Source organism: Aspergillus oryzae, chromosome 6 (assembly GCF_000184455.2).
Source record: "Aspergillus oryzae RIB40 DNA, chromosome 6".
Classification (NCBI taxonomy): Eukaryota; Fungi; Ascomycota; class Eurotiomycetes; order Eurotiales; family Aspergillaceae; genus Aspergillus; species Aspergillus oryzae.
In genome coordinates this window covers 3162937-3376679 of record NC_036440.1, presented here as the reverse complement: position 1 = coordinate 3376679, position 213743 = coordinate 3162937, and the positions used below count along the sequence as shown (strand labels likewise).

Genomic DNA, 213743 nt, shown 5'->3' with positions numbered 1-213743 from the left:
CTGATCGTGTAACAACATCATTATATGTCGGTAGAGTGCATGCCTCGTGCCACTCAGGAGCCTGCAAGCACTTTATACCTCGTAAATTATTCTCCGAATATTCTGTATTCCATGACTTCCGTTCGATATAGTATGGGGTGGGTAGAGAAACAAAGTGTGACGGCTTCTCTGGCGTACTCGAACTGTAGCTCGGGAGGTTGTCACCGCTCGTGTCCAGCGTACTCACACCAATAATCTTAACAGGTACCTCTAGCGTGGACATTCGTTGAAAGACGGACGCATTCGGCATACAGTACGAAAGACGGAGCTCGAGAGCGTAGGCACGCGAAACAAGGCAGGAATGGAATGTGGGCGCAAGGTCGCTGTTGCTCGGTAGGCTGACTGGGACCATAACCGATGCTGTGTAATAACAGCCAGAGCTGGGGGTGAGAGAGAGTCCAGTTTGTGTCGTAGAGCTGGGCTGAGAAGACTGGTCAAAGCCGGAAGAACCCGAATATTGCGGTAACATATGCTTGGTCCACCTGATGGATGAGATGGTGTGTGAGGGAAGGGAGCTGACTTGGACATGGGCCCCTCGAGACATTTGGTCGGCGATTATATTATCAATAGATGGATAATCGTCCTGCGGCTTTGTGCTAAACAGAGTCGACTGTTTGAGAGTAGGGTGGATTTTGGCAAGTCTGGGGGGCAGTGTGTCTCTGACTGGATCAAATCGAAGCTGCAAGGCAACATCGGTATTCACCGTGTCGGTTGGTAGACATAGTGAAGGAACCTGGATGGGCTGTAATATAGATACCACGGCTTCAAGTCGACCCAGCGCCTGTTTTTTCCATTGGCTTTTGACTTCTTGCACGATACTGGACCTATACATGTGCTTTTCAGACCTGCTGGAAGAAAGCCCTCCCCCATGGACAGGGACAAGATGCAAGGGTTTCGTACAACTAGCTAGTGTCTCCAGCTTTCCATTGTTTGGATGTTGCTGACACACGACAACACGGATGAGATAGGAGATTTCGCATAGGCTTTGCGACAAGTTCCTCAGAAGCAGACTAGGCGGAGCTTCTGTATGTGCCTGTCTGATGCTAGTGTGGGTTGCCTCATGGCTGCATGGCTTCAGAGGAAATCGGTTTGGAACGATGAATGTATACGGAAAGTTGTAGACTTTGCCTGGTCTGAGAATACGAGAAGCCGGGTAGTTTACGTCGTCAATAGGTTGATCGAGGGTTAGAAATGTATGAGAGGTGCTGGTCTCCAGCTGAGTGGTTATGGGCTGCAACAATGTCACCCGCGACGAACCTACAAAGGCTCAACGTCAGTCTAATTCAGCAATAGTTGTAATGAATAACAGGAAGGCGGACCTTCCAGGCTGATATTGATCTCACTAAACTTGGTTTCGGCATCCACAGTAACCTTAGCTTCTCCTTCAATCTGTTCACCCGTCGTATATCGTTGTCTGGAGTTGTCAAATTTAATCGATATCTTGGGCGCTGGACGTCTATTCAACAGTGGACGGCTGCGGCAGGTGGGTGACATGTTTTAACTGATCGTTCTGTTACTTCGGGAGCAGTAAAAGACCGGTTCGACAACGTATATTTCACTCTGGACAGAGAGACTGCGAGCATCCAAGAAGCCTTTTAAGCAATAGGTCTGTTTCATTCTTTTCTCCTTTTCTATTCTCGGCTAAGAGGCAGCAAGTTCAGCATTCTTAGTGATCGGGAAGCCCGTTCTTCCACACTCGGGTACACGCTCCCGAGTCGGCTATGGGCCCTCACTGATGGTCTGTATATCGAAATTATCGAGTCCACCAATAAGTGGCCCTGTTGGCCCTCTTTGAAGTAGTACATGATTTAGCCCTTGGGAAAAATATACAGATTATATATGTAGGAGAGGTCTCTTCGCATCGCAGATATATTGCTACGTCTTTTTTTTGTAGACTAGGAATAATAGACATGTTATTAAAAAGTGAAGGAACAGCGCCCTGTAAAGAAGACATTCAGAAATTGTACATGTTTCGCTCTTATAGATGCTTCAGTCTCCAGAGAAGCTTTGAGTGCATCAAGCTCTCGTGGAAATGAGGTAGCCGTTTATGTGAAGTACCTACCTCGTCGGGTAGCAATTTTGCATAGCTAACTAGGAATTGCCGACTCAAATCTGCAACCAGGGGAAGACCCAGCTCACTGGTACTAGATCGGAAAAGAGTGAATGGCAACATAAGGAAGTAAAACAAAGAAAAGGGTTGACACTGCGTGATCATGCTGTACCGTATCCGGGTACATGTACCCGGGCGATGACTTTATCCCGTAGCATGATAAAAGTTTTGCGCATGCATATTAGCGGTCAAATATGCCTTCGAGTGCAAGCTCCGAGGCCACAAATAGATGTACCGTAGTGCGGCACACACGCCTGACATCTTTCTTTGTCTTTAATCCTTGCTGATGTGCGGAGTTGGAGGCAGAGTCTTCAAAACCAAGGAGACATCCACATCGAGATGGGGTTATTAGTATGCCAGCTGCGACTTATATGGGTAACATCCGAGATGGTCGTGGAAAATAACTTCACAACGGACGTTTTTGAAACACTCATTGGTGTAAAGTGAGCGCTCAATTGATGTGGTTGCTGTAAATCTTTCGTAATGATTGTATGATTATGAGCATCCAGCGGTAGCATACTCACACACGAACGCGTGGACTTAAACTGCAACAGGTTCTACAAGGTTGCTGAAAAGGACGGCTGCTGGGACATAGGCATCATATACGGGAACAGAATCAACCAGGTCCATATGTAAAACCATGCCGTTGAGAAACATTGCTCCAAACTGTAGCCGAATTACTACGTGTGCGCGTCTGAAAGTGGATTTTAAGCCAACTACAAGCACCCATTGGCCTGTTCTTCGACACAACCAGTTGTCCAGCCGATCTATGCCACTAAAGTAGTGCTAATAAACGCGGAAAAGTATTACATACAGACCTTATTGATCAAGCAAACAAGGGACGGAGTTCAGTAAATTTAGGATTTGCGACCTCAGTGCTTAACACAACGTCCTTTCGATGTGTTGGATAGCTGAGAACATGCATTGAGCTTCGCCTCGTTTACAATTTAATATATAGCTTATAGTATCCTGACCATCATGGCGGCACTGATGTGGTTCTCGGCTTCATGATTTCCTCGATAACATATCTCAGGAGTCATTATTGTATAGTTTGTGCAGAATATATATCAATTTGTCTCGATGTCGCACTATATTTCTCAATGGGGAGAAGCAACAACATAGGGAAACTCCACATTTTGATATTGTAGGAAAGCCTGGATTTGTAAAGATCATCTAGCAATACCGATGAGACACGGGCAATTTACCCGTGAATGTAAGTTCTGAGCCTTGACTAGTACTTCGTTGCTCGTTGCTTTTCTATCTGACACGTCACAACAGAAGGTGATCAACTGACGTGTCCGCCCCACAATTCACTTAGGGATAAAATTGGTTGAGCTTTAGAAAAATTCCCATTTGAATCTTCGAATACCCCAGAATTTGTTCATTGAGAGTCAAGGTTCAGCAAGACATCAAGCATTTCCAACATGCCGACGACCTACGTTGGTTAACCCAACCTACCTGTGTATGGACACTACTAATCCTTATAGGCTATGCGATTGCTGTTCCAGAAGAATGAATTGAACCAAGTGACCAATAAATGGGAGAAAAGGTAGTTCTCAGCGTTAATATAACATTGTGAGTGGTTCTAATGCTTCATCATCGTAGTTATATCTCTGAGATCGCCAAACTGGGAGGTCGGGTGACTCGCCTCAACACCCCACAGGTTACTGCCGGTACCAACGGCTTGATCTACCAGTAATTGTATCCCGGTCGTCGATCCTAGTGAACTTGTTTATTAATCCGTATTAGTGTGACAATGCCCGATAAGTCTTCTCCACGTCTTGAGGCGGTTAAGTTTGGCCCAAAGCGGTTGGAAAAATTGGGCAAGCTTGTCGACGGGTGGATTGTGCCTGATAAATGAACTCATTATAATCTCACCAAACTGTATATTGCTATTAAGCGACTGCAATTCTCTATCGGTTGTCTGATTGCCTTAATTGCATAGCTTCTTTGTTCAAGTTGGCCATATTTTGATCAGTTACTTCGACTTGGTTGCATTGTTCCTCGTCTGACCTCGATAATAACAAACATTCCAGATAGATTCTAAGCCAAACTTATACTGGAGACTCTTATTCATGTATGAAAATGGTTTATCCAAGCAACTACTTCTTGACTAGGTGGATCCCTTCAGATAGCTACTACGTCCTGAAAAAGGGAGCCGATGAGTACGGCTATTTCATCAGTACTAATGCTGGGCATGGATCATTCCACTGAATTCTCCGAGAAAAAGTAGGTTAGCCGTTAGGGTTACTATGATAACGAGGAACAGCATTCGGGCAGGACATCAAGACAGGAGATCTCGTGCTCCCATCTTGCAAAAAAGCGTTGTGTCAATACTCTCGACTGAAGCCCTCGTCGGTGCATGACTTGCAGGTGATCTTGCAGACTGGTTTGGTTGCCGCATTACAATCATCACCGGATGCAGGATATTCATCGTGGCTGAACCGAGTAAAGCCGGGGATGCCCTGATGATTTGCGGGAGTTACAATACGTCCCCTTGAATACTATGCTCAGGTAGGGAGTTTTGTAGTATCCTGCTATCAAAGCACGCGTCTTTTCATATACGCCAACAGATCAGTTTGTCGCGAAGACTCCAAGTACTACTCTTACTGCACGAGATATAATTTCTTCGCTGTGAAAGATGACCCTGTACGGTGAATAACAACCAGATATCGGTATTGGGCCTCAGAACCGTGTCCAGAATCTCTTAGGGTTGTTCTAATAGCGAGAACGAACTTCTTGTACAACAGATTTTGGTCTACAGTTTAGAATTCTAAACGTCGAGTGACCATAGACTGTGGTTGCTGACCTAGCTTAGAGGTGACTGTTTAATTACTATGCGAAGCGGTGGCCGGACCGGCAACGTTAGTTTTAGAGTAGGGACTAGTCGCGTATCTTTTGTTGTGGACTGTCTGGTAAAGCTTAGATTGTATATAGAATATATACAGTAGGGAGGAAAGATATTATGTCTCAATAGATAGAGGCTAAATACAGAGGGTAGACATCCTGACGCATTTCCAGCGGACGAGACTCGAAAAGCAGTATCAAACGTGGCGGATGGTTGTAATGGGAATCGTTACTTATTGCTTGTCATCCATGAAAACGCAAATGGTGTTTCAACATGCTGCCACGTCGTTAGTTCGACGTGTCATGTCCAACTGCGGCTGGATATTGCTTTTTCCCAACCACATTGGCCTTGGCGCCTGTGAGCCTATTGACAGAGCCTTTGTGAGAAGATCAGTGGAGTAGAGGGTCAGAGGAATCAATCAGCGTATGGGCACTGTTCACTGGGTATGCACAAGAAGCTTCCGAGGCGAATGCCAAGCGATGCTAGAGCAGACAAGGTTAGTGATATGCTGTGGAAATATAGACGTGGAACTATCATCATCGTTGATCGGTGGATTCCTGAGGCAGTCGCAGCTACCACCCCCGAAAGAGGCACGTACCAGAATCAGGCTCTTCAGTACATAAGCTCTCATAAAACGCTTATGCATCTATGTAGACCCACAGACCGCGTTTCCTCGCAAGGGCTTGAATCATGGCGGTCATTCATTACCCTTTTCAGTATCCTATGCTGTGTTCAGAGCTCTGGCTTCCTGGAAGAGGAATCGCGACGCTTCCTGGATGGAATATTCAGAAATCCGCTTCTCTCTCTGCCTATGCCCTTGCTTTGTGATCCTTTGCTAGGGGACACTACTTAATCTTGCCTATCGAATTGTTTCTACAAATGGAGAAAGCAAATTCCTTCCAACTCCAAGCAGTAGTAGAAGCCTGTAGTACTGGAACCGTCTAATTACTGAAAACTGTAAATCGCAAACTGCGTCCACATGATCCTCGTTTTCCCCTTTCGCATGTCTGAGGCTGCGCAAAGGAGGTGCTTGAAACAGAATATCAAAAGATTGACAACAACCACAAAATACTAAGGAAAAAAAAAAAAAAAGTTGTTTGAAGACTGAGGTAAGGGGCTCCCATAACTACATCAGAAAGAAGATGCTTACATGGTTGGATGGTAGGTCCTTCGAGATTAAAAGAGTTGTTGATTGGGAAGAGACAAGCTCTCAGAACTATTTACAAACGTCCTGTAGCTACTGGTCTGACAACCCCAACCATCCATGTAAACAAAAGGGTATGACAGGTGACATTCAAAAAGCCCAAATCGACCTTAGGTCTAGTTGGCGTAACACTTGACAGAGTTGACCTGGGGGTGGCCGTTCTGGTTGCTGCCAGGGCTCTGGACATCGCCAGTACCGCCGCCATTGCATGCAGTGGACCTACAGAAAAAGCACAAGTCAGCCAGGATCTCCCTACCAAAACATAAGCAGGGAATACATACGACCAGAAGCGGCAACGGTAACCACTTGGGATCGTAAAAGACCGGACATTGTTTGAGACAGGAGTACCGTTCAAGTTGTCTGTACGCGATCAATAAATTAGCTATAATCACAGTGGTTGATTGCATTTAGGGAGGTCACGAACAGCATTGGTGTTGAATGTAAACGTTAGCGGTGATACAGTCACCGGCCTCGTTGATACCATTACAGATCTTGATGTTGATAGCCTCTTCTGCTACAACGCCCATAGCGGCCGCGAGCATGGCAAAGACAGTAGTGAAACGCATGATGGATAGTTTGATAGAGAAGAAGTGGTCTTGGAGAACTGGATGACTTGAATTCCCAGGGCAGAACTCTACACTTTATACCCTTTTTTGGCCCCTTTTGTTGCTGCCGACCTTTTCTTGCTCCCAACCTTTTTTTGCTGCCAACCCTTTCTTGCTGCCGACCTGCATATACGCTGAATCCTTGGGACGCAACACCATGCTGGATTTGGCTTGCAATGTAACCTTTGCTAGAAAATAGCCCCCAAAGTTATGGATCCAAGTGGAGACATAAGAAGAGTGTCTTTTGCAAAGTGACAAGATCTTGTCGTTGCTGGAAAATGGAGACACAAGGGGAGATGTGACAGGACAGGTCGTTTAGGAAAAGAAGGTACTATACAGATTAGTTTCGAACCTGACCAATCGAGAAAAGGTACATACTGCAGGAGTTGGAATCAGCCTCACTTTGGGGCCCACTGTGGATCATTCCCCATGGGATCCGGCTCTTCCGGCACAGGGGTTTCCATGATGGTGGAACATCTTCAGGGGGCATATTTTGGTGAGCACTTTGGAATATACAGGCGGCATTGGCTTGCGTGAACTGTGTGTTATTTAGTACTGCCGTTTAATACTTTATTTTACGTCACGGTCCATCATAAATATCCGACCCACAGTTCTTCTCGAGCTTCACTAGAAGACCGCTGCAGTGTCTTTTATAACAGTAATCCTAGGAATATCTATATAGTATTGCTTTTCAGGGAAAGATTGTAAATACTATTATAATGGATCATACTTCTCTATTCTCTCTCCGTGATCTGTGTTATGCATTTTATGCTCTCCTGTCGGTTCTTGACCGTGGGGGCCGTTTTATACAAGCTCCGAACTAGGATCTTAGTTCAAATCGAGCCCTTACTTACACCAAACTAAATGTGGTAAATGAGATGTTGCCCTTATAGGCTTGGTTTGGATCTGGTACTGTACACACTGTGGACTACACAGTATACTGCATAAACTAGACTACTTGCTACTCATTTTGTTGGTCGAATCCAATTCCATAGCGGAGCAAATGCCATTCATGGTTTGGTCCTGGTTCTGAATAGTGCGGGATTTCCATCTATTGGCCCAGTGCGTACTTCCGCACTCTACTAAAGTCCTCTAGCTGCGGTATTCGAGGCTATGCAATTCCCGAGGTCCTAATGATCAGGTTATTTGAATTTTCTATTGAAATGCAGATTCTTTGGTATTTGAAGTAGATTTGAAAATATATGACACGCGATTGTGCGGAATGTTTCGCCTACCTACTCTGGTTATGATTTAGATGTGCAACCGCTGCCGCATTAACCTATGTAAAAAACCCAGCAGCAACTTACCTTTTTATGAACCAACCCGATAGCGACTATGCAGTGAGTATGTAAAGCACTTACGAGATGTCTAGCTGCAGTAATATAGCGGAAGTTCCCTGCCCCCGGTTCAACCTCGGTTAGTAAGCGCGGTTTGGCAGCTCCGATGGTTTCTGCAGATTCAGTACCGCTGTTGCAGATGCGTATCGGCTCGTAGACCCACTAACAGAATCCACATTTGAGCCGGGGCAGCACTAGTTAGGGACCGGAATTCTTCAACGCGGTTTTAGAGTTCGAGACTGCATTTACGCCATTTTTGCCGAGGTGTTCAACAGTTCAGTGGCCCCGAATATAAGACATCGATTCTGTTCGCACGTTGATCCATGGCAAACCTTGACATTGTGGTCTGCTCGCTTTCCTTATACGTTTTTTCTCAGTCGATCTTTGGTATTCCATTTCCTAAAAGATATAACTTAAATTGTTGACGCTGCCTAAATTAGGCCTAGCGCTATTCTTCCTAAGCGATATCTTCTTCCCGCAGTCATGTTGATAGATTCCAGCAACTCAAGCAAATTAAGAGGAATCCAACCAACCTCCCCTTATAGCATAAATCACACCAATACTACTCGTAAATATGATGGCGATACTAAGAGCTGGCAACATACAGTCACTTCGTCTCAGAGTCATCTAGAAAAGCCTTCCGAGCAAGAACAAGCACACTTACACTTTACGAGTTTGAAAGATGCTTCTAAGCCGACGGTTGCTAACCAGATTACTGCACTATTCAGGGTTACTGTCTACTGGCAGTATAATTAGAAGCCCTACTTGACCGCTGTTATAAATAGGCTTAGTTAGGTGCCTTATTATTTTTTCAAGCCTCACCGGCTACCCGCCGGTTAAACCTATGCTATTCCATTAACCGTCCGGTTAAAAAGACTTTATACCTTAACTCAACTTCCCATTTGAGAGTTAGGTATAGTTTCCCACTCGAGTAGTTCCTGTAGCCACGTATCCAGGCTGAGGGACGTGCAAGTGTTGGTTAGAATTACGGCAAGCATATGATATGTGCAAGTACAAAAGAGTATTTTTCAGTGGACAAATTCAGTACTTGCCAGTGCCGCACGTGTAAAGTGAAATTGTCAAAATTGTAGTTCCATCCCTGCGTAACCCGGTTTAGCAATGGTTGGCTTAGTAGTCCCATATCTCATAGATATGCATTAATACATCGTGGAGAGGGAAAACGCTATGCAAAAGCCCGACGGGTGCTCACTTGATGCTGTGGATGGAGTCTGAGGTTAATAAGGATCTTATAGTTCCCCTCTCTTCGGAACCTTTCGAGAGATACATATCCAGCTACACGGTTATTCTCATTCTCGTCGATTTAAAAGGGTCCTGCAGCAGCTCCTTCTAGGAAGCATGGTCGCCTTAATGGGCTGGATATTCCTGGCCGGAGGGCTAGTTTGCTCTATAGCCGAAGTATGCTCCCTCGTCACTCACTTGATACGCATACTAGCCTCCGCATTCTCACTTGGTTTACTCCCAGTAGGACTATAATTCAACTACTACGGGGCAATTTCTGACACTGAAGTTTTATGAGAGTATTGATTCCATATTATTAATATCACTGCTAGTTCGGATATAATCAGAAGAGGTCTACTGGTCAGCAGCTCCTTTCCTGGATGCACGATAGGAGCAAACAGGGGAGATACCGTCAAGGTCCATGCCATGAACACCAGACAGAACAACGGTAGTGCAATCCACTTTTACTGAGTCTGAGAGCTATATTCAAGACTGATGGACAGTACCCAGTCCATTACAACGTGCCCTATCGGCAGCGGTCTGAGCTAACCTACCCTGACACGAAGAATGCTATGGACCCAGGTGATCACACCCCCATTCCGCTCGAGAAGCTTGGGAAAGTGTTTCAAGTGAAGTTTAAGTACGTCGACTGGCGACCGCGGACTGTTATACCAGAGTCAGGTCGAGTGTTACAGCGCTCCACAGAGAAATAGAGCCCCTCTGAATGGTACTCACACCTAGGTCTTAAATGCTGGAACCGGTGTGGCTAGGCGCTTCAAGATGGGAAGTACTACCAGTGAATAACTCTGTCTCGCAGCATGATAAATGCCTTGCGTATTTATACCAGTGCCCAGAGGGCTATCGCCTTGTTGCTCGGACATCAAGGTCATAAACTATAGGTGTCCCAGTGTAGACACGGGTGGCACATTTCATTGTCCTTAGCGATAGCTGTTGGGTCGCGAGATATCCCGCCAAGCTTACATGTCGATCCCATCTCTTGATCTAGTCTGACCCCTCATTTCTCGGACTATATCATACCGAGCTCTCCACATTATGGCCATCCTCAATATATACCGTTCAACGAGTGTTCGGTTATTGCACTTTTCGTTATTCGACGAGAATTCAGGTGGATGTCTGAGTTAAAATCCCAGGCTCTCGGTATGCCTATCTAAGGACGTCCGAGGTAGTACTTTATTACCCCGGGCTAATCTAATAAAGTGGAACCGCAGTCCCATGTACACTTGCTAAATTTTGCCCAACCTACCCCAACAATCAAGAGAAAAAAATGCTTTCCTTGGCATTTCTTGTATACGCCACTGGCACTCTTGCGGCTGCTAGCGTACAGTATATACAATCGCAAGACTTCCGAATTGGGGTTGATCCTGATACCGGGGCTGTGCTTTCCATCGTGAACCCAAGCGATAATGCCTCCATGAGTTGGATCAGTGGACCAGACAACGCACCTTGGCAGCCTCTCGGTAGCAGATGGGGACTAGGCTATGCAGATCTAGGTGATCTCAACCGCGCATTTTGGAACAAGCCTGACCTCACGCTCGGAGATGACCACATGACTGCATCCTACGCAATGGACAAGCTAAATGTTAGCGTTACCAGATGGATAGACACATCTTCCAAGAGCTTCCAGGAATGCTATTCGTTTCTTAACACTGGTGACGATGCGCTGAATCTTAGTGATGTTGGGTCTGAGTCGCTGGGAATTTACCTCCCTTTCAATGATCATTATACCTCCACAGAAGATGTTCTGGAGCACCGGGCTCACGCCCACATCTGGGCCTCTGGTGAGAGCTCGTCATGGGTCAAGCTGACACGAATGGGTCTGCGAGGACCTCATCTTGGCCTTGTTCTCACGGAAGGGGCATTGTCAGGTTATAGTGTGGAGTCGCGGAATACGGTGACATTATCTAACACTCGAGGCTTCTTTCTTATACATCCTAAGGTGCCGAGTCTCCAGAGTAAGGAGACAAGTCAGATCTGTTGGACCATGTTCTGGCATGATGATTGGCAAGACTTTTTTGAGCAGAGTCTCAAACGATCAGATCATTTTATCCATATCGAAGCATCACCTTGGACGGCGGTTGAAGGTGACACTGTCAATTTGACAGTATTTGGGCGACCTGGAGACAGTATCTCCTTCAATGGAGTTGATCTCCCACTTCATAGGGAAACGGGCTTGTATTCAACCTCGGTACAAGCAGACAAGGCCGGCGAGAGGCAATTAACGTTTACCCTGAGGAAGGGTGACCGTGAAAACAATGCTACTGTCGTCCTAAATACCGTGCAGGACATTGATCAGATTATTGCCAACCGCGTTAAGTTTATTACCACGAAACAACAGCTAAACGCATCCTTCCCCGACAGGTCAAAGGCAGGCGCATATGCGGTCTATGATAACCAGATGGAAGGCATAGCAAGTTTTGAGACTGCATCCGATAGGAATACAGGTCGAGAACGCGTCGGGATGGGCGTATTAGTAGCCCGATGGCTCCTAAACCATTCTGACGTAGACGTTGAGAAGTCTCTTCGGATTTATTATAACTATGTCAACAACAAGCTCCAAGATCCATCAGGCTACGTTTATGACTGGCCGATTGGGTCTAAAACAGCATCTCTCCGTTTGTATGACTGGCCATGGGTGATGCAACTTCATCTTGCTATGGCGAAGCTGGGAAACGAGGCTGTAACAAGTCATGGGAATTATACTGCTACACCGGTGGAGCGTTTAATGTCTACCATGGAACGCTTTTACACGGAAGGAGGGGAGACTCATTATTCCATTGGTTTGCCTATCTTCGAAAGTCTCACCTTTCTAAAGGCATACGGATATAGGGATGCATATCAGCGCGCGCTACAACTGTTTACGGCCCATGGCAAACAAATCGCCAAGATTGGACAAAACTATCCCTCGTCAGAAGTGAACTATGAGCAATCGATAGTTGCCCCTGCTGCTATTATCTTACTAGAGTTGTACCGATCCACCGGAGCCAAGTCCTGGCTGGAGGCCGCTCATGCTCATTTTGATCGTCTCGAAGCATTCGGAGGCCGACAGCCGGATTATCATCTTCACGATATTGCAATTCGCCACTGGGATGGATATTGGTTCGGAAAGGATCGGATGTGGGGTGACACGTTTCCTCACTACTGGAGTACTCTGACCGGTATCGCAATGCATCATTATGCAAATGCTACTGAAAACAAGACGTATAAGACCCGTGCTGAGGGTATTCTACGAGCAAACCTCGCTCTCTTCACAGAGGAGGGACGAGGTCATTGTGCTTTTATCTATCCCACTACTGTTGACGGACGTAAAGGTCACTATCTAGACCCGTACGCCAATGACCAGGAATGGGCGCTGGCTCACATTTTGCAGGTGAGAGAAAATCACTAGTAGCTGTCAGTTAATATTATTGGAAGGTCGGGGCGTTTCTACGAGCTTCTATGTGTTGAAATACTGATGATATCTTCCTGGAGTATACTGGTTTCGGTGTCTCGACTCTTAAAGTAAGCCCGAAGGTGTTCCACGGACAGCTAATACCATTCCTCCGCCCAATATCATCGTGACGTGCGGTCCCTTGTAATAGTTCGTCAACGTATTAATAGAATGAATTCGCAGTCTGTATATGAAATGTCTCGGATAAGGTGGTCACGGCGCGACCATGATGCCCATGGCATTTTGGTCGAGTGGGCATGAGATATAAATACTTAGTGCATTAGTCTATCCTCGAATTGTAAGTCTAATTGAGAGGTGTAAAGAACTATATAGAATATTATGTATCTAATAAAGTAGGATATGATAGTAATATTATCATTATTGTTCTCCTGTAGTCCTTTGAACCAACCCAGCAAGATGTCCCTATCCGGAGTTAGGTGGTAGACGGTAGACAGTGAAGTGACAGCACTAGCTAAACGCCTTGATATGTCCTCTCACTTGACAGTGATTCATGAAATCGGCTGATCTAACACGTCAGAATTGTTTGCCAGCCTCACTGCCCAAGAAGTTTATTGTCGAGCGAAGCCGCCGCAATCCGAAGTTACAATGACCCGTGTCAGCCAATTCACCTGACTGTGATGGCTACTCTAACTAGAGTAACCTGCGAGGTCAGAAATCTCTATTTGGAGAAGAATGAAGTTCGATACCGAAGTTCGATACCGTCTGGGAGAGAGGGAACTGGAGATTTACCATGCATCAATTTGGCACCTTACAGGATGTTCGAGAATCGGGCAAGAGGGCTTAGAGTGTTGCGCATTGGAGGGACGTGAGAGAGTCGGAAAAGCTTTGGTTCTCTAGATTTTGGGTTGGTGTGATTTAAGGTCCGTAGGGCTCAAAATTAGGGCATATTCTTACGTCTGACGAGAGTTGTGCCAGACAATTTTTAACGCTCTTCCTGGCTCTGATGCAGCATCATGTTTATTTCTTTATCTGCTTTGAAGAGCTAATTTGAACGCTTGTAAACCTTGGGCAATCACTGTACACAGCCGATGAAGACGATGACCTCAAAGACTGGCCACAAGATAATTAATTTACCACAAAAATAAGCCTCGAAGGTCAGGCAGATGAGATCGAGGTCCTCAAGTGTTGTGTTGTGCGACCCTGGTGTGTTTGGCGGATTTTGCAATTTCTCGATAATATCCCACCGTAGAAGGACGCCGCTAGGTCACCAATAGACATACCATGATGGCTGCTTGATTTTTCCTCGCGAATCAGGCAGGTAGCGTTTCGACCCCATTTAGACAATCAAAGAACTCTCGCAAATGCGCAGCATATAGGTGCCAGTTACTTTGAGCCGGAAAGTGCCCTCCGAAGGCATGTCGCTTGAAATAAACAAGGTTGGTTGCCTGACGCTCGGCCCATGATCGAGGCTGTGAGTCAAGATGTTAATTTCAAGGTCAATGACAGGAGGCTGTCTTCTCGGAGTATCTCTTACCGCTAAAGGGAATGAAGCAAGTTCAGGGAAAGGCCCGTGTTGGTTGCCCCATTGGACTAAGCCCGTTGGCACCCTATATGAGGGAAAGTCGACTCCCCCGCTCGTAGGCTATCATCGATCGAAAGACATCAGCAACTACTTATTCCAACTTTTTGAACCGCTGGTGGTATGTCCAAGGCTTACAATCAGCGTTTCCAGGTAGGATCGCATCGCACCGTAAGGCGCCTGTATCCACAACGTGAATGCTTCCGTAATGAGTTCCTCCATTGTATACTGGTATCCATCGCTGCCGGCGTATTTCAGGTCCCATAGCCAGCCGGCAAACCCAACGGGACTGTCACCCATTGAGAGACTCAAGGCCAATGGCTTCTGAGCCTGCACGGCAGAATACACAGAGTGGTCTGATTCAAACGCAGTGAAGGATCCAAGGTATGCATTCTCTTCTGGTGTCGTCTGATTCCCAGAATACCGATCGATGTCGTCTTGCGTTGGCGGCACGAGCATAAAGTCTAAGAAGTGTCCGATGATGCTATCAGGCACGTCTGACATCATCCAGCTGGAAACGAAGTATCCAACATCCGTGCCCACCACACCATAAGTTCCATAACCAAGCTCTTTCATGAGCACATCATAAGCGGCACCCATGGTTCGAGCATCCATTCCACTCTCCGTAGGTGCCGGGCTGAAACCATAACCAGGGAGGTCAGGGGTGACGAGGTGGAACAATTGAGCGAGAGGATCAATGATCTTGTCCCATTCCAGATGAGTCGATGACCAGCCGTGGAGAAGTAGAAGAGGGATGGCACTATCATTCATAGAACGGTGGTGCACAAAATGAATGGGGATATCGCCAGTATAACCTGCTGCACCAGGAATCACAACCGAGAAGTGATCACGCTTGTTCATACGGTCTTCTACTTCCGACCAGTTATAGTGTTCGGCCCAGAATGTTGATAGCTCAGCCATGGATGCCGCTGGGGGGCCTTCTTTGGTCCATTCATCGGAGATACCGTAAGAGGGGCGATAAGAGGCAGCCCGGCTTTTGGCGAAATCCACCAGTTCCGAATCCACGCGGATATTGAATCTTGTTGGAGTCTGAGAGAATGGGAAATCAAAAGGCAGGCCCCTTTCCGCCGCCGACAGCCCAACGGCGACGGATAACCCAAAGAGCAGATGCAACAACATGTTCTTGCAATTTGATACCAAATGGAAAGGTAGAAAGTAAGGAAAAGAGCTGAAGATGTTGGTCAGGCCAGGCAAATATACTTTGCATATTACTTGTGTTCTACTCTCGCGGCGGAGTTCCGGAGTTGCTACGATGAGAGTATCGCATGGCGCCAAGCCTGTGGGCGCAACATCGAACCTTTAGTGGGATAGTACATTTCTCTAAGGTCCGACGTTAATTAAGATAATCGACTGAACGATATCCCGCTCTGCTGCTTGAGAGCGGAGTCGGGTTGGCACCCGATATGGCTGTACCAATCCATGTTTGCCACGTCGCCAATGATAACGAAGCTAACATATCCAACGGGAGTACTGTACTGCAGTGCGTTTCAAATTCCGTAGCATGAATGTGTGCGAGTGGATTCCTACAAGCACGTTTAACCTTTCGAATGTCAAGCGGCACAGCGCAGGCTCTCACATGAAGTGTTACTTTTGGCTGCTTATCCTCGAACGGTAATTGTTCTAAACAAAAAATTCAAAAACAAAAAAAATAGAAGAAATCCATTAACTGATATACCAGCCTCGCAGGGCAGTTGATCGTATTGGTGCACAATTTGAGGCGTATGACAACAAGGCATCCGATTGGAGAGAGCTTTATTCTCTGAGCATACAGCGCGGAAAGGCCGCACTATCCCCCTGTATCCTCTGCTAATAAGACATCAAGCATAGTCTCACGATTGACTAGACTCGCGATGAGCGCAATGTCTAGTGAGGTCTATATTGGAGCCTCCTACTGAGATACTTTCATGACCACCAGATCAATCCGCCATCAAACGTGCCAAAGCCTCAGGAGTATCATACTTCTTCAGTAAGTCTTCCTTCATCTGCTCAATTGCCTCCGACCTCTCCTTCCTCACATTAATCAACATCTCACCAACCTTCCAGAGGGGGTGCGCGTCCGTCAAGTCCATTAACACCACTAGAAAAACATCATGCTCCTCAAGCTGGTCCAACTCCCCATCTCTCTTTAACCCATCAAGTACCTTCAACATATTCTCGAACCCGATATCTCCTGGCTCTAGGGTACATTTGAACGTACTGATCTCATTCCCTACTATGAACTGATGGTACCAGCCTAGTGGTACGGTCATAGGCTTTCCTGGCTCCAGTGGCGTGAGAGTCGACTTGAAGGCTAGTTCAGAGGTGTCAGCTGGTCCAGTATGGACGGATACGGAGCCATTGATGAGCTCGAACGTCTCCGAAAAGCGGCTGTGGTAGTGAGGAGGAACGGAGGTGCCGGCGGTGGTCGTTTCAATAATAACCGTACGGGCATTATTATTGTGAGAGGCAGACTCGACGATACGGTACTCCCGTTGGTCCCAGCGACGTTCCGCAGGCATCTTGTTCACATATGGAGGCGATTGTAAGCAAGGTAAAAAGGTGATCCCAAATAAGGTAGATATGTGATTTCACAGGCAAGAGAAGAATCTGAACACGCGGGGAATAAGGGTTAAATACCTATTAGTCTCTGAACTCCAATAACCTCCCAATCAGTCCCCCCGCTCTATCTCCTCGTATATGCAGGCATCAGAGTGAATTCATACAAGGTTCCATGCACGGAGGCTGCATAGGAGTCATGATCATGATCCAACGTAATAAAAGGGAAGCAATCAGATTGTTCTCTGTCGGGATTGCTGTAGGCTGTATTATGGTTGTCACTCATCACAGGTGGGTCCGGCCGTTGTTGTGTGGTGGGCGATGGCGGAATAGGTAAGATGCAGCGCTCGTATACTTACATGTAAGCAGCCTCTCTCGAACTCAATAGATGAATATTTGAGCTAGTCCTGCACAGCCTACCACGACCCTACATACGGCGCGATTGAGTGTGTGAGACTGCGATTTATCACATCCTCTTCGCTAACGCCAAGCTTGTGGTGGCTGAAGGATGGGTGGTCTAACTTACGAAGACCAATGGGCGTGCCGCCCTCAGCGGTAGTCCTTTCGTTCAAAAAAGTATGTAATTGATAAGCGACTCGCCGGCTAATTGGCGACTAGTAATGATGTCCCGGAAACCTTCGATTTGGTTGTGTGGCGGCATCCTAAAGGTAGGGTGTATCCGAGGCTGGCTGATAGATTTGTCAGTGGGCTTTACAAATCGCCCCGACAAACTCACTACAAGTATATAAATTAAATAAATAAATAATATTATATAGCCTTCGCCCAAAGGCTTACAAGTATATAAGGTTAGCAGGTGTTGTTGGCGAATCTTCTTCTCCTATATCAAACCATCACAACAACCTTCATGCGAACAAACGTGCCTCTCTACTAGATACTCAGGAATCAGTCGCTAAGCCACCAGATTCTTTCAAGTTGCTACCGACACACATTCCCCATCTCTTATCCTCGAAATCGCTTCTGCCATGGCTTCCACCACCAACGTCCTCATCTCCGGTGCCAGCCGAGGTATGTGTTATACTACTAGTATTATTACTCAGACACAGGGCTTTTCACCCTGACATAATTTTGGCAGGACTCGGAAAGGCTTTCGTCGAACAGTATCTCGCCCGGCCAAACCACACTGTCATCGGTACGGTCCGCGACGTCAAGAGCGCTGCCGCTGAGGAGCTGCGAGCGCTGCCTGCGGCCGAGGGCAGCAAGGTCGTACTGGTCAAGGTTGAATACACTTCGACGACTGACGCCGTGGACGCTGTCAAGGAGCTCGAGGCACAGGGTATCACCAAGCTCGATATCGTCATCGCCAACGCCGGCATCGCTGGCCAGCAAGGGCGTATTGAGACCATCGACCCCAAGGGCCTCGCAGAGGTCTACCTGGTCAATGCCGTTGGCCCGGCCGTGCTCTTCCTGGCGCTGAAGCCGCTCCTCGACAGGGCTCAGACGCCCAAGTGGTTAGCCATAAGCTCCGGTCTCGCGTCGCTCCACGATCTGCACAAGTACCCCATGTTCCCGGGGTTCCCGTACAACGGGTCCAAGGCGGCGTTGAACCACTTCACCAAGACCATCCACGTTGAGAGTCCTAAGATTATCGCCTTTGCCGTTGCTCCTGGGTATGTACCTACGCCAATGAGGCAGATGAAGGCCGTTACTATGAGCCTGTTGATAACTAACTGGGTGTGTTTGTCTTGCATAGGTTCTTTGAGACCGACATGGGACGCAAGACTGCCGCATTTTTCAACTTTGAGAACCCGCCCTTTTCAGACATTAACACGAACATTAAGAGCATTGTCGGGCTGGTAAGCATTTTCCCAGCGGTCTACCCTTTTATCGATGCTATGTCGCAGTCGTCAGCAGTGGGCTAACCGTTGTTGCCAAGGTGGATAATGCGACTCGGGAGAACTATTCTGGGCAGTTTCTCAATTTCGATGGACAGCTCATTGAGTGGTGAGAGGCCAGTCTGAAGGACTAGTATGCTAATAGTCCTTATCTACTGTTCTTAGGCATTTCAGATAACTAAAATCTCTCTGTCGATTGTCTTTTCTTGTGAAGTACTGAAAAATGGTAGGACAATTCGTCATTGAAAACAGTCTAGTAGATAGATTAGCAAAAACACTCATCTTAAGAGAAGGAAAAAGAAGCTACCTATACGTATTAAAGGCTTTATATGTTCCAATACCCAGCAAAAAGGTATATGTAGAACTAATATAGTCCAAAGGAATACCCCTTCGGCCTTTGTGACAATACCCTGCAGAAGATACCAACTGTCACTGTGCTCTTCCAATTCCTGCCAGTAGCCCTAACCTGCTGGCAGAATAGACTCCTAAGAAGCAGCCGGGTCAGGTGGCCGGCGAGAAAACAGCAATCATGATCTGCTACAGTTTACTGGTAAAGATGGCTCGGATTTGCAAAATAAAGGCATTAGCGGCTAGATCTATCATGAGGCTATTCAATTTCATGCGTTTCAATAGGCCCAGTTGACTGTGTGCCGTTAAGCTGATCTTCAAGTTGCCGACGAGCATGGCTTCTCGTAAGCCTCTGCAAGTAGAGAACTGGTACATACGACCATAGGGTGTGGAGAACAGGGCTTCCCGTCCGCTCAGCCGTACTTAAGCCACACGCCGGGAGGTTAGTAGTTGGGTGGGTGACCACCAGCGAATCCCTCCTGTTGTATGTTTTTGTCCTTCTTCTTTTTCCATTGCTGTTAATTTGTTTCATCCAAATCAAAGCAAGTCATCTTGCTCTTCAATGGACCTAAAACACTAAAATCTGGATTATAGGGATCATGGAGCTTTACGTCCCATTTAACGCGTAGAACGTATCTCTCACTTGATCTACAGATACATTACCCAGCTTAGGCATGTCGGTAACACCGGGCAGCTTTCGGAGTACTAAACGATATATAGTATCCCCAGATTAAATCGTACCTGGCCTCCCTATTGCTCTGCCAACCCACTGTCCTTTATACTCCTACCTTCCCACAAAGCTACTCTATTCATTCTCACCAATGAACAGACAGCGGCTATAGTTGAAAATCAGGTACTACCTCTGGACCGAGGACCTACACGGGAAAGGAATGTGTTGTTTGGTGTGGGGGGGGGGGGGGGGGTTGGATAGGAACCAAGAGTGAGGTCAGGAGGGACAACAGTCGATCAGGAGACCGCTACGCGAGAGCACAAGTTCCTTTGATAGAGGGGAATGATATAATCCAAACTCAAAATACCTTCTGGAGTAGACATCTAGTCGTCTATTCAGTGGCCATCTAGTTCACATCAGATACTACTTTCTCCTGGAATTGATAAGGCAGAGCCTTTACTAGACAGATCTAGATATTTTTAATAAAGTCTACGCCGCAGACACACGTCGGGACCAAGCCAATTGCCATTAAGCTCTATAACCGCTTCTAATATATTGTTCTGAGGCTTTGCCAGTCTGACACATGTATTACCATGAGATATCAAGTATATCACAGTGCATATATCTGCACCATACCCTTCCCCTGGCTATATATGCGATACTACTGCTTCTAGTTTTGCTATGAAGAGCTAGAAAGTACCAGCTGATCATATAACGGCTTATAAAGCTCACATCTCCTATCCATGATCGCAGAATCAACTGCAGCCAAAGCTTTCTTTCCCTCATCACTCATCCCAGCCTTAACTCCATCGCCAAATACGCCAATCATAGGCCCCTCACCCCATCCGGGACCTTGGCTTGGATCCTTCGCAAAGTCTGCCCACGCCTTCTGCATGGCCTGGCTTACCTCATGCTCAAACTGAGTGGCATTTTCCTTTGGATAAGTACCAAACACGAACTCAATTTCGGCAGCATGAAACGCCCCGCTTCCCGGGAAGGCCTCGTTGTTCGGGAAGCTGGCGTTGAAAAAGTACCTATATGAAGGAATACCGATTTTGGAGCTGTCATCGGCGAGGACCTTGGAGGGACAATGCATGAGCAGATCGGTAGCGATGAGAGAGAGTCGGTCGTTCTCGTTGTGGGCCCCTGGTTGTCCCAACGGGTACACCTCCAAAATCATGTCAACGTATTCGCCGAGACCAAGTGTCTCTAGGTAAGCCTTCGTGTCATTGACACCTCGGATATAAGGCTTGGGTTCGTCGGCATTGTTCCCGATGAGAATGGGGACGCGAGCGATGGAAGAATTTCCCTCTGATGAGTAGAGCCGATCGAGACGAGGTGTTGCAGACAAAGCAACGCCGCCATCAGGAACTGGGCCGAAAGAGAGACTGGCGTTCTCAGCGAACTGCTTCAGCTCAAGAGCAGGTGCCTTCCGGAGACACTCGAGAGTATTATCCGAAGGGCACTCTGCAAACTCTGCCAACTTCTTCCACGACTCCGCGTATTTCTCGGCTCCGCCATTTAAGGGCATACTGATGGAACTCTGGCCGGACTGCATAATTGCTGCACGAAATGGAACTGGGTCTGGGGGAGCCGTGATCAGAGCATCGACACTACCACCTCCCGCGCTCTCGCCGAAGATGGTTACCTTAGATGGATCGCCGCCTAGCCCGGCGATGTTGCGCTGCACCCAATCTAGGGCGAGACGTTGGTCCAGGAAGCTATAATATGTGGTTAGATTTATATCCCGTGCTCCAATGCAAAATGATGGTGCTTACCCAAGGTTTCGCTCCGTGGCCGGAACGTCTCCTCCAGGGAATCCAAAGAAGTTAGTCCGATAATTCACAGTAACTACCACGACATCCTGATTGGCTGCGAAGCTAGTGCCGTCATATAGATTGACAGACGTAGCACCATTCATGTACGACCCTCCATAGAACCAAACAAGAACAGCCTTAGATCCCGCCGACGCAGCTTCCGGGGTGAAGACATTGAGATTCAGGCAGTCTTCTCCCTCTCCATTTGCCGGAGGTGGTAGGTCTAGCATGCCAAAGAGTTCCTTGCCGCTATGACCAATCTGTTGGATGCAGGCTGTTCCCCATTGTGTTGCATTGTAGAACGTCGACCAGCGTGCAACCGGTTCAGGAGGGCTGAAGCGGACGGGTGGCGCACCGAATGGAACTCCAAGGTATTGTCTGACGACGGCAGTAGAGGAAGGTAGGCATGTTGTTGTTCCGACAATCACCCCGGAATCGATGATGGCCGTGGGAAGAGGTTGGGATACAGGCGATGCTAAGCTCGCAGTAATGGTAGCTAAACCGAAATATAGGGAAAGGATCATGTTGTGTTGTCGTAAGTAACGTCAAGTAGAGGACAATCGGCACCTCAATGGCTTACACCCAATGTACATGGGGGTGGTGTATTTTATGTGTCAGGTTGAAGCCGGGGGCCGCATGTTGGTATTCGGACATTATTAGGGCACGCTACCTGGCTGCAGATCCAGCTCATAACTTTAAAGCCAAGCATCATCCTCCCAATAGATGGCATGGAGAGCTAGACGAACAGCACGCCTAAGGTATTTTTCAGCCTTGCCATAAGGACGAACCAATGTGAACCTTCCATGAATTAGCCAAGCTAGCAATACGAGATGAAGTAATGCTACGCCACAAATTCAGCCCTAAAGCACTTGGCAAACTTTACATTCCCTCAACCAATTTCTTGGATCTCAGCGGCACATTGGACCAAATAGGGACTAGTTGGAGTGGAGCAAATGCGTTTTTGGTGTTGGTGAGATCAATCGCTAAACACTTAGCCCTACCTCATTGTGCATATATGTATGGCCCGGGCATTTCAGCCCAAGTTTTCATCTGGACCTCAGGATAATGATTATTAATACTTATCAGACGTGTGTGTGATTTTCTTCTAGCTTCCCTTTTTTTCTCATGCCTATCCTCCGTTTTAGCTCCATGACAGACTACGGTCAATACTCGTAGAAAAAATGAATAATTCAACACCCGAACCTACGTGGTCGGTCGTATTCTGTCATCTTCAATGATAATGACCTCCGCCATCAGCCGTAATGCGGGTGTTTCAGTATAGTGTGCTCGTAAAGCGAAAGTGGAGCATAGCGATCTGATATGATCACAATTGATTCCGTTCGGAAGCGGGGCCGAGGGGTAAATGCCGAGCCCCGGATACAGAATCCCGAGCACAGACGACTTCAACTTTTGGCTTCTTTATTCTATACCTTCATACACTTTAAGCAAAGGAACTGAAGCCCTATGGAGCACTTACTATGACGCCCTTAAAGCAATCACACAAGCGTAAAAATGTCACCACGGCCTGCTTGGCCTGTCGCGACAGTAAAATAAAGGTTCGTACGCCGGAAACCTGATTCCACATTCAAATCGAAACAATTACGTTGGTACTGGGGCTCACAACAACAGTGCGATGGGACTAAGCCAATATGTTCGCACTGTAAAATTAAAGGTCGATCATGCCACTATCAGCTGGGAGTGGATAAGCGAAAGTACGTACCTCAAATAGGATCCCCTTTCCAGTCGCGGCTTAGAGAGAGGATACTGGTCCCATTAATTCCCAGTCAATAGCCCCCCAAAAACGTTCCCCATTGGCCATACCACTTATATGCGTCAATGTGATTTGTCTAGGCTTTCGCTACGGCTTGCAGTCGATCTTTTGGTGAACCGAGTGGGGCAACTATGCCAATTCATCAATGACCAAGGGCTTCAACCGCCGAAGATGCCTGACGAGGACGACTCTGCTTTACGGCATTTGCTGCAGACGCGCGGAATGGAAGATGTGCAGTCGGTGTTGAAACGATCCGAGAGCGATAATAAAAAAGTCCCGGACCGTAAGGGTAATCAAAACCAAACACCTGATAGTGAAGGCGAACATCCCTTCATTCAGGACTTGAACCCTGACCTTATAGATCCGAATCTATTCTTGATGTCGTTCCCAGAAGCTATCAAAGACATCCCACAGGGTCCAACTCAACCCGAGGTCGCCCCTACTCTACCAGCAGCGTCAGACGATTCACTGTTCCAAGACTGTAGTGACGACACCTTTGTTGAGATTAACACAGAATCCCCAACCGGGGCACAATGCAGGGTTAACGACTCTCCATCACGGACCAAAGGTTCCAGTAATGAGAATGGGGCCCGAGAAAGTATAGCACATCCGCGACCAGATACGACGCGACTGCCGCTGTCCATCCAACAGTTACTGAGCAATGAGCCAAGATGCCAGCATGACACTTCAACCAAGGACGACAATCCAAGTGATAGTGAAGGTGTCGAGGAGCTAGTGACGCAATTATCTGACAGGATGGGAAGCTTGCAGATAGGGTCCGACGGCCATGTTCGCTACTATGGCCCAACGTCCCACTTTAATCTGCTAAGAATGCCTACTCCGGATAATCTGACTATTCATCGCACCGTTCGACAAGACGGACCAGATGTGTTGGATCGCTTGGGTGTCAATAAAGAGATTCCCGCAGGATTTGAGGAGCATCTGATCAACCTCTATTTCACTTGGCATAACCCGTTGTTTCAAGTGGTCGATAGGGAGATGTATGAGCCAGCAAGGCAACAGTGGCGCACGAAGATGGAGGAGACGCCTTACTACTCTGAGGCACTGACAAACGCCATGTAAGAACCTAGTAGTCGGATTCCACCAACGTGACAGGAACACTTCTGGCTAACTCTCAAAGGTGCTGCCTTGGAGCGGCATTTGAGCCGCGCTACCATCCCGATTTCATCACGTACCCAAGATCGGTTTCCGACTTCTTCGCCGATCGAGCGAAGGCGCTCCTGGAGATCGAGCTGGACTCACCAACTTTAGCCACTGTTCAGGCCATGGTCGTATTAAGCGCACACGATGTTGGATGCAAGAGGAACTCTAGGGGATGGCTTTACAGCGGTAAGCATCCAATCACTAGCTACTGAGATTCACAGTTGACAATTTGCTGCAGGCATGGCTATGCGATTGGCGTTTGACTTGGGATTGCACATTGACACGGCCCACTATGTGACTGAAGGATCAATCAACGCAGCTGAGGCGGAGCTACGTCGCAGTGTATTTTGGGGGACTTACACCGTGGACCAGTAAGACACGCCCTCGCTCCATTATTGATTATCTTTACTGACCCTTTTTGTCTCAAGTCTCTGGGGCTTTTTCCTCGGCAGACCAGTTCGTATTAACATGGAGGATGTCACAGTGGACAAGCCTGGCCGCCATCAGACGCGAGAGCAGGACCGAAAATGGGTGCCCTATGGCCTTCCCTCTCCACCACTTGCTTGCCTTGCGGCTCCCGTGCCGGACCCAGTCGACCTCCTTAGCCAGCATCGGATTCAGCTTTGTGAGATTATGACCCCCCTTGGTCATGTCCTGTAAGTTGCAACGGGAATGATGCAGTCATTGACCTTGTTATTCTAACGGGCCCAGTTATGGATGCTCCCGTGTCTCAAAACGCATCCTACAGGGCTTGAACGAGAACACCACCGACCAACTCCTAAAATGGAAAACCAACCTTCCTGAAGTTCTGCAGATCGATCTCGACAACACAGACGCCCCTGTTTTGCCCCATATTCTACTTCTCCAGTAAGCCAGTCCAACCCGAGCACTGATTGACTAGTGCTAACATGCAAGCCAGCATGCAATACCACCAAACCATCATCCACGCCCATCGCCCGTGGATCTCCAAACGCTACATCCAACCCCAACCGCCCCAAGGCCCAGGCCACGTCCACGCTCGAAAAATGTGCATCGAATCCGCAATCGCTATCGCCCAACTCCTCCATCTCTACGAAACTCAATACACCTTCCGTCGCATGAACGTTCAAGCCGTCTCCATCACCTGCTCGGCAGCACTAATGCTAATCTTTGCCACAATCGCAAGCCTGAAACGTGAAGGAGATCAAGAAATATCAGCTTATCTTAGCATTTGCTTCCGAGCACTGGAAGAATTCGGCGTGTCATGGGAGAGTGCCAAGAGAGCGCAGAACTTTTTAATTAGTCTCCAGCGACGATGGGAATCGCGGGTCCGTTCGTATACTTCGGCGAAGCGGGCTGTGTCTCAATCACAGAGTCGGTCGCAGTCTTGCTTTCCGACTTCGAAGAAACCTCGTATATCGAGTGAGCCCGATCCTGGGTCAAGTGAGTCTGGAGTACTGGTTGGTGAGGAGGATGTTCGTGCGTTTGACCCGGTTGGGAGTGGGTTTCCTATTGATCCGGATATGATGGTGGAGCTGGATTGGTTGTGTACGGAGACCATGCGGGATATGTCTCCTTGATCAAAATAGAGATGGGTCTATTATTCTTTTCGTACTTTCCATGTTGTTCCTCTCCAATAAGTGGGTGGTCTACTTTGTAAAATTGGGAATATATATATTTGAACTACTGTACTTATGGGATACGTAGCTGAAGTTTAACCGCAAGTCTCAGCACGAAAAATAATACTTCCACTGTTCCTATGCTCGCACCGTAAAACACTTCCAGGACTTCAAGGTAGCATACCTTCTATATTATCTAGGAGTCTTGTGCTTTCTTGAGTGTTTAAGATACTAAGCAGAGATAATTATACGTCACATGCAAGTCCCATGATCGGAAGTCAAACTCCGTTATCTTATCAGTCAAGTCCACAGAGAGACTAACTTGAATAAGAAATAAAGACCAGATCCGACCGAGTCTAGAGTCTAATCGCTTTCCAACCGCGTAACGTTCCATGCCTATTTCAAAATAAAAATCACTCCCTAGTCACACACCAGCATATCATCGTCGCATTACTATCATAATCCGGAACCACTTTTCTCGTCTGCTCCACCGCATCGTCAACAAAGAAGGTCGCCTCAAGCTTCCACCTCGTCTGCGTAGCGATTTCAACATCACGCCAAAACCCTTTCAGCGACTCAACATTATGCCGATAATGCAAGGCATTGTCTTCCACACCATGTATGGGATAATGACCACCCAACCGGCTCCCAAGCTGGCGTCCAGTGATCATGACACCTGGTTTGTCCCGACACAACTGAACCAGACGTATCGCAGCCCGAACCTGCGTGTCGTAGTCCCATAAATGGAGCAAAGAGCTTGCAAAGATAATATCGATATTTCCCGACAAGGTCTGTGATAACGGGCTCCCTGCGAACGCGGGATCGTCTGCGGTGAGATCACCTGTCACAAAGGTGGCTTCGAGACGGTCTTTGTCTCGGAAGAGCTTGTATCCGAGGTCAATGAATATCTGCTCGAGGTCACATCCGTAGAGCTGCTTTCCGGGTATGCCTTGGTCTACTAGGTAACGGATTTCCTGTCCGAAACAGCAGCCGGCGTCGAGGAAGGTAGCGGATGGATCTGCTCGGAGACGGTCCACAACTTGGTGGTAGAATGGCATGCGGCGGAAGTTGAAGGCTAGAAAGCGCATCTGACCGATGCAGGGGTAGTGGTAGACTTTGAAGGCTTCGTCTCGCTGATCGAAGGGTTACTACACAGGGACGCGTAGTGGGCTGGGGGGACGTACCAGTGACAGCACATGTGGGATGACCTCTGCGGGTGAAAGGCCACTGTATCTTTCTAGGAGGCTCTGGGCGTCAGCGTTGATGCTTTCAACATCCTTTTGGTAGACTGCCATTGGCTTGTTCGTTGATTCCATGGCTGAAGGTTGACAATGAGAGCAATGAAATGAAGCTGGAAGAAGGTGGTCTCATAGGCCGATGAAGGTCCGCAGCAGAGGGGTGTTGTGGTGTTATATGGGGCTAGCGTGGGGGCTAAAGAGGTAAGCAGGCTTGCCATGTATTGCCTCTTCCTAGGCTGATAAGGACTCACACCGTGTGAGCTTACTATGGCTACTGGCCAATCAAAGGTGGGTTACATGCCCCACGCGTGGGTCCTATTGCTTGTTCCAATGCTAATGCACAACCCACATTGTATTAATCAAACCGATGTCTTGGTTCGGGGTCAGTTCAGCTTCTTGACCGTGTATCAGCTGTAGGCCGAGGTGTCATAACTAGCTGGGTGGATAGCTATGGACGCCTGCGGTACGTTGCATTTACATCCATTCGGAAAAAATAAATCCCACAAGATTTTATAGATATATCCTTGACATTCCTTGTTCTATATGACGCTCGCAACATCCTCTATTCCATCTAATTTGAATCAATAATTCATGAGCTCTGATCACTAATACTCAAGGGAAAGTCGATATCAAAAGAAAGCAGTTTCTTGGGAAAGGATGAAGCCGTGACTGGTTCCGCCATAAGCTTACCCTTTCCCAGTGTCAAACGATGCAGGCTATACCCAACAGGAATTGGACGAGGTCCACCCAGCGGTCTAGACATGGACTGCGTTATGCCCTGACCTACAAAGAGGCTAAACGGGCGACTCCTTATGATAATACCACACCTCTTGAAGCGACACACACTAACGTTCGTACCAGATGCCTCCGCCACCCCAGTGATGACATAGACACAGCGAGATAGGCTACGCTTGATGGCGTTGACAACGCAGGGTTGTTCGTTGAGTTGAGCAAGGAAGGTAGGACTTGGTACGAAGCTAGTTATCTTCAGCGTTTCGATGTCGTAGCACCATTTGATGCGAGCAACGCCCCACTCAACCAGGCCGATGAAGGTGTCGTGGTTCCAAGCCCCCTTCTCCCATGTATTGCTGTAATTATGCAGCTGCAGGCTCATGGGCTCTATGCCGAGCCCTTCTTGTGAAGTCCATGCTTGTGGGTTAAAGATAAGATTATCCAGGTCGTCTATGCCTTTGAACACATTGCCTAGCTGGATGTATTCGCGACGGAGGCTTTGATCAATCTCTGGAAGCTTGAACGATAGAGTACTCGTGGTCGATGGGTCCCGGTTTTTCCATATCTCGATCGTTAGTGTAGTAGTATGGGTAACAGTAGTGGACATCTTTCAATGTGTTACTCGGTGGTGCTTCTGTCGCTATGATAATTGCTTTTTGTTGGGTCAGATAAGTAGTTGCTTTAGGTTTTGGTAGAGATGGTGGTCAATCGGTGGTCTTTATATCTTCTGTGAGTGACAACTCCGGAGTTCACAGTGACTGACGCGTGACAGTATTACGTTGAAACATATAGAGTAGTAGATTTTCAATATGTTTACCTTTATCCATGGGTTGCTGGCTACCGCTTCCCTATTGTTGTTAAAGTCATGATCTGAAACATCCGGACAATGCGGAAAGTTCACCTAATGAAGGGGAAATCGGTGCTTTGTTTATCGCCACACCTTGAGGGACCTTGTACGAGTTGTTCAGAATTGGTGGCACCTGTCTACATATCAAAATGCAAGTTGCGATATATTAAGAAAGAGGTACCACATTTTACAGACGGGAGGATGTGTTTTGCGCCAGTCTCCTACCGAGTATTCCCCATAACAAAGCGAATGGCTTTCGTCCCGGTAATATGATTCAAATTATCTATGGCTTCAAGGCAATGTAAGTATAACAAAACTAGGACATCATCATGCCACTCCCCCCAATCCTCTCAAACCGGATTATCCCCCTACAGACAACTCCACTGCCTCTGAGCCACGCATTAAGCTCACTAGGATGCTCCACATGGAAGATCAACATCGTCCCGAACATCAACAACGCATCAAAAATGTACATGAACCACTCATGCGCGACCAAGTACCCACCATTCCCCTGTGCATACTCGATAAGACGGAAGATGGAACGAATAAGGATAAGAGCGCTAGCACCATAGAGGGCATAAAGAAGTCGTCGCCAGTTGAAGCCAGCTCCACCATCCGCCACAGGATCACGGTTCATGCGCATATGGAAGACCGCCGATGATATCATGAAGAAGCCGAAGAAGATGATTTGGACGACAAGACCGCCGACGATAATGTGCGGTCCATTCTCGGAAATTTTGGATTTCACACCCATCATTCCGGCGCCTGGTGTCGTGCGTCAGCTAAGTGGACAAATTACATCTTGTCGTTCTGCGTCTTACCTGCGGATTGCATGAGGAATGATAGGACGTCTCCCGCCACGAAGATCTTGGTCATCCATTTGATGCGGATCATGCTGTGCTTCTCTGCACCAAGGACGACGATCATTCTGCCCAGTTCCATGTAGATACTCGCAGCGAACAAGGCTGGTGCTACCAGAGTTAGGACCGCTTGTACAATGTACGGCCCAAGTGTCCAGTTGGGCGTTTGGTTACAGGCCACAGCACGTGCCACATATCCTATCCATTCGACTGTAATTGAGTGTTAGCAGAGTTTGTCGCATGATATTAGAGACACAGATGAGATCAGTGCATACAGTAACCACCCAGTAAAAATGGTATAAAGAACCATGTTCGTGTCCGAAAAAGCTGGTACGTATGTAGTATTGTGGTGGCCAGAAAACAGATTATGAAAATTACAGCTGCTGCAAGGGATGGGTCGTAGTAGAATAATTTGAAACCCTCACGGGGTTGTAGGGTGGTCATGTTGCTCATATTCCTCCCTCAACTGAACTGGCGTTTATGATTAGTAGACTAACTGACCGAAGCCCATTGTGCTTGATGACTGGGTTTATATTTAAACAGTCGACCAGTGTCCCTGCCACATATTCTCGACCGTTAAAAAAAGGAAAATTCCCAGAGTACTATAACCAGGACTTCGAAAACTATACCCGATTTAGAAAAAAGAACGCGCAGGATGCTTAAAGGGGTTATGGTTCATCGCGTATGGGTATCCGAATTGTGGACCTCAGTGGGTCAGGAATAATGTAGTTGGTTTACTGGGGATTGATTCACAACGGCCACATCTAAGAATAACCTTAAGTTGTGCCATGGCAGGATAGCCAATGTTGTTCTCTCGGATCAAGAGGAACCAGGAATGAAGGAACCTTCATAGTAGGCAACAGCCATTTGTTCCCGTTGTGGACAGGAAGCATCAACATTGCCAATATCGCTGAGCAGGGCTTAGACTTTTCAACGACCCATCTATGCAGTGGCGGACCAATTGCCTCAAGGGAATGCAAGCGAAGAAATACTCACTGCCGAGAACCATACCCGAGAAGGCATAGTTTACGAAGCCAGTGCCAAGAAATGACTTCTTTCGAAGAATCTCCGAAGTATCGATAGATTTGATACGCCCCAGTCTCCACTTCCCGACCCCCATAAGCCACATTGGTTGGAAGCTGGTCTTTCGATCCCAGACAGATTTGACGTTCACCCTTTCTTTAAGCGAGTTACCTGTCACCCTAACAAGGAAGGCGTCTAGAACTGATCGGAGCAAAGAGGAGCCATGCCCTCGCGACGGTCTCACACCAAATCCCACCACGGTTGCACTCAATGCAAACAGCGTCGAATCAAGTGTGACGAAGCGCGCCCTAGTTGTGGTTCCTGTCAAAAAAAGCGTATCGTCTGTGCCTTTCTTAGCCAGGAACCGTTACCCATAAACCCACTGCAACAGTATGCGCCGCAACCTAGTAGCCCCAGTCCGGCGTTGCACTCCGCTCCATCGATTCTGCTGCTAGATCTCGAGCTCCTACACCATTGGCACACAACCACGGCCGCGTCATTAGCGCACAGCAAGTCAATCCAAGACCTGTTTCGCATTACCGTCCCTGATGTGGCACTATCCTATCCGTTCCTTATGCACAGCCTGCTGGCTGTCTCAGCTTTACATATCGGACACAAATGCCCACCGGAGTGTCGCCGCAAATACACAGAAGCGGCCATCAGGCACAATGATCTCTCCTTATCACTATGCACACCACTCCTCAGTAATGTGACGGCGGAAAATTGTCATGCCCTGTTCGCCTTTTCGTGTCTTGTCGTGATCTTCGCTTATGCTGCGGAACATGCAGCATCTTCCTTAGATACACTGGATGAAGGCGATGTGGTCAAAGTCTTCAAATTAGTTCGCGGAGCGGGCTCGATAGTGGGCCAAGCCCGTCCCTGGATCGAACAAGGTGAAATGCGCCAGTTACTTGCTGCCGGTCGCAACTTACGGCAACCGTCTACAACAAAATATGCTCACGAGTTGTATGCGCAATTACAAGAGATCATAGAACAACATGCAAAACCCTTAGGACATGATCAAAAGGTTGGCTCCGCACTTTTCTCGTCCGTCGAACATCTACGTGATGTGCTTAGGCGGTGCACTACACGTGAAGACCCAGGTGCCCTTATGTCGTGGCCTGTGATGGTGCATGCGGATTATCTCGACCTTCTGCTGCAAGGAGAACCAACTTCTTTCGTGATTCTTGGCCACTATGGTGTGGCGTTGGAGCTGTTAAAAGACGAGTGGTGGTTAGATGGCTGGGGTGAATTCTTAGTTAATCTTGCCTTGAAACGCCTGGGTCCTACGGAAGAGTGGAAGATGGCACGGTGTTTGGAGCTGCTTAGAGCAGATAGAGCGGAAAGAGCAGCTAGAGATGACTCGGCTGGGAGTTGATACGTATATCGTTCGGGACCCTCACCTTCTAGATCTGGCGCTGGATATGAAGATGTGGTTATGCCTATTTAAGCGATCAGTGGTGCGTGGTCTATAAAGCTGCCTCCAGAGGACAAACAATTCGGTAGCTTTCCCCGCCCCCCTTCAACAGCTTGTTACCTCGACTAAACTTGAGCTTCTTTACTATAAGGCCTAGCCTAAGTGTTGAATCAGGATGACCTACAGGCATCGCCCTGGATTGCTTCGCATGATAGTCATATACTTTCTTCAAGATCGTTGATAGCTCCTTTGGAGTCATACCGCCGTAGGCGTATTCCCTAGGCCGACTAGCTAAGTTGCAAGATCTGGTGGCTCTCTGGTATAGCGGCAATAACTTTCTGGAACACTTGGATAGCTTCTTCAATGTCGCTTGATTGATTTGTACACTCATATCGCATGCCAAGATGGATTGCTATATTTGTGTAGCCTCGCTGCAAGATGTGGATCGCTGTTGGGCGTGGCTTCAACTGCCTGGCGACTTTTCTGGACGGCCTCCTCTAGGTCACATATGTTTCGTGTACGCTTATATCGCGCTCCAAGCTGATTCGCCAAATTGCTAAAGTACGCAGTACGATTATGATGGCCGTCCGGTGTGATTGTGATTGCCTGGCGAGACAACTGAATCGCCTGTTCAGGGTCTTCCAGCTCATTGATACGATTATAGCGAGCTTCAAGCTTGACTACTAAGTTATTTAATTAACCTGCAAAATCCGGATGATCAACAGGTAAGACGTTGACTGCCTTACGAGATAGTCGAATGGCACACTCTAAGTCGCTGATCACCTCTCGGCGATAATACCGACTTTCCAAATTATCGATCAGGTTTTCTAAATAGGTTGAGAGATTTGAGCCATTAGCAGGCGTGGCATCAACAGCTTGGTGTAGAACTCTGATCGTCTCTTCAAGATCGTTGATATTATCTGTGCGTTTATAGCGCCTTTGAAGCTGACTTCCCAAATTACTTAATCTACTCCCTAGTTTGGGATGAGAGGCAGGAGTGGCCCTAATAGCCTTGCGAGAGAGCCAGATTGCGTCTTCAAGATCCCCCTTATGCCTGAAGAGGTCATATCGGCCCTCAAGGCTGCTTCCCAAGTTGCTCAAGTAGCTTATGAGATTTGGGTCGTTGTTTGGCGTGACTTCGACAGCTTTGGTGAACAGTCCGATGGCCTCTTCAAGGCCTCCCGGTGCTCGGTTGAAGAACCAACGAGCTTTGAGAGACACTCCAAGGAGATTTAGTTTTCCTACATAAAGACTCTTGCTTGAGGCTGTCTCTAGGAGTGCAGACTTCGCGTGTTGTATCGCCTCCTCGAAATCTTCCTCGCGGCCCAAACGCTCGAATAGTTCGAAGAGGTTCATGGCTTTGTTAAGATTCATATTCGTGAAATTGTTTTGGCACAGTTAGATGGATATAGCTTCGTGAATATATGTGTTGTTGTCCATATTATCTCGAAACAAGCACCAGAGCGAAAGCGTCAGAATGATGATATAGTTACTTGCCAACGTGACGTCTTTCCAGAGTTGTCACTTTAGGGTCCGAGCGTAGCAACCTCACTTCAGCATAATGTCCCTCGCCTGGTCAGTAGCCTTGTATTCTTCTAAAGAGACTGAACGTGGCCTTCTTCGGCTTCGTTGGCGCCTTCCGATACTACACTAATTGACCACGTGGCATAGAGTTCCGTCAGCATATTACAAGCAGTGCATATTTATTCGAACGACATAGTGAAGGAGGTAAGTAAATAGCGGATAATCTTGATGATGCAGTAAGACGAATCGGAGAAGGACATGAAATTGTGAGGTGGATCTCCGGATTATATGAGTATTCTACTAGGGTATATTGTCTGACAATGATAGGAGAGCAACCCCACGACGACCCCCTACACTCATCATACACCTAGCATACTCCATAGCTGAGATGACACAAGATCGAACACAGCCACAAGACAAGGCCTATGGCCAAAATCAAAGAGAATCCAAGGGTGAAATACAAGTTTTGAATCTCCACGACACGAGTTGTTCTCCGTACAACCGATCCATTGGCGCGATTTATCTTCCTCTTTAACCGACCCGGAATTTCACTGCCGAGCAGATTCGTCCTCCCTGTGAAACGCCGGTGAAAAGTCCCGCTCCCGGACTGAAACGATCGACATGCTTGGCTAGAGAAGTAATCTCCGCGCCACTTAGATTTTCCAGCAATGAAAGAAGTCTTGGCGTGCCTTTATGTACCGACTATCTTCTCCTGTCCAGGATGCCGGAAACTCAGAAACTCAGCCAAAATGAGGTACCATATTGTATACGCTCTTACTGCTGCCGCTTCGCTGTCGGCAGCTGCCGATATCTACGTCTCCCCGTCCGGGTCGGATACCGCTGCCGGAACGATTGACGCTCCTCTTCTGTCGATCCAATCGGCTGTTGATAAAGCGACGGCTGGTTCCACTATCTACCTTCGTGAGGGGACCTATTCGCCGACAACGAATATCCAGATCACGAAGAGTGGGACGGCATCTGCGCCATATGTTCTCCGGGCTTATGATGGCGAAAAGGTCACCATTGATGGAGAGGAACTTCCGGGGTATGTTTCTTTGAATCTTTGCGGTTTTTCGTTACTTACCCGATCAATAGAACTCCGGCGGAGCTCGATGCTTCGCTCGCTAATGAGGACCGTGGAATCCTACATATCCAAGATGCCGAGTACTGGGAGTTCTATGATCTTGAATTGATCAATGGGCCATATGGTGTTTACGCGCGTGATTCTTCGAATAACCACTACGAGCGTATTATTACGAGGGAAAACTATGAAACCGGTAGGTAGTGCATAATTAACATTGTCGAAAAGCTATGCTAATATATCACCCAGGCTTCCAACTCGAAGGAGCATCATCCAACAACAGCGTGTATTACCTCGACTCGTACCTCAATCGGGACCCACGCAAGAACGGCGAAAGCGCCGACGGGTTTGCCTGCAAAGAGGGCTCTGGTGAAGGTAACGTGCTTCGAGGCGCGAGATTGTGGAACAATGTTGATGACGGCTTGGACCTATGGTATGTAGTAAATGGCGGTGCTTTGTGCAGTTCTTATGCTAACCGTCCTAGGGAATTCAAGTCCGCCGTGACAATTGAAGACACCATTTCCTACGGCAATGGATACAACAGGTACTTTCCATCTATCTTTGTTCGCTAAGGGCCACGCTAATAATTCCAGATGGGGATTCTCGCCATTCGAAGGCGACGGCAACGGTTACAAGCTCGGTGGCGGTGACGATGCTGACATCGGGCCTGCCAACCACGTTATCACCAACTGTATCGCCTTCGGAAACTCCAAGGACGGCTTCACCGATAACTCCCAACCGGGTGATTTCACTCTGACCCGAAACACGGCCTGGAACAATGCCAAGGTGGGCTTCAAGTTCGGCACGGCAGTAGCTACCCTGAGCAAGAACATTGCGGCTGAGAATGGAGAGAGTCCTACTTCCTTGAGCGAGGAGCAGATTTCCACGGGAAACTCATGGGACGGTAGCGAGTCTTGGGGTAACAGTAGCTTTGTCTCTGTTGATGCGACCTTGGTGCAGGGAGCGCGCAACGCAGATGGAACGATTGATCCTAGCGATTTCTTGCTGCCCAAGTCTGGGGAGGAGATTGGTGCTACGACGGCTTGGTAGATTTAGTCGGTATCGTTGGATTATTGGTTTCACCGATATTGTATGTACTTCTAATCAGTTCAATTTCAGTGAAATATAGAGGGCTACTTATCGCTAGGAAAGTTGTTACACAAGCCTTTTCATAGTAGTTCGTCCGCAAGCATTTTAAGATACACTTTTCAGAGAGATGATCCATATATCGCGATCGGCAGATAGAAGGTTAAACAAAGTAAGCTTATTTTGCTTGCCTACAATACCCTGGATGGACGAATACTAGTGGTTGGTACAAGGTACGTGACATGGCAAGCCCTGCCACCAGCTGACGTGCCTAGTGGTCCCCGTTTGGGCATTTCATTTAGAGCGTCTAAGAACTAAAAACTGCGATTCCATAAAACCTTTTGTTTTTCGCTAATAACAAACAGTATATTTAACTCTGCATAATTATCATCCCAACATGCGGGGTATCGCCAGGGACCAAAACACCGATATCATCCCGAAACCAAGTCAACACTTGATGGGCTCCCGATGGCGTGAGCACGCAGCACAATAACACAATCACCACCCACTCCGAAAGCACACGGCGGGAAGAAGTCCGACCTTGATCATAAATATATAACAAGGTACCCTGAAGCCCCTCAAAAAAATAGCTTCCCCTTCAATTGAATCGTCAATTAATACCTCCAACAGCCAAGCAAACATGACCAAAACCTCAGAAAAGAAATCATGGATCCTCAATGCCTTTGCGATGTTTTCTCCTGGGCATCTATCGCCCGGTAAGACTTATTCCATGCTGGATATATCCCACTTACCCCGCATTGGTCAACGCCGTGCGATTTCTTGTCGCGCGCTGACCAAATGTCTCTATAGGGCTATGGAAGAATCCGCAAGATCGCGCCGGTGATTTCCTCGACCTGTCATACTGGATTGAATTGGCGAAGGTTCTGGAGAAAGGGAAATTCCACGGGCTGTTTCTGGCAGATCATCCTGGGATCTACGATGTGTACAAAGGCCCAGGGAATAAAGAGCCTGCATTGTTATCGGGGGCGCAATTTCCTATCGGTGATCCGTTGTAAGTATTCCAATCTATATCGAAGAAGGCTAAAATGAGAATCAAAATATGGGAGATTGGACGATGTAAGCCATGGAATGAATGCAAGACTAATCCCAACAGCCTCCTAATCTCAGCAATGGCCTCCGTAACTACATCTCTCTCCTTCGGCATAACCGCATCCACAACTTATGAGACCTCGCCATACGCCTTGGCTCGGAAGTTCTCGACTCTAGACCACCTTACCCAGGGTCGCGTCGGATGGAACATTGTCACCTCGTTTCTGGATAGTGCAGCCAAGGCATACGGAATGGATGAGCAGATTCCTCATGACGAACGATATGCGCGAGCGGATGAGTATATGGAGCTCACTTACAAGCTGTGGGAGGGTACATGGCGCGACGGGGCTGTCGTCAAGGATCCGAAGACCGGCGTTTACAGTAATCCTAATCAGGTTCGTGCTATTGAGCACAATGGGAAGTATTTTAAGAGTACGGCTGCGAGTCAGTTGCCTGCTTCGAAGCAGAGGACGCCGTTGCTTTTCCAGGCGGGGGCTTCGTCGTGAGTTTCCTTTCTCATTTCTTCTCCTTCTTGGTAAATATGGCTGCTGATATGTTTGTACATTATTAGAGCCGGAAAGCGATTCGCTGCCAAACATTCCGAAGTGATGTTCCTACCCGGCCTGGAGCCGGAGAAAACCAAAGCAGTGGTAGATGATATGCGGTACGATCCTATACACCTTTCCCCAGACACCAGGCTAAGAAAGAACAGAAAGCACCTAGCCGAGATAGGCCGCCCAACAGACAGCATCAAGTTCATCGCCGGAATCCTCGTGATCGTTGACGAGACCGACGAGAAAGCCCAAGCCAAATACGAAGAGTACCTAGCGCAATCCGACCTCGAAGGTGTAGCAACACTCTTCGGCGGCTGGACCAACAACGATCTATCCAAGTTCGATGACGACGAAGACTTCTCCTTCACTGCCGTGGGGGGAATCCAGTCTTTGATCTCGAGCTGGTCGAAAACGGTTCCAAACTCGAACGGCCTGAAGTGGACGAAACGTCGCGTTCTGCAGGAATTAGCGCTGGGTGGAGCCCACCCTCGGGCTATTGGGTCGCCGAGTACGGTGGCGGATATTCTGCAGCGGTGGGTTGATGTTGCGGATGTTGATGGGTTTAATTTCTCCTATGCGGTTTCGCCAGGGACATTTGAGGATATGATTGAGTATTTATTTCCGGAGTTGAGGAGGAGGGGCGTTATTTGGGATGATTATGAGGTGAATGGTGGATCGGCCAGAGAGAATTACTTCCAGGATGGGCTCGGGTCGAGACTGCGCGAGGGTCATCCGGGAAGGGAGTACACTTGGAACTGATCTCTTGCCCTTGTAAAGATGATGTTAAAAGTCCAGGAAGCACATAGAACAGTTCGCATTATGCTACAGGCAGATGGCAAACCAAGATGCAACTCCTCTAGACTAGTCCGCTCGTCGGGTCACTGGGTTTAGGTTCAAAGTCTACCATTTTCTCCATTTCGACCAAAGTTAATGTGTTTGCTGTCCCGCTTGGCTTCCGATTACATTATAAAGGTATCTTGGCCAACAGAAACAGATAGATAAAATAAAAACTAGAAGTAACTTGATCTGGAAAGTCATAAGCAAACCTAATGGCCTCTAAAAATGTAGTATATACAAGTCACAGAATACAAGGGCAGGGTATGCGTTTCCCCGTGAAGATCCGAAACAGATACTATATCACAAAATTGCATATCAATAGCCACCACCTCTGCATCTTACAGGAACTGCGTACGCCAAAAGCCTACATAGCATGATCAATGTCAGTAATTATAATATTGCATGCTGGGCGCAATGTGTGTATTGTAAAGGCGAGCTTTGGGAATCTTACCTTGCTGCTATACCCAGACATCTTTAGCAAGTATCTACTGGCAGAGTTTGAAGTCACCAGAACCACCAAAGTCCTTCGCCACCGTTTTATGGATCATGGTTCCACAGTAATGAAGAGCACCATTCAAGTTGCTGTAGACAATTCGGATAGGAGTCTTCTGCTGCTCCTTCTTCTTCTTTGAGGGATCCCACTCCTTGACCTTCGACTTTGTCCAATAGACTGGGTACTCAAGCATACGCGTCTTGCTGTTACACTTGTTCGCCTCCAGAGGAATATGCGCCCAGAGCTTTTCCTTGTCTCCAAACGGATGGGGGTAATCGCTCTTAGTAGAGTCGGTCGTCCACCCAATCTTTTGAGCCAGTGCTTTGGCCGCTTTAACATCCACCTCAAATTTAACACCGCTCTGGTTTTGGTCCGGCGTGCAGGAGACGGTGTCGACCTGTATATTCGAAGACAAAGTCAGCCATCTTCCTCGGCGTTGTAGGGGCGAAAGTGCCGGATGGAGTATGCAGAATAGGAAGAACTCACAGCCCGCGCCTCCACGTTCGTATTTACACTTCCTTCGCCGACCTCCGTAGGAGCTGCAAGAATGGGAGACACAACAAGGGCTAAGGCCAGGATCGCTTTGGTGAGCTGCATTTTGTTTGATGCGTTTGGGATCAAAAACGAGATATTCTGATGAGCGATAAGTACTCCGTTGATGGTTTTCGTATTGAGATAGAGCTCTTGGGGTAGACGACTTTATATGTCATTCAGATGCTGCTTTATATCGGCCTATTCGTTTCGAAGGTTGCTCACCACCTTCAGCACAAGTTGCAGGATTTACGGAATATCCTTCCTACAACTCTATACCGCCAATTGGATGTGTATATTGCGTCTCCTACATGAATCAACAGATGTTTGGGGGCCAGAAACCAGGACTATGCTCTATCGGGGCACTTCCACGGCCTGAGGTCGATGATCTGAAGCTGCGCTGATCAAAGCCTCGTATATCTGAGTGGAATGTTACATTCCATCTCCGTCGGGTTTGATGTACTGCCAGTTTGTGTAATAGCAATACCAGCGCTACTTCCTATCGGCAATCCCGCTGGGATCTGCGCGACTAGCGTCTAACATGGGCCGCTGTAAGGGACCTGATGACTTACTGTCGGCATAGCTCCATGTGCTACCCCTGGTTACAGTCCCGATCTGCTTCTACCCTCTGTTGCTCGTGGAGTCAACATTGAACCTGGTTGTAAAAGACCTACCAATACCACCTTCCTGAACCGGCTTAGCTTTGAACCTAGAAATTTCATGAAAGCAGGGCTTCTGCCTGGTGCGCGCTCGCAGTATTGTTTCACCTTCAAAAAGTCGGCTTTAATCAACTTCCGGTCTAGCCACGTGACACTATCTGACATATCTCCATCATTGCTACCGCGGTTCTACTCCTTTTACATCAATCAAATACTCCTGGGCTAGGTGAAATTCTCGTCCTACAACATGGCGCTCGACAGCAAATCCTTTCAGCCACTGGATATCAAGCTCTCTGGGCCTCATGACGACGAGGAAGACATATTCTTCAAGGATTTGCTCCTGTCCCTAGTTGGAGGAGAAATCACTCCCAATGAGGCCGCCAATAATCTGGATAAATGGATTGTTGAGAAGTCCAACACGGATCTTGAAGAACGGAAAAAGTACCCGGACCCGTGGAATGTACCCTCGCCAGAGAACCCGTCCTGGGTAGCACCAAATCCGAGTGGTCTTATTACTTGTTTCTTCGAATCCTTCGCGCGGTTATGCTCGGCGTTCCCACCCGGCCACGTTGGCCAGGACAGACTGATTCGGTTCTTGGAGGCTCTGAGAGACATGCCTAAGCATGAAGTGCCCAATTATCTTCCTAATGACCCCCCCGAAGACTTTTACTACTTGCTCGAGTTGTGGCCGTTTGGAGGCAGCTGGTTGGGTTTGACTGAAGTGTTTCGTACTGAAGCAGAAGGCACGTTCTTTCCTTTCACAGGCTCCTTTCATTGAATTGTACCGACTGTTTGGACAAATACACTAACTGCCTGCCCCCTGCTGCGGAATTTGAACAGACCGCGGCTATTCATATGCTACCTTTGTAACACCTGGAAGTGACATGCAGATTGGGTGGCGGAACTGGCAATCAATCCTGGCACGTATTACAGCTCTAGGATTTGTTGACTGCAGCTTTCTCTGCGCGTTGGAAGGAATCCTGCCTCAGTCGAAAATGCCATCGCATAGCAGGGTCTCAGGAGATGTAATTGGTGGGGTACAGTGGATTCTCCACCCAGATACTGGACTATATGTTTATCGTCAATGCAAAGCGGTGGAGAAGGTTTCAACCTTGGATTCCAGAGCGATGTGGAGCCTGGAAAGATGGGGGCAATGGAAGGATCGACTGGAAACTATCGCAAGCGATGACACATTCGCTCCTGAAGTCCGAGAGATTGCGAGATTGGCTGTTGATCGGATGGGAGAATTAGAGGTCTCGGATGGGTCTAGTTAGTCTTACATATGTGGTATGGAGACTTGATCTTTAGATGATACTGTGGAGTACGTATACATTTTCCGAGAATAGAATATTGACGATCTGCACTGCCGAACTCCATCGTACTCCTTCATAAAACATAATACGGGGTAGTGAAAGTTGAGAAATGGTTAAATTAGTCTACAACTAAATATATTCCAAAGAAGAGCTGACCATAACTCCCTGTGATATGCCGTACAAGAGTATTGCTGATATGCAAAGGGGCCTGCCACCCCCACCAAGAGTACAACCCGCTAAATCTAGTAGTCAGGGACTTAAAACACTAAAATATAGGGTTTACTGGTTGAAGAAATAGCCTTTGTAGATCATCAGGCCACCTGAATTGAATGCTGTTTCTCATGTTTCCAGCCCCATGCTCAGCCTCTACTCCTTCGGGAACCATAGCGTGCATCGGCACTAGAACCCCACTAGATGCGCACCTCCGCTTCATCGGCAAACCCGATAGCATCGGTAAGCTGCCGGGTACCACCTCGGCAGCTACCGAGACAACAAATTCAAGGTCCCCTACCTCGGCCCATTCCTTCGACCAGATCCTCAAGTGGAACCTGCTACTCTGCAACAAAGGCTCTCCGATCCAGTGCGTGTGGAAATGAAACAAAACACGTTCCACGGCAAGTCCCACGTGTGCTACTTCCTTGAGGCCATTGGTCTGCGCTAGCGGTCCTCTAGACACTCTTAAACACACGGGTCGCCTGATAAGAGTCTGCTATGACCCAGCATAGCCCAACCCCCAGATTTAAGTGCCAGGCCTTCGGCTCACCTCTGGGCTCTGGCTTCCATACCCTGTCCCAGGAATGGGCGGGTTTGTGACAGGCTCTGGGACAGCGGGGAAGCTTTCTCTCGGAATTATGAATTTCATAAGTGCTTTTGTGCGCAAGACTTTGTTTGGGCTCTTGCAATCAGTGCGGTGGGGTGATTAGCGAAAGTTGCTGGCAAGTCCCAACTGGGATCTTATGCTTTGTTGGAATGACGATTGGTTTTGGTGAGTTGGACTATACGACAACAAGACTTCTCCTTCAGCTGAGGCATATACGGACATAGTAAGAAGAACAAACTAACGTAGAGGCAGAAGGTAATTTCAACGGGGATGTATGATACAGGGTAGATGGTCTGTCTACTCAGTAAGCATACAGGAGTCAATCAATTGATAAACATTGATAAACACCAATGATAGTACAACCAACACAAAGGATTCTTATTCTTCCTTCTACGTTACAACAACTTGGTCATTGCCATACGATCACGGCCGTTATGAGTTCACTGTTGGAGATATGACATATAAATGAGACGACTTCTTCTTCCATTGGAATGGACCATAAACAGGGAACTGGATAGGATCTACTCCACCCCTAGCAGGTTGATCATGCTAGCACAAAAATCCTCACTCTCCACATACTCCAACCCTGACCCACCATCATTCAAGAACCGCATCTTAAACCCTCCCACAAAGCACCACATCCTCCCCAAATGGATACCATTTGACATCCCTCAACCTCGCCGCCGGCACAACCGCATCCCCCTCAACCCTGCGTCTCGGCGAAACAACAACACCCCCCTGCCCCAACCAAGTCGGCGCAATAGTGACAATCACAGAATTCACCAAATGCGCCCACCCCGGTTCAAGAAGGGAATTAATAACCGTCCCACCGCCCTCAATCATAACACTCCTCAAACCTTCATTCCTCAAACACTCAAGCACGGCAGTCCAATCCAACCTCCTTTCACCATGCTCCTCAAGGAAAAGATCAAGAGGAATAAACTTCCCCCCGTAAGACTCCAACAACGCCTTCTTCTCCGCAGCCGGTTCCGTCCCAGTAGACGTAATGATAAACGGAGCACGACCTTTCCCCTCTTTAACCAGTTCCAGGATCTTCGATTGCTCAGTGAAATCCCATCGAGCACGCGGATCAATGACAATCGGTCTTGGTTGACCGAGTAACCCTTCCCCACCGTAGCCACCGACACCTTCGATTCGGCAATTCAACCCCGGATTATCGGCTACTGCTGTCCCGACGCCGATTAGGATGGCGTCGTGGCGGGAGCGGAGGTAGTGTGTCATTGCCTTGGATTGTGGGCCGGACAGCGTGGTCCGGGTTCCTGGGGCCAGGGCTAGAGAGCTGTCTAGGGAGGTTGCGAATGTGAGGGTTGTGAAGGGGAGGTTGGATTTGGGGAGTTCGGGTTCATTGTTTGGGGGGAGATGGGGTTCTAGGAAGGTGCGGTTTGAGGGGGGGAAGGTGAGGGCTTCGCGGGACATCTTTTTCCTATGTATCTCTTTTCTTTTGGTGATTTGAAGTGAGTGGGTTGGTGGTGAGGGGAATTTTTGTTGGTTTGGGGAGTTGATAAGATTAATTTGGAGATCAGAAAGGGTCCCACTTTCTCTAACTTCTGGCCAATAGGAATGTGTGGTCGATGTGGGGAAATTATGAGGACTAATCTTCCTCTGTACTGTTGATCGGATGGCAGTGTGTGGAAAAGGTGTTTGATTGACCTTTCTTGAGGGAGGATACTTGGATAGTACAGTGGATTGCAAAAATGGTGCCCAGGTCTTATACTCTTTAACTACTTTCTGTACCCATTCTTCTACGTAAATCAGTTAAACTGACACCAAGCTGCCTGGCAGATCTGGCAAGTTGTCAACAGTCAGCGTCCTGTTCCTATTGTGGCATCCTGGCGTTAGATGCTTACTGCAAGGCTCATGCAGGAGTTAAGTGGAACAGCACAAATGACCCTGCTTATCATTCTCTTCGGCTTATCGGCATATGTTTTTCTTTGACACAAGATAAATCCACTATCTGATCCTGGCCATTAAGAAGAGCCTAGAACAAACAAGGATTTAATAATCAGTCGACTGCCTGATCGTTCGGCTTTTATAGTTCCAACACTTTCCACACCGATAACCTTCCCGTTTAGTTCGCAAAGTTAGCGAGAGGTGAGGAGACATCACTCTCCGGGCCACCAAAAACCTCCACTTGTTCTCAATTCTCCGGAACCACCTTGTGGTTCCCTTTGTCGACCTCTTCGGGCCTAAAGACACTGTCAAGCTGTCGAAACATCTCTGTCTCCCAGCCAAGATTCGCCGGCGGTCTTGTTACTTGCTTGGGATCCACAAAATGCGTGCGAGGTAGCTGTAAAGACCATTAGGGAACCTTCCATATGTTCCTGCCGAGACAAGCTTACAGCAACGAATGCGTTATTCTCCCATTGCCCATTCTCAGACTCCGGTCTCAGGACGTTTTCGACGTAGCTGTTCCAGACCTTCTCCATCTCGCCACAGTACGAAGGGTCGATGGCTATACCAACAACAAAGGCCTTGGGCCGTGGGTGCAGTGTTTCCAAAACCACACCCATATTGTGCGCTGAGTAGCGGAAGGGCTCTCTCGACGAGACAAGATCCAAGAATGACACCGCTCGGTAAGGAGTGCCTTCGAATAAGGGGGGCAGAAACTTCACCCCAATAGGGCGTCCATATCCAACACTGACCACAGGGATAATGTCCGACTCAGAGGCTCTCATGGTGCAGCTTGGTATTAATGGCGAGAACTTGCTCTCTGATTGTTCGATAGGATACCTGTCTATCATCGCATATTTATACTTATGCAACGTGCGGAGTTATTCTTCAACGCCGATGACGATTCTGATATTCGGCCTTATTCGGGCCCGAGGGTTACCGATATGTCCACCGCTTCGCCACATGGGATACATCGGCAAGCGACTGACGCCCGGCTATTTCATTCTTACTATAGAAGGGCGATAAGGTTTGCTCCAGACCGATCCTTTTCCTGTCTCAAGCAGGTCATGTTGAATACTCAAAAATTCGTGCTTTCAGGAAGCTTGGCATTGGGGTTCAGAAAACAGTTAAAGAATAAGACCCGGGCTCCAGTTTTGTAAACAACTGTACGACTCTGAGAATGATCCGCAACTAAGAGATCTCCGTAGACTTCCGGCCATGTAGATTGGAGACACTGAAGTCTGGCTGAGGTAGATCTCGGGGCGGATTGCTAGCTATTTACATTCGCGTTTCCGACAGCCCTGGAGTCCCTCGCCATGTTCCCTTAAACAAAGGCAATCATGGTTCACTCCTTGGTTCCTTGGTTCCATTTCACGTCTCACGGCTCGACCCTCGTCGTGTTCTTCCAAGTCTATCATAACCCATCGTCACCTCGGTGGAGGTGAAAGGTCAAGCCGGTTAGGCAGTAGCCGTCTGCATGACCATGTGTAGAGTGGTCGCTGTGTTCGCGGTTTGATACACTATGTTGCAAAAACGGTGCCTGGGTCCTATACACTTTTATCGATTTCCGAACCCTAATGCCAAGCCTACTAATCCCTTTCTAGAATTATTGCGTGTTTAATCTCAGTATTGTATTCTATTGACCCACTGATGACGTATACAAGCTTACCATACCGTGTATTGCTTTGTTTTTCGCATATATCTCTATCTTCCATCAGTGCTTAGCCGTCTCGTAACCGGTTATTGCCATCCTATGATATTCTGCCTTGTGTGTCCGCCTTCGATAAGGTACGTTAGACAAGGGTCTGTAACAGATTTCTGGAGCAAGATACTGTAGACCTCTTCATTAAGGGGTTTATTAGATCAGATGTTAAACCGTAAAGGGGTGTTCCAAATATTATCCATCACTGTAACAGGCAGATAGGTAGGTAGACTAGGCAGTTGAATAATCTTGAAAGCTCGCGTATATCACAAAATGCTACAGTGGATAATCTAAATAAGCAAAATCTGAGATTGCTATGCAGCCAAATCTTCTACAACAGGTTAAGATCGTTAATAAATACAGTAAGCTGAAAAATGAGCTTGTCTAACCAATACTCTGGTGGCTTCTGTACATCTTTCAGCTGCCGGCTTACTAATGAATTGTATAAGGTATCATTGGCTTGATAACGCCATTATGACCATTCTTGGCTTAGCTCCAATGTCAAGACCATTTTAAATGGAATGAAAAGGATTTTGCTAGGTAAATTGGTGTTACAGCTCACTGTACAAGGCCCTATGGCCTTAGATCCGTATCTTCCTAGGGAGCCGTATAGGTGGTCAAGCGAATTGCGGCCAAATCTTGCCTCCTAATCTGTTGCAGCGCACTATTCCAAATTCTCTTGTTCGAAGTTATGTATCAAGTTAATTATTTCGCACTATTAGCATATAGCTTTACACTATTGAAATCAAAGTTTATTACGAATTATAATAACTTAAATCATGTAGATCTGTATACCCCTTACGGTCAAGCTTACGCAAGATAGCATCACCCACCATTCGTCTATTTTTGCTTATAAACAGCGTTGGAAGTCCGTATCTGCCCTTCAAAACTATCTTACCAAAAAGCAATTAAGGGTCTTTACTTCTCTTCGTCTGATCACTTATGCAAAATGAACTTTCGCGTTCCCTTCCTCCTCTGTCTCTTCGTGCTTATCGCAGCCGTTATTGCCGATGAATATGCAGTCAAAATGAAACTGAAAGAGTGCTTTGACAAGGAATTGGACAAAAGGAATAAAGAGGCACCTCGAGATATAAAACTCAGCGATGAGAATCTTGAGAAAATGAAGGCAATTGTTCGGGCCGAAATCGACAAAGAGCCCCTGAAGAAACATTCCCCTGAAGAACAGAAGAATAGCTTTGTTGAGATGGAACAAGAAGCAAAGAAAGTTCTTCCAGGTATTCCACAAGACTCTATCGACATGATACTACGTATAGTGCGAGCGAAGTCAATGCACTGTTCCAAGGAGGTGTTTTCCTAGTGGACATGTCTACTATATGTACGGACTCGGTTCAAGGAGGATATTATAGCGGAGCGCCAGCCGAATAGCATCCGAACTGGCTTGCTATACTGTCAGCCAACGGCTATACTCGACTAAGAAACAATTCATGTTTCTACAAAGGATCTTTACTGGAAATCAACTATATTCGTTTGAGGGCCTCAATGTATAGAGTATCTATAAAACGTGTCACTATCTGATACTCTTCTTTTTTGAACATTTTGTACGATAGTTAATATAAAGAGATCTTACCCTTCACTAAGGGTAATTGATCCTGATAGGCTAAAAAGAATAATAATGAGTGTTATTTGGGTTAGTCCGCTTTGTTCTACTATAATTGTAGTAAGTACTGAGATGTTACATAGCAAGACAGGAACAGGAAGGTGATTGTTATGCAATTGCCCAGATCTATAAGGCGGTGTAGATAGCAGCTATAGAAGCTTCTAGTCAACTGTGTATCGCCGTATAGATCAATACACTATATAGAAATATATTATTATTTAATACAGTATTATATATGTAATAGAAATATAATTATTCCGGCGTCTTTCCAAATACAGTCTCTCACTAGGGTTTGAAAACGACGAAGAGTATGAGACTCGGGCACCGTTTTCGCAACATAGTGTATAAGACAGTGAGTTACTACTAGTTACTGGGAAGCGACCGAGACTGTATTCTCGTCGGAATATAGTGTAGTAGATATTGGTACCAGTTACAGAACTGTACTACTACTGGTTTGGAACAGAAAACAACTTGGAGGAGGAAAAAATGTCGGGACGGGCCGAGACGCGAACCCCTGACCCGCCCGACCGCGACGAACAGGAAAACTCACCACCGCGATTGGTGAGGCCGAAACGCACGACAAGACCACCGGCCCACTATGCTCAAGAGCAAGAGATCGAGACTGAGCAGAGAAATACGCGCTCCCAGCGGAAGAAAAAGAACCAGGGTAAGCCAGTCGCCCAAGATAAAGCGGCGACTTCGGACGACTCCTCGACAGAAAGAGAGGACTCAGACACCTCCAAGCTTGTGAAAGAGATTGTCAAACTCAGAAGAGAAATTAGACGACGAGATGAATTATACAAGGAGGAACTCCAGAGAGTCAAAGAAGAATTTGGCGCTGCCCTCACAGAGTTTCGACATGAATTACTGGCGAATCGACCCCCGACACCGCAAGCCCACCCCGAGTCATGCGCTCAGAGCGGCCACGAGGAGATCCTTCGCGAAATCCAATCCTTACGCGTTGCAGTCAATCCTTCGGGATCCCCGTCCTATGCAGATGTTGCCCGTACTCCCCCCACCAGCCAACCGAGCAATATACGGACTCTCTCATCGTGGAACACGACACCGACTACCTTCACCGACACGCTATATTGCACGATAGACACCTCGAAGATGGCAGATACTGAAAGTGAGAGACCATCAGCAGGTCCAATTAGAACGGCAGTTGAGACCGAGATCCGGACAATGGAAAACTACACGAACTGGCGGTGCCGCGCTGTCACGGTGGACCCAAAAAACACCAACCGGATCAGAATTGCTTGCCGAGATGAGGCTGAACACCAGCTGGTTAAGAAGGTGGCGGAAACCAAGGTCGGTGCGGGAGCCCGAGTGCTCCGTGATGAACTTTACCCGATCAAAGTCGACAGCGTCAACAGAACGGCAGTGCTTGATGAAAATGGTGATATCCGAGTAGGAGCTGCGGCAGCCTTTGGTGAGGAGAACGAAACCACCGTCGCCAAGATTGCATGGCTGAGCAGAAAGGAGAATGCGAAGGCCTATGGGTCAATGGTCGTTTACCTGACCAAAGGTAGTGATGCACGGAGGCTCCTGGCCGACGGGTTCTTTCACGCTGGGGGAGAATCCGGCGTGACCAGCACCTTTGAACACCGACCACGACCGATACAATGCTACAACTGTCAAGAGATTGGACATAAGGCATTCCAATGTAAAAGTACTCAAAAGTGTGCGAGATGTGCTGCGGAGGGTCACCACCACAGTTGCTGCAACCAATCGGTTCCAAAGTGCATTCCATGCGGAGGCCCTCACGAATCGTATAGCAAGAACTGTCGGAAGCTCTATCCATCACATCATGAATAAGACTCTTCGAGTCATTCAACTGAACGTGAGAAAACAGGGTGCAGTGCACGAGAGCTTAATGAATGATGAAGAGACTCAGAACACGGTGGCGTTAGCGATCCAGGAACCCCAAGCGCGGAGGATTCAAGGCCGGCTCTTGACCACCCCGATGGGACACCATAAATGGACGAAGATGGTCCCCTCTACCTGGAGGGAAGGCAGATGGGCAGTACGAAGCATGCTCTGGATTAACAAAGAAGTCGAGGCGGAACAAGTACCGATAGAGTCCCCGGACCTCACGGCAGCGGTTATCAGGCTTCCCGAGCGACTGATATTCATGGCATCAGTTTACGTTGAAGGGGGCAATGCCTCAGCTTTGGATGACGCATGTAACCATCTACTCGACGCGATCACGAAAGTTCGGCGGGATACGGGTGTGGTGGTGGAGATTTTGATTATGGGAGACTTCAACCGGCATGACCAACTCTGGGGAGGAGACGACGTGTCTTTGGGAAGACAAGGTGAAGCGGATCCAATCATCGACCTCATGAATGAATGTGCTCTCAGCAGTCTCCTCAGACGAGGCACAAAGACATGGCATGGCGGAGGACACAGCGGGGACTGCGAGTCGACTATCGATCTGGTCCTGGCTTCGGAAAACCTGGCAGACTCCGTAATTAAGTGTGCTATATTAGGGACGGAGCACGGCTCGGACCACTGTGCTATTGAGACCGTATTCGATGCCCCCTGGTCGCTCCCAAAGCATCAGGGACGACTTCTGCTGAAAAACGCTCCATGGAAAGAGATCAATACCAGGATAGCAAACACTCTTGCCGCCACTCCGTCGGAGGGTACGGTACAGCAGAAAACCGACCGACTCATGTCGGCGGTCTCGGAAGCGGTGCATGCGCTAACACCAAAGTCAAAACCATCATCACACGCGAAGCGGTGGTGGACTGCTGATTTGACGCAGCTCCGTCAAATACACACATACTGGAGAAATCACGCCCGGTCCGAGCGACGAGCGGGGCGAAAAGTACCCTACCTAGAAACAATGGCCCAAGGCGCGGCGAAGCAATACCACGATGCCATCCGGCAACAAAAGAAAAAGCACTGGAATCAATTTCTTGCCGACAATGATAACATATGGAAAGCCGAGAGATACCTGAAGTCGGGAGAAGACGCAGCGTTCGGGAAGATCCCGCAGCTCCTCAGAGCGGATGGGACCACCACCACCGATCACAAGGAGCAGGCAGAAGAATTGCTGGCCAAATTCTTCCCGCCTCTGCCGGACAACATTGACGATGAAGGGACTCGACCACAAAGAGCGCCAGTCGAGATGCCTGCCATTACGATGGAGGAGATCGAACGACAGCTGATGGCGGCAAAGTCTTGGAAGGCACCGGGCGAAGACGGTATGCCAGCAATAGTCTGGAAGATGACTTGGCCCACGGTCAAGTACAGAGTCCTGGATCTCTTCCAGGCGTCGCTGGAAGGAGGCACGTTGCCAAGACAATGGAGACATGCGAAGATCATACCACTCAAAAAGCCGAACAAAGAGAACTACACCATTGCCAAATCATGGAGACCGATTTCGCTGCTCGCGACGCTGGGCAAGGTACTGGAATCCGTGGTGGCGGAAAGGATCTCACACGCGGTAGAGACTCACGGTTTGCTCCCGACCAGCCACTTCGGCGCCCGAAAGCAGCGGTCCGCGGAGCAAGCACTCGTACTCCTGCAGGAACAAATCTACGCGGCGTGGCGCGGCCGACGGGTCTTGAGTTTGATCAGCTTCGATGTCAAGGGAGCCTACAACGGAGTGTGCAAAGAACGGTTGCTTCAAAGGATGAAAGCGCGAGGCATACCGGAGGATCTGCTCCGGTGGGTGGAGGCGTTCTGCTCGGAACGAACGGCGACTATCCAAATCAATGGGCAATTGTCTGAGGTCCACAGCCTGCCACAGGCTGGACTGCCGCAGGGCTCGCCGCTATCCCCAATCCTGTTCCTCTTCTTCAACGCAGACCTCGTACAGCGACAAATCGACAGCCAGGGAGGTGCGATTGCTTTCGTGGATGATTTCACTGCATGGGTGACGGGGCCAACTGCACAGAGCAACCGGGAAGGTATTGAGGGAATCATTAAAGAAGCGCTCCACTGGGAAAGACGAAGTGGGGCAACTTTTGAAGCAGAGAAAACAGCCATCATACACTTCACCCCCAAGACTTCCAAATTGGACCGAGAACCCTTCACCATCAAGGGACAGGCTGTTGAACCCAAAGACCATGTCAAGATTCTGGGCGTCCTGATGGACACAAGTCTCAAATATAAGGAACACATCGCAAGGGCAGCGTCTAAGGGCCTTGAGGCAGTAATGGAGCTTCGACGACTGAGAGGTCTCTCCCCATCAACAGCGCGGCAGCTATTCACATCGACAGTGACCCCTGTAGTGGACTACGCCTCTAATGTCTGGATGCATGCATTCAAAAATAAGGCCACGGGACCGATCAACCGAGTCCAAAGGGTAGGAGCGCAAGCGATTGTCGGAACGTTTCTCACCGTTGCAACTAGTGTAGCGGAGGCGGAGGCTCACATTGCCACGGCGCAACACCGTTTTTGGAGACGGGCCGTGAAAATGTGGACGGACCTCCACACGCTCCCAGATACCAATCCTCTCCGCAGAAACACAGCTAGGATCAAGAAATTCAGAAGATTTCACCGCTCGCCGCTGTACCAAGTAGCGGACGCGCTGAAAAACATCGAGATGGAAACACTGGAGACTATTAACCCGTTTACATTAGCACCATGGGAGGCACGTATGCAGACCGATGGCGAAGCCATGCCGGACCCACAGGCTATACCGGGTGGATCAATACAGATCGCGATCAGCAGCTCGGCACGAAACGGGTTTGTAGGATTTGGGGTGGCGATCGAGAAACAGCCACCTCAATATCGAAAATTGAAACTGAAGACCTTCTCCGTAACATTGGGCGCAAGATCAGAGCAGAATCCGTTCTCCGCAGAGCTAGCGGCTATAGCACATACGTTGAACAGGCTGGTGGGACTGAAAGGCTTCAGGTTCAGGTTGCTCACAAGCAACAAAGCGACGGCCCTCACGATACAGAACCCTCGACAACAGTCAGGCCAGGAGTTCGTCTGCCAGATGTACAAGCTCATAAACAGACTGCGGAGAAAAGGAAACCATATCAAGATTCTTTGGGTCCCTGCCAGCGAAGACAACAAACTGCTGGGCCTGGCTAAAGAGCAGGCCAGGGCCGCGACCCACGAGGACGCTATCCCACAGGCACAGGTCTCCAGAATGAAATCAACAACGTTGAATCTCGCACGATCCCAAGCAGCCACTACGAAAGCCTTGCCAGAGGACGTAGGAAGACACATCAAACGAGTAGATGCGGCACTCCCAGGAAAACACACCCGACAGCTGTATGATGGGCTATCCTGGAAAGAAGCGACCGTGCTGGCTCAACTCCGGACCGGCATGGCAAGATTAAATGGGTATCTCTACCGGATCAATGTCGCGCAGACAGACCAGTGTGCATGCGGACAAGCAAGAGAAACCGTGGAGCATTTCCTCTTCCGATGTCGGAAGTGGACCACGCAACGGATCGCACTGCTACAATGTACTCGTACTCACCGGGGCAATCTCTCCCTCTGCCTGGGCGGGAAATCGCCTTCCAATGATCAGCAATGGGTGCCAAATTTGGAGGCAGTACGAGCCTCAATACGATTTGCCATGACCACGGGCCGACTCGACGCCGTCTAACCGCGTCGACCAAGACAATGACACTCTCCCCTAACTAACCTACACCATCCACCTTGTGCCACAGATGGTAGACGCGCTTCAACTGCCGAGGATAGGAGGTTGAACACTTGAAGAAGCGCCTTCAAGCCAGTCTATCAACAAAATTACTAACCCACAGGGATTCCTACGATATTGACAGCTGAGAGGACATATACTGAAAGGATCTATGTATGGGCTTCAAGGAGATACGGTAGATGTACATTAGAACCTGTGTTGATAGATCAGTGATAGTTGCCCTTTCGGCTGAGCCGCCGGGCGTTAATGAATTGTGTGTGTGTATAAGACAGTGCAAGATGTCGTAGGACAGAAGGATGAATGATATGGAATGGTTATATTAAGGAACCATATCATGAAAGGAGAATCATCATAGTGATATGAAAGTAGGAAAAATAATATGTCGATGGTAGGAGATGGAGGAGGATGATGGAGAGAGCAAGAAGAGCGCTTCGTGGGGGGATTGAGGTCGTATTTATAGGCAAAGAGGGACACCTGGTTTAGTGAATTCCTACAACCCCTCACCGAAGTCCACGTAGGTCTGTAGCTATGTCCCGCTGTGACAGGATAGACATACTCAAAGAAGACATAGAAGCGTCATCTGTATGCGCCACAAAGGGGGGCACTTCGGGTATCATTGGATCGACGCAAAGAGGCATCCCGCAGCTGACAGTATGTGCGGGATAGAAGTAGTGAATATAGCTTCATCCTTCTGGCATTGGACGGATTTTCCCGAGTTGTGGCAAACAGGCGGAAACAGAGCCAGGTGAATACAACATACAACAGGGAATCATTTGTTGCATTCTGACATGCCGTGTTGATATTCACCAAACCCCGTTCTAGCCATTCGAGTATGACATATCCGGTCGGCGCCTGAGGCTCAAGCATTCTTATTCGTGCCCGGGTAACTTCCCATACGTAGATGTTAGGTCTCGAAGCATGTCCAGACTGCCATTTAGTACGGATAAAGTTATTTCATTTTGTCGGCCTGTGTAGGGCCCTTAGCATTAAAAGCTATTATATACTCGAGTGCAACCATCGGCGCAAATTTCCAGACTTCAGGCCTATAAGTCCAGTAGACAATAGTGTCGTGCAACATCCCTACTAAATGAGTCGATGAGCATGTCGCGGCTAGGGTCCATACTTGCGATCCATTGAGTGCCTTCAGATGTATGTCAAGGTTCGAGTAGAGCTAATGCTACGGATCTTCGGGAGAATGGCCAATGGCGGTGATGACGATCAGTGCGCAATTCGCTGTAACGGAGATGTGGATGGAAGGGTTGCAGGATGAGTCCAGGGTAGCATAAGCGCTGGCTAACAGCATGCTGTCTGAGTATGAGAAAGCTCCTTGGTTAGTATGGACGTATAGAAACAGGAGTTGTAGCTCGCGTGAATTTCGTGGAAGGGACCGGTCGGTTTGATAACAGCAGGCGTTGCCTGTCCTACACCTACAAGAACTCGCTCGCAGATGACTGGAACTTGAACTATCTCTTGAATATAGACGTTTTCCGGGGTTAAAACTATATCAATACTAGGCCCTTAGTATTGTTGTTGGTATTGATATCAATAAGGACAATGTTAGACGGTGGCATACCATAGCGAACGTTCTGCTTCTCAACTGTTGGTCCAATTGTACCCCAGTGTTCCAGTCGCAAACCTTTGTGTGAGTATCCAAGCTGGACATAGTGCGGCCTTATTTTATAGAGTCTGTCCTTCGCCGTTATTCCAGACGACAGTGGTCGGACTTGGTGAGAGACGACCACATGGCCCACTTTGTATGGTAATACAGATCCCCTCAGAACAAGGTCCGGACAGAAGAACGTTTGCGCAAGATTTCGCCCACCAACGATCGTCGGTAATATCACGTAGGGAAAATACTGGCAGAGGGGTTTCGCAAGTCGTAAGAGGCTACACACGGTCGCGGGCTCCCAATGTTCGGAATTATTCGTACCTCTAACCAGAGGAGCTGCTCCAAACTACATATCCTTTGCCCCTAGGCCAATGAGTCCTATCTCAACTCCAAAGATACCGGTAGGGCTTCTCTCGTACAAAAGACACCTCGGGGAGGGTATCACTCCACTTCATTTGCAGGCTTTGTGCGCAGTGGGAGCTCAAGGTGGCCTTTCTCAATTTTGTTCCGTTTGTCACCCACCAGTGGTCTGGGCTTAAAATGATCGTCGTTTTGACGACGGGCAGGATCTTGATCCTTCTCCCCATTGTGATGGCCTTGCAAGAGTTTTTGCTTCACGTCGTCAACCTTCTCATGTAGCGCACGTACTTTGTGCTTGGTTCGGGTGTATCCCTCGATGCCCGCGAGGACCGCGTACGACTTGCTAATGGAGACGTGAGACATGTCGACCCCTCTGTCTTGGAGGGAGTGAATAAAAGCACGAAAGTTGGCTGCAGGAGGACGGTAATGGCCACTTTTGTATGGTCAGTAGTTTTCCTAGATTGGGGCCAGGGAGGAAATACCTCAATGGCGCCAAACTGCGAAGCTGTCCATTCCGGACCTTGATTAGACCTGCAGCGGAAATGCGAGCACCTCGAAGAAACGATGAGTGCTGAAATGCACCTGATTGCTTGATCCCGATATACAAGCGAAAGGAGGTATCGGCAACCTGAACACGCTAGTGTTAGGATGTAGTAAATGCAATTGATCGAGAAACTCACGAATATCCACATGTCTTCCTTCTTCAACGACTTGCCCCTTATACTGCTAAGGACCGTCGACGGACTGACATGCACAACCTTTTTCAACTTCTTGACTGCTTTATAATCTTCGTTCACGTACGTTTCTTTCGCTTCTCTGACGCACATGTCACTATCTGAGTCATAATCCGATGACGAAAGTGACGAGACAGACGATGAGGAACTGGTCAAGAATGAGTCCGGGTCACCCGCTTCCGTATTCCCTTGAAACTGCGGTGCATCCTCGTCGATATGTACAACCCCCTTCAAGCTGTCCTTGAACCGCCTGTTATCTGTCCATACGCGCTCGTTATTTTTCGCCCATCGGAATAGCCCAGCTTCGTCCACCCTCACCAGGTAATTCATCCGTTCTTCGCGTGAGAGGTATCGCACTTGCTGTCGCTCGAGTTTGTCACGCGGACACTGAGGGAGGTCAAGATCTTTCCCTTCGCCGTAGTCAAGCCAAAAGAAGAAGTTCTGGGCGGTAGTCGAGTTCTTCCAATACGAGTGATAAACGCGAAGGTTGCTGCCATGGCGGTGCTTCAAATCCACCAACTCGAGGAAGTACTGCAAGTCCATCATTTTCGCCGTTGTCCCCGGCGGCAAGTCGAGCTGGGCAGGCTGTGAGGCCAGGTTACCGCTGGACTGCCGCGTCGCATTCCGAGTGGGCGAAGCGGGTTCCTGGTCAAGGTCATCGTCACCACCTGCCCGTTTGGCGACACTGACAGCCCGCTGCCAATTACGCCGAGCATGGGCGGAACTATTATTCTCGACGGTAGCTTCCGGGGCCGATGGGCGATGGAGGAGGCGCCATTCCGCTTCTTTGACGGCCTGGAACGGATCACTATGAGATAACGAGCTTGTTGTGTAGCTGTCACGACCTACCTCTACCCAACGCGTGGTCGCCGATATTCCACAGCCTTGCAACTCTCGTCGCGTTCGATATCCGCGATATGTTCTCTATGAAGCGACCAGTTTAGGGCAAGAATCTCAAGACCGACAGGCTTTCCGTACCTGAATCACTCTCGCTGCCCACTGCTCCTTATCAGTGACGTCATTCCTCGGTGGCCGTTCCATTGGATCGGTCGCGCTGTCAAATTTGGTGGATTCAACTAATCTAGGAGAATGTGTATCTTTTGTCATTGTATAGGTAGTACAGTGAAATATAATATTTTCGGCAATATTGACTAGACATTTGTGGATACGAAAGAGGGAAGACGGAGGGGTGGAAGAAGAAAAAAGGAGATCGTCGCGTCGGGCAAAAGAACTCTGTTGGTGTTGTTGATCTGCGCTTGGCGTCTTCCCGTGACCTCAAGTGCGAACGATATAATTTAAAACCCCAGGGACAGAGAAATACAAGAAAAGTCTACCAAGTAATCAATATTTTCCTCCGTGATTCTCACCTTTGAAAGAATGGTACACCAAGCAGAGCAGTGTTCTTGTGAGAGCCAAGATATCATGTTCCTTCCTGAAAGTGGTATCATCCTCTCCGCCATTGGCTTACCTTGAATGTGGCATACTGTAACAAGAGTCCATCTTTCTCGAGTAGGCTGTTGGCCGTATTAGATAACATCCGCTGAGTCAATCACGTTGAACAGGACAATGTTGAAGAGAAAAAGAGAAGGAATACATGATAATGCTCAGTGTCCCTAGTGAGGCTCTTTCAGGCCCCGGGGAATCCAACCTAAGACTGGCATCTATTTTATAGATGTCGCACTTGTCACTTTTGCACACCCAAAGCTTCAGATCGAATCAGTCTTGTTTGAATGTTCAAGTGTTGCATAATCCATTTGTACAAAGTAGGTGGTAAATCCACATATAGGGCCGAGTGGCCCACGTGGTCCGTGCTCATCCCACTCCAAATCCCACATTTTGTGTTTCCTTCCTTGCCATTAACCACTACTGAGTACAACGCAACTTGGCGGCATGGCTGACAAACCCTATACTGAAAACGCCTGTGATCGATCTTTTCCTTACATACAAATGAGAATTGCAGAATCTCTTGCTCCTAACTGTGCCTTGTTCTATAGCCTACCGGAAATGACCGGAATCTTGTTTCTGTGCTAGTAGCAGTGACCCGCCAGTAAAAAGCACGAAGACGTATATCCAACAGGAATCTTCCTGCATACTAGCAGTCCCACAAGGTAATAGGTGTGAAGCCTTAAGGTTCTTATGAATTTAAGTTTTTCGGACATGCTGGCCGGGATATGATGTCAGTTGCAGGTATATATATCCGTTCATAACATCTCTTTTCATTGGATATACTAAGGACGCTTAACAGGATCCTGTTTTTGATGACCTTGTTGAAACCAGAATGACTGCATAACTAGTACCCCTGTATTACTATCCAGCATTTAGGTGTCAGGGTACCGTTCAATGAGGAACGGGGAACTTAGGGTAGTCAAGCGACAAATAGAGCTATTCCTTGCTTGGGCTCGTGATCTAAAGCACGGGCCCTGCTTGATGTGTAGAACCGGTCCCTAGCCATCTTTACCTTGATATTATCCCAGCAGAGCATAGTCTGAACACGCGTCTTTTAAGTAATTGTTACCTCGAGAAATATCGAGGCGATGGTTTGTAGTCCCAGCATAGTCAAGGTCTCGAGGCTATTTTTGTGACCCTGAAGACAAAGATCAAAGCTTCTCACATCACTTATTATACAGACCTAATTGCAAAACCAGAATGTCAAGTTCCAAGTCAGAGGATTACAAGGTGGGGGCTTATATAGGATATCGAATGGAGGAGCTGGGAGTCAGCGATTACTTCGTTGTACCTGGTAAGGACACACCCTCTATAGGAGTTGGATTGAACACGACCGCTAACCCCATGTAGGAGACACCAACCTGACCCTCCTCGACAGTCTCCTGGAAAACCCACGTCTTCGGATGGTAGAATGCTGCAACGAGCTGAACACGGGATACGCTGCAGATGGTTATGCGCGTGCGTCGGAATGTAAAACAGCAGTGGCTGTCATTCCATACATCGTCGGCGGTTTATCTATCCTGAATGCTATATCGGGTGCTTGCTCAGAACGACTTAAGGTCATCGTTATCTCGGGCTGTCCACCTACTAGCGTGTTGACCAGCAGTAAACCGACGCACCATACGCCGTCGCCGACGAATAAGGACGTGGCCCTCCACGCCTTTCAAGGAGTGACGGCTGCGTCAGTACGCGTCAACACTGCTGAATCCGCGACAGATGTGATTGATAATGCCATAATTAAATGTATTCAACAATCACTCCCGGTATACATCGAACTGCCGAACGACATTGCCGGCGCACCATGCCCTTTCCCAATACCTTTCACCCGGAAAGTTGAGGAAGCGACCCAGCTGAACAGAAATGGCGAGGCACTAGAAGCTGTAACAGATCTGTGGAACTCTTCTCACAGACCAGTACTACTTCTCGGAAGTCAGGCACGGGTGTCGCTTCCGCGAGATATTGTCCAACGTCTTTCCGAAAAGCTCGGCTGCCCGGTGTTGTGCCAACCGGACGGACGTTGGCTATCGGAATCCCACCCACAGTATTGGTGCACCTTTTGGCCTGGCTTACTCAACCCCGAAGGAGAGAAGCTTGTCTTGGATTCTGATCTTTGGCTAGCCATCGGAGTCTCCTGGTCGGACTTACATACTCACTCCATCGACCCAAAGGAGGAGAACCACCGTTTGATCGCTCTACAACACGACGGAGTTGAGTTACCAGAGGATAAAGTGATTAGCCCGGTAAACCTCAGAGAGTTGGTCTCAGCGATGATCGACAGCAACATTATTCGCCGAAGCGAATCTCTGCCCAGCTCTAAGCCGAGCCACCCCGCTGGCATCCAGACTGAAATCAAAACTTCCGACGATGCATTGACAGTGCGAAGTTTGCTATCAGGTGTCCAAGCTATGCTGCAAGAGAACTCCAAACTGGTTGTGGATACAGGCGACACGTGGTTTGCTGCGAGCCACGTTGAGCTGCCAGATGGGGTGGATATCTACATGCAACTTCCCTACGCATCGATCGGATGGAGCGTGCCAGCTACTCTTGGCGCTCAAGTAGCTCATCCTCATGGTCGCGTTGTTCTCATGGTAGGTGATGGTGCATTTCAAATGACGGCCCAAGAGATAAGCACGATGGTACGGATGAAGTTGAATCCGATCATTTTCCTGTTCAATAATCTTGGATACAAGACCGAGGTTAGCTATACCTTTCCCGTTGATCTACTTCAGCTAACCGGGATATACAGACCGCAGTGCACGAAGGCTCATACAATTATATCGCTAATTGGGACTATACCAAGCTAGCCACCTCGTTCCTCGACAAGCCCCATGCACACCCCCCTAGCCCGTATGCAACAGACAAGCCAGGTGATGATGAAATGCCCGTGTTTGCCGAGAAGGTCCGTACACAGGCCGACCTCCTGCGGGCGATGGAGAGAGTTTCTGCAGAGAGTGACAAGCTTGCGTTCCTGGAGTGTTGTATCCAACCAGACAATATGACTCCAGAGCTGCGAGCTTTGGGAGAGAAGGTGTCAAAGGGGGTTTCGAAATAAAGGGACGATACCGATACTCTTTTGCAGCGAATTGTGTTATGCTAGGATTGCATAGAGAATCGGAGACCTGAAAGTCAAACTGTATGATACCATGCAGAACGACTGTTTAACAGGAAAGGAGGCAAGCACTACCTCAGTTGTCACGTGGTTGCTTTTTATAGCCCTCTGTTACTCCAGGAACAACAAGTCTTCAACTCTTTAGCTACAAGCATAGCCCTCGCCATAGGTACAATAGGATAGTATTATCATATGCCCTCTGGTTAAGCCTTTTGGAGCAGCCAGTTCTTCTGTACCAGAGGATCTAATATAGTTGCTAGCCACCGTCTAACCACATTAAAAGTCATCTACATGTGCATAATGGCAAATGGTAAAAGAAGATTTGTTACACTAAAGATTTACAAATGGACCAGATCTGTCAGGCGCTAATGATCGTGACCTGCGAGGAATTCTGCACAATCACCCCGCCTTCACGCACTGTTGATCTTGGATCTGTTTACAGTACAAACGCCAAAGCCTACCTCTACTCGATCAAACTGACATACAACTCAGGATCGCACAATAACTCTTGTTAATAGATCTAAATTGTTTCCTGTTCATAGCGGATATGAGTGACGTGCAAGAGTCTGACTGTGAAGATATTCACTGTCCACCAGGACGAGACTATAACACGTTCATGCAGGAGACAGCTGGGATCCGGCAGCTTTACGAAGCCGGAGTTCCGTTTTTCACAAAGGAACAACTCCAGGATCTTAGTAGGCAGCTTAAGCAAGCAGAGACCTCTGATAAGCCAGAGATACTCATCAAAGGACTGGAGGGCACGGAAGAAACCTTTGAAGTCAAGACTGGCGTCACCAGGGCTGGGTCTGAACCCGGCACAGAATGGGTTCTGTACGTTCCTTTAGATACCCAAATCAACATCCCGAGTCAAACTACGCTAACTATTACCGTTGTAGCAAAGCACCAGCTATCGAATACCGCACCTTTGGTTTCCTCACCTCGTACAGGGCATACCAGATGGACGGCTTTAGTGACCTTAGCCTGAGGGTCCTCCACTACATGGAGTTGCGCGATGAAGTTACCAAAGAGCTACTACCCCGGTTTCGCTACGTTGTGGATTCGGTCGATATAATCACGAATTCTTTTACATCCTGCATCCAGGCCTGGGAAGCGAGCGAATCCTACGCCCAACTACAAAAGACCGTCGAATCGCGTGAGAACTTTCCTCTAATCACGAAAATAGTTGCCCTTGCTTTGGGCTCTATGCAGCCTCGTTCCCTTGACAACTGGGATCACAGGTCTGAGTATCAGCATGCCTTGGCCTTGACATTGCGTGACATCGTGGGTAAACGTCAGGGTGAGACCTCTGGGAATGTACAATGCTACGTACAGGACCCTGCCTACACCGAGGTTGACAAGTCGATTCTCAAGACATATGATATTACCATCCTAGAAGATCCAGATGCTTTCGTGGAGATCGATGGTTCTACAATTGTCTTGACCTTCGCACCGGATGTGCCTGTCAGACAAATCGTTGCCGACATCGCTCGACCTGCTATGATGATTTGGAATACATGTGAGGAAGAGAGATGGGTGCATAATGGTCGTGAACAGTTCATGTATGATTATCTTCACTACCATCTTTGTCTATCCAGTAGTTGACCACGAACAGGACGGACCCCTTTTCCGCACGACTGAGAGAAATGATAAAGTCCTATGATAGGATCGATCTCTTGAGTGATGAGGAGAAGTTTGGAGAGGTTGCGATATTTATTCGGCGTGAGTAACCATGATAAAGGACAGGGGTCTACCTATTTCTACAAGATTGGTCATCGTATTCCGAGTTACATGTCCCCTTGTAATGCTTGTGACAGCCTGGAAACTCGGAACTCAAGTCAATGTATGCACACCTAGTTGCAGTTGATTATATTAGGGCCTCGGAGAGTGGTGGTGGGTAGTTCACTCTGGATGTAATAAGGAACATAAAGGCGCAGCTGTAGTTAGAATATTAATGTATAAGGAAGAGCATTACAAGGAGCCATATAAACGTATTAACGATAGTATGCAGATATAATCATGTGTACATTGCTCGGAATATTGGCGTCCACATATGCTACCTAGAGCGATGTTCGAGTAGTGTTGGGACTGCTGTCTATAAAGTATGAGTATCATCCTTGAGGAGGTTATTATGAGGAGTGACATAGGTGTCGCTATGCAGGAAGGCTCGGGCATGACGAGATTTCAGTCATGCGTTAGCCCGATCACCAAAATTAGGACAGGAAACCCGTGACTTAAGGTTGTGACCTAAAAGGCCACGCTAGAGAAAGAGAAATTCCGTTACGGTCTCTCCAAGCTGCATCTGTGGTTCCATCATCCAACGAGTCTTGGCTCAGATTAATTCACAGAGGATGGCTCTCTGGTGATGGGATAATCACGGTCCATTTTGGGATGGGATGTACCCCTAACCTTTCGTTCAAGGTCCGGCGATACTACCCCAAACAACGTCCGATCAAGCTGCGTGGAATCCCGCTTTGTGGCCTTGCTAATGCAGATTGGACAGTGTTTCGCTCCTGTAGAGTGACACCAGCTCTATTAGGTTGCGCTTCTCCGAGCCATGACTTCATATTGTCCGTTGATGTGCTCCCGAGCCTGGCGGTGTTGAATGAGTTGTATTCGTGGCCGATCTTGGTATTATCCTATAAGCGTGCCTTCGAGATTAGACCGGACGAGCGTTTGGGTCTCGCCATCTTCAAATTTCGCAAGAACTCCTCTAAGGGCTTTGTGGTTCCCCGCGCTCGACTTTCCTGCTTGGCCACATCCGCAACCAAACATCCTACCTCATACACCATTTCGAACAGCAGATCAGTCGATGTATGTCGGACGGCTTCGTTTTCGGACATGCAGTTCAGGAGCCATTCTCCGCGGTGAATGGCAGAGCTCAAGGAATGCAGGAGCTGGCGATCCTCGAGATTCATTTTCGATTGTGCCTTATACACAGCGTCATGTTCAAATTGAGCCCAGGCATGCCGCAACATAGAAACGATCTGTATTTCTACTCTCCGCCTTCTTGATCCGTCTCGCGCCTGTGGCTCGCTTTCTCTCAAATACACCCAACAATGGGTGGCGCAATAGCCTGGACGCTGATGAATGTTGCTAGAAGTATCCCGAGCAATACTGTTGGTGTTTACTTCTCCATAGCTTTTCTTCAATTCGATATCGAATCGTTGACTTAGTGCATCCTGCACGCGCTCTCTATCTCGAGGGAAACATAGAGCGATGCGAACTCCTGCGAGGTCTGAGATCTCGTCCTGGACGTCTTCTTTCGATGGGTACAGTCGCTTACGCAAGCGCTCCCGTTGACGAAGCTTGCGTTCAAGGCTGGATGGGTCTTTTGTCCGGTGGGTGACAACCCCTGGAAGAAACTCAGCCTGAAGCATTTCGGCGCATATTCTGCCGGTCGTTGCTGCGTTTCGCGCGTAGATCCATCTTTTACTTTTGTACTCTTGCACGAAGTCAGTAACAACTGAGGCCATTATTAAAGAGAGGGTGTTAAATCATTGACGGTTCTCCCTCGACCGTCAGATGGCGCCTCGAGAACAAATATAACATGTGGTCGACTCGGTGAGGCTGAGGTACACGGGCTGAGTAGAGCCCAGCTGAGGGCGCATGTGAGCTGTAGCCGAAAACAAATACTAGTGGAGAACCTATTGAAGATCGTCCGCGACCGAGAGGCCTGGCGGGTGGGTCGTGACGTCGTATCGGAGCACTTGGATCTCTACAGGAAGCAAGGGAGGCCAGCGCGATCAAGTAGTCACCAATCAGAGTTACCTACGCCATCAGTGAGGTTCGTCCACAACAGATCGCTCTTCGTATGGTCGCTCCTGGGTTAGAAGTCTCTTCCGCAATAGGTTGCTACCATGATGGATGCCCTTTCCGCTAGCCACCTCCCAAGGAATCCATACAGTACATTGCCTTCATATATTCTGTGCAACCCTTTCAGATTATAAGATAGAATTTGCAATCTTCATCCCAAGCCACTATCATCTCCGAGGAACCCAATCGATCAGTTGGATTTCTGCAATGTAGGGCTAGATCACCGCATGTCGCGCTTTGCCCTAGGTTGCTCGCGCAGATAATTGAACATAGCGTCTTAGGAAACCCAACCTGCCATACATAATTAAGACATACAGACTAGTCCAATGATGAGTTATCTGACGAAAATGTCATCTTCCCGCTGAGTACATTGATCGCAGCACTCGGCTAAAATATCCCGCGAAGACGAGAGATCGGCGGCATTATGCGGAGAGAGCGCCACGCTAATGAACTTACGCTCAGCTCGCATTCTCCTGTGGCATCCGAGCACGCGCCTTCTGTCTTTCCTCTGTTCTTTTCTTTTTTCTTTTTGGTTTTCTTTTGTTCAAATAGTCTCGACTGAATCAATCCATTGCAAGTGAGATTTGCCTACCGGGACGGGACGAAACACAAATGACATTTAACATGATAAGTTAAACTAAATCTACCTAAGCCTTGTACCACGAGAGGTTAAGTTTACGTCCTCCGTTAAGATCCGCGAAGCTCGTGGAAGAATCGAGCTGCAAACTGATCGGCATTTGACACCTGTCAAGGTTCGAGACGAAACGGAGATATCGGCGTAGCGCTCCAATTGCTTTATAATCACATAGTCGAGTCACCGTATGGACATTATGTTGAGTCCAGCATAAGACCAAACAATCGGGTGTCTCCCCGGGAATGCGGGGAGATCTCGCCCTGGGATGCGCTACCCCTGTGACACACCACTCCTGGAACCCACCACTTTCGGGTCAACAGCCACAGGATGTACAAATAAGGTTACCCCATTGGGCCAGTGGTACGTAGGGCCTCTTATGCAGGCAATCAGGCGCAAATGGGCCGTCCCCGCCGAAATCATATCGCAGGGACGGTGCATTCTATCCCACAGCTGGGTGATCTACTGACACTAGTTTCGTCGGATCATTCCATTATCTCTTGGTAGCTAGCTGTATTTGTATAACAGGTTTATGCGTGCCAAAACATTATAATTAGGGTAGCATGGATAATTATTGAGATACGTTATGATACGTTCCCACACGGAATTGATGCCACAGATCTAGTTGGAGAACTTCTCGGGGATGTGTTTCCTACATTCAAGCATCAGCAATTAGATATATATACTTTCCAGTATCGACCTATGGTATGGATCACTCACCCAGTCATACTCTCAAACTTGCTCCTCGCGCCGTCCGTAAATTTCTCATTGGTCTGTCGTACCTTCGGGTCGTCGGGGTTGATGCGGCCACCGCCGAATTTCTTCTCAATTGAATCGAGGCCTAATCGATACATAAATATTTTCTTTGATTCCAAGCGATCGACGAAGAGGGTTGAATAAAGGGTATATGGGGATCGGGTACGTACCCTTATCGACATAGTCTTTGTCGTTAGAGCTACCGCCTTCCTTGTCCTTGGAGTGGCTACCACCGCTGAGCTTAGAAACGAGTTTGTCCATGTTCTTGGTGAGGTGGGTTAGATTGAATATGGTATCTGTGATGTCGTATATGGTTGAGATGACAGTTCAAATGAGTTGACCATGGGGATAGGGTGGCTAAATATATATCTCCCCTGAGTTCATCTCTGGTTCAATATGTCATAGAATAATGATGTCAGTTACATGCGACCGGAGCTTTCTCACCATTGACCCGCGAGGTCGTAATCTGTTTCTTTGGAACGGGACAATCCTACCAACTAAGATTAGATTCTGATGCTTCAGTCAAGGGCGATGACATCACGATTCATTGCATTAGGGCAAATTTACCGAAAAGGGAAATGGATTATCCGTGATCAAAAGAGGAAACATCCTATTATTCACATATCCAAGAAACTTTGCCGTGAATTAAAATAGTAAAGGATATCATACATTTATTATTTGCTCAGTATCTATCCCATACGTCGTTTGTCCATGTTACCACTTTAATTGAAAATGGTCCTTTCAAAGATCACATTGCTTATCACTCATCCACTCTGATCCTGGCAGAATCATGTCCTTTGAGAAAGTCTTCGGATTTCCAGTACAGTAGCCTTGACCATGATGATGCAGGAATTATGGAGCAAAATGTTTCGCCTTTGCGGAGCACAATAGGCAACGATGATGCTCCCTGCTTTATGGTGGGCTTCGATTGTAGACCATTATGGCCAACGGAACACAAATTTGCTGCATGCTAGTATATCAGAAACATATGTTAGATCGAGAAGAACTAACGAAATATCATATTTATACATCTTATAAGGCAAATAAACATGACAACGGCTGAGACGAGACGGTCCCCAGACCCGGAACATCAGTCCGATCTCCAATCCGGCCCAGGCAGAGACGTAGTAGCCTGGGTGTGAATGCTGCCATTATCTTCCTCATCCACAGAAGGTACATCTTTTGCCTGCATATCCTCGGTGATACGCTCGAGGGACTTATTGTTCCCCTCCTTATCCCTAGTCTCAGGGATCCATAAGGTAGCAATAAGACCCATGAGCATGAAGAATGATAGGCTAGCATCACTTTTAAAGTTTGGATTTGGTACTAAAATTGGCTGTCATGACTGTGGACCTACCATAGAAGTGCATATCCTAGCCAATCTGGCACATTTCGCCAGGTTGCACCATTGCCGAAGTCAACATATCCCAAGAAGCATTGTGCAAGAATGGAACCTAGTTTTCCGGAGGCAGCTGAGATGCCATGGCAAGTGGCGCGAAAGCGGGTTGGGAAGAGCTCGGCAGGGACCTAAACAGGTTAGAGAGGTTATAAGGGGCTGGGAGAGCCAGGAGGTCTTTTTTCATCCGACGTACAATGTATGTTGTGGTGTTCGGTCCTATCCCAGAAAATCATATAAACCTTAGCTGTGGCTTCTAGTGATGTACAAAGATGTCGATAACTTACCAAAGTTGAAAAATATCTGAGTCAGAACATAAAGTACAACCAAAGCCGATGAGTCGCCGTGTGTGCTCAAATATCTGAATGAAGCACCAATAATCACGTTGAGAATGAAAAGTAAACAGAAGCCGAGCAGCTGCAGATTCCGGCGCCCGATTCGGTCGATTGTTAGCACCGCTATGCAGCTACCGACGATAGCGCCAGATGATACGACCACGATACTCTGGTAAGAGACCCGGAGAAGCGACTCATACACTCCGGCAGACGGAATATGGTTACCATACCAAATGGTATTTATAATATCCACATTCATCAATCCCAATCCGTAGAACGGCAGATCGAGACAAAACCAGCATAAGGATGTTGCCACTAGCGTTCGGAGGTTGCGCTTCTGTTTCAGAAAACTTCTCAAATCTCTCCAGAAGTGAAGTGGAGGGCTTGAGGCATTCTCCAATTCCACAGAACTTGGTTGACGAGAGATGACGGATGGCATAAAGCCATATTCACGAGTTTGGGTGGGAGACAGTGATATCGTCTCTCCGACTGGATGGAGCGACTCATGGCCTAGACTCGAAGCCGAGGAAATCTCTGCTGACTGATAGAACTGAGACACATCTGCGGCAGCTTGAAGGCTGTTCTGCAAGACATCCGTTGTATAACGGGGTGATTCGATGATCGTCAATCGAAACCAGATGGCAATAAAGGCAGGTACCGCACCCAGACCTACTATTAACCTCCATATGCTGTCTAAATTTTGAACACAGGATCCTGTGCACTCTCGAATTTCTGGATCATTAGGCAGACTATGTCGAAAGCCTGCCACAGCGATGAGAGCAACGACAGCCGCCGCAGCCTCTCCGAGTGACTGACAGAGGAAGACAGCCGCCAACATACGACCTCTTATGCGAGTAGGTGCAAGTCTGACATAGATGTTAGCTGTGCTATATGGAGGAAAAGGGGTCACGAACTCGGAGCAAATAATAGCAGATAGAGGGTAGTCGGCTCCAACTCCCAAGCCCATAAAGAACCGCCAGAACAGAAGAACGCCGATAATTGACATAGAGTCAAACTTACCGGAGGAGGCCATGGACATCCCAAGAGTGCTGAAGATCAGAACAACCAACTCTAATCCATACATCTTTCGGCGACCCCAGATATCCGCGGCGATACCAAAAAGAACCTGGCCTACGAGCGCACCTGCTAAGGTGATAATGCTAAGACCGACTTCATAGTTGTGAACGCGGTCAGGCTTGGCATCCAAGCTACCCCAATAGACTTCGCTGATCATAGGGACGACCATGTTTACGGAGAAGATCTGCAAAGTCAGTCTCTTGAAGTGGTTCAAACTGGCACTTGGCTTACACAGTATGCGTCAGCAAAAAAGCCAACCCCGGCGACCACTACCACCCAGAGCCATTCCCTGCGTCTGGCACTCTCTAACTGGCTGATGATAAAGTTTCGCCGTTGTGCTGGCTAAAGGACGAGTTAGACAGAAGGATGAAGGAGAGTTGGTTCGGGTCGCCACATGCTACCTACCGCATGATGCTGAAAGTCCTCATAGTTCCCCCATGGATTCAGATATAACTTCATCCGAGGTATGAGACCCATATCAATTCTTATATTGGCCAGTGATCACGACAGGTTAGAAATCTGACAGGTATCGTCTTAATGAAGGTTGTGAAAGCTTGGAAAGATACTTGAGGGTCGCAGAATAATGTCCTCGCAAAGGTTGAATTGTGCACATAGCAAAGGTGCCCTGACTGGATACGGGGAACTCCAAACAATATATCAGCGCCATGATCATAAGGGGCTGAGGCTGACATTGAGGCAGTATTCTACTTTCTTGGACGGTTGAGCTTCTACTTCTTACATGTCACTCTTCACTAAACTTCAAGAACTGCCGTACCCGGGGATATGTTGAGACATGAGGGCAACCGGGCAAATTAAGGTCAGACACCGTATACGAGGCACAAAAGGCAATCCGCCTGCGCCCTGTGGCTGCAAGATATATTCAATACAAGCATCTCATCTCAGCACGTTCCTGACAAGGTCTCCACTATTGGCCTGTGGGACGGCACTAAGTTGGGTGCTAAAAGATTAGTCTCCGTGCACCGCCGCCACGACTGGTTGCCCGTCGCTTCCGATAGGCTCATAATCTCGGGTCATACATATCGTGCATTCAAATCTCCGGTCTTCCACATGGTTAATACTCACCTCGTATATGCGCAGGGTTCCGAAGCTCTCCATTCGATAACTCTCTGGGATAAAACCTTGCTATCTATGAACGTGATGGCATGACTCGATCGAGTAGCAGAAGCAGGGGTTTTATTGCACAGTAATCATGTCGATCCTAACGGTTGGCTGCGATGCTGCGTGGCTTGCTACTCTCACTCAGCCTCATTAGAGATTAGTTGGAAGCCCTCGTGATCATTTAGCGTACATCAAGAATACGAGACCCCCAGTAGCCACTTGCACCTTGCTTTGTTTCTATCCGCCCTTCTATTCCTCGTCGAGATCTGCAATAACAGCCCACTTTTTTCAACGGCACCAACTAGCAGGCACTGGAGTTGATTGGGCGACTCTACCCCATAGCACGTCTCAAAATGGCCCAGGTAGGCATTGGAGATATCATTACTGGAGTCAAATTCGTCTGGACGATTTATGAAAGCGTCTGGGATGGCCCTAGCAGTGCAGCAGGAGACTTTAACTCTTTTTGTCAGGAGTTTCGCTCTATCAAACTACTACTGGAAAGGATACAGCGGGTAAAGGAGTCTAAATCAACAGATGTCCCTGATCTAGGAGCGTTTTACAACGAAACGATCCAAGAATGCGCCAAGTTGGTCAATAAGCATAAGTTGCTTGCACAAGATAAGCCATCAACAGGTAACAGCCGTCGTGGTAGTATAGGCAAAAAGGTCTCTGTCTGGTTTGAGAAGGTTACCTGGCCCTTAGAACGAAGTGAAGCCGAACGGCTGCGGCACAAACTTGAGCGCTGTCTGAAAGTGGCAACACTAAAGTCTACGGAAGAAACACGCGATGCGACTTTGGGGTTAATTCGGACAGCGGAGAATAACCAGTTAGAGAACCTGGAGATGTTGAAGTCTATTAAGTGAGGACCACGCTTTGTGACACAATGATATCTGCTCAATGCTAATTCATTCAGGACAATGACAGCACAGATCTCATTACTCCTGCGACGATGCATTATCGATGGCCCAATAGACACCGAAGCCTATGATACGCACTACCCAAGCCAGCGTGGCCACCGGTTGAGACCAGCCGGTCTTAAGCCAGAAAACATACTTAGTGGAATCCCAGAGGATGGGGAGATGGCCTCCGTTGACAGTCAAGGGTACCAAAAGGTTCTAGATCGCATTCGTGAGATCTCCGAGCGATTGGGAAACCTTACTCGGCGACTTGATACACATAGCAATCATGGCCAAACTGTGGACCCGCCTCGTTCTATCAGCCGCAAGTATATGTTAAATCCAGACGGGACCGGTGCGGAAACGCCGACCGTTGATGCAATGGTTCGCTTCCTTCATCAAGTCAGCGATGATGTGCGTGATGCTCTGGAGACGGTTGGCTATGGTCATGAGCTTGTCCCGAAGTATGACGCTTCTCACAGACATCAGGCCCTCGTTAAGACTGGTCAGTCGATCAATGACACCGCAGAGGAATGGGAGCAGTTCCGACATTGGCTCGACTTCCAGCTTGTACACGCTTTCAATACAAATTCTATCGATATGAAGCCGCTCCACCCATCCCAACCATTGCTATTAGACCTCACTCCGCCGCCTGAATGCCTCTCTCCATCGATCTCCATTACCCGTACACGCTCGGTAGAGTCTGATCTTTCAATTGGTTCTCCACAGTCAACTATCTCCATACCGATACCCGATAGGAAGGTTCCGCTTACAAACCATCCTGTTCAAGTGTAAGTATACAGTTCTCCAAACGACCGCCTCCTTCCACACCACTAACAACTCTGCCCATTATCAGGGAGTTCCCGGACCCGAATATTCCCAACCGTGCGCTGTTTCGCACATTGATATGTACGGCTGTGGCTTGTTTAAACATCCAAACACATGAACCAGAGGCGATCGAAGCAGTCGATATCTACGGTGGAGTTAAAGTCACCCAGGCGGTCATCCGCGGGTCCACCACCGTCAAGAGCTCTATGCTCCCATACATACCGAGTAGCCGAGTCCCTCCGTCGTCTTCTGCGTCCTGCTCTATTTGGTTCCAGGGTTCGCATAAGGTGAAGATTGAAGAACAACAGTCTGTGATAAGATACAGTATCTCGCCTATTTATAAATGCCGCGACCGTAGTGGTAAGTCGTATCAAATAAAGTACTCGTATAGGAACGAACTAAGAGGATGTGTACCTGTAGACTTCGAGAACTTTCAAAGGGTCCTGCTTCGAAGAAAGGTCGTGGCCTGCTTTGATGTCAGGAAAATCTCCGTTGGGTCGGATTATTACTCCAATTCAGAGGAGACAGTCCGTGTCCTTGAAGACCCGATTACGAAAGCACATTCGTTGTTATTCTTTGCTTCCTTCCCAGGAACGTCTCGCCGAGCAAGGTTTGTCGATATGCCAGGTGAGCCTTATCCATGTATCCTATGTGGAGATTTTATCTCGGGATACAAGCTTACCGCGCGATAGTAAATGAATTGAGCATACCCAATGCGAAATCGAAGCATATCAAACTACCGATCCAGGCTGGTTCACGCCGCAGTTCAGTGGACAGCGTCGCTAGTGCCTTTTCCCAGGAGTCACGTCAATCCACTTTAAGATCATTAAGGTCGAACCCACGCAGTAAGTATTTGGAGCTGGAGTTCTACCAGGAGAAAGGTATGTATATAATCCCTAAGAGCCCTGGGCAAACGGCGTACAAACTTTCTAATAGCTATTCAGACTGTGCCGCATTTGCCCGAAAGCTCAAACATATAGACGGGTCTTGACCGGAGGTATGAATGGCATTCCGTATACTTCAAAGGTCAAAAGTCACGGCAGTCAGTTCTATTGCCTGATCGCCAAAATCAACAAAGAGCCTCCTTCGAAAGACAACCGCCGTGAGTGCTGCTTTCCCCATGGCTAGCTGTGACGTGGTCAACTGGCAGCTTTTGGATAAGGATTCCAGGGCCGCGGACGGACATCACTTGCTTTTCAGTCCGGATGTTTGCTTCCTGTGCATGCGCTTTCATATTAAGGACTGAGAGACCATGTCCACCACAGGAACTGTGTTCTATAGCCCTCGAGGAAGCATTTGTCAAATGCAGGGGGCCCTGACGTGGACAGCATAGACAGAGCCGGGGTACGATATTTCCGCTGTTGGTGGCATTCGCAATACGTTTGAAGCTTGACGTAGGTTGGATACCGGTGGACGGAAAGACATTAATTTAGTCAGTATAGTTGGCCCATACACATCTGACATGAGACATCCAAAGCTATTAGAGCTTGACAGTACCACAGGTTACGGAGCTGTTTTGCAGACATGTTAAAGTATATGTTTTTGAGTGGAACAGCTGTGTGCATTGCTATGGGAATCACTGGATTAATCAGGATTTGAATAACTTGGATATTCTAGAATCAAGATGAGTTCAAGTGAAGGGAAAAAAATGAGTTGACCAGCTAAGACAACTTATTATATTTCGATCAGCAAATTTATCGAATTCATTGCGCGCTACCGATTATTTATCAAACATTCATTGGTCCCCGAGTACCATTGGGTGAATGGCGCGCGTGGGGAGGAACTGTCTTGGGCTCAAGTGCCATACAGAAAATCTCAATAGAGCTCTCTCGGGTCCCACTCTCAGTGGTCAAAGGCACTGAAAAGGAGTCCAGGACCTGAAACCCCAACCTTCGATAGAAAGGTGCCACATGAGCGGTTGCGTCACAATATATCGGTATGTCTCCGCACTCTTTGCTGAACGTGCGCACTAGCAACGACCCTATCCCTTTTGCTTGAGATTTCGGATCAACCGCAAGGACTTCGAGGTCTTCGGGGTTAGAAAGAAATAAGCAAGAGAACCGGTAGAATCACTGGAGAATGCTTGTAGGACTTACGATGGAATGGGGTAGATTTCATCAGCACGGCTCTTTTCATTGCTGAAAGGTTTCCATACAGCTCAGGGGCTGAAAGCAAAGATCCAGAGCATTCATACTGCTCGGTATCCTGGTCGGGGAGACAGACGGCGTGCTTCCACTGGGCATACCCCACAATCTGGCCACTCTCTGTTTGTGCTGTCCAGACCGACGCACCACCTGGCCCGGTATTTTGTACAATGGCTTCGATAGTGGATTCTGTTTCTGTTTTCATGTCGTTGATGGAACTCTCGTCTGGGCACTCTATCTTGAATATCTCGTCATGAGAGAAGGCATTAATAAGGATCGATGAGAGTTGAGACGCATGTTGAGGGTCCGTCATTCGAGAGACCTCGATTCCAGCGGTGAGGCTTTTGGATATCATCTGTGCTTAAAGTGAGCAAACAAGCGGAGATTGTGTATTGTGTGAAAGATGAGTACGCTATCTGAGCTCTGCGTCGCATGTAAAGGGAGACGATGAGGTTGATTCGAACTCATCCCGGAACAGTCCCGGATAGAGCCGTCAACTATTTTTGGGATTAACACCTACCACAATCAAGAAGGGCGGTGTGTATAATTAGGCCTTCTAGGGTACTTAAAGAGACTGGTCGCTTGAGTTTTGCTTTGGTTTGACATGTCAATAGATCCAAGCCGCATAGGATACGTGTTATTCAGACCGACTGGATTGGCTGTGTTAGGCAGGGATTTTCAATGGAGCTTGTGGCTTGCGTCCCCAATAAAGAATGGAGACTGGTATCCACCGAGTACCCACCTACATATATATCCCTCGCAGGCGGCTCTCCACTTGAGGAGTTATGATTTCGCTGTCTAACTTGCTGTATCGACATTGCAGGCTGCTGCGTGGTTTTAAATCACCAAGCCGGTATACGTATTTTCTGTAAGTCTCAGATGATCGCGTCAATACTCTCGTGGTGTGGGGCTCGAATGGAATCGGAGTGGCTTGTTGGGCATACTAGTATAGACTATTTGGCAGAACATGACCTTAGCGGCATATAGTTGTTGGATTCGACTGCTAGCGAGAGATATTAATACTACCTATATTTCAGATTTTTGTAGTGTGACTAACTTATCCTTGTCAGGCTTTAGTGGAGTTCATCCTCCTAATTGTCTGGTAATAAAGCGGCAATTTGCCTTGACCATGTGGTCCGAAGCACAATAATCAAATCCTAAGGAATGAGACCTTTCTCTATACAGCAATAGCTTCTAAGAGGCGAGTGACGAAATAAACTATCAACGAAAGAAACCAAGCACGAGGAGGCTAGATGCCCCTAGAGGCAACGCAAGAACCCATCCCATAGTGGCCCATCCGTACGTATCCCGAACCCATCCACCAAGAAAGGGCCCGACCATAGCACCCGCTGCAAAAGCACAGTTAGATAATCCGTAAGCGAACGCTGTGGCTCCTCCTTTCCCGAAAATCCCGGGGTGTTTAGACTGGATTTGTTCTACGATGGAGGATATCTCCACCATGATTGGTGGCTCCAGGATTGCAAAGCACGTCCCTATTAGTGCGAGCAATGCGCAGAGAAGAACCTTATGCTCCAGTGTATTCTGTGTCACATATCGAAAGCAAACCAGTATAGGAACCGCCCCAAGGAGAGCCAACGCGGCCTGATACCGGCGGAGCCTAGGCCATCTATCGATGGTATAACCGTACAAAGGACTCATGACTTGAGGGACCATCAGACAGATGAAGATAAGCCCCTGAGCTGTCTGGGCCCATGCGAACGTATTATGCACAAAAATGGGAAGCACGCTATCGAATGATGTCATGGAAGTAGAAATGATCAGATACACCAAGAGTGCCGTAAGCATTCGCGGAGATCGTAGCAAAATGAGAGTCGAGCCAATGGAGCGAGAGTTGTCGTGCAGAGGTTCCGGAACCCTTGATTCCACGCTCGTTTGTTTTTTGTCGAGGATACTTTTATCAGTCCAGCTTTCTTCGTCTGAAGTAGTTGGATGCCCTGAATTGGAGTGCTCAACTATCACCCGGGAGTCGACCATCATGAGGCGGAAGATGAAGTCTAATACCAGCAGTCCAAAGGCCAAGCCAAATGGGGCATAATAGCCTCCATGCTCGTACAGGACACCACCCAATAGTGGTCCAGCGGTCGTTCCGACAATAGTGGCCATTGCGACATATCCAAGTGTTTGGCCAAGTGCCGCCTCACCATCGAAGTTGTCAACCAGTATTGCTATTCCTACTGTTGACACAACGGCTGCAGATGCTCCTTGAAGCAGCCTGCCTATGATCCATAGAGATAGGTGTTTTCCAACGCATAGTAACGCGGTTGCAGTGGCGAGTTTCAACAAACCGATGAGAAATGGCCGCTGGCGTGACTGAACGCGGTCGGTGATATATCCGCATATGGCTGGGTACCATGCACGTCAATGCTGATGCCACAACTCATACATTCGCGAAAAATGATGCCGGCTTTGGAAGACTCACGAGAAACGACGGTGTTGGCAGCTCCGTAAAGTGTAAGAAGAATTGAGGTCCAACGCGGTACTAACATCATTTGAAGATTTGTTTAGCCAAACGTTTCTATCCATGATTGGCCTAACTCACCATCATCTAGAGGAAGTCCAGCTTTTTCGTGTAGCGCTGTTGGAGCGAATGGAACAATCTATGCCTGTCAGCATCATGCGTCCTGAGGCTTCGCTCTTCACTCACTAGTCCGTATAACATCATGTCCTTGTGAAATATTGTCAGCACTAATAACTCTGAATCAAATTGGCACATACTGTCGATATAGCAAAGCAAACTGCGAAGACGAGGAACGCTTTTGATGACCTCACTTGGAGAAGGGTTCGGGTCATCTGGTCTACCATTTTCAAGATTCTGAGAAGAATCCCGCATGAAACGAGAAGCACTGGAAAAATGAACCAAGAAGGAGTCGCTACAGAGACGGGGCCGGAATCGAGCGACGAAAGAGATACGACAAGGTAAAGGAGAGGAACTTTGGGAAGATCTACTGAGATCTATCTCAATGATCCACAGACGAGTATCTATTGTTCTCGATCGTCCCTTTACTACCTTGACCACGTACAATGATAGTTCATAAAATAAATACACTAGTGTATCTTTGAAATTGCTATATCATTTACATGACCGAAAATATTTATAAGTCTTAGAATAACTATAAATAAGCTAAATATTGTCTCAATAGCCAACGAACAATGACCTTGAGGAGGCAGTAGAATTAACCTTTCAATCTTACATTGGTGGATACGCAAAAATAAATATTAATATACGTGGCCAGAATTAGTAAGTCTTTACACGACTTAAACCTTGCGCTTGGCTTCCAATAGTTTGGTTCCACAGTCATCGTTACCCACTTTTTCGAAGCGATAGTACGTGGTCCAGACCTCATGCTGGGTAGTGAAAGACTTCCAGGCAAATTCCCTGTGGCGTGTAGCTAACCTCCAGCCACGGGGCTCTCCAAACAGCTCCATGTTGGCAACGTGGTTTGTCGAATACATATGATGGTGACCCAAGGCCTGTAGCGACTCATTATACCCATCTGGAATCTCATCAACACCGATAGTAATTGACTTGCGTGCCATGAGAAAGCATAACACCAGGACAAATGTGAACTCCTCGGGGGAAAGGAAGTGGATCGCGGAGAGGCAGACGATGTGGTCTACGTCGCCATAGTCAAGATTGTTGAGCAGGCAGGTCTGCATGCGGTCGATATACACTGCATCATAGATTCCAGTAGAGCGACACGTTTCTACCATCATGGATGAAATGTCAAACCCAACAAGACTGCCAGTATGAGCGCGACGGTGGCTACCCGGCTTGCACTCAGAGAGTAACCGGCCGAAAATACCGGTTCCACAGGCCAGGTCAAAAATATTTCCCTGAAAGTCAAACTTCTCAACAATTCCCCTCACTATCTGTGGCATTCTGGTACCCGACTGTAGGTTATCATAATCGGAGGCCAGGCCATCGTAGGTCGCAGCGACCTTAGACGAGATACTGTGGTTGTTCTGGAGCATGTAGTTGGCAATGAAGACGTTGATAACAGCCTGGTGGCCACCAGGGAAGCTAGATATGATCGGGAGGTCTTGAAAATTGCAATTCACCAAGAAGGCAGCTGGCTGTGGATTCACCTCTATGGCGAAGACTTCACCGTCTGGCCGCACGCGAAGATCGACGTCACATCCCATATGGCTACCGTGGAACATGCCGGTTTTAAACGCCTCCAATGCGGTGGTTTGGAGTCTGTCATACAGAGCTGGGTTATCTTTTTTTTCAATAAGCTCGAAGCGAGTTTCGCTATCGAACTTCAAGTCGAACGTGAGGAACTTCTCGTTGGCACTCAAATCTTTGGTCTTGACGATACAAGGGTTGAGGGCAACTGCCGAATCTCCCAACTCAATCACACTAACGACGTATTCCTTCCCAGGAATGTACTCTTGGACCACAATATCTTCACTCCGGGTGACAGGATCGAAACCATCTGCGTAGGCCTTGAAGTCTGGAACGCCAAGTGAACGTCCTCGGTTGAGTCGTGATTCGTAGAGTTGTACATTTATCCGGCGCAGGGCCTCTCGCAGCTCGCCTTCGTCGTGGCACACAGACCTTTCATCAATCATTTGACTAGCGCACCCGTTGGCTGGTTTCACGAATAGAGGAAACCTGTCCGTTCCTGGCACGCGGGGTGCTCCTCGCTTCCTCGCTTCTTTGTAAAAATCATTCTTCGTTCGAGAACGCTCCCAGCTGCGGATGCCAGCAGATGGTACCCCTAGGGATTCAAAGTACTGGCTTGCCTGAATCCCAGCCACATCATCGTCTAGGGTACCCCAAAGGAAATTTAAGTAGAAGTCAAATCCTTCCTTGACGCAGGAGTCGATCTCCTCTTTGGCGGTATCCTTGCGTATAAATCGATTTTCAAACGTATGTTGAGAAGTGAAGGCTCCTGGATTGGGTAAGTCCGTATCAAGTCCCTTGAGCATGGACTCGGAACCTTGATAGGAAGACTGAAGCACACAAATCCTCATGATTATAGCAGTAACGATTAACCAAGGTGAAGAGAAATTTTAAATAGTTATTGATCAAGACACTTGCCTGCCTGTGACACAAGGAAAGAATGGACTACTAAAAACTTACGGTCTGCTGTTATATAAGGTCATATAGCCTGTCAAGAGTGGTACTGTTTGTTGCACGAAGCATACGTCGGAAGCACAATGATCTGCCCTCCCATTTACACTAATCCCCCTTGCATGAGCTATTGTGGCTGGCTGAATGATCTGCGCATTTAGCAACAAACTTTCACTAATGTCATATATCCAGAAGCTTCTGCAGAATTAGCCTACACGAGCCCTGTGGCTACATAAACTTCGAGCTATTCTCAGCTGTGGGCCAGCCAACACGTCATTCGGTCTATTCTGTCTGAGATCTGCAATCCCTCACCCAGTTCTAGTATGGTGATGATGATCGGCCAAACATAATAATCAATACTGTCCTGACTATTAACTCGCTAGACCTTCTATGACTGAAGTACCGAGTTCCACCTTATGCAGAAGAGTTCTTGCTACATGACAAGCTGGCATGAATGTTAGGTACTCGAAGCGCATATTATTTCATGCAACAGGAAATATTATCAGGCCAGTATGTCTTGCCTCTCACTCCATGCCAAGCAATACCTCGCAGAATACAGCTGGCTTATATTATGTTGCATTTTAATTATCTGAAGAAGATATCGACGCTTACCATGGTGGCCCGGTGGGTCTTATCTTGCGGTCAGGGAAGCTATAATGGGGGTTACTAGCCCCTGCAGGGTCCGGATTTAGTGTCTCAGGGACCGTCCGGGTGTGTCTAAGGCAGTCGGAGCGGGTGTCATATGACCCCGGTGTACGGATAGGTAGAGTGTTCCAGAGACCAGAAATACAATTAGTTCTAGCGTAGTGAAAGATTTTTCTTTCGATATTAAATCTATAAAAATCTTTATAAATGATATAAAATACAATCTTAATATATATAGATTTCCAATTCTTTTTAACAATTCTTTTACTAAGGAGATGAAGACTTTTTCTTGATTAATTCGACTGAAAAAAGATCACGTGTCTAAGGTCTAACTACCTGACTACCCTGACCCCGAGAAAGTAAATCCTGACGCCGGAGCGCTTAACAACCTGGCTATATACACATTGAATAGTATTTCCCAGCTGATGTAAACTACAACGTATCCCATGCCACTTTGGCACGTAAAATAGCCTCCTCAGTCCCTCATTTGCTTCATAATCAGTGTTAATTGTAAACTGCGCCCCTCTGCCATGATCCTCCAGATGTGTATCCGGCAGCTACGTCTGTGTGATGCTGGTTGATTTCACGAGGATAATATTACAGGGCAGAGTTTTAGTCCGGGAGAATTATTAGTTCGTATGTCCCCTCTGGAGGGAGCTCCTACTCTCTCACTATGGGGATGCATCACGCAATCTATGGTGAACGGTCACTCATATTACTGCTAGAACAAGTGGCAAAGGTATATTCTGGTAAACCAATTGAGTCTCGGCCAGCAGTTACACCATTTATCGAGTATCTGATTAGACTAGATCCGGCCTCTGGGAGTAGGCTCTTGGCAAAACATCTGCGAGATGCATTGAATGTGCCTTGACTTACTATGCTTGCTTCCTCGCATACGCGCCGATTACCGCTAGCTGTTCTCGAACAAAGTGTCTGATTACAGACTGAACCATGCCAAGGGATCACCCTGCAACAGGCCGTCTCCTCGCTTGGGTTTTGACTTTCTCTTGATATACCCGCTCGCAGGGTGTAGTAATAGGCTGGCAGAAGCCGGTGGTTGACAGCATTGATCAGTGTGCGGGACCAAGTATCACTACCATGCCATTCAGAGTTAAGGTCTGCCCGCAGAGGTGTGCTCAGGATGCCCTTTCGGACATCCAACATCTCTCTGCCGATTGGGTGGCGCATGGGCATTACGGTTTTCCAAATCTGAAGAATCTGAGTCCCGAGTATAGTGCTGCGTACCAACTTCATAATCTACTTGTTATTCAGCCATCTATATCGAGAAAGCAAAAGTCCCTAATATACTGGGGACACTTACTGAACGAAGCCTTAATGTGGAGAGGAATGGGTATCCGCCTGTTGTGGAGTGCTTCTTGGACACAGCCGCAGTGAACTTTAAGGCCAATTTCGACTCTGGTGCCCTACATTGTCACCAGGTAACAAAGATTCTCAGCCAATTCGCACATATTCTGTCGTGTATCCTTGTACCGCCACATTGTGCACTTGAGGAAATATATACAATGGGGCCTGAGGATACTACCTGCTTGAAGAACTGGAATCAAATACGGTCAGAACCTGGTGAGGACTGTATCCACGATGTTATTGAGATACATGCTACAGCCCTACCCGATGAGCCTGCTAATTCTTCCTGGGATGGCGATCTCACGTACGAGCAGCTGAGCAGCCTATCGTCTAAATTGGCAGAGCTGTTGGTAGAACAATCTTTTGGCCCAGAGGTAGTGGTTCCTATATATACAGAGAGGTCTAGGTGGACCGCTGTTGCCATGTTAGCGGTTCTCAAAGCTGGCGGCGCTTTTCTCCTGCTCGATCCAGCCCATTCTAACAGTAGGATTGAAGCAATATATCGAACTGTTGAGGCTCGTACGGTCATTGTATCGCCGCCCCTCGTGAATACTCACTCACCAGACTTTTCTCCTATGCACGTCCTTTCGGTGGAGGATGCAGAACATCATGCGCCATTGGCCACAGGATCCTCTCGACGTTAAGCAGAAGCTCTAATCGCCTCGGTGAAACCATGCAATGCCGCCTATATGGTGTTCACATCTGGCTCAACAGGCACACCGAAAGGAGTCGTGATTGAACACAGCTTGTTTGCAACCAATGCATTAACGCGCTCTCGGAGCCAAGTCCTGCCCGCCAAGGCCCGCGTGCTTCAACGTGCCTCACCTGCGTTCGATGCCAGTATCGCGGAAATACTCTTCACCTTGGTAGCTGGTGGATGCGTATGTGTCCCGCGTGAGGTGGATCGACACACCAATATAGTTGAGTATGTCCGGCACTTTGCGGTCAACGTCTTGTACCTTACGCCGTCTGTCGCCCGTGGTCTAAAGCTCGATCAACTCCCCTATTTAAAAGCTCTAATTCTCGTCGGTGAGCCCATGAATGAAGTAGACATAGCAACCTGGGCAGGGCATGTGGATTTGGTGAATGCATACGGCCTATCAGAATGTTCCATCGAGACCTCCTTTCTGCAGCCGGTGCCAATCTCCACAGACCACCGCAATATAGGCATTGCACCCTGTGCGTCCTGCTGGACAGTAGACCCCGAGAATCATAACACTCTCCTCCCAATCGTAGCTGTGTGTGAGCTTCTCGTGGAAGGACCCATTGTCGGTCGCGGGTATGTCAACGAAACCGAGAAAACAGCCGCAGCATTCATCACGGCACCCTGATAGGTTACGGCAGATCCGAGGAGGGCAGCCGCATGGCATATACAAGACGGATGACCTCGTACAGTACGCCCCCCAACTTAACGGGTTCTTGTTGTATCACGGGCGGACGGATACACAAGTTAAACTTCGCGGACAGCGCATCCAACTGGGCGAGGTGGAGCACTGCATCTATCGCTGCGCGGGGAACACGCTCAAGACTGCAATTGTTGAACTGGTGACGGTTGATGACAAGCCATCTGCTCTGGTTGCTTTTCTTTTGACAGCCGAGGACGGCACGACGGGTGTACCCAATTCTGGCGACATTCTTCGCAGTTCAACACCGCAGTTCCGGCCACTTGTTCAAGACGTTCGACGCTCGCTAGAGAACCAAGTTTCATCGTATATGACCCCCGCAAGGTTTCTGCCTCTGTCCTATGTACCCAAGTCCTTGACTGGCAAGACGGACAGAAAGTACCTTCGTGAGACAGCAGGGCGCCTTCCTCTGACGCCGACAGACGAAGTCACCGGGATAATAGTCCAACGGGCACCTGTCTCTGAGCCCGAGCGTATTCTGCAGGAAGTGGTTGGCGACGTGCTTCAACTTAACATGAACGCTGTTGGCCTGGATAGCAACCTTTTCCATCTTGGTGGAAACTCGCTAGCAGCGATCAAGCTAATATCACGCCTCAGACGCCTTGGGTGGCATAACCTACGCAGAACTGACTTTCATCAGCACCCAGTGTTATCCCACTTAGCCTTGAAACTAGGCGAATCGGCCCAACTTCAAACACCTCCTGAAGGTGAGAGTGCATCGAGTACTAGGGTATCCTGGGAGCCTCTTGAGTCCTTCCGTGCCATGAGAGAATTCCTGGGCCATGATCGATAGTGTATATGTTCCATACAGACCAGCATATTCCGGGGTTTGGGGGTTGGTCAACTATTTGTTAGATAGTTGAAATGATACTGTAGAACCCATTTAAACTATTGATTTTTCGCCGGAGAATCCTGGTTAATAACGCATTCGACACGAGCCTTAACATGCACTTTTCACATTCTTATCAGTTATTCTTATTTTCTCCCATTTCTTACAATTGCTCTGCATCGCCAAATTGGAGCCCTATCTCTAGCTTTCCTTCTCTCAATCTACCCAGCTATTATCACTGGCATTTTTCAGGTTTCCAAGATGTGTTGCTTTGTTGCGTAACGACTTGGGGTATATTATCCAATATACATATGGTTATGGTTACATGTGTGTATGCTTGTATATCACTCTGAACCTCTTTTTCTAGCAAGAAGCGATAGTAAACCCTGTTTATCCGCCTTTGGGTTCCTCTCAACGGCTTGAAATAACTTGTCGGTGATCGGGAGGTTTGGGCGGTACTGCAAGAACTCCTCAGCAACTCGATTGCTACATCGCTCCAGGACAATCACTCCCACTCCTTCGGTCGCGGGAATCGGTCCTTTACAGTAGCAAAGCGCGCCAATCAGATAGTCAAAGCTGTCGGCGCCGTCGTCATCTTTCTGTTCCTTGTCGTATGCATAGTCCTGCAGCATAGACTCCGTCAATTCAAAGTCTGTAAGTTCTCCAAACACCACGGTCGCACGTCCTTTCTTCCGACCTGGAATATCAACATCGTGCCAAATCTCCTCCCAACTCGCTTTTAGATTCAGGTCTCGACCTCGAGCGAGAATAAGCTCTACTGTGTCATCGTTCTGATGCAACATGGCCTCCTTAAGTACATTTGCTGTCAGCGGCGCAGATTCCACACGATGTAAGATGGATGTCAGTATCTCTTTGCTGAGGTATTTGGACCTTGCTGCAGCCATCATTACCTCCTCTGTAACAGGGTCATAGTTATTTTCTGACTTTAGTAGTAGGCGCACTGAATCACGGTCTTCTGCTGCCCGTACCAGAGCTCGCTCTGTGATGAGCACATCCGGCTTTTCACTCTGCAGAACCTCCAGTGACCGAGGCCTGGAGGCAAATGTTTCCACCGCCCATGCATCGACATCCGCCAGATGTCGGTCAACAAGTAGCATGAACACTCCAAATGATCCATAATAATATTTTCCAATCTCGGTCTTCATAGCTTCGATTGGCAACCCATCTTGACGTCTCGAAAGAAGCATCTGCATTGCGCCTTCGTTTCTGCATGCCGCTACAAACACTCTGTCTGTTATCCTGACCTCTGGACATTTGTTCAGAATTATTTCAAGTGCCTGTGGACATTCTGTTGCTGCGACGAGGACATTCTCCGTAATGGAAAGGGAATCTCCTTGGACCTGGAATAAATACTCCATGACTGATGAACCACGGAATTTATTCCCGGCTGCTGCGCATACAATGGCCTCGGTTATTGGAACCTCTCCGCCACCGTTGGTCATCAGCAGTTCCAACAATTCTACTGAATCGTCTTCCCATGAAGCAGCGGCTATCTCCATCATTTTCTCGGATACGACGAAGCCCGCCTGCTGTCTATCTAGAACCAGCCTTACCATCGCTGATCCTTTCATGACGAGACCTTCTCTTACCTTCTCGGTCAACACAGTATTTGGGCTTAGTTCCTCAATCACGACTTGAAAAGTCTTTTCAAGGTCCCAGAGGTATCTAAAGGTAAAACTATCCATAATCTCTTCTGCTACAGTAAGAATCATTCTTTGGGTCATGAGAGCAGCTGGATCAAGTTTATCAAGCAGGAACTTCAGGATCTCTGGGCATTTATGGTTCACTGCTGCGGCGAGAAGGATTCTCTCGCTAATCTGCGTCCCTGGCTCTCGCTGATCGAAAAGCAAGCGAATCATGTCTGCCCCGAACGGATTGGAGGCCGCTGCTATTAGCGTCTCCTCAATCACACGGATATCCGGACGGGTCCGTAACAACAAATCCATAGCTTTCGAGCTCGCATGATGAGCACAGTGTGCAACGATCCAGTCGTCCACGGCGAGCTCAGTCGCTCTGTGCATTAAAGCAACATCGAGTCCGCAATAGCTGTAAGGAAGACCATCGCGCACTTTATCTAATCTAGCAAAGAAGGAAGGGCCGATGTGTATATCCTCATTGCATTTCTCAAAAAGCAATCGAATCATCTCTTCAGAAGACATGATGAACATCGCAAAGAATAGCACATCATCAGTAATAGGAATACAGGCCTCATGTCGCCGATCAAGAAGCCAGCTCATCAACTGAAGTCCAGAACTGTAATTTCTCATTATCCCAATGATTGCGCCGTTGTCGACAACCGTGTCGGGTCTCTTAGATTTGTCAAACAACAAACCCAAATCCCACATTAAGTTCACGATCGCTTCCAATTTTGCTTTTCCATGATTTTTATGATCAATATTTTCCATCAGGTACGTAATCGATCTCTTGTTGATTGCAAGATCTTTGCCCAACAGGAATTCCACAATATCAAGATGGCCATTTTTTGCGGCGACAGTCAATGCATTATCCCATTCACGTCCTTCGGAGGGCTCCAAAGGATCCGAACCCTGGTCGAACATTGCTCCCACTGTGTGTGCCAAGCCCATCCTGGCAGCACGATGCATTGGTAGCTCGCACTCTTCAAGCACCATGTGCCAAAGATTACTAGAGGAATATTTCGAAGTTTAAGCTATACACAGCCAATTGAAGTAGGCAGTAGGCTCAGTGAAGAGACGGTCGACCTTCCCTTGTATGTCCAGTACGTCCCCTGCCGCAGCAACATGGGTGTCCCAGTGTTTTGCCGCATAGACGAGGAAGGACTGCGACATAGCGACTTTCTCTGTCAATACCTCGTTCTGCGAAAGGAGATGGTCGATAGTCTTTATAGCTAGATCATGGTGGCCTTTAGGTTCTGTGAACCGGAACCGGTGATCATTTCCGACATCCTTTGAAACCACGAGGTATTCCTTGACAGAGAAATGTGCCAGCCTAATCGCGCCGTCTTCGCTGATGATCACAGGAGCGGTTGTACAGATCTTCACAATGAGATCAGGGGATAGCAACGATACCGCATCTGCGATAGTTTGTATGTCCAGCGGCACAGGGGCAAGGCACAGGAGAAGAAGGATTTCGCGTGCTATGTTTATATCCTTTTCCTCGATCCTGTCAAGTACTTCCCGGTACGTCTCCACAAGTGTTGCAGGAATGGTTTGTAGGGCATCTTTTATCTGTTTGTCTGTAGTGCTATCTGCCAGCCGTGTAATTTGTAGATCAGCCCAACGGAACCGCCTAGTTAGGTTAATAGGTTAGCTTAATTGTCTCAATTCATCAAGTCGTAGAATGAACAGCTATACCGTTCTCTGGTGCCCAGTAAATGATCAAGGATACGATTTTGCATATGCCGGAATTTTAGTAAACGACCGTTACTAATTTCAGTGCGGACAAATGTTTCAACATCCTCTGCCAGCTTGGCTTCCAAGTCAACGGTGGGAAATCTCTCCAGTGTTTCACGAATATCTTGCTCTGTCCTGCTCGTTGCAAGAATATGAAGCTTATTCTTATGACGTTCGCTAAGATCTACCAGGAGGGATAGTAGTACCTTTCTCATTTCTCCCCGATCGCTCGGGACACTCATCCAATGCATCTAGCACTAGGAAGGTCTCGCCAGGAGTGGTTGAAAGCACATCGTCAAGGGTATCCCGTAATTCCTTCCAACCCGGCTGCCTTCCCCGCCCGCTATTGCTTTCCCACATCTTGCTGATTGATTGTGCCAGCGGCTTCCGGCTGAGCTGTCGGATTAAAGACCTGACCAAGTTTTGTACGCTCCATGTCATTTCATTGCTGAACTGAAAATACCAGTATGCAAATGACTTGGTTGAATCTTCCTCACAGAGACGCTCAATGTCTTGTATGATGGTTGAACTGCATGTGGTCAGTATACATCTTTTTGTACCCGATGTTTACCTACCAGAGGACGGATTTCCCACAGCCCACTATTCCAGAAAGCCATAGGATGTGTCCGGCTGAATCCTTCCAATCCTGATATTGGTCTGAAGTAAGAAACCAGTTACCAGTATTGGCACTTCGGAATTTCTGCGTTTCGTTCTGGATCTTGGAGTAATCTGCCGTTGAAACCCAATCCAGGATCCTTTCCTCCTCCGCCGCTGCACGAGTCAGTATAAGCTATGTGTTTGATATATTCGAAATCATACTCAACACTTTGGACTCGATATTCTTGATCCCAAGAATGGCGTCGTCGATCTTAGCGAGAATCTTCTTCGCATTCTCTCGGTTGCCTATTGTCCATCAACAAATTATTCAAACCATGTAAAATGAGGAACAATCTCACAGAGGCTATCGCTCAGGTATGCCCATTTGTCGGCACTCTGACCCTTCTCCTTGACTTTTGCTCTGAGTTGTTCCAGTGGCTGGTCGGCAATTGCGTAGATGCTCTTGCGTACGCGAGCTTTTGAAGCCATTAGCCTGGATCTACTGCCGGCCTTGATCCCGATGTCTGCACTATAGGCTTACCGACAGCGTTCTGCTCCCGCACCTTATTCACTTCAGCGGAATAGTCGAGAAGTGCCGAATAGACCCCAAGAAGAGCATTATCAAGGTTCTGGTCGCTATCGACGTTCTAGTCCCGGTGATGCGTATCAATCAAGGTGTAATGGGCAAGAGTGTGAGCAAGGTACTCCGATGCTGCGAAAACGGCGTCTCGCCGTTGAATGTGATTTTGGACCATCTTTCATATTTAGCCTCTAGACTGAATCCAAACAGTGTATTACTATGTCCTTACCGTCAATCCCAATGAAACAATCGACCATGCAGCAGATGCTAAATCATGCGTGAGCAAGTATTATATTTCCCCGCCATGAGATAACAAGCTCACCATGTCCGGTAGGATCGAAAGAAACTGCCTTTGAGATAATGTCTTTCACCTGCAACGCAAAATTGAGAATTTTTTCCACTGAATCACGAAAGTTGAAATCGTTCCCGTCTCGCCTGCGAATCTTTAGGCCCCGTTTCTTCCAGTCTTGGTATTTCTGCTTTGTGGTACTGATAACATCGTCGATCGCATCCACCGTAGAACATCCGTTCTTGACCCTCAAGTACTCTTTGCGGTCGTCAGGCAAGCTTTCGAATGCTTCTTTCCAGAGATCTCGTTTCGCTGGTTTCTCAACTCTGGCCACGTCTGTTTTGAGGTTTAATGGCGTGGGTATAGTCTCCAGCTGATCCTTTGCCTCGTGGGGAATTCAACAGGTTGTGAAGGTGCATCATGGCCATCAGCTGTATCTGCCTTGCCACAGCAGAGCTTCTCCCGTAGGCTCTTGAACATATTGGACATGGACAGTTTATCGAAGGCGGTTCACTGAGAATAAGAAGTTGTTATGATCAAGTTACGAAGCTGAGGTGACGGAGCGAGTGAAAGGATCTCGGGAAAGAGTTCAGCTGAGCTGGCAGCAGCCATCGGAGTGGGCCTCATTCTCCACACCAATCCAGCTGATGCTCACTGAGATGTTGTGTTTATGACCAGTCGAGAGACGCATACCCTAGCCCCGGCAAACTTACCTATTTATAGTGATGATCGACGTTCCCTACTCAGTAGCATAGATCTCTTGCATCTTGGAAAATCCAATGAAGCGATGTGCAGCACAATTTGACCAGCTGGCAAATGCTTTTGATTTGACCAGAAAACTTTGTGAATACTCTTCGTCGCGGGTCTTCATCTCACAAGATCCTTCCTGTAGCGTTCGTGGTACCTTCGGCTTGCTTTGTTATCCCAGACCTGTACTTTAACAATGCATATAGGTTTTCTTTCTCTCTCCTTTGACTTACTCCTGTATTTCGTCTATATCTGTGCCAAGTTGAGTGAGAAATAATAGGCCAAGCCGCATTACTTGCCGGTGTACACCTAACCCGACCGAGATATATAGCGTAGACCCATGCACCGATTGCTAATACTACTTTGTTTAGCCATGGCTATGGAACTCGGGATAATATATCCGGGGAATCTACCATATCGTTAACAATTTGCTTTAAATGTACACCATTAAGTCTAAGGCTTACTATGTTGTCAAGATCTAGATCAAGGGTTCACTCTTGTACAGATTACCGGATAAACCCCCGGGCTCGGGTACGGGAACGGGTCGGAACGGGAAGCCCTAGTCTAATCCGGCTTAGCGAGGGCTCAGGTATGTCACTACAGCAGTTCGTGGCGACTTTGTAAATTGTAATGCGTTCGGATTGAATGCTCCGTCGACTGTTATATATTAAAACAAACTGCGCATTAGGCACCCTCGGCCCTGCTAGACAGAATATAACGTAGGCGCTTCCGATCCCGAGCTGATCTAAAAGGAAAAAGGGCAGCAGGGAGTCGAAAGAGCTATGAAACGAACTAAAGAAGACGAGGGGGGAATAAACTACCATTTAGGATCATTCATGCTTTCTCTGTTGCGTAGCATGTTCCTAGGAGCTCAGACATTGAGACAAGAACACCCGTGCTAGTAGGGAAATTGTGAGCGAAATTCGTTGTCAGCTTCCGAAATGGGACCCGTGCGAACAAGCATTGTGTTAGGAACCCAACTCCGAGGGCAAGAAAAGAGCTGAAGTAAGCGAGTCAGGGCTGGCCACGGATACCTTATCCTCGATGGGGTCATTTTGACTGCAGCATTCAGCAGTTAATTACTAGATTGCGAAAGCCATCCTAACGATCGTTGGAGTCACGAGAAGCGTTCCTGATGTTTCAGAACAAGGCATCGAGCCCTTTGAGTTTATCGTAGTGACGACCAAGGATATTCCAGATGTCCCCCCAACCGTCGCGGATATCATTGCCCCCGCGGTTACCCCAGGCAAAACGGCTATAGTCCTGGCTCAGAACGGTCTGAAAATTGAAATACCTCTCGCCCCCCGGTTTCGCACAAATCCTCTTATCAGCAGTGTTGTTTTCACGGGCGCATCTATTCTCCCCAATGGCACGATCCTGCATAGTGACACCGATATGCAGAGAATTGGGCCTTTTTGGAGACCGCTAGTTCCGGCTCATGTAGCAGAAGAAGCCGCCATAAGATATATGTCACTTTACAACCCCAACGGCAATCTTGATATCATACTCGACGCGGATGTGCCTGCCATGCAGTGGAGGAAGCTTGCCTACAACTCATCGTTTAACGCAGTCGCTACAGTACTGCAAATGGATACTTCGCGCATACGGATGTGTCAAAATGTGGTTGAGGAGTTGGTGATTCCCATCATTCTTGAGATCCGCGCTGCAGCTGCAGCGAAAGGGATCACTTTGCAAGAAGACCTGGTCGACGCGGTCATGACCCAGGATGGGGCTGAATCTTTCTTCAAGCCTAGCATGCTTCAGGATTACGAGAAGGGTAATTTGATGGAGATTGAGAACCTAGTCGGGGAGCCGCTGCGGGAGGGAGAAGTGCTGGGCGTATCTATGCCGACGCTCCGTCTTATCTACAACCTGGTTAAGGGTTTGCAAGTCAAGATTATGGACGAGAAAGGCTTGTGGGAAGCTAGATACCAGCCAGATAACGCTTACAAATAGGTCAAAGCTGGTCAGTGTCTATCTCACAGGCATGTGTGGGGTTCAACTCAATCGTCCTTCTAATTGTTGTGGGTTGTTGCACACGCATGGGGATTTGATGTTTGACCAGAACACCCTAGTCAATGTGCATTATCATTGGTGTGAAACTGGTCTTTATCTATGTAGTTACGGCGAATCAATGATCTCCTGCAAAAGCTTCAGTCCACTTGCGGGTCTTGGATGATAATTACTTTGTGGACCTCCCTTTAATTGTCCGGAGAATGTAAAATATTCCATGTTCTCAACACCAAGCCATTGTATATCAGCCAATTATATCTATTTCATAATTATTAGGTTCAGATGGATTATTTACTAATATGGCTAGCTGATTTATCTAGAATATTGACGAGTCCGATCCTGAGAAAATTTCCCGCTGCATTAAGTTAAAGCCCTAACTACTCCGGAGTAAAGGATTTATTCTATCTTTAGACACCTCGGCTTAGATCATTTGCCACTAGTTCGGGGCACTATTTGTTACTTACCCCTGACCCTAATGTCTACTATAATATGACTATTACTCCTACTTGTAATAAGCTTATTGATCAGATGTAGAGTAAAACTAGTAGCATAAAATATTAATCGTGGCAGTAGTAAAAAGCTTCGAGATATCCAAATGAAAAATTTACAGAGCTGGCGGTCGGGGCGCCAGTTCGGCATCAGATGACGCTAGGATGGACCTTGAAATGATCTGCATCTGCAAGTGAACTTGTGTTCAGCTGCGCCAACCACACAAAGCCACGAAGAAAAGTGGAGGGGTTCGGTTAGCTCAGACTCTAAGAGAGATACCGGTCGTCTGTTCAGCTGCCATGCCGTCAGTGGAGCAGCGGAAATCCAACATAGAACATCATGATTGGCGATGGAGATTATTTAGCGTCGATTCCCCAGCCATCCCTTTACTACTGCCGTGTTTTCTCAGCTCCGATGCAGCCGCAGATGTGGAATTCTAATTCAGACTTTTTATTCATTAGGAAAAGAAAAGACGGGGTTCAATCCCCCCCTGAAAATCAGTCTCTCGCCAAACCATTACTGCACTTGCACTGGCAAAATGGGCTGTTTCGGATTGAGAAAACTAGTCAGAAAGAAGTCATCACTCGAAAACAATAATCACCGAGTATACACGGTCGTTCACAGGTGGGAAGCTGTTAATCCGCCAGTTCACGAAAAGGAGCCTACCAAAGAAAAGGCTCTGAATGTGGTCGATGATGCCCCGAGCGAGGAAATATTGGCTCGTGATGAATCTCTCTGGAACCGAGCATATCAACAACTGGATCAAGGCTTAGTGAATCGATATGAGGACTTATTGGCAAAAGAAAGAGAGCAGATCAGTGAGTTGTTTCGGTCTTTATTTGCCCGGGTCTTCCCGATATTTCGACGCGGCGCTCAGATACTAACAAGCAAAAGATGACCCTAGCAAGGATGAGAACAACGAGAAGCACGAGACAAACCGCCAAGAAGACTTAGATATTATCCTCGAAGATGACCCTAGCGGGAATGAGGCAATCCGCCAGGAAGACTTGGATATTACCATCGAAGATGACCCTAGCAAGAACGAGATCAACGACAAGCACGAGACAAACCGCGAAGAGGACTTCGATTTTATCGTCGAGAACAACTTGGAGGACGCACCACAGGAAAGGACAAGTGGTATACGGCACGAGGAAAATTTGAGAGAAACGGCATCGTCCATCGAAGACCTCGAAAAGGCTATTCAGCAAGATGCCGCAACTATCAGCAACGAGATATCCGGACAGCATCTAAACCAGGTTGAAGAAAGCATTCGCCACAATATCGAGTCGACGCAAAAGCTTCCTCCACTGGGTCAGCGACATCTCGAAATTAATATTGAAGCCCTCAATATCCAGCGCCAGTTGTATGAGAAAGGACTTTCGGATGATGAATGCAAATGTAGGCAGCTCTTCTGGCTGGCCAGTAACGACGTGGGCTCCTCCCAAGAATCGTACAAGAGTGGAGTCCCAGATCGACTCGTTGGGACCGGCGGATGGCTCTTGGAACAGCCTCATCTTCACCAGTGGCTAGAGAACGATAAAGGCCTGCTGGTTGTTTCAGCTGATTCTGGATGTGGCAAGTCTGTTCTCGCAAAGCATCTCATCGACAATGTGTTGCCCGAATCCTGTCCATCGGCCACGATATGTTACTTCTTCTTCAAGGATCAAGTTCAGAATACGCAGAAGCAAGCCCTCTGTGCATTACTACACCAGCTCTTTACGAGCAAGCCTGCTTTGATCAAACTTGCAATGAAATCATTCAGTGAAAATGGAGATAATCTGGTCGACATGCTACCTGCGCTCTGGGATATCCTTGCTCGGGTACTAAAGGACCCTGGTATGGGACGGACGGTCTTCGTTTTAGACGCTCTAGACGAATGCAAGGAATCGGAATTAACCGACCTGGCAGACAAAATTAAATCCATTCAAAAAGACGCTGAAATTAGTACGAGATTCCTCCTCACCAGCCGCGCGTATGGGAACATCATGTGGGAATTCCGTGAGCTAAATGATGAATCTCCTCACATTCACATACCGGGAGAGAGCCAATCAGACAAGTTTACGCAAGAAGTGGACATCGTCATTAAACATCGTGTTGGGCTATTGGCTCGAAAGAAGCATCTCAATGCCACCATCCAAAGCCACTTGGAAGAGCGACTAATGCAAATGGACCACCGGACATACCTCTGGGTTCAACTTGTTTTCGACTATTTAGAAAAGCACAGCTTCAGGAAAGTCAAGGACGGCATAGATGACATCTCCAACCTATCAGATCAACTTCCCACAAGCGTCAACGATGCATATGTGAAGGCTCTTAGTAAGTCTGAGGATATACACATGGCACGAAAGGCCTTTGGCGTTGTGCTGGCTGCAACCCGCCCTTTGACCTTGACAGAGATGAACATTGCTCTCCACCTGGACCTCGAAAGAGATGAGCTGCAGCTTGAATCAGACAAAGACTTTCAGGTTTCATTGCGAAAACTGTGCGGTTCGCTTCTGACAGTGAACGAGAAAAAGGTGGTTTTTGTGCATCAAACAGCACGGGAGTTCCTGGTGCAGGAGAATGGCTTTTCTCTCGGCAGCCAACGAAGCCCAATCGATATGAAGGAGGCACATCGTGTCCTTGCAGTCAGCTGCATCACATACATCAACAAATTCATGCCGCGGGTCGTTCAGACTCATCCAGCAGATTCAACATCACTCGATCTTAATAGAGCCTTCTCAAACTATTCTGCTAAGAACTGGCTCCACCACCTCGAGGCTGCAGGACTGAGAGATGGCGAGGGGCTGGAACCGTACCTTGCCAGAATATGTGATCCGAAATCTGATGCCTATGCCTCTTGGTCCGCGCTTACCTACTTGGTTGAGAATCTGCCCGTCAATAAACATGACGAGCGCAATGCACTGTGGATGGCCGCCAGCTTTAGTATGACCTCGGTTGTCAGGAGGCTTTTTCAACATGAGGAGAGTAAGCCATGGAGAGTTATCGGCTTGGCCGTACGATTCAAACGCAGCTTTGTGCTCTGATAATGTGAAGGTCGACGTCGACTGTCGATGCGGTGGCGAAACACTCTTGATCTTCGCAGTCGATAGGTCGAGTAACGAAATTTCAAATTGCTTCTTCATACGGAGGGCATAGTTGTCAATAGGCGCAGCGAAAAGGGTCTACGGTGTTTGCTGTTGCGGCAGTGGGGTGATGATACTCCAAAGTGAAGATACTGCTTGAGGTGGCGCCAGTAGAGAGGAACACGTTGGACAAGGGCGGCGCATCACCACTCCTACATGCGATGGAGATTGCGATACAGGACAATGACCACAGCGTCGTGCAGCTGTTATTAGATTCGGGAAGTACAGCAATGAAGCAGCATTACGGGGCAGCCTTACGGTTTTGTTGTGGGCCAAAAATACCGCCGTCCGTGGAATTGCTCGTTAAGGCTGGCGCGGTCGATGGAATGGGATACAACATATGAAGCCCCATACACTTCCCCACCTGTCGCTATATGAAAGCACCGGCTCACTGAAATCAAATCAGTTGCTGGAGCCACTCCCCCGAAGGCCGACTAGAAAGCCCAAATCATGTAGACTTGGGCTACTACCACGATATTTATGTTGTTTTATATTATGTGGGTCTTGTTTATTACTTTGCTTTTGCTCCTTCACCCAAAGCGCACTTTAACAGCCAGAACGCTTTCTGGACATCAATGGTCTGCAATGTCGACGTGTTCCTTTAGCTCTTAGAACATATTTATGGTCCAGGAAGCCCAATATCACCGATGATCCGATCCATCATCTCCAAACCGACTTCAAATTTGCCTCGGGAGCGAGACACAAATATCAAGAACTACATGTCGTGTGCGAATGTATTTATTCTTTTCCTGGGCGTGTTGTGCTATTTATCCAATACATCAAGATAGCCTGAACAAGGGCTCAGCATGGTTATATCCATCAACACTCTTGATCATTCTTCCACGATCGGCTGGGCTGTTTAGACCAATTGAAGCATCCAGCAGCCTATTCATTGCTTTGTCTATTCATTGGAGAATGTTGAGCTAAACGCTTAATAAAACGGTAATATATAACGTACATTTCCTATGGACCATCCATCGCTAGATTTTCCCCTGCCTTTAATATAGGGATTTTGTTTCATATTCTAAACTCGTAGAGGATTGCACTTTTCAAGCATCTGCGAAGTTGTTCAATGTCCGCTCAGATATTTCCTGCTTCCAGCCCTGATGTGAGACCTATAAAGTTAGTTAGTGTGATGTGATAAATTGCTCACGCAGATGTTGGAGGTGATAGGTTTTATGCGTATTCTACCCAGCCTCGCCACTGAATCCTCCCGGATTGTTTGATTTCTGGTATAGCTGGATTAGTAGTAGTGCAGCTTTTCAATGGCCCTTGATCATGATTAGGGTTTGCATCGTCAGGGTATAAAGCCGACACACAATCCTATCTGATTATCTGATATGAATATCACTTTTACTCAAAAGAAATGAACCCCGTTATGAAATCCGAGACCAGTGCCGCTGTACCTCAGTCTCAGACAGAAGGATATGGTGAGTTCAGCCCCTTCCTTTATATTTATTTCTGCCATAACCGAATTAAGGTTGCCCCAGACAGAGACAGTTCTTTCCAGCACCTCCTCGGTGCAGCTGATATTGACAATGAGGATCAACATGGGAGCCAGTCAGCCATAGCCTTAAGAATGTGGGTGATTGGTGTTGCCTTTTCTATCATTGGGTGTGGGTTGAATCACTCTTCACCTTGTGGAGTCCTTCGATTAGTATCGCACAGTCGGCTGCGCAATTGCTTGCTTATCCAGCAGGTCGGCTCTGGGACACTTTGGTGCCTCAACGCATATTCTCTACTGGGAATTGGGCTCTGTCCTTGGAGCCACACTCGTTCAAAAGGAAGGTCAGTATTACGTATTATAATTGATTGCTCCGTTATTGAGGGGCTCACTGCATGAACATACTCTGATTGTTATTATGGCATACATCAGCTTTCACACGTGAATGATGGCAGATTTCCCTGTAATTCTTTGGGTTGAATTCAGCGTGGGCCTTCCAAATTCTAATGATTATTGGATTATGAAATCCTATGCCGGATACTAGATGGCTTCATATGGGAAGGAGAAGTTATCGCCAATACCTAGTTTGTCGGGATTATGTATATTTAATTTGCCTAAGATATGAAGTTATGTTTATATTACCACGTATGTGTGGCCCCTTAAGTGACCGAGAGTCAACTTGTCATGCTGACCAATTCCAAGATCTCAGCTTATGCGATGTTCTTGGCCCAGTGCCTTGGCATCCTAGTGGGAAGTTTACCTAGGCCAAGTTTCCGTCATCAACTGGGCTTTATGTCATATCCAAGGCATCTGCACCTCTGCACCCCCGAGGCCGTCAATGGCTTTCACTTGTCCCTCTTGGCGAACAAACTTCAACACCAGTATTATTTGGGATGCCCTAGGTCCACGTCGCCTTTTCTCAAAAGACTCGTGATATCGAAGTCTCTTCTACCTCTTAATCGTCGGGCCATGTCTCCCTGTGATTGTACATGTTCTCAAGAGACGGTGCCCGAAATCATTTCGGAATAATGTCAGTGTCCCCCTATTGCTGGCAGGCTTGTCATACATCCCCCTACCACAGGGATGTATTACGGTAGGTGGGCCATTGTCGGTCTTATCTTTGGGGTTTTAATTCGGAGATTTCACAGCGGATAGTGGCACAGTTATAATTTTGTGCTTAGTAGCGCCTTGGATTCCTCTGTCGCACTCGCAGGAATGATCATCTTCTTCCCGGTGTACTACACTGGGGCTGCAGATCACTTGCAGTGGTGGGGAACCGAAAGTCACTAGGTAAGTTCTAATTTCCGATATCCCTTTCCACTAACTGTTGGTCTAGGAACTGCCGTTGGTCTCCCAGAATTCATGTGATTCGGCTGGATGCCCCTATTGATCGTTGTCGAATGGGGAGACTATCAGATAGGGGCTTTGGGGCTCAGGGTGCGAGGTAGATCTGTGCATCACCTCATACAGTATGTCTAACCTCTCCCAGTATATGCGATCATGCCAAGTCTGGTGGTGGATGAACTTCAGCTGGCGACTGGTATGGAAGACAATAGGGGGGATGAACCTAATCAATATAAATTAGTATAGTTTAATTTATAGATGAATATCGACCGGGCTCTACAACGGTCAATTCCAATGAGGTAGAACAGATTAAAAAAAAGCATATACCAACGAAGTAAAAGCATCTTACAGTCAGCACCCAGGAGATAACCTGTTTGAATATCAACAAAGATGGGGACATGCTGCCATAAGCTTTATTTTGGGCCAGTCCACTTGGTGCCTGCGCGATATTTCTCCAAGTGGATCAGGGAGTGGGGCGTGGAAATCGTCCGTTGAATCGCGCTTTGGATCGACATCAGCCTACCAATTTAGCCCGTAATCACGATACGGAGCTACAAGTCTGCGACAGTAACTATCGGCGGAGGATTCCACGTCTTGACGAATCGATTCCTCATCATCCCCACCCCCTGGTTTGCGGATGAAACAACCCCAGTCTTTGCATACCTTAGGGGCATAAGGGTGGGATCTCTGTCGCTCCCTCCTGTCCGTCTTTAAGCTCCCACAAATGTAACTATCTTGGTCTTCGTTGGAATCTCTTTTGAGCCTCTTTCTGTACAGACGGCCTCCCGGTCTTTCCCATGGCAGAGGTCCGGGAAAGATCGCTTTCTCCGGAGCGAATAGCTTACCTGGCTCAATCCCGGATCCCCGAAATCATCTTTTGTAATACAGCGCTCCTCGCTATCGCGACCGCGGGGCTCCTAGTGCGTCTTTTCGTCCGTATCCGATATCTCACAGGCATCAATCTTGATGATCTACTATGTTTGACCAGTTGGGTAGGCCTCCTAGCGCCTCGTCTGTCATCGCTATTTACTGAAGCACAGCTGTCTAATCTAGATCTTTACGTTCGTTCTCTGCGTTACTTGTATAATGAGTACGCGGCCTTGGAAGAGACAGATGACCACATACTGTGCGCTAACAGTTCAACTCTTCAGTGACCAAATATGGGTTCGGCAAGCACATTGGCACGGTACAAGATTTCGGCGACAGGGCCATGTTTCTCAAGGTATGGGCACTATCCAAATACACATCTCTGCAGCCGTCTGCTGATTATGATCAATCCGTTCCCAGCTCGACTTCGTCACTATGCTCTCCTACGTCCTTGCCCTCGGCGCGATCAAGATCTCCTTCTGTCTGCTCTACCTACACATATTTCCGGGAAAGAAGTTTCGCATGGCATGCTGGTGGCTACTAGCCATTCTAGTTGCCGAAACAATTGAAGAGGTCCTTGTAGTGATCTTTCAATGTTGGCCCGTCCACAAGGCATGGGATGCCACCGGCCTCGTGGAAGGCAAGTGTGTGGATATGACGCTCTTTTATTACGCCAATTTTGGGATTAAACTAGCCACGGACGTGGCTCTTTTCGCAATGCCTATTCCTAAGGTACTGCGACTGAAGATGGAGGTAGGAAAGAGAGTGGGCTTGGTGATGATGTTCAGTCTGGGTCTCCTGTATGTTGCCCTCCTTCGCGCAGGAAGTGCTAGAAGACCTAACCAATATGGATACCAGTGTATGCGTGACAAGTATCATCCGAGTCACCTATTTTAACCCTTTCTCCGTGGACCACACATGTGCGTTATCATCATTTCTTGCCCCCAGTCATCTTAACATCTTACTAATGTCTGAACATCTACAGGGGTGTTGGTCGACGCAATGAACTGGTCTTGCGTGGAAGTCGCAGTCGCCATTTTTATTGCGTGCATTCCCTCCTTCAAAACATTTATCAGCTATCGCTCCCCAACATTACAGCGCCTACTCGGTTTCGCCAGCAAGGACGACTTCACCAGCCCGTCGAAAATGTACGGCTCCTCCACCCGTCGGACGTACAATGGATTCTCGACTGTGGGACAGAGTAGCATCAAGCTGAAACCGGTGACAGGACACAGCAGGGCTGATGTGGAAGCCAGCCACAATGGGTCCCAGGAACGTATCATACATGCAGGCATTCAAGTCACTACCGATGTTAGCGTGAAAGAGACTGTCTGAGGATGGGAGCAGACTAGTTGAATTCTATTTCTCATCTTCAGTTTCTCACCTCTCCCCCACCTTTTTTCTCTAGTGTAAGCCACAAACTCTAATCATTGATAGTATCATTATTATTATTATGTTCACCCTCAACGTACCCACGTTACTTTAAGACCTACCACTACGTACTATGATTAGGTCCTAAGGAATGTGTACTCCGAATGCAGTCCAGCAGTGGATCCACCATCCCTTTAGACTCGCGCGCCAAGTCTGATAGTCAAACCGGTGGGCCCGGACCACATACTCCACAATCCTTAAGGATTGGACGGAAACTACTTCGGTGAAACCACTTAAAAACTCCGTTTAATTTACATCTTTCATGCTATTGTCGCACCAGTGGGAGTCTAAACCAAGTAAGACACACCAAGCCTTGTCACTGGCGGAAATCACCCGAATTGCTGTCCGCGGACTGTCTATATGTAGGTAATGGTTGAAATGAAAGAATTACGGGGTTGGTGGGAAAGTACATTGGGTAGTTCTTTGAGATGTTTTGCTTTGGCCTTTGTGAACAGGGTTATTTCAAGGCCTGTATACGTTGGATTCTGATTTACTATTTCTCCACCTGGAGCCAGGTGTGCGTCGAAAGTCATATCTGTCTTCGGATCCGAAATGCTTCGTGTTGTTGGCGGCATGCCGGTGCCTAGCAAATAGCCTGGAAACAAGAAAGTGTCCTGGGACCTGACTCGACGTGAGTTTCAAGCCCTACCATGACATAGCTCTGAATGGTGAAGAACAGAAGAGGCCTCCTTGCGTGCTCTAGAAATGCTTGACATAGGACTATGCCGGACCATCAACTACCACAGGACTTTTTGAACTCACCACATGCAGCGTTAGTAGTCAAACAATCAACGACTATGAAATAGCGAACGGACTACTCGGTAACGCAGCCATCATGCACGCCGTCCAAGCTTCGCTCATAAGACGATGGACTTTTGCAACAATGACAGCAGATCATGATGGGTGAATCGAATTGGGGAGGCCGACATCTCTGAAACCAGACTTGAACCAGCACTTCGACGCTCTCGACCGTTTGACCTCTGTTGTACGTTCTGCGGAGTTCATAGGTGTTTCGAAGATGCGGGCCGTGCGTCGCCAGAACTTCAGCAACTGTCGTGTTTGACGCTCGTCTCCACTGAGTTTGTTTATTTGTCCATCACACTACTCTCCTACGGCTTCTGAGTTTTGTGTTGCATTGCTTGGTCAACAGGCTGCACAATGTGTGCAACCCGGTAAGAAGGCGTCCTTTGGTAGTGGAAAATCATACTCATCAACGACGATTTAATCCTGGTACCATTACCCCGTCTCGGTGTGGCTATATAGGTGCGGTCTGGGAAGGTCTGAGTAGCCTCCTAGTCCAGCGGAACGCGTATCTCTGCGAGCACACACTCTCACAACGCCGTCCCTCGTTGGGCCCAGAGCGACGCGTGCGAGAGATCTGGCCATTTCATTTCATCAGACGGCTTTTGAGGATTTGGTTGTGGTTCTGAGTTACTCTAGTTGACTCTCGTTTCAAATGACTAATGAGGTTTAAATTGATAATCTCTTCTAATCTTGTCATATTTAATGGTTATATAAGTCCTAGCGCAGTCCAAACATATTTACTCCAGTTAAACAGGTTGTACACGTTGTGGATAAACTTATTGTATAAAGCTCGACTTATACGAACTATAGTACAAAAGGCATTATCCAGTCCATTATAATACGCCAGCTTATGAACATGGAGTGAACGGCCAAGCATGGGAGATGTTGCAGAACTTACCTTGGTACGTACCTTGCGTTTTCATGGCTATATAATATACCTACATGGATACGAGGGAATGATGAAATACATCTAAGTTTAACTTAATATCGTTGGACATGGACATAGACTGAAACAAACATGTAGATGAGATTCGAATAAGATCTCCCCATTTAGTATACTCGGTGTTTTTATTTTAACAATAATAAGTTTGTATCCACGTTTACCATTAAGAATTTGATACTTCCAGAAACCCCGAGAAGTCCTAGGATACAGAATCGCCCAAATGCCAGGAGAAGACATGCTATTCATGCAGGAAGGGCAAATCCCAATCTCATGTGCAGCGTTTGAAGCCAGGTTTGGCATTCTTCTTCCCATATTCAATGTGACACATCACACCGCACAGATCATCACCCTTCTTTCGAGTAACGATGCGGCAAGGCCCTGGCTCCGGCCTGGGTTTTAATTGCTTGTAATTGTAGAGTTCCTGGATTGCCTTCTTTTGGCTCTTATCCAGCAAGATAGGAAACTCAAGCAGAACAGGCTGTTCACCACCCTCTGGTTTGTTGCACCTCTCGTTGCCCCATGTAATTTCATCTTTATTGAAAAACTGGTGAGGATATCTCCGGGGGTCGTCATCGTTACCGGGGTGTGGGAAGTGATGGTGAACATAATTCACTGCGTCTGTTCCGATAGTGACTGGTTTATCGTTTACTGTGCATTTGAGATCCTAAGAATAGCTGTTAGTAGGTTTGAAATCAAGAGAATGATGTGTAAGAGGTAAGATCTATTATACCTACCGCGTAGGTCCTGGGATTTGCCAAGGTGCTGATACCAGTATCAGTCTCAACATTAGCGCCAGGGCCTCCAAAAAGGACAGTCTGGATGGTGAAGAGGACACTATAATTGATCGCAACCATATTGTAGGTCTCCTCGAATAGCGGGGGTGGAAGGTAGGTAAAGAATGAACCCTGGCTCTCAGTACTCAATTCCTGTCGGGCCTTATGGGAATATTTATAGTCCAAGAACAGTACGTAGTAAAATTCGGACAGGTATTTCTCACCGGTATTTCTCTGCTGCGTCTTCAGCTCGGGCAACTCCGCCTGAATGGGGAATCCCTACATTTTGGGAATCGTGCATGGTTTTAGGTCCGTGCGTGTGATGTGATAGTTGAGATCTTCAGTTCACGCGAGAGCTGAAAGATCTGCAATCACACACTAGGCAACTACTCCACATAGGCAACCTATGATGGATAGGCTACTCCAAATTTTGAGGGGGAGATGTCCTCTCTTAACCTACCTGACGCCAACTCAGCCAGCCACTACTTCATCTGGTGTTATTGCTCCCCAACTAGGAACGATAGGCCGCACTTTGGTACTCCAACGGTTCGCGTCTCGGGGGGGATTCCTCGGCAAGTGCCGTACCGAGATTAAAATGGAGTCGATTCGCGACGAACTTTAGCGGTCGCTGATCTCGCTCAGTCAGTGGCTCGTACAGTGAAGCCAGCATGCACATCCATCACACAAGGCGCGCGACATGTCGCAGTATTTTCTAAGCGCATCGTACAAGGACTGCCACAGTTGACGTGGTAGGACTTTGTACGCGCCTTTCAGCACATCCACGAAGACTACGGCATCACTTTCTCTTCTCAACCTTGATTGGACCTTCTTCAAACTCTATTAGATCCATTTTTATCAAATACTTCGATAGTAGCCACAGTTTCGAACAGAGGGCTAGGATGTTAGGCCCTGCTCAAGATCTTCAAGCCACAATCAGTTCACTCACTCTCAGTCAGCCGACCGGGGCAGCAGATGATCTTCGCTGCCTACTGAAAAAAATCATGCACGCCAAATATGCGGAGAGCGGTAGGGTTCTACGTATCAACACGCTGGGCGGGTACTCTGCAGATCTTCATACCTTCAGTCCGCTACCTGCTCAGAAGTACTGCAGTACACAATACAGTTGTTTAACTCTTTCATTGATTACTCCCCGCGACCATTGGCCGAGGGCACAGACAGAAAGAGGCACTTTTATACTAAAGTCGACCTAATCATGCCTTAATAGATGGAGATGAACTAGAACAGTATATCTTTCTGTCAAGAACATGTACCGTGCTCAGACTTACCTACGGCTATCCTCCAGGGCAGTGTTATTGTTCTCCGCCAATGCTTTGCAGTTGTCCCCTCAATGGCGAGGCCCAGCGCATACCATAGGAGTTTCCCTTGCCTCATTCGGACCTCCTTGTGTCTTTTTGACATACACAACTCTGATTACCATTAGATCCATCTCACATCTACTTTGACAAGGGTGCTTAGGGACATGAGGTTCGGTCAAGGCTGCCCTAGCCAAAGCCGGTACTAAACATTGAATTACGAATATATTTCCTTAAAACTATTCCTGCTTTCATTATTTTCATACCCTCCCAGAAGACCATGATTCATTCTTTGACCACAACTTCCGGCATTGAATGGACCGCCAGAAATGTCACCACCATGCGGCACTCGCTAAGCAGTTTTTGTCATTCATTCAAGTTGGTGTTGATGCTGAGCCTCATTGAAGCCAGGTTCAGACTATCAATGATGTCAACGATGTCAAACATGACCGAAGCAAGCGAGAGTGAGTGGTTCTCGCAACCACAGAGAAGAAACTCGTGGTCCGGCACAACTCCCGATGGAGTCAAGGGAATCCTCGATATTGTAGTAAACTGATTAGATGTTATTTGAGGCTCAAACATGACGGAAATGCTTGGGTAGAACAATACTAACATCCATGGCATCACAAGTTTTTCTCTGAAAGATTGACAAACACAAACATCGTGAATTGACTTGCAGTGGAGGAACGCAAATTCGTTATAGTATGTGTCTGTGCTGGTGTGACCTTCTTGGCTACTGCGGATCACCTATCGATACTGTATTGGATGCAAAAGACAACACATATAAGCGCATTGACGATGTTACATGCCATCGGATATCTATCATAGATGGACGTGTACTGCTCCAATTCCACGGCGGCAAAGAGCAATACCGAAGCGCCTGTGAGGATTTTCACGAATTTTTGGTACATGTTGGCGCTACCGAGGCCTGTCTCAGGTGCTACTCGATTGACTGAAAGAAGCAAAAAACGCAGGGAAAACAAGATCAATGATAAGAGAAAAACTAGAGATGCTAGCCACAGGTCAAAGCATTACTACTGTGTATATATATCGTCGAAGCACCTCGGTCGCAAGGCATGTGGAGCAATGCGCGATTTTTATTCTGTCTAAAATGCCTTGACCCACTACATGTCCAACTTAGGCTTGTGCTTTGAAAATCTAGTCAGATGACGCCGATCATTCCTTCTCCATATTATCATTCAAGGGACGACTGGAACATGATGCAGATCCTAAAGGTAACGATGCAATGACGGCGCTAGCCCGACAGGAGAGTCTGTCGCAGTCTCCGGCCAATACGAGAAAATCCGGCTTATCACCAATTTCATTCTTCTAATACGGCCCAAGACTCAGGATGTCTCGCTAATATCGAGCCTGTCCTCTCTGATGCACATTTTCATGCCTAGGAGAATGATCATAAGGGAAGCGGTGCTCTTTAACTTCTATTGACTGAGTCACTAGTTGCCCTCTCAGTATTGGTATCACAAATATCCATGTAGGATTTCTTGAATGTTGGACCATAAGCCGATAGAAAAGCGGGTCGATGCAACGGTACGCGTCAGAACGCCCTGGTGGGCCCTGGTCCCTGAAGCTAAGGATCACAAACCATGCATTTGCATGCTCAATTCGTGGCTACACACAGTCTCCTCAGCTTCGTTATGAGGCGAAAGGTCAGGGTGAACTAGTCTCCCTCAACTATATTCCAAATATAGGACAGGAGGCACCAAGCTATACTCCCATCCCGGCAGGGCTCAATATCATTACGATCAACCTAGGAACGGCCCCCAACCTTGAATTCTCCACTATTGACAAGAGACAAGTGTTGAACTCCATCCTATCCAGGACTTTCCATTATCATTTCGAGATTATCCACTCCTGCCCGATGTCTACTCTCTACTATTCGCGCGGACATGTCCGTGATGCTGGGATTATATCAAGGCAATGCACTCTCCACTAGACTTTGACCCAGGCCCATTACAACGCACCTTGTAGAACGGGCCTGGGTATGGCTACAGCTTCGAATCATACCCGATTGTCGGTGGCCGCTTTGTTGGTTGATGTAGAGGGCGTAGCACCGAAGTTTTCCCAACATTAATTGGAAATGAGGGACTGACTATCTATCCGTACTATATAATGCCCTGTATCAGGCTGGATGATTGAAGTCCCAAAGCTTTATAATTTCCTTGTCTTTATCACTTTTCCATTACCTCGTACATTCTGCTGCCAATCTGCACTCCTTCACTTCAATACACCCAGTCAGCCCTCGAAAAGCCCCTGACGATGTTGATTTTTGTGGCCTTGTGCTGTTTCGCGTGTACTGTCAGCGCAGTGAAGTTCTACGGTGATACTCCTTCCGTTGCGATTTATACAACTGCCATGAACCGTCTCGCGGAGCCCGTCGAAGATAATCTGAGTATTGGATCTGTGTTCGTGACGTCTGACCTTGCAAGCAAGAATGGGTCTGATTATCTCGCCGACAATGGCATCTTCGATACCACGCTAGTCGACTTTGTTACCCAGAGAAAGGGTTTGTACGCGGCTCCCGTCTCGTCTACTGGCCTCGACGTAAGAGCCCCGAAGGATCAATTGAACTGCGAGAACAACCCGGTGGTGGATAAAATCAGCCCGGCGAACCAGAAGCATATTTGCAATGCTGTGAAATCCCTGGTCGGTGGCGGTGTCGCTGCCGTGTCTGCCTTGATAGATAACACGGTGTGCAGTGAACGGTCTACCGGCCAACCGGTTAAATGCCACACAATAGTCGCATTTATCGGTACCGCTGGAGTGACCATGACAACCTCGGAGGTTGGTGACTACTGCAGTGAGTATCTAAGCGCGAACGACAAGAAGTGCGGCAGTCAGGGTGTTACCGGTGACACCGGCAATAAGAGAGCATACGTCGCTGTCGTAAACACCCAGGCGGACGACACGTCCTGCTCAGGCCTCAGGGGAAAGTGTACTGAAATCCCCGTGTAAACATCCTTGGCACGGCGAGGTCAGAATGGTCGTTGTGAAGGTTCTGGCGCTCTTTAACCTTCGAATGGTAGAGGCACAGTGTCCCAGACGGCAATATGTACAGTATATTTGATGAGGCTTGAGGTGACCCAAGCTGCAGTCATTTGGCGAGGAATAGCTCCATTATGATACTTTTGTACGTATCTAACGACGTTGAGCTTATTACCAAATTGTATATTTTCCTTCCTCAGGATGATGATGTTAATAAGGGAGACAAAGCCGTTCAATACATAGCTAATTACTCTCCAAGGCCATTTCTCGCTTTTCCATGTCGTGCATAGCCCACTTCTTTCTTCTCGATCTACATCTCTTTGCGTAGGGAGGGGGCTGATCTGAAAAACATCCGCAATCGCGCACAATAGATAAATCGATATACTGCGACCCTGTAGAACAGATATTGCCAGGTATATGTGATTATTGGCGACCAGCTTTATATCCAGTTATCAATTGGAAGACCTTGCATGCAAGGTTAAAATACTTCACCAAAGCTGGGGCCGAATATCTCTCGAAATAAATCCGCGAACTCATCGCCCATGAGGTCGCTATCCATTCCCATCGTAGCGGTCGCTAAGCAAGGGTCATACGGAGATACTAACGGACCCAGAACATCCGTATCCTGCGTCATGCCCGTTGCACTACTGATGTTTGACAAGTGTTCTCTTGAGAGGGGACATGAGGTATTCCGTACGCCGCTATTATTATCATCGTGATCAGAGTCCGCAATGGTGGTTATAGAAGCCAATCCGGCTGCTCGTGTCCGTAGGATCATCAATAACTGCTGTCCTAATATCGCAGCAATTCCGAAGCGGTGTGATGGTGTTGTGCCGGCGCGTTCAAGCTGAAGCGCAACCTGCGCCAATAAGGCAAGAAGCTCTATTTCGCCCTCCGACCGTGGCTGATGTACAAAGGGGAAGAGCTTTAGGGCGAGGATAGCTGCGTAAGAGATCATCGCCCATGTGGGAGCAAGCATACAGTATAGTGGCTCCCCGATCTGTTGAAGATCACGCACAGCGACTTCACAACAATGCACTGCGGCCTGAAAACAGTCGTCGCGGATTGCGTTGAGATCGCGGTTGTTACTGATGGAGGCTTGCAGCGCAAATGACAGTGTCCATAATCGGTTATGGAGGTATACGTGATGGAGGTGCACGTCTGGAAGTGGTTCTGAAGATGGCGCGATGGCATATATCCATGTCTTCCGCCACGGCTCTAACGTGACGTCGATACGATCGCGCACCCAATGTGGATTGGAGTGTGGCATCAATGTCTGTCGCTGCACTTCTGCGTGTAAAACCGCCAGATGGCGACGGAGCAGGATGAAAGCGACGGTGTGTTTGTCCGTCGAGTCGGCGAGCGGATGCATCCACCAGCGCTCGATGTTGCGAGTGAGGTCAGTTTCAGGGATGGCATTCATTCGACCAGAAGCACCGCTGTTCGCTCGTTCCCAGAGGAGGATACGCAGCCACGTTCTCTCCCTATTGCGAGTTAGTCGCTCGCGGCGTGTTTGGTCCTCAATGTCATGGCGGGTGGGTGGGCCTGGTGTGCGCTTAGGGATAATGTTGCCATCGTTGTTATATGTATATGTCGGAGATGTTTGGTCCAGCCCCAGTTCTGCCGCTACGCCAAATGCATACATAGTATATAACCACGATCGCTCTTCCGACAGTGTTCTCGCTGGAGTGGCTGACAAAAGTGAGATGTAGTAACCCTGAACAATTTCAACTGATTTTAACCCGGACGCATGAACATGTCGCGATAATTTCTCGCCATGCAGACGTAGTCGCTTTGCAATGGCCGCAGACCCATGGTCGAACTGGGCTGTGAGAGCGAGCATCCAGGTAAACAGAAGTGCCGACTGTGAACGGACATACTCCACGGTGTGTAATTTAGGGTCGAGGATACCATTGACTGGATGTAAACGTATGAAGTAGCTATTAAATATTAGCCCAACATTACTGATGTTACGCAGTGTGACGTGCATACATGGGAAATAAGTGGTAAGCCTCCTCCATTGATATTAACCCTAACTCAACAGGGTCCAGGTCCGGGCTAACATCTCGCGGCGGGCCATCGTCAGGAGGGCGAAAATAATCTGTGCACTTGGGATTACTTGTCGGGGCCGCAAAGAGAGCGTCTAGTCCACTCTGGAGCGATTCGGAGCTCAATTGTAGGCCTAGTGACACGTATGTTGACCGTTCAATTAGATTACCAATACTCGTTAAGTACGGCGTTGGTCCTTCATCTGTCGATTCAACAGTGGATATCGGAGTATTCGATACCGATTCGGACTGGATGGCCCCGGAAGCAGCGACAAGAAGTGCTAGAGGATTACTGACGGGGTCATGACCGACATGCGAGGTGATCCCAGCTTGCTTAATAGTAGTGGACTCTGTCACGACCGGATTGCTAGACGCAGCCTGGACGTTGGCAGCTTTCCCGTTGGTCGGTCGGTGGGACTGCCCCTCATTGCTTTGCATTTTCGAAAGTAAGAGATCGAATACTTCCTTTTCTGCGTTCTGTATATTATTAACGTCCTGTGAACTATTTCCTGAGGCACGTCCCCGTTTTAGATGCTCTTTCATCTGCCGACAGGCCTTTTCGAGCCCCCGATAGCGACCAACCGCACCTGGCCGGCGCCCCAAAGGTTGGGAAGGAGGAATGCTACAGGTGCGGCCATTCCGTCTGCATCGATCGCATGGCTCGCTAGAGTCTTCTGGTCGACTTGGACGGACGCATCTCATCTTCAGCTTGCGACATGCTTCGCAGGCCACAGTGGAGGGTGACCGGCGAGTCTGCTGTCTCGTCACCGGTCGACTAGCCATGATCACGTCAGATTAATACAGATCAATAATGATAAAGTGATACTGGAGGGGGTCGCCCAATTGCCATAGTTTAAGTTTGAAGCGAATGATCTTCGCAGAACTTGGATAGTTGGTCGGTGGTCTTCGTCGCCGTGAGGATGATTAGAATTTAGAATTCGCAGGGATGATCTGAAATCTTCAATCTCCATCTGATCCACTTGGCTTCTTGGCAGGCACTGAACAATGAGGCTCAATCACCTTGTCCTCCATCCCATTGCAGTCCTAGCTGTCCTGCTGCTGGAATAATCGCATAAAAGTGATATATCGAGTGCACTGAAGTAGTGGCCCCTCAATTGGTTACCCTGCATTAAAAAATCACCGGCTGTGTGTCCTCCGGTCTATTTATTTAGACGCCGGAGGTATGATTTAATACAGTCTTAAATTCACTCCTGTATTGTTGACTTGCACCGCGCAACTTCTACTTTATTCCCTTTTGTTCGTTTTGAAGACAACGGAAATAACTATATATTTCAAATATGCAAACAATCTCAGTCGACGTCCTGGTGTGTGGCGGAGGCATGTCGGGCATGGCCTGCGCCGCCTTCGCCGCCGAGTCCGGGGCTAAAGTCCTAGTGGTAGAGAAGCAAGCAGTTGTTGGCGGTTCGTCAAACTACTCTGCGGGGATGTTGTACGTTTCTAGACGACGTCAAGTACAAAGAATCCTACTGACAACGTCTAGTTGGGCACCCAAGAACTACAATAGTTTGCGATCGTGGGTACCAGACGGTGATCCAGAGCTTCAAGCTGCATGGATGAAAGACTACTTGCCTGCGGTGCAATGGATGCGAGAGAACGGCATACCCACAGCCAAACGATTCGATGGAATCATGACAATCGGTATTGATTATATACAAATTACTATACACAGGAGACTATTTACATCAGAGCTGACAAAGAAACAGGCATCGGCTTTCCCATCAAGATCCCTCAGCTCCACCTACACCACCAACAACGCATACGGGATAGCACAGGATCCCAGATCTTCACCAATACCGCCGTCGTCAAACTCCTTCAAAAGCAGCCTGGTGTTCCCGGTTCTCCTATCGTCGGCGCGATCATTCGACGTGGGCCAGTAGATGGCGCGGGCGCTGTCTATTACGAAGTCAAGGCTCAGCACGTAGTCCTTGCCACCGGGGGGTTCCAGGGGAATGCAGGACTGACATCTATGCACCTCGGCCAGGGAGGAGACAATATCTTTGTACGCTCGAATCGAGGATCAGTAGGGGATGGATTAACGCTGGCCACTGCGGTAGGAGCAGGCACGAGTCGGGGGATGAATACGTATTATGGCCATTTATTGGCGGCTCCTTTGCGGTCAGAAGATGTCGATCCCAAGAACTTTTTGTCGCTGGCACAATACCGTATGTACAATTCAGTCGTTGTTCATTATCTGATCATTGACACGTCCTCGCAGAAAGCAAATATTGCCTGCTCATTAACGAGCACGGACGGAGGTTTGCCGACGAGACGACCGGGGATGAAATCGTGAACCAATATCTTGCGAAACAGGAGAAGCGTCGTGGATTCCTTATATTCAAGTACACCTCTTCCCTGTGTCAGCTGCACCACAACCCAATAACTGACCTTTCATATCCTCAGCGACCGGACAAGAAGACAGCACTGCATTTCGGCTCCGTTCCCCAACGCGGGAGAGATTGATCGGCTCGAGAAAGCCCGCGAACACGGATGCAACGTCGCTAGTGCTCCCTCCCTAGACGGGTTAGCAGAGATCCTCAATCAGTGGGGGGTAGATGGCTCGCAAGCCCTCCGAACAATCGAACAGTACGATCGCTTCATACGGCTGGGCGATAAGACATCTACGCTCGACGCGCCGGTCGGAAAAGCTGGAAAGCCTCCTGTTTCTTTGGTGGAAGGTGAAGGTCCTTTCTTCGTCATGGAAGTCCAACCATCGTACATGCCCCCGGATATGATCCATGCTTGGCTAAAGTGTTGACTCTTGACAGAATTACGTTCACCTACGGCGGCGTTCTTATCAACGCTGAGGGACGTGCCCTTACTCCCGACAAGACTCCTATCCCAGGTTTACTGATCGCAGGTGTTGACGGCGGAGGATTTAGCAATCTTGGGTATGCTGGTGGTCTCGCGCTGGCATTTGTCACGGGTCTCTGGGCTGCTAGGACCATCGCGACCAAGTTGAAGTTGCCAGTGCCGCAGCTGCCGGCGGCTGATTTGCGAGACGCAGGGCCACACGAGGACCCGGTCATCGCCAGTCGGTTGTAGCTCGCGACATGCTCAAGTGGGTTCGTGTAAGTAGTTGTACACGGACTTATTAACAGAACTAATCAAGAAATAAACGCCGGTTATCGTAAAAGATGACGAATGCTTGTGTGTGAAAGAGTCCGGTAGCAAGACATTGTATAAACTAAGGAAAGAAGAAAAAAAATAGATAAGAATTGACAATAATAGAAAAAGATACAACAAAACACTTGATTGTCAATCTATTGAAAACAGCTACACACCAGCTGGGGCAGTGAGGCTATATATGAAAACTCCTGGACTACACGATGGGCTTCGTGATGCTTCCATATCGTGAAGAAGCTTCGGATAGCATCATGTTCGGGTCATAGACTCGTGGCGATTCTCCCGATTGGTTTGCCACTCCCTCCACGATTGACTTTGACTGTATGATAAGCGCCGAGCTTGGGCCAATCTCTCTCCTAGATGGCCAATCTAATGCTGTTCTGAGATCCCATGATCCTATTCACTCGCTCATAAGCCAACGTAAACAGATTCTGCGTTGGCATGTGGTCTCAATGATCGGTCAACAGGCTCTTGATTATTGATATGGCAGGGTGCAAGTGGCAAGAGCTCTCTGGTCCTGCCAATCAGCATACATCGCTCGAGTTCTATTTGCCTCATAGGATATTTCTCTCTATCCTTTAGCTACTGGTCCATCAGACATGTGCAGTCGCAGCAGTGAGCCCAATGATTTTTGTTCGAACACCATCCCCACAGGTTGCTTCGCTAGGTAATACATCGCTTTACATGGATCTAGAGTATGGCTGAAGAAAAGCCAGTCATTCAGACTTCAGTTTAATATCACTATAAGAAACCATACGAAATAAAATAAAAATACACAATAGGAGGGTGCCGCCCAGGTGAGTTAGCGGGCGACCTTAGGGCAGGACCTTTAGTCTTTGATGTGCTCCGCCGATGACACGATCGAGCCACCTCAAGAACACTATGATGGAGACGGAAATCTAATAGATGTGAACGTTGATGGCATGGGACATATCCATCGATGCGGTAATTCACGCCGTATTTGGGAAGTAGTCCAGCGGTCAGAGGAGGATCCGATTGGCAAATGGGACTGGAAAATCAGCGATACGGTGAGAAGTGTCTTCGGTTCTCGTTAGAAGCTTCGAGGGTTTGGGATGAGACGGTGCATTCCCGGTTGATCCATTATTTGAGTGACAAGTGGTCTAGTTAGGAGACATACGGACGTGCAAAGTTGCTTGTAGGTGATCTTAGGTATCCAATGAATCGGTATCACATGTCCAAAGACTAGACGAATATTATTATTATTATTACAGTAGTATTCCGTAGATGGTCTTCAGCTATGATCATTGTGTTCCACTATCCAGGCGCCACTGGAGTCCTATGTATATTTGCTGGTCTTCTGTTGGCCCAGTTTCAATGGCTAATTCGCACTAAACTTGCGTCAGCGATGTGCGCGCTGGCTAGCTTATGGTCAAAGTACATTACATCCTGCTAAATGCAACCAAGCTCCGTTAGTCCCAAACTAATGCATGGTCAGGGTCTCAAAAATGCACTGTCAAATCCAAGATAAGGAGACCACAGCCCGTAGCTAACGCCGCTCACGTACTCATCATCGGCCCCCGGACGGAATTGAATCACATCGAGACTCCCTTAGTTCGAAAAGTCCAGTGAGTCGATAGTGTGGAAGTTGCCAGTCTAAAAGATCATAAGCTCTTTTCATATAGACAACACTTCAACAGGCCTAACGTTCTACCAACCAGCTGAGATGCCCCAGAGTTATTTCGCTCTCCAAGACATTGAGGCAAGGTCCAGTCTTGATGGAAATGAATCCACTGATCAGGCCGATAATAATAAAAATAGACTGGATTTATTGGATGTAGCAACAATCTTTGGTATCTCAATTTTGCGAAGGATCGTCATGTTCGGCCTCTTCGCTACTTACACTCTTCTCGTATTTTTCATCGGACATACCTCGACGACATCAAGCATTTCGCATACACATTATTCACCAGCATTGTCCTATCTCCAAGCTAAAGCTCTCAGTGATAAACTGATCAAACATTGACTTGTACGCAGATAAACACCTCAAGTCACTCCCACAGATGTACGATAAAGTGATCACATTAAACGGGACTTTGGACTACCCATCAGAATTCCGCGGCCTACCCTCTCCAGATGTTGATAGTGCATGGAATCGTTCAATCAATCGTAAGTGCTCTTCTGATATGGACTACAGACAAATTTCGTGCACCGCCAATACTCACAGAGGCATATAGTTGGAACGGTGAATGTTTCTTTCTCCGACGAGGACATGTGACTACTAGGTGTCGATCCAGACACGTCAGTCAAACTCCCCTCTGAGGATGGAGGAGTCTACCGACTTCAATTTGAATTCTCGCATCAGATGCATTGCTTGGTAAATTGTTCTTTACCATTATCTATATGATCTTGTGGATCGGTAAAGGGCTAATGTAGTTCAATGCGTATATATCTCTTGAAGAATTATTTACGAATGCGGACATATCGAGAATATTACGAAGGCACCCACGAAGAGTTTTTAGACTCTCCGGCGATGCAACGCATGCACATAGTTGTGTTAGAAAATCCTTCATTTAGAGACCAACTTCTCTCTAACTATAAAACTAGATCATTGCATTGGATGCTCAGGCAGTTCCTCATGTGTCATGCGGATACCAATCTCGTTTCTACGAATTGGGTAGCAGGGCGCCAGAAACCCTACCCCAACTTCAACACTAAACATACCTGTCGAGACTTTAATGCAATTGTCGATTGGGCCTGGAACCATCAGATACCCATTAAACCGAGCCCCAAGCCAGCAGGGGTGCATGAATTATTATACCCGCCGTAAGGCAGTGCATTACAATTCTGATCTGTTTGTGAAAGATATTAGGCGGTTATCTTCAATCCACATTCACAGAGATTGGTTTTTAGCTGTTAAATGCTTCAGCCTCATTATGAGGGAGCTTTGCTTAACCATATCCGTGATATATATGTAAAGTCCCTTGCGATACTACCTAAGTAATACTGAATCTTCATATGATCGCCCACTAAATCTTCTTGCCACCCTAACTATCCAGTACTACAAGCCGTCTGGGAAGGTACTCTGACCGCAGATATAGCAATCAAAACGAGCCCGTATAGCCCTGCAGCAAGTAGAAAGGGCAGACCGAGCCAGATAGCACCCATGACCATCCCCTGATGATACACGCCTGCCAGTAAGGGCCCTGATACTAGAGACCCGATTGAGCTCATCACACTCATAAGTGCATAGGTTGTGTTCAAAGATGGTGTGTCAACAAGAGAAGTCACCAATGTTCTCGCGGTGACAGAAAACGACGCGCCTAATCCAAATATTACAACCCCAATGCTGAGCAAGGTCAGGTTTGGCGCGAGGAAAATCAACAAACACCCCAGAAGCATCAGTAGCGCATTCACCTGGGTGATGATTTTGTCTCTCGAGATAACCTCTAATCCTTGATGCCGGTCCAAAAAATGTGTACCGGCGGGAAGCAGAATAAATAAAGATACCAGGTTAGTGCCAGCTCTGAGCGGCAGTACGTATGAAGCCTGCAGTATAAATATAACATTTAGCATTGGCCGCTGACCAGGAACTTGTTAATTATCCGAAGTACGCACCTCAGCATATGATATGTGAAACCTTTTAGAGACGTACTGCAGCAATACCCCAAAAGCATGGGTCCCGAGAAGTGTCACAAAGAAGGAGGCAACAACCAATGCGGCATTTCTGTTCTGTACAAGTTGATTATAGAACTGCCGAATTCTCTCCAAAGCATACCAAGTTCTGGCCGGCTGCTCCTCGTGAGCTGTGGTAGAAGCTGGCTCAGTCCGATTACGGATTGCTGGGAAAAAAAAGACTGCCCAGATCACTGAGATGGCCGCAATCACAGAGGATGCGAGGAATGGTATCCAAGCGTTGATTGTCATGAGTGCGGCACCAATTGGGGGTGCAATCAACTCTGTCGTCAAAATAACTGCGGTCATTTGAGAGAAGACATTCGTTCTGGTACATGCGCTCTCAGTAACTAACGTTAGACAAATTCTGTGGGAGTGTGTCTACCTTTTGTTCGCAGGGGTGATAGTGGCTACAGCTGAAAAGGACAATGAGGTTGCGACCTGTGGCCCTCCCCCTAAGATCTGCCACATTGCAGAGAGCCAAAGGGCACGGGTTGGTAAGGTGGGATGAAGCCAAACTATGAATGGAATCTTTAATGTTCCAAGCTATATGTCACTGCATGGTAGGACTAACAAACTACTCTACTCCAGTTGGAGCTCATGGCATTGCCCAGGAAGGCCAATAAAGCGACTGGCCTGTAACCAATCTTGTCCGCCAGCATGCCGTAAGGCAAGGCAAGAAGTATGGCTATCCAAAATCAGCTTTGCTGTCTCGGGGAAGAGAAAAAAGAAGTGGCTCTTGGGCTTGTCAAAAAATTAGCTTACCAGGGATAGTCTCGAAGGTTTCTCGCCAGCCATTGAGCAGAGCAATCTCAGTCTGGACAGGGTCTATCTTACATCTTTCTAAACTCGGAAGAATCGGGTTCGCAGTAGTGGTAGCATAATAATCCCGGCATACTATATCTTCTAAGATCGCAACCTCTGCGACCGAACCCAAATTGTTTGAAAGATCGAACAGGACCGCTCCACCGCACAGCAATATAACTGTAGTGATCCAGTGTGAGTCAGATGGGGCTTTCTTGCCTCTATATACCTGATCTGGGCTTCCTGGGGTCTCTTGAAGCAGACTTGTTGCTTCATCGCAAGAGGTATTCTGCGATGAAGGCATGGTTGGAATGTCAAGTGGATAAAGTAGGTAGAATGAGAGAAGTTCAACAGTGGGACAAAAGAGAAGTTCTTTGAGTTACCTGCTTAATACGGCGGATTAATGTTAGGGTTGCCTTTAGTATCAGTTAGGGTTGTTATCGTGTCGTGCTCGATGGCGACATCTGTGCAGGGATACAGATAAGACTAGAGCACTCTCGATGCAACCCAATACAAAGACCAACTCACGGCAGCCTTACCTCGGGAGATATCTACCCATAGACATCTTTCCTCTTTTTCCTATCGTCTTGGCAATTGGCATCTTCGTTCTAGTCCACCAAGCTTGCTCTAAATGGCAGATCAGGCATGCGACCGTGCCGACAACGCCTTCGGACCCAAAGTTCGGGGGTGTCGCGATGAGACGGATTTCACCCTATTCTTTGAGCAATCTTTCTTCTCATTACTTCCCTCTATATGCTTCTTGGTGTGTTCTCTGTACCGATATTTGAAGCTTGTCAAAAAGGAAAGGGTACTCAAGTCCTCACTGGACGGACTAATGTTTGCAAAATTGGTACGAACAACCATCTCAATGCCGGGACCATGCACGAAGAATCCCTGAGCTAAACAGAGACCAGACAGCGATAGCCACTCTCGGATGCCTGCAAGTAGCGTTGATCGTTCTTTATGCCTTACCTGGCGGCGAGTTGACGAGAGTTTCTATCGCATCCGGTGTGCTCGGCTTCCTGGCCACACTGACCCTGGCTGTTATGTCCTACCAAGAACATCATCGTTCAATTCGTCCATCTATTTTGTTGGGTGTATATCTTACCATTAGTACTCTTTTAGATGGCAGTCAAGCGCGGACCTTATGGCTGAGAGGAAATCATCGACCAATCGCGATTGTATTCTTTGCAATGGTTGTTCTTAAACTGATCACACTAGTAATTGAGTCTATTCAAAAACGTCATCTGCTGAGAGGTCCTTACTCTCATTACCCCTCGGACGCTCTAGGAAGCATGTACAATCGAGGTGTGTTCTGGTGGTTGAATTCGCTTCTCCTCCAGGGCTCTTCCCACCTTTTTCAGCAAGGGGACCTTCCGCCACTGGATCCAAAATTGGCATCGGAAACTGTCGGCTATCAAATGGAATCTGCCTGGCAAGGATGTTCGAAAACTTCAAGGTATAGCCTTGCGTGGGTAGCATTGAGGGTCGCTTGTAGACCTCTACTCTGTGTTATATGTCCCCGAATCTGTTTAATTGGCTTCAACATCGCACAGCCACTTCTGATTTACCGGGTGATTTCATTCCTGGACGATCCAACGAATGACCAAACCCGCTTCATTGGTCGGGCATTAATAGGTGCTGCTCTTTTGGTATACTCAGGAATTGCACTTTCTACGGCAAGCTACCAGCATCAAATCTATCGATACATCACCCTAATTCGTGGGGGCCTTCTTAGCCTGATATACAACCAGACGCTTCGTCTTTCAGCAGGTACGCTGACTGATCACTCCGCAGCTACTCTGATGAGTGAGGACTTTGATCGAATTGCAGTAGGCTTTGAACACTCAGACGTAGTATGGGCTTCACCCATTGAGGTGGCCTTGGCAATCTATATCTTGTACCGGGAAATCGGGCTCGCTTGCTTTGCGCCTGTGATTATTGTGGTTGGTAAGTGCAAGCAACCCTATCATAACATTTTTGCATTCATGACTAATATTGCTTTTCCTAGGATGCGCTGGATCTGCCTATAGTTTGTCAAAACGGGCAAAGGTCGCACAACAACACTGGATGAACGCTTTACAGGATAGAATTAGTTCGACATCTTTTTTTCTCAGCAACATCAAAGGGATTCGCATATCTGGCCTCTCAGAACCATCATCTACCAAAATTGATAATCTGCGTATCCACGAGTTGAACAAATCTAAAAGGTTTCGGCAGAATGCTACCACCAGAATGACCATCGGTGTCCTTCCGGAGACAATCGGGCCTGCTGCAGCTTTCATTGTCTATGTTCTTATCGCTAGGCGCTCCGGTCAAGGCATACTCGATCCGGCGAAAGCTTTCTCGGCCTTATCTCTTGTCAGTCTACTCAGCAAGCCTATACTGAATTTCTTGTACGCTTTCCCCATACTCGTCGCTTCCTTGAGCTCCTATGACCGGATCCAGAATTATCTCTTGATGAACCAGGGGAGGCTGAATTCTGCCTTAGCTTCTTTGGAACAATCGAAGCCACGGGAGAGAGATCTGTACCCAGTAAAGGTCCCAGTTTTAGACACTGTGCAGCTCCAGACACTGGACCAGCCAGACCGGCGCAAGCCGTCTAATTCTTTAATCAAGATCAACAACGCTTCATTTTCCTTTAAGACAGATGATAAACCCACATTTCAAGGGGTCTCTATAAACATCAAACGAGACAGTGCTTATATTCTCATTGGACCGGTCGGAAGTGGCAAGAGCGCGTTCTTGCTGGCGCTACTTGGAGAGCTCAAGCTGACAGAGGGAACAATGCTCAAGGCACCAGAATGCGGAATTGCTTACTGCTCCCAAGAGCCATGGCTACCAAACCTTTCTATCCGCAGTATCATTCAAGGTCCTTCAGACTTCGATGAAATCTGGTATGCAGAGGTGATCAATGTATGCTGTCTTGAAACGGATATTGCCAGTCTCCCACAGCAAGACATGACTGTGATTGGAATTAAAGGTATGCGTCTAAGTGGAGGTCAAAGACGACGTATCAGCCTCGCAAGAGCTGTCTACTCACGGAAACAGCTTCTTCTGTTGGATGACATCACCAGTGGGCTTGATACGGTGACAGAGAACCTGGTCATCCAAAGGCTGTTGGGACAGAAAGGTATATGTCGGAAGTATGGCTTAACTGTAGTTCTTGCAACGCACAAAGGTGAGCAGCTTTCTTACTATGCCCAAAGCTTGTTGGCCAATACTGACATGTGCAGTACATTTCAAACACATGGTTGACACTATTATCGAGGTTAATCCAGACAGCTCCACTGTGAATGTTCAGCGGTCTTATCAGATCCCCGAAACCCCAGAAATATATGAGGATGATCCCATGATACAGCTCGATGTTTGTCCTGGCAACCCGCAACCCGATATTCCGGAAGAGCAGGCTACGAGAGTAAGCGAAGCACCCTCCGATGTGTCTCGGAGGATAGGTGATGCCAGTCTATATCTCCTCTATGCAAAGGAAATGGGCCTAGCCTCCGTGATCATGGTCATTTCGACATCGATTGGGTTTTGTTTCTTCAGCAGGTTCCCCAATATCTGGCTTAAGTGGTGGTCCGAGGCGGAAAGTCGGGAGCCTAGCAAGCGCAATGTCCGTTATATAGTTGGCTACGCAGCCTTTGGGGTCTCCGCCACAGTCTGCTTCCTTTTACTGTACTGGATCTTTCTGGTTGAATCCATACCTCGCACTTCTATTCGTTTACACAGAAGACTGCTGAAAGCTGTCACAGCAGCCCCTCTCTCGTCTCTCATTTTAGTTGATACCGGATTCATATTAAATCGCTTCAGCCAGGATATGTCTTTACTCGACATGAGGCTCCCGGGTGCGATGATACAGACTCTAGACGGTCTTCTTGATGCAATCGCTGAAGGTGTCCTAATCGCGCAATCGTCCCCGTGGACAGCATTGACTTTCTTCCCTCTTTTGGCCATTCTTTACGCTATACAAAAGTTCTACTTGCGTACATCGCGGCAGATTCGACACTTGGACCTTGAGGCAAAATCACCCCTTTTCACCAGTATCATCGAAACATGCGACGGTATTACTACGATCCGGGCATTTGCCTGGCAAGAAACTTTCCGTCAGCTCAACATGTCCCTGATCGACGAATCACAGAAACCATTCTATCTCATGTACTCAATCCAGTGCTGGTTAACCCTTGTTCTCAACTTACTGGTGATGGGAATTCTTGTTGTTCTGGTTGCTTTGGCCGTTGAACTGCGCAACACATCTGGCGGCGCTCTTGGTGTTGCGCTCAACAATGTTTCCGCCATTAGCGCGACTTTGGCATACGTTATTCAAGCCTGGACCTCGCTCGAAACATCAATAGGGGCTTTGGCAAGACTGAAAAGCTTTCAATCTGAAACACCGTCCGAGCATCTTCCAAACGAATGCCATGATCCCGGAAGTACGTGGCCATCGACAGGCATGATCCAATTCATTGATGTCACAACACAATACCGGTGGGTTATATTGTCTGCTCTTTGTGAATTCCCGGTCCTCAAGCTGCACATAGTACTCTAACATAATGCTTAGAGCCGACTTAAAGCCTGTGTTACACGATATCAACATCAAAATACCCTCGGGGGCCAAAGTAGGCATATGCGGGCGTTCAGGAAGGTAAAGCTGGAATTCCAATTTTCAATAATCCAAGAAAGAGTCTGTACCTAACTATCTTACAGCGGGAAAAGCTCCCTAATAATGAGTTTGCTGCGGCTAAACGAAATCACAAAAGGAAACATTTTCATCGACGACGTTGACATCACCCAGATCCCTCGAGAGACCATCCGACGCCAGTTGGCCGTATTACCACAGGACCCATTGATCTTGTCAGGGTCAATACGCTTGAACCTTGATCCGTTGCAAAAGCATACCGACGAGGCCATTACTTCTGCTCTTTCTCGGGTGGGAATGCTAAAATCATTGTTATCCAAAGGATTTGACCTAGACAGCCTCGTTAGGAAAGACACATTTTCTTCCGGTCAGCAGCAACTCATTTCCATTGCGCGGACATTGTTGAACCCATCTCCTATCTTGCTGCTCGATGAAGCGACGTCAATGATGGATATGCAGACAGAAGCGACTATCATGAACTTGGTCCGGGAGCAGTTCGGAAATCGTACTGTGGTTGCAGTGGCCCATCGACTTCATACGATAGTTGACTTTGATCTCGTGTTTGTCATGTATCAGGGGACTATTGTTGAGTCTGGGACGCCGGCTGAGCTACTTCAGAATAGAGAGGGGTGGTTTACAAACTTATGGATGAAGCAAGTTCAGGATGGTGCTCAGCATGTCGATGAGCCTGCATAGTGCTTACGATGCCTAGATATAGTTGGTCTGGATGACAAAGACTAATCCATGGTTTCGTTTATACCATTGGCACTCCCAGGGTCTTAAAGTAGGGAAACAAAGTAGACAAACTGCAAGCAAGTCGGACTTTTAGACCTTCACAAATAAAAGAATAGGAAGATAATGCCTATAATAAACAATACTCCACATACTATAGAACTTCTGGGAGCTGAATGAAGGGGCGGTGCTATTGCACTCCCTGGTGCAAGGTACCTATCCGAAGTACTCGTAAAGAAATGCAAACCCCCTGCTGCCAATCGAAAAGTAATAAGGTATGATTGCATGTCAGGAGACAGCGTTCCGGCATTCATCAGGCGCTCGAGTGCTGAGTTATGACTTTCTTCCAGCGCAATGATCTGCCGCTTAATGGACTCAAGAGCTTCCTCCTCCGAAATGCCTTCTACCTGCTGAAGAAAAGCAACCGCATTTGCTCCTTTCCCTTGTTGAAAGTGCTCTTTGTCTTTGGGCCAACTAAAGTAATCATTACAGAGCGCCATCGCTCTTTCAAGTGGCCGAGTAACCTCTTCAATCATAGACATAGACTCATCTGGAGCACGAAAATCCATGGCAAGACCAATAAACTTGGCGAATACGCTGTGCGGCTTTAGCACTGGATGTCTGGAATTTTATGATGCTCTACTTACTGGAATCCACTGTAAACAAGTCGCCTCTCCATAAACTCCTCAAATGTAGAAGGAATGGGGCCCGGATCAATTCTCGATGCGTGATATTCTTGTGCAGAAATAAGCAACGACATCGTACTGGGATGATCAATGTCGAGTGTGTCTTCAACCAACCCCCTTTGGATTCTTTCATATGCAGTTTTAGCGGCTGACGGACGACAATCCACTTCTTTACCTAATACCCAGGCATCCGGCTCATCCAGTAGATCTGTCCCTTAGCGCAATGGATCAAGTCTAGTGAGTACTACGGTGTGGGAAAACTAACCATTATCAAGAAAAAGGAATTCAATGAATTTAGTCAGGATAGGAATCATCTGAGGAGGGCATTCTGGGAATACCAGGGATACACAGTGCCCAAAGGGGCCTTGTGCACCTATCAATGGCCCACTTGATTGAGGTATGACTTTCTTCCACTCCTTGAGGTACTGTTTTCTTACTGCTTGGATTGTGGTTTCATCTTTGCGAACTCGAATTGGGAGAGTAGTAAATGAAGGACAATTTTTGAGAATCTCGGGTTTTAGTGGTTCTGAATATTGATAGTCGACCATCATGGGTGATATACTTGGGGATGACAAACTGAAGAGACACCGGGGGCTCTATTCAGCACGAACTGCTGGTTCGGAGTCTGATATTCAACGGATATTATAAATTGTGTTTGACTGACTACGGGAGTAACCGCATCATAAATCACTTGACAGATAGCAGCAGCTCCGTAAATTGAATGCGAAATATCTATGCAAGGGATGAAATATTGCCCCCTACCCCTTTACGTATGGTGGGTCAGCTCAGCCGCAGCTGTCGGATCGCCTCTATGGCGTGGTGATTGCCTGTATAGCGTGGTGACATCTCACAAATTACTACGCACGGTCCTCCCCTTGCTTTTTGCTTATCAGTATGCCTTTTCTTCCACGTAGTCATTTAGCAATCGGAATATTCCCAATTTGAACTATACTACTTTCTAAGCTTCCTGATGTACTCTCAACTAATAAGAGATGAAGCCATCAATATCATTCGAAGGGGACCTGTCCCCCAGCATATCGCATTTATTATGGACGGGAACCGACGGTATGCAAAGGGACACGGGATACCAACGGCAAAAGGGCATTATCTAGGTGCAGAAGCGATGTCAAACGTATGTTTGCCAGCTGGCTGAACACCACTCTAAACTGATCTAGCCAGCTAATCAAATTCAGGTTGTTGAAGCATGTTTTCTAAGTGGCGTTAAAGGTGTCACTGTGTACGCTTTCAGCCTTGAAAACTTCAAGCGGCCCAAAGAAGAGATAGTTCAACTTATGAATCTATTCAAGTTCCAGATCTATGAACTATGCAAGCCAGGAGGTCTAGCAGAGCGCTTCCAAGTTTCTATCAGAGTGTTAGGTCAGTTGGACCTTTTGGACGAGGATTTGAAGGCACTATTGCGTCAAATTATGGTGGACACCCGGAATCGGACTGGGGGATTTATAAACTGCTGTGTTGCCTATACCTCCCGTGATGAGATAGTGACTGCCATGAGTAGAGCTGTGCGCTCCTCTCAACTTAAGCATTCGTCCGCGGATATCACGGATGAGGTTCTGACAAGATATATGTATACGGCTGACGATCCCGCAGTGGACGTATTGGTCCGGACGTCTGGTGTCAGTAGGTTGAGCGACTTTCTGCTCTGGCAGTGTCACGAAGACACTGATATTCAGATTGTGGACGCCATGTGGCCGGAGTTTGGCATCTATCATCTCTTCCTTGTCATAGTACGATGGCAGAGAAAACAGATGAACATTGGCCAAGCCAATATTCAGACGGCGGTTGGTGGAGTGCTGATCTTTTTGGTTTCACTTGTTGCATTCATGGTTATGTGCACATGCATATCTCGAGGTACATCACCATGGACCTTCAAATTGCCTCTATCCTGGACCTTGTCACTAGCGTGACTGTGGAGAGAATAAACATAATTCTATGTACTGTTACAATAGCTTAGCTTAAGACAAGAAGATTCTATCTGGGATATCGTCTTGGATGCTAAATCTTAAGATCGTGATTCTATAAGCGCATGGCTGCTATAATAAACTAACTAGCTAGCTACTTGGTTTAGTTATTAGTAAACTCATCTTAGTTTCATCATGACAATCGATAGACTCTAACACCCTGGTTGATTGTTGGATGACCGGCTCGAGGATCTAGGCGCCAGCAGCGCGACCAGGATAAGCTCAAAGAGCACGTGCGATTTAGTCATCAGTATAAGCTAAAACATCTTCTTCTTCTTCTTCTTCTTCAGAGGTTTCCTCTGAAGTCTCTCGCACCGTGTCTCCATCGTCGGAAAAGCCTTCAGAAACTTCCTCGAGTTCCTCATCCGTGACGTCTACCACGCCACTCATGGCGGCGATCAAATTCAAAACCACTACATTTACAATAGATCAAAGGATAGGAGTGGCATAGCCTCCGGATCCCGGGTCGTCATCGTCACGAGTTGACCGGAGTAGATAGGTTGATCTGTGTCGCAATTCCACAGCTTAGCATTGTAGGGACTTGCCTTCAGATCTGATGGGAGGGAGGGAGCCACGCACATGTCCATCTCTTTCGAGTAGGCTCGACGAGGTAGCCACCAGAACCGCATTGTAAGTGATGTCTTCTCCTCAGACATCTCAACGGGTTCAAGGCCAGGCGTGCCGAGCCCCAGAGGTCATGCACAACGGTCGAGAGGTACAGTAGGTTTTGAGGTACCTCTGTGCCGTTAGGGCCGATGATATCCTTCTTCCACCTATCGACCGTCTCCAAATCCCAGAAAATTTCCAGGATATTCCAAAACTTCTCCTTTTCCCATTCGGCTTCAATTCCCAACGCAAACGGGTAGATGTGGCATACCTGGACGGGTTCACCCATCTTTATAATGGCACAGCACCCAATATATCTCTCTTCGGCCATGTCCCTGACAGCTAGAGACCACTCCAGCCGCGGACGTTTACTTCGAGATCTAAGCTCCCCCGTTGACTTTCGTTTGCGTGACGTTGTTGGGGACGCCGCAAGTGCGGATGTGGATTCGGTTGGTTCGACCGGTTATTCTATGGTTTCTGTAGGCTCGTTTTTTCTCGACGAGCGAACAAGCCATGCCTTCAAGGCATCCATACAAAGCCGGGTGTTCATCAAGCTAAGTTTAACTAAAGATTTGAACATACTATCCGACTCCAGGTGTTCTACTCTTTTCTGCGTAGAGACTCGAGGTCCCCTAGCCATAGCAGCGCATGTGTTGCAGAATCAACATGCTTACGACCGATTGCGTGGCTAAGTCGTTGGATAAGGTGCAACCTCTCCTCCGACAAGAGTTCGGGAGCAATAGAAGCCATCGGCAAGACTGTTGTATCGCAGATTAGACGAAGATAGAGGTGCCCAGTACGCTGTCAGAACACAGTGGTGGAGCAGACGAGGAAGAATATTGGCGAGTCATATCCCTTCCTAGGAGGCGTTGTGGGTCGCGAACAGCACGCTAGTCCACATCAAGATGTACAGGCGATGACCAAATACGTATTCAATACATAAAATATATTCATCGTAACTTATATTCATCAACCAAGTCTTGTAGGTCAAGACGTCTGGTTCTTCAACTGGTTCTGTAGAGGAATCACAAAGATTTTCTCATTCACAGGTTGAACTAGGATGAAGTGAACTATAAATGAGTAGAGTAAAAATGAAAAATACATACAACAGGAGGGATTCGCTGGTGGTCACCCACCCAACTACTAACCTCCCGGCGTGTGGCTTAAGTACGGCTGAGCGGACGGGAAGCCCTGTTCTCCACACCCTATGGTCGTATGTACTAAACATTTATTTGGAGAAGTTTATATACAGCGTTTACTATATAACAGGATTCTTAGGCTTCAATCAGCCTGTCATACTTCAACAGTGGCATAATAATAGCCTTGAAGAATAATATTTCTTGAAAGTTGAATATTCTATGAGGTCCCTCGTACGTTAGAGTTTTGGCTGTCCATAAAATTACCAGCGATTGCTGTTCTTGATCCGAGTAAAAGCGGCTATATATATTTTTGTAATGTCGCAAGTATCATTTGGAAGTCGGGCAAACCTGACAAAATGTCACCATTACATTAGTAATTATCTTCATTATTTCAATGTTGATGTTTATCATATGTCTAAACTTTATGTTCAGTGTTCTCTTGCAGGATCCTGATGAAAAAACGAGGAAGATAGAAAGAAAAGTAATTTAAGTTTAGCTTAGTGGTATCAACGTCTACTGCTATAGCTCCATAGCGGACATCTCTCCTCAACATGACCCCGTTCATCGGACTGCCGGTACTGTAGCTTGCTACAAGCTGTTCGTGCTTCCGTGGCAAATGTTCCCTTCGGAGACATCAAACGGCTCAGCCAGGGTATGTGACTGAGGTGACTCTCCGTAAGGGTATCGCCAGATGTTGATGGCCTCCACATAGATATTGTCCTCCTCCACCGGAATAGAAGTTTTACTATTTGGATCCGTAAAGCCGATAAAGGTAAGGTCAACTAGATATAGCTTGTCTGCTGCCTTGTCGTACCGTAGAAAGCTGGGATGCTGCTCCTCCAGTTTGTATCCCTTTTTTCGCATGAACCTATGAAATTGCGTGTTAGAATTACCTACTCTCATCACTAGGAAAAATGATATACTGGAAGCTTACTCTATTATACGAGCTAGCTGGCTTCTGATGCTGGCTAGCTGCCTGTCCGACAGTTCATCGCGGATCTCATCGACATCCTCCCCCGGAACAGTACCCATGACGAGAAAGAAGACAGCACCTCCGTCAAATGGCCATCTGAGACCTTGATACTGTCCCCAGTGGGCCACATACTTCGGTCCATACCCGACATTACCAAGACGCTCTGCAGCATCCACCTCACAAGAGAAGTGGTCTATAGCGATCTCCCTTTCTTCCTCGGGATTGTCAAAGTCGAAGTATTTCGGGTTTAACTCGTAACGAATCTTCACCATATGGGGCTCCGCTGTCTCGGTGTTTTCTGCGAGGGCAAGGACATGTCGTTGGCCCATTCTATTATCGAGGACCTCTGTTAACTGCTCCTTGATTTTATATTCCTTTCCGTCGAATTGTATGACTGTGCCGGTACAGTCAAAATTCCAGATTTCCTCATCCATGGTACGAATGTGAAGTTGGTAAGGTGGGTATGGCAAACTAGAAGTGGGTTTATAAACAAAATAAAGTGCGAGAAGAGATTTGGTGGATATCTCGTGGATATTGAATGAATATAGCATGCATGGAATCACCTTGTTCAAATTTCCCTGATGTTGGTAGGCAACAACTACATCATCTTCACATCAGCATAACCGAATCATTTTTTCTACAGACTGAGGCAAATACAGCAGTAATACCTGGTTAGCTCAACTTGGTTGAACTATTGAATTGCCCTCTATGCACTGCTTCTCAACGCTATCCAGTCTTTTTCATCAATACCCAAAATCCTCATACTCATAATGACAAGACGTAATTTGGATTGGATGAAGGAGAAACATGCCCAATTGCATGCACTATTTACTGTTGGCCTTCATTTCTAAGCAATGCCGAGGAATGTAGGTTCCTGCAAGGAAGAAAAGACAGCGAATATACAGCATTACATTCATCAGATAGAATTGAATAGATATCCTCCTTTCCCTTCTACCGAAGGCTTTCCAATCGTATATATGGCCAACATCTTCCACTATCTAGATTTTCCAATACAGTATCATCTATTACTAGCATCCAGTCCATCATATAACTGCCAAAGTACTCTCGGCCCAGCTCTCAGAATCATAGCGCAGCTTTCTCTTCTCTCCATTTCCTGAAATTCTTACCGATGTGAACAGAGGGACAAAGTACGCTGTTAATTCTTCATTACTCACCTGATAGCAGTAGAGTTTGACACAGTCAAGATGAAGTGGCTGAATAGGCTAGAAAAGACAGTGGACTTTGTCGACTTCCCCCTATCCACCAGTGCCGATCAGAACCCCAAGCCCGATTAGAAGGTTTATTTCTAGTGTGAAAACGGTCTGCGAGGCATTGCGCATCGATTCCACGACAAGGATGCCGAGCTTAACCAGCTGCGTGGTAAGACAAACAGCCTTAGAAGAGGCTGGATAAGGTGGTTCTTCCGGCGTAAAGAGAAAGTCAAGAAACAAAAGCCCTGACTAGGCCACTACCTGCTCCTGAGGAGCGATGCCCAATCCCTGACTATCCTAGTAAGTTGTACAAAACCCATACGTTTACAGTATAACTAATATAAACAGGAGCTACACTGTCAGACTGTGATCTAGCGCTCGGGGACTTGATTCAAAATGAAGCACTCAATCGAGCTCGAGTAGAAATTTGACTTGAATGACCGCTCGGTTGCAGATTGGCTACATCTCTAAATAGCTATAAGGCGATACGTAGCTAACAAGGTCGGGCCCTTGAGATGTCTGAGGACAAGACATCCTTTACAATGCGGTTCTGGTGGCTATAAGGCTACGATTCTGAAGGCTAGTGGAACCATCGGCATTGGAATGAACTTGCTGTTTAGGCACTGTTTACCCAAAATGTCTGCAACATAATTGGAGAAATCGTACAGGCTTTGGGCTACAGGGTTAATTTTGCCGATTAATACAGCCACCGTAGAAGCCACGGCAAAAGCAAAGGAAAGCGCACCCCAATTCGCTCAAAGACGGTTCCAGATATTGTCGTGGTACGTAACCCGAATCATGATATCGGCGTCCTTGGCGAGATCAAAACAGCTTGGACATTTAGGTCCAAACAGAAGCAGGCCTGGAAGGAGTTTCTCTGTGGTAAAATGGGAAACTTATCACTAACATCCAGTACAAAATAGGCTTCTGGCGAAACTGGATAAGGGCAAGTGATACGATACATGGATGATTACGACTGTCTGTGTGGTTTCTTCACCACATATGACTACATGCGCGTTATAAGAGAACCGACGACTACCACTTCGCATAAAGCATCCTAATATCGGTCTCCATACGGGAGTCATCTCTTTGGCAATTCTGTCTCCAGAAAGGACTTAAGGTCAAGAATAAACCTTTACCTTGGGTGAGGTTGTAAAAGATCTACAGACATGATTCGGTAACGGACCATACCTTGCTGTCTAAAGCAATCAACGGCGGCTTTACTCCAAAACTGGACTGTGCATCCTTGATACCACTGAGGAAGCATAGCACGAATATGAGTGATCATGAAGATGTCTTAGGAGGAAAGTGTGAACAGCAGCCATTGGGATACCGACTTCATTGTATCGGCGAGGCTGGCAAGGATGAAGCGGCCAGATTGATGAAATGTTACAAGTCGCAGAGGTATCGCCCTGTTTAAGAACAGAGTATACCACGAGAAGAGATTTGGTGGACGATGGCATCGCGTGCATATTGAATAGATAGAGCATTGATGGAGTTCTCGAGTTTTGACTGTACCGGTACAGTCATAAAATTCGACGACAAGGAAGTCAAACTCACGGAGCAATTAACAGAGGTCCTTGATAATTGAATGGGTCATTCTGCTGTGTCATTCACTGTGTCTTGAGAGAGCAAGCCGCGTGTGGCTAGACGCGTTGCCTTGTGTTGTGTTGCTAAGCACACCTTCACTCTCTATATCGTCTTTCTCTTGTCTTCTTCTCTTCCCTTTCTTTTCTTCTCTTTTCCTCTTCACCCGTCACATCGATCTTTTTCATCGAGGACGATACGAGCTTACTACTCGTCATTAAGCAGCAGCTTATTCTCAAGTGTATTTTAAATACCTTTACTCCCTTTCTTCTCTCCCCTCTTCTTTTTGCGTCTGAAATGGCGGATGTGGTGGATAACACTGCGGCTCCTGCCCCTCAGGTTGCCGGTGGAGGTGGTAAGCCCCCCGGTAAGCGTGGAAACGGAGGACGCAGGAACCCTCCCCCTGATAGATAGCAGGAACGTGGCGGTAAGAGAAAACGGCAGGAGAAAGCGTGTCGAACCTGCGGTGAGACCGACCACGAAACGGAGGAGCATTTTGAATGGACGTTGATGAACGCCATCAATGCTCTGGTGAGTAACACCTTTGACACATCGCAAAGTTCATGTGAGCCATCTAACATGTCGGTAGACCGGCGCACGTCAGAATCGCCTGCAGGCTAAACGCGCTGCATCTTCGCCTGCGTCCGCGTCCAACAACCAGGTTGCTCCGGCAGCCCAGGAAGGAAGACAAGGACGTAAAACCAAACGGGGCCGGCGTCCGTCCCTTCGGGAGCGTAGACGTCGACGAGATGCCCAGCAGCAGCAGCAGGGGGCTGAGCAATCTCTGGTTCTCGCCCAGCGTGCGCACCGGCAGCCGCACCCACCGCGGGAGGTTGAGCAGCCCATGGCTCTCGCCTTGCAGGCGCTACAGCAGCCGCATCCGCATGCTCAACACCAGGGGTGTGAGGGACCCCAGGTCCTGCCCCAGCGAGCCGATGAGCCGCTTCTATCCCCTCCCGTGGAGGATGAGCCCTCTGATCCTGAGGATTTGCTTGTGTGTTCTCGAACAGTGCGGACAGCGACATTTAAAGGTAACGCGTCCCTTCGCAAATCCCAGGGACAGAGGGTGCCTGTGTCTTTGGACCGGGTCTCCAGCAAGGAGCTCGCACCTCAACGTGGTGCTGGAGTCTAGTAGCCATATGGCGAAGCCAAGACGAGCTCAGATTCAGTATGATAAGGCCGTGGTTTTTCTTTGAAACAACGAAAGTGGTTTGGACAGAATGATGACATATTTGATGTTTCCATAGAACTCCTGTTGTAGATCATGTGTTGGTATATTCCACCTTGGCGACGAAGAGGATTACCCAGAATGGGGAAGGAAGCCTGCATAGTGAGTGGTATAAATAATGATCGGTCAATCAATCCGTTAATTTACTCGAGGTTTTCATTGATCATCTGGGACGTACCGTAGAATACCCAGCCAAATCGAGAATTATCTTGCCCATATTAGTCAACCACAACGTCAACGCTCCGGCACATCATCACACAGCGTACTCCGTAGTCTTCTATCTTGGCTGGAAGTAACTGAGGTTGCTACTAATAACGTTTTTATTCATAAGTTTAGATACGAATGCGTCTAACATCCAATTGGGGATGTGGTTTAGTGGTATAATACTCCCTTAGCATGGGAGTGGTCCGGGGTTCGATTCCCCGCGTCTCCATCTTTTTGCCTCTTTTTGCCTCTTTTTTGCCTCTATGTCTACGCCGCTCAGAGTAGTCTGAGTTGTGCTTCTTCATCCGTTTTTACTGCTGGCTTTGTGACATGCGGAGTGTGACTAGATCTTGTCCACCAGTGTACGTGCTAGCTCTACTCCAATCCAGCTAAGTGCTGATGTCGTTCGTCGCATCGGCGCTATTCCGTATTACCTAGCAGTTTAGGCTTGAAACTAAAGGGTACAAATGGCGGACAATCAGACCTGATTCTCTTGAACTAAGTAGTACCCAGCTACTCTGTAGATATATACTTTAAATGCTCTAATTGGTAAAGCAGCATCTGATGACTTTCACCTTCAAATATTTCATGAATCATAATATTGGATGTGTTATACACCACTTTAATGCTAGTTATCCAAAAGAAACGTCACTTAAGTGTATCGGGTGTGAAGCCTTGCTATAATAACTAGCATTCCAGTGCTATACTTTTGATGTGTACGGAGTATCACGTGCGGAGTCGCTCGCAGAGCCCGAATCCAATGCAGGAACTTCCGACACATGGTTAAGCTGTCCCTGATCCATTGAAAAGCAGCTGAGCGTGGGGGCTATTTCCCCGGTAGATGTTCCTTTCCTTTTCTCCCGCCAGTAGCATGCCGCGTAGAGTTTTCCAGTCTTTGGCCATGAGATTCTTTAAAAAAATGAGTGGGTCCATGTAGGATCGTCTTGTGTTTCTCCATCGCAACCGCCTGGGAGCTCTCATTTCTCATTGGCTATGTAACCCACTGGACTCTGCCAGCCAATGAGCGATTAAGGATCAGACCGCAAGGAAAATTCAAAACCCGACGATGGATTTTTACTTCACCAAAACATTAGGCCGCGGCTGATTAGCTGACACCAATGACGTTTGCCATGGCTGATGGCTGCATTCGAGAGCGCCACCGATGTCGATTGAATGATATCTGTACATGTGAGGGATTATTGTAAGCCAGACAATATTTCTTTTACCTTGGTATGTGGCTAATATTTCCACAGGAACGACAACGAAGGGAACCTTTCCAGAAGTTTTTGAAAGTTGGCACCTTACATCATAATCTCCACATTCCACACAACATAGTCCCGCTTGCATTCTGCCTATTGTCGATGTACCCACTGGCCTCGAAAAAATTGCAGATTTTGCGCGAGATCCCCAGTTCGTTCTTCAAGCACGGCGAAGTTCTCAAGCGATCAGATCCGCCGATAGCGCAGCTAAGCACACAGTGAAACATAGGGCAAACTAGTATCCCGGAAAACCAACGTCTGGTCACGAGGACGATTAAGTAACAGAAGGGACTAGGAGCCTTGACTATGCATCCGAGAGTTACTTTAGTCGGCCCGATATGGACTACTAAAAGCTTACAGGGTACCAAGCATGGCGGCCTATTGGACTCGAAGGATTCAAACTTAGGCGAAGAAGTACTAGCCTCCTGTTAGGAAGGAGAGGGCCAAGAGCGCTTCTCTGTCTCTACTACGTCGCGAGACCGTTTCCGCTGAACCGTCCTACGAGTCTGCGGAGCGTATCGAGGAAGGTCAGGGCAGGTGGGAATCATTTCCGCCGCGGTCACCTGGCAAAACCAACGCCGTTATGCCTCGACAGATCTCGTCAAGGATGTTCGGGTCACGGCCCCCCCAATACCCCGAGGCGAAGGGGATCGTTTGGAAGGTAAGCCGTGATGACGGTGCCGGCGAATGCCCGAAAACGGTATACCACGTGCCGATGGACTGCCCCGGATATGAAGAAGCCCCGCAGTCAGTTCTGGGGCGCCAGTTTGACCTGAACGGAAGTGGTGGCGGGACTCGCCGTATGCCAAGAACTCGGCTCTTTGCCAAGAGTCGGCAAAGCTTCCCTTGGCCACTGGCCGGCTTGCCCACATGCTCCCGCATCCCCCCGCCTATCGACTCTCACAACCTCAGGTCGGGGTTGTATCTCTAGCGCTGGAATCCCCGGATCGAACCACCTTGTGCGCGTATCGCGGGGAAAACGTGGAGGTAGTACTCAGATGAAATGATGTTTTATCCCTCTTTTTCACACGTCACGAGATTACCGCGCGCTCTTAGATCCTTCGGCCGCTTTTGCGAACAAGGCATCTTGCAAATTTTATTGTTGGTCTACTATCTGTGGGACATCGGGAAAACAACGTAAAAATGGACCCAGTCGGTAACATTATTCCGTCGACCACATCGTCATTGTGGGTCGTCAGACCTCCAGATGGAGAGTTAGTAATGGGGTCTATGCGGCCCGGAAAGCGTTCGTTTAGTAACGATTCATGTGAAGCAAGAGACTAACACATACATACGGCCATACCGAGTGGGTCCCGATACCACCTGCCATTCACTCCTACAGCGTTGGTCGAACGGCCGGCTTGACACAAACAGACAGTCGAGCGAGATTGCTTCGGTCCGCATGCCTTGTGCTTCATTCAGAGTAGTTGGGGGTCATTGGTCCGAAATTTCGTAAAGAACCGGGCAAATTTTGTTTAGCGCCGACTGAGAAACTTGGCGAGAAGTTGTCGACATCATGTTGGGGCGACAAAGGGCTTGGCGACTCCAGGTACATCCACATGGGTACTGGAATATCGACCCTGAGGCCTCCAGGAGTCCAGATTAGTCATCCCCACCCTGGTCAGTGGATCCCGCCAAGTTGCCAAGCGCTAAACGCCAAGCGCCAAGGAAAAAAGTTCCCTTCGCGTCTCTCCGCCTCGCTGGACTTTCCCCGTTTGGGGTCCCACCAAGGTTGCATTAGAACACGTCCGATATATAAGTTGTTATAAGACCGACAATCTTCTTCCTCTTCCGATGTACTCTTTTCTTCCTTACTACTTTCCCCCAGCTTTCTTCTCCCCCTTCTCCACAACGACCTGACGGCTCTTACTTTGTTCCCACCGTCAACATGTGGACGACCACTAGCGGCCTGAGTGGTCGGTCGCTCCGATTGAGCATCACCTTTGCCGCTGTCGTGGGTTTCTCGCTTTTTGGCTACAACCAGGGCATGATGGCTGGCCTCCTCAACGGCGACGAGTTCGTGGACTCTTTTCCAATCCTCAAAATGCCTGACAATCCGACTGCGGGCGAAAAGCACTACATCGACGTCATCCGTGGTGCTGTCACATCCTGTTACGAGCTTGGCTGTTTCTTCGGCGCGTTATTCTCCATGTTCTTGGGCGACAAACTCGGCCGTACTCGCCTGATCTTTATGGGTGCCAGTATCCTGATCATTGGGGCCTTGTTGACAACGGTCTGCTTCACTGGTCATTGGGAAGTTGGTCAGTTTGTCATCGGCCGTGTTGTATCGGGTATTGGAAATGGTATGAACACCGCTACAATCCCAGTTTGGCAATCAGAGTGCTCCGGCGCTCACAATCGTGGTTTTCTGGTGTGCTTTGAGGGCGCCATGATCGCTGGTGGTACTTTCATTGCCTACTGGGTGGTCTTCGGTATGTCGCACGCCGCCGATTCTGTCCAATGGCGATTCCCGGTGGCGCTGCAGATCTTTTTCGCGTTGGTTGTGGCTGCTGGTGCCATGATGCTCCCGGATTCTCCGTCTTGGTTTGTCATGAGAGGGCTCGACAAGGAGGCCTGTGAAGTTCTTGGCAAGCTGAAGGGTACCTCTCCTGATTCTGATCAAGTCCTTCATGACTTCAACTTCTTAAAACAAGACATGGAATCCTCAAAGAACACACAGTCAAACTGGAAGACGGTTTTCACATTTGGCAAAACCCAGGAATTCCAGCGCCTTCTCATTGGCTGTTCCGGTCAGTTTTTCCAGCAGTTTACTGGCTGTAACGCTGCAATCTACTACTCAACATTACTTTTCCAAGAGAACCTAGGTATGGAGAAATACCTATCTCTAATTATGGGAGGTGTATTCGCGACTGTTTACGTTTTGGCAACTATCCCGTCATTTTTTATGATTGAAAAAGTCGGCCGTCGTAACCTCTATCTGGTGGGTTTCCTAGGCCAAGGGCTGAGCTTTGTTATCACATTTGCTTGCTTGATTAAGGAAACTGAGGAGAACTCGAAGGGTGCTGCTGTTGGCATCTTTTTGTTCATTACCTTCTTTGCATTTACTCTGTTGCCACTGCCCTGGATCTACCCCCCTGAGATCAACCCACTTCGGACACGTACTGTCGGCGCGTCGGCATCGACCTGTACTAATTGGATCTGCAACTTTGCCGTGGTTATGTTCACACCCCTTTTCGCTGGTCAGAGCCCATGGGGTGTGTATCTCTTCTTCGCGCTCTTCAACTTCCTCGGTCTGATCTTCGGCTTCTTCTTCTATGTTGAAACAGCCGGCCGTGAGCTTGAAGAGGTCGACATCATCTACGCCAAAGCCCATGTCGAAGGGAAGATGGCATGGAGGGTCGCCAACACCATGCCCAAGCTCAGCTTCGAAGAAATCACCCAGCAGTCTCGCGAGCTGGGCCTGGACACCAACGACCATGGCGTGCACGAGAAGACTGAGCTTGGCCTCAGCAGTGACAGTGGCCAGGAGACTGAAGAGGTCCACGAGAAGCATTAAACGCTCTTTGAGTGGACGTGCTGTAGCTGTGGTTGAAAGTGGTGATGACATATGAGAGTGGTTGTTTTCTGATTTTTTTTTATATCCCTTTTATTTTCTATACCCTACTCTCGGCATCTGTGCACTTTGTTATGCCCGTTTTTAATACTCCTGTCTCAGATTCCATGTACAGTATACCCTGCCTCTTGTACATGGACAATTTGGGCATCGAACAGGACTGTCGGGTTATATCCGTTGGCTTTAGAATTTCCCTTGGGGCAGTTGTATAGGCAATCCTGGTATATATGGTGATAGCAATATCCGGACACCCTGTATATAATAAATGAATAAGGCCCCAAACCATTCTGTTTCATAACTTGAACTCGTCAGGAACCTGATCCAAAGTAACTACTAAACTTTCCAACGACCAAGGTAATTAATATAAGATAAAGAAGAAAATAAGAGGAAGAAGATGACGCAGAAAAAAATATTAAAAAAAACATTCCTACGTTTCCGACAGGCCATTTAAGCCTTTTTATGACATGCGACAATTCCAATAGATGTTTTCTCCAGCCTGTAAGGAAGACAGGTCAATTAACATACACTCTCACAGTCACCCTCTCCATGATGGAGTTGGCGCTTTCACATCTCTAAATTAAGATAATAAAGCTTGATGTGGATGTAGAAATGGCGTAGTTAGATCTGTTGTTCGGAGGTCAGTTGACCGTTCGTTAGGTAAATACTGTTGGCATCAATTTGCTACAATGATGAAGTCGGCCTGTTATGGGGGCAGCTCAGAAAACTGGGAATGACTGTCCCTGAAAATTATAGAGCTTGATCAAGATTAGGTACTAAATTGTATACCAGGTTTTCAGCTATCCTGCAACAACTGATTAACGGAAGGAAGCTGACCTTATAAGCGCTGCTTGTAGCGAACGTTAAACACGCAGTTGTAACCTGCTTTTTGTTGCCATGATGATATCACCACAGCTACTTTGGCCCGCTAGCTGCTGAGAAAGAAATTATTAGACGTTGTACTGCTTGGCCATGGCTTTGAGAGAAATCAAGGTTCGTGTGGGAATAGGCCGAGCAACTACGGGTCGAAATCGTCGCAACAGGAATTGGCCTGTTGAACATGCGCCCCCAATGCCACTTGGCACATATAACTGCAATAGGTCTATACCTTCCAGGATAATGCTCATGCATAGTGCACTAAGATCCCTACTTGATATTTATTATGTATCACCTTGTGTAATTCATCCGTGTTGACTTGACTGTGTTCTTGAGTAATCCGCACTACCTACGACCAACTATTTGATACCTAACATCACACAAGATGCCAAGTAGCACTGCCCAACCCTCAGGAGTCCTACTGGTGGGAAGTATCCCCTTCACTACCACCGAAGAGGTCTTAAGCAAAGTGTGTTCAGCCTTACCCGGACGCCTGCGATCCATCCCAGACGGCGAAACCAATGTACGGAATAACTACATCGGCTGGCAGCTGGACTGTTTCCCGAAGGAAACTAGAAACTCCATATTAGGTGTTGCCACCGCTGAGGTACCACCTGATCATCGTGGCACTTTCAGCCTAGAGTCAGTCAAACCAACGCAATTTGATGCAGCCGCCCTAGAGTCCTACAAGACATTTATAAAGCTGCGTGACAAAGGCGCCATTCCTCAGGGCGTGCGGTTCCAAGTCTCACTTCCCTCCCCCTTGAACTCGATCAAGGCACATGTGAAAGCCGATTTTCAACCTCAGCTAGAGCCCCTCTACGAACACCGCATTCTTGAATCCTTGGCTACCATTATTGAAGGAATTCCCGCTGAGGACCTCGCAATTCAATGAGACATCTGCTTCGAAATATTTGTACTGGAACATGAGCGGGGACGTCTACCAGATGCGCTTTTTAAGGCCCACTTTGCCCCCGTGCTAGATGGAATTGTGACTCGTATGCAGGGTCTCTGCAAGGGTTTCCCTCGGGAATCCCACTCGGGTTGCATCTTTGTTACGGGGATTATCGTCATAAACATTTCGTTGACCCGCAAGACTTGTCACTGGTGGTGCAGTTGGTGAATCATATTACCAAGGCTTTGGATCGGCCTATTAGTTGGATTCACATGCCTGTCCCAAAAGACAGGGATGATTCCGCTTACTTCGAGGCACTGAGCCAACTGGATGTTGGAGGTGATGTAGAGCTTTATCTTGGGCTGGTGCATGCGAATGATACTGAGGGGACAAGGCGGAGAATTCGGACTGCTCAGTCTGTTGTGCGGAGGTTTGGTGTGACTACAGAGTGCGGGATGGGACGCACTCCGACGGATGAGCTCAATAGTATCCTGCAGATATCGAGGGATTTGACGAGCCTTGTTGTATAGGATTTGATAAGTGGATAGACGATATTCTGCATAAGAATACCCGAGTCCTAATTTGTCAAGGTGATAGAAGCGTGACATGGTCAAGAAGAGACGATGTTCAATGACTTGATGCACAGTTTCCATGTCCTGCGGTTTCTGCCTGACTCGAACCAATGATAATATTCTGCTTCTGCTGCACCCTGTACCAAGCGGGGTTCTCGTGCCTTTTTCTCCGGTCCTCTTTCATTTTAGGTGGTGGGAATTGTAGTAGATACTACTCCATCTCCCGGTATAGCTCCACGAATTGCTGTCGGTGTGCTCTAAACTACTCCCTATCATTTTCCTCTGCTTCCTCCATCTTTTGTTTTGCTCGTATCAGGTTTTTGGCACCTCGATGCTCCGAATCGGGCGACACGATCGGCGTCGAATTTCGCGTCGTTGCGCTTCGTCCAGGATTAAAGTAAAAGTTTCATCGCTCATGGGCGAATGTCCGTCCAATCCTAATCAAATGGCTTCCATTAGTAACATTGTTCTCCCTGGTCTCATATCTATATTTTATTTATTAGTTCGGATGTATATTGTGTTTGTGTATTCACTAGCAAGTATAGAAACAGTTTCTTGAATCCCTCTTGACAGTGAGACAGAGTTTTCTCCCTTCGGGCGTACTTACTACGCCAAGACGGGCTGCTATACCAGGATGGGACTTATTTACCTGTCTATATCGGGACGTTATCTGACCTCCTTTTTTTTGATGGTCGGTTACTGTAGACGCCGTTGTTGTTGTGGTTATTGGTATATCATGAATTTTGCCTTAGGCATCAGTGCCAAAATTGGCCTGTGTCATCACATGACTCTCAACCTCCAATGTTATGCATTGCTTAGTCATATTCGTGTATAACTAGCTAACACTGAATAGTCTCACTAGAACAACTTCAGATTATATCTACAATAGATCTTCAACAATTCAGTATTCCTGCATCGGAGAGGCGTTGTGCGATATAAACGCCCTCATCTCGTGTTAACCTCGGGGCAACGGGGAATACGGTAGATGGGGCCCATTCTGGGTTTAGGGAATCTATATCAAACGAAACGTGCAACGGTGTCTCATCGCCGACGTATTCCAGGGCTGAGTCCATGACCTTCTGAATACCGTGTCTGGTGGGTTTGTTAGTGGTCGACGACAAGAAGTGATGAAAGGGCGATGATAAGACAGTGAGACTTACTCTCTAACATCATCAGTATAAAACGCCTCAACACCATGTCTCGCAATGATGTCTTTCTCGGGGTCGCCAACGTCCCGAAGGCCAATATATACGAACTTTTGTAGGTTGATGAGATTTCTTTCCTTAATCCAATCAAACATACCTTTCTCTCTATCCGACAAGACCACAGAAAAAAGCAACGGGCATTCCATGAATCCTACCACTAGAACTCGTCTCCAGTATGTCGATATCAGCGTGCGCATCGATCCACACCTCGCCAATTTCGCGACAGGAATGTCTTTCGCGCATGGCTTTAGCAACGCCTGAGACAGTACTGATCCCAAATAAATGATCGCCACCTAATATAAGAACAAACTTCCCTTCCCGCTCCTGGTTGTATACGAGCTCGTAGATTCGTTTGGTAGCCTTGTTCACAGTGTGGGGCTTCTTCATCCCCTCGAAATCATCATCGAGGATATGATCAGGCCGCGGGTAAGGCTCAGTGTGCTCGCTCGCTAAAGGTGATATCGATGTTTAGCTTTTCCTGTATCTCTTCGAAGATGCCGAAACCTATTAACGCGCCCGGACCTCCCTGGGGCGCCATTTCTGGGCCAGACCATCGTTAGAGACGTCGGACATAACAGCAAGTAGGAATACATACCGCACCACAAGATACCTTGGCTGCCACCACAGCTGGGTGAGGGCAAGCCAGAAACCTTGGCAACCGAGTCTGTTGAATCATGTGGCGTCCGTGTACCGAAGAATTTAGAGAAGCCTCTCCGGGTTGCAAACTTGAACATCTACAAAGAATGAAAAATAAAAGCTCAAATGAGTGTCTGATAAGATCAGAACCCAAACGCAAGAAAAAGGCGAAATATGTATTTTCATCGCCGACCTATTGGTGTATCACTACTCATCATCATGGATATTGGCTACTCAACTTTAACGGTAGGGCTCGCCCCACTTGCAGGCCCCCCAGTTTGAGCTTCTATCAAAGTTAAGTATATGCGACCTGCGCCCTATTGTCACGGATGTTGCAAAAATGCCGACTTCCGTGAACGGATCTTGCAGGTTGGTCCAATCCAGTCTGTTAGAATTGCTGGACCAGCCCCGAAAAGCACTCCAAGGCTTTGGTGAATTTATAATGGTAAAGCAATGGTTATCTCATGTGGGTCCAGACAACTCCCAGAACCACATGGCCAAGATAAACACGAGATAACCGGTTTTATCGCCCAATTAAAAGCTAAAAAGCCTCACTTATGCTTCCATTTCTCCTTGCGCGGTCCGTATGGCCGCGATGCAAAGTTGAGGTTGCGGGGTAACCCCAAATTTGAGACTTGGAGATTGGAGATATAAAGCAACGTACTCCATGGTCAATGTTCTGTGGAAACACCAGGGTGATTGCTCTACCATCGTCTACAGCTGTATTTATCACTTTGTCACTATGCCATCTGCCAGCTGGGAAGATCTCGCTGCCGACAAGAGGGCACGTTTGGAGAAGTCCATCCCCGACGAATGGAAATTCAAGTCAGTCCCAATAGAAGGCTCGGTCATCGATCTACCTGAGAAGTCTGGGATTCTGTCGCCTTCTGAAATAAAGATTACAAACTCGTCTGCCACAGAACTTGTCGCTCAATTAGCCAATGGCACGTTGAAGTCCGTGGATGTGACACTCGCATTCTGTAAAAGAGCTGCACTGGCTCATCAACTTGTGGGTATAACCTTCGCCTCGATCGGAGATACATGAAACTAATGAGAATAGGTTAATTGCGCACATGACTTCTTCCCAGAGCTAGCACTAGCCCAGGCCAGGGAACTTGATCGGTATTTCGAGACGCACAAGAAACCCGTGGGACCATTGCATGGATTACCGATTTCTTTGAAAGACCAATTACGAGTCAAGGTAAGACGAGCTTCCTACACTACTGTGTGCATCTCTTCTAACATAGAACTAGGGAACTGAAACATGCATGGCCTATATCTCTTGGCTGGGTAAGCGCGACACCAGCGATTCGATATTGACTGCCCTCTTGAGAAAAGCGGGCGCAGTATTCCTTGTTAAGACGAGTGTACCACAAACATTGATGGTATGTGAGACCGTCAATAATATTATCGGTCGGACATCGAACCCAAGGAATCTCAACCTTTCTTGCGGTGGTAGTTCGGGAGGCGAAGGTGCCATGATTGCAATGCGTGGAGGCGCCATCGGTATAGGAACTGATATCGGTAGGTATCCATACTTGGTTCATCAGTTATTCTGGCGACTAATGATATCCAGGTGGATCTATTCGTGTCCCAGCCGCATTCAACTCCTTGTATGGGATTCGTCCAAGTCACGGTCGTCTGCCTTACGGTGGTATGACGAACAGCATGGAAGGTCAGGAAACGATACACAGCGTCGTTGGACCAATTGCGCATTCTGCTCAAGGTAGGGATCTGGGATATTTCTTCGCGTCGAGATACTGATGCTTTCTAGATGTCAGACTCTTCCTTCAGTCTGTCCTTAAGGAGGAACCTTGGAAGTATGATTCGAAAGTCATACCGCTTCCTTGGAGGGAGGCCGAGGAGAACGCCGCCCAAGCAAAAATTGCTGAGAAGAGTCTAAATTTCGCATTTTACGATTTTGATGGCGTTGTAAGTATTAGTCGCTCCTCCTCCTTCGCAATCATGCCTGACAGTTGGATAAGGTACGTCCTCACCCTCCGATTACTCGTGGCGTTGAGATCGTCCGGTCTACGCTCGAGAAGGACGGACATACCGTGGCACCCTGGACACCCTACAAGCATGCATTTGCCGTAGATTTAGCCAACAAAATCTACGCTGCAGATGGAAGCACGGTAAGTAGCCCCCCTAAGAAAATTAGTATACGTGCTAACATAATGTAGGATGTTTACAAGCACATCAACGCCTCAGGAGAACCCGCTATTCCGAACATCAAGGACCTCATGAATCCCAACCTACCCAAGGCAGATTTGAATGAGGTATGGGACGCGCAGCTGCAAAAATGGCGTTATCAGTGTGAATACCTTGACAAGTGGCGCGAATGGGAGGAACGGACGGGCAAGGAGCTTGACGCTATCATCGCCCCGGTGGCGGCGACAGCTGCAGTCCGCCACAACCAATTCCGGTACTATGGGTATGCTACTGTCTTTAACGTGTTAGATTACACCAGTGTTGTTGTCCCGGTTACCTATGCAGACAAGGCGGTGGATCACAGATTGGCGGATTATCAGCCGGTTAGTGATATGGATAAGGCGGTTTATGCGGAGTATGATCCCGAGGTTTATCATGGCGCACCCGTTGCCGTGCAGATTATCGGCAGACGTCTTAGTGAGGAGCGGACCCTGGCTATTGCGGAGTATGTTGGGAAGTTGTTAGGTCACTAGCTTTCAAGCTCAGTTTTAGCCACTACTTGAAGCGTCTTTGTCGAGTGAGACTACTGTAATTAGCATACCATTTACGAGGCCACGCCGAGTATTTCGCCATTCAAAGCAGCTTATACGTACCTATTGGTTGTTCTGATATATGTGGTAGCCGGAGAAGCTCCACTCCTCGTATTCCGAAGATACCCAAAAATCCTTTACAATCTGTCTAATGCCTTGCTGAATGGCGCCACATCCACAAGGTCGGTGTCATCTTTCGAGCCGTAATGTTTCTACCAAGGATGTACTAATGACACTCCTTGACAGCTTAGACCTACTACGCACGCCTCGTTATTTGTGTCAGAGACAAATAAGCACTATCTAGAAATCACTATATCTTCACGTGCATGACGAATATGATCGGAGCCATGAACGCCCTTAGTGTACTACTTAGTGGGGTTGCGGCCCGTAGTGCGGACGGACGGAACTTCGCACACCATCCACTGCTGTTCCTTTGCTCCTACTTTTCTTCAAAACTGACCTCCGGTCTAGCCTTCGTCGATTTTGGTCGGCCGTCGATTATTAGGCGAAAGTTGCCAGGTTATACTCGGTTACTCAATTATATGTGGGGTACTCATCCTGTCATGTATGATGAACCACGGCGACCATTTTCGAGCTCAGGTTTTCCTAGCATAGATGATAGCTGACCTTCACCTTTGAACTTCACATTCTAACCACACGGTACATACTTTCATAGACTGGAGAAGGACCGCAACGAATGAGGGTTCCAGCCAGCATGTGACAGGCGACATGTGACATAACTCCGCAATATCCGCACCCCGCGGAGCTTAGCTCCGGCCCCGCCCGTTGGCCAAGTCAAGCTACTTGAATCGCATCCAAAGGGTCCTGAAGATCCTCCTCTAAACACTCTATATAATCCAACATCACCCCCCCGGCCCCTCTCAAGATATCCTAGTAAATATGTCAAAAGCCCTACGCCTCGCCATGAGTTTATCACGTTCATATCCATGGGTAGCCAATCCCTTCATTGTCAGCGCGCCCATGCGCGTGATGTCAGGTCCCGCCCTTGCGGTGGCCGTATCGCGCGCCGGTGGTCTGGGCTTTCTCGGACCAGCCGTTAAAACACAAGATATGCTTGTTGATCTGGAGAAGGTGTCAACATTAGTCGAGGAGGCCCGTAAATCCTCGTCCGCTTTCTCATCTACCACCAATGTGCTTCCCGTTGGCGTCGGGTTCCAGCTCTGGAGCGATGACCTCGCCACTGCTGTTTCTGGTATCCAGAAATTCAAACCATGCGCTGCGTGGCTCTTCGCCCCGAAGGGCGGTCAAGAAGATTACGACCACTGGTCGCGCAGCATCCGCGATGCCTCATCACAGACCCAGATCTGGATCCAGATCGGTACGCTAGCAGAAGCAAAGGGACTCTTGAAGGGATCCGAGCGACCCGACGTAATTGTTGTCCAGGGCTCAGAAGCTGGCGGTCATGGTCGACACAAGGATGGACTCGGACTAATTACGCTCCTCCCGGAAGTCGTCGACGCGTTAGCTGGTAGTCAGATCCCGATCTTTGCGGCTGGAGGTATTGCCGACGGACGAGGCGCTGCGGCGGCACTTTGTCTCGGTGCTGATGGTGTTGTCATGGGAACGCGGTTTTTAGCCTCTGAGGAGGCGCGTATTAGTCGTGGGTATCAGGGTGAAATTGTCCGAGCTACGGATGGTGCGGCTTCTACGACGCGGACGTTACTTTACAATCATCTTCGGGGTACGATGGGTTGGCCGGAGCCGTATATGCCGCGTACTATTATCAACAAGAGTTTCATTGAGCACCAGGCTGGCCGGTCGTTTGATGAGTTGAAGGTTGAGCATGATCAAGCTTTGAAGGCTGGTGATTCTGGTTGGGGTCCGGAGGGAAGACTGGCTACCTACGCGGGTGCGTCTATTGGATTGATTCATAATGTCAAGGATGCTGCGACTATTGTGCATGATGTACGGGAGCAGGTACTCGAGCGACTGGGCCCTGAAGGACGATCTAAGATTTAGATCGAGTCTGGTGTAGGTTACGGTTGTACTGTTTAAAAATGTTCATTTAGAAATAATGACTTATTGATGACGACCGGTCAAGGATAATATCAAATGTAGCTTAAGATATTATTCAACGAAGATTTCCCTTCTTACTTCTACCTGTGTATTACCAAACACTCTCCATTGGTGTGTTGGAAAAGGAGTATCAAATATGACGTCATGTCGTGTCTAAGAATTGGCCTAACACTATACAGGATATGGCTATCTTCTAATCTCAATATCAAAGGCTGTTTGATATAAATGTCAAACCAGATTTAGCTCTCCATACGTTTACGCCAGTTAATAGGTAGTCCTTAATTAAGTGGGCATAAGAGTACTGAGAATATTTATAAACTTAGTATTTATATTAGTGCTGTACTATCACTCCTCTTACCTGTAGCAAGGACCGAGCATACTTACCTTGACTGATACCAAGTTACCAACTCATGCTCATGTTAAAAACATTTATCGCTTCCAAGATAACATTTAACTCTCATAGCATCATAGAAATCTGTCTATAAAGAGGCTTACAACCGTCGGACTTCCCTTCCCTTTAGGTATGTGCTTGTAGAGAGTTACATTCGACATTAGGGCAGTGAATTCTTTGGTGAAGATCTTGGCGTCCATAAATGCTGCTATTAAATCGGCCCTTTCTCGGGTAATCTAAGCCGCTTCAGGTAATACAAGCGTCTGATCCAATCATAACCTCCAATTTAGTGGGACTTCATGGCGATGAGGGGATCTTGACTAATTCGCCAGAAACGCAGATTAAAGAGGACAACACACCCCAAGATTGCAATCTTAACCATCACAGCCTTTCACCATCCGCTACCTACCAAACATTCTCCAATAAGAATAAGAAAATGCAGAACTCAGTCTACGAAACTGCAGCAAGCGCAGTGCAGGCACGGAATCGCATCCGCAGCCACATCTACCAAACGCCCCTCATTCCATCCAGAGTGCAAGGAAAATCCAACAACGCAAGGGTGCTATTCAAAGCAGAAAACTTCCAATTAACGGGATCTTTCAAGATCCGAGGTGCAATGTCCAAGATGTCCGGTCAACCTGCCAACGGACGATTAATAACCGCCTCATCGGGCAATCATGGAATAGGCGCCGCATGTGCCGCGCAGGCACTCTCTAAAGATCTCACTGTTGTCCTCCCGGACTCGGTGGTACCTGCGAAATTGGAGAAAATCAAGTCCTACGGGGTGAATGTTATTCTGCATGGAGCTGAGACGGGCCTTGCTGAACAATATGCTCAGCGGCTAGCTGCTTCGCAATCGTATACTTATATTTCGCCATACAATGATCCTGATATTGTCGCCGGGCAGGGGACTATTGGTTTAGAAATTCTGGAGCAGTGTGAAGAGGTGGATAATATCTTCGTCGCCATGGGTGGTGGTGGATTGATTAGCGGTATCGGGGCGGTGGCGAAGGCGTTCAGTCCCCGGACGAAGGTCTATGGTGTTTCTGCGATTAACTCGAAAGCTCTCGCCGAGTCCATGGCTGCTGGCCATGTAGTTGAAACGGAACATCGAGATACCCTAGCTGATGCCGTTGCTGGCGGTATTGATACGGATACAATCACGCTCCCGTTGGCTATGTCTGTGGTAGATCACGTCGTTGAATGTGACGAGGACGAGATCAAAGCGGCTATGAAGACTATGGCCTTCGATGAAAATATGAATGTCGAAGGCTCTGCCGCTCTTGCTTTGGCTGGTTTCAGTAAAGTTGCAGGACAGCTCGCCAACCAAACTAGCGTCATTGTCTTGTGCGGTGCGAACTTTGACCAAAATGTCTTTAGGAATGCCGTTTTAGACATTTAATACAATTATAGCTTGAATTATGTTACAAGTACCAAAGTCATAGACTATATCCAAAGGTTTATCTACCACAACGCCACTTTTACCAGGTTATGTACTCGGATATCCCATCCAATTTCAAAATACCAAGACCATCTCCAATGCCCTTACATTGATACGAGTTACATATTGATATTCTATGCAAGATTGATCTGCAATCCGAGGGTAGCGTTCATGACAGAGTTGCCATAGAAGAACTCGGTTCTGTACAAACTGTTAGAGGTCTTTGAGCTAAAATGGGAGAGAAAGCAACATACCCAGCATTACCAACGTTCACATAAGTCGACTCAGTGAAGCGTCCCAGCTTAGACAAAGCAAGAAGCCAATCCTTCAAATCACCGGTGAAGCTTCCCTCAAATTGTGTCTCGGGCATCAGAGTGCTGACGGTGATTCCAGTATCCTCATTGACGTCTTCATACAGCTTCCATGAGGTGCCAAAGAGATCGTCAATAGTGGCAACAGCGCCATTGGTCCAGCCGATAGGAAGCTGTCCACCCTCGTACTGCAGCCAGAGCATCAACTCCCGGGAGGAAGAAGAGGTGGAATCGCCCTTGACATCGTTGGTCATGAAATCGAAGCAGACATTTCCTGTTGTAAGACCCATGAGCTATATCCCGCAAAAGCCTCGGTAGGATAGGACTATACCCTTGTAAGCAGTTGTGTTGGTACGAGTCCAGCTGTAAGTGCTGGGAATCGAGTCGATGGCCGACAACTTTGTTTCTAAATTTTGGGTGAGACCCACGAAAGAGTAGCCTTTCGGCACATTGTTCCTGTAGATCTAGGTTAATTTCACCCTCCAAAACGCGATTACGAAGAGGGAATCTTACGTGCTCTCCACATATTCAATGTCTGTCACACTGCTCCATATGACCTCCTTAGTTCCACTGTTAGACGTGGTCACCTGGTCGTAGTTGGTGCATTGTGTGCCAACGATCTGGTTCGCATTGTAGAGCATGTTGTATACGATCCATGGTGTGTCCTGCAGAATAACGTAGTCGTAGTCTCCACAGTGCTCGCTCGCCGCCTGGGCCCGAGAGGAGAGAGCAGGAAGGGCAAGGGCAGATGCCGAAAAGGACAGGGCCGCCAGGGCACGGGACAGGTGAACCATGTTGATGAAAAAGAATGTATAAGTGAGAAAGCAACACGGCTAAAACCTAAACAACAAAAGAACGAGTGCGTTTAAACGGAGCAAGACTTGAGATAGGTGGACGGGATAGATATATACGGCCAAGAATATGTTCCTTAGAACTGAATCAGAACTGTATACTTGAAACCGCCTGAAACAGAGAGTGGGCCTCATCAAAATTCATGGCTAATTTTCGGAAATGACCTAGAGGGACCAAACTAAAGCTTAGCTACATATGCTAGAAGTGTCGATTAACCGGTACAGATTAATGGATTGACTTAACCCCAGCCAGGATAATTTCTGGTTGATCGCGGCGGAGTACAGAGTATATGTCCCGTTGATGTTCGGCGGCAACAGGGGGCCAGCTGATGATGAAAAGTCCCGGCCCGGAGATTAAGATTGAATGCCAAGCTCCGGGTAATACCCGACCAATCCCGGCAAAGATCTGGAATTTCACCAGAACAATTCGAACTACGGCGAAGGTATCCCATGGGTACCAACTATAGCACAGATAAATGCACTCAGATAGTTCTCAAGCTGGTGTATAGTCCAGTGTTGCCGAAGGCTATGAATTATGGGAAGCACTGGCACTAAGACACGAAGCCGATCTTCTCGCACCATGTTGGTAGAAAGTACTCTTATACTAGAGTGTACACATTGTATATATTTCGGATCGTTAGATCAGTGCAAACTCGTATGAGCCTCGCTACCAACAGAAAATTATTGAGCTTCATACAAGACAACCATCATTATGTTGTTGTCTAAACATTCACATTCCAATAATACCAAGTCTCATATTTGACTCTGTAGCCTATGCTCTATTATGGAAAGCCGGGTGTTGGACCGAAATGACGCTGGATTAGAAAAGTGGATACCTCAGGCAGCGAGGAGATCATGGTTATTGCCGTCGCGTACACAAAAAAGAGTTCTTTACTTCCTGTATGTAAACATAAAATGAATCCAATATATTTTATGTGCTAAAGCTAACCTCTAGGCTCTATAAACTCCAGTAGAATGTTAATTGATCATTCCCCATATAAGTTTCTAATTTTATGATACGTGGTAGGGCTTCAAGGTTCATGCGTGAGTCGTGTATCGGTATTAGCGGGTAGGTGCGCCATCTCGCGTGACAAACTTGCCCCTGCAGAGTCGGCGACTTTTTCTTTCTCTGGCATTTGTAGGGCCCCACTTCGCTGCAGCCCAACACCAATTATGGACCAGAGATTAGGGCAGATCAACATCTATCAGGATGTTAAGCGCCCTGGTCCGCATTCCGTTCAGCGCAAGTGTTCAGTGGGTAAGCGCTGCCAAGCAGACAAGAGTTTTGAGGTTGGGCTCTCCATGCAACGGTGATATCGAACGGTAGAATGCCACGTGTCATTGTACCTGTTTTCACTGGAACTTGCCACTTCTAGCTGAATCGTAAGTCAAGATAGCGATTGCTCGAAGGAAGTGTAGATGTATGTATAGAGTTGAGCGGCTAGTTAGCTCTGCCATGGCTAGGTAAAACATGGGGATGCTGGTAGGTAGCCGCTCTATTTGGTTCTCAACATCGAAAGGAGCCAATTCTAGCCTCTGACAAATAAAGAGGCAAAGGATCAGCAAATGGCCCCCAAAACAAGCGTTTCAGCACACTCCACTATATCTGTTTGCCGCCCAGAAAGATGCAGCGGTGACAGGTCGATCGACAGTCTGTCAGATATCCCGGCGGCTAAATCTTAACATCATGCTTGAAAAAGGGTTGAGGAATCCTTATAAGTCTGTAGTGTTTGAACAAAAAAGCTTAGGAAATGCGACATCCTCAAGGACCTGATTTCTTTTACCGGGTATGTGGTTTCGTTACAAAGCTGCCAATGCAGCGGATCGACTTCCTCTGGGTAAATACCCGTCTCAGTTGGAGACGCCGATCGTAGTACACGATTTAGATGATTCCACGCAGAAACAGGACCACATCTGTCAATGGGGTATTGGGTGGAAAACTACGCTCATCCTCTGTGGCAGTTTTTCCTTAGGTACGGACAAATACAGTCCATGTAGTTGGATTGATGGAAGATACTGACACTTACCCGCAGCCCTTGCACTAGCTGTTACTCATGCATTAGTATTCCACTATCTCGACGGAAAGCTTGAAAATGATCCGAATATCCCATCACAAACACATGTCACGGCCGCGTCGACTATTGTAGCCAACATAATCGGCTTCTGTATTCGCATCTGCCTGGCAGCGGCGTTCACGCAGTATTTCTGGCATCTTGTCCGAGCCTCTCCCATGCGGCTTGAAACCTTGGAGTTCCTTTACACTATGAGAGGAAGCCCAACGTCATTCTTCTCGATGACTGTACTTCAAAAAGGATGGTTACTAGCTATTATTACCATGGTTCTCTGGGCTGTTCCTATCGCTATGAGCTTCCCATCAAGCTCGATGACTGTCAGGAGTACGACAATGACGCACGAGGTACCCCAGACACAGGTACCAGGTATGGATCTCTCAGAGGTTAGTGCTATCAACACATATTTTAGATTAGACATCTAATGGTGAATCTGTACGCAATGTAGACCTGGGGAGGTAACACGACGATTATGAAGGATGATGAACTAGCCTTGTTCGTGTCGAATAATTGGCGAGAAGAAAACGACACTGACTACGTTGAGGTAGACTGGTCCTCTTATCGAACAGTTGGAGTGACCATAATGTTACTGACTACATTTTAGGTACTGCGTGCTGAACCATTGACCTTAGCGGGTATGGGGATCCAGATCAAGCCTGTAATGTACCAGCTAGCTACACAAACTATCGTGAACGGCGAGCCACGAACAATGAGCTCACCTTGCGGGCTCAATTGTTCCTACAAGATTTCCTTTGTTGGGCCATATCTAAGCTGCAACAATACTGATTTTGATAAGGTCAGTCCGCCTTTAAATAGGAGTGCTGTTGTGTTATATGCGCTAGAAAGCAACTGGACCGTGACACCGGATGCAGACTCAAGCTTCGCCTCCACTCTGAAGAGCTTTGAGATGAAGAATGCAGAGGTATATAATTGGGTTCGAAATGATTCCACAAATACAGTTCAATTGGAATACACGTCACATGTACTGACATGTAGCCCTCGTCGTGCCAAATACCATGTCGTTCAAAGATTCCACAACGGCGAGCAATCGTCAACTGTTACCGTGGGAGACGTGCATGACTTAGTGCCGATGGATGAGAAACTCTATTTTTCCAAGAACAATATGACTCAAGCTGTTGTGGACGCGATTCGCGATCGTAATATAATGGCACTAATTATGGCAATGACCAAAGGCATATCCGGAAACGTAGGGGCACTCGTTTCAAGTGCGGAAACAGTCGAACCGATCTCGCAAGGGGCGGCGTTTTCAACGCAATGTAGGTGCTAATATTCCCTAAGAGTGTACCTGCCCGTGGACTGACTGGATCAACAGTGGTGCGAGACAATCTTCTCGTCCAATCTACCCGTCTTTTCAACGGGTTCAGCGATACTTGGGAAGGAAGCCTCACTACGTCGTACACCTTATTCACTGTAAGCGAGGAAATTCTGAACTCGATGCTGGCAAACGTCACACTCAGCGCAATCAACCATTTCCAGCTCTGGCCGACTTTGGTCAACGTGACTCAACAGGATGTGCGTACACAGTATGTGTGGTCTCGACCGTTGAACCTTCTTTTGCCCTATTTCCTCTCCTTGGGCGTTGCCCTGCCGTTGGCAATTTTGGGCTACTGGTCGTTGCGCCAAAACGGTGTTCCAGCCACAGATAATGGGTTCCTACAAGTCGCAATGACCACACGGGGAAACTATAAACTCGATCAGTTAGCAATGGGAGGTTGCTTGGGAGGAAACCATAACGAGTCCGCTGAACTCAAGAATCTCGAGGTTCAATTTGGAGAGCTGATTCAACCAAATAGGTCTAGATTGGACATTGAGCCAAACCATCTCGGATCTCCCACAGCTGATGTGAGATTGGCTGGGTTTGCACCTAAAGATGAAGTTGCTCCCCTCCTGGTTGGAAAACGATATGGGAAGTTGTGTGAAAACTGATGACTGCGATGATATCGACTGTATATACGCTTTGTATATGTAAGGCCAATTGGGCAAGTACATATAGCTGTAAAAATATGTTCTGCCTAAATGTCTCTAGAACCTTGATAGCGAATGCGTTGCTTACATATCACGTGATAGATACCTGCGTCGCAGCCCTAGCCATCTTGGCATACCGGCATGGTTTCCGATCAGATCTACCGTCCAGCTTCTGGAAAATCCTCACCAGCATGAAAATCTGGCTGCAGAAAGTTGCATAAGCACAAATAGTCGAAGACATTACCTAAACCAAAATATAAACCGCATGTCTGCTGGCTTGGAAGTTTGGGGCGCAGCAGCTGTATGTCTTATTACCCACAATTATCTAATGATTGACAACGTAATTCATTTGCCGAATCAGGCATAGCGTGACGGTCTAAACGGATTAAACTCCCGATGGTAGAATTTGCACCCGTATCCCGAAAAGCTTGGATGCATGAAGACAACAGACTGTGTTAAAAACAGGCTACAGTAGGACACAGGCACAACAAGTGGAGAGAGATACTGACATGGACAGGGCTGAGCTCCTATCAATGATAATGTCGATATACTTCAGTGGTGTATAAATATACTGTGTAGGCCAAAGGATCGGCATACTTCAAGAACGGTGGATTCTAGTTGCCACTACAAGAAACTAATGACCGCTACGCACAGCTTGCGCCAATCATATAGGGCTGAATTCCACTACCGAGGCGGTAACATTGCGTACCATCAGTCTTGTTATCAGCCTCCAGCTAGCGTAGTTTTGGTTTAATCTGGGAGTCTACCCCCTGGTCATGACAGGAATTATTCAATTAAGACATCTCACTTTCCATCGAGTCAAAAATGGCCATATCTTCGTTCCTCACTAGAACAGGCTAATGAAGTGGTTGCTACTTAAACTCGGTGTATCTTTACATTTCACCGTCAATGTTTTCACCTGACAGTTTTTAGTTTAAATCTCTTTGGACCCCACACGCCGGCTCTTGCGGAACATGATTTCTCTTCTGGCCCCGCGAGGCCTTCGACCAGCTTGGATTGGTATCACTGCGATTGCAGCAGCAGCAATACTCACTTTATTCTTTTTATACTCGCCCCGGCTTCAGACCACTACCTCGAGAGTAGTAGTGCCTGACCCTGCAAACCATATTGTGACTGACCCAAGCTATGTGGACAATAATACCACAACGAAAAATGTCAGCCCCGTCGTTTCTGACGCCAGTTTGACCAACCGCCTTGCGCAATATTTTATTGACTATCCACTCCATCCACCATATAAGGAGCACTTTGGCGAACTAGGCCAACGAAGTCAAGTCCTGCGCGACTGGCTGACACTAGCGGACCACTCCCCAGAGTCCACAGGCAAGAATTTGTTGTTGAATGCTACGGAGAGAGTAGCTGTCTCTTTGTATCCGTTCCTCGAAAAGCCCAAAGGGCAAAATGCCACTGATAAACCCGTATCGGATCTCCGGGCGTCTTTCGAACCAGGGTCGGCAGGTGTGGTCATCCCAACCAGCAACAATACTCTCCGCTTCGCGGCCCACCTCGTTGGTACTATGCGCTCGGTTCTAAATTCGACGCTACCGATCCAAATCGTCTATGCCGGTGATGAGGATCTCAGCCCGGATGACAGGACTCGTTTATCAAGAATTGTGGAATCGGGCCCTCCCCTCGAGTTTCTTGACATCCTCACCGTTTTCGATGACTCAACCCTCCAGCTGCAGACGGGTGGTTGGGCCATTAAGGCCTTTGCGGCCTTGGGCTCACATTTCGAACGAGTGATCCTAGCCGATGCCGACGCCGTGTTTTTTCAACCTCCTGAGGTTCTGCTCGACCATGAGGCATTTGTTCGAACTGGAGCGCTATTGTTCCACGACCGACTTCTCTGGAAAAATGTATTTCCAGAGCGCAACGAGTGGTACAGGAGTCAAATCCGACAACCAAGCGCGGCGTTGGACAAGTCACTTGTTTGGACGGAGGACTATGCCGAAGAAGGTGACTCTGGTCTAGTCGTCCTTGACAAGAGCCGAACAGATATACTCGTTGCACTGTTCCACATATGCTGGCAGAACTCGTATGATGTACGCGAGGAGGTTACATATAAGATAACATATGGAGATAAGGAGACGTGGTGGCTCGGTCTTGAGCTGACAGGTGCTACTTACGAGTTCTCGGGGCATTACGGTGGGATTGTTGGCTGGGAGCAGGTGGATAGTAGGGGCAGGCACAAGGTTTGTAGCTTTGTCATCGCTCATGTCGATGCAAAAGATAGACTTTTGTGGTATAATGGGAGTCTGCTCAAGAACAAAGGAAAGAGCAGTATGACGAATGAGTATGAAGTTCCTACGAACTGGATGATTGATGCCGAATGGGAAAAGGGTGCTCGCAAGGAGGATATGAGCTGTATGAAGGGGGGTGAAGCCAGAAATTTGACTCAATATGAGTTTGACATCTTGAACCGATCGATCGAGCTGGCTAAAAATCTCGATGCAACGATATACACAGTGCCAGACGGAACCTAAAAAAATATGAGGCTTCATACGAATAAGTATTATGAAGCACGAATATCCTCTAGTCCACGATATTTGCCAGTTTTCAGACATACAGTTATAAACACGTATATACCTAGTTATCCTAGAAGAGACGCCTGCAGCGTGTATTTCCTTGACCTGACCGGGTGCGGAGCTGGAGTTGATGGCTCCAGCTTCATCACCAATACTGGGCTCTTCTAGCATCTTATCGGGCATTGGACAATAGCCACGTTTAAATGCATTAAATGGGCTCAAGGTTGTATATATACTACCGTTGTATAATAGAGTCTCATGTATAGTTTTAACACACCACTTATTATTTTCACTCTCTCTTTTACCTGTGCAAACATTTATTTGTTACCTGATGTCAGTTTTGACACCTCATAAGCATATCTATGGGAGAATCACTTATTTGTTTACTTCCACGGAAATACTATTATTGCCTGACACCAGAACTCGTAGCCTGAAATCTTAGCTTCATCACACGACATGATCGCACCAACTATGAAACTCGCATGGCTTATCCATTACGGCCTGCCTCATGTTGTTGCTGACTCTACTCTGTATGGTGTAGCCCGAATAGGAACCTCTATTTCCTTTGATTGGCAAGTTACTAGTCATACGAATGCGACTAAAAATAGAATATGTGCACTGAGACAGTTTATATATGGGGCGTACTAAAGCTCAGAATAGACTAGTGCCCATATAATATAGCCATGACTTTATCCGATAGGAAATATCTTGCCGGTAGACTAATCATTTCCAGAGCTAAGCGCGGCGCATATAAATACGACGGATATGCCGATCGGAATTTACCCTTAGGGCCAGGGATCGTAGTAGGGAATATGGATTCCAACGCGCGAGTACCTTTTTGGAAGCCTTCTGGGATTGGGCCACGTGGTACCCCCGTACAACTACAAAGTCTATCAATGTTAAACTCTGTATAAGCGCCCGGGTTATACTGCCAAGAGAACTAAGGTACCAAGAGATCCTTTCTTTTCGGCGTTCCATGTTGTCGGTAATTCGGCATAAGAACAAAACAGCCGAGATTGCCAATAGGAGTTGTGTTTGCCCATGGGCGCTTACAGGAACCCTCGAATCGCGATTGCGCAACCTAAGAGGCTTCCCATAAAACTTTCAAGTCGATATACGACCGTATCTCCTATGCTGAACCACGTCAGAGGTACTAATTATGACCTTATCTCAGGACAGGATGACGTTGGTCAGTGCACACTTTGTGCAATCAAATCAATGAGTGAGGCATGGGCGAATCCATGATATCCTTCCAAGAATGGTATTGACAATGAGAAGAACTTTATGACCTGTAATGAGTATGAACTAAGATTCACCCTTGCGCACAGATCATTTTTGTTAGGCAGCAAGGGAAAGGGTTGAATGATCAGTCGTCATGATCCATACTATTAAATAGTGGTGCTTAAATATATGTCTCCCATTCGGGTCACAACGGCTCTGTATAATCGTATACTAAATGCAAGACTGGCTTTAGCCTCTCTATAGCCCATCTTTCAGATCCGTATGGCCTTTCTACACGAAGACGGGGGCGATGATGCGTTTAATGTCTCATCTATCGCTCTAATACCCCTCTAGAGGCGATGTATTAATTGAAGAGGTGGCATGTATTGGCCCATCGATAAGCCGAGATGTGCACTGAGCTTACGGGAGCACAAGTATAAACATATTAGGCAGATCATAAACTGCCTGCTTCCCAATATCCGTTTTAGCCCTCAGTACAATGCAACCATTCTTGTTCGTCTTAGTATTAGTGTTTGGTGCCACGGTTCGGACGATGGCGCCACTGCATTGGCACAAGCTGCCCAGGCTTCTGGACTGGCGACCGAAGGAAAGTTTGGTGGAATCTCAAGCACAGGCAAGTTTGTTTTACCCTGAACCATGCTTTATTATCATAAAAAAGGGAGCTAGCTGATGCTAGGTAGGAAGCATGGATACTCCGAGTGTTTGAGGTCTGCCAACTCATTTTGTTCAAAGGTGCTTCGTAACTGAGACAGCAGTTATATGAGTAGAGTACACAATAAATTGCCTATGATCGCTCTATTGCTAGCATCGCTAGCATGCTAGCCCTTCAATCGATATGAGAATATTCCAACCACATCTAGTTGGTCTCGTACTCCATGCATTGGTGTTTGATAGTACAAGGCTAGACCGAGGACCACCCAGTACGCATCGTAAACTAAAATGTGTGAACAATTTCATAAACTATGACTAGCACTGATATAGGCTTTGTCGGTTTCTTACAAGGAAGTGAAGTGCAAGCCTTGATTCGGTATGAATTTCATATTTTGTTCCTGGGGATGACAAAGCTCGGCTACGTGTCAATGTGTCGAACAATAAACTCTGATTAGCACGATTTTATGGATAGGTCAACGGCGCTAAGTCATCTAGAGTATAGATTGAAAGTTTAACCTACATCCTAGAGGTCAAAACACACCAAACAACAACACTGTTGGTCGCCTGTGTTGCTCATGTAAACAACGCCTTGAATCTGTACGGTCAGACTCTCGGTATACTTTTGGATCCACTGTTGGATATACATAGAGCAATGAACCTTATAGGTTCTCAACGTCCTTCTCCCGAGTTCTGGTCACTCCCAATGGACCCCACGCCAAGCTTCCATCCGGCTGTCTACCATTGATCTTGCTCGGGCGTCGCCTTTTCACCGCTTGATTACGAGTCATGCGTAGGAAGGATTCAAGTTATAATGGGTAATGCCATTTATGTATGAGAGCTGATGGACTTGCCTCATTCCCGTGTAAGGCCATGGAAATATTGCGTTCAAGACCTAAAAAGTCATACGGGTAAGTTTCTAACCAGTTTAATCCAACGTGGTGCAGAAACTACGCGGGCTTTCCATTTCCGTAGCTAGGGTCATATAGCCGTGTAAATTTATGCTACAATGTAATAAAGCGGGCCGAGGGCTGTAATGTGCATGGAATGCTCTGTATCTTAAATACTAGATTAGGCACGATATTAGACTTTTTGTATGTACCTCATATCCACTACCAAAGCACCATTGGGCTGGCCGCTTGACCCATAGCTTGGATGCCCCGCATCTACACATCATACTTTCATCTTAAAAATAGGCAATTAACTAGGAACGGTGAAGCAAGTCATATGCTGGAATAACACAAGCGTTGATTGCATGGTCCGTGTCACAAATGGCGCGGCCAATACTTCTTTGAGAAAGAACGTCAGGCTCTATCATCTAAAACTTACACGAGATAACGGAAAACTATATTGTGCCTACTCGCGCTTGGAAGCCAAGTCACAATAGCACCACACAGTGAAGCAAACCTCCTGGCGATTATAAAAAGGGTGGCCTGTGAGTCGACACAGTACATCCTCGCCTACATTCTCATCAATTCCGAGGACTTTCATACAAGCTACTGAATCATACCTTTTTCTTCTTGAAACCCCATCTACTCCACGATGCAGCGCATTCTGTTCGTCCTGGCCATAATACTTGGCGTTGCTATGGCTGCTCCGGCTCCTTTGTCCCACCATAGTGGTTTTGTCGACGAGGTTCCGAACGCGGCTTATGACGCTTTGAGAGAAGCGAGCAGTGAACGGTAGTCATGCCTACAGGGACGCATTGCCCAGCAAGATATTCAACTGACTATCACCAGTATCCAACCCACATCCCAATGAATGGCATCCCAGCCCAGATACCACGACATGAAGACGCTTGTTACGAAAGGGGATTGGAAAGTGGGGTCAACCGGTGCTAGGATCACAATTGAGATCATGTTATTATGTTTATCGCGGCGATCTTGCCATTTTCCGCTGGCGGGGGCAACGACTCGCCCTGAAAGGTTCATGACTGTGTACAAGAATGTGCCCTGTAGATAGCAATTGCAACAACGATGGAGGCTTACATAAAATGTTAAGCGTGCCGCCACTCGGCCAAAATTCCTTAGGTATTTGGTCGTGCCTCCAACCGAACAATACTGCCAACATAAAATAAATGATGCCGGTAGAAACGTAATGACTTTCTGATCGCACTGGGCCGTATTTAATCAGTTCAAATGGTAGCCCAAGTTGGGGATCAGGTAATGGCTTGACAGCGTATGGTTCGTACCGCATTCCATCAAGGAGAAAGCACCCAGAGGGGCCGTTCTACCCCATATCTTGGTGCACACCCTGTTGCCTACGTTGGCTCCACATACGCTGTGCTAGTGTAACTGGCTATTTCGTCTGCTCAAGATGATGTTCTTTAGCTTAGCTTCAATCACATTATCATGCTTCTGTGAGCAATGCATAAGGAACACAACAACACAAAGCCAGTAGTACGTTCCACTGTGTAAAGTTAAGATCCTGCGTAACATTTGTAGGTAGCTCTCAGGAAGATCGTTAGCCGCGGCCAGAGGAAACATTGGCGAACATGAAACCTGAAGTGCCAGGAATATCTAAGATAGGAGCTACGGTACTAGCAATGGCATTCGTATGAATTGCTAAGAAACTCTTTGTTTACATCCTAGAACTTCTGGTATATTACCCCCCGAGTCCCTACCACCCTACTGCCGTGTTCTCATGAGTGAAAGGGTGATTACCAATAATAATTGTAGCTTCTGTGATTAGACAGGGGTAGTTACTCGTGCAATGGCACGTTCCACATACCGCGAAACCCATTTTAGATAGAAAGCTGACACAATAAATACGGCATAATCACAACTGAGCCGGTTCTATCTCTCCGTAGGATAAAGGGATGGTTCAGCGAGGTGAATAGACAGTGTATGGAAAAGGAGGCTGGGACTTCAGCCCTGTGAGTGCCAAATCATCCAATGGTATCTCCTTCCAAGTTAGCTGAATTTCCCCTTCCTCAGGAGGCTCCGCATTGCTTGCGTAACTTGGTCCTCACACCGGTATCACTAAGCTCACTTGGTTGTTTCGGGCTAAAACGAGCTTGTTTTTCATGCCGAAGCTTAGCCCTACAGAGAAAGAATTACGGTAGCGGGTCCTATAGGTAAAACGGGCTCCACCATGCCCCTGGCTTAATATGCCGACAATTATCCGGCAATCAAGTTATCCAAAGAGAGTGCTTAGTCTTCAGAGTATTTACATACAGTCGCTCCCTTCCCATTTCAGCAGCCCAGCTATCGTCAGTCGTTTTTTCTACCACATCCTCATTCATTTCTTTGCTCGACCGGCTCGCGATATCGTAATCAACTTTCCCTTGTTACTTAATTGTTGACAAAATGCGCTCTGCCTACGCCGCCGTTCCTTTGGCTCTTGCCCTGCGCGCTGCCGCCACTACCAAGGACTCCTGGGCCTTCGGTAACGGGTTCTACTCCGGTCCCGCAACCAACGCCCACATTACCAAGGCGACCTGGTCTCTCGTGCCGCCTACCGTTCCCCAGGGTGTTGAGGTGCAGGACTCCAGCGACCAGGTCTGGGTGTCTCTTTGGATCGGTCTTCAACACACCAATGGTGATGACAGCTCCTACTTGTATCAGCCTTTGCTGAATTGGTCTCCTGACCAGGAGTCTCAGTGTGTACTTCCTTACGTACATAAATATACGGAATGTAGATGACGAGGGCTGACAATGGAATTAGGGGCTGCCCTGCTACCGCTGAGGAATGGTGTGTTGCTGCTAGCACTTATACTCCTAGTCAGTATCTCCCCAATGTGCTATTTGGGTGACGAGGCTGACATGAAATGATAGACGGCCAGAACGGTCAGGCCTACGTGACTATCCCTACCGGAGCTCAGGTTGACTTTGAGGGTGAGCACCACATCCTCGATAATCATCGAGACATTTTTGTGCAAATACTAACGTCACAAGTCACGGTTGAGAACAGCAAAGTCTACCAGACGGTCACCATGGACGGCAAGGTCATCTCCAAGGAAACTGATGGTGAGCCTCAACCTGGCCCACATTGATGTCTCACGCATCCAGTATCTGACATATACAATTATAGACCTTGATGCCGAGCTCCTTTACCTCTACTCCGGTGACGAATGCTACACTGGCTCCGGCAACTGCGGAACTCTCGAAGCCTACAGTAAGTCCTTCCAGAATATGTTTCAAGCGAGGTCCACATTAAATTGACCTAAACAGGCTGGAATAACATCACCATCCACCTCAGCGCTGAGGACGAGAAGTTCGGCGACACTCTCTTCCTCTACAAGGGCTCTAACTCCAGCGGCTTCACTACCTCCGACGGTGGTAAGACCTGGCATGCCGAGTCCATCAACATTGAGCAGGACTCTTGGACCGGTGCTTAGAGTTCTTTTAATTAGGCGTCACATCAGGGGATAACGCTTGGAGGATCCTGCTCTGCGCAGACCCTTCGTTTATAAGCTATACTCATTTGATGATTTTGGAATCATGTACATTATTATTTTTATATTATGGTGACAGCCTATTGGGCTATTAGAGGGTATTATATTCTCTTCGACCGTCGGTCTCCTTAATAGATCGCCTGCTACCATCTTTAATTGCTACTATAATAGTAGCCTAGTCAAAGATAGGAATACCTATGTATATGGGGGACAATCGAAGAGCAAGTATGAAGGATGCGAAAAGTACTCAGCTCAAGACTTTACTTTGCTTACGTTGATATCAAGGTCTTCTGATGTATGTACAACAGCTATGAGATTATGATAATCCTATGGTCTGTGCGCTCCCTGAATATACCGTGATATTCCAAACATTCGTGGACATTATTCAAAAAGGCGCGCGGTGTCTATACCGATGGTTTGTTTTTCTAGTAGCGTCATACTTAAGTTATGCTTATTTCCTTATTTGGCCGATGGCTGATAAGATCAATCAACATAATGCGGAACCTGTTGTCCTGGAAGATTTCCTGTTTCAGTCGATGACCTACTATGAGAACCACTGATGTAAGTGAAAGTTCACACAAGACATGGATCGCATGCAACAGTAACCCTAGGTAAATTGTGTTATAGTGCTTGGATATTTACTAGTTAAGTAATGTTCTCGAATAGAATGTATCACCCTGAATCTAGTTTCGCCCGACATCGCCGATCAGAGAAGCGTGAGACATCTTAAAACGTCTCAAAAATGGACGCTTTCGCTGCTCACTGAAATTTTTAGAAGAATTATAAGCAGCATCTTCCAGCTTACAGGTTGCCGGCGTATAATGTCTTTCTTGTTCCTATCCAGTGCATGGTCGAATGCGATTTAGTAATTCAAAATGCATCACAATAACTTCCTCCTCTCATTAACCACCACCAGCCTCACCACAGCAAACACACTCAAACAACGCGCAGTATTCGTAGAATGTGACACCTCCGAAAGCCAAATGGCCCAAGCAGCCGTAACCAGCGCAGGTGAAATGGCCGCCAAAGCCGCTGCCAGTATCCGCGCCAACAACGTGACATCTCTTTTCCAGACATTCTTCAAAACAACCGACTCAACATCTACAAATCATGTCGCTGAGATCCTTGAAGAAATCGCCCAGGAGGCGTCCCAACAATGAGGTGGGCTCGCTACCTACTCCTGCCAGCCTGATAGCATTACTTGTCAGTCGGGTTCATTTACGCAGACGGGATACGCCAGTAAGGACGGGTATCGCGGTCAAATGAGCACTTGTCCTGCATATTTCCAGCTGCCGCAGGCGTCCGATGATTGCTCTGTTCTGGATCAGCGGATGTCGAGTTTACACGAGTTATGTCATACTAAGGGTGTTCTGGGGTATGAGGTGTATGGGTATTCGAATATGTTAGGTCTGGATTCGCAGACGCCTTTGAAGAATGCGGAGAGTTATGCTTTTTTCTCGAAATGTAGGTGTTTTTCTTTTATGTGCCATTCCTCCTATGAGTACATGTCCTTTGTGTGTTAGGAGGAAGCTGACTAGGAGATATAGCTGTTTACCTTGGCTGTAATGGCCAGTCCGGGTCATCTGGGTCAAGCTGGGGAAGCCTGGGTGGTACCGGTAGCACAGGCAATACAGGAAATTCGAGAAGCTCGTGGTGGGATCCGTTTGCGACCTTCGGGCTCTAGTGATACATGCCCTTATATTATGCGAGAGACTACTTATGGTAGAGCCAATGGGATGAGAACTTGATCATGCTCATACGGAGTAGTGTGCTTGGTAGTCGCGTGAACTTCCTAGTTCTCTTCCGCATGATTAACCGTAGAGACATACAGGTGGGAGTGACATTTCCGCAACTATATGTACGTGCTAATTTGGCCTTATATATAAGGAGCATATATACAATGGACGTCTTCCTATCTTCCCCATATCAACAATTTCCAACGTCGTCAAAGGCCAATGTTCGGCTCTGGAGATGATGTCTGATCCCATTGACTACGAAGCACTGAATCCAGAAAACCAGTAGTTGCATTTGCGCGCTAGTTAGTTGGATGGCCGGCTGTGTGCTTGGTTGTAACAATCCTCCCCAAAACCTTTACTTATTCCTGCCTCTTTTCTGTTCCAGATCCTCGATGCTTCTCATGGTTACTCTTGTCTCCTCGTGATCCATGCCTAATACCCGCTGGCTACCCTGTAATGCCAAATTGAACCACTTCATCGCTTCATCATATTGACCGAGAGCTTTATAACTCTCTCCAATATTGTGAGAGCTGGCCAGGGTATCTTCATGGTCAGGGCCCAATGTTTTGTTTCTCCCTACCCATGCAATCTGATGCCATTCCAATGCCTCACCATAGCGATGCAGTGGGAGAAGGATCTCACCAATATTAAGGGCGCTTTGTAGTGTGTCTTGGTGGTCTGGGCCTAATGTTTTATTTCTCCCTCTCCATGCAAGCTGACTCCATTCCAGTGCCTCACTATATCGGCCCATAACGAAAAGAACATAACCAATATCATGGGCACTTTGTAATGTGTCTTCATGGTCTGGGCCCAAGGTCTTGTTTCTTCCTTTCCATGAAATCTGGTCCCATTCCAATGCCTCACTGTGTCGATCCATCAGGAATAAACTTTGACCAACGTTTTGGGCACTTTGTAATGTGTCTTCATGATCAGGGCCCAATGTTCTGTGTCTCTCCTTCCATGCAACCTGACTCCATGCCAGTGCCTCACTATATCGATCCAGTAGGGAAAGAATATACCCAATATCATGGGCACTTTGTAATGTGTCTTCATGGTCAGGACCTAATGTCTTGTTTCTTTCTTTCCATGCAATCTGGTCCCATTCTAATGCTTCGCTGTGTCGATCCAGTAGGACAAGACTGTGACTAATATGACAGGCACTTCTTAATGTGTCTGCATGGTCAGAGCCCAATGTTGTATTTCTTGCATAAAAAACGAGCTGAAACCATTTGACTGCATCCTCATACTTCCCTTCATTGGAAAGCTGCTGCCCAATAGCATAGGCTGAATTAAGAGTCAAAGAATTTTCTATACCCAAGCTAGCCGCTCGGCCTTCATATGCCATGATCCTTAGTTGTAGAGCTTCATCATGGGATCCATCTTTGTCCAGTATCGTAGCTATACCCATAACAGCACCAAGGGTTGCATAATGTTGTTCGCCTTGGACCCTTTGTCTGGATGTTAGGACCCATTCATACCACTTTCTTGACTCCTGGATGCGACCCTGGAGTAGTACTATCCACGCAATATCCCCGGCGATATATAACGCACGCGGATGTTTGGGGTGTAGTACTCTTCTTGCCTCTGCAAATTGCCAGCGAAATAGTTGTTCTGTATTTTTATGCAGGGTGTGGCTTCTTAAAACGATGGTCAGCTTGTATGCAAGCCACCATATGTCGTTTTCGGCCTGTTCTTCCTCGTAAAGCATTGTTAGGAAAAATAACTTGATATCGAGGATAGCCGCCCACAACCAAAGAAGCCACCCTTCTGTAATTGCGTACACCACTGAGAGTGTATGTGGAAGAGAAATATCACTGGGTGGATCGTAGGAGTTTCCAGGTTCCAAGGACCCCGACAGATTCTGAACATTCTTGAGGGCGGCGTGAAGATGAGATGAGACTCGACTTTCAAACAAGGCATACTTTTGCGCTGAATAGCTCTGTTCTGTTAGACGTAGAGCGCGAGCAATTAGACGAAGGGCTTCTTCTGAGAACTGGCGTTTCCGTTCCAGTGGCAAGCGCTGTTGAGCCCAGTAATGTATCAAGGGGTGAATCGTGATGGCATCCATTGTTGCCGAAAAGCGGGCGAGCGAGTAGGATGAGAGAACATGCATTAGATCCTGGAGTGGTATATCTGGGCGATGAGCATAGTCACGTGGCTGAGCAGGTGTCGAGGCTGCACTTACTGTATTGCTGAAATCGACCATACGTGAATAGTTCCTCGAAGATATCATTATTCGACAGAAATCCACACAGAAGAAGTAGCTCAGAAGCCTCTGGAATCTCCATTTCAATTCTCCGCAGTGAGACTTCCCAAGTAGTAAGTATTGTGTCATTTCGATAGTCCCATACTGACTGTGGCCGCTTGTGCTTCAGAAGCCTCTCTGCATTCAAATGATATTCATGAATATAACGCTGGAGCGCCTGAGAGTAGAGGCCAGATTCATGCGGCAGAAATTTGTGCTGAACAGAAATGTAGGCGCCGGCCTGTTCTATGGCAAGCGGAAAATGTCCTAGTAACTGAAGCAGCTCTAGGGAGACCTCTTCTAGAATCAAAGTCAACAAGTCAAACGGCATTGAGAAGGTAATAACTCAAACAAACCATTCATATCCCCGGAGAATCCAGAGCTTTTTGCCAATAAGGATTTAGCTTCTTTATCACTCATTTTCTCCACTTCTACACTCCTCCAATAACCAGAGACGTCCGCCCGCCGACTCGTGATGAGGATATTCCCGTGTAGAGAGCTGGGCATATAAGACCGGATATCAAATGAGTCCAGGTCATCTATATTGTCAAAGATCAAGAGCCAATCATTGTTTTCGAGTTGAGAAAGCCAGTCAATTACACCCTTAACAGCTTGGTCAGCAGTTGGGGTACTGGAAGTCTTTGAATCCTCAACACCAAAGTCTTTGGCGAATATCTGATAGGCTGTCTCATTGTGATTCAATCTGCGCCAGCTTTTCAAGATTTGTCCGGCAGCAACAGAGAAGCTTTGTCTGATAGTATGTTCACTAGCCCCATCAATCCAAAACACCGAGGTATAACACCGCTGATAATGATAGGCATATTCTGCCGCAGTTTGTGTCTTTCCAATACCACCAGGACCATAGAGTGCGACGATGCATTGCTGCATATCTTGGCAATCTTCCTGTAGATAATAATGTATCTGTTGTAAGAGACGTTCTCTGCCAGTAAATCTGTCGTTCCTAACCATTGGTAGTTGGAGTGGGATCGACAGTTCCGCCTGTTTGTTCAGGGCCTGACGCGGCCTTTTAGGAGATTTCGCACTCATTGTATTGATCAGTACAGCCAAGATAGTCTGGTAGCTGGAGTCCCGAGATCCAAACTTGTTCAATCCAGAGTGGTCGACAGGGAGGCCAATATTTCTCACTTTAACCCCTCCATATTTTGCTGACTGCTCGCGGACACACTACAGCCATTATCAGTATGACTAGTTAGATATGATAGCACTTGCAACATACAAATTCTCTCCATCTGAGGAACCAAACACTCAGGATCAAAGTCGGACGCTGTTCAAAGATATTGAAGACCTGAACTCTGTCGCCAACGGCTGCCTCAAATGAAGTATGCAGGTCTAATAGAAAGGTTGAATCGTACTCGACCTCAGCCAGCATAGATGGACTTGAACCAATCAGCCAAAGAGCACGGGCAGCTATGCGACCCCATTTGCTGAAGCTCGATCCACGATGTGGAGTACCCAGGAAAAGGATCGCTGTCGTATACGTGGAAATACTTGCAAAGTTTTGATTCCCATTAGCCTGGACAAGGGCGTGTTTGACAACCAATCCCCCATAACTATAGCCCACAAAGATCAGGTCCCGCTGCTGCTCCTTGAGTGCACGTTAGTGACTGCAGTTTTAAAATACGCGGTCTTCGATCCAAACCTACTGCTTCCGATCGACGCATGGTGTTGGTGATGTGCTCGAGTAGGTCATTACCAATATTTGCGAGGCGTGTCTGGACCGCGTCCCTCTTCCAATATGAGTCGAAGTTGAAGAAGAAAATCCGCACATCTTGATGGTCTGGCAAACTGAGATCATCTGGAAGAAAGTCACTAATCCATGACGGGTATTCTGTTGATGCACCTGTCGTTTGTGTCGATGTTCTAGCCCTCCATGTCGTATCAGGATTCGACCCGAGGCCATGAACGAAGACGATACTACGATATATTAGCTGTAGTCTATTCGTAGGTGTGGAGTTACAAGGGAAAGCTACTCAGTTCCACGTTTATGGACCAGGGAAGAATAATTTCGAGCGGGGACGATCCCCAATCCTGCTTTATGAGCTTGATCTGGATTAACTGGCGATGGGATGTTCTTGATAAGTTCGTTGTAAGTCAGCAACCCTAGGAATGGCAAGAGCAATACGAATGTGTAAAGCCGGCCCCACATTGTCGTTGCACAGTCCGACACTGGAGATTACTTAAGTACCTTGTGCTTGAAAGCCCTTTGGAGTGTTATAAAGACAGCATAGGAATAGTAATCTTAATCATGTGGTCGTGTTCGTGTTCATTGCAAGGCTGATAACCCCACCGCTCATTAGGTTTGCATGGTGTTTTCTGCCCTATCACATCCCGTACCTAAGCGCTGAGTAGACGATCACCCTTTTCGCGCTCTCTCTTTCTGAACCCCCATGACAATTGCCATGCCAACGCACCCAAAGGAACCCCCAAAAGTAACACCCAGATTAACGCCGATAGCAAGAGGATCGAGATAGAGAACGCCCAGAATGTAAGTTCCATCTGCGGTAGTCCAGCGTCTTCTAGCCGCTGGAGAAACCCTTTGTCCGATGGCACTGACAAAGCCACCTGCATAGCTGAGAGAACGACCGAGACACTAGCGAAAATGAACAGAAGTGGGACAGTAGCCTGGGAGAGATACGAGGTGATTGACCAATGAGGGAGATGGTAAAACCATAGTGTGTTGGCGTGCTGCGGGCGAACGATGCGAACCGCCCAATTAAGTCGTGAGAGGCGCAGCTGGCCGTAGTGGTATCGTTGTGCGACCTGTTCGTCGCCTAATTCCCGAAATTTATGGATGAATTTGGACCAGGCAATCCAGTCAATATCGTCGGGGATCAAGTGGGATTCTTTTGCTAGGATAAAGTCCAAGCGATGCGGCGTGAGAAAGGCATACGATCTCAAAAATCCCATGGCGATAGAGGGGTCGAAGGTCGAAGATGTCGGAGAATTATTATCCTTTGTTGGACCTAGATAAATATCCCAAAAGGTGTAGTTGAATAGACACACTGGGATAGGTTTGATGTAAATCTGGTTGCGATGCCAGATGAGATGAAGGCTGGGATCTTCGGTGGGAACGACGCTCCGGCCTTTGAGTCTTTGTGCATGGAGGGCGTCGATACTCCGGCCGGAGCGTCTCCCAACAAGCCACAGATGGTCATAAAGCTCATCCAGAAGATATGTTTTCAGTTCTTTAGAAAGATAATCATTAACCGTGGTTTCCTCCAGGCCGATAGAAGGTTCTCCTGGGAGGTAACTGATGGCTTTCGGGTCTATTGGCTGGTCTGATATATTAGGGTTTTTGCACTCGAATATTGGTCTCAGCTGCTGTTTATCAAGTGCATGTGAAGGCAAGAAAGGAACTTGGGAAGCTGTTGAAACATTCATGATGGCAGATTTACCTACCTACTCTACAATTCAAACCTGTATCGTCATATATAGGGTGTTATACTGACACCCCATTCTCCACGTGACTTTTTGATCGCGCTGATGGGAAGACACCTTTTCTGGTGCTGGGGATCAGTACTTTGGCAGCTCCCCTCTCCTGCTGCCAAGGGAACATGAAAGCTTTGGCCTCAGTTATTACATGAAGGGTAGCGATCTGCGCACAGCCCGGCTCTCCGTGCGCGCACAGCCTGCTATTCCGGGCATACAGCCTAACCTTCCTATTTAGTTTAGTTGGTCAGACTAATGTCTATGGGAAAAGGCCCCCTCGTATAGAAAGAACTTGATAAAATTCCATAGCCTTCACAGTGAATGCCATTATGCAAGACTTTCCAACTGGTTGTAACACGGTGCCTTCGGTTTACGTGCCCATGAACTCGTCGTCAAACCTTGAGGGCAGCAAAACCGAGTTAAACAGCAATTTTAGAATCAATGCCAGGCGTCCAAATGTAGCAGGCACGACACTTTCTTGTAGCCAGTGTATGATAACAACAACCGAGATAGCTTGGCATTGTGGCTTGGCTGTGGCGTTATGTGTGGCTGGAGACCAACGCGCGCTAACCTCAAACGGGATCTGTTTCGATTCCTAGAGCCCTGTGCCCTCTGGCGATCGTGTTTCGCGTCGATCATCTTTTATCTCATTTCTACGGTTCTTAAGGGTGCATGAGGTACTGGATACTCAACATTCATGGGGACATTCAAGAACTTTGATCTTTATTTCGTGGAGGAGAAGTTGAAGCTTGTTCTCCCCGGAGGCATGCTCCGCTTCCCAAAATATATATCTCCGGTTTATTTGCCTGCTATGTTATAGAATCTGGATTTACACTTCGTACACTTGAAGTATAGGTTGTTTGGAACTAGTTCCAGCAAGATAGTGTAGTCACGTAGAAAATTCCAGTTCGTTTCTGATTATGTCTCAGCATGAATCAGCTGGTATATACATACATTCTCTCAAATGATAACTTACGTGTATATCGACACAATATGATATAGTGCGATCACGCAGTATGATCATCACTGCTCAGGATATGCATCTTCAACGACGAAATTAACCCCTGCTGATAATTCCATATCCTTCGTCGGTTCCACAGGCCTCTCAATTTACTCCAATGCCGCTTAACATCCGTATACAAGAGAAACCAATTCGTTCGACGAGGTGCAGGTATCGGCATTGCCCATTTGGCCAAATGCTCATCAACATTTATTGTATGTGTCATGATCTTCTCCTCGCCAAACTCAATCCTTGTCTCCCCTTTATTCTGCTGTATATCCCCCTCAGTGACCGTCGCCCAGAAGTAGGGCTTCTCATCTGACCAAACCTCCCATAACCAAGGCATGTCCTCTTGAATAAGGCGATACCAGAGTGAGACATGGAGCTGGTAGAATTTCCGTGAGACGAGGCGCAGGGATGCAATGTCTTTCGTAGAGAGGTTGTCTATAATCATATCTAGAATTTCTTGGGGCAATCGAGCGAACGGGTCACTCGTATTCTTGTCCATGGAGATAAGGGGTTCAAACGCGCCATCCTGGGGGCTGAATGAGGGTCCAGTATCCATTGCTCGCCCCAAGATTTCCCGAAGCTTGGGCACGTAGAACGGATTCGCAGCGAGCCATTCATCACCGCTTATATGGACCCAGTTTTCATCAGCGGCTTTCTGGACGGCTGGATCGGGCTCCTCGCGGTACTGGAGCGGGTAGCTTTCGATATTGTCAAAGTAGTCCACAAGCTTGTTGATTTCAACATGGCCAAGTCGTAGCTTGCAGAGTTTCATGTACACCCCGAAACACCATGGATGGAACGGCACCGCCATATAGGGTTCAAACCACTAACACAGACCGTTAGCATGACCAGAAACAGTAATTATCCAGAGGGACCGTACATCATCAAAGGGGTCCGCCGGTTCAATCCAATCATACTGATGTCTTGCGGGCGACACTCCCGCACCCCCGACTTCAGGAAACGGCATACAGTCCACAAGCCCCGAAAGGAAATAATCGCTGTTAATTTCACATTCCAGGTCGTCCGGCGAGGGCTCTTCGTCTCCGCTATCGTTGTGGACCAGACCCTGCCCAGTCTGGCAGCCTCGCATCTCCTCCAGAGAGATGTCGGCCCCGGAATATCCCAGTGTAGAACAACATCCTGGACCAGCGATATGTTCAAGATGTACTCTTCTTACACCAAATCGGCCTGCCTTTTCCTCCAATGGTTCACCCATCGGCACTGCTTGTCCGACCGTGGGGAGTTGGCCGTCAACCATATCAAAAAACAGGTATCTGTACTCTGGCGCGTCCTGCTCATCAGTTCCCGTACGGATATCCTCACATTTGCGAATAGCCCAGACACAGCCTGTCTCTGCAGTGGAACAGTCCCCATATTTCTTGTCGTCGTCCTCGTCGAGGGCAGACACAAAATGTTGTGGATCTTCATTGGACCACGCCGCTGAAAAGGGCTCATTGATGGTCCGGATACGTGCGATGTTGAAGCTGGTACCACATAGTGCACACCGGAACTGGGCAATGATGTTAGTGAGAACATGCTATTCGCGATGGATAACAGACCTCGGACTCTCCTATTACGCTATTAGCCAGGCTCTATGGCAGCATTTAGATCTGGTTCGTACCCATGCTTTATTCTATAAATCCAGATATCGATTTTGATGATTTAATAGTAAGTTATCGTCAAGTCACCTGCTAAAGTAGGATCACGGTGCCTCCTCGGCTTGATAGAATAACGCTTTGGCGAGAAGCCTGCGGAGATAAATTATCCGGTTTTGAGTACATCAGAATGCAGATCAATGGCGGTCTGCCTAGTCTATGCCTGGTCATTAGTCATAGTCAGCTGGGATTTGATACGAGGAGGATCCACCCTTCCGTCATTTTTTATTTGCTTAGTTAGGTCCATATAAATCGATTGAGTTACACATTATACCGTATTCTTCCTAGCTGTGTGGGGACTAGGAGCAGGTACGCAAAGGAGTTTCATGCCTCTGAAGTAATACCACAAGCTTGGTGTTGGTGAAGCATGGAGACAGGAACTCAATCGGTGATTCTGTTACATTAACTGGCATAGAAACTTGATTAACCTACAGTGTCCCTAACTAAGAGACAGCAGCTCGTACTGTCCAGTATATCATCCCCCTTCCCATAGCAGAGACCTGGTGGACCCAAGACATCGTGCACCCTACAATGACAAGGGAGATGAGAACTTTCCTCCGCACCTTGAATAGTCACACTAATCCCAGCATTAAAATTTGGGAATAGAATAGACCCTGCTCGATCCATATCAAAAATTCTTGGTCTCATATCTGGAACCAAAGTGTCAATATACCACTCAAGAGCTCCGCGTTCGGGGCTCTCCTTTGCTGCTGCCATAGCCCTGGGATCGAACTCTGGCAAGTTGAACAAATGCCGGTAGAAGTTCAGAAGCTGCCACCTCTCCCAGCTATTAGTTAGGTGGAAGCCATAGGCTACGTCACACTCAGAATCGAAATGTGGCTCGAAATAGTGGTGGCATGGTTGATCGGGTTGCATTCGAAAGCAGCTGCAAAACCTGCCAGAGAGAGCATGGCTTACTCCGATCATGAGCCGGAAGACAGAGTACACCATCCCGGAAGGTCTTTGGAGTCTAACTCCCTTTTGGGAGAGGTCTGACAGGTCGATTCCATGTTTCGTCATCAATTCTGCCATCGTGGTTGTTTCGTATGCGGAGACTATGTCGTCAAAGCTCGCGTTGGACGCGGCCAACAACAAATATTTGAGAGAGAGTTCCTGGCGTTGTTGGAAGGAGGTGCAGTAGCAGAATCCAAAGTTGATCCACGTTGAAGAGTTAGTGTCCGGAATTTGACAAATAGAGCCCCTTATTGTTACAAACAGTTTGAATACTTCAGCCTGCGCGGTATTTAATCTGCACCCATCATTGAATCTGTCGTATATATCAAGAGAATTCAATGCTTCGACACGGGCTGTCTCCCAGATGCAGTATATCTCCCCCTCTAGGTTGGGAATCGGAAACGGCCCTATTTTCCGACGTTCTAGATACCACGCTATGCACTCGCATTCGAGCTGACCACCCGTTTGCTCGATACGTAATCGACAGAAGAAGAGTAAAGCTTCACCAAGTAGTCCATCCTGTAGGTAATTATTGAGGACTCTGGCAGGGAAGCGGCATGCTGCTATCGTAGTATCGTATAGACAGACGAGACAGAGAGCCTCCCTCGTACTCGTGCAATTGTTAAACCAAACGTGCGGCAGCTGTAATCATCAGCAAACAGGTCGAGAAGTGATTTACGAATCGTCTCTGGGTTTTCGCTCATCATTGCCCTCTTCACATGTCTGACAATTAGTCTGAAAAAGTCGATGTCGTTGGGGCGTTTCGGTGTGCGGCAAGTGAAAACATGCCTCTTCCAATCTCGTCGTTGACAGGCGTGTGAGCAGTACCATGTCCAACATGCTGAGCATCTGGATGCTGCTGATCTACGGCAATGTCGACACAGTCTGCTATTCGTAGCCTCCGGTGATTGCATCTCGTCTATCCGTTCCAACGAACATTGCTTCCTGTCGTGATTTATTTTGTACATCTCAGCCTGTTCAATTGGTAGACGGTTGCTAACATGGGGCATGCTTGGAGCTAGAAAGTTGGCGAATCCAGGTTCACCAGGCATAGGTGAAAACTGAACTTGTCTGTCACTTGCAGAGAACGCGCCCGGCACCAAGAAATTTCTACCCTTGTCAATGACAGGTTGCTCTTGAAGATATCATGGAAACCTTACCTGAACATTGATGGCCTTTCAGAATATATTGACTCGCCCTGCTGTTCGGCCTGCGCCGTGGATAATGCTGCCGATGATTGCTTACATAGCTCTCTGTGGGGAAGGGGATAAGGCTCACTGAGCACCCTCCGGAGCATTGCTCTCAGGAATACAGCAAGTTTAGCCATCAGTGGAGCTAGCCACTCTAGCTTGCTAGTTACCGCTATGCCTTGAGGTAATCCCCACCTGGGAAAAACTGTTTCATGCGTTCCACGTGCAGAGAACTTACCGTGAAGCGCCCGAAATACTTCACAGAAGAAGCAGCACTTTTTACTGCATCCAATATATGGAAAAACCTGGTCATTGTTTTTGGATAAGGAGGTCTCAAGGTAGCCCATCAGCTGAACCTCCGCATGGATCGATCTGGGGAGACGAAGTATGTTTGTATATTCGTTGATCGTCCTTTGGTCTTGCAAAAGCTTTACCCATCCATTGCCCTCCGGCTGACACGGGAGTGCTCCCAAGACCTTTAGGGGTAAATCTTTCCCCAGTGGAGCGTAGGTCTTGGTTTTGAACATGCAAGCTGAAACGGGGACGAATCTGAATGAATTGAAAAGCTTCAACTTCAGCTTGGACGCCAGTTCGACCAATGTCACTGCAGCATGGAAAGTTCGCGCGAGGAATAGAAGAGCATCCCACGCTTTTGTGAAAAGCTTTTCGCTGCCATGTAGCGCTTGCTTAAGGAGATTCTTCAGGGCTGGCCGTTGTCTGGGGTTTCGAATGATGGCATAAAAGCTCTCGAGGAAGTCCCGTAACTCATCATTGCGCGTACTATGAGAATTAGACACCTTAAAAAGACTCCGTATTCTGTCACACGTCTCTATCACCGCTTTATCCAGATCTTTGTCCGAGAGGCAGTCTGGGAGTTCCTGCGAAACTTCACGTTGTCTCCCATCGATGTTGATAATGAGACCCTCCCACAGCCTTGCCTCGAGTTTCTGATCTACCATATCTTTAATGGTATCTTCTGTGAGCGTATCTGGTACTTTAAGACCGGATGCCCGCTTAAATGCGTCTTGAATTACCCCAGAATAATATTCAACTCGAGGTGTATTGTGCTCAAATATGAGATCAAACACCTCCGATTGACAGGTTTGCCTTTGACCTAATAGTCATTAGATACCTAAGCCCGATAGTGAAGCAGGATGTAAACACTTACCATTTTTCAAGATAGAGGTTAGTAGCTCGCATAGCCTTTCTAGGAACACTTCATCCTCGCCCTTCAGGCCCTCATTCTTCGAGCAAAGGAATGTTACACGCTGAAGAGTACTGTTCTCCACCATAGCCACACTCGTGACATGTTTCGCATCAAGATGGGCATCTTTTTTCTTTCCCCTCCCATGCCGACCGGTCTTTTGTGTCTTGAATCTGGCCAAAACCTCAGCAAGGCGATCCAACGATCGCTGTTTCAAGAGAATAAGAGTCGTCGTTGAAACACCGGTTGTCACGTCGTCTTCGAAGTCTGTTTCGTCAGGGAGCTTATCTAGCTCTTCGTCGGTCCCCTGCTCGGGTTCCTTAGGTGGTGATTTCTCTTTACCGAACTCGCCATAGTCCATACCATCCGGAGGCCGCTGGAAAATGAGTGATGTGAGAGCAGTTAGAGACTGGATCTCTTTATACAATGAACAATATTCGTCCATCTTTTACTTTATCTAGTAAAGGCCTCTCCACAGGTGTACTCTCTGAATATTGTCATGGGTAGGCCTCGGCTTGTGGCGAGCATCAGGCTGAAACTCGGGCGCTACGAATACGACAGGGATCTGGTGTTATTGATTTCGGAAATAGATTTTATTGGTATTTCTGCAGTAGCGCCAACACATCCAGCCGCGCAAGTTACGAACTCTCCATATCAAGACCATTTTGCACAACTGCCCTACCCACCCCAAAGTGTTTGAGATTCTGCCTTCAACCTCCCAGGTTATGGCATGGCCTGTAGTATATCCATGAATAGTCGATCAATAGTCGTTGAAGGGTTACACGTTATGTACAAGATAGTCTCATAACCCTAGGCGCTGTCAATGACCAATAACGGCAGGAGTGGAAAATGCCATTTTTGATGTAAGTTGGACATTTATATATGGGTGATCACAGGGTTTTGGGCAGGTATAGTATAGGAGGTGGTATATATTATACCGAATTTCGTCGGTATAAACGTTTGGAAGGAGTCTGTTCCTTCAAACGAGGTAGGCTGCAGGCATGTCGTTTTAAAACCCGAATGATGACGGAGCGGGGTAGTCAAATGGGAAGGGTTCATGATGGGATAAGCATGGTAGACCTTGACAATGTTCTAGTATAGTTCATCTCTAAGCCAGTCGGAGAGAGTGATATATGTAAATTATTTACAGTCAATATAAATCTAAATAATTTTATAACTTTTCGTAACGGTTCCAATATCAAAGTACCTTGAATCTTTACCATCTTTCCACTCATTTTAAGATACAGATATAGACGCTTAGGTGATTCAATACTATCATCAATTCCTAGATAGAGCTCAACCTATTATTAAGCCATCAGAATAGAGAGCTCTCTAGAGCTCTGAGTGCCTCGGATCAGACCTCGCCTCGTCCCAAACCAGTTACTAACACCCAGATTCGGATCGGCCATTGATTTCTACCCCGATATCGCTATCGGAGGATATAGAAAACGCAAGACCGCTCTACACAACTTTTAGCTTTGTTAGTCTATGCAAGTAAAGGGATCGCTGCCCTAAATCGGCGCCCAGTTGTTGAAAGAATCCCACCGTCCAGGTATGTGCTTTTCAATACCTGCCCAATAAAACCGAGAACCCTCCATATGAGTGAGACTGACCAATTAGATACGCGTGAATAACGTCCCGAATCAATTTCCGTACACTAGCAAGGATACCAAAGAGGCCAGTTACCTTGCAACACAAATCCATCAAGACATGTGGATGCCACAGCATGACCGCCGGATGTAACTCCCATCACACGCTGTTACTGTGAGACAACACATGAGTGGGACAGTTACACCTCGATACTTCCACAGCCTAATGTCTTGTATTTCAGCTTGATGTCTAGGCTTCAGCTTTTGAGGCGGTTCAACTATGACGAGAGCAGGGGAAGTACCGGAGAACAGTATCTCCACGGCCCTGCAGGCTGTGTAATGTGACATGAACGCTTTATTGGCGTGTTCGAACGGATACCTCTTATACGATCCAACCCTGTATGGCCTGGGTAAGTTGTCTTTACCTAACGTCCCAAGCTATGAGAGTGTCAGTATTGGTCTTGTGACAGGTCCTGATCACTGTGTAACCGGTCTGCAGTTATCAACATAGACGAATGTGCCCCTACAGGAGTCCCTCACACCAAGCATGACACGCGTTTGTGTGTCACAGAGTGGGAGCCAGTCAGATCAGTGAGCAGAGCAATTTCTACACAAATGATTCGCGGTCTACCAGCCACCTCGTATGCTGGAACCCAAAAAGCAAGGAGGGGACTCCCGCAAGGATAAGTTTTCCTTTCCATTTCATTGGTTAGTTGGTTATCAGCCTCGTCTAGATTTCTGTCACACCTCTTTCGTTTGTCCTTGTGAAACCCATAAACGCAAAAGGGGCGAGTGACTGCCTGGAGAGGTGTGGTCACTCCTGACGTAGTTAGGCATTGATACTGTGGAAAATGTTCAACAATAAAGAGACTGAGAAACGATTGGAATTTTCACGGACGAGTAGATAGCATCTCGTATACTATGCTATAGATATAGAATCGAAAGAAATAAAACAAAGGAAGGGACCCAGGATATGTACATTATTGGCAACGTGTGCTCATCACGATAGAATCAATAGCCCATACGACATGTCTCAATACTCTCTCCTTGGAAGAGCCCCTAGCACGCGGTATCACAATACCAAGAGTGTCGTGCAGGCGAGCACTGTACACAAGATCCTGAGATTGTCCCATCTCCGGAATCTCGTGATCCTGGATATACACAACGATATCTGGACCCACACAACCACGCCAGAGAGATTCCATCCATTGCTGGTGAGTCATTTGTGAGTATGGATCGTCGATTGATATCTCACAAGCAAATGCATCCACGGTTGTAAGCTGGTATCTGGCAATGAGGGCCACGGGGAGGGGGTAACCTGCTTCGCGCGAGGATAGCACCGACCCATTTCCCAGATCGTCAACCCGCTTCGACTTGGCCCGTAACCCTCGATATGGATGTTGTATATAGTCGACAATCTGAGCTGAAATGTGATGCCATGCTGAGATGTTATTTAGATATTCAACAATGGGACCGTTTTTCCGCCGCGACATGTGTCGGGGACGAGCATCTGGTCCTTTGAAAACCCGGGTTCGGAATCCTTCCATTGGCAAGGTACTGTGGAGGTAGTCGATTATGGTCTTTATCGTTGAAGGATCTTGTCCATCTACCGATATCACTGGACCTCGAGACCCGCTCCTTTGAAATGCGGGATTGATGGGCGGTGAGCCATAGGCTAGCGTGCTAATCTTATTGAAAACTGAAAGTAGTTTTGCTGTGATCTCCGGCGTTGATGTAGGGCCAGTTGCTGTTAAGCCCTGCGATTGGGGTTTCCCAGGTTGTGAATACGCTCCAGGTTTCTGTAGCATCCATGATGGTGGTGCAATGCCAAACATCGTTTGAGATCCGTGTTCCCCGGAAGAGGCATGTGTGAGAGAGGCCAGTCTCTGGTCATTCCTTCTTTCAGTGGTTGAAGACGGGCGAGCCTCGATGTGATGTGTATCAACCCTATTGGGTTCCCTTGTATCACCGTCATACTGGGGCTGGTGTGAAAAGGGCGCTTCCCAGTAATGCTCTGCCTCTGCAGGGCCCCCATCACAGAAGTCCTTCAGTCTGCTGAGATCATGGGATTGGGGAAAGCTGTCATTGGTACCCCAAGCCAAAGATGTAAAAGAAGGCAATGACGTAGGTGGATATGCTTCGTCATTACCCACGGGCCTAATCCTCAGATTTGGCACGGGGATGTTATATCTATTAGCCGATTTTCCGCTACGGGTTTCACTGTCATCTTGTTCTCGGGACGGATACTCATCCCCGGAACAACGGTGTCGGTCCTTGTTGTTTGGACTCTTGAACCAATCAGCCTTGAATTACTGTTACGTGTATCTTCCACATAGCATATGGTTAGACTTACTTCACCTAGTGGGAGCCACTGGTCCTTTTCCGCTGGGGAAAGCCGCCTCCATTGCTCCTCTACTATCCTGGTTATAGCGGGCGGTAGAAGACCTGGATTTGCTGCTGTCGCAGCAGGTAGGAAATTTTGACGATACTGAGAAAATGCTATAATTCATTGTTAAATAATAACGTCCAAAGGAAGAAGGGTGCCTGAGATGCATTCGACCGGAGGCTCTCGAGGCGATTGAAAGTTGGGCTACAGGCTCTAATGGTGTTATTGAAGTATTCCAAACGCACCTTCTGATGTGAAGTCAGCCTGCCCCTCCGCAGTGGAAGCTTTGAGAATGCCACCGTCCTTTGACTGATATAGGGCGAGAACACTACTCGTTTGAGAACGGTCTAATGCGGGGGACTCGTTATCCCAAACATCAGGTTTAGGGAGGATTCGATGATAAGACATCTTCGTAGGAGAATTTTGGGCTTTCAATACCTCCCTTTATGTCCAAGAGCGTAGAGGTGTAAGATGAGGGCGAAGGTAAAGGTAATATAATACGAAAGACGCCGCTTATATGTTCAGCGGCGCCAATATCATTCAGTCCTAACCTCCGAGGAGCTATGCGTTTGAAGCGTCTGCAGGAGTTGTTATGCTGGATTCTTCGCCACTTTTAGCATATTCCTGTCTCCTTCAGTTGGGAAGATCGCTACCTGAAATATCTAGTATTGTAACACCAACCGCACAAACGAAGGAAATCGATATTAGTGGCAGAATCACATTTGTACTTTTCAGAAGTCGCTCGTAGCGTATGAGATGCAAGGAAATGGGTAATGTTGGGTTGTACACATTCATGGCCCAAGTCTCAGAGGGGACGCGCGTAAACTCGATACGACTATTGGGACGCTCCGTCGCCCCGTCTCAGATTTGGATGAGTAGACTGCCGCAATGTCTTATAGCTAGACACTTAGTCCTTATTGCGATGTAAGACAGTTGTACTCAAGAAGGTTCAATGTTTTATAGCCGAAATTCAGATTCATATTGCTTCATCCCCGTTGATTGTAAGTAGCAAACGGCACAGCCAAATAACCAAGTCATGTCAAACCGGAATCCGGGCAGGAATGTCTCTGTTTCAAAAGGCTTTTGAATCGAGGTGTTATGAATCAAGCCACATGTGGTGATAGAATAAGTGCTTGTGGAATTGTCTCGTACTGGTGGTCCCTTAGAAAAACAACACCCCCAATGCCGATCAAGTAGTTCGCTTAGCCATCATCACTCGAGCAGATTCTTGTTATGCGGACGGTCATCAGCAGTCGTTTGCATTTGCATGAACATGTGACAACTCTAATACGACAAAAAGCAATTTTAACGCCGTAGGACGGTCAGTAGACGACTGTTTGCGCACAAGCCCTGTAACAGTAAAGTTGTTATCAACGCGGGCTTTGACCCTCTGCCTCGAGTAACTAACCCGGGATTTAGGGAGAGCTTTCAAGAGGTTCGATTAACACCCCCACCCTGGGACTGGTTGAGATCGGCGGGTCGTTCCTACCCAAAACCGCCCTATTTTAGATTTAGAATTCATTCGTGATTGGATCAAACGCGTTGAGGTGTACCAAAGGTTGATCGTCATTGAGAATCTGCAGGATATCGATCTGCCTGTACAGGCCTAGTGCTTTCGTTCCTAACTGATTTTTTCTTGCACAATGGGTTAAGGGAGGCTAGGCATCTTTCACAGCGAATTCTCATTCCTACGGCAGTATAGAGATTTCAGCCTTTAAGCCCCAGTATTGTTCAACATGTAGTTCGATGGGCAGCCTGCCGGGGCCTTCCCGGCGCCTCGCCTCGTTTCTAAGCCGCGAGTAGACATTATATCTGACATAACAGCACTAAGTCTAGCTGTACTTATCGTGAATTTCAAAGGACCTTCCCGGCCAATCTCATCGTATTGAAGTAGCATACCAAGGAGCTTTCATGTTTGTGTGTCCTACATATAAACTGTATCAGGGCAAACCGGACTCACTAGAGTCGCCTTTTGAGAAGCGACCCATATACATAGCCTCGAAGCAAGGACGCTTGATAGTTTGGTGGCGACATCCAACCAATTTGGAAAAGTGTTGAAGGTCTACAGGCAAAGCACCACTCTTGGTACACTCAGTTCGTGGGTCTGAGAACCAACCTCATAATCCCTATATGAGTCATTGACGAGCTTTGCTATGAGGAAGACCGTTTCGGGGTTCCAAATCCCCAAGAATGCATGAATGCTGTGTATACTTAAGAGCCTCTTCAGAAGAGCAGGCCTGGATAAGCAAATCCCATCCACCGGACGGCCGTCAAAAGCTGAGCAGGGCATCAATATCGTCTAAATCCAGCCCTCCATTGCTATTTTCAGAAGCCATAAGCCCAAAGCCTTTATTTCTTGCGGAATCATTCCAAGGGCCTCCAGCCGATATTTTATATAGAGACGGCTCTGGTGCATTTTCGATCGTCGAGGCTGGGTCCTTTGTATCTCCCAGTGTCGACAATGGCTGAGGAGCGATCCTTTTGGGGGCTCTCATATCTGGATGCACTTCATCCCGTTCGGGTGCTTCTATGTCTCCATGGTGATCGGATATGTTATCCTCGGGTGGAAAAAAGTGGAGGACCTCCTGTACCATCGAATAGACAGCAGCCCAGCGAGGTACTTCGTGGTCGATACCACGCGGCAATGGCAGGTTGAAGGTATTGTGGGAGGCTTCGGAAATGGGATCTTCGGGTTCCTCTTCAATAGCCCTGCAAATGAACGTATTTATCAGATTAGTTAGTTCATCCATTCAAAGTCCTTTCCCTCATCGTCAAAGAACATACCGCACTACATGTCCTCTAGGCACGCATGGCTGGTTTTCTTGGAAGCAATTCGTGCACCGACGATGTTGGGCAGCATAAACACATCGCGCCTTGCGAATATGGCATGATTGGCAGGCTATCGTTCGAGTCAGGCGATTATGACTGGCGATGGACTTCTGGACGCCCTGTGGGCCATTTAACTTCCGGGGCTTCCGCGGAGCCGATTCCATGGCGGTTTCTCGAGAGGTATAGTCGTAGAAGAGCCCTCACTTCGTGTAGGATCATTAGGGGTCAAATGAATCGTGATATGTAGCGATGTGCAAGAGTTGGAGATTGAATTCTAATCTGGGAGTGGGGAAGCTGTGAAATCCGTGACTGACTGAAACCTCCCACAATGTGGTGCCTATTGCTAAAACCGGGGATCTCCGGGAAAAGCCAACTCTATTTCAAAAGAATCAGGGAAGGTATACGGGTATTCTAGGCTTTCGTATAAGGTCTTTTGAGTTACAAGTAAACTTTGTGAAGATCATATAGCCGAAAGTCGGAACCCTTGGACAAATACCGTATAGTCGTTTCTCCAAATACATGTTTCAAGATCTGGTGGAATAAGCATAGAAGTTCGTCCTCTCTAAGATAGGACCACCCCACTACATTATCCAATAATTCGACTATGGGTAATTGACGATGCTACAACGATGGACAGAGGAATAAAGGTTTTTGAGCGGAGCTGACCACATAGACAGGTCATTATTGCATTGAGGCCGTCTCTTATACTACTGACTTTCCGGAAGGCTTGAAATCATGGTCCTATTATGGGGCTGCCACTTCCCATGCTCGCCTCTACGGGATTGACGGAAACATGGCGAGTATACGCTACACGATTCCCTTTTACCCGAACTTGTAAAGCTAACAGACTTGTAAATTCTACTACTACGACGGACAGGTACTAAAGCGCTATAAGACGGGGGATTTCATGCCATTTCATCAAAGTACAGTGGTTTATGGGAGAACGTCATCGTGGGCGCGGACTATTAGTGCTGGAGGTGTGACAAAATACTGTACAAGCAGCTACCTTGCGTAGTCTTGCTGTCTAGCGTCACACCCGTCAACGCTTTGAAACGAATGTAGTGAGAGGAAATGATTAACTGCAGAAATCTGGCACGCCAATGGGGATTATTTTCTCACTGTAACTGCTTGAGCTTTAGGGCTCGGTCCTCACATGATGTCTACAGTTTCTCATTTGGCCGTCGCTGGATATATACTTAAATGAAGGTTTAGTCGAGCCCACGTAACCTTGACCATTCCTCTCAATGTGGTCACATTATAAATTCCTGCCATTGCGCTACGGCTCAGTCGCTTGTTTGCCCTATGCTATCGAAATTATACATCATGGCTAGTTTCTTGAATACCACCTTACCAGGCCGGGTCCCGCGGACTCCGTACGAAACCACGGCAGGTCTCCGTCACCACCGACCAATTCATCTTTCTTTCTATGACACGCCAGCTCTCACACGTAGCCTTGCTCTTATCCATTCGTCTCCTTCTCCCCATTCCTAGCTTAGTTCCTTCTGGCTTCTCTTGTTCTAATATACATGGCCTTCGCCGGTTAATGTCTCTCTTCCTACTATGACTACCGCCCTAGCTCTGTAATATCCATTAGCTTTGGGAGCTATTCACTGATATAGCAAAGAATACTAGTTGTGGAAGTAGATGACTCTTATATAGGCATAATCCTGTGGGGACTTTTCTACGGGAAGGCAAAGTGCATATCGCCTCTGGTACCTCAGGTTCCTCACGTTAATCACCGAGCTTAATCAATACCTTGGGAACTATCACAACATGCATTTCTCTGACATGATAACAGATGTCTCAAGTTTACATACAAGGCAGGCCAAGACAACGGTCGAGTGTATGGCTACCCTCACCCAATGGTTATTTAAACCCTCGCCCACCTCAAGAGAACAGCCGCAAAAACAACAGGCAAGACACTAACCAACTCTCCCAACCCCGCGAACTCAGGTGGAATCCTAGCGTCCACAAATGCGCCCGCACCAAGTAAGATCGCAAACAGATTATACACAAAGCTCCAGCCAAAATTGAACTTGATCCGCCACACGGCTTTCTTGCTGATGTTGATCATCGTCAGGATGCTTAGTAGGCTCGGCAGCATGAGCACGACATCTGCAGCGGATTTGGCGACGTCGGTGCCGGTTTCTTGGTTCATATGTACACCGATTGTGGAGGTGGCGAGGGCGACAGCGTCGTTTGTGCCGTCGCCAACGAAGATTGTTGTTGGTCTCGTCTTGTGAGATCCTTGGTCGAGTGGGTTGTGGAGGGCTTGGATGTAGGCTTGTTTATCGCCTGGAGTGCACCGGGAGCGGATGTTTTGAGCTGGGATGCCGAGCTGTCTTGCGACAGAGCGGACGGCGCCGTCGTCGTCACCTGAGAGAAGGTGAACGAATATACCGCGTTCCTGGAGCTTGGTGACGATTTCGCGGGCATCAGGGCGAAGTGAGTCTTCTAAGCCAAATACGGCGGCGAGGTTGTCGTTGATTGTAAAGCAGAATGCTGTATAGCCTTTTTCAAGTATGGATCGGACCAGCGGGTCAGACGAGAGGTTGAGCCATCGTGAGTTTCCTGCGCGGAGAATAAGGCCTGGTGCAAAACCCTCTACACCTTTGCCGGTTAGTAGCTTTGTATCAGGGACAGTAGACGGTGATATGCCTTTGGCTTTCAGATGTGCAGTAACGGCGGCGGAGATTGGGTGCTTGTTACTCCCAACTAGACCGAGAAGTAGAGACATGGTATTGCTCGCGTTGTCTATGTGCTCAATAGCGACGGTCAGTTTGCCTTGGGTGAGGGTTCCGGTCTTGTCGAATACCACGTGGGAAGCTTTGCAGGCGAGTTCTATGCTGTCTGCGCCCTTGAAAATAATGCCTCGCTCGGCAGCAACGCCGCTGGCTATAACGATTACCATAGGTACTGCCAGGCCGATTGCGCAAGGACAAGATACAATCAGGACAGTGATAGCGTACGTTATGGCCTCCGTAGTTGCTCGAGACCCGGACTGTTTTCGAACTGCAATGCCTACGGCGATCCATATCACGAAGGTGATGATAGTCAGAGCGACTATCACAGGTACAAAATAGCTCGCCACTCGGTCCGCGATATCCTGCACCTTTGCTTTTGAAAGCTTTGCTTGATCTACCATCCCTGCGATGATAGAGATTGTATTGTCCACAGGGAGACGCGTCAACTTGACAATCAAGATCCCAGAACCATTCACAGATCCTGCAACAACGGCAGATCCAAGGGATTTGTCTACCGGTATAGACTCTCCAGTAATCATTGACTCATCGACCTCTGACGAGCCTCCGATGACTGTGCCATCGGTAGGAATCTGAGAATCTGGAGCGACCTTGAAGATGTCCCCATATTGAAGCAGTCTGACATCAATCTCTTTTTCATTGGCCGCCGAGTCGTCCGTGAGGATAGCAGTAGGCGCCTGTAGTGACCGAAGTGAAATCGATTCGACGGCTTTCTGACGAGCGAGTGCGGCGAAATATCGACCAACCATGATCAGAGTAACCAGCAATGTGCTGGTCTCGAAGAATTCACCAGTGGAGAGTCGTTGCCCCGCAATGACATATCCAAATGACACGACTGAGAAAACGTAGGCAGCGCTTGTACTCAGCACAATGAGCAGATCCATCTCAATTATCCTAGAAAAGATCAAGGCTTTCAATGCTTTTGGGTAGAACGGGCCCGCAATGACGGTTTGGACAATCGTTGCTAGTGCCAGCGATGCAGAGCCATAGGCGATTCCCTGTCTGGAAGTGGAGCCCAAGCAAGAATCAAAACGGGTACTGTTAGTATAATGGACAGAATAGTCATATATCCCATATGGTGTACATGCTTGACTCCAGCCTGGAGCGTCGGGTCAGGCCGAGGGGAAGCCAGGCTGAGAGGACTACCCCAGCCATGTTCAACTAGGTCTCGTGCTCCAATTATCCTCGCATCAAAAGAGACGCCGATTATTCCATCGTCCACGAGGGTCATCTCGGTCACGCCACGGGGCCAGGCTTGTTTCATGAACTCAGAGGCGTTGGGGACGATAACATCGAGGCGAAATCCACGATCTGTGGCTCGCTCATACTTGAACTCGGTAGTCCTTTCCAAATACTTCAACACTTCATCGAATGACTGAGCACTGACGTCCAGATCAAGCTCTGCTCGGGAGAGTAGCAAGCTAGTTTTCAGGCTCTGGACCGACTGAAGTGTGCCCAAAGTTCGCTTGAGCTTTGTTTCGCAACCAGTACATGTCATTCCAGATATACTCAGAACAACATGCTCCTGGCCAGTAAATCCTTTTTCGAGTTCAGGAGTAGCGGTACCCGGGATGACCTCGATGAAGTCGGTAGGCGTTTCTTCGGTGCTTGTGCATGGGGACGTTACGGGCTTGCCGCAGCAGCCAGTTGAGCGGGTACCAGGTTCAGGTCTAACAGGCTTTGCTCCAGGAAAAGTATTGGAGGGCACTTCAGGCTTACTACCGCACGGAGAGGAGCAGGCTGGCTTATCGGGCTTCTCGCCAGACCAGGCACTGGAGGCTTGTTTGGACTTACTGCGGCAACTAGGCGAGCAGGCCCGCCGGCAAGAATTTCCCTTTTCAGGAGACGAACATTGTTCGGCAGTTGGAACCAGGAACATATTTGGTTTATCGCAACAACCCTTCGAATACGTGATGATGTTTCTGAACTCGCCATTCGTAACGGAGGTATGCCCACCAGTAGATTCAGGTGTCTCAGGTTTACTGCAACTACTACCAGAATCGGCGGCCTTCCCCTTGCTAGTAGAAGGACACTGCTTAACCACTGTGGGAGCCTTAGGAGGACCGCAACACCCGCTTGAGCAGCTTTCTCCTCTACCCTCTATACTTGCGCTGTGGTGTGTCTTGGGCCTCGTGATACTCCCTGCGCAGCAAGAGTCGGCGGAGCGACGGTCTTTACCAAGGGAGAAGCGTCTTGGCGGTGCACAGCAGGATTCCTGTCCAAGTGCTATCAAAGCACGGCAAATACATCCCAGAGCTTCAAGCCTTGCTAGGTACCTGGTCCGCGCCGAAAGACGGTGCTGCTCGCATGGTTTTCCATCGGGAGTTTGGCAGCTGGGAGTCGGGAGCTCTACGGATGGGCGTTAGTGCAACCGACCAGGGTCAAAGTCGGGGGTAGTTAACTTGAACTTACTTGGAGATGCCTCATTAGACGATAGAATCTGCTCTTTGTGGCATTCGCGGAGGGCGATACGATCAAGGCAAGAGACATCACAACAAGGAGATGGCTTATCTTTGCAGCAGCTCGGCTTGTTAGGGTCTTCTTCCTGTAGTTTCTCGGTGGAACCACGGCTCTCGGTGGGCCCTCGGTCAGAAGTGTGGGGAACAGATGCATCCCTGGTCTTGATCCCCTTGTCTTGCTCGCCGCAGCAACCAGAAGAGCAGGTATTACGAGGATCCGATTCACAAACCATGGTTGTATCTTTGTCGTCTGATGTAGAAGAACAAGTGAGACTGGAAGGTGGATTGAAGCCGAAAGACGTGCCCCACCTCTCTGATCGATCGCTGGAGTTGATTTAATTCATCTTGATCGGAGAAGATCGGAAAAACCCCGCCCCGAGGGGACGAACTGATACACAACTCCAGTAACGAGATGTACTTATACCACCATTAAAAGTTGTTAGAATAAAATGTGAAAGATTAGAACAAGGTATAGAGCATATTACTTACTCGACAGGGCAGCACACAGTTGCCCGATGTCCCAGGCCCGACCCAACCACCCAACCAAGGGGCCTGTATAGAACCCCCTGTTGTTTTGTTAGTTCCCTCTCTTTCCCACCTTTCTTGTACCTTTTTTTTCTCTTTTTTTTTCTCTTTTTTTTTTCTTTCTTTTCTCTTTCTATGAATCTTTTTTTATTCTGTATTTCTCTGTTTTTCTCTTTTTATTTTTAATTTTCTTATTTGTTCATATTTTGGTTTTTTTTTCTTGTGTTTTTCTTTATGTTGAATCCCTCCCACCCTGCCGATGCATATGTGTATGTGTCTGGAGAGGGAAACTAAAAGAGAGAAAACCCGGGGTTGGGCGACCTTTTATACCCCATAACTGCTGCCTGAGTCATCTAAAGTGACACATTTTATGGCATCATGGTTACTCAATCAGGTAGCTGGGAAAACTCTGAATGGGCATCTGACAGTCTGTCCAAGAGATTGATTGGATCAGTCGGTTTCTCTGACGGCAGGATATAGTAATGACCTGACACAATTCAAACGCAGCGATGTGAGAAACTCCTAAGGCAGCTGGTGACAGGTATGACTTGTTCTGTATCATCCCCCATACCTAGCTGTCGTCATATCTTGATATGAGGATTATTGTACCCTCGATATTGATATGGTGCCCACTGCAGGTGTTCATTTGACAATCAGGGTCTGTACTTGCGGGTGCAGAGGTAAGGATTTGAAAGGTGCTAGAGTTTATTATATAGACTGGACTTTTCTTTTCTTCAACCGTAGCACTTACATCACCATTGGCCTGAGATTATAATGACCTATTCAAATCAACTGTTCGAAAAGCTCAGAACCGTCAGTATGACGCTCACACAGATGAGAAGTCCTTGACATCGTTGGATGGTTTGTCCATACAGAGTATGAAGTACTATGGACAGGACCAGATTGCCATTTGCCTATAACTTCATTCTTGTCCTTTGACTTTTGGCACCTAATCTTCAAGTGTTTACTAGAGTTGTAGTAGACGACAAAAAACCTACCATAGACTACTAGAAGCGTTATTTCTTCCACTGTAGCCATTACACACTACAATACCTAGCAGTCGTCAAGTAGGGTATCTCTTACAATTTATTACATTTGATATTTCAACGAACTCTGTTTTTGCTCGTTATTGCTCGTGCCTTGGTCTATATGAATGATTGGGAAAGTATTTTCCGGAATTCGGGTTGTTGTTTCCGATATCTTTATCAGATGCTTTCCGACGACGCCATAGGTTCCCTCTCCCACTAAATACTCTTTTAAAATCAAAACAATTTGAAAAAGATACATGCCAAGTAGCACCCTAAAGCTATTATTATCCGTGGATATTTTCATATTTCCATGGTTCGTGACCTACATTAGAGAAAAAGGCTAAAGCGCGGAAGGGGAAAGACCTTGGTTGTCGCTCAGCGAGTGACTGGTGTTAAGCAAGTCGGCGAGAAGCACAGCTCACCTACTTTGCATTAGGTACAATGAGCTGAAGCCGGCGAAATGTCTCACTCGCCGACAATATATCGCCCAGTTGACCCTTTGCCAGTATTTAGTATTACAATGATATGATGGACCGCGATCGCGCCCTGAAATCCAGCCATGCCATGGCGTGCTCGCCCTGCACATGGGTATTTTCGCAATACCAATAGTTCCCGCAGCTAAGGTCAGATGTGTGTTTGGTTCTCTATCGCCTGTAGCTGAACCGCCGCTACCGAGTGCCCGCATATAGACTCGCTATTGGTGCAGTCTGCGTACTGATCTTCCAAAATTGCTTTGAAAAAGCGTGGACCTTTTCGAGTTATCACTGAACATTGAGGGAATTGATCTGCAAAATTACCGCTAAAAGGAAAAAACTCGGTAATACGCTTGTTAAACTGGGGCTTCCAGCGGTAGCTGCAGTAAAGTGGAGCTCCTCTTTTCAATAGTCTTTGGTCTATGCTTCTGCAGTGAAACGCTAATCCCTGTTCCTTATCCAATGTGCATCGCAGGGATGGTCCTTCGTCGGCAATCTCCGAGGCAGATGAAGTGTCAAATAATATTGCCACTGTCATGCACGAAGGAAAAATATGACAGCTGAGTTGATACTTCTTGGCAATTGCCACTTTCTGTGTAGGGAACTGAAAGGAGAGCATAGGACAGCTCCGAGTCAGCTCGACGACCGATGTACAACATGGTACGTCCCGATGATCGAATCATCGATCGAGTAAACAATCTCGAGGTAGCGGTCGGGCTACCGGACGGACGATCTGGATCCTAAGAAAATAAGATAAAACACCATACTAAAGTTAATTCCCTAGCTTAGTCCCCGTTCAGCTATCGCCGATCATAACGTAACAAGCCGAGGACATTGTAAGCGAGAGTAAATACCGGTGGATATACTTGTAGCCAAGCTGAAGCTACACTCCACAATTTTACGTTTCATTCGGAGTCACAGGCCAAAACAGTAGCAAAATGTGTCCATCCACTTTACAATGGCTACTTTGGGAAATAGTAACATTATCCTGTATTGTTTGGCTTGTTGGGTGTGTTATGTACGTGTGGTGCAACTCAGCGGCTAAGGCGGATGTGCATATTATGGGCTTAGAAATCTAGATAGCGCGATATTTCGTAAAATGGAAAAATGGCGAGACATTTGAGGGAGAACAACAGAAAAACGTAAATCGAGGGAATGTTGATCGCATTGGTTAGCTTATGTGGATATATTGGCAACGTATAATAAACGCACGTCCACACGCCATGCATGACCTTACACGGGAAAGATGTATATATACCTACTGTAGTAGTATAGCCATCGGTTCAAAAGCTGGTACATCATGCATCGAAGGAACCACTTCCTTGTGGACGAAATGCAGCGTAAGATTCTGAGACAGTTGTTATTCCACCTATGACACGCTGTAAACCTAGGCGCCAGAAATGTGATCTTTGGATCGAGCCGTTAGCTAGAAAAATATCATTACCGCTCAATTGAAGAACTTCTATCACCGGTCCTTATGGTAAAATAATAATATTACAGTATTTAGGGTCTAATCAGGTAACATCTTCCTTTAGTGGAACAAGGCTGGTTTGGGTCAGGTCCCAAGAAACCATGCGATTGTTGATCGACGGCGATCGATTCTAGAGAAGTCGTTTACTTTTCCTTTAACGTATACCAATGATCAAGTAAAATTCGTAGGTAAACTCAAATGACGCTTCTGGAATTTGGACTAAAAACCGTACTCCATAGTATTAACTTTTCTATACGGAGTACACAAAAACTAAAACTCCGTGACCATGACGAACCCTAATGCCGTGTCTCCACTCTCCACTAGGGCACATCCAACTCTGACCCAAAACATCAACGAAAACGCTACATAGTCATGGCAGGAAATGGCCTCGCATCCCAGCGCACTCTGCGCAGGTGGCGCTCGGGGTCCATAACTTCGTTCCGCGCATGAAGCCACCGGCGGTTATCCATGAGCACGACAGAACCCCGAGGTAAGCAGTCTGGCGTAAGATGGAGCGTCTCCGCCTGCACCTCCAATCCTAGCAAACGATCCTTTAGCTCCACTAGCGCGGCCGCAGCCTCCACATTCAGGGGAGTCATGATGTCCTCCCGGAAGCGCAGCATGTTTGGAGCGCCACTCGAATCGGCAGCCATTAGGCTACCAATAATATGTCGGCTAGTGTCGTTTTTCACGAACTCTGGAGGGACATCGATACGGAATTGGGGTCTCAGTAGTGCGGCACATGTGGACGGAGAAAGCATAGAGCTTAGCTTCCCCACGTTCATAACAGAGAGTGTACCGCCGCCGCAGCGATCTTCCCGTAGAACCTGTAACGCGAAGTACTTGGGTGGGGCTTCCTCGTAGCTGCAGTCCGTGTGCCAAGGGAATTCCTGCATAGTCTCGGACCGAGCTTGATGGGATGGGGTTTGGAATGTCGTGCTATTTGGTCGGATGTCCCAGAACCAACCGCGCGATGCACTGTGGGTAATGGGTAATCCGTGTCCGTGGTGTTTGTGGAGACCGAGAATGAGGTTTTGGAGATATTTGCTAGCGTCGTCTTTGAACTGGAGGCTAACCTTGAGGATGCCGCTTTTCCGAAGGGCGTTCGAAACTTCTGTAACGTGGCTTGATCGCGTTGCGCAGCTGAGGTCGCTGGCTATCAAGTGCGGTACGACACGGGATACCTCTTCTCCGCATTAGTGTTTTCATCACGACTGGGATCTTTGGAAGAGATCGACTCACGTGTAGTTATGTCCCCAATTCTTGCGGGATTGACATTGCGTACGAATTGTTGCATTTTTCGTTTATGTGAAGATCTATCCTTGTCTAGGGGAGAAGAATGGAATTAGCGAGACCGGGGTATAGAATGGTCAATAAAACTGTAGGATGTAATGTAAAGATATGGAAGTAGGACGTCACTTGATTTGTTCAATTCAGCTTATCTGATCAGATAAAACGAGAGATGCGAATAGTTGAGGCACAGTAGTAGGATGGTCACTATATACTGAGAGTCGACCCAAAAGCTGGTTCAGCTCAGGGTCAGCGGGGCAATTAGTCGGGAAGTAGCTGAAATGGGCCCCAAGCACTATGCTCGGGAAAGCTCTCCTACGTCGCTCCCTCATGTGGATAGGAATATTCGTCTAGAGTACAATATAGTCGCGTTACGGAATTTGTCTCCTGTATCGTATGCTTCATGCATGGGATATGACACCACATATCCGTGGATCCACAGTGTCTACGAGCTGAAAAAGCTACAGCGACCTCTTGCGCTAGTGGTTGCCACTTAGTCAGGGCTTTAAGCCCATGGGTCTGCAGCTGAGCCCCTAGCAGCACTAGTCTTGCTGCTAATGTAGACCCTGGACATCTTGCAGGTAGCTACGTTCGATGGTTTCAGCCTGATTTCAGCTAAAGTGACAGGGAAGGACTACGTTTCCGAAGTTATCACTTACCGAAAATATGATCATGCGTTAAGGGTCCACCTCTAAGACGAATTCTCCGGAACCTCAAGTTTACCAGTTTGGGAACCTTCTCGTGTACGGCTCACGATCAATTCAGCCGAACCTCACACGTGTCCACTGCCAACAACCGTAAAGTTTCAGCTTCATTGAATGAGCTCTATGGTTGTGCATTTGGGAGTATGAAGCACACTTCCATATAGGTACTCTACAACTGTTCAGATCATCGCCATTCCAAGCAAAAGAGTTGAACATAGAATCCGAAAAACCTAGATTATTATGAGAAATAAAATTAACATCTCGTAAGATTTGAACCTTGCCTATTCATCACGCATAACAGAAACCGTCCATGCACCTCCATGACTGATCGCGCAGATACGATCCGGACTGCTACGCCAAACCCCGACTCCTAGGAACTCACCATTTATCGAGTGGTAAGTTCCAATGAGCGGATATCTAGTCTTGACGCCGGTCGGTCTTAACACCACGTCGTACAAGAGCTGTTTCACCTTGCGTTGGACAATGCAGGTTCCTCCACCCGGGATCAATTGAGCTGACCATAGACCCTCTAATCTTGAAATCCACTCCTCCGAGTTCAGATCTTCGCCAAACACAATTCCGTCGCCTTTTCCACTCCGAATAGGCTTGAGAATGTATTCATCTTTTAGCTCTGGCATTTCCTTGCAGCGTGCAATTGCCTGATCGAGGTCCAACGACCCCGGGAGGATTGTTTCTGGGATGCCCTTGTCCAGAATCTTCGCCTGGGACAGTGTAAGAACGTTTCTTGCTACTAAATTCTCAAGTTCCTGTTTGACAATGCCTAGCATTCTCTTATCGTGAACGAGCAGAATTGTGCGCATATCGTTAAAGCATCTGAGACTAATTTGCCGGAGCATTTCCGGCTCCAAGGCACGGATCTCTCGTTGGTGAAGCTCCAGACCGACCTGATGAATCTCCTCCAGGATATCTCCATCATGATAGATCAATGTAGCAGGGTCGCAGCTATCCGGGTTTTTGACTACACAGCAGAGTTTGTAGCCCCCTTTTGCCTGAGGTTCGTGAAGTAGTCTCAGATCTGCAGGCATAATGAAGCGGTGGGTAATTCCCAAATAACGGTCGAGGAAGTCCACTAGCATATGGATGTCAACTCCAGCTTCATCGCCCTTCAAAAGGTGCAATGGAAGACCGGGCTGGAACAGCCTTAAAAGACCCTTGAGGATCTGGTTTCTGTCAGCTTATCGCATACAAACACTGTGAGGACATAGTGACAGGAAAAGCTGGAAATCGCATATTGTTGGCTTACCTTCGCCGGATCAGTGGCGCCTACCAGGCCATTGCCATTGTCACAAATACCCATGTCGTGAATTGCTTGCTGTCCGCATGTGGCGAACATAAAGCCATTAAAGGAGAATCGGGCATTGATTTCACTGATGCGGAAGTTCTCGACAGGCCCAGAGCCGTCTTCACTGTTTTCCTCTTCCACCAGGAAGTCGGGTCTCCATGAGCCCCGGCAGTCTCGGTACTGCGGAAGGTTGTGAGGCACTTGCTCATCAATCCACTAGTAGTTTTAAGTTAGGTAATTTGCGCTGTAGTGGTAGATATTACAGAAAGCGTACGCGCAGTAGATCTTCCTCCTCCGGTTCCAAAGGCATCCGTTCCGGGAATCTAGCCTCGGGGTCCGTCAACCATCTTTCGACAATGTCGGTTATAGCTAGGACTAGAGCTTCATGAAGCTCCCTCCATCGCCGTTGGTGCTCCGAGCTGACGAGAACTGGCCGAGGAGAGCAAGCTGCTCTAGAACTTTTATGCCATCCGTTGACGGAGCATAACCGCAACAGGTTTTCCTGGAGAGCCTCCTGGTCTTGGAGATACGTAGCCTTTGCGGGGTCAAAAGTTGTTACAGGCTCATAATGACCCCCGTCAAGGGAGACGTGGAGTTGTTGGAGTTGTTGGGGAGCTGGAATCTTCATGGTGTGTTAATGATGTACAATCACGTAGACTTAGAAAAACATGTAAGACAAGAAAGAAGTAGACAAAGTCATTATTTCGGTGCCATCTTATTTCAGAAACAGAGGATCATTCGACAAGGGTATTACTTGCCACTGGAGTTAAGTTCAGCCCATGCATCTTTCACATTCGTGCTTGTTTGTTACAATATTATTATGTTTTAATATTACTTGGACATGCGCCAAGCTTCCTTGCCATTTGCCTAGCTGAACATACCATTGACAAGTGCGGAGACAAAGTCAACCGTGGTAACTGGTACTAAAATTATTCAGAAGAAAAAAAAAAGCAAAGAAATAAACTAAATAAGTCAAAAAAAGTCAAAATATAAACTAAGGGGCAGGGATATTGGCGAGCGTTTGCCTAAACTCGCTAGCACCTCTCAGCTGAGCCGTGAACCCTAATATAAACATCAAAGCTACGGAATGTCTCGGATTAATATCACCGTCTCCACATTTTTGCAAGTCCAAATAGCACAGGACCCACTACATAGCGCAAGGCCTTTGAATCCTGGCTCGTATTAAATCTACCGTGAGGATTCACTTAAGTACCGCAGTTTGCAGATCCCGAGGGCTAAAGGTATTCGAGGTGGGGCCTTGTAAGTGCTGTCAGAGCTGAGAGGATCTGAACACGTAAAATACCTGAAACTTACCTCATCCGTGTTGGTGGGCTTTTGGATTTATCCCGTGTCTTTTAGTGTGCCCCGCCAGTCAATGGAAAGTTTTCCCGATTCTCGAACCTATCCTGAATAATACGGACACTACGAACCATGGGCCCCACAGTTTAAGCAAGAAGCTGAGGCATGATCTGGTAAAAGGGAAAGTACTTTGCTATCGCGCTGAAGTCAATTATGAGGGCTCACACAGGAAGTCCGAATCGCTCGGCAAATGTTTCTATTACTATTGGTGTATTCATAATATCTATAGGACTGCTTCTGACCTGATGCGCTTCGTACTAGCCATAACCTCTCTATCGCATCTCGGTGGGCTATGGTCATCGACATATATGATGTCGTAGCGGTTTGGAAATCCATTGAATTGTGTAGAAGTCGCTGTTGTATACGCTGCGATATGGTTGTGTCAACTGTCAAGTTACATTAATCCTGAAATGGATGGCAGACTTACCTCCCATGTTCTCAAACTTGACCCAATCCCCAACCTTTACCTCACAACCCATAGTAGCTTCTTTAGCGATGCAATCCAGCCCATCACACGTCGGGCCCCACACAGAATACCGATGCTCTCCAGCCTCTCTCTCGGTACTGCTCGTAGTCTCCTGTTTGAACAGGATTGGCCGATAGATCTCATTCTCGGCCACAGCATTCATGAAACATCCATATATCCCATCATTCAAGTAGAGCATGTCACTTTGCGATAACTTGTCTTGCCCAATTTGCTTGCGTCGGGCGACGACCTTGCATGCCGCGGTGTAGAAGCTGCGGGCATAGTATCTGCCAGGTTCTGCCATCACCTGTGTCGAAGGGGGAAATTCTTTTTCGATAGCTCGTTGGAGAGACAGTGCCATTGGCTCGAAATTGGAATCTTGAAACCCGCCTCCGACATCTAAAACATGCATATCGAACCCGAGCTGTTTCCCTTGTTGGAAAACGTGTTTGGCATTTTGTACGGCTGTCACAAATGTATCGGCATTCGATGCTCCAGATCCTGTATCTGTTAGCTACTATGGAATAAAGCCTGCGACTAGAGCGAGATAAATTGAGAACAAGCTGGTACATACCAACGTGAAAACTGACCCCGTCCACCACTAAGCCGAGGTCCTTCGCTTTCAGAAGTAATGCTTTGGTGGTGTCTAAAGGAGCTCCAAATTTGTTCCCAAGGGATACAAGAGCAGTGTCATCATCGGCGAATATACGAAGAAGTAGCCGTAGATTAGGGGCATTGTCCTTTATTTTCTCGAGCTCGTCGACATTGTCAAATGTCGTACGTGGAACTCCACTTCTGGAAGCCATCTGCAAGGCAGATACTGCTTTGCACGGATGAGCGAAGATAATCCTTGACGGGTCTACGCCCAAGTTCAGCACGAGTTTCATCTCTCCCCATGAGGCGCAATCGAAACCAACGCCTAGACGCGCGAGATAGCGTAGTAGCCGAATGTTTGAGTTACATTTCACGGCTATTGAAATTTTTGTCAATTGTTTGAACACAGTGGCAATTGAGATGGTGCCCGCAACTGACCGTAGAAGGGTGCAATGTTAGGAAGACATTGGAGCCAGCGTTCATGTTGTTGGAATATTCGTCTTGTGTCGGCGACCAAAAACGGCAAGTCGTGCTGAATGTCAACGGGGTTTTGATCCAATTTCCGGATTCGCTCTGTGATGATGCTATCTACCAGAGCATCGGAAGCCATGTCCGTCACCATCATCTTCGGAACTCAAGCGATGATAAAAGCAATTAATGAAACGACGATCAGTGTGAACTCTTACTACTACATATATATACAAAGAAAATTGGCTTTCATATTAATTAGCTGTATGGAGTAGGCCAGAGCAGCTGTATGCGGCGTGTATCTTCGAGCTGAAATCACTCATTGCTTTTTGCAAAACCACTTCAACAGCCCGAAAGGAACATGGCATGTATTTTTACGGCTAGAAAGCGACATAGCTGCATACCGAGCTGGTATCCTGGGCCGATCTGGATTGACTTTTGATCTGCAGGGGATTTCCTCCACCGGATTCACGGCACCGCACTAATCAAGCCGGACGGCGGGTTTTCATTATGTACCTTTTGCCCCTTGCGTTCGCTTCATGATGTATCATGCAGCGAGTGAATCAGGTGTGATACCCTAGCGTTCAGCACGGACTCGAATACTGCCATCGTGGCCACAGATCATTCAGCTGGAGGTGGGGTGAGAGTCGGAACTGCAACGTGGTTCTTTATGGACAGGGGGCCCATAATCAGGGTGGAACCCTAACTCGGATCGTGGAAACTTTAGCCATTCAGTTCCCACAACACGGACTCGCACTAAACCTCGGCAGTTTAGCTCCTTGGGATTATGTATTGTTCAGAAGTAATTGCTTTTCAATACAGTAACAGTCCCAAATTAATTGGCGCATGCGGAACTAGCTCGAGACATGCATACCAGCTGAACGAAGGCATGCTGCATATTTTCCAAAACGAGCGGGCCGGGCCCTCTACCGCATAGATGTCTCGATGCTCATACGTCGCTTACGCTTAGCTAACTCTGATCATGTCTTTAGTTCATGTGTCGAGTCACCAGAAGCTTTAGGCTAATTGAGAGCTGGCTGATGTACTCCGCAATGTACGCCACGCCATGTCAAAACAGCTGTTAAAGCCCCTTATGTATAAGAATGTAGGATGCGCCCTAACCACAATGTGACATTTTACATGTCACCGCTCTAGTCAATTCATTTACCCCCAAGTTTTTGGTCGAGTTGCTTGTGCTGAGTCTGTGGAATGATGGCTCCTACCACATTTTCCCTCAAGGAGGTTCTCGCCGTCGCCGAAATCCACCCCTTCTATAACCCTGCCGTCGAATACCCTCCCACTCCAGAAACAATCAAGTCGGCAATAGAATTGGCTGACAAAAGGTCGACGGATATTGACCTCAGTTCACTACCCTTGGTTAGCAAGAAAGATCTGTAAGTCTTGATTACCGCATTTTCAACGCCCAACGACTGATACGTAGCCATCTAGTTACAAAGCCATTGCACGTCTTACAGACGACACAAGCCCCCAAAATGAGTACAGACGTAGTTCCTATGTCAGCATCACAGGAGGTGGCTCTGGCGGACTGCCGCTGATGTTTGTGACGGACACCAAAGAAAATCGCAACCAGCGCGCAGTTTTTGGTGAATTCTTGTGCACTTCTGGAGTCGTGGAGCCTCATGATTGGATCCTGACGACCCACACCTCTGGATACTTCTACAGGTATGTTGGCCACACGTTGAGGAACTTGATATAGCATGAGTAAAGAATTTTCTCTAATTTATATGCAGGTCTCTCGATCTTCTGAGTGAGATTCTGGAAAATGCGGGAGCAACTGTTCTCAGCGCTGGAAACTATATGACGCCTGCCGAGGTTGTTCATGCTCTGGCCCATTATCACGTTAATGTTATTACCGGCGACGGCAGCCAGGTCGTCCAAGTTGTTCACCATATCTCTACACTTCCAGCGGAGGAGAAAGCGAAGATCAAGCTAACCAAGGTCCTGTACACGTCCGAGCCACTTACCGAGACACAACAAAGCCACATCAGGGCGACCTTAGGTCCGGTAAAGATATGTTCAGTCTGGGGAAGCGCGGAAGCAGGCCCATGCGCTCTGAGTGATCCTGACCTTACTTCCCCCGAGCGTCCACCCGGTACCATGGACTTCATCTTCGACACCCGTCAAGTTGTTATTGAGATCCTCCCCCATTCCGCCTCTGAAGGTGATTCGTCCGCTGGCGTAAAATCCGTGCCGGACGGCGAGGAGGGTATCATCGTTCAGACCTCCCTCGTACGTCGTCGGAACCCCCTTGTGCGCTATATCACAGGAGATGTTGGATCATTACAACCCCTGCCAGAAAAAGCCCGTGCTATCATTCCTGAATCCGAGCTAGAGCATCTTCGAGTCCTCCGCCTTCGTGGTCGCGACCGTCGGTTCAGTTTCAAGTGGTTCGGCATGTATTTTGAATTCGAAAACATCGTCAGCTTTATGCAGGGCGATAAGACCGGAGTCCTTCAATGGCAGGTGATTCTAGCCACTCTGGAATCATCACCCCAGACGAAGTTGGAGATTCGTCTGCTGCGTCAGGCGGATAATGAACACATCATGACTAAGGAAGAACTTTTAAACAAGCTGGAGAAGTACTTTTTCATTTTGCCGGAAAACGAGCATCTTTTCCAGGTTACGTTCCTCGATGACTTGTCGGGCTTTGAGAAGAGCAGTACTGGGAACAAGGTCATGAAGTTTGTAGACAAGGTACATTGATCTAATGGCATATATGGTACTTAATACTTATCACTGTTACTATTTCTCTTTTTTCCCCTGTTTTTATTTTCTCTTCTCGCTCGCATTTACACATGTAAACATAAATATTACACGCATGCTAAGGATTACTTGCTGCTGATTGCATAGCGAAATCCATATGCAAAAAGGCGAAAACTTTTGAAAGAGATAGAAAAGCATCTCTGGGCCAACACTAAAGTTCGCGGGCTGGCCAAATCCCTGTGATGTAGTCGGACGTTTGGGAGGATCAAAGCTGTCTATTCATCTATCTCCTTTTCTTTTTACTGGACGAGAAAGCTCTATCTATTCTGACACCCCATATGTTACATAACACGAACATTCAACCTCTTCAATGGATCCTGTTCCTCGAAGCTGGACCAGGGGTCAGACACCGGTGGGTATACATATAATATTTGCTAATATGCTCAACTTTATACATATACTCTTCATTGGCATACACTTCGTCGACAACGGCAGAGGAACTAGAGCGCTGCCGGACGTTAAGCTGGAATATGTCGGGCTTATGGAGGCAGTCCTTAGTACGTGTGATGCTGTTTCTGAACTGTATTTATAAATAGAATTTTGTTACTCAGTCCCTGATCTTGCTATAATAGTGATACGTGGCCCCGGACCCGAACCCGCCCCGAAGCCGGCAGGTTCAACCCGAACCTAACCCGCAGACCACTATAGGCAAGTGATATTGCTACCAGGACTTGCATAAGTAATTGATAATCGAGGTATTTAAGACAGGAAGCCAGAAATTTCCTAACATATGTTTTTCCCTTCCTAGCTAGGATATGTCAGACCAACACAACGCAGAGCTATAAGTATTCATGAAGCTATCTTTCCAGGATCCCGATTCAGTTGTACCCAACGGCACACGCTCACCGTCGCACAGTACTCTCTCTAGAGTCCTAACACTGCCGTTAATCCCATGTCTGTTTGTCTTGTACCCTTTCTCTCCGGCAGCATCCCTCTCGTACGATCAGCCATCTCCCAAACATTGGTTGGGTGGTGTTCGAAAGTCCAGACTCCAGACTGCACCGTACAACAAGACAGAGTATCATAGCGAATATTTTACTTGCAGAGTGGCTCGTACTCAAACTAGGCTAGCAACTATTCCGATTGAAACATTGTATCCAGTTTATAACCTAGTCGTTATATCGGATTCTTCAGCCCTCTTATTCCTCTGCACTCAGGAAATATATTTTAGAGAATAGTGCTTTCTATATACGTAGCCATACTCAAACTGTATAGATCGCCTTGACCGAACGATAATAGTACCCTCCGTGCATCGCTACATTACAGATACATAAACGTAGATAATAGAGTCTAATTCAAATGCATCACATCGCTGAAGGTCACGTGTGGGGAGGGAAGTCGGCTCGAAAAAGTTTTCTGTCTCTCGGAGAGTCTCTTGAACTTGCCTTAAATCTAGCGAAGTTGCGAACCCGATACACTCCGTTACCGTGGAGTGGTACCGGGTATCCCTAAGAGAACCACACCATGACTCGAATTTGTTCCTTGGCGCTGTAAATACTGTGTATTAGCGCATACTTCCCAGGGAAGAATCTCGGGTTGCCGCGCTACCTTCCGAGTATATTTTTCGCTAGTAGCGAGGCGCCATATCCAAAAGAGATTCCACGCTAGCCCGAACAGAAGCAAAGATCGCCGATCTATGCACTGGGTGGAACTAGTGATCCACCTAGCTCACTGGATATGCCTATCACGGAGTAGATATTCTGTGGTCGTTGGGTCATCGACTGGTGAGTGGAACTATTGCACCCAAGTTAAACTTTTTCATGTTCGGTAGCTGGTGGGAGCTGACTCGTTCACTAAATGCTATATCATGATGGCGATCCCCTACATCCGTTTTCTCAAGTCATTAAGGTTTGGTCATAGTCGATATGCCTGGTCCGTGGTCCACGAAGCTCTACCTTCTCGGGTACTTGCAGATAGCCCCTGCTCTTGCGAGCATCCAATGGTCACCATGCACATCGAATCCATCCCTAGATTGCGCCACCCTCACGGTGCCACTCGAGTACGCTGATCCAGAAAACGGCGCGTTGGCGTATATTCCGCTGGCTCGCTACAATGCCACCGTGCCTGCATCCCAACGCAAAGGCTCTCTTCTCACAAACCCAGGCGGCCCTGGGTCTGCTGGAACCGATTTCCTCCTGAACGGCGCCGGAGAGGGTATGGTCAACATCACAGGTGGCTTCTATGACATAGTGTCTTGGGATCCACGTGGCACGGGTTCTGCACGGCCTCTCCTGCAATGCTTCGACTCGGCAGGCGAGGAAGCTGACGCATCTGCCGCCCTTCCCGCAGCAGCTGAGATAGAGTATAGCCAATTTCGCAACCAGAGCTACATGCCCTCATATTACGCAGCACTGAAGGACTATGATAACACCATTGCAGAGCTCGCCGGTGCCTGTGCCGACCATGATTCTCCGGCGTTATACACCTCCAGCACCGCCTATGTCGTCCGTGACATAGCAGCTATCATCGATGCCCTAGAAGGAACAGACAATGCAACCCTCAACTACTGGGGCTTTTCATATGGAACTATCCTCGGTGCCGAGTTTATCCAGACTTATCCAGAACGAGTCGGAAAGATTATCTTTGATGGTGTTTTCGATTCCGCCGCGAATGCGCAACCATATACTAGCCAGCTTCCCTATGATGAGTTATATGTCCGTGACTCTATCAATGATCTGGCTACATCCTGTACACAAGCCGGCATAGAGGGTTGTGCTTTGAACAAAGCTCCGGGAAACCGTACTACCCCCAGAAACAGCACTACAGACATCGCCACGCGCCTTGCCAATCTACAAGCGTCTCTATATAGAAACCCTATTGACGTATCGGACGGATCGTTCTCCATCACAGTTGGAATGTTCAGCTTTTTCATGTATTCCTTTTTGAGACTCCCCAGCTCATGGCCCGCTGTCGCATTGGCGGTGAGCGCACTCGAGGAAGGAAATGCCGACCCTGTCGCCAGCCTCCTGACGGATGCAGCAGGTCCAGAAACGAATGCCATTGCACCTGACACCGGCTCTTTCGCTGGATGGCCTATCCAATGCACTGATAATGCCCCTTCCAATCATACCAAACTTCCTGAAGTTGCGCAGTTGGTCCTCAACATCTCTCTTGCCGAGAAGACCCCATGGTTGAATGCGGATCTGTCCACCTTATCCTTCTGCCGAAACTTCCCCGATACTCGCCCACGGGTTCCGAACCTAGGAGCCTCGAAGCTCACTAACGGGGAGACGAACGCCATCCTCACTAAGCAGAATACATCCGTTTTGATCATTAACGCGCTGCATGACCCCACTACCCCTATCAACTCTGCGGTACGTCTTCACCGCTGGCTTCCTACTTCATCTCAACTTGCGGTTAGACGGGGACCTGGCCATACCACAATCAGTCTTGGTTCTTTGGGGTTGGTGAATACCATCCGCGAGTATCTCCTTGATGGGACTCTGCCGGCTACGACGGAGGTGTATGATGTGAGTCAGGAAATCTTTTCCTCGGAGATCGACGCGGGTACAATTACTCCTGATCCTGTGTTTAACGGGACATACAGCGACTCAGAGAAGATGCTGTTGGAGTCTACCTATAACATTTACTTGGCTTTTGTGAGCTTGCCATAGTGGCCTGGTTACGTTGTACCCGAACTGCAAGTTCTGCATCAAATCTGCAGCGCTTTATAGCATACCATATAGTATAGAGCATAGAGGTTAAAGCATACATTCCATATATGCATCTTGTTAACTATCATTCAATCTTGTACTAACAACTACATATGATTTAGACCAAGTTGAAGGACATGTAGCAAAACCCCGCTCATTGCTCACATAGTGCAACATCCAGGTGTACAACCAATATAATGCATCAGTATGTCCAGGGGAACCCTCTCCCCGACCTCGGAGGCAGAGGAGTGGCCTCACCAGCTGAGATGAGGCAAATACTATAATTTATCGGCCCAAAGGCAAGTCAGTGGAAATGATAGCATAGCCACTACTGTGGAGCCCCTTTTCCAGCGTACAGTACAAATTTGTAATAAGTCGCAGTCATACCCATCCTTTCGCTAGACATTAGCAGGACACAAAATGAATAATGAATGATTACAAGTCCATTAGAAAGAAGGCTCCAAGAGTCCGGCAGTGAAAATCTCACACGCGTCTCCACATCATCCACACTTCTCGAAGTTTCGCCTATCAGATGATCAGATAAAAATGATATTGCCGGTGAAGGCAATCTAATCTGCCCCGCTTGATCGTGGCGGATCGTCTGGACTCTGGAGCCGGGACTTGAAAATTCCACTGACTGATGCTTCAGTTGATACTAGCCAATAAGCCTAGTATGGCATTTTCATGGGTAATTTTGTAGTCCCGAAATGGGAGCAATGGCGACAATCCCAATAAAACTAGGTACGTCTTCGGTAGTTGTGTGGAAATCTGATAACCCTTAAGTGAATGGCTCCACTCTGTTGGCCGGGGTTGGGTGGAGCATGGACAAAGCCAGGGAAAATTGTTAGGATTAGTGACGCTAGCAGCTTCCTGAATATCTCGCAGACTCCCAGTAGACAAGGAATAGAGTGGTTGTCGGTTTCTGTTCATAATTTTCGAGCCCGCCCCGAACCTAGTGGAAAATTGATAGCCCGACTCGCGACAAGTGAAGTCGTGTAGCAGCTGTTTAGACAAGAAAAGGGTATCTTGGTCTCTATTGGTAGCCGGCCAAGCATTGTCCCGCAAAACAAGGGCAACCTGAGGTATTTCAGGACGAGGCTTGCCATGAACGCAAGAATTCCGAAGACAACCTTAAGCAATGACACTGGAATATGTATCCGGCCTGACACGGTTCAATGAATCCATACTAGTACTACGACCACCACTAGAGAGATATGGATTTGACTCGCTTTCAGTATAGCAGGAGATGGCTTCCGTGGCATGATGAACTACATTTTCATCCTTGACCTGAGCAACCGGGCTACGACTGGTGAAGTTGCTGGATATACTCGAGTAAATTGAACGAAGGGAATTTCCTGAGGGCGGGGAAATGTGAGATGTAATCGGTATGAGCTCTTATACAAGACGCTAAATTCCCAAGAATCAGGGAAGGGAGGTTATCGCAAAAGTCGGCTCTTGAAATCTATTCAGACTTATAATGTAGATATTAGTCACATGCCCAGTTCTCAGTTCGTGTGAGACAGGACCGTTGTCTGTGAAGCCCAGAGAGGTCAAGAGCCTTCCCATGCATCAGTCCGTTTTTCCCCACCAGTCTGGATGATCAATACATCCAAGCCGAGGGAGTTGTCCATTCAACCGCTTGAATGCACCCTTATTGACCTTTGGCCTACTTTTAAAACTCATGTATTCTAGTTGAGGGAAAGTATCCTATAGTAAATATAACGTAGGTCAACTTGTGTCGAAACAAGGCCAATGGAAGGCACGTTTGCAGGACTCACTGGAATCTGATCGATAACTTGATCCATTTCATGCGGTGTCAGTCCGAATTCCATCCCACAACGATAGTCGAACAACAGCACGCTAATCCGATGCGATCCTAACCGAGGGATATGGCATTGCCAATCCTGTCTTTCCTTATGGCTACGCTCCACATCGAGATATAAAAGACTGAGTCTTGGAAACCTTAGTCCGCGTAGTATTGCATCGTATTGAGGGATTCTGTGATTGTCGATGAGATACATTCTTGCTTGTTCGATGAAATTAGCATAAAATTGTCGGCGTTATTGAACGACCCTCTCAAGTGATTTCAAGATATTAGAAGCGATCTCTGGCAAAGCGAGGGCATATCGTGGGGCTCTCATCTCATTGTTGTCATTCATTGTGGGAACTAGATGTTGTGATTGACGAGGTAGTGTCGGAGTACAGGTAAGAAGTACATTTTGCAGCAAGACTCTTTCGTCCAATTGTATTAATGTGTGGTCCGGTCGGAAGCGGCCCGCGTTAGTCGGATTTTGAATCGACGCGATACTGTTTGGAGCGGGGTTGAACACTGGGCCCGGATGTTGCCCCGGGTCCACTGACTTACTCCCTTACACAGTCAGACGTGACAGTTATGCTTAAAGCTGATACTTTATGGATGGTCCAATAGAATGCGTGGAGCGGATAGACCTATTTTCTACTCTTTTGGATGGGAGGACGCCATGATACTGACGGTAAGCACGACTTCTACGTAAGCCGGTTCTACCATGCGAGAAATTCATTGACCAGAACAACAGACTCGCTTCTTTCCCAGGATTTCATTCTTCCTGTTGGCGAAAGTCTATCAATCAACGCCGCAACCATCCAGACCCCTCAGCAAGAACCACGTGAGCGGCCCGTATGAACCGAGACGCAAGCATATAAATTGGAATCATGGCATGCCAAATCCACTACCAGAAGACCTAGACAGTATTACTGACGGATATCATTCAATATGGAGCAATACGACGTAGCAGTTGTCGGACTTGGTGTCCTAGGAAGTGCAGCGGCCTACCAAGCCGCGCAGAGGGGAAAGAAAGTCATCGCATTTGAGCAATTCGAATTTGGTCACGTACACGGGGCCTCCCACGATACATCACGCATTATTAGGACCTCGAACCCCCTACCCGAATACGTGAAGCTCGCTCGGTCTGCCTATAAAGATTGGGCTGAGTTGGAAGAAGCGACCGGCCAAAAGCTGCTTACTATCACTGGAGGCCTGGTTTTCGTCCCGCGGGAGAAGGCCTCACCATTCGAAAGTTTAATCAACACCCTAAAAGTCACAAACTTACCCCATGAAATTCTGAATGCCACGGAGGTGAAAAAGCGCTGGCCCCAGTTCGACATCCCCGACACGGTAGATGCAGTGTACACGGCCGACACGGGTATAGCCCATGCGTCCAAAACAGTTGCCGCCATGCAGTATTTGGCACGTTCCAAGGGCGCGATCCTGAAGGAGAATACACCTGTCGACCGTGTGGTCCCCAAGAAGGAGGGAGGGGTTACTATTCAGACACCGAAAGGAGAATTCCACGCAGCCAAGGTGATTCTCACAACCGATGCGTGGACGAATAAGCTACTCGCACCTTTGGGAGTCCATATTCCCCTGTCTGTCATGCAGGAACAAGTCACCTACTTCAAGCCGACAGATACAGCTGCTTTCCAGCCCGATCGATTTCCCGTGTGGATTTGGGGCGGGGATCCGGCCTTCTATGGGTTCCCATGTTACGGCGAGCCGACTATCAAAGCCGGTCGTGACTGGTCGAACAACTTGATGACACCTGAGCAACGTACCTATGTACAGTCGCCCCAGTTGTTTGAGCAGCTCTCCTCATTTATGAAGAGCTTTATACCCGACAAGGAACGTCAGCCGCTTCGCACTGTCACTTGTCAGTATACGATCACACCAGACCGGCAGTTCATTATCAGCCCACTGGACAACAACAAAGACATCATTGTGGGCTTGGGTGCTGCGCATGCCTTCAAGTTTGCCCCCGCCTTTGGTCGCGCTCTGGCTGAGCTAGCAATCGATGGAAGGACTAAGGAGGATGTCTCAAAGTTTGGGATTCCAAAGAGTGCTTGTTGTAGAAGCAAGCTATAATGTATCTAATGATCTGCTGTTGTTTCCGTCTGTCGAGTAATTGAGCAATTGGAGTATCAGCCATGAGATAAATCAAATGAGAACTGACTCCAAACGTAATCGTTCTGACATATTAACGTGGTAATATCCTACACAACAGAACCAAGTTTCAAGACGGGAGATGGTCCCCAGCATTCGGCTCACCACCTGGCCGTTTCTTCATAATCCTATGCCCATACAAAAACCAAATAAACACGCCGTCAAGCACAGCACCCCCAACAATATCGCCAAGCGTAACCGGAATCACACTCTGGTAAATAAACTTCCCAACCCCAAAATTCGTACCGTAAAACATCCCAATCGGCACGAGAAAGAAGTTTGCAATGCAATGCTGATACCCAACCGCAACAAACGTCCAAATCGGAATCCAAATCGCATAGATCTTGGAGACTTTATCTTTGCAGGATATGGAGAGGAATATCGCCAAGCCCACGAGCCAGTTACATCCGACCCCTCTTAGAAAATTGACGGACCATTGCACGTTGACCCGTCCTTCGGCTTGCGTGACGGCGAAACCTTTGAGTGTATCTGTGGACAGGGTATCAGACCACCAGCACAGAAAGCCCGCCACGAATAGACAGCCTGCCAAGTTGAAGATGTAGGATAGGACTAAATTGCGGACAAGGTCGAGCCATGTGGTCCTCCGCATGAACGTGGTTAATATCAAGACGAATACATTGGCTGTGAAGAGCTCTGTATTGACGATGGTGAGGATGACGAAGCCGGTTGGAAAGGCAAAGCTAGATAGCAGTGTAGCAAGCCCAGGGTTTTCGGCGCGCAGAGAGGGAGAGCCTCCCGCAACGATTAGGCTGAAAAGAGCACCGATGGATAAGAAAGCCCCAGCGAGGAACGATTTGAGAAGTAAGTCTGGCCAGGGTAATCGCGCTTTTGCGACACCGGAGCTAACCAGCAGGTTCAAGGTCTCCTTGGTGGGATCGAAAGTTGGGTCCATTTTAGCAAGCTGAAGAGACCATCCCAGGATTGTTTAGAGATACGGTAACTGCATCTCAACTTAGCAAATTTCTGACGTTGTGAGAACTGACAATATCTGAGTTACATACTTCTGCTGTTACTTTATCAAGTTTGAAAAGCTGACGTTGCAACATCGGCTCCAATCGTAGCCTGTCATACACAAACAGGAGCACAGAAAGCATGTTTTACGACAGAATTAAAAAGAATATAAATACTTATATTTGTACGGACCACAGATCCAAGGACCAGCAAAGATCCCATCAACCAGTATATACAACTCCCTATTTTGGAAATAGTAATTGACCAGCAGCAGCGCAGGGCGACTGGGATCAACATATCAGAAATCTTGGCAGCATAGCTATCTCCGCGGGTCTTCGGAAATATGGACTAAAGTGTTAGCAAATTCTGAGACTCGTGTACGTCATTAGTTCGTGGCGAAAATAGAGTTGCGCGTTTCTTCGAGACCACTAACTATAACTATCTGCCCTCTTTAGGTTTGGACACAGCCGGTCCATTGGGATACCTCCATGAAGAATGAATCATAGGCGCGGATATCAATTTCCAATGAGGAAAAAGTGCCTTTCGTCCCGGACATTGGTACCTTCAAACATATAAATAAAAAGATAAAAGCATGCCGCTCTTCAGCAGTCAAATTGCCATCTAAAAGCAGTAGCCGATGCTGACATCGAACCTGTGTGACGATATAAGTCACTTGGACTATCAGACAGTCCGCTACATAGCACCATATGGTGTGAAAACAGGGTTTCCTTGCGATCAGCCCATACTATGACTTATATCTACATTTGTCCACTTTCGCATTATGAGATTTTGTATTATTTCAGCTACCATATGAGTATACGTCCTTAGTGAATGTGAAGGGAAGAGGCACCGGGGGGGCACCGAGTGTGACAATACTATGGTAACCCTAGTAAATAGATGTCAATTTAAGATAAACGACAAGTCAAATATTCCATTAAAAGATAAGACTGATTAAACTAAGCAGATATCGCAGCCTTCAATAGCGAAGCTACAAGATTTGAATTATCAAATATGATTGAGAGAGCTTCAGTCTTAAGCAGTGGGGTTCGGAATAACCCGTGCTGGGCAACACTGGACCCCTGGTGCTCAGCCCTGAGTCTAACCCTACCACCAAGCTTAATTGAGATACCAAGAGCCCCGCTGCCTGCCCATTCCAGATTTCAAATCTTGATTCAGTATAGCGCCAGGAGCATGCCGAATCAGATGACCGGAATATACCTATCTGGGTAATTGTCTGCAGATCAGGTCAACATTCTTCGGAGGCGCCACACACGCGATTGGTGAAGCGATTGTGTTTATCTGTTCGCTGTTGTACCTTTTTCGGATCGTTGAAGGGTGGGAGAATATATTCTTTCTAAGATTTCTGTAAATGAAGCTCTGTCTCTATAAGTAGTGCATGATGATTCTACGATATCACATCTTCACCCCAAAGTACAGGGTCCCGCCAAGGAAATGCTACACTTAGTTTGAACTTTGATAATCGTTCAGAAAGCCTTTCCACCAATGGCACGCACGGCAGTGTACAGGCTGACCGAGTAATACGAGGACAAGCACTTGGCATTCTATATTCGGAAGTCCTGAAAACCGTATAATCTCTGAATCTCCCGTCCGTCGAAATGGTGGAGACTTTTTTTTTTTCTATCCTGCAGCGCCACGCTGTACACTGCAGTATCCACAGATTGGGCTAGGTACAATGATATCCCACGTGTTTTTCGCTTGGTACCTCCTTCTGCTGTCCATTTTCGACGGGGGGGTGGTCGCTAGGAGAGGGGGAGGAGGTAATTATGATAGCGGCAGCAATAGTGACAGTAGCAGTGACGGCGATAGTGATAACGGCAGTGGTGGAGGCGACGACAGCTCAAGTCCTTCAGGGTGTGGAAGTGGAGCAAGTAATGCACTTAGCAACACATATCTTGTTCCTAGACATGCGTGGAACTGGACATCGCAAAGCGGTGCGTACTCGACCGACAGCCCGACTATATACGACGGTTCATACTTTCAAGGAGAAGGGTATCTGTCATACAATATTACGAATGGAAACAAATGTCAAAGTACGAAGCAGCTCCGGTTGTTAGGATATGCTTGGATAGGGCCACAGCCTCCATACCCAGCTGGATCTGAAAACCCTTTTATCATAGGGTTCAAGGCGTGGGAATCCACCAAAGCTGTGAGCGAAATTCATACATCCTATACACAGATCATATGGGAAGGAGACTCGTGTGCTTCAGAGCCGGATCTCTTCGGCATCGTCACAACTAGAGGTTCAGCTTCTCGCACCGAAGCATCAGACACAATGATCATGAATGTCTCAACTAGTCCGGCAGCGCCGGGTGCCGTTGACTTCAATGCTTCCACAGTTACTGATCTTAGTCCTCGCATCAGTGATTCCGAAGGCTTATTCCGTCTCCGAGCGCAGAGTTGTGCTTCGCATGATACAGATATGCGCTGGCCAGCCACGACGGTCATGCAGGGATCTGTAACAAATACCACCTTGGGGCTCGAATTTTCTGGTTCAGTTGACATGAATTCCACCCAATACCAGTTCTATGCTGGCCGCGACGAGAACCTCAAGGTAAATTTTACGGTTACCTTCTCTGGGCAGTTCGACAGCGTTAATTCGACTCATGCCCTCAATGTCCAGCAAGCCAATCAAAGTCTTGCATGGGTACCGAATAGTGCTGTCAATATTGTACCAGGCAGCTGGGGTTATATCTTAGCAGGTGCTGCTGGAATACAAATATTGGCTTTGAATATATGGTGAATGGACTAGAGGATATTTATCATGAGGCAACGATCGAACAACTCCATGGACAATCACTTGAATCCGGCACCAACCCCCACTTTAACTGATCCTGGAATTCAGTCGGACAATCGATACGACATCAACGGACAGGGATCATTCACCACGTGATTGTGCCCAACATAAAAACGTGGTGTGTCTCTCGCCATCATCCTTCTTCAATCTACCTCGGATTTCTCATATCTTCTCCACTCTCAAAGCACGGTTCATATTACAAATACCCTTCCAAAAGCTATGTCATCAAACTGCGACGACTGCACCTTCAACCAGTATGTACTCTACTGGCTCGTCTATTATAGCTGGCACTGGATCCTGGTCTGGATCTATGCAACATGGTGGGACGAGTCGACAATCAGTCATCGTTCAAGACTGGACCCTCCGCCAAGTGCGAGCTCCTGGCTTGAAAATAAAGGATATTTGCGTACGAAGAAAGATGCTCGCCGGCTTTTTATTATTCATTTTATTCTCTTGGCTTTAGAACCAGTTGAAGGATACTGGATCTTGACGGAGTTCTATCGTATATCGTTACAGGCATGGAGAACGGTGCCAGATCCCCATGATATTGGAGGCACCTTCGGTCGATATGTATGTTTGGTTGTTTTTCCAGTAGGATTAGTCATATCCTCTCTGGTAGGGGTGATATTGATGGTATCTACCGTAACGCACCTGCTGGAGTTGTGGTCTTGGGCACCGACCGATCGCCAAACGATGGACGAGGAAAATGGGAAAAGGCATTAAGAGTGGCAGAGACAGGGTTGGGAGCATTCTAGTAGGAGGCACCAGTTTTTGTCTAGGTTATGTTTTGTCTATCAAGTTTTAATACCCGGTATTGATGAACGAAAGGGCGTCCTGTTCCACTCATGCCGTTTAGCGATGATCAAGCCCCTGGCCATGAGCATTCAAGGGAGGCGAAGGGGTGTGTTATATTCGAAGGAGTTTCACTGTACATATATCCCGATCTATGCTTGGCTTCATGTGTTGATAATGTTACATCGTAGAGCGTGTATCTCTCTTGGTTAACAGTGCCGACGTCTCTACTACTAGTCCAGGCTCAAGGCCACGGAGAATTTCCTATCCCTGTCATATTTTTGAAGGCCTCGCCCATTGGTCCTTACTTTCTCCTGCTGACAGAGAAAGAAGATGAGCATTCGAGGTCACCCTCCGGTTTGCAGTCGCATATCTAGAGCCTTGCCACTTAGCCTAGGTACTGAAGCTCGAGAAAAAGGCACGGATAGGCCTTGATAAGAGCCGGCCCGTTCCACAAGTCCCACGCCACTCTTTCACTGAACTTACGCCAGGACTAATCTCTGCGTAACCATAATATTTAGGTAGATCCAACGTTCAAAGAATTACGAGGACCCTTCTGTCCCATCCAATCATTTCCATCCCTAGGAATAAGTCAGGTGAGTCATAATGAGAACTTTAAACACTCGCGTGCTATATATATTTTTCTACTTGCCGACGCTAGTGCTTTAGCTACTTCACCAAGTCCTATGCGAATGATCCAACTTTGGATACTACTCTATAACCATCCCCAGATCAATAACGCAAGATAATTATCATCCTTGAGTAAACAACAAAACTGCTATTACAATGAAATATAACCGTAAATCTTCCCCATATCCGGTTATCTTGCTACAGCCAAAAGTACTATATAAACTAGAAACACAATTCCTGCCGTACAGGCTAACACATAGCTCAGGCCATGATTACCATAGAGCATTAATAGGGCAAAGCGATGATGATAGTTCTGGGGGTTATTTCCGCGTGGAAATGGTGGCAATGGTACAGCTTTACAGAGGAAGTCGCAGAGAGGCCTCCATCCCTTACGGACGTGGAAAATCAGCAATTGACGAGCCGGTACCAACTGTTTGATCAGCTCATAATGCTCACAATATGCTCTACGTCCGTGGGTCTCAAAATCTCCTTCAAAGAAGCCCTGCCATGTCTTGAGCCATGTCGGTCGAACCCAGGAAGTCTGCATCCCGAGCGTTCTTGCGACTCTGGCTGCTGTCGCCTAGAACCGACTGCTGACCAGAGAGTGCACTGTCCTGCTCACAGACCTAGGAGCACGGCATTAGACTGTTTACAACCATTTATCGACTTTCACCGACACTCACTGATGCCACTCATCCACATCCCTATACGTAAGAATCACCTTTGCTTCTGGATATGCTTTGATCAGTTCGGGACCAAAGCAAGCGACGGGAAAGTCGCCGCAAATGGCCTATCTCCCCTTATTAATGCCCTTAACATTGGTCAAGCTTTTGAGACACCTAGAAAGTACCTGGCTCTGGCCTATGACCTGGTCAAGTTCCTGTCGTCCGAATGGCTTTCCAACGCCATCATATATTTTGCAAAGTTGAGACGGTGTGTTCCTGACATAGAAGCACTGTGATTGATCCAGCAATTGATCATATCGCCAACCATGAAAGGGAGATCGTTCCACAGTGTACCGTCGACAGTTCTTGCGATATCAATCCCGGAGACTCCGCGTGCAGGTCGCGTCAACGGCCCCATTCCTTGAATGCGGAGGATATCGAGGACCAATCCCTCATGTTCAGATGATTCGGGGGTGATGTTTCTGCCAAGCTCGTAGTACATATACCACAGCGAATGAATATGGCCTTCAAGGGAGTCTACACCATCTCCAATATCGCAGTATCGGCTGGTAACCACCCAGGTCCGGTTACTGAAGGCCATGTCTCGAACCTCCTTGAACTCACCCCAAGCGACAGCCTGGCGTGTACCTTCCCGATCTCTACGAGCATGGTCGATCGCTGCGGTAGAAGGTGTGTCTATAGGCACAGAGCTCAACAAAGAATCACGGAGGTGGTCTATTTTGGAGAGCTGATAATGTCAAATGATGATTCAATTAAAGTTCAGGTAAGAGAAAGAAGACAGTGGGGAAATAAAAGAGTTGATGTGGTGAAACCAGACGGGGACTTAAATCGTTGTGAGGGTCAACTTGAACAAGAGATTTCTCTCCCTGGACCCTTACTCGGCAGTAATATAGCTTCTAACAGGCTGACAGCGAGATATCTATATGTGAACTCCTGTCTACGCTGATAGGCTGAACTATTTTCTTTGTTGGTTGTCGATCAGCCAGCAGCTAAGACAGAAGTACATGTTGATCATACAGCCATTCAGCAGCTCTAAACATAGCAAAGGCCACATTGATGCACAATCAAGACACGGAGATATAAACCAGATTTGGTTTCAGCAAACACTAATTCGCTTCAACACCAATTCCCCTTCCGGTGGATTCCCCGTTACATTGAAATTGTCAGCAACATCATGCCTCCCACCAACAAGTTCCAACCGCGTATCCGCAAGCAGTGCGAAAACAGCCAATTTGATCTCTGCAAAGTGACATGAGCATCTCCCTTCTAACTCCACCTGTTCAGAACATACCAGCAACAGCCATGAACCTCCCCGGACAAGTCCATATGCTAAGCCCGAATGAAAGATGCCCGGGATCTGTAGTAGAAGCTGCCTTCTGCTTCTCTACCCACCGCATCCCATCGAGCTTCTTCGGGTCGCCTTCGTTATAACGTGGGGACCAATGGAATAGTGATACCAGTGGTAATACAAGAGAACCTGACTCATACCTTAGGAGTCTGTAGGTGGAGACTTGGTATATTAACGTACCTTTGGGAACGATATAATCTCCTAATTGGACACCCTTGCGTGCCATCCGTACTAGGTTTACGGCGTCACCCTTCATCCGGAAGACTTCGCGGATGAATGAGTCCGTGCATGAAGCCTTTCTGAGGGTTCGCATATTGAGCTCGGACATAGGTATTGGGACAAAGTCGCGGCGAGTAAGATCGTGGATTTCGCGTCGGGTGATGTCTTGATTTTCGGGGTGCAGAGCCAACTGAAACATTGTCCACATTGTGATTGAGACACTGAGATTTACCAATTAGTATTTGTAGGGATAAAGAGATGAAGGGACTCACGTCTGATGCACAGAGGCAAAAATGAACACGACGACTAATCCAAATATCCAAAGCCGGGACTTGAAACCGATGCGGCCGTTCGTAGCTCCACTTGTTTCAACCAGGATCCGAAGCAGGGATACCTTGATATTGTGGGGTTAATTTCCACACTCGTGGTAATAAGAAACTGTGATGAAAGTATGCTCTTACATCGTTCTTGGAAGGCTTCTCGTTGGATTTCTGCAAAATGGCCGATATCTGAGTCCATATGAGAGGCCCGATTCCAACGCGTCGAGGAGGTTGTTCGTCCTCTCATCCCGCTATATAACGTTATACAAGCACAAGCAACGGACGGATGAGAAC

At 47.6% G+C, this 213743-nt stretch overlaps 65 protein-coding genes and 1 non-coding gene across 66 annotated transcripts; 32 read left to right on the top strand and 34 right to left on the bottom strand.

The window, feature by feature from the left end:
• Positions 1-6317: 6317 nt before the first annotated feature.
• Positions 6318-6767, bottom strand: AO090038000117 (uncharacterized protein; the record flags this gene model as incomplete). Its single annotated transcript, XM_001825038.1, has 3 exons — positions 6318-6420; positions 6483-6561; positions 6626-6767. 3 exons carry the CDS (start codon positions 6765-6767, stop codon positions 6318-6320), a joined length of 324 nt encoding a protein of 107 aa, XP_001825090.1.
• A 3900-nt stretch (positions 6768-10667) lies between these two features.
• AO090038000118 (uncharacterized protein) lies at positions 10668-12788 on the top strand (the record flags this gene model as incomplete). The annotated part of the gene is made up of 1 exon (XM_001825039.1): positions 10668-12788. The coding sequence occupies one exon, from the start codon at positions 10668-10670 to the stop codon at positions 12786-12788; it is 2121 nt and encodes a 706-aa protein (XP_001825091.1).
• A 1672-nt stretch (positions 12789-14460) lies between these two features.
• Positions 14461-15510, bottom strand: AO090038000119 (epoxide hydrolase family protein; the record flags this gene model as incomplete). Its single annotated transcript, XM_001825040.1, has 1 exon — positions 14461-15510. One exon carries the CDS (start codon positions 15508-15510, stop codon positions 14461-14463), a length of 1050 nt encoding a protein of 349 aa, XP_001825092.1.
• A 797-nt stretch (positions 15511-16307) lies between these two features.
• Positions 16308-16889, bottom strand: AO090038000120 (uncharacterized protein; the record flags this gene model as incomplete). Its single annotated transcript, XM_023238434.1, has 2 exons — positions 16308-16468; positions 16589-16889. The coding sequence occupies 2 exons, from the start codon at positions 16887-16889 to the stop codon at positions 16308-16310; spliced, it is 462 nt and encodes a 153-aa protein (XP_023093003.1).
• A 1020-nt stretch (positions 16890-17909) lies between these two features.
• On the top strand, positions 17910-18892 carry AO090038000121 (SDR family oxidoreductase; the record flags this gene model as incomplete). The annotated part of the gene is made up of 4 exons (XM_001825042.3): positions 17910-17952; positions 18020-18554; positions 18638-18740; positions 18821-18892. 4 exons carry the CDS (start codon positions 17910-17912, stop codon positions 18890-18892), a joined length of 753 nt encoding a protein of 250 aa, XP_001825094.1.
• Positions 18893-20476: 1584 nt separating this feature from the next.
• AO090038000122 (carboxylesterase/lipase family protein) lies at positions 20477-22138 on the bottom strand (the record flags this gene model as incomplete). The annotated part of the gene is made up of 2 exons (XM_001825043.3): positions 20477-21518; positions 21576-22138. The coding sequence occupies 2 exons, from the start codon at positions 22136-22138 to the stop codon at positions 20477-20479; spliced, it is 1605 nt and encodes a 534-aa protein (XP_001825095.1).
• A 1418-nt stretch (positions 22139-23556) lies between these two features.
• AO090038000123 (fungal specific transcription factor domain-containing protein) lies at positions 23557-24468 on the top strand (the record flags this gene model as incomplete). Its single annotated transcript, XM_023238433.1, has 1 exon — positions 23557-24468. One exon carries the CDS (start codon positions 23557-23559, stop codon positions 24466-24468), a length of 912 nt encoding a protein of 303 aa, XP_023093004.1.
• Positions 24469-24789: 321 nt separating this feature from the next.
• On the top strand, positions 24790-25420 carry AO090038000124 (fungal specific transcription factor domain-containing protein; the record flags this gene model as incomplete). Its single annotated transcript, XM_001825044.3, has 3 exons — positions 24790-24920; positions 24978-25205; positions 25261-25420. 3 exons carry the CDS (start codon positions 24790-24792, stop codon positions 25418-25420), a joined length of 519 nt encoding a protein of 172 aa, XP_001825096.3.
• Positions 25421-25469: 49 nt separating this feature from the next.
• On the top strand, positions 25470-26108 carry AO090038000125 (fungal specific transcription factor domain-containing protein; the record flags this gene model as incomplete). The annotated part of the gene is made up of 1 exon (XM_023238432.1): positions 25470-26108. One exon carries the CDS (start codon positions 25470-25472, stop codon positions 26106-26108), a length of 639 nt encoding a protein of 212 aa, XP_023093005.1.
• Positions 26109-26560: 452 nt separating this feature from the next.
• Positions 26561-27235, bottom strand: AO090038000126 (class I SAM-dependent methyltransferase; the record flags this gene model as incomplete). Its single annotated transcript, XM_001825047.3, has 1 exon — positions 26561-27235. One exon carries the CDS (start codon positions 27233-27235, stop codon positions 26561-26563), a length of 675 nt encoding a protein of 224 aa, XP_001825099.3.
• A 739-nt stretch (positions 27236-27974) lies between these two features.
• AO090038000128 (uncharacterized protein) lies at positions 27975-28724 on the bottom strand (the record flags this gene model as incomplete). The annotated part of the gene is made up of 1 exon (XM_001825048.1): positions 27975-28724. The coding sequence occupies one exon, from the start codon at positions 28722-28724 to the stop codon at positions 27975-27977; it is 750 nt and encodes a 249-aa protein (XP_001825100.1).
• Positions 28725-29280: 556 nt separating this feature from the next.
• On the bottom strand, positions 29281-30268 carry AO090038000129 (RTA1 domain-containing protein; the record flags this gene model as incomplete). Its single annotated transcript, XM_001825049.3, has 3 exons — positions 29281-29729; positions 29786-30034; positions 30100-30268. The coding sequence occupies 3 exons, from the start codon at positions 30266-30268 to the stop codon at positions 29281-29283; spliced, it is 867 nt and encodes a 288-aa protein (XP_001825101.3).
• Positions 30269-32960: 2692 nt separating this feature from the next.
• Positions 32961-33638, bottom strand: AO090038000130 (uncharacterized protein; the record flags this gene model as incomplete). The annotated part of the gene is made up of 1 exon (XM_001825050.1): positions 32961-33638. The coding sequence occupies one exon, from the start codon at positions 33636-33638 to the stop codon at positions 32961-32963; it is 678 nt and encodes a 225-aa protein (XP_001825102.1).
• An 818-nt stretch (positions 33639-34456) lies between these two features.
• Positions 34457-35919, top strand: AO090038000131 (putative pectate lyase; the record flags this gene model as incomplete). Its single annotated transcript, XM_001825051.3, has 5 exons — positions 34457-34833; positions 34884-35065; positions 35119-35302; positions 35354-35413; positions 35463-35919. The coding sequence occupies 5 exons, from the start codon at positions 34457-34459 to the stop codon at positions 35917-35919; spliced, it is 1260 nt and encodes a 419-aa protein (XP_001825103.3).
• A 676-nt stretch (positions 35920-36595) lies between these two features.
• On the top strand, positions 36596-38318 carry AO090038000132 (LLM class flavin-dependent oxidoreductase; the record flags this gene model as incomplete). Its single annotated transcript, XM_001825052.1, has 5 exons — positions 36596-36671; positions 36766-36967; positions 37070-37507; positions 37577-37669; positions 37718-38318. 5 exons carry the CDS (start codon positions 36596-36598, stop codon positions 38316-38318), a joined length of 1410 nt encoding a protein of 469 aa, XP_001825104.1.
• Positions 38319-38881: 563 nt separating this feature from the next.
• On the bottom strand, positions 38882-39486 carry AO090038000133 (uncharacterized protein; the record flags this gene model as incomplete). Its single annotated transcript, XM_001825053.1, has 2 exons — positions 38882-39286; positions 39376-39486. 2 exons carry the CDS (start codon positions 39484-39486, stop codon positions 38882-38884), a joined length of 516 nt encoding a protein of 171 aa, XP_001825105.1.
• Positions 39487-40326: 840 nt separating this feature from the next.
• On the top strand, positions 40327-40857 carry AO090038000134 (uncharacterized protein; the record flags this gene model as incomplete). Its single annotated transcript, XM_001825054.3, has 1 exon — positions 40327-40857. One exon carries the CDS (start codon positions 40327-40329, stop codon positions 40855-40857), a length of 531 nt encoding a protein of 176 aa, XP_001825106.3.
• Positions 40858-42827: 1970 nt separating this feature from the next.
• Positions 42828-43649, bottom strand: AO090038000135 (RibD family protein; the record flags this gene model as incomplete). Its single annotated transcript, XM_001825055.1, has 1 exon — positions 42828-43649. One exon carries the CDS (start codon positions 43647-43649, stop codon positions 42828-42830), a length of 822 nt encoding a protein of 273 aa, XP_001825107.1.
• A 721-nt stretch (positions 43650-44370) lies between these two features.
• On the bottom strand, positions 44371-44743 carry AO090038000136 (uncharacterized protein; the record flags this gene model as incomplete). The annotated part of the gene is made up of 2 exons (XM_001825056.3): positions 44371-44520; positions 44573-44743. The coding sequence occupies 2 exons, from the start codon at positions 44741-44743 to the stop codon at positions 44371-44373; spliced, it is 321 nt and encodes a 106-aa protein (XP_001825108.3).
• Positions 44744-49253: 4510 nt separating this feature from the next.
• AO090038000137 (uncharacterized protein) lies at positions 49254-53021 on the top strand (the record flags this gene model as incomplete). The annotated part of the gene is made up of 1 exon (XM_001825057.3): positions 49254-53021. The coding sequence occupies one exon, from the start codon at positions 49254-49256 to the stop codon at positions 53019-53021; it is 3768 nt and encodes a 1255-aa protein (XP_001825109.3).
• A 2104-nt stretch (positions 53022-55125) lies between these two features.
• On the bottom strand, positions 55126-56324 carry AO090038000138 (IQ calmodulin-binding motif protein; the record flags this gene model as incomplete). Its single annotated transcript, XM_023238430.1, has 3 exons — positions 55126-55477; positions 55527-55681; positions 55725-56324. 3 exons carry the CDS (start codon positions 56322-56324, stop codon positions 55126-55128), a joined length of 1107 nt encoding a protein of 368 aa, XP_023093006.1.
• Positions 56325-58424: 2100 nt separating this feature from the next.
• On the top strand, positions 58425-60276 carry AO090038000139 (uncharacterized protein; the record flags this gene model as incomplete). Its single annotated transcript, XM_001825059.3, has 3 exons — positions 58425-58518; positions 58575-59920; positions 59971-60276. The coding sequence occupies 3 exons, from the start codon at positions 58425-58427 to the stop codon at positions 60274-60276; spliced, it is 1746 nt and encodes a 581-aa protein (XP_001825111.3).
• Positions 60277-60880: 604 nt separating this feature from the next.
• AO090038000140 (SRR1 family protein) lies at positions 60881-62187 on the top strand (the record flags this gene model as incomplete). Its single annotated transcript, XM_023238429.1, has 3 exons — positions 60881-61164; positions 61230-61892; positions 62148-62187. 3 exons carry the CDS (start codon positions 60881-60883, stop codon positions 62185-62187), a joined length of 987 nt encoding a protein of 328 aa, XP_023093007.1.
• Positions 62188-62969: 782 nt separating this feature from the next.
• On the bottom strand, positions 62970-63806 carry AO090038000141 (uncharacterized protein; the record flags this gene model as incomplete). The annotated part of the gene is made up of 1 exon (XM_001825061.1): positions 62970-63806. One exon carries the CDS (start codon positions 63804-63806, stop codon positions 62970-62972), a length of 837 nt encoding a protein of 278 aa, XP_001825113.1.
• Positions 63807-66623: 2817 nt separating this feature from the next.
• AO090038000144 (uncharacterized protein) lies at positions 66624-69033 on the bottom strand (the record flags this gene model as incomplete). The annotated part of the gene is made up of 7 exons (XM_023238428.1): positions 66624-66828; positions 66891-67060; positions 67126-67148; positions 67217-68130; positions 68179-68525; positions 68573-68683; positions 68866-69033. 7 exons carry the CDS (start codon positions 69031-69033, stop codon positions 66624-66626), a joined length of 1938 nt encoding a protein of 645 aa, XP_023093008.1.
• A 780-nt stretch (positions 69034-69813) lies between these two features.
• On the top strand, positions 69814-71815 carry AO090038000145 (uncharacterized protein; the record flags this gene model as incomplete). Its single annotated transcript, XM_023238427.1, has 5 exons — positions 69814-70319; positions 70374-71147; positions 71213-71544; positions 71666-71711; positions 71776-71815. The coding sequence occupies 5 exons, from the start codon at positions 69814-69816 to the stop codon at positions 71813-71815; spliced, it is 1698 nt and encodes a 565-aa protein (XP_023093009.1).
• Positions 71816-72911: 1096 nt separating this feature from the next.
• Positions 72912-73683, bottom strand: AO090038000146 (uncharacterized protein; the record flags this gene model as incomplete). The annotated part of the gene is made up of 2 exons (XM_023238426.1): positions 72912-73042; positions 73281-73683. The coding sequence occupies 2 exons, from the start codon at positions 73681-73683 to the stop codon at positions 72912-72914; spliced, it is 534 nt and encodes a 177-aa protein (XP_023093010.1).
• Positions 73684-74549: 866 nt separating this feature from the next.
• On the bottom strand, positions 74550-76151 carry AO090038000147 (MFS transporter; the record flags this gene model as incomplete). Its single annotated transcript, XM_023238425.1, has 4 exons — positions 74550-75691; positions 75769-75828; positions 75889-75946; positions 76065-76151. The coding sequence occupies 4 exons, from the start codon at positions 76149-76151 to the stop codon at positions 74550-74552; spliced, it is 1347 nt and encodes a 448-aa protein (XP_023093011.1).
• Positions 76152-76604: 453 nt separating this feature from the next.
• Positions 76605-78326, bottom strand: AO090038000148 (uncharacterized protein; the record flags this gene model as incomplete). Its single annotated transcript, XM_001825066.3, has 1 exon — positions 76605-78326. One exon carries the CDS (start codon positions 78324-78326, stop codon positions 76605-76607), a length of 1722 nt encoding a protein of 573 aa, XP_001825118.1.
• A 1418-nt stretch (positions 78327-79744) lies between these two features.
• AO090038000149 (uncharacterized protein) lies at positions 79745-82632 on the top strand (the record flags this gene model as incomplete). Its single annotated transcript, XM_023238424.1, has 6 exons — positions 79745-79933; positions 79986-80050; positions 80136-80334; positions 80415-80955; positions 81088-81719; positions 81781-82632. The coding sequence occupies 6 exons, from the start codon at positions 79745-79747 to the stop codon at positions 82630-82632; spliced, it is 2478 nt and encodes an 825-aa protein (XP_023093012.1).
• Positions 82633-83012: 380 nt separating this feature from the next.
• Positions 83013-85274, bottom strand: AO090038000150 (uncharacterized protein; the record flags this gene model as incomplete). The annotated part of the gene is made up of 1 exon (XM_023238423.1): positions 83013-85274. The coding sequence occupies one exon, from the start codon at positions 85272-85274 to the stop codon at positions 83013-83015; it is 2262 nt and encodes a 753-aa protein (XP_023093013.1).
• A 78-nt stretch (positions 85275-85352) lies between these two features.
• On the bottom strand, positions 85353-86501 carry AO090038000151 (uncharacterized protein; the record flags this gene model as incomplete). The annotated part of the gene is made up of 3 exons (XM_023238422.1): positions 85353-85956; positions 86022-86244; positions 86267-86501. 3 exons carry the CDS (start codon positions 86499-86501, stop codon positions 85353-85355), a joined length of 1062 nt encoding a protein of 353 aa, XP_023093014.1.
• Positions 86502-91313: 4812 nt separating this feature from the next.
• On the top strand, positions 91314-93913 carry AO090038000153 (uncharacterized protein; the record flags this gene model as incomplete). The annotated part of the gene is made up of 4 exons (XM_023238421.1): positions 91314-91593; positions 92039-93091; positions 93170-93742; positions 93861-93913. 4 exons carry the CDS (start codon positions 91314-91316, stop codon positions 93911-93913), a joined length of 1959 nt encoding a protein of 652 aa, XP_023093015.1.
• A 1353-nt stretch (positions 93914-95266) lies between these two features.
• AO090038000154 (uncharacterized protein) lies at positions 95267-95793 on the top strand (the record flags this gene model as incomplete). Its single annotated transcript, XM_023238420.1, has 3 exons — positions 95267-95481; positions 95600-95688; positions 95777-95793. 3 exons carry the CDS (start codon positions 95267-95269, stop codon positions 95791-95793), a joined length of 321 nt encoding a protein of 106 aa, XP_023093016.1.
• A 1692-nt stretch (positions 95794-97485) lies between these two features.
• Positions 97486-98890, top strand: AO090038000155 (uncharacterized protein; the record flags this gene model as incomplete). The annotated part of the gene is made up of 4 exons (XM_023238419.1): positions 97486-97680; positions 97827-97910; positions 97976-98414; positions 98541-98890. 4 exons carry the CDS (start codon positions 97486-97488, stop codon positions 98888-98890), a joined length of 1068 nt encoding a protein of 355 aa, XP_023093017.1.
• Positions 98891-101001: 2111 nt separating this feature from the next.
• On the bottom strand, positions 101002-101587 carry aspf1 (major allergen and cytotoxin AspF1; the record flags this gene model as incomplete). Its single annotated transcript, XM_001825073.3, has 2 exons — positions 101002-101397; positions 101468-101587. 2 exons carry the CDS (start codon positions 101585-101587, stop codon positions 101002-101004), a joined length of 516 nt encoding a protein of 171 aa, XP_001825125.1.
• Positions 101588-105096: 3509 nt separating this feature from the next.
• On the top strand, positions 105097-105792 carry AO090038000158 (uncharacterized protein; the record flags this gene model as incomplete). The annotated part of the gene is made up of 1 exon (XM_001825074.1): positions 105097-105792. One exon carries the CDS (start codon positions 105097-105099, stop codon positions 105790-105792), a length of 696 nt encoding a protein of 231 aa, XP_001825126.1.
• Positions 105793-106373: 581 nt separating this feature from the next.
• AO090038000159 (fungal specific transcription factor domain-containing protein) lies at positions 106374-108308 on the bottom strand (the record flags this gene model as incomplete). The annotated part of the gene is made up of 3 exons (XM_023238418.1): positions 106374-106398; positions 106428-107762; positions 107815-108308. The coding sequence occupies 3 exons, from the start codon at positions 108306-108308 to the stop codon at positions 106374-106376; spliced, it is 1854 nt and encodes a 617-aa protein (XP_023093018.1).
• Positions 108309-109168: 860 nt separating this feature from the next.
• On the top strand, positions 109169-111006 carry AO090038000160 (uncharacterized protein; the record flags this gene model as incomplete). The annotated part of the gene is made up of 5 exons (XM_023238417.1): positions 109169-109320; positions 109578-110053; positions 110107-110230; positions 110292-110566; positions 110990-111006. 5 exons carry the CDS (start codon positions 109169-109171, stop codon positions 111004-111006), a joined length of 1044 nt encoding a protein of 347 aa, XP_023093019.1.
• Positions 111007-115216: 4210 nt separating this feature from the next.
• On the bottom strand, positions 115217-115755 carry AO090038000161 (uncharacterized protein; the record flags this gene model as incomplete). The annotated part of the gene is made up of 2 exons (XM_001825077.3): positions 115217-115335; positions 115413-115755. The coding sequence occupies 2 exons, from the start codon at positions 115753-115755 to the stop codon at positions 115217-115219; spliced, it is 462 nt and encodes a 153-aa protein (XP_001825129.3).
• Positions 115756-116082: 327 nt separating this feature from the next.
• On the top strand, positions 116083-120786 carry AO090038000162 (uncharacterized protein; the record flags this gene model as incomplete). The annotated part of the gene is made up of 6 exons (XM_001825078.1): positions 116083-116301; positions 116366-117401; positions 117463-118632; positions 118688-119939; positions 120013-120096; positions 120159-120786. The coding sequence occupies 6 exons, from the start codon at positions 116083-116085 to the stop codon at positions 120784-120786; spliced, it is 4389 nt and encodes a 1462-aa protein (XP_001825130.1).
• Positions 120787-122057: 1271 nt separating this feature from the next.
• On the top strand, positions 122058-125157 carry AO090038000164 (undecaprenyl diphosphate synthase family protein; the record flags this gene model as incomplete). Its single annotated transcript, XM_023238416.1, has 4 exons — positions 122058-122124; positions 122507-122640; positions 122702-123307; positions 125143-125157. The coding sequence occupies 4 exons, from the start codon at positions 122058-122060 to the stop codon at positions 125155-125157; spliced, it is 822 nt and encodes a 273-aa protein (XP_023093020.1).
• A 5435-nt stretch (positions 125158-130592) lies between these two features.
• Positions 130593-130664, top strand: AO090038t00002. Its single transcript has one exon. It is a non-coding gene; the product is annotated as a tRNA-Ala (tRNA).
• A 2918-nt stretch (positions 130665-133582) lies between these two features.
• On the top strand, positions 133583-135211 carry mfsA (glucose-inactivated glycerol proton symporter STL1; the record flags this gene model as incomplete). The annotated part of the gene is made up of 1 exon (XM_001825080.3): positions 133583-135211. One exon carries the CDS (start codon positions 133583-133585, stop codon positions 135209-135211), a length of 1629 nt encoding a protein of 542 aa, XP_001825132.1.
• A 1026-nt stretch (positions 135212-136237) lies between these two features.
• AO090038000169 (uncharacterized protein) lies at positions 136238-137036 on the top strand (the record flags this gene model as incomplete). The annotated part of the gene is made up of 2 exons (XM_023238415.1): positions 136238-136258; positions 136527-137036. 2 exons carry the CDS (start codon positions 136238-136240, stop codon positions 137034-137036), a joined length of 531 nt encoding a protein of 176 aa, XP_023093021.1.
• A 3080-nt stretch (positions 137037-140116) lies between these two features.
• On the top strand, positions 140117-141546 carry AO090038000171 (uncharacterized protein; the record flags this gene model as incomplete). Its single annotated transcript, XM_023238414.1, has 5 exons — positions 140117-140458; positions 140510-140650; positions 140703-140973; positions 141026-141175; positions 141224-141546. 5 exons carry the CDS (start codon positions 140117-140119, stop codon positions 141544-141546), a joined length of 1227 nt encoding a protein of 408 aa, XP_023093022.1.
• A 146-nt stretch (positions 141547-141692) lies between these two features.
• AO090038000172 (uncharacterized protein) lies at positions 141693-142269 on the top strand (the record flags this gene model as incomplete). The annotated part of the gene is made up of 2 exons (XM_023238413.1): positions 141693-142105; positions 142197-142269. 2 exons carry the CDS (start codon positions 141693-141695, stop codon positions 142267-142269), a joined length of 486 nt encoding a protein of 161 aa, XP_023093023.1.
• An 821-nt stretch (positions 142270-143090) lies between these two features.
• AO090038000173 (nitronate monooxygenase) lies at positions 143091-144170 on the top strand (the record flags this gene model as incomplete). Its single annotated transcript, XM_023238412.1, has 1 exon — positions 143091-144170. One exon carries the CDS (start codon positions 143091-143093, stop codon positions 144168-144170), a length of 1080 nt encoding a protein of 359 aa, XP_023093024.1.
• Positions 144171-145054: 884 nt separating this feature from the next.
• Positions 145055-146020, top strand: AO090038000174 (threonine ammonia-lyase; the record flags this gene model as incomplete). The annotated part of the gene is made up of 1 exon (XM_001825085.1): positions 145055-146020. One exon carries the CDS (start codon positions 145055-145057, stop codon positions 146018-146020), a length of 966 nt encoding a protein of 321 aa, XP_001825137.1.
• Positions 146021-146193: 173 nt separating this feature from the next.
• Positions 146194-147164, bottom strand: AO090038000175 (uncharacterized protein; the record flags this gene model as incomplete). The annotated part of the gene is made up of 4 exons (XM_001825086.1): positions 146194-146260; positions 146314-146644; positions 146702-146826; positions 146884-147164. The coding sequence occupies 4 exons, from the start codon at positions 147162-147164 to the stop codon at positions 146194-146196; spliced, it is 804 nt and encodes a 267-aa protein (XP_001825138.1).
• Positions 147165-148972: 1808 nt separating this feature from the next.
• Positions 148973-151237, top strand: AO090038000176 (uncharacterized protein; the record flags this gene model as incomplete). Its single annotated transcript, XM_023238410.1, has 6 exons — positions 148973-149008; positions 149077-149194; positions 149255-149676; positions 149739-149834; positions 149895-150567; positions 150624-151237. 6 exons carry the CDS (start codon positions 148973-148975, stop codon positions 151235-151237), a joined length of 1959 nt encoding a protein of 652 aa, XP_023093025.1.
• A 1013-nt stretch (positions 151238-152250) lies between these two features.
• Positions 152251-154369, top strand: AO090038000177 (putative alpha-1,3-mannosyltransferase; the record flags this gene model as incomplete). The annotated part of the gene is made up of 2 exons (XM_023238409.1): positions 152251-153486; positions 154361-154369. 2 exons carry the CDS (start codon positions 152251-152253, stop codon positions 154367-154369), a joined length of 1245 nt encoding a protein of 414 aa, XP_023093026.1.
• Positions 154370-162196: 7827 nt separating this feature from the next.
• On the bottom strand, positions 162197-164047 carry AO090038000180 (uncharacterized protein; the record flags this gene model as incomplete). The annotated part of the gene is made up of 1 exon (XM_001825089.3): positions 162197-164047. The coding sequence occupies one exon, from the start codon at positions 164045-164047 to the stop codon at positions 162197-162199; it is 1851 nt and encodes a 616-aa protein (XP_001825141.3).
• An 83-nt stretch (positions 164048-164130) lies between these two features.
• AO090038000181 (uncharacterized protein) lies at positions 164131-165133 on the bottom strand (the record flags this gene model as incomplete). Its single annotated transcript, XM_023238408.1, has 4 exons — positions 164131-164149; positions 164197-164386; positions 164443-164989; positions 165053-165133. 4 exons carry the CDS (start codon positions 165131-165133, stop codon positions 164131-164133), a joined length of 837 nt encoding a protein of 278 aa, XP_023093027.1.
• A 1308-nt stretch (positions 165134-166441) lies between these two features.
• Positions 166442-167014, bottom strand: AO090038000182 (uncharacterized protein; the record flags this gene model as incomplete). The annotated part of the gene is made up of 1 exon (XM_001825091.3): positions 166442-167014. One exon carries the CDS (start codon positions 167012-167014, stop codon positions 166442-166444), a length of 573 nt encoding a protein of 190 aa, XP_001825143.3.
• A 1529-nt stretch (positions 167015-168543) lies between these two features.
• On the bottom strand, positions 168544-170081 carry AO090038000183 (F-box protein; the record flags this gene model as incomplete). Its single annotated transcript, XM_023238407.1, has 3 exons — positions 168544-169243; positions 169426-169685; positions 169869-170081. The coding sequence occupies 3 exons, from the start codon at positions 170079-170081 to the stop codon at positions 168544-168546; spliced, it is 1173 nt and encodes a 390-aa protein (XP_023093028.1).
• Positions 170082-170524: 443 nt separating this feature from the next.
• Positions 170525-173993, bottom strand: AO090038000184 (nucleic acid/nucleotide deaminase domain-containing protein; the record flags this gene model as incomplete). Its single annotated transcript, XM_023238406.1, has 4 exons — positions 170525-170532; positions 170665-171467; positions 172315-173458; positions 173513-173993. The coding sequence occupies 4 exons, from the start codon at positions 173991-173993 to the stop codon at positions 170525-170527; spliced, it is 2436 nt and encodes an 811-aa protein (XP_023093029.1).
• A 2124-nt stretch (positions 173994-176117) lies between these two features.
• On the bottom strand, positions 176118-176630 carry AO090038000185 (uncharacterized protein; the record flags this gene model as incomplete). The annotated part of the gene is made up of 1 exon (XM_001825094.3): positions 176118-176630. The coding sequence occupies one exon, from the start codon at positions 176628-176630 to the stop codon at positions 176118-176120; it is 513 nt and encodes a 170-aa protein (XP_001825146.3).
• A 5592-nt stretch (positions 176631-182222) lies between these two features.
• AO090038000187 (cation-transporting P-type ATPase PCA1) lies at positions 182223-185806 on the bottom strand (the record flags this gene model as incomplete). The annotated part of the gene is made up of 4 exons (XM_023238405.1): positions 182223-184112; positions 184154-185329; positions 185391-185461; positions 185527-185806. The coding sequence occupies 4 exons, from the start codon at positions 185804-185806 to the stop codon at positions 182223-182225; spliced, it is 3417 nt and encodes a 1138-aa protein (XP_023093030.1).
• Positions 185807-191345: 5539 nt separating this feature from the next.
• Positions 191346-192995, bottom strand: AO090038000188 (uncharacterized protein; the record flags this gene model as incomplete). Its single annotated transcript, XM_001825096.3, has 3 exons — positions 191346-192245; positions 192329-192583; positions 192642-192995. 3 exons carry the CDS (start codon positions 192993-192995, stop codon positions 191346-191348), a joined length of 1509 nt encoding a protein of 502 aa, XP_001825148.3.
• A 954-nt stretch (positions 192996-193949) lies between these two features.
• On the bottom strand, positions 193950-197423 carry AO090038000189 (type III PLP-dependent enzyme; the record flags this gene model as incomplete). Its single annotated transcript, XM_023238404.1, has 5 exons — positions 193950-194092; positions 194154-194693; positions 194767-195162; positions 195225-195419; positions 197348-197423. 5 exons carry the CDS (start codon positions 197421-197423, stop codon positions 193950-193952), a joined length of 1350 nt encoding a protein of 449 aa, XP_023093031.1.
• Positions 197424-199903: 2480 nt separating this feature from the next.
• Positions 199904-201652, top strand: AO090038000191 (uncharacterized protein; the record flags this gene model as incomplete). Its single annotated transcript, XM_001825098.3, has 1 exon — positions 199904-201652. One exon carries the CDS (start codon positions 199904-199906, stop codon positions 201650-201652), a length of 1749 nt encoding a protein of 582 aa, XP_001825150.1.
• A 2791-nt stretch (positions 201653-204443) lies between these two features.
• On the top strand, positions 204444-205589 carry AO090038000193 (putative sarcosine oxidase; the record flags this gene model as incomplete). The annotated part of the gene is made up of 1 exon (XM_001825099.3): positions 204444-205589. The coding sequence occupies one exon, from the start codon at positions 204444-204446 to the stop codon at positions 205587-205589; it is 1146 nt and encodes a 381-aa protein (XP_001825151.1).
• A 148-nt stretch (positions 205590-205737) lies between these two features.
• AO090038000194 (formate/nitrite transporter family protein) lies at positions 205738-206580 on the bottom strand (the record flags this gene model as incomplete). The annotated part of the gene is made up of 1 exon (XM_001825100.1): positions 205738-206580. One exon carries the CDS (start codon positions 206578-206580, stop codon positions 205738-205740), a length of 843 nt encoding a protein of 280 aa, XP_001825152.1.
• Positions 206581-208332: 1752 nt separating this feature from the next.
• AO090038000195 (uncharacterized protein) lies at positions 208333-209843 on the top strand (the record flags this gene model as incomplete). Its single annotated transcript, XM_023238403.1, has 4 exons — positions 208333-209396; positions 209533-209572; positions 209640-209708; positions 209739-209843. 4 exons carry the CDS (start codon positions 208333-208335, stop codon positions 209841-209843), a joined length of 1278 nt encoding a protein of 425 aa, XP_023093032.1.
• A 1894-nt stretch (positions 209844-211737) lies between these two features.
• Positions 211738-212142, bottom strand: AO090038000196 (DUF3632 domain-containing protein; the record flags this gene model as incomplete). The annotated part of the gene is made up of 1 exon (XM_023238402.1): positions 211738-212142. One exon carries the CDS (start codon positions 212140-212142, stop codon positions 211738-211740), a length of 405 nt encoding a protein of 134 aa, XP_023093033.1.
• Between the last annotated feature and the right edge of the window lie 1601 nt (positions 212143-213743).